This window comes from Andrena cerasifolii, chromosome 9 (genome assembly GCF_050908995.1).
Source record: "Andrena cerasifolii isolate SP2316 chromosome 9, iyAndCera1_principal, whole genome shotgun sequence".
NCBI classification, from domain to species: Eukaryota; Metazoa; Arthropoda; class Insecta; order Hymenoptera; family Andrenidae; genus Andrena; species Andrena cerasifolii.
In genome coordinates this window covers 5,934,423-6,187,428 of record NC_135126.1, presented here as the reverse complement: position 1 = coordinate 6,187,428, position 253,006 = coordinate 5,934,423, and the positions used below count along the sequence as shown (strand labels likewise).

Here is a 253,006-nt window from a genome sequence, read left to right as displayed (position 1 = left end):
GCCGGAGGATCCAGTTTCCGAAGGACGAAAACTTGGTCCGCCGAGCTCTCGGCATTTCATCTGGTAGGTACCGGCGAAGCTGCTGGCGAGGGGTGCGGAGGGCCAGGGCGCGCGAATGACGTCAGGGGACGGCGCAGGGCGTCGAACCCTCGTTGGCAAGCGAGCGAAGGGGTGCATCGACCTGAAACCCCCAGTTGCCTGGCTGGGTATCATCTGTCCATCCCATTCTCTCTCGCGCACCTCCCAGCATCTCGACCTCGCTGGAGAAGGACGCGCGCTTCGCTGAGGCAGAGGATACCCGAAAATGTCAATCGTCATAGACAAGGCACCTTTCCTCTTTCATTGATCTACTTCCATCGAGTGCGTGTGTCACTCGCCGGAGGAGCCCGATCAGAAATCGATGCCAGGTCGATGCAAAAGAAAGAGGATCGCGAGGATGTCGGGAAAAAATGGGGAGGGTTCGCCGAGACGATTGGAATTAGAGTAGCGGTGGTGCGCGCCAAACTCCCGCGGCAGGAAGGGTCACAGCAGAGCGCAGCAAGGGAGAAAACTGGGTGAATGAGGTTGCTGGAGAAGAGCATCAGCGAGTGGTGGTGGGTTATGTCGCCGCCGCCACCGTGGCTGCTCCTCCGGCGAGTTATTTTTGGAATCGTCGAATTAGGCATTCAGGGCAAGCATCAGCTAGGTGTACGGGCTCCGGCGCGAGGAGATCCTCTCGCGTAAGAAATGCCCGCGATCGAATCGCGATAAGGATCGATACGACGTTAATCCGGTGGCGAGCTAAAAGGGGACGGTTACAAGGTGACCGATTATCGATTGGAAAATATTTAGGAAGGTCACCGGCGTCGCTGACCTTCATCCGAGGGTATCTTTCCACGAAAATGGATGACGGCTGTCCTTTCCTTCCCACGAGCGCTCCGCTGATCGCGCTAAATCGCGCCGCACGGTCTAATCGATTCGCTCATTCAGGAATTTGAACCTTGAGACGCGCATCCGGCGATCTACAATTCAGTTGAAGACACCGCGGTAGCGAAGTGGCCCGAGGAACTCCCTTATCTACTCCCCCGAATCGTCCAGGCAACTCCTAATCCGCTTGAAAAAAAAGAGTGTGGAACAAGCGGAACCGGCGCTCGGGACATCCCTTCAGAGAATCCCAAAGATAGACTTCGTGTGCTCGGAACAAGTAACCCTACGGAAAATAAGAAGACTTAAGGCAGACCTTAAGTGGTCGGTGTCGGGGGCCAGACGTAAGACAGATTCAAGCAAGAAGCTCGTCCATCCCCTTGGCAAAGCAACCCTCTTCTAAGCAGTTTTCAACCGAGCGACCGAGGGGAGGGTGCAAGGAGGCACGAAAAAAGGAACGGAGGGTGGGGAAAAGGTGGGAAAAGGAGGGAGAGAGAGGGGTAGAGAGAAACGTTGGAAGGGCCACGTGGTGCGGCGTGCGCGGGACAATCAATGCAGTGACGTCACTGTCGGACCGACCAATCGCGAGATAGCTCCATTCAAACCTGGCAGCCTCGGCCTCCGAGTGGAAACTCGTCGAGTTCCATCGGACTTTGGTCTGACTGCAGTTCGGCCTCGATCACTGAGACGCGCGAATTCGAGGCTGGGACCCGCTCCTTCCAACTCCTCGCCGACAGTCACGCATATTTATCACAGAGAACCTCCGAGTTTCGTTCAGAGATCCTTGGGAATAGCCTCCTGCACGTCTCTGAGAGCCAGTAGTGCAGAAGCACCGTGAAAATTTTCACTTCTAGATCGTCAAGAATACCTTAAGGAGACAGAGGCAACGCGACATCTTAGAGACAGATTAGAGATTTGGTACCTCGATAGACAGACACTGGTGGCGGTTCAGAAAGCAGAATGGAAGATTCGAAGAATTCTAGTAAAAGGATTTAATGGTCCAGAGTGCACACTGTTCGAAAGTCCTGTATCACTGACGGGGATACCGAGATGCTGTCTACTGTGCGGTCGGCTTCAACGGTAGTAGAAGATCGTAAGTAGAATGTAGTGCGGTTCGTGTGTGAAAAGTCGACGCGTTCTTTATTTGCGGACAAGTAAATAGTAACAGATGGCACTTGTGTTAGAATCAAGAGATGGTCAAGCATTCCTACTAAGTTTCTTGTGATTATTAAGTAATTGATTCCGAAACGATTTAAGTGTCCGTACTGTCAGTTTAGCAGAGAATATTAACACTTACCAACCAATAAATCAAACCTATAGGTTTAGAGATAGAAGTAGCAGCCGGTGGATCGAAGAAAGTGTTTTACGAACGATTAAGGAAAATTATTTCGGTAAGCATACGCGAGTGCCCTGACAAACAAGCACGTGGGCCGAGGGAACCCAAACACACGCCCACGCAAAATTCTCGATAGACAAGCCCACGGCATATCGCGCATAGTTTTCGCTTTCACTCGGGACGCAGCGACTTTTTTCTCGCCTCCCCCCCGGAGCATCCGCGGATGATAACGCGAAAATAAATGTCAAGGACACCGTTTCGTTTGCGTTCCCGTTGATAAATATATCTCCACACGCCCGCCGACCTGTCCTTCCTTTCCCCCAGCGCTTTTCAGCCAGAACTTGCAGCACTTTCTCCCATCGAAAATGCAAAGGTCATTTTCATCGGTAAACACGTCCCTTATAACTTTTTCACAGAGAGGCTCCGCATCGGGGGCGTTTCGTTACACGCTCCTCGATGGTCGATTAACCAGTTAACTTTAATTATTCATAAAAAAAAATCCAACGGCCCCGCAAGCGTGACGCACCTCCAGCAGGTACCGTCATTGTCCTAGTTTACAGCCGGGTGCATTCGATTCAGCGAACTGACATTTTCATAGCGCCACGTAAACTTCTCGAGATTTGCATATTAAGAAATGGGGCGAGCCGAAGGATTCGCGTCGCTTTCGAATTACCAAGTAACGAGACCAATTGGCTTTAAACTGCCCCATAGAGACCTTGAAGTTTCAATAAATTAAAGAGTCCAATATTCGGGGCTTCAAATGAGCTGGCCATCGGGCCACAGGAATTTCTTATTTAATCCCAGTGTCAAAGCTACCGTGCAGAGTGATAATAGCATCAAAGCAGCCCCCTATAGCCATCGAAAAGAGCGCGCGTTATTTGAAACGGTTAAAAGAACAAACAATTTCCACGTCGGCCGTTTAGCCTCGTTTATTCGATGAAAATATGGTGCACTACTTATCCTCGTCATCCTGCACCTTCCAACAACCCCCTTTGTCCCTCGACAATCCTGCGCCCCGACCCTCTGCACCCCTCTTTTCCTTGGAATGCACGTCACCTCGTGGGGAGGTGATGACGTCGGTAGAATGCGGGCACAGGATTGGCCGCTACCTCACTGACGTCATACGGGCTGACTCTCTATATGCGCTTGTACCCCCTACCCCTGACTCTTCTCATGCTGGCTGCAATAGGCATCGATAAATGGTGCATGACAGTTCAAAGCCCCAGTTTCCCAAGGCTGTGCGAACCGAGAGGTCGCCGTACGTTTCACCTTCTTCGCCCTCTTATTCCTTCTTTTACCATTTCTTCCCTCTCCACCCTCCGCCCGCCCCCCGGGCCTTCCTCTTCTTCCACTCAATCACTCGCGCCCGGCCACCATCTCGCAATTTCATCTTAGATCGATCTTCCTAGCCGAAAGATCTTCCCACTGTGGACCCGATAAAAGCAGTTCAAATTCCTCCATATTACGTCGAATCAATTACACTTGTCCGAATTTCTGGCTTGATTTCTCCCTGCGCGAGACTAATCTACTTCGAGGAATGTTTCCTCGTTTCTAATAATTAGCACTACCCGGGGGAGCGATCTCTTAACGCTGTTACTATCGCCTTTGTCGACGTTGCACAAGCTCCTCTGACAGAGGGAAGTGATTTAGATTCGTGGGCAGAGGAATGGTAATTCGGTATACGGTGCACGGTCGGCAGCATCTTCGTCTCGCGAGTGAAAACGTATCGCGAGTGATAGGGCACTAATTCAGTGTGAATCTACGTCGGCTTACCCCGTCCGCGATGATCCCCGTTGATCGTATAGCCAGTCTGTTCCTAGGTACATCTTTGGTTGTGCGACATCGGGTTTCATAAATAAAGCCCCATTGAAGAGGAGCTCACAGGGGATGGAGTAGCATGACCCGGTGACCCAGATTTCCCATGACTTGCGTCATTCACAATCTCTCCCCACCAAGCGCCGCGGCAACGACACGCATCTGAAACAGAGGGAGGAAGGGGGGTGAGCGGAAAAGGGACGAGATCAGGCTGATTGCGAGCGAGCGGGAGGATGACAGAGAGTGCACATCCTGCCGAGCGACTTCCGACTTCGGTAACCACTTTCGGTCTTCTTTCAAGGACGTGCAGCTGCATCCGGTCCCACGGAACGTGATCCGGATCATTGATGAACGCAGCCAGTGCGTATCCGCCAGGAACAGTGTCACAGTGCCTCGTCGACGATAAACCCGGTTCTCGGTCGATAGATCCGTCTCCCAGAGCACGAGGTGCGCGGGCCGATTCGGATCGAGAAGTTTCTCGTGTTTCACGCGTGTGGCTACCGCGGAAGTGAAGAGTCTGCTTAAGGATTGAAGTCGTTGCACATGTGCCAAAATGTCCAAGGCCCATGGTGAGCTGTTGCCTGGCAACCATCTTGGGTCAATGGAATACGCGTCCATGGGAGAAACTGGGTCAGCTCGCGAGATCTTCTAGATGTCTCCTTAAGTTCTTTCGCTGAAATGGTACAGCGCGCTCCTCATCTCCGTTCGGTAACTAAACCTCGAATCTCTCGCGCCGCGTTTCCCAATGTCACCCTGAATTCGGGAGGATCGCTCCAGCATCCCTCGCGACAACTTTGCATTTTCCATTGTTCATGCCCCGCGCAAAGGTAAGTCGCTAGAACTTTCATAGCTTTCCCAGCACATCTTCTTGCAGCGCGAAGCCATCGCTGCGATCCGCGAGCGTCTCGAATGTACCAGCGATTCCAAGCTCGCGAGCTTCCCAGTAATTTCGTGCATTTAGTGGTCACGCGAAGAGGGCGAGGGTAGAGGAAATCTGTGCGTCGTTGAAAAGCTTGAACAGACCGCCCTTGGCTTGCCTTCCACTGACCCGAATACCTATATATTAGGTGGCATGCTATTTATAGAACCACCCCCAATGAACGACCTCAACCACCGCGATGTAAAGAACTTCTGCTCTAAACACAGGGACGAATATGATTGCACGTTCTTTTGTCGTCTCATCGGGACACACGGTAGAGTCCTGGTACAGCCAGTAGGAATGCCTGATTCCACCCCCAACCCCTCTGTAATGAACGAGTATGTTTCCATTAGAATAGTCGCTTCTATTCTTTGAGTAGCTGAAGTGGAACGTCAGTTGGTCTTTAAAGGGCCGACGACCTATCGCATCTGCACATTTCACCGTGTTAATTGACCTTTAGAATACGCCTGCACGCTAAGACTATTTATAACGACTTGGAAATAACAGATTTCGGTGTATGCATCGCTATTAATATTCGATTAATGAAAGGGTAGCTCCGAAACGACGCAATCTTCATTGTGTTCCATTTTACCTGACGTCATGAATCTTTGCGATTCAAGCGCGAAAATTTCTCGCTTCCACCTTCGGTATATCGCTCCTTTTTTTGCCCCAGTTTCTCTACACCGAAGGCTGACGGGCCTCCCTCTTTGTGGCTCGCATTGAACGAGTTCACTACCCTAATACAGTTTACTTTCTTCACAGTTCCCTTTGACGTCATGGAATACCTACGTCACTGACGCAGCACTGTCGTCGACGTTGCTGTTTAACATACCGTCTCACGCTTTTTCAGAATACCTTCAGCATCGTTAATTAAACTCATAAATTCTTCGGCACGTTTTAGCTTTTTAAAACGCTTGAGATTCGATTCGACTGATCTTGCAAGTCAGGAGAGAAATTGTTCTTTTGTCTTTGAAAGGTTCGGGAGTAAGCTCGGAGGAAATTTCGTTAAGCCTGAATGAGAACCTGATGTAGAGGTAAATAGTTTATGGCAGAAGATACGAAGGGGTTGAAAGTGGCCAGCAGTGAGGCAACAAACTGCAGTACCGAGGCAGGTCGATAAAAACACGGTACAACGGTAACCCTTGCATAAGGGTTGGTAAGGGAAACAGGTGGTTTGGTGGCGAGAGGTAAAGCTGGTAAGAACCAGTTGGAAATACGGTAGGCTCTGGCATCGAGGCTGAAGGAGGTTCTGTTATTCGAAGAGCAGAGCGAAGCTGGCGCTCTGCGAGGGTTGTCTGACCGAGCGCGGAACTATTCTACTGCCAGGCAATGCGCTCGCACGCGGCACTTAAGTATTGCACTCTTCTTGAGGGATATTGCATGCACTTCTGAATAACAGATTTATTAGTAATAGTTCTACAAAAGAGTAGGTAATATCAAACATGCACTGTTCTCATCAAAATATGAATTTAGAGATGCACTATTATATAATCAGTAAAGAAGATCGTTCACAGTAAGGCTTTTCCACCAAAATTTCATACTTTACAAACCGGCAACAATTTTGATAAGTCAAACTCGAGTAGTATTCCTCGCGCGGGCCAGATAGCAGTTGAAACTTTGAGAAGTTGACGAGTTATTTTGGCAGACGCTCGTACAGGCTCAGTGTTCCATGAACATTTCTTTACTGTCTCTTAGCAACATATTGTCAAAAATCAGTCTCGTGGTTAATTAGAGTAAACAGCTATCGAATGAATACGTGTGAATCGCTGGAAATCGACTTTGCCTATTGGTGTAAACAGTGTTTCTGAAGATTGAGTTTAGTACACAGCATATAATCGTACTTTATTGCAGTTGTAAATAATTCAAACCGTTCGTAATTTAACAGTTAAGGCAATGACTGTCAAACGTTTCAGCATTTCAGCAACGCAGATCTTAATTTCGTGTCTGATCAGACACTGTCTTCCACCACTAATGCATCGCACCTCGCACGCCAAATGAATTTTCTGCGATTCTTTTAGAAAGTTGATGCGATTTGGTATGATCATTGAGTTTATTCACTTCGCGATTGCGAAGAGCCATGCGACGAAATATGTGTGCACGAGATTTCTGAAAGTATAGGACAGGACCGCCCACAGAAAGTCAGCTTCAATTATACTCCGTTTCAATCTGTTGCTTTTCCGTATGATCTACGTGGCCATGTCACGCAGTAGAAGCAACATATTATTGGCTGCATTCACTGCTTATTGAACTGATTGGCCGGGGATGACCAATGTCAACTGCGGATACACACTGTCCGCGTGGAGCTGCTACCGCTCGCTCAAGTGAATTTACGCGGAAAGCATCGCGTTCGCGGAAAGTCACTTCTTAGAACATAAATTGCGTTCACGTAACACGATCGTCGTAGGTTTCACAGCAAACCCAAAGGAAAGTTAATACGCGTTGCATTTAACATCCGTTGAGCAGACGTCAGGCCGAAACGTACGCAGAAAATGAAACCCGAAGGGCTGTAGCAGACACGTACGTGCGTTACGTAATAATGATGAATGGTTTCCTAACCAAAAATCAGTGAAAGCCACGCCGCGCCTGTTATGATATTCCCAGCAGCTGGAAGTCGCAAAAACGAGGAGCGGAATCTCGTTAGCGCCGAAAAAAAAATATTTTAATTCACAGAAGAACTCTATTTTTCTACGCCAATGAGATTGACAAGGCTTCGCGTGGGGTGGATGAGATTAATCCCGTTTACCTCAAGCAGATTTAAGGCTTCTTATGCAACTCCATGCGCGTACGTACGTATGCAACTGTCTATGTTTCTATATGCACCATCCCCACTCTCTCTTAAGCATGCCTTTTTCCAACAAGCCCGCAAAATTATTGCGATCGATATGGTTAAACGTTGTTCCCTCAATTGGAACATTTCGTTTGACCTGACATTTCGCCTGATTCAAACCGAACGGCTAGGTACGTTTTACGAAAAATAGGCACAGCTGAATTTTCTTAAAAATAGAGGACTCGAAGAGAGGTCTACAGCCAATTATAGTAAACCTACGTATTGAACTTGTTATAAAGTATCGACCAGAAGCAGAGGAGCAGGTCAGACATCTTCGTAGAAGGGTTCGGTTTGAAATCCTTACTGCTGTCCACCCTTCTGACACGTAACACCTATCTGACACTGCGGCGGTCGGTTGGCCGCGCACTGTATCGCATAACAAATTCTTTGTACAATGGCGTCAGTAGCATTATTTCTCCACTGACAGAGAATTCCATTCTTTCTCATTATCTGATCAATAATCTCGAGGTTACTCTTCAACTTCGTACCTTCGTTGCAACCACTCTGTCAGCAAGAGGGGGATGCAACGATCTCCAGCGAGGGAAGCATGTACCATAGGAAAGCCGTCTTATGTTTCTGTCTTATTTCATTGTAAAATTCCGATATGAAATATGACATAAACTTAAGGTGGGTACCTATATGATCGACACACCTACACCCTCGTCGTGGGAAGCATTCCTTTCTGCCCAGAAGAAGAAGGAGAAGAAGAAGGGGACCGAAAGAGATGGACGTCAAGCTTTGTAAGTCTTGAGCCAAGAAATATGCATGATTCCTTTTTCTGTCTTTATGTGCATGATCGTCGAATTTTCTTAGCATCTCTGCCAGAATGCTTCGAATCGAGCGAGACGAATCGGGAAGAAGCAGTGGCGACTGGGAGGCGAGGAAAGAAGTTGTGTGGTCGCGGGAGGAGAAACGGAACGGCGAGTATCGGCGGAGTCAGTGGAATAGTCCCAGGTTGGGCCAGGCAGACGTGAAGCCTGAGGATCCGGGGGTGCTAAGCCCTGAATCCTGAAAAGTGTTCAGAGCTTACTCGGCTAGTGTTACCCCCCGTCGCACCACTGTCCTCTTTCTCTTTCTCCTCGTCGACGTTGTCTCCTCGGCCAGAGGGAACACTCGGCAAGGGCGTAAGGTTGGCTCGATGGCTCCTCATCTTCATCCGCTTCTCGCATTCCACCCTTATTACCAGCTGAGCTCCTTCGCTGACAAAACTACCCGACTCCGTCGCTCTTCCCCCTTCCAAGTCTCAAATTATAACGAAGGGTCGAGCCGAGGACTACACCAATCGATTATTAATCGCCAAACGATGATGATCAGGGATCAGTCTGCTCCTCGTTGGTCAACTTACAATGGGCGTTAGTAAATATTCTCGAATACAGCTAACTGTTGAATCTCACCGGAGAGCTTCGAGCCCTTCGTGCTTCTACCTTGCATCGATGTTCCTCGGACACTCTTCTAGACGTCCCACCTCTCCCCGCGTGGTCTTTAAAAAACCTTCAGAGCACGTTATTCTTGAACAACGAAGCTAGAATGGCACCTCGCGTCCTTGATGTCAGAGAACATCGAAGAGACATTTTCGAAAGCACTGGCTACTGAGACCAACGAAGCCTGGATGAAATCTAGAGTGGGAATAGAAGCGAAGGATATTAGAAGCTTCTGAAGGGCGATAAATCCAGAGTTTAGCGCGACGCGACGGCGTTCGATGCGATGCATAAAAATTAGGTCGTCCTAATGCCGCATCCGGCTATTTAACTAGCCGGGACGCCCGTTTCGCGTCGGTATGTATGTGGGATACGTTTTAAGGATTCACTTCTTCGCAATATCATTAAACACTACCACTAACGGGAGCCACTGCCAACAGACGGCAATAGCCAGGTCACAAGGTGAAGTAAACTTATATAACGAGCCAGGTAACGTTTATATAACCAACAAAAACATGACGTACTAGTCCCGAAAAGCATGAGGCTGGACCGCATTGTGCGTTATTCCGTTATGAATGGTCCAGAAGGGTAGCCAAAAAGACGACACAGAGGCTTCTTCCTGACTTTGTTACCAGCTGAGCTTCTTCTAATACATAACGTCTACGTCCAAGCTGACGAATGCAGGCTTAAGGAACGAAGTCTCGTAACGTATTAAACACGTTATTATCGCGAGAAAAATGGCGAGGTTGTAAAAGCGAAATGATATCCCATGGCACGAAGAATGCTCGGGGATTCGTTATCACAAAGTGGCATCGAATATCACCTGCAACGCTAAGTAATCGGGTAAAAGAAAAGCTAGGCAAGCAAAGTATACCGTCTGCTATTCGATCGTGCAACTTCGGTAACGCAAATACGATTTCGTTCGTAATGCCTGTGCCCTTATTTCCCAAGAAACACGTGTCTTGTGGCCTTAAAAGGAGCCGTTGATTGGCCAGCGCAGCCTAAAGCCACCCTGCCATTGGTCGATGGATTAAATGACCACGTGGTGTTCTAGTATATAACCAAGGGTGAACTAAGAAGGTATCGGCAGTTGTGCTCGGAACATGGACAGAAGTGCGATCATTTTTTATTAACTTGCGTCTAGCTTCGATCGCGTGGTGATACAAGACACTATTCGAAGGGAGCATCGATCAAGTGCTATTTACTTGCAAGTTCCAGCGATTTGCTCGTTGGTAGCCGAGGAGAGGTCAGTGGGGGCGGAACGTACTTGGGACACCCCGAATTCGAATATTCCGCGTGGATAAATCGTAGAAGACCGAGTGAGTGGCGGAATGTACCTGAATTTATCGAAAGGTGTACCTCGATAGATGCGTTCGTGTGAACATACCCGCGCCAGAGATTTCTTTGATTTTTCCAACAGAGCCGCTGGGTGTCCGCGGGCCTATAGAGAACGCTTTCGAAATACAGCAGAAACAACGTCTAAGTTAAAATTTCTGAAGCCCCAGAACCGTGGAAAGAAGACCATCGCGATCGTGGACACGGGGGAAATGAAATTACTGAGAACGTCACTGCAGAGTACGGTATTTTATTACGGCACCGGTACTCGCTGCAGCGGTCGTTCGAAATTGATGTCGATCACTTTCGACGCGCTCTGCATTGTGTACCTTTCGATGGATGGTGAATAGAAGAGGAGTCAGTCTCGGCGTGTACAACTTACGGCGGTAAGTTGAGCGCAGAAATGCACGGATAGGAAAATCGAAGACGATGAATTTTGTATTCAAGTGGAACTATCCTACCAACCTATAGAGCCACCAGATGTCCGATCCCCACAGGTTATCTTGGAACGGGCATACTTTTCCTGTATTTGCATGCATCGCGTCACTTCGTCGCGATAACTAGCGGGAAATACATTGCGTGACAATTTCCAGTAAACCACTGTGCTTTGAGATCGAGCCGAGTGAACTAACGTTAAAGAATCTCCGGGGGAGAGGCACCATCGGGGAAATTAAGGGACACCGGTCAATTTCTCTTCCGGGGGTGTGGGGGGGTTGGAATGATTTTTTAACTGTTCGAAGCGTAACGCGAGACTGCCGCCCACAGTGAACGCGGAAGAATATAGATCACATATTTGTACGTGGCGAAAGACGATGTCGGACCAAGCAGCGAAACACCTATACATACTTGACTAGTTCGTATCCCACTTTCTCGCCTCTATTAACGATCGTGACAAAAGTGAGGCCTCTCGCAGATACTTTTTTCGATTTGATACTTTTAAATACTTTGAAAATTGAAGCTTGCATGCCGCAAGTAGCGATAGCATTAGCTACCGATTTCTTCGCTAAAGGGACGCACGAAATTTCTTCTCCCTTCTTTATATATTTCTTCTGATTTTATGGTGCGAGTTTTTGCCTCGAAGACTACGATCTGCTGGAATGCATACGGTTCGAGGGAGAACTAAGGATCGCGTAAGGACGAGAGTGAAAGGATGATGGACCCCAGTGCAGCTGCTGGCCACTGCACAAGATTAGACATAAGACTCTTGTGCGTGTGACAGCGGCTATGATGGGGCTTCCACGGAGCGTCGATGAAACAACGATACCTATACCCCAGCCAAGTGTGACTGCCGAATCTTTGAAGCAAATACCACGTTGCAGTTCAACGTGTTACGGAGACTTTATCGACGTGTATCGCCCCCCTTTTCCACATCAGTACTCGGTCTAACAAACGGGAAACGCAACAGAAAACATGAGTTCATTAAGGAGGGTATCTACCACCATACGACGAACATTTTCTACAAATACATTCCTGTTATATTAAGAAAAATACTTGATCGCCTTAATTATTTCCATCGACCCTCGACCAATTCAAATGATTTTTTGTTAAATACCCTGGTTTGTAGTGTACTTGAATTACTATTGGTCAGTGGCGCACACAGATGGGGGGCAAGGAGCCCTGGCACCCCCCAAAGAAAAAGTAAATTAATGTAACCACGACTGAAGTAATTCAAGGGCGCTGTAAAAAGCAAGAAAAATTGGAATTTATTCTTTAAATAAACTTTTACAATCGCCTAATGAATTTTATTGAAGTTCCATTAAAAATATTTGTGTCCCTTCAACTCGGCACCCTCCATTAAAACCTGATTGCGCCACTGATCACGGTATAACACATACAAATTAATGGCCCCTATTAAAGCCTCCGTTCTCCAAATTTACGTTTCAATTAGCCCCTGCGCAACGAATGGAATATAATTGTATTATATCCTGTATACCATGGCCTGTACTCGCGCACGTAGCTCGTGTGGCATGTAAAGAAAAGAAAATACGAATTATGCCAGTTCCAGCACGCAGGTAGGTACTCGTTAAGACTCATTAATCCACGGTCCAGCGATATTGTTCATTAGTGTTCAAGGTCATGATTCCGGTGTCGCGTTTTCGATAAGAGGCGCGCGCGGCCCGCGCTTGCGTGCGTCGCATTCGAGGCCTGTTCATCTATACTCGGTGCAGTATGTTTTGAAAGCGCAGGTCAGCCTATCGTCTCTCTAATATGCGTTGCAAACCATCACGAGACCAGTGTCACCCGTGATCCTGTGCCTTCCGAAACTCACGTACCTACCGCACCGACGACACCTAGATATCACCCGGACGACACCATGAGCCTGGTCAGGCAGAATTTCCACGAGGAATGCGAGCTGGCCCTCAACAAGCAGATCAATTTGGAATTGTACGCGAGTTACGTCTACCTCTCTATGGTTAGTCCACGTATCGATCACCTTGCGGCTATTTTTATACTCCCGATTGCCTATTACAACATATATTTCTCTCGAATAAACATACGATTGTGCGCTTCTCTCACCGTCGCCCTTCCCCTAATTCTCGCCTGACGCTGTCGCTCTCTTTCAGGCGTACTATTTCGACAGAAGTGACGTTGCGCTGCCAGGTCTGCAGAAGTATTTCAAGGAATCCTCCGACGAGGAACGGGAACACGCTATGAAGTTCATGACTTATCAGAACAAGAGGGGCGGGAGCATCAATCTGACGGCTATCGAAAGCCCGGCAAAGAACGACTGGCTAAGCGCCAAGGACGCCATGGTGGAGGCATTAGACTTAGAGAAGAAAGTCAATACGGTGCGTATGCGTGAAATTTTATTTCCGTAGTGAGAATCGTTGGTGTTCAATGGTAATGCTTTTGTTGCGCGTGAAAACGCTCGTCTGTTCACTTTGGTGATGTGTTACTTGCGCACGTTCTAATCACCGCTACTGATTCGAGTCCATTTGTTAATTTAAGAAACATAGACACTCTGACGCATTCCCAGTTCAGTTCAGTGCGCGAAGAAGTAGGTTCTTAGAAAACGTTCTTCCAACCGGGGGTGTAACTCAGTGGTAGAGTGTCCGCTTCGCATGCGGAAAGTCCTGGGTTCAAATCCCAGCTCCTCCAACATCCTTTTTTCTCAATTTTATTATCGAATAATTTGCGATACGAGCACCCGGGACAGTACTGCCAATGTTTTTTCGTCGAATAAAAATATTTTATAAATATTTCCACGTGTTTCAGAGCCTCTTGGAGATGCACGCGTTGGCCACGACACACTGCGACCCGAACTTTTTAGACTTCCTCGAGACGGAGTACTTGCAAGAACAAGTGGACTCTATCAAAGAGCTCGCCGATCACGTGACGAATTTACAGAGAGTCGGCGAAGGGCTCGGTGTCTACGTTTTCGATAAGGAATTCAGAGATTAAAGAAACGAGTTACTGTCACTGGTAAGAAGTATAGTGTTCTGTGCAGAGATTATGCAAACCAGCGAGGAATCAAACATTGCATTATACAAATTCAGTAAACGATACGAAAACTGCGCCTAGACTGTTTCTGCTTCAACACAATCGATAAATCTGGCGTGAAATTATCGGAAACTTTCTAGGCAGAATTTACAAGTCGCATTGCAGAATGTCAATTTCGAACTAAATCCGTAGCCTCTGATATATTAGCGTATGATAAACGTTGCATTGTATCGCGCAGTATTGCGCTAACTTTTATGGTAATAAAGATTCATTATTCTAAACGCCTGGCACTTATTTCTTTTAAGGGGGTATAGGGTAAAGTAGCCGTGGTAGGGAGGAAATAGATCTCACATGCCGAATTTATAAAAAAGAAAGAAAAAGTAAGTTTCAGGAAAAAACAAACTGGGTCTCATATTAGGAACAAATTTTTTTTTATGTGCGTATTTGAATGACTTTCGTTTTTATTTTATGAAGAACAAACCGAATATTTGTTATAGTACTTTTCAGTAGGTTGCTAAAGAATGCATATTCTTCTTTTAAAAAGTGTATCGAATTTTAATAAAACTGTTCCTAGTCAAGAGTTATGATGTTTTTAAGAAATGGGTCTCATATTCGGCTACTTTACCCTAACCGTTTGAAAGTGTCAAACGTCGGATTTTATTTTTTTACATACTTTCATAGATTGATGTTTTAGAAATATTATAAAACAAGCCCGATGTAAAAATTCGGAAAATTGACGAAGTTATAGGCATTTGAGTGAAACAATTCTGGTAGCACGGGGCGGCGCAGTGTGGCGACTCGACCAATTGCAGCGGAACAAATTGTAAGTACATTTTTCATTACGGTAGTCCTAAAAACACGCGCTACGTTCAACCAATTCATTTCCAACTTTGCATGCAGAATCGTTATAAGATTCCACATCGATCTACGATTCATTTTTTTTTTATTCCGATTTGATCCTCACCATTTCTTCATTTTCCAAAACTTTCAAAATCGGCGCCGCAGATCGATAGCTATTAACATATTTTATAACAATTTTTTACTGTTTTTGATTTCGGACACGACATACAGCTTTTTTCAGGGCCACCGTGTATCCGTCTAAAATCGAGAGAGTTTCGGATATGTATCCGTAACTTCCGAAAAACAATAGTTTTTTAACTGAAACTTTTTTTTTAACTAGTTCATAATACTATGTAAATATACTACAAAAACGGAAAATCTTCATCAAACCGTTGACTTGTAAAAAAATCCACAAAATGTACACATTTTCCGAGCGTTCAAACGGGTATACCCCCTTAATACAGCAGCCCGATTGAAAAGAAACAATTGCGAATTGGCACCATGACGTTTATGTCAAAATGTGTTAATGATCCCGGTTGAGAAGAATTCGTGGAATTAATAGTAAATTTAATTAATTACAATTTATTAATTAATAATAAATTGTGCGTAGCCATATTTAAACATGTTAAGGTCATTGAAGTGCAAGAGAATTCTCCGTAATGTATTGTGCCCTCGTGTTCGACGATTGTGCAGTAGAGAGTAAGTTTTTACTTCATCGAATGGAAAAGTTAGCCGTGTCGGTTGTAATTTGAGAAAATAACTAATGTTTCTCGAGAACATGCAAATCACAGTGCTTTGGAATCGAGTGCAATTCGAAAATACGTAGTTCGCTGGCATTTTCTCCGAGATTTTATGTCACGTCTTGCTCGAACGATAAGTCTGATAAGTTCTGCATCGATAAACCGATGAAATGGCCTAGTGGAAAGCCGGCAAATTTTAAGTTCAACGAGGAAACAGAGTCCGTGTTGAATGATCAAATAAATGCCGAATTAAAGGCTTTTTATTACTATCTATCCATGGTAAGATTCGAGGAATTTCTACACCTACCTGTATACCTTGTACTGAGAGAATCTTTCTTTTCGTTAATGATTTTCAACAGGCTGCGTATTTTGGGCGCGCCGACGTAGCGTTGCCCGGTTGCGAATCGTTTTTCGTACAAATGCATTACGAGGAGCACGAGCATGCTCTGAAATTTCTAAATTACGTTAAAATGCGCGGGGGTCGCGTCAATTTGTGCCCGGTACTGCCCCCCACCAATCAAGATTGGAAGTGTCCACTGCATGCTTTCAAGGTAAATGAATGATGTCACCAAAGACGAGGTATACCTATAGACCCAACATCCAATGCATATTTCTGACCCGGGGCCCTGGTCTTTCTCGATAGATGTAAATTAGAACACCTCGCCAAGAAATTAGAACTTTATATATTTCAATATGGCGCCGAAGCAGAGAGGACTTTGAAAATTTTCAAAATCCCATCATGTTCCAGCAGCTCGTTGAAATATCCCAAGTTCCACTTGTCCTTCTATCTTAACACTGTACTACTCGTATTCCGGGGTAGGGATAATCCAACAACACTTCATAATTTCCCATAAGTATTTTTACTTCGTACAGAAGTTACACTCGAAAAATTCGCGACTAAATGATAACACAGTTGTTTCGTACCAGCTTTCCATAAAGATATTATATTAGTACAATGTCCTAAGTAATATCTGTATGGACACCCGGCATAAATACAAAGGCTAGAACGATCTTCACTGAAGGGACGCATTAGCTATCGAAAATAATATAGAATCTTATAGAATACAAAATAGACAATCACAGACGCGGTATAGGATCCTAGGACCACTGGCGGATTTAGAGAGAAAAATCCATATTTTAATTTGCAAAATATTTATTTTAACTTAGCGATATGAGGGGAAATATGATAAATTGATACTAAAAAACTCTTTTTCATTTAGCAAGAAAATATCGGTAAGTTCCCTGGTTTATTTCTCAAACCTACCCCTCCCCCCCCCCCAAAGAGAATCTTGGATTCGCCCCTGAGCCCCACCTCCCGAAAATCCTAAATCCGCCCCTGCTTAGGACCCGAGGTATACCTCGTCTGTGATACAATCTATCTCTCTAATATTTTCTCTGTATCTTTCTCTCTAATATTTTCTTTTAATTATAGTAATTATGCTATCAACAATTGCATGATAATTTTGAATATACGTGAATCTATTTAGACCGCTCTTGAATTGGAAATTGAAGTGAGCGAAAAGCTAGTATCAGTGAATACCGTGGCGGAGAAGCATGGCGATTTGAATGCAAGCGATTTTATAATTACCGGTTTTATGGAAGACCAGATGAAGAGCGTCAATGAAATGGGAAGATTTGTGTCTGTTCTCACTGGGATCGGCGATCACGCACTGGCGCGTTTCATGTTTGACACTGATTTACTCGAGAATCACGTTGTACCGAAATTTAACGTACTGCGAACGAAATCGCGCCCGAATGGAACTGCCGAGTGATACTTCCGGATGCAAACATACGCATTACCGTTTCCATGTGCAATCATGTAGAGTAGTTTCCAACTCACATTTTATGTAGCCACTTTGTACCGTATATTTTAATAACATTTTTGTATCGCCCCGTTCTGTCTGAAATAAAAGATATGGAACGCATAGATAAAAGAAACGAAATAATAGGCAGTGCAATGTATTATCAACCAATGCCCAACCATCAAGCCGCATTCACAAGTCGATGAACGTAGGTGTAAGTTAATAAAATTAATGAAAATACTATGAATTTCATAGTATGAAAACCCGAGCAGAATACAATTTACTGCCAATAGAAGGTTCAATTTGTTCAGAAGACAGTCATTATGTTTATTAATTTACTTATACTTCTACTAACAATAAGATCCAAGTGTCCAATGTCGGAACACACCCATGTTAGTGACCACACCAGACTCATGTCATATGCGTCATATGTTGGGAAAATCTTATCATGGCGGACAATGGCGGAGTTATTACCAGCTATTACATGCGTTTGGTTGTGAGAAGACTACTTTGGTAAAAGCAGACCTTGTGGCGGATAAGTTGTTTGTTCTTTTACATTGGAAGCGATAGCCGTGCTTGATTAAATTTTTAACTTGTACGCTCGCGCGATTCGAAAGATTTTGTAGGGTTCGTTGAGGTGGTGTGCGCGCGTGCTAGAGGTTTAGATCAGTGAAAAGAATTACGGCTACTGCTAAACGCGTAATAGACTCGAATTTTCATGATTGGGTATTCGCCGCGTATTAGTATCCGTTTTTGAGTGTTACGAATGGACGCGATTAGTTGCTTATGGTTCGAGGGTAAGTTTAAGAATGGCTAGCGATTTGTCGAGCGGGTGTAACGAGGCAATCGGAGTGCTGGATGAGAAAGAAGAAGGCGAGATATCTTTGGAGGATGTGAGTTCTTCCGAAGAGGGACACTTAAATTATGGATACGGGGTTAGGGTCGCTCAGTGTACCAACTGTTTGTCGACGCAGCATAATGCAGCGTGGTGTACAACTCCCGTCAAGTTCTATCACTCCAAGGCCTCTAACACCAGAGGTAATTTAAATAATAAGTCCTTTCTTCTCACACTTTTAAGCGCTACAGTCGTTAGTAATATATTGCGGTTGTAACTTAAATGTAACGTCTCAGTTTAAGCGAATAAGCTTTCCACTTATTCCATGTATAATTCTATCTAAGTGCGCATGCTTGTACAACTTTTACTTCATTTGAAGCTCCTTTAAATCAATCTACACTGGTTTCCAGTTATACGAATTATGCTTTTCAAATTTTTTTCTTATACTTTGAAATATATAAACGTCCTTTGATACGCAATCTACTATCACCATCGACATATCGTGTTCTAATCAAGTAGAAGTTAACCTTGTTCTACAAGATGCAGTCCAGGGAAAAGAAAATCGTCATCAGATCAATGAATCTGGATGCGCTGGAACAAAGCATACTGTTTCCACCCTTCAGGAGAAAAACGACGACCTGGTGCCGATTTCAAGCGACAGCGATATGGAAATTGTTGGTCTTGCAGATAAGTCTAAGCAGATTTTAATACGTTCTCTGTCAAAGAGTAGAGTAAAGTCAAAGAGAAAGAAAAAGAGAGTGCATACGTCCATGTTATCGGTGGAAGACTTTGTTTCTTCCTCTACCATAGATGTATCCGTGTCAGCATCAGTCAGTACAGTGAAGCACGATGCAACAAAGAATAATTCACGACCGTACCACAGAGAAATGAGCCCCGTTCATAGAAGCGGTAGATCGAATCCAACTCTAAGATCACCTCCCAGAAGGCATAGATCACTTATAAGAGCACACTCTCCTTTCAAAAGATCAAAATCTCCACTCGTTCATGGCAGATCGCCAACAATAAGAAGATCTCCGAGAAGAGTTAAATCTCCTAAACGATCGCCGTACAGATCGCCCGGGAAATCGATGCCTCGAAAACCATCACACGTCGAGTTGGCATCGTCGTCTCAGAATTATATCGATACGCATAAATTACTGAAGAAAGTTAGACGCTTAGATTCGGTAGGAACGCATTCGCTAAAGGAAACGTTAAATAAGAATAAGGAGCATGCGTCTTCGTTAAAAGAGAAACTAATGAATATGATGAAAGGAGTCGGTGACAATAATAGTGAATTGCCAAATTCTTCTAGAGAAAAGTCCATTATACACGTAAATAAAGCAGAACTTAACGATGCGGATGACGAAGAAGATCTAGCATTACTGAGGCAGAAAGCACTTGAAACGAAACAGAAGAAATCAATTAAACAAAATGATCAACCAAAGACTGAGATTGAGAAGAAAGTGATTGCGAATATAGACGACGATCAGGATAAAGAAGATTTGGAATTGAGAATGATTGCACTTCGCTCTGCGGTATTAAAGAAGCATCAGAACAGAGTTCAAAAAGGAATGAAGTCTGGGAAGTATAAGAAATCTAAAGGTTCCCGCAGCGAGAGCCCGTTCACCCAAAGCTTTTTAGATAGCATTCCAATACCTGGAGAGGAACTATTAATTTTTGCATCGCCCCCGCATACTCCACTTCCTGTGAGTGAAAATAATCATACGGAAGACATGGAATTGGATACAGATGTAGAAAGAGAAAAAGAGAAATTGCCATATTCTCCAACGGATAAGATTATCGCTAATATACCTATGGACACGGAATTATTAGGTATCCAACCATCCGATGTATCGTTCATCAATCTTAAAGCGAATAATAATCCAAGTTTTAATCCATCCATAACATCTAGTCAAGATGAGCAAAAATCGTATCAGGGAAAAATTATTGAGAACCGAAGTTACTTACCAAATCTTGTATACTGTACACCTCAAACCGCATTGTATACAGCACCAGATGCAAGTGTACCATATTCACCAACAGATCCAACAAAGACTCCTAAACTGGAGTTCGCAAAAGTACACAATTCCAATGTAAATGTTCATCATTACGAACATACGTCCAACGTCCTGAAAAATAATAATAATTCCAGCTTCGTAGATATCAATTCAAGTCAAGAAATGCCTTATTCGCCGACCGACACTCCGGTATATGACCCTGATCTGTCGCACGCGCTTCCGCAAGCTATCGGTCCAATCGTTATCTCGAACTCTTCCTTAGTATCTATGGGATCCTCTTTCAGTTCTAATACGCACGAAAATAGCGAACGGTATGTGCCAGTAGCTACGAAACAAACAAGGAATTCCAGCGAAGATGAAAATCCAGATAAAGTAGAAACACTTTCTATGGATGTTGCTATTGGTTCTGCTGCTACTTCTGTCAGAGAATCAGTGTCGCCTAGCAGTTCAATGATAACGATCGACGATCTTCCTGAAACTGATGCGGATGCAAGTCCGTTGGCTGATTCTCTTAAGAATGTAAAAATTACAGAAGGCATTCCCAACAATTTAACAGAGAATGGTAAAGAGACGATATCGGAGCCCCTTTACATGAAAGGGATATCAGACGTTACCAAAGATGTAAATAAAATACCAACACTAATTAACAGAACACTTGTTCCTGCACCACTTTTAAAGACGAACAAACAATTGCAACAACCCTTACCATCAAAGAAGTTTGTGATACAACAGGAGCCAGCATTCAAGAGTGCAGTAATGCAATCAGTTCTCATTAACGATGAAATTAGTACAAAAACAAACACTTCCTTCAAGCCAATGAAACTGATGTCTTTCCCACAAAAGTCTCATTCTGTTTTAACGATACCCACTGTATTTCATGATTCTTCGCACGAAGATATGGCTAATGTTACACCTACAAATGCAGATATCTTACTAGCAGAAAGTAATGGCAATGCAACTGTGGTACAAAATAATGGGATTATGCATGAAACAAGTTCAGATAAAGTTTGTGATAGTATAAGCCCAACACAAAAGAAAAAGAAGCTTTTAAAGAAGGGATTAAAGAGGAGAAGTACTGGTTCGGTACAGTTTGTTACAAATGATGATATAACAGGTACAAATAATGACAATATAAATATTGTAAATAAGCAAATAGGTAAAACTGCTGAATTTGTTGATAAAGATGATAAACAAGCTAACAAAGAATTAGAGGTGTGTAAAAATAACAAGAAGCAACCAGATACAAAGAATAATATGAATGCTTCTAATTCGGAAGTTCCACAAAACATTATTAATCAAAAGGATCAAATCTCTTCGGAAAAGAACGAAGACCAGGCACAAAGTAAAGATATTTCGTCTAACGATACGGTAGAAAAAGTTAGGAACGCGGATGATAGACGACAAAGCCTAGATGAAGATGAGGAAGCTCTAAGAGCAATTTTATTAGCTTCTTTACCAAAGCGTGTAAAGGCAATCAGCAGTAATTTAAATCCAAATACAGCTCCAACGACGTCTACTGTATTAACAGTTGCATCATCCGCGATTAATACAGTTAATACAACAAATAGTAATAAAATAACAATTTTGCCAACCCCGCCCACGAAATTCTACGGTTCTGAAAATGATAAAAATCAGCCAAATTCTGGAGAGCAAGTACGGAATGTAATCACACAGGAAAGTGTGCCTATAGCAGCTGTTAAGACGTTAACTCCGATACCTTCTGGGAGGAAAAGATCAGTTCCTATGATTAAGGGTCCACAAAAGAAACTTATGAAAAGAGTTGCGATACCTGCAAGCACGAAAGTTGTAAATAATGCAAAGAAATACCAAAATGCGATGGTCCAAAGGAAACTAAATTTACAAAGAGCTGCGCTCTATAGCAAACAACGGATGGGAGACAGCAGGATTATTCCAAAATTGCAACCCAATAGCAACAAATGGTGTGCGAACACCAAGATATTGTTGTCTGGCACTCAAAGAATTATAATAAATGTAGAATCTGACACAGAAAGTGATTCAGAATCTGAATCCCAAAAGAAGAAGGCTGTTGGCCCAGCCAATTCTGTGACGCTAGAAAAGCAGCAAGCACCCATCAATTCGACATCTGAATTTGAAAGTAACTTAGATCAGTTTTTACGAGCGGTACGGAAAAAGCAAGAATCTATGGCAGCGGCAAGACCAACTTCAGTACTACAAACACAGAAGAAAGATGCAGCGTTAATGGCGAAACCGGAAAATTCGAATCCATCGAATCTTCACACACCATTGGTAAAAATTCTACATTTAAATGCTTTAGTATGTATGAAACATGTAATTACGTGATTATTTTTTACAGGCTGTACGTCATTTACCTGCATCTCAGCAAGAGGAGTATCGTCGATTAAAGCAACAAATAATAGAACGCGAGAAACTAAAATTACATAGAACTGTGCAAACTAACAATTTGGTAAAGAGCAAGACGGTGGAGCAATCAGCGAAATCGGTTTTATCCAAGAGCCCAAATAAAGAGAACCCTCCGAAAATAAATCAAACTGTGTCTGCGAAAAGTCAGAGTGCACATGCGCAACAACTTAATAAAGAAAATTACTCCAAGAATTTAGATTCGATAAAGAATACAACTGTATTACATACAAACAACGTTCCGTTGTGTGCCAATACAGTGCATAATGTTGATAAACAAGAGAATACAAGTTCAAATCAAACAAAACCGATATCAAGGACAATGACAAATCTTAATATACGTATATCCAATGAAAGTAATCCAAATAATATCGCGAGCAAACCAGTTGCGAATCCTTTGCAATCAGTGACTACTCCGCGACAAGTTTTTGAATTGCCTGCGAATGAGAGTCCGGCGAGGCTCGGTTTCCCAACAGGCTTGAAAGTCTTATCCATGGACGAAGTGAATCGAAAATGTGTACAAATTCAATTAAACAATAATGCAAACGAACGGCTAGTAAGGATAAACGACCAAGTGACCTTAAATAACAAATCAGTAATCAATGGAAATGAGAATATTTCTGCAACTAAAGATACTATTAATAAGGCTACGCGTGATCCTGATATAAGTCAATTCGTACAATCCGTAGAAAAGGAAATTACTACTAACAATACTCGACTTGATAACAACGATGTTGTCGATTCAGACGCATCAACTATTATTTTAAATCAGAATGCAGAAAGGAGAAAGAGTCTTGATACGTCTGAATCAACGATTCGACTGTCGCAATGCGAGGAAGATAGCCGGGTGTTATCAATTTCGAATATGCAAAGCAAGGAGGAAAGTCATTATTCGTTATTCAAAAGTAATATATCAGACGATAAGAGAAGTATAGAGAAAAATTGGAACGCAATAAAAAGGGATGTGAAAACAGAGCTGAATGCTCTTATTAATCTTCCAAGGCCGGAGCAAGAACAACACTTAGCAGATACGGAGCAAAACTTAGTTTTGAAACGGTAATTGCGATTGTTGGAGGCCATTTTTGCGATCTTGGATATGCGAAACTTACGTATTTACTTATGATATTTAGGTATACGATCTTAGACGAATTGGCGGAAATGCTGGGTAACATTCGCCAGTGGCATATGGAGCGGGATCTTCAGACAAGTCTAGTCGCTGAAGTGAAGAAACTCAGAGAACAGCTGAAAGTTGCTGAAGAGCGGTTACAGCTGCAGCGCAACCGTATTAATAGTATAGGTCCGAAAGTAGTAGTGGCACATGGAAAGATCAACACTGGGCGACAGGAATGTTTCAGACTTGCGACAATTTGTTCAACTCTGGGAAGTAGAATTATAGGAAACGACTACAAGTACAGTATAAAGAGAATCGTTTGTGTAAATTGCGAGTAATCGCGAACCCCTTTAAGAAAGCATCGGCGTCGGTATGTTTCAGGGTACCTGAAGCTGGAGCACAACTTCTAGATTGTAAAATGAAGGAAGTGGCCAATCATACGCGGCAACTTTCTCGGAAAAAAGTACCGTTTATCGACATTCCCGATACACACGAGTCAACAAAATTAGAAGAAATCGTGTGCACGGAAATCTCGCAGCCTGAAAGCTTGCTACTAGAAGAGAGCAATGTAGATAGTTTTAATACAACGATTTTGAATGAGAATGAATGTTTAGCGGTACCGGACTCAACCGACAGCAATGTAACGGTAGATTTAAGAGAAACGAGTAAAGAAGATGCGAATTCGACCGCAAATAATTCGTCCGTTAGAATTAATGAAGAAAGCATATCTGAAGAAAACAACACCGAGAAGGAAGTATGTACGGAACACCTACCTTTAAGTAGTACTCCTGGCACTACTCCTAGCGTTCCTGTCTCGAAGGATTCTCGAGATTCGGACCAGAAAGGATCTTTAGACGATAAGGCGGCAAGGATCGAGTCAAGCTTGGAATCCCGCAATCAGATTCGGCGTCAGACTAAGAAGACGATTCCACCGTACGAGTCAATATTAACGTATTTCAGAGTGCCAAGGTGGGTTTTGCTCTCTACGTATTTCGCTAGCTCCTCTTTACTCCTCCTTACGATTAGTAACGTAAAACCCCTCCACATCTAAATGCTACAAAAATTTTGAGCATTTTTTTGTGTTTTTTATCATTCTCAACCAGGAACGCGAATCCCAACGGCGTTCTTTGTCCGTATGAGCTGATGGGAACTTGCAGCGACGGGGACTGCCAATTCATTCATCAGAGAGAGTCAAGCCAAGTAGCATTTAGCGACTAAAATGGCAATATTGAGTTATACGTAAGGTGGTTTTAATCTTTAATCATACGATTCAGAGGACTTTGCCTAATAAGAATCTAATCAAGACTTTTATTGAAAGCGATCGTATTTCTTTGGAATTTCATTTTCAACCTCGCAGTGGGGGAAACTTCGCCATTGCAGCTGAACGTTGCTGCTTTTACGATTGCAGGTATTTTTTTCGTGACGACGCAATATCGTGCAATGTATGGATGGAATAACCCTGTTAACAACACAGAAGTCACGCCCGAAGATGGTAAGTTGTCTTCATCATGGCAGGAGTTTGTGCACAAATTGAAAATAACCATTCTATCGTGTAAGGCTCTTAAATTTTAAGCAAAACAAAGTTTTTATTACTGTGCTATTTCAAGCTTCTATTCTATCACAAGTTTAAAGAAGATTTGCTGCAAGTGTTTTATGTTTTACGTATGTAAAAAGTGTCGTATAAATCGCAAGTAATTAGTGTGGTTAATGTAAAAAAAAGAAATTAATAAAAAAAGAAGAGGTTGTTGACCGATTGTTGAAGACAGCCGTACGACTGGCCAACATCGGGCATTGCAGCATATATTCATTTCATACTTCTATATAAGTTACCTCATAAAACTCTTGTACATGTATAATAAAAGATTAATATTTTTTTCTAATGGTGGCTTTATTCTTTCGTCTGATTTATATGTACTACTTAGGCATAGAAAGCTTCTTCGATATCCTACCTAATCTCCGTATTTAGAGCCAGGAAACTTTCCCTGTGTTTTATACTTATGCCACGGAAATTTACCCGCCTCTCTAAGCCTGTCCCACTGATACATCCATTCGTTCGGGCATATAGATTTGTAAACATGTTGGAACCAAGTGCACGCTTCGGAACCCGCGCCCAAAATACGTTCGCAACGATAGAAGTCTGTATACATCACCCAGCAACGCAACGTTTGGTTTTGTTGCTGAAATCTAAACGATACTACCTAACATTTATTTCGATCAGGGAGAACAAAAAGATCAAGTCAAATTAATGGCTTGCCTTGGATCTGAGCCAGGAAACTGCGAAGAAAGTTTTTCTTCCTTTTCATCGTCGACGCCTTTCAGACATGGATCGTCCTCGTCTACAACTATGGTTATTTTCTTCTTCGGAGGTTTATTTTCATCTGTTGCGGGGTTACTAGTTTGCGTCGCTTTCGAAGTTGTACTTCCCTCACCCGTATAATCTTTGCTTTCATTAAACACGTTTCCCGTTTTATCCGAGACATGTGTTTTACCACTTTTATCAGAAGACATAGTTCTTCGAATTCATGTATCAATCTTCGCACGCAAAATCCTGATTAATCGTACAGTACGCGAATACTAATTGAATAGCTATATTATCATACTTCAATATTTTAAATTTTTTTACAATTCTTCAAACTCGATACATGACTCGAAACGATCTCTTCTGTGGGTAAACGTTCGCGTCTGTTTTCACTGCGTTATCATTTCACGCTAAAAACAGAAATCACAGAAACCTTGAGAAAATTGACTCATGTGTAAAATGTTCCGCTGATAAAACGGTTATTCGACGAAATAATTTGCTTTTAAGTGTGGCCAGCTGCAAAGCATAAGTATGCAAATTAATTATAAAAACTGAGGTTACGTTGTATAACCCGCCTGATCCGAGCGCCTCCGGTGGATTGTGCACCTTACTAAACTTTGCCAACAGAATTACACGGGAAGTGCACACCCCGGTGTACGAGTATCGGCGCGCAGGGAAATAAACTATGAAAGTGTACGCGTCGCTTGGCGTTTTTTATAAAGTTTACTGACATTTGAAAGTTATTTGATATTAAGATGCTACCACTGGGGTATTTACTTCTTTACGCGATTTTATTCGCAGTAATCTGTTTAATCGCGGTATGTTCCTAGGTTATATTGCATTTGCATGTTCAAATTTCTATAAACGTGGCAGTTCTATGCACCCTCCAATGTTTGTTAACTAAGGCTTTATCAAGTAAACTATGTATAATTAAGGGTAGTTTCTTATTAACAGTGATTCCGTTAACATTCTACGTTTCCAGTTCTCTGTAACTTTATACGCGATAACGCAACCGTATCCGAAAATATGCCGAGACGAGAAAGAAAAGTGTTTCTACAACCCAAAGACGAAATCTACCGAACCTTTTCCAACCTTGTACGACAATTGGAGTGTACATCTAAGTGTCGTCGTGCCTGCGTACAATGAAGAACAGAGATGTAAATATCGCTATGTTAACATCACTGTAATAGAAATGTAATCATTCTCGTAACTTTGCTTTACAGTACCACTGATGTTGGACGAGTGTCTGGAATATTTGGAGCAACGTACGAAAGGCAGATGTACTTATGAAATAATTGTAGTTAGCGATGGAAGCACAGACAAGACTGTAGACATCGCGCATAGTTACGCGTCAAGGAATGAGAATATTAGGGTACTAGATCTTGTGAAGAACAGAGGGAAAGGCGGCGCAGTAAGACTAGTTAGTAATGAAATATATATTTATAATGTTAGCAGTTAATGTTCTCTTGTAATGGCCTTAATCTTTATTTAAGGGTATATTAAGCGCCAGAGGCAGCGCAATACTATTCGCAGACGCGGATGGTGCTACTAAATTTAGAGACCTAGAGAAGCTAGATGAAAGTTTGAGATCCATGCTAGGGTGTAAGTTATCTTTTGAATCTTGATTTAGAATACACGTTGTACATGGTATTCAAAAAGTGAGAATTATTTTTCAGTTGATTATATAGATAAACCAGTGGAAGTGAGCTCGTCTAATGCAGTAGTGTGTGGATCTAGAGCTCATTTAGAGGAGGAAGAAGCTGCCAAAAGAACCTTTTTCCGATTATTGTTAATGCACGGATTTCATTTCTTAGTATGGTTCTGGGGAGTGAGAGGTATCAGAGACACGCAATGTGGCTTCAAGCTTCTCACGCGACAATCGGCGAGGCTTATATTCCAAGCGCTGCACGTTGAGCGTTGGGCGTTTGATGTAGAAATGTTATATATCGCGCAAGCTCTAAACATTCCAATTACCGAGGTTTCTGTAAACTGGACTGAAATAGAAGGATCTAAGATAGTACCTTTCTGGACTTGGCTGCAGATGGGTACAGATTTATTTTTCATTTGGTATAAATATAAAATCGGGGCATGGAGGATAAAGAAGTCCAAGCAGATGTAATACGAGTGCTCGCGAAACCATCAACGTATTTATAAAAAGATAACTTCATGTAATATTTGAACTGCAAATGTTAAGATGCCTTGTTAGGTATCGTGATGGATAATATAGTAATTAAATATTTTTCCTTCATAAGGAAAGGTCAGACAGAAGCATAAGTGTGAGAACTTATAACATACTATTTTCGAGGACTTTTGTTATCATATTTTAGGTTTTTTTACCGAATTTCGTAAGGTATATTACCTTACATTTAAGGCTTTGCAATCTGTAATGATTATCATTGATAAACGTTTTGTAAGTGGAAAATATAAACTACTCATTCACCATGAAGTGACCTGCTTATGAAAGCTATGAAAGTATGACCAAGTGTGGGATGGCAGCCGGTCCGCGAGAGACGGAAGATAAGCGGTAAACCTGTCGGTATTTCAATCCGTGCGATGCTATCAATTGAGAATTGCCTACTGACTGTAACAAGCAGCGTTGTCACGAGAAATTCCCTCTGAAGGAAATGCTATGACGTCATACTACCCGCATTACCACTTTACCGCAGATCAGATACTGTGGCCCGATGGAAAGAAGACGGTTGAATTGTCACAGGGGCAAGAGGGGTTCTTCGCTCGCATTGATTCCCGCCACCCGTGTCCCCCTTTGCTTACTTTGTATTCGTCGACGTTGTCACGCTGGCCAATAGGGATATACCATTCGGACCCTAGAGTTTCTCGACCGACTTCTTTCCATCAGGGCACACATAAGACTCCTAGGGCGAATTTCACTTACGCCCAAATCGCCCGTGAATTTCCTTAAGGCAGTTTTCCTTATACGCGACTGGACGCATCGTCAAGAATTTCAAAGTCGATTTTCTCGAAAATGAAGCGCAATATCAAAAATTTTTGTTCCTTTTTCTCGACTTATTTACTTATTATAAGTCAAAAAGAAAGAGTAACTTTTTTTCATATCGCGCTTCGTTTTCGAGAAAATCGACTTTGAAATTCTTGACGTTGCATCTAGTCGCGTACAGGAAAACCTAGCTTAAATGAAAATTACGGGCGATTTGGGCGTAAGTGGAATTCGTCCCTATACTTCGTCGATGATAAGACCTCCTATACCTCGTCTGTGGTAACTTCCACCACTCCGTAAATGGAATCCCTACTTTATCTTTGGGAATAAGTCGGTCTTTCAGTTTACGCGACATCCCCTCGCACGATGAAATGGGTAAATCCCGAACCCTACCTAAGCTACTGTCGAAAGCAACTAGCATAGGGATTTACAGTTAAGCTTTTAGTAACACGTCAGAATTCTCGAAACTGTGACGTTGATTGCAATCTTGCGAAAGTTCTTGTGCATATTATTCATTTCATGACGACGTGTTTCTTTCATTGTTATCATTTCTGAGATAAGTTCGACTGACGTTACAAAATAACTAACCAACGTAATTATCCCTGATTGTGTATTTTGAAGAGACAAAGATTTAAAAAAATGTCGTTTGTATCGCCTATGCCGAGTCGAGAATTCCTCTGGGATGTTTTTCACAGGTAATTCAAAATGTATTTCAAGTTCGTTAATTGACTCGATCTATGTAACATGTATTTCATCGTACAAAATCTTTTCTCGTAAACGTTTTCATGAAAGTGAACGTTCTAATATACTTAACTGCACCGATTTCACAACATGGTTGTTCATTCGCTGTAAATAATATATGCCGAATTGTTTGCTGAAGAGTGGACAAAGATAGATCTGGTTCCATCACTGCCGATGAATTGCAGCAGGCTCTTTCAAACGGAACATGGACACCCTTTAATCCAGAAACTGTGCGCCTAATGATCGGTAAGCATTTCTCTTTCAGACGACCATGGGAATTAGTGCAAACATAGAGATTTAAGCTAGAGAACTCCGAAGTAGCGTAGTTGAGAATATAAAGTTACATACACTTGCATGTCCTGCGAGTGCACTTGCGAGTAAATTTACATGGTCCTGTGTCATCGTTAATACATCTTTACTACGTTTTTATTGATGCAGGTATGTTTGACATTGACAAAAATAATCCTGATTCTCCAGGTATGTTTGATAAAAATCAAAATGGAACAGTGAGTTTCGAAGAGTTCGGAGCCCTGTGGAAGTATGTAACTGATTGGCAAAACTGCTTCCGATCATTCGACAGAGATAATAGTGGAAATATCGATCGGCATGAATTGAAAACCGCGCTTACAAACTTTGGATATCGACTGTCAGATCAAATTATAGATACTCTTATACGTAAATACGACAGAGCCGGTCGCGGGACTATATACTTTGATGATTTTATTCAATGCTGTATAGTCTTATACGTGAGTATAAATTTGTACAATATTTACTATGGATTCAGTATTACGTTTCACGTTTAATAGACGCCACCTGTATTACTTTTCAGACTCTGACTTCAGCTTTTAGACAGTTAGATACAGATCTGGATGGTGTTATTACAATTCACTATGAACAGTTCTTGGGCATGGTATTCAATCTTAAGATATAAGATCTTTCTATGGTTCGTTAGAGTTGCTCTTGCCTACTCCTAAGCTACTTTATGCGTAGTATAATCGTTAAAAAAACTTTCGATGCCAAAACTGATGATTTTATTATATTCTTAAAACTTTCCAGCCTGAATTTAAGATCTTGTACGTCTGTCTTTACAAATATTGAATTAAAAGTAATAGTGGGCCGTGAGAATATTGAAGAAACATTCCTACGAAATGTGTACACTCAGTAAGCTTGAGCAGAAAGTGCATATGACTATGTAGCCTTTATACTTGTTCGTTGTTAAAAGAAAGAATACAATTATCGCATGTTGTTTAATTATACATTCATTGGGATGTTAACGAAATGGTGTATATTTAACTGAAACATATTAAATGTTGCAGAAAGGATCGAATACGTTTGAACTGTGAAACAATAAATGATTCAGTCTCATCTTAAACTTTCATAACTATAACATTCTTCATAATGTACAGTCTACCATATATTAAGTTCACAATTTCACATACTTTGTACAATGTACAGAACAATATATGTATGTCAATTATAAGCGTATTGATATCGGTGTTAATCCAGTTTAAGTAGCCTTCAGTAATTTACTAAGCACCACCTTTCTATTTCAACACACACGTTGGAAAGTTTAAACACGAAGTGGAATGGGGTGATCAGAAACTTCAAATTAATTTGCAAAATTAAAGCGCTTCCGAAAGTATGATTCCATGCGTCATATTTATTTAGTTATGTATATAATCTATATTTCTGTACTTTTCTATTAATAATGAATTTGGTGAAAATAAATAAACGTATATTTTATCTGATTTGCTTAATGTGTTATCCTTGCATCAAATTCCGAGACTCCAAGAAACTGTTCAATATCAATTAACTGTAAACGGATTCTGCGGGAAATGAATTGCCGACCATTCATTCTTAAGGGGGTAGACACGTCACGTGACCTGGCCGATTCGGCAGGTCGGTATTACAGCATTTTTTTATATTTCTGTATTCTATTCTGAATAAGGAAAGAAATTCTTAGCTGTTCCGTTATATTTATAAAAATTTAAACGGAAAGTCGGCTGGTACTGTAAACGTAGAAAATTCATTGTACATTTTAATTACTTGAAATGTGCTTATGCTACAATATTCTACGTTAGTAGTAAGGAATTCTAAGTGAAAAGGGAATATAGATGAGGGAATGTCCCCAGAAAATGAAATTTGTTAGATTAGACATTTTTTTACTAGCAAAGCACCGAAACAGAACATGAAATACACTTATTACACGTCCACTGCAGAAAGCAGTTATCAACAAACATTATATATACAAAATTGTATTGAATGTTGAATTGGGCTAGTGAAAATGCGCAGACTGGATGCGCGTGATTACTATGTGGTCGGCTCCTCGAAGTGACAGAATGTTTAGTGGCTATTTCAGCTTCAAAGGCATCGCCTTAAAGTTGCAAATAAAAGGCGCAGGCCTCTTTCAAGAGGCGTTCGAAAATTCTGCGTCTCTTCGTTAAACAGTCACTGTCTCGAAACATCTGCGCCACTTCTCGCTCTTTGATTTGCTCTCCAGAGACGTTACTTTGTGCCACCTCTTTCCACATCATGTTCTCCTGTTACAAAGCCCAATTTTGTGCATTCTGAAAATTTTCGCCAGATTTTGGCCCAGGTATCAGGGGAACATGAAGCGAAAAGAGGTATTCTGAATTTCAGCTTCGAAGGCATCCTCGATTCTCTCTCCGAAGACGTTACTTAGTGCCACCTCTTTCCACATCATGTTCTCCTGTTACAAAGCCCAATTTTGTGCATTCTGAAAATTTTTGCCAGATTTTGGCTCAGGTATCAGGAAAACATGAAGCGGATAGAGGTATTCTGAATTTCAGCTTCGAAGGCATCCTTGATTCTCTCTCCGAAGACGTTACTTAGTGCCACCTCTTTCCACATCATGTTCTCCTGTTACAAAGCCCAATTTTGTGCATTCTGAAAATTTTTGCCAGATTTTGGCCCAGGTATCAGGAGAACATGAAGCGAAAAGAGGTATTCTGAATTTCAGCTTCGAAGGCATCCTTGATTCTCTCTCCGAAGACGTTACTTAGTGCCACCTCTTTCCACATCATGTTCTCCTGTTACAAAGCCCAATTTTGTGCACTCTGAAAATTTTCGCCAGATTTTGGCCAATATATCAGGAGAACATGAAGCGAAAAGAGGTATTCTGAATTTCAGCTTCGAAGGCATCCTTGATTCTCTCTCCGAAGACGTTACTTAGTGCCACCTCTTTCCACATCATGTTCTCCTGTTACAAAGCCCAATTTTGTGCATTCTGAAAATTTTTGCCAGATTTTGGCTCAGGTATCAGGAAAACATGAAGCGGATAGAGGTATTCTGAATTTCAGCTTCGAAGGCATCCTTGATTCTCTCTCCGAAGACGTTACTTAGTGCCACCTCTTTCCACATCATGTTCTCCTGTTACAAAGCCCAATTTTGTGCATTCTGAAAATTTTTGCCAGATTTTGGCCCAGGTATCAGGAGAACATGAAGCGAAAAGAGGTATTCTGAATTTCAGCTTCGAAGGCATCCTTGATTCTCTCTCCGAAGACGTTACTTAGTGCCACCTCTTTCGACATCATGTTATCCTGTTACGAAGCCCAATTTTGTGCTTTCTGAAAATTTTTGCCAGATTTTGGCCAATATATCAGGAGAACATGAAGCGAAAAGAGGTATTCTGAATTTCAGCTTCGAAGGCATCCTCAATTCTCTCTCCGAAGACGTTACTTAGTGCCACCTCTTTCCACATCATGTTCCCCTGTTACAAAGCCCAATTTTGTACATTCTGAAAATTTTTGCCAGATTTTGGCCCAGGTATCAGGAGAACATGAAGCGAAAAGAGGTATTCTGAATTTCAGCTTCGAAGGCATCTTCGATTCTCTCTCCGAAGACGTTACTTAGTGCCACCTCTTTCGACATCATGTTATCCTGTTACGAAGCCCAATTTTGTGCATTCTGAAAATTTTCCTCAGATTTTGGCTCAGGTATCAGGAAAACATGAAGCGGATAGAGGTATTCTGAATTTCAGCTTCGAAGGCATCCTCGATTCTCTCTCCGAAGACGTTACTTAGTGCCACCTCTTTCGACATCATGTTATCCTGTTACGAAGCCCAATTTTGTGCTTTCTGAAAATTTTTGCCAGATTTTGGCTCAGGTATCAGGAGAACATGAAGCGAAAAGAGGTATTCTGAATTTCAGCTTCGAAGGCATCCTCGATTCTCTCTCCGAAGACGTTACTTAGTGCCACCTCTTTCGACATCATGTTATCCTGTTACGAAGCCCAATTTTGTGCTTTCTGAAAATTTTTGCCAGATTTTGGCTCAGGTATCAGGAGAACATGAAGCGAAAAGAGGTATTCTGAATTTCAGCTTCGAAGGCATCCTCGATTCTCTCTCCGAAGACGTTACTTAGTGCCACCTCTTTCGACATCATGTTCTCTTAGTACATAGCCGAATTTTGTGATTACATTACTATTTAGTTGCAGAAAAGCAATAATTTCTTATTTTTCTCTAATAAGTTCTATTAGTTTATTTGAATTGGCGCTATTATGAAGTGAGAGGATATATCCCTCTCACTCTAACCATTTTCTGTCTGTCGGATACCTCCTTGCACAGCATGTATTCCTGCTACCAGGAGCCAAAATCGCGCAGCCAATATGGCGGCTGGAACGTTCTTTGGTCGGTAAAGAAGGAGTGCACATATACCTTTTATTATTATAAGCAATGCTCATAAATTGTAATCGTCTGTGGTCTACTGATTATCTACCCCCCCCCCCCCCCGAAAGCGGTGGATATAAAAGAATCCGCAAATTTGTTTATAAAATTTTTTATATCCTGCAACAATTCTGTTTTACAAATGGTTTTTCTTTTCCGCTTATACATTGCGCAAACGCAGCGCCTTCAACTCTGGGAGTAACCCTATTCAACACCTGCTTGACACAATTTTCATTTGCTATAATTCTCTTCTTGCTCGTAGACTTGAATGCGCCAGTGTTTGGTAGGTATGAATATAATTATCTCGCTTCTATAAAGATGCACGTTCAGGAAATCTAAGGCATTTGAAATATCTCTACGTAAATAGACCAAGCGCGGGCGTCAATACTTCGAGGGAGAGGTCTACTTCATCCTTAACAATGAACTTAGAAAGTTTCTGCCAATCTCTGCCAAAAGCGGTATGTCTTTCCCGTCTCTACAATTTGGATCTATACTTATATGATTGTATTGCGGTTACGCTGAGCTGAACCTCCTTGCGGTACCCAGACTTCTACGTAGGCCTATACCCGGTGTAATCTGCTGTCTCTAAGTTTTCTAAGAAACCTGTGAATCCATGTTGTATGTATCGAGCTCGATTGCCTGCCCACTGTGTTCACTAGAGTTCAGTCAACTTTGTGCAAACAGTGGAATATTCCAAATCCGTACACGCCGCCAGAAAATCCCCTTGTCTAACTCCAATTCCTGATATCCTTGCTTACCAGTTCCTTTCCTTAAAAAGACCATGAAACAATCCTCAGGTTGTACGGGCTAACATATTTCTTTTGTGCTGTAAATATGATTAGAAGTACATTCGTTTATTCGTTTAATAGGAACTTCACGCCCACCTAAATGGCTCTCTAAGTTCAACAACTTTAAAGAAGTTATACAAAATGCAAAATCCCAATGCAGAGGACTGTGAAGATATACTCGCGGACATTGAAAAATTCTCTTCACTAGGCGAGTACGAATGATAACTCTGCATTTAGTTTTACTGCATTTATTTACAGCTGTACCACCGTCACAATATATCGTACTAAAGATATAGAATAATCTTTTACAGGTGTTTCAAAGTATTCGACGTAGCGCATTCAGTAACAGTAACGTCAGAAGCAGTTTTTCAAGCTACTTATGATGTGATCAAAGAATTCAAGGAAGATAATGTGATATACTTAGAACTCAGAAGCACGCCGCGTGCCGTTGATGGGCAGATGACTAAGCAAGAATACATAGAAGCTATTATAAGAGCGTTTCAGTAAGTACAATTTAGCAAGAATGCGTTTGTCTTAATATACTAAGAAACTGTACAATTTTGTAATTCGAGACGGCTTTGCAACTGCAGGACCTGCAAGACAGATTTTCCAGATATGCTTGTGAAACTGTTGGTCTCTATAAATCGTAAGCAAGGATACAAGGCAGCGCAGGAGAACATAGAATTAGCGATACGTTTCTCTAAAGAGTATCCCGAGTATATCGTAGGACTCGATCTTAGCGGAGATCCAAAGACGGGGGACGCGTTTCTAGAGCTATTAAAGAAAGCAAGAACAGCTGGGCTCAAGATTGCCGCTCATTGCGCAGAGGTAAAGCTCAATTGATGCATTTCCATATAAATTAGTTCGCTTAAGGGGGTAGACACGAGTAATGCAGCGCGCTGTATACCGACACAATCTGACCCGAAACATGGGTTCGGGATTTTTCGTTTTTCGTATACCTCTTTCCACTTCATGTTCTCCTGATATATTGGCCAAAATCTGGCGAAAATTTTCAGAATGCACAAAATTGGGCTTTGTAACAGGAGAACATGCCGTCGAAAGAGGTGGCACTAAGTAATGTCTCCGGAGAGCAAATTAAAGAGCGAGAAGTGGCGCAGATGTTTCGACACAGTGACTGTTTAACGAAGAGACGCAGAATTTTGGAGCGCCTCTTATTTGCCACTTTAAGGCAAATGATTCGGTTTTTTCAGTTTCTTTAATTCCTATGATGTTCTGTTGTACGTATAAGCATTGAAGATCGCATAAAACACTTATTTCATGAAGCAATTCGACGTATAAGTTACTCTGACACGGAAAAAACGACGAAAAAATCGGTTTTTAATTTTTTTAACTGCGGCGCACCGAATTGAAAAATCTGAAAAAAATTCAGGACAATATTAACAATCATACGTACTTACAGTAAAAATATAATTATAGTGCCACGCCTGCTTCGATACACAATCGGCATTTTTCAGCATTTTTTGGCGTTTTTTATTTTTCACAGCGTGGTTTTTCAATTTAAAAATCTGAAAAAAATTCAGGACAATATTAACAATCATACGTACTTACAGTAAAAATATAATTATAGTGCCAAGCCTGCTTCGATACACAATCGGCATTTTTCAGCATTTTTTGGCGTTTTTTATTTTTCACAGCTTGGTTTTTCAATTTAAAAATCTGAAACAATTCTCTAATATGTGCCCTGATAACAGAAATGCCTCTCATTTTTTTCAAAATTTTTCATCCCCTAGTATAGGAGAAATTCGGCAAAAACCTGATTTCCTATTTTTGCCCTTTACTACCCTCCGGGTGGAGATACGAAGTTGAAAATTGCCACAAATGTTTCTTTTTTCATAAGCTTTCGAATGATTCATCGTGAGTCGAATTCGGTTCAAGGGCACATTTTACCATCTTACCGGTTATACCCTTTAGTATACCTCTTTTCGCTTCATGTTCTCCTGATATATTGGCCAAAATCTGGCGAAAATTTTCAGAATGCACAAAATTGGGCTTTGTAACAGGAGAACATGATGTGGAAAGAGGTGGCACTAAGTAACGTCTTCGGAGAGAGAATCGAGGATGCCTTCGAAGCTGAAATTCAGAATACCTCTTTTCGCTTCATGTTCTCCTTATACCTGAGCCAAAATCTGGCAAAAATTTTCAGAATGCACAAAATTGGGCTTCGTAACAGGATAACATGATGTCGAAAGAGGTGGCACTAAGTAACGTCTTCGGAGAGAGAATCGAGGATGCCTTCGAAGCTGAAATTCAGAATACCTCTTTTCGCTCCATGTTCTCCTGATACTTGGGTCAAAATCTGGCAAAAATTTTCAGAAAGCACAAAATTGGGCTTCGTAACAGGATAACATGATGTCGAAAGAGGTGGCACTAAGTAACGTCTTCGGAGAGAGAATCGAGGATGCCTTCGAAGCTGAAATTCAGAATACCTCTTTTCGCTTCATGTTCTCCTGATACCTGGGCCAAAATCTGGCAAGAATTTTCAGAATGCACAAAATTGGGCTTCGTAACAGGATAACATGATGTCGAAAGAGGTGGCACTAAGTAACGTCTTCGGAGAGAGAATCGAGGATGCCTTCGAAGCTGAAATTCAGAATACCTCTTTTCGCTTCATGTTCTCCTGATACCTGAGCCAAAATCTGGCAAAAATTTTCAGAATGCACAAAATTGGGCTTCGTAACAGGATAACATGATGTCGAAAGAGGTGGCACTAAGTAACGTCTTCGGAGAGAGAATCGAGGATGCCTTCGAAGCTGAAATTCAGAATACCTCTTTTCGCTTCATGTTCTCCTGATATATTGGCCAAAATCTGAGGAAAATTTTCAGAATGCACAAAATTGGGCTTCGTAACAGGATAACATGATGTCGAAAGAGGTGGCACTAAGTAACGTCTTCGGAGAGAGAATCGAGGATGCCTTCGAAGCTGAAATTCAGAATACCTCTTTTCGCTTCATGTTCTCCTGATACTTGGGTCAAAATCTGGCAAAAATTTTCAGAAAGCACAAAATTGGGCTTCGTAACAGGATAACATGATGTCGAAAGAGGTGGCACTAAGTAACGCCTTCGGAGAGAGAATCGAGGATGCCTTCGAAGCTGAAATTCAGAATACCTCTTTTCGCTTCATGTTCTCCTGATACCTGGGCCAAAATCTGGCAAGAATTTTCAGAATGCACAAAATTGGGCTTCGTAACAGGATAACATGATGTCGAAAGAGGTGGCACTAAGTAACGTCTTCGGAGAGAGAATCGAGGATGCCTTCGAAGCTGAAATTCAGAATACCTCTTTTCGCTTCATGTTCTCCTGATATATTGGCCAAAATCTGAGGAAAATTTTCAGAATGCACAAAATTGGGCTTCGTAACAGGATAACATGATGTCGAAAGAGGTGGCACTAAGTAACGTCTTCGGAGAGAGAATCGAGGATGCCTTCGAAGCTGAAATTCAGAATACCTCTTTTCGCTTCATGTTCTCCTGATACCTGGGCCAAAATCTGGCAAGAATTTTCAGAATGCACAAAATTGGGCTTCGTAACAGGATAACATGATGTCGAAAGAGGTGGCACTAAGTAACGTCTTCGGAGAGAGAATCGAGGATGCCTTCGAAGCTGAAATTCAGAATACCTCTTTTCGCTTCATGTTCTCCTGATACCTGAGCCAAAATCTGGCAAAAATTTTCAGAATGCACAAAATTGGGCTTCGTAACAGGATAACATGATGTCGAAAGAGGTGGCACTAAGTAACGTCTTCGGAGAGAGAATCGAGGATGCCTTCGAAGCTGAAATTCAGAATACCTCTTTTCGCTTCATGTTCTCCTGATATATTGGCCAAAATCTGAGGAAAATTTTCAGAATGCACAAAATTGGGCTTCGTAACAGGATAACATGATGTCGAAAGAGGTGGCACTAAGTAACGTCTTCGGAGAGAGAATCGAGGATGCCTTCGAAGCTGAAATTCAGAATACCTCTTTTCGCTTCATGTTCTCCTGATACTTGGGTCAAAATCTGGCAAAAATTTTCAGAAAGCACAAAATTGGGCTTCGTAACAGGATAACATGATGTCGAAAGAGGTGGCACTAAGTAACGCCTTCGGAGAGAGAATCGAGGATGCCTTCGAAGCTGAAATTCAGAATACCTCTTTTCGCTTCATGTTCTCCTGATACCTGGGCCAAAATCTGGCAAGAATTTTCAGAATGCACAAAATTGGGCTTCGTAACAGGATAACATGATGTCGAAAGAGGTGGCACTAAGTAACGTCTTCGGAGAGAGAATCGAGGATGCCTTCGAAGCTGAAATTCAGAATACCTCTTTTCGCTTCATGTTCTCCTAATACCTGGGCCAAAATCTGGCAAAAATTTTCAGAATGCACAAAATTGGGCTTTGTAACAGGAGAACATGATGTGGAAAGAGGTGGCACTAAGTAACGTCTTCGGAGAGAGAATTGAGGATGCCTTCGAAGCTGAAATTCAGAATACCTCTTTTCGCTTCATGTTCTCCTGATATATTGGCCAAAATCTGGCGAAAATTTTCAGAATGCACAAAATTGGGCTTTGTAACAGGAGAACATGATGTGGAAAGAGGTGGCACAAAGTAACGTCCCCGGAGAGCAAATCAAAGAGCGAGAAGTGGTGCAGATGTTTCGAGACAGTGACTGTTTAACGAAGAGACGCAGAATTTTCGAACGCCTCTTGAAAGGCCTGCGCCTCTTATATGCAACTTTAAGGCGATACCTTTGAAGCTGAAATAGCCATTAAACATTTGTTGTCATATAGCATATATTTAGGTTATATTTTCTGTCACTTCGAGGAGCCGACCACATAATAATCACGCGCATCCAGTCTGCGCATTTTCACTAGCCCAATTCAACATTCAATACAATTTTGTATATATAATGTTTGTTGATAACTGCTTTCTGCAGAGGACGTGTAATAAGTGTATTTCATGTTCTGTTTCGGTGCTTTGCTAGTAAAAAAATGTCTAACCTAACAAATTTCATTTTCTGGGGACATTCCCTCATCTATATTCCCTTTTCACTTGGAATTCCTTACTACTAACGTAGAATATTGTAGCATAAGCACATTTCAAGTAATTAAAATGTACAATGAATTTTCTACGTTTACAGTACCAGCCGACTTTCCGTTTAAATTTTTATAAGTATAACGGAACAGCTGAGAATTTCTTTCCTTATTCAGAATAGAATACAGAAATAGCAAACAGCTCCCTCTCGCATTCACCGGGTAATCGTCGATCTATCGGTATTACCATTTCTGTGCAGTAAAAAATGCTGTAATACCGACCTGCCGAATCGGCCAGGTCACGTGAAGTGTCTACCCTCTTAATCTACCGCTTCGTTCTCCTTGTACAGATCCCAAACGAGGTGGAGACAGTAGACATACTCGAGTTCAAACCGGACCGATTGGGGCATTGCACTTGCATTCATCCCAAGTTACAAGGATCGCAGAGATTGTTCAGTATGCTTCTTAATTCAAAAATACCCATAGGTGAGGATTCCGACGTTACACGATTCTTTATTAATCAACTCACGTGCTTACATCTATCCTTTATCTAGAGTTATGCTTGACATCGAACGTTCAATGTAAGACAGTGCCTTCTTATGGATGCCATCAGTTCAAATATTTGTACGAAGCCGAGCATCCTGTTTGCCTTGCTGTAAGTGGCTAAAATTCATCTAAGCACTTATTTAACGTTTAGGATCGCCTTTAAACAATCGCGCGCTGCTTTAGACCGACGACAAAGGCGTTTTCCATACATCCTTGTCGAGGGAATACGAAATAGCTGGTACAACGTTTGACCTGGGTCGAGAGCAGCTCGTGAAACTCTGCGTGGCATCCGTACAATACGCTTTTGCAACAACGGAAGAGAAGAATATGCTGCTGTCTAAGATTAACAAGTTCGACTATACGCTTGCGTGAAATCATAAATAGAAGCTTGTCACACTTTCCACCGAAATGAATAAATGAGCCGAGATCGGCAATCCACGCCACTGTACCCGGGGATGCGTAAAAAATTACACAAATTTCGTGGTTACGAGCACTCGGCCAAACGCGAGAGATTGATACGGAAAGAATTTTATTCGTTGGCTCGTTTACATAGGATTTACAGATAACTAAGCTGCTATTTATGAAGAGATTATAGTAGTTAAGTGTCAGCGTTCTGTTCCTCATTTTCCTTCGGCAATATCATTTATGTATAATATATACAACATTCATAATCGTTATTACAATATCATTATGCCTGTAATCGTGGTGCTGCGTCGACAAAGAAATCGGTAATACCTATGTACCAAATAAACATTAACAATTGCCTCTCGAGCTCCGTACAAAAGATCACAATCGAGCGCGACGAGCAGCAGCCGCGTCGCGTGTCCCAGCGAGCTTCGCTCTCCGACGTGTCGCGCTTCTAATAACGTTTGCCAATCTCGCGTTTCGCAATCCGACCGAAAATAAAGGGGGCAAACTTAGCACCACTTGTAAAGAAAATATCGAAGAGCCGCGAAAGGCGAACCGCTATTCGCGTCTCGTTCGTGGGGCCGGGAAATCGCGGATCGACGTTTCCCCGCGCCGGATACGGGGGAGCAACAAGGATTCCATTTTTGCTTTCGCCTCGACGCGAATATAATTCATTTTTTTTTTGTCCATTTATTTAGAACCGTTACTCGCTATCACACTGTAACAAGGTGATAATAGTAAATAGCTGCGATAATACTAATAGTAATGAATTAGGAATAGCAGTAATATAGCGTCGTAATATTAATATCGACGGTGACAATAATATCGTTCTTAATAACCATAATAAGAAAATTATCTCTACAGTATATAGAATATTCGTCCTATGTAACAGTCTTTTTGGCCTAACCTTCGAGCTATAAACAATAAAACAGTTTCATCCCTCTCATCGTTATCGATCCACTTGCGCATCATTCCAGATCATCATCGAAAAACTATATTAGATCCATTCCGCCTTCGCTGCTCGCCATCCGCCTGAACATCGGTGAACGCTCGCGAACTTTACTTCCTCCTCCCCCTCTTTCTCAGCCTGTTCCCTATACCCTATTATATTTATTAAACTGTCGCGCGTGCTACGCTGCTAATATCTTACCCTCGCTAGATTCTCGTATCCTAACGACTATGACTAACAAGGGAAGATCCCGAACCCGAAAATTCAAAAAATTCTGAAACTTCGTGAATATGTAAGGAATTCCCCCCTGCTTACAACGAATTTTTTGTTTCCTGCCCAAATTCACTATAACGGGGTGAAATTAACCCCCGAAAATTCGGCTATTTTCCGATTTTGTGTTATAACTCGCGAAATGTAAGAGATAGAATAAAAGTTTCGAGACAAAAGTTACTTCTTTTAATTAGATCTATCATTTGGTAAAAAAAAAATATTTTACAGTTCACGAATTATAACAGAAAATCGGAAAACAACCGGATTTTTCAGGGGTCAATTACAGCCCCTTAGAGTGAATTTGGGCAGCAAACAAAAATTGCGTTGTAATCAGGGGGAAATTCCCTACATATTCACGAGGTTTCAGAATTTTTTGAATTTCCGGGTTCGGGATGTTCCCTTGTAAGGGGATGTACTTTACTATCGGTTCTCTGCGCCACGCGAATAAGCGTCGGTCCGGCGAAGGGTAGGTGTGTCAATTCCGTAAGATTCTTTCTCTGCGCGTACATATAAGCATCTATGTAAGGTTAACGGGTGTGTTGTGTTGCTGTCAGTTGTAGGTTTACAGATTCTCGCCGGTCGCTGTTCCACGCCTCGCAGTGAAGCTCCCGGAAACGGCGCGAGCGATCGACCGTTCGACTCCTAACGCAAGAGTAAATGCTACCGTTGCCTTAACGCTGGCTTCTCCCGGGTGTCGAATGTCGCATGTACGTGACAGGAAAACGCCGAGAAGTAAACAAACAAAAAAAAAAAAAAAACAGAAAGAAAGAAAGAAAAAGTTTCTTCACCCGATCGAGGATGCTGTTCGCTCGATTCCGTGGCAATACTGGAGAGACCTTGCGAGGTCGCGAGCGAAGAGCAAGTCGTACGGCTATGAAGACAGAGGAGTGAAACGTGGAAAATAGAAGATTACCCGTGCACGGGTTGATAATCGGTGTTTCTCTTTCTTTAAATCTAGCGGTAATTATAAGGATAGTAGCTTACACTCTTGTAAATTGTCGCGCCGAGCTCTGCCTCTTGCGAGAGAAGAGCAAACAAGAAAACAGGGAAAGAGTTCGAATATGACTATGTACACGTTAACGAACGAGCGATAAGCTGGATGATTCTCTCTCTATTTATATACGTGCGCGCGCGTATATATATATATATATACACGTGTATATTTACTCTCTCTCACTCTCACTCTTTCTCTCTTTCCAAACACTCGCAGTGACACGAACACTTAATACGTCGCGGTAAAAACAAATGTACACGTGTCGATTTAAAAATGCTATAAAACATCGAAAGTGGGTCGATTTCTCGAGCTTACGTGTCGCGGACAAAAGAGGAGGATGGCATTAAACCGAGAATAATCGCGCGGGCAACGCGCGAGCCTCGGGGCGTCGAGAAATCGCCGGCAATAAATAAGTTAGGATGTTTTGATTCGGCTAACAAAGCGATTAAAAAAAAAGAAGAAGGAGACGGATAAAGGATCGGTGCATTTTGGAAGTTCGTTTCCCGGAAGTGATTACTTTTCGTTCGGCCGAGTGCTTCCGGTCAAGACACTTCGGTGAGCAGCGCGTGTCCCCGGCCGTGGTCACGTCGCCCCGTGAAACAATTTCATCTTCGTCGACATTTCTTTCCCTTCTCGTTTCTTTCTCGTTGCTGTTTCGCTGGCTTTTCTCTATCTTACGTCAGATTACGTTTGCGAGCGATACTCCTGAGAGTTCCTTGAACGAGAGGAATGCAAGGCATGAGAAATATAATTAAAAATATAACTGCAAAATTAGCCAGCTATCTACGCAATTGTTCTCTTTTTTTTTCGTTTAGTATTTAATGGCGTTTAGCGCATCTTTCAGTACCCACGTTGCACGAAAATCACGTGCCATCAAAATAGTATTTCTAGGGACCGGTTGGCCGTGCCCGGTCGTGCGTTCATTCAGTATGAAGTTTGAATGGAATGAAAGAAAATTCCTCGAATGATATAAAGTAGGTCTATTATTATTTTTAAGAGCAAGATATTAACAAATACAAGATTTAATATTTCTTTCTAAAGAAATTGATCTGTCCGGCAATTACAATTGTAATTGTCAGGCGCGAGTGTAGGACAATTACAATCGTAATTGTGCAGAGCAATTACATTGTAATTAATATTACACGTAACTGCAAATTATAATGTAACTGATAAATCGATTACACGTAATTGCAATTACTTTTTAATCGGAATTACTCTGGTTTGGGCGAACAGAACACCTTGGTACATCACCCCGTTCAGCTCCATGCTGACTACCAAGGAGTTGTCGCCGTTCCTTCCGTCCCCTGTAACCGAGAACAGTGTCAGCGATCGTCACCTCCTTTCACAACGGATATCTAAGGACAGGGGGAGAGAAAGAATCGGTCGATCCGCTAATTCAGCCTCTCGGACCTTGGACTCCTCCTCCCTAAGCCCCGCGCGTGGGTGACTGGTACCGCTTACCTCGATTGGAAATTTTAATGTGCGTGCCCACGGAGGCCTGAGCGTTCTTCTCCGCTGGGCTGTCGTCGTCCGAGAGTAGCCTCTTAGCTGGCGGAGGTCCTGGAATGCCTGTGAGATCAGGGTCCCTCTTGATCTGCAGACTACCCCCCGAGGAGGGTGAACTCTGTCTCGCTGGCGACGCAGACACGGGTGACGACCTGTAACAACCACCGGGAACCTTCGTTACGTATATTTCTAGAATACTAGAATTCTGTAAAGCGTCCATGGAATGGAAATTAAATAATCGTTTCTATACAATATTCTCCCCCATGGCTTCTTCAATGTTTAACGAAAGGGAGATCCTCACCTGAGCCCTAGGTCGAGAGCCTCCCTCTGAGGTTCCGGGCTAGACGCTTGAGGGAGCGGCGAGTGGGAGGTCTGAGGCGATAGGGGTGGCTGGTGGCCAACGCCTGGATAAAGAGTGTTGTTGTTGTACATGTTCCACAGGGTGAGCCGGGACATCTCTAGGGCGCTGAATCCCCCGTCCCTTGGCGGCGTGGATGGCGGCGGCGATGCGCTCCCTTGCCGATGGATCATCGGGGGCGGCGTGCCCGCTCCCGCGCTCCTCAGCTCCTTGTTCAGCAGCTTCACGTACTCGACCATACGCGCCTCGAACTCGGACGGCGCCATTCCGGGAATAGGTCCTGCGGACAACAACCATCGAGACTTTTCATTAATTGCTCCGGGGCAGAGGCCTCGAGATAGCCTAGCAGCGACGTCTCGTCGGGGCCATTGATCAAACGGCGGTCGACGTCAATCGCGCGTTTAAAAGCCGACGTCGCGACGCGGCCTCGTCCCAACGGCAACGGCGGGGCTCTAAATTAAAGCAGCCGTTGATTGGCGTCGCACAGTGGTCTAATTCGTCAAAAAGCTGGCCAAAATACAATTTTCAAAGTATAAAACAACGTTTTGCTACTACGGCACGTTTGTTGTACACATTGCAATGTAACAAATACTGTTTGAAAAATTAAAATACAGTAATCAGTTATTATTATATAAACCTTCGAAGTTGGCTTAATTTCTTGGTCCTTAATGTCTTGATATTTCTATCATTTTTAATGTATCACACAAAGTTTCATGGAAGGAATTCATTTGTGAAATGTTTTACCATTAAAATATGTGTTATGAACATTAAATTTGCATAGCAGCAGTCGAAAATATTTGTACATTTACCCGTGTATTTCCCTTCCCAGTATATCGTACATCTTAGTCCTCCCTTAATAAAGAACGAGGGAAAAAGTAATGTTATACGCTTTCATACGCAAAGAGAAGACATTCTTCGTTTCAAGTACACTGCCTAGAAGGATATGCAACTGAAAAATTTTGCTATAATTTGCTAACCTATAAGATATTTACATTTAAAGTGCTTAAGAGGGTCTTCTACAGTTATAGACAATTTTTTGCATTCTTCGGAATTTTTTTTATAACGAAACTATGCAACTTCTTCCATTTACGTTTTTTATATGTATTTGTTCATTTTTCAACAATACTTACAAATTTTTACAATGAGAAATAATCAAAATTGGTGGCAGTACAGAGCCTCGTACGCAAAAGGTTTTAACTTACTTAACCGATTTCATTCAAATTTGGTGTGTATCTTCAATACACATGTTGCTATAGCCCGTACTAGAATGAAGTCAAGATTATTATTTTTTTCTACTTTTCTTTACTCTGGAAATGTTAACAAAAATTTCGAAAATTGGTATTTCAACTTCAAAATACCACTTTTTCTAATTGTCAATGTCTAATGAAAACAATTTTTCTAAGCTAAAAATATGCCATTTATCGCCTATCGAACGAATAAATAATTAAACGGTCCATTGATTTTCGCAACATTAACACCACTAATCAAATAATACAACTACCAGTCATTATTATATTTCGTATTTTATATATCAATCCTTATTTCGCAAATATCTATTGTTTCGTGATCATTTTTCGGAAACTCAACGAAGACAATATTTATGCAAGCGGTATTACATCCTCCATTATGAATTTTATATTTTCGATGACACATTTGACATCAGCGACCACGAAAACTCTAAAGTACTAGGTGTCTGTTAAATTTGATATTTTTTTCCGTTACTCGACCACCATTCGTTTTCTTTTTGCAATTTTGACTTCAGATTCTGAATCAGCGACCTCGAAAACCCTTGTATACCAATTTTTGTACAAATCGAAAGACGCCTTCATATTTTGGCCAGCTTGGCGAATTAGACCACTGTGCGTCGTCCCCCTGGAAGGCGACGGTGACGGGGAGAGCAGCGGGTGAGCTCGGAAAACATAGAGAGCAGAGGATATCCAAAGGGAGGGAACGTACGTCCAACAGTTGCACGTGTGAATCAAGCTTTGCCTAGGCTCAGCCCGGCGATTCGGTTGAAAAGGGGCTGGCTTTAAAGATGAAATAGAATTTAGAGATAAAAGTTTGCGATTGGCCGGGGAGAAGCCGGAGGACGCGAGACGGATGCGACGTAAGCGCAAACGCAAATTCGAGGGGCGGCGCGAGACAAGAACGAGAAGGGGTCGGGTGGAATTGGTCTGATGTCGGGCTAGAGGGTGGTAAAAGAGGGCGAAAGGTAGGGGCTGAAAGGCAGAAGAAAGGGGTAGAGGGAAGTAGGAATGCTCGTTAGCGAGAGTCATCCGTTAACGCCTGTCTCCCGGAGGATCGTACAATCAATTACGCCTCCTTCGCTCTCGCATCATCATCTCCGGGGAGGCCTGGAACCCTAACTACCGATTTAAAATAAACCCGCTCCTCTTCCACGCTCCCCTCGAGGAAGAGGAGATATATCCCTCCCCCTCTCGCGGCTGTCTCCTGGCGCGTCCCTAACTTTTCATCTCGAGTCTACGCCACCCGTTTCCGGCCCATTCTCGATCTCCCCTTGGCGAGGTATCGATCCCATTTCCAGCAGGGAGCCTGCGAACGCTACGGAGAGAGATGATCTCTGGACCACCAAAATTAGAAACAAATTCGAAAGTGACAGGGAACGAAGGGAATAGTTCATTCGATCTTCAGAACTCAAGGAGTCAAAGATGAGGATTCATCCGGGAGGCAGCAGAGCTAAGAGAAATCGTTCACTGACCGGCATTCGGTGGCTGTCCCAGGGTTCCCTGCGGGTGCTGCGGATGGTGCGGATGATGCGGCAGGGGCGTGTGCGCGGCACTTCCGTTCACCAGGGACTGCGGGCCGTGATGCTGTCCACCGGCTGCCACCGCCGTCACCAACGACAGCGGTGACATTTGCGCGTGCAACGCGAGCGAGTTCGGCGTGTGAGGGTTCCTCTGCACCAAACCGTCGCCAGCCGCGCCACCGCCGGCCGCGTACGCCCCGTAGCTGCTTCGCCGTCCCTCTCGTCGATTCCCGTCGATCGCCGCCTGGAGCTCCGCCGGGGTCGACAGTCGCCGCTTCTCGCACTCGTACGGGTACAGGTATTTCATGTATCTGGAAAAACAGTCGGTTCGAAGTGTGTAGAAAGCGGTCAGTTAAATAGGTAGGTATTGATATTCCGCTTGGGGGCTCGAACTGTTTTACTGCTCGTTTCCGCGACGCTTTCTAAGACAACATTGCTCGAGAAAGGAGGATACAAGAAGCCCGAATGACACCGCCAACAAGTTAAAGCTCGCTGGAGGATTTCATGGGTGCCGGAAAATTTACAAACTTGGCGGGTGAAATAAATCTCCACGAAATTACGTTTTTTTTTTTTAAAAAAGGACAAAAAAGTGAGCCAAGTATACTCGCGCGCGCAGACGAACGGAAAAAAGAACTGTCGGAAATTTATTAATCTTAATATATAAAGCAGAGAGATTCTATATGTTTGTGTGTTTGTCTGTCGCCTAAAAACTTTTGAACGATTAACTCTGGGATCACGAAATGTGCCGCAGCTCATTATGCGTGATTAATTCAGACGAATGTGACCATCTTCGCAAAAAAATAAAAATTTTATTTTTATAAAATCAGAATTTAAATTTCGAGCGAAGCCGAGTAGTAAAGATAGTGTGCTATATTTAGCTTTACAAAATTAATGATGTACACACTTTGCGCCAATTATAACAATAGCTATTCAGGCAAAAAATGTATTAAATAATATTAAGCAGATATATTTTTATTTTAGAGAAATAAATATTTCAATACCAATAAATATTTTATTCAAAATACTTGGCGCTGCGCCCCATGTTTTAGATAAAAGTTGAATGGTTCCTAAGAGGCCATAATTTAATGTAATTACTTATTTATATGTGGACGCATAAAGGGCACATGTATGAAGGTTACCGATGTTTTGTTAAACGGATCCATATATTTTTAATACATTACCGGATTCAGTTCATCGTTTTCTATGACAAATTACTAACCTACTTATGTCGAAAAACTATTAGTTTAGGAGAAATTTTAATTTAATCATTAACATTGACATACAAATATCTCCTATACTAAGGAGATATTTTGTTTTTATTAATTTTCACTTCAGATTTGTAATCAGCCACCTGAAAACCCCCGGGATACTAAGTTTTGTATAAATTGAAGGTTTCCCATTGATGCTATCATATTATTCCCTTGATATGGGGATTTCGGACCACTGTGCGCCCCGAATTGGTGTTGCTAAACTGAATAAATACTCACAGACATTTCCTCACCCTTTCACGCTCCCCTCTCGCCCACACTTGACGATGGAGAAAAATCTCACCCTAAAATTCGCGAAATTGCATCTTTACATCGAAATATCTCAGCTGATAAGGCACGTAGGAACAAAACGAAGACACTTTTCTTATGTAAATCAAACCCAAGCTATCCATTAAACACATTCAAAATCTAATCTGATCAACCATTATTCAGTTTCGATAATCGAAGGGTTCTATCAAGCGGGTTGTGGCGTTACAGATCACTCTGCGTCTCGCGCTGCGCGTGTACTTGGCGTGTCTCTTGATCAGCGAAAGCTCGGCGACCAGCTCGACTAACAATAAAACGCGACGAGGCAAGAACGTACGCGAATGTGCGCGCGTTATTAATTGGAATCGCGGCGAGACGCAGCCACGGTATTATCCCTAGGACACGAGGAAGACGTCGCGATTCGCTGCACGCAAAATTGGCAAGGCAGATCCGTACGTCGCGCGTCGCTCGATGAGTCGCTTAATTTAATCCCGTGTCTCCGTGCGCTAATTGCGTCACGAGTCAGACTCCTCGCGAGAAGACCACTTTTCGGCAGGGTGGAGTCAAGGTGTCGGAAGCAGTTATCAACGCGCTATCGAGCCCACGAGCATCGCAGAAGTTAAAGCTACGGCTGTTAGCTCGTACCCCGGCTCGTGGATGGACACATTCTCGCAGGAACAGCGCGGCCTATAATTCGCGCAGGGATCGTTCAGCTTTTACGATTGTCTGCCAGACTCGGCCGAAACTAGCCCCTCGATCTGGTCCTTCCCTCCTCCGCTTCTTTCTCCCCGCAGTCGTTACCCGTTCCTCGGCGACCTCTTTCCGTTCGCCGCACAGTTTCGCTAGCTCTCAACCTGCGCACGCGAGCCTTTGTGTCGAGGCGTGCCTCGCCGATCCCGGCCGTAAGTCTCTCTTTCCGGGTGATAATCAAATTCGCGCTGCACCGGTCCAGCGAGCTTGCCGTGAAATTCGAGATTCCAGCCGCGGATGCGATCGGGCCGAGCAAGAGGCAGGCTTTAAGTTTCGCGAAAGTCGCGGCAATATATTTCGCGGGCCTTCGTCGCAGCGTCGAATCGGTGGGTTCGTGAGATTGGTATAGAATTATAGCCGGAACGCTGCCAAGGAGGCTCGCGTCGTTTGTCTTCCTCCAATCAACGAATTCGATTCCGTCCAAGCGCGAGACGCGCTGCCTCCACTTCGAAATAATTCATCCCGGCCTCGGCTGGCCGGCGAGCATTAAATTTGTCGAAAACATCGCGTATCCTTCAGCACGATCGGTGGACGCGCGCGGCTACCTCCCTCGCGGTATAAATAATTACACGTTGGAGGCGCGTGGCTCGATATAGTCGTAAGGCTCCTCGATACGCCAGCCGCGGTCGGCGTCTCCTTTTACACGTCGTTTCCTCCGTCTGTCCCTGTTCCGCGGCCGGAGATAACCGGTTGCCGGAATGATGGATGCACCCAGCGTCCCGACGTTCTGTCGCGCGTCACGCGCCCAGCGTCGCTGGATTATTTTCACGCGTAATTCGTATTAGCCTTACAATGCCTCCTCCTCTCCTCGTTCCGCCTCGCTTCTCCCTCTCCCTCGACGTTTCCCCTGGGAAAATCGAAGCGGAGGGGAAGAAGCTGGGGTGGCGACACGTTCGCGACGATCAAGTGTTCCACGAAAGCTACCACCGCGAACAGGTGATCGCTCTTATCTCGCTGGTTTATGGAGATTCCGTGGCGAAGTGGAGGACACGGGGAAATCATTTGCCTGCGACGTACAAGGCTAAGTGTTCTTTCACTCGAAGAAATCCAATTATTCGAGAAAGAAAGCAGCTGTCGCGTGCACGTGCTCCTCCTCGAGCTGCCTGTTCGCCTTTCCTCTCGATTACCTGAGACGTACTCGCCGGAGACGGATCCGCAGCCCTTGATTAATCGCCACCCTCTCCGTGTCTAACGAACACGTGTCCAGGCGTCGCGAATCGCTGCACGAGAATAGCTACTCGGGCAAGCCGAGCGTCTTTGTATTAACTCGCCACGGAGTGCTGCGTAGGCTCGCTGGCCAACCGTGTCCATTGTCATCGAGCGCATCGATCGAGGAGGTTGCTTCGCGGTTTCGAAGGCAACGCGGGCGATGACCGTTAATGATCCCGGAAGGGTGGGTTATCCGTCACCCTCGCGTAGATTTCGCGTGGATCTCGACGAAGCCGAGTGGCAAAGCCGGCGGAACAATGCTCGATGCAAACCTAGCCCGGAAGCAGTAGCGCACTCAGGATTAAATCTTTAATTTTTAATGGAAATTCGGTAAAATTCATTAGGTGGTTAGACAAATTTATTTAAAGAATAAAATTCAGCTTTCCTTTCCTTTCGCAAAGCCTCTTCTTTGGGGGGTGCCCCGACTAATAATAGTAAGAACACTAACCGAGGAAGTCCTCCCGGTGAGCTTCTGATTCCGCGAGATTGTCCCGTATTTTTCCAAGCACGTTCGAGGTGCACAGCTATTGGAGAGGAGCTCGCCGAGCCCCAGCTTGGACACTCTGTTTTGACACCCGCTTCGAGCGGCGAGGGAAGGCGCGGACTCGCTCCGGCAGGTGACGAATGGGGTTAAATCGGCGCGAGCTCTCTCCGCAGAGTCTTTCCACGGTTTTGAGTGTTCCCATCATGGTCGGGAACGCTAATATTGTGTGCTCCCTCCGGCCGAGGTTCTTTTGTGCGGCGGCGCTCGGTATATTTTTGTTTCGCCGGAGAACACGCCGCTCCTGATACAAGCCGCCACCTTAAGCACACAAACAGTCGACCCGCGGTGTTCGCGCTCGCCACCGGTAATGATGATAGCGTTTTACAAACAACGGCTGTCCCCGGAAGGCGCGCTTTGATCTGCCTCTCAGCGATGGGCCTCCCTCCCCCGATTGTTTCGTTTCTTATCCCGTCTATCGCGCCGGCGTTCCGCTTTCGAAGTAAACGCGCGGCGATTAGACGGCGAGAGGGTCAGCCTGCAAGCCTTCCTCTCTTTGACGGAGGTGGCGGATATCTCCTTTAGAAGGGCCCTGCTCCTCTAGCAGCGGCCGGGAGCACATTAGGCCGGGTTCTTAGTCATCGGCGCAGATTTCATGCTCAGATAGGCTTTCGTCGAGCGCGGGGACTCATTGTATGCGAATTACCAGGCACGGGCGGCCAACGGGGTCCCGGATGAGAAACTTCACGATCTACTTACTGGGTGCGCAGAGTGAACGCGGCGGAAGTGATGCTCGATGGCAGGTGGAGGCCTTTGATGATTTCCTGCCAGAGCTTCTTGTTGATCACGTCCACCAGGCCGCCGCGGGCGATCACCAGGTTGTACAGCTCGTACAGGTCCAGCACCGACTTCGCCATGATCGGCAGCCGATTGATCGGAGTCCCTGAAACCGAAACGACCCTGTCAGCTACAAAGGAATCGCACGCGAAATGACACGGGGAGGGTTGAAGGCTGAAGGTTCTCATAGTTCAGTGACATTGGGATCTGTCTTCGGAATAAATTCCACCAAGCTAAATATTGGTATGGGCCTTTATTTGAAAGTTTTAACTAATATGTCAAAAGTCCCCATCGATCCGACTGCAGCTAAAAATTTTACTTACAGAGGGTTGAAAAAAACAACTGTTTTTTCGCGAATATCTCGTTATCTAGCAGTTTTGCGACAAAAATAGTTATTATACAATTTATAGGCTAGGAAATTCTCTACAAAAAAGGTCGTATGAATTTTTTCGTAAGAGTAAAGAGAACGTCAGCATCGTCTTGAGCGTGTTTCACGTTGATGTTGGCAGCTTCCAATTTTTGAGACAGCATATCAATAAACCTACTTCTTTCTATTAGCTCCATTGATGCTGACGTTCTCATTCCTCCTACGAAAAAAACTCATAGCACCTTTTTCGTAGAGAATTTCCTAGGCTATAAATTGTATAATAACTATTTCTGTCGCAAAACTGCTGGATAACGAGATATTCGCGAAAAACAGTTGTTCGTTTGAACCGTCTGTAAAATTTTTATCGGAGGTCGTTAATATTGTTTAAACCGACCAAATAAAGACCCATACCAAAATTCAGCTTCGTGGGAATTAATCCGTGGATTAGGAAGATTTCCGTCTAACTTCACTGGACTATCAAGGCTGGAGCCTTACCCGTCGCGTGATCGGCTCCGGCGAATTTTTGACGACGGCTTACGCGGGGTGCACCGCTGAAACTTTACGAGGTTTGTCCAAGGCTTCCAGCGAGGAGCGTTAACAAGAGCAATAACGAATTCGTAACGATCACGCGAGCGCCGCTGCTTTTACGATCTCTTTACCTGTATCGTGCGCGCGTGTGCGCCAAATAGAAGAAAGAAAAGGGCAAGCGGCGTTGAGCGAAGGGGGTTGGCCGTGGTGCAGGGAGGATCGGAGGGACGAGTCGATCGAGCGGATAATCCGATGTCTCGAGCGTCGCCGCGTCTTTACGCTCGGCGTTCTTGCGCGCAGCTGGGAATCGCGCGATTACTATGCGAACAGCGAGGGCGTATGCTTGCTATCATCCGAGCGGAGCCCAATAACCTGGCGGGGCCTTCATCGACGCAGCTGACAAGTACAGCAACAGTGTCGCTCAGCTTTACGAGGGCGTTCGAGATCCGTGTTAACGGGGTGTTAACAGGAGTGTCGACGCGCCCGCAGCTATCTCGCGGTTCACCTACGTGTACGTAAACGTCCGCTTTACGAGCTTTCGCGTTACCGTAATCCGACGCGTCGCGGCCCCGCGAACGCTCGGCTCGCGGACCAAAATAATCGAGAGCATCGCCGCGGATCTTGATTCGCGCGCTATTACAGCTCGCCGCGGTCCCTCGGCTACTCCGCTCGCTAATTCCACTTCTTTCTCGCCCCGACTACGTTCCAGCTGTGCAGCGGCTACCCAACAGAGAAAGGAGAAGAGAGCCGAGGGGAAAAATCGGAGAAGAGGAGACGAGAGAGGAACGCTCTCTCGTCGCGATGCCTAGGCCGAGGCTAGCGCTAAACACATAATTCCAGCTCGATTTAAGAGTCACGCGAAAATTCTCCAGCAGCAGCGGCAGCCCCTCGAAGCCGGTAAATTTTACGAGTTTGTCCAGAGGTTCGAGTTAACGGGGCGTTAACAAGGGCAATACTCGTGACTATCGCGCGTGCGAGCTCTCCTCTGCGGCTGTTTACGAGCTCGTGAACGATTCCTCGTACGAGAGGCCTCGCTGTTACAGCGGCAACAACAACAACAACAACGCGGGGCCGCGAGAGGAGTAATAAGGAGAGAATGGAAATGGCCCCAGTATCTGGAATAATAGTAGCGAGGGGATGTAACTGCTTAGGCTCCGGTGCGCTCGCGAGGTGTTGGGCCGAGAGAACGGAGCCTGGTGGTGGGTTTAACGAGCTGTCAGTAGCTTCCAGACATTCTCGAAACTGGTGAAGAAATGATAGAATCGCGCGTTCGATAGCACCGTATTTAAATGTTTCATGGCGGAAAATTGCCGGAGAGATAGAGCCGAGGGAATATCGGGCTGGCCGTCACTGGCATCGCATCGCAGGATCGTTTATCCGCCATCGAGAAGGACGAAGGGAGCTGCTGCCGCCATTCCTGCTCTCGAGAGTGGAGGCAATAAAACGTTGCAGGCTAGGGTAGGGGAACCAGCAATTTCGGGCTATCGAGCGTGGCCCCTCCGGCTTTATTATTGGCCCTGCAATTATTGTTGATATACGCGCAACCCGGCAACCCAGGCATAATGCTCCTATATAGGGCGCGGCGATAAAAGCTGCGCTCGCAAAATGGCGCCCGATTCTCCCCTGCCTCTCATCCCTGTTCCTCCGCCGAGCTCGCGGACTTGCGAACCCTTTTTACACGTGCAGACGAATATCGACCCGGGCGATTCATATCTTTTAAATCCCTCCGCTGGCACGTGAAAATCTCCGAGGGCCGAAGACAGCCGAGGAGGAACCGAAACCACGGCGATGGTCACTGCTGAGCGATACGATGTTATTTTCAAAACTCCAAGCGCATCGTATTGTATTCTGTGCTTTGTGAGTTCGCACGTGGTAGACACTTGGACTGCCAGTCGGGACCTAACACTTTGGGACTAAGAATTCACAACCGGCGCAGTGGAATAGGGGCTCTTAGACCGAGTCGAGATTACGCCACTCCAGATTTTACCAACAATAAACAGACGGCACGACGTCGCGCTGATCGGTTCGGTTTCGCCGAAATCACACTTTCCCTTTGCAGTTATTTTTCGTCCTTCAAGCTACATCAGTTTCAACCAATGGGTAATAGTTTAGACCACCTACTAGTTAAGTCACACCCCCGCAAGGGTTCCGTGGTCTTCGTAGCGCCAGAGAGAACACTTTGTGAAACAGATGAAACAAAACCTTCTTACTGTCAGCATCGACAGAACAGCACACAGCTTTCTGAGACATTGCAATCACGTAGTATTACAATTATAACTCAACCTTGTCCTGTACTTATGTCAATCAGTAGTGATTAAAATATATCGTTACTGTTAATCGTTACGCGCTGTAGTGTCTGTTCGATTTCATTAAACCTATCACACTGCAATCACCATCATCCAGTGAACTCGCGTGGCGTGAAAAACCGCACGGAGCGTGACACTGCGTCGTCGGAGACTTGCACCCTCCAAGTATAAAGGTGACATTTTGGCCGCAACAGTCGCAGAGGACGCGAGAGCGGAGAGGAAGGTGTGGGAGGCGGCGAAGCGGAGGCTCGTTGTTCGGAGGAGAGATCCGCGACCAAGGGTGGGAGACAGAGAGAAAGATGCAAAGACAGGGGGAAGGAAACGGCGGGGGTGGGAGCGAAAAAGAGAAAGAGGAGGCGAAGGGAAGAGAGAAGAGGCATTTCAGGATGCGATTACGACTTTTCTTGGTAGGGCGTCCAATCAGCAGTTATTTTTATAATGGCCGCCGCCGCTGCGGCCGCGTCCCGTCAGCGTGTTCGAGCCGCAATGGTGGCCATGCTCGCTTGAACCGGCCAAAGTAGCCATTCGACTGGCGTGCAGGCGTTATGTACCATCGCTGTACATAATTCCGCGGGGTTCCTAGGGGTGAGCGCGGTCGCGAAATGCAAGGCGAGCCTCCCGCCTCTCACCCCTATTAACCTTTTCGCTCGCCACCTTCGATGGCTGTCGTTCGGAGGAAAGAGTTTCGGTGGAGGGAACCGACCGAGAAGCGTATTTGCCTCGGTGACGTAGGAGTTAACCCTTAACTGGTATACTGTTTTTGGCAAACGTGACTGGTATACTGCGGTCGTGGCAGACCCCAAATAAAAAAGGACACAGAAATTTGTAAAGTCGACACTAGAGCAACCACTATGAATATTTTCATCTTAGGTAATGTAGAAAATAATAGAAGCGTAGAAAGTTAAACTGTTATTTTAAAATTAATTAGAAATTCAGTTTACCAAGTTAGACAACCGAAAATTGTACATCGAACTTTGGGTGCTTGGGGTCACGAGCGACCCCAGGATACCAGTTAAGGGTTAAAGAACAATAAAAACATTCGGCTCGTCGTGATCCACGGCTCGCGACCCGTACCGGCAGCGCAATGGCCGGCAGCGACTTTCCGCGCTATCGTGAACAAATTAATTCCTCTCTATCTGCATATTCAACGAACGGCCCCCGATATTAGACGCGGCAAACTTGGGCGCTTCGCTTTCCGCGTCATTTTTTTCTGCCATCAATGACTGTCTTTCATCGATCGGTCATGTTTAAAGAACTCCCGAACGACAGACGTTAACGAGTGGACGCGCACAGGACCCGGAGCCCAGGGATAATGGCGAGGTTCTTTCTTCGCCCATCGTGATTGGCATCCAGGAGGACGATCGGGAACCGAAACGAGCGGTCCCCGATGCCGCAGCCGGCTCCGATGCACTGCGGGGTGGGGGTAATTGGTATACGAAACAAAATGTTGCATTTTATGGGTTATTGCGAAGTATACGGGGCGGGCAGGATCGACGGGCCGGGGGAGTGCCCGATCTAATAACGATCGACTATGTCGGAGGCCTTTATTAACCGACGCAGAGACTGCGGCCAGCCGTGGGCCGACTGCGCGCCCGCTTTAAAGGCCTTTCGGAGCGCGCTTGCGAAACGACTTTTCCCAGAATCTCGCGTGACGACCCTGGAATCTATTCAATAGCCCGTCGACGGAATATGTATCCCTCCCTCGCGGTACCCTGCCACTCTCTGCCTCGTGTCCCCCGCTGCTGCCTATTCTTCAAATGTCAATAAAATCCCTCTTTCTTCAGGAGCGAACGGTGGAAAGACAATTTATTTGAAAACGGTAGTTGCTTCGCTTACAACGTGACAGACACTTAACCCAAGGAATCGACGCGGAGAGGGTCGAAGGGACTCTTGAACACCTCTCAGTGCAAGGGTCAGCGCATCAGCGCGCAGCGTCGGCGCGCCGGAAGGAATTCAATTAAGCTAATAAGCAATCTCGCGGGCATCCCGCTCCGCTGGAATTTATTTTTTTAATTAACCCCCCCGAAAAACGCGCTTCACGCCCGGCTCGGTACTCGGCTCGCTTAAGGACCGCCCGAGCAACTTTTCGGAGATGCTGCGCTACTTTTAGAGCGCGCTTTACGAGCTAATTTGCGGTGCTGCGGTTCGCGGCTGCTGGCTGGCGAAAATTCAATCGAGGACCTGGGACGCGGCTGGATCTTCCGGAGGAATGGATCACGATTTCAGTAGAAAGAGGAGGGTAGATGAGTGTAGATAAAGAAGAACGTTGTCGTGGATCGTGAAACGGGGGAGGAGGAAGGGCGAGAGTGAAAGAGGGAGTCTCTAGTCGCGGGTTAACTTTGTTAGCGCTCGGTATTATCAGACGAGCGAAAGACCGAGATTGGCATTGCGAGGAACAGCCGGGAGGGGGTGGAGTTTCATATGAAATACACGCGACATTTACTGCCTCCACCGGCTGGGGCCCCTGCAAAGACGCAAACGCATTTATAAATAGATCTCTCTTTTCCCCCCTTCCTCCTTTCGCACCGACCGATTCTCCCCCCCGGCTCCTTGAAGCTGCAGCCCTCCGGGTCCAAGCCTCCAGGGTTCAGAAGGGTCTGATGGGAAAGGGAGAGGCGGGAGCTGCCGCCGCTAGCGAACAGTGCTACAATCTGCTTTATAATCTTGTTAGGATTTCGCGGAAATATTGGTGTAATTTACGATCCGTCTTAGCGAAGCTAACTGTCAAGGGAGTCGCGATGGAACGACGATGGAACGGCGAAGGAGCTGGCCGAGGGGTTGCGCCGTGTCTCGCGTCAGACTCGACAAACGCGAGCTCAACAGACACGCGTCCCTTTTACTTTCCCCTCGCTCGTTATTAACTCCCCATCTTTTCCGCCTCTTTCGCGAGACCTATTGCGAACTCTAGCTGACATTTCGAAATTGTTTGCCTTCGGGGGTCTGAGAGTATCCCAACCGTTCGACCCTCCTTCGCTCTTCGCCCTTTGATCTTTCCTTTAAAAGTCACTCCAGATTATTTGGAGCTTAGTCGAATGGAACTCGATTTGCAAGTGATTTTACGAAAAAGGATTTAAGGGGGAAGCCACTGCGAAATTCTTTTTCCGGTTTATCTTTTTTGTGCATTTTCATAATATTTGCGGTCTCAAAAATATACCTGCACAATTTCAAAGTGGATCTCGAAAAATTCTGGGAGTTTTTCAGTTTTGTTTGAATTAATTACTTGATAACAAATATGCTAAAATATACTTTGGTCCTTCCTCTTTAATATATGGTAAATGTACCGTTTGTAGCCATTGCACTACTTTTGGCCATGTTCATAATATCTTATTTTTAAATTGCTTGCAGATAATTATTATGTGGAGAATTTCACATAATAAATATTTTATTTAGTATACCGCCAGAAATATAAAGTTACATTTATTTCTTCCACGGAAAAATATTATATTTTTTAAGAAACGGCCAAAACTGGTACAATACCTTAAAGTGGCCGCAAATGGTGCATCCACCCTACCCAGAAAATTTTCAATCCAGAAGCATATAATATTAGTTAAATACATGTATTTCCAATTGGTAATAAAGACTTTTCGTAAAGAGTTATATTTCATTATAAAAGAAAGCCTAGAAAATAGCCCTTATTTTCGACCGTCGCAGTAGCTTCCCCCTTAAGGAAAAATGTCCCGGTGGCAAACGTTCTGGGGCACCCTGTATACGTAACACGAATACAAATAAATTTACGCGCGTGTGCGTACTCATCAGCCGCTGGTTAAATCCGCGACTGTCCACAGGGTCTCTGTTCTTCAGGCGCACAAGTGCCCTCAAGCCGATTATATCGCGATCTTGATATCGCGACCAGCTCGAGTAGGATTATCAGGCTACGGGGCGATCCTGGCCGTGTCACTCGCCCGTCTTCTATCGAGGCATCGAAATCTCCCCGACTAGAATAGAAGATCCCCCGCGAACCTCCCTGCAGCCACTTGTTGCTCGGCGATCAAATAATTGTATCTCCGTCGGTGGCAACCCCCCGGGCCGACCCCGGGAGTGGCTTATGATTCGTGGGTGGCATCCTCGCTCCAGTCCCCTCGCCTAATCCGGGAAAACAAAACGAGCCTGTATCGCGTGCCGTGTACGACAACAGGGGGGATAGTGTTATCCATCACCTCCGGTTCATCGCTCGATCTAAAGAAATTGATCTTATCGAGGCTCGCTCAATGGACCCTGTTGAACGGAGTAATTGATCACCCCGCGAGGAAACTTAAAGCTACCTCGACAAACCCCATCGATACTTGGCGCGTTAACCTTGCGCGCTTCCCTCGCTCGTTCTTGACAGTCGTTTCGCCGAGCCAGCCGCCGCGAAATTAGTATCCACGTCCGATCCCATTCGCGCCGCGTCCAAGTCGCCTCCCGGGGATGATGTTTCCGGGCGAGAACCCGGGACACGTCCCCAGAAGATAGACAAAACACGATCCGCAGCCAGGGCGTGGCACGCGGAGGAATAATTCCGCCTCGTCCGTCTTCGTCCGCCCGTTTCTTCCAGCTCTTCTTTCTCTCGTTCCTCTGGCCGAGCGACTCCCCGTCCCAGCGACCTGGGTGGGCCGCGAAGCTCAATGTCACGACGAGGACCGCGACCTATATACGCGCGCTGGCTGGCCGGGCGACAATAAAACCTCCGAATAATACGGCGAGCAATAAAGCAACCCTTCTCGCCACGCTTGATAGACTTTACGAGGCGGCTCGATATGCCAGATTTGCGAGCTGGCTTTGATCAAATGGAGGCTGAGGGACAACAGGATCTACCCTCTTTGCTTCTGTTTGCAACGGACAGCCTTGCCAACGGTCGAGGGTGAAATGTTCCTAAAGATCTCTCTGCTGGCATCTTCGAAGACAGGATGATCGTCGTTCGAATGGACGCGGGGTAAAAGAAACCAGGGATTGTAACCCGCCCGGAGCGGGATACTAGTCTGGTTTACACAGCCACTTAAGGGGGTATTCTACCCAAAAATTCTATTTTCTTTTGTTTGATTTTCAATCTTGTAACTTGTACAAATTTCAATATCATGCATTCCAAAAATTTGTGTTGATAGTTCAAACACTACTAAATACGTGTGCAAAACCCCTGCCCTGTAGGTGCGACAGGTTTTCCAGAATTAATTTTCAAATATCACCTTCACAAACGAGTGTCTAGACTAGAATACCCCCTTAACGTACTCTGGTCACCCGGCCGAAGAAATGAGCAATCTTTATGAATTTTTTTCTCAATGAACAACAAATATAATCGTGCGAAACTTTTTACATAATATTCATCTACTTGTACCCTGCTCAATTTTTCGGCCAGATGACCAGAGTACTTCCTTAAGTGGCTGTCTGGACTAGACTGTCTTATGTTACTAGTAACTTGCTCCGAGCGGGTTACAATCCCTGAAAGAAACGTTCCGTTACGGTGTGCTGGATATCGTCCTCCAGTTCGACGTGGTTCAGCCGCAGCCTGGGTGCCACGCAGACGGAGCGAGGAAAAGGAGGCAGAAGACGACGAGCGTGTTCGTTTTGACTCTTGAGCGTGTTCGTCTATTTGCCCGCAGACGGCTGCTGCGCCGTGGTCAGGATCGGGGGATGCACGGCTGGGAGGGCTGCCAGGCAGTTGCCAACAATGTGGCGAGGCTTTGATGTGACGTAAAATGGCACGTTAACCGGTTACTCTGTCTCCGCGCTGCCCCCGCAGCTTTTATTTCGATGCCTGCGCGAAAAACGTGCGCGACTTCTCTTTGACACATCGCCGGGAACGAGGGACGCTCCACGATCGACGGACGATTAACAGCCGCTCGGTTGGGCGATCTCCGGAGAGATCCTGCGTCGAAGCGGCTTCCCGAGAATCGAAGGTTCCGAGAAGCCGCGAAGACGAAGCGGCTATTTGCAGGGTGATAAAATACCAATGCAGGCAGCGATACAGCGGCCCCGGTCGCCGTTATTGTCCGATGCCAGGCATAAATCAAGCCCCGTATATCGGTCTCGCAGAAATAACTTTCGATTCGTGCTTGTCATTCTGCCAGAATAAGGCTTTAAGCCGGCGTGGTCGCGACCACCGTCCCTCGCGACCTAAATACCCCCCCGCCGGGCGCACCGTGGCCGTGCGCTCTCTGCGCTCGGTGCGCTACGCGCGCTCGCCGCCGCTATTGCGACGCGGATTCGTCGGGGATCGTAAACGCGCCGATACGGCTGTGAGGTTTAACGACGTTAATCGCGGCGAGAGCCGGCTCGTCGCGCGGTAATTACCTTCGCCGCACGTAACTCGCTCGTATCTTTGAGGGTGAGCTCTCGTTAAACCACGTAACGCGCCCTTTGCCGCCGAATTTCTCTCGTCAATCTTCATGAAATCAAAGGACTGGTGGAACGCAGCGAATGGACGGAAAAAGTACAGTGACTCGCATTAATATTCGGACACTTTTTAAAATCGCATAACTTTTTTAGAATTGGTCCAAACGACTTGAGTTTTCTTTTTGAGAAGCTAGAAGGGTTAGTTTGCTAAATGACGTATTTGGTCGTTTTGAAAAAAAATGTATTTGGTCGGAATAGCGAAAAGAATAGTAAAGGTCGATTTTTAAACTTTTTTCTGTGAGCTTGTAATGAAAATTAAAAAAAAACCGTTTGTAGATTGCAGTAAGTTGTATACGTGCCTAAAATTTCATCAAAATCGGTTATCGTTGCTCCGAGCTACAAACGTTTAAAGATCGCAGAATAAGGTCGAGAATCGCGAAAATTCCCGAAATCACAAAGTTTAAAAATCGACCTTTACTATTCTTTTCGCTATTCCAACCAAATACATTTTTTTTCAAAACGACGAAACGCGTCAGTTAGTAAACTAATCCTTCTAGCTTCTCAAAAAAACTCAAGTCGTTTGGACCAATTCTAAAAAAGTTATGCGATTTTAAAAAGTGTCCGAATATTAATGCGAGTCACTGTACGTTGCCGCCTAGAATTCTCCATCGTTGGTCGGCCAACGAGCTCCCGCTTAAAGGACTGACTTTCGGGGACGTTCCACCCTCCAAGAAACTGAGCTTTATGTTCATTAAAGAAGAGCGGACACAGCTCCGAGCGATGCGGCAGATTCTTCGAAAGGAAGCCCAGCGGTCGCGTGGCGAGGAACGTCACTGCCAGTGGAGTAGATCGCGGTAAAAGCTGGCGCGCGTTTGGCTTGCACCGTCAGTGGAATGAGACCGTGGCCAGCTGGTCCGTGCGCGGCACAGTATGTACCAGAAGGTGCTGCGTTTCTAGCTACAAGGGAGGAGACGATCTTCTCTCGATTCGGGATACAACTGAGCTGCGCGGAGGAAGAACGCTGTAGCCTCGAGTGGAAGAGCCAGGTCCCGAGAGAAAGAGAGAAGCCCGATATGCCGATGGTGGGGGAGGCGATATATCAAGAACCCCCAGAGCGATCGGCGCTGTTGTGAAATATTAATAAGCAAATTAGTTCAGACTTAGTGGCCCGCCAATACTAAACCGGCAGGATGGAAATGGCCGTTGGCCGTCTACAACGCTCGTATTTCACTTCCCACGTCTGGGTAGCGTCGAGGCCGCAGAACGCGGAACCCGTTCTCCGATTTCTTCCACCTTCGTCTCTCTGTCCAGCTCCCTCTCTCTCACTATCTCTCTCTCCCTCTCTCTCTCTCTCCACCCCTTTCGCGACGTGCTCAGCTGAATCCTCCCTCGCTTCGTATCCCACGATCCAAGGGAGGAAAAGTGGACCGCGTAAAACGTGACCCCGCCCATTAATCAATCGTCGCGCCACCCTCTCTCCCCCCCACCCCTGGACGATAATTCTTGTCACGGATCGTGGAGCCGCGCGGAGAACGCGAGGGAGGTGGAGCGAGAGAGACGGCGGACAAGGGAGAAGTCGAAGGCAGACTGTCGGAGCAAGAATTCGACAATTACGTCACGGGAACGTAACGGATGATCAGGCGAGAACGGCCGGCGTCGAGACGTCTAGAATGTGCGAACGTCATCCTGCTAAATGCTTTTCGCTCGGCTCGCGTGCGCCAGCTATCTATAGCACTGGAACGTGCCGGAGAGCAGCACTGCCTCTCTTCCTCTCTCTCCTTCTCCCCCTCGCCGCCTCACGGATGCTGGAAGCCACCCGGTCACTTGTCCGCCGCTGGAAAATGTAGGTCGAATTCGAGCACGAGCGGACGACTAATTGGACAGGTGTAGCTACGCTGCCGCGTCACTTCCCCCCGCCCTGCAACGCTCCAAAGTTCCTGGCCACGCGACACCCGCGATTTCCCTCGGAGTCCTCTAGGAGTCGAGCCTTATTTTGCATACGGGGAGGAGCGAGGGGCTGATCGCGATGCAGCGCGGGAGAAAACAGTTGCCCGAGGCGGGACGTAATTTTCAAGAAAAATGACAGGATTTACCATTCCGCTCGGTTGCGTGGCACCGGGGAGCGAGATTCGGCTACCGGTCTCGGAATGTCGAGGGGCCCGGGTCCCGATCTCATCGGATTCGCATTATAATAATTAATGTGGACGGAATATTTCGGGGCTTCTGCACGAAAACGCGATGCTCCGGGGCACGGATCAGCGGGGGCACGTCGTTATATCCCTGGGATTCCGAATAATTGCTGATGATTGCCCGCCCCTTTTCCTCGTGGCTCGGGCGGCGAGAGCCCGTTTCACGGAGCCACTAATCAGGGCTTATCACGAAACTTCTCGGAAGCCCGGGGACGATCGACAACCGTTTCTCCGATTCGGGAGTGATCGATGCGAAGAAAGAGGCCCCGGGAGCGTGCGAAGCAATTAAACGAAACAGGGAGTCAGTCGGGCGTAGGGCGAAAAGGGGGCGAGGGAACATGCAGCTTTTCAATTTCCGAATTCTTCGCGAAACGATCCTGGCACCGACCGAGACGGCCGGTATGCGTTCCCATTCCCCGTGAGCTTTGCCCTCTGTCGTGACGGCGGAGATAGCCACGAAAATGCACGACGCACAGTGACTCGGCTCGTGGCGCTGCCAACTTTCCTCGTCACCCTTCTGCCCTGTTATAGCAAACGTCTGGGAAAGGGCTACGAATCAACGCTACGTTGTTTCGGAGATAGTTATTCATTTTTTAAGAGGTAGGTGTGGCAAGATATTGGGCCTGATGAATAAAACCTAAGCAAGTCCTACAAGCAATTCCTTATTAGCCAAATCAATTGCTTGAAAAGCAATTACTTAAACAAAAAAGGAATTTCTTAATTTCATATGAATAAAAATCGTAAGGAATCGTTCTCACTCTCTCTCGAGCTACCCCTGCTCGCTCGCGTTCAGTGCTCCTGACTCGCGCCCGCCTTTGCAGATATAATTTTCGAAAATCTCCAATTTTTGCATTTCTTTCGCACGTTATAAAATTTTTCTTTCCGGACGTTTAAGAAGTGCGCGATTTCCATAGATTATTGCAGAGTAAATGAAATTACGACTGTAGCATGCAGAAAAGGAATCTTCTTTTCATGGAGAAACGCCGAGCATCGAGAAGTTACCCAAATACGCTTGTAGGCCGCCCGTGAGCCGAGACGCGCGGGCGTGGAACCGCGGCTCGCAATCGTTTGCAATCACTCCACAAATCACCCCTTTTAAGAAACGGAAACATTTTTGTTACACCCTGTATAATACATATACGAATTTAAAACGGCTGCAATTAATTATCGTTTAAAGAGCTTCATACTGATGAAGTAAATTGGTCCTTTAAGCAAATGTTAGCATGGGGTACAGCGGTCTTAAAAATTCTTAAGGAATTGCTTACTTAGCAAAAGCAATTGCTTCTTTTATTCAGTCGATTGTAAGCAATTCCTTAAGAAATCAAGGAAAAGCGATTCCCTTAAGCAATTCCTAGGCAGTTTAGATATTCCTACAAGATAAAGCAAATGCTTGTGTTTTTATTCACATGAGTTTAAGCAATGCCTAGCAAAATATTAAGAAAAGGCGATTGCTTACACTGTATTCATCAGACTCATTGTTCTACATCGTCAGATGCGGAGAGTTTGAGCAAAATCTCGCGAGATCTCCCTAGGGGATGCTGAAGAGGATAGTTTTCACTGCTAAAGGAATCGGCTCGGAGCAATCCTTTGGCCGCTACCAGAAGAGAGGGCACGCGGTGCGCAGGATCCTGTAATCCCGGGCATAATCCCGATTTAAGACCCTCTAAAAACAGCGGGTGGCCCTAAGGAGCCTGATCCATGATCCAGCAAGGATGAGGAGGGAAGCGGCAGTGGCGCGAATAGCTTGGAAATCCGTGTTCCCTCTCCGTCTCCTTCTGTCCTCCTCTCTCTCTCTCTCTCTCCGTTTCCGAGAAAACATTTAGAGGAGGTTTACGAGCGATCCGTCAAAGAGGAAATCCATCACTCGCAGGAACACGGGCAGAGTGTGTCCGCCCATCGTCGGGAGAGAAAGAGAGGAGATGCGCGCGGGCCAGCGCGAACTCGCTAGGACTTTATTTCGTTTTATGGAGGTAACCGTGGATGGGTGTTTATGGACAAGCTGAATTGACTCTGTCTGTCGTCGTCGTACGTCCACGTTGGCTCGTACATTTGCTCGACAAGGTCGTAAACGCGATAAAACGACATTGGAGCCGCGAGCGGGGATACAAATAAAGGTAGAAACCCGAGGTGTCCGATGGAGAAAGAGACCACTGAGTCGGAGAACGCCCACTATCTTCTCTTTCTTTCGTTTCCACGAACGATTCCCACTAAAAACGCCGTTATCGGCCGGTATCTTCTAATCGTACCTTAGCCACTCCGATTTCACGCGTTTAACGGTGCCGATCCTCGGCCGTTACGTTTACCGATTCAATTCACGTGCTCGCGGATCGGTGCTCGCGGGGACCTTCCTCGGGGCGAGGAAGTATTTGCGGCGAGGCGCGAGCTGACGTGTCTTCAGCGATCTTTAAGCTGGTGTACCTATGTACCGATAATTTAACAACGAAAGGGAAAGTGTAGCGGTGGAGGCTAAGTAGCAGCATCGAGGCTCCCAGAATCTCTTAATTAACTCTCGGTCACATGTATCGCACTCCAAGAGCAATCTTCGAGTCCAAATCTCGCGGCTTAACGACTTTCAAAGTGGATTTATCGCAGAAAATATCGCTTTCTTTCACAATCGACGAAAATCGCTCTGCTTGAACTACAAATTTCACAATATTAAAATTTACATTTCTAGGAAAAGACTATTAGAGCGTTACGAATATACAATTATCACTCAAAAGTTAGAAGATTAAAAGATACGAGAATGGTAACTGAAAACGTGACTAATTTTTGATTATAAGAGAGTGTGACCGCGGAGGGTTAATTTAATGGATTCCAAAGAGTCGGGGGTAGTTTTCTTTTTCGCAAGGCCGGCCCACGAAGACACGCGAGAGTGCCACGCTGCCGGCTTGGCGCTGATCGTAAACCGTCCCGAGAATGGATCTGCTCGAATAAAAGTAAAATAGCGTCGTACTCGGAGGAGAGGTGCCTTTCGGCACACAGAGGAGCGTCTCTCGACTTTTATAGCCGTCCCTTTAGGCCGGTCGAAGATCGATTCTCGGTAGAGGTGCAACCCGTATGAATTTTAATATTTATTACGCAATAAAGCCCCCGGAGAGACTGTTCCACATTTCGTGGGCCGTTTCGTCCAGCCTTTAATTCCCGCTCGCCCAGGGTAGCGACGCGGCCATGAAAGCTCGATCGCCACCGTCGACCTCACATCGCTCCTCTTACCGTTGCCAGTCGAGGGGAGGAAATGTCGCGTGCACCCGACTAGCATCTGAAACGGCTAGGGAGGCGGTCCTTCGAGCGGCACGCGCGAAACTATTTTCGCAAGAACGTTGCTCGCGTTGCTGCGAGGTGAAGTCAACATTCAATCTAGTTGCAATGTGCCGTGACGACGCGCAGTTATCGAGTAACGGCGTACGAACGTGCTCCCGGCACAAAATACCGAATAATAAGAAAACGACGAAAAAATCGCCGAGCTGTGAGAGTGGGCTGCTTCGCGTTGCATAACGGTAGCGCAATAGGGGTGCAGGGGAAGGTTTCGCCCGCGTTCTTCGGCGTACGAACGCGATATGGATGAGCTACGGGACTCTAAACGACGCGGAAGGTAACGACTGTGCATCACGGTAGGCTTAAGCAGATTTGGAGCGAAGGTTCCTGGCTTCTCGTTTAAATCTCACGCGACTGGGGTTTGGAGCAAGCGGGGCGATCGAAAGGGCACAGGTGCCAGCACTCTGCGAAAGAGTGTAGTTCAGAGAGCCTACTATTAAAGTAGGTAAATGAGAGAACTCGACTTGTAGGTACCGTGATCGAGAAGCCATGGCGACCAGTGTGCAGTGTGTTACTTAGGGTCTAGGTATCGCGGAGGCTCCGTGCTCATTCCGTTTGACGCGTCGCCACGTAAATGGCAACTCGCGATAATCGACTCCCCGTGTGGTACAAAGTATCGAGAAGAAAAGAGGATTGCGAGAGGACCGTAGCCAGTGGAACCTCGTTGTGTACGCAGACGGCACGCACGGCGTGCCTGTTCACAAGTGTGTAGCGAAAAGTGTTCGTGCTGAACACGTGTTCCCGGTCGCTAATGCGTTACCCGCGGCGCGTAAAAAGGTATTTTTCACAAGAAGGCCGCAACGCGACCGGTGCAACGCACTTTTAGACCTCCTGGCTGCTGCCCATTTAAATGTTACCGCTGAGCCGCGGCGAGCCACTCCACACCTCGCGATTGCTCCCTTCAACGGTCGATTAGAACCTAATTCTAGTAGATCGCCTCGCGATACCTGCTCATTTGCAGAGGAAAGTCTAATTTCGCCGCGAACGTAATTAGCCGGGACGGCTCGGAACGAGGGAAGGAAGAAATAGGACGGAGGAGATACGGTATCGCGCGTGAAAGCCTGTTATCGGCGCTCGATGGAATTGCGCGGCTATCATTAGGCGGGCAGCTCGTGGGAGTGTTGGCTGGCAACTGCTGGCCCGCGGAGCGTCGGGGTTGAGGAAGACGCGCGGCCGGAGGGAGAGGAGGGGCCACCTCCTCCGGAGGAGTAAGATAATAACGTATTCGACAGAGAATGGCATTGCTCTCGCGCAGTCGTCCGCCGCAGTATGAATTACATCGGCGATTGAAACTCGTTCGCGATGAAAAAAGCAACCGTCGGGGAGAGAAGGACCTCGGGCTGTCGGAGGTGCCGGGATTTGCATATTAAATGGCTTGAGATTTATAACGGTCGGCCCTGGAGAGGTGCTAGCAATACGCGCGATAAATAAAGAACGCTTCTCCTCCAGATAGACGTCCGTGCACCGTCACTGCTCCTCGTATCCAATAGCCAGCGCCTTCCGATTCGATTTGACGGAAGATGGAGAACGATGCCTCCATCCCTAATGAATCCCGATAAATCGCAGACCACTGCTGTCGTTCGCTTATTGTTTTCGATCGAGCCACCAGAAATTCCATCCACCGCGTTCTCGAATCCCGATCAATCTCCCCTGCCGATTTCGAACGCTCTCCTTCGCTCCACCGAGGTGTAGATTCTCGACCCTCCGAATCTCAGCGGCTAGTGGACGACCCATCGGATCCCTGGATCCCAGAGGTGTCGTTCCCCGAGGTGAACCGGTTCCCTCCAAGTATCGTATCGCCCCGCCGTCTACGCTCCGTTTACGCGAATTTGTGCGTTCCGCTTGCCTCGTCGGCGCGTTTGATATACACCGACGACCGGGACACTTGCTGGCGAAACGACCGCGTAGTATCCACTAGCGCGCCGAATTTAGAGGTCATCGGGAGATAAGCGCCGCGAAACGATAGCTCGCGGCCGTTTCGCGGGCAGGCCGATAAACCAGGAGGACAAAAACTCCCCCGTAGATGATTAACTTTACGACCGTTAATTAAGATAATCCCGCCGTTACTGCCGAGGGAGCGAGACCCGGCGGAATCCTCCGAGCGAGACATCCACCGCGAAAGGTAATCGTCGCTCGGCGTTTTCCACTTGACACCTGACGACGTATTCGAGTGCTATGTGGCCTGGATCGCCGCTGCTCGGGGCTTCCCGGCGCAGCTGTATCCCATTAGAAGACTGTTTTGACATATCTGACGAAGCTACGTAACAGCTACGCTCTGGCGACACGTCGGGACGACTATCGTTTCGATGTTTGAACAGTAGCCATTCAATGTCCCAATCGGATTCCCTGGATGGCTCTCGAGTATCCAGCGAGGGGATCGCTGCGGAGCCGATTCACGGCAATTAATTCGAGAGGCGCGATGGCTGCTCGGAGGGAGCGTCGATAACAAACAGAGATTGCCGATGGCTGGACTAATGTGGCTGGATGTGATGAATGGTCTTTTATATACACGGACGTGGCCGAGGTGTTATGAATCGCGTTAGCGTCGAATCATTGTTCGCGTCGGCACAATAACGCGCCCCGCGGGGGGCTCGCTCCCCCCAGTCCTTCGAGCTTCTACCCCCGATACACGCTCCTTTATTCCCCCGCTCTTTTTCTACCCACAGTGACTTTAATCGACCATGTAAACAGCGCATCATCGGCGGACCAGTCGACTGCGATTGCCCTCGGCTTTTGTTCTCCAGGTAATTGAGTACCAGCTCCATCTTTACCAACTTGGAGTAGATTAGAAAAAACTGTTTCTAGAATCATTGCGTCGAATTATCGTTAAAAAGAGAACGCTAATTGCGAAATATATATTTTCGCACAACAAGTAGTAGGCAGTTATTGAGTTGATAAATTTTCGTTTCCATTTCTGGCAAATTTTTCAAACCTGCAGCATTCGTATCGCGCAAATCAGTAATGGGCGCGGATTCAAAATTTGCAATAAATCGCTTATTTGTTATCAGATTCGCACCAGACGATGTAGAATTCGTTTTACATATATTACACGAAAAACTGTAATAAAAAAAAGAAAACGGAGCTGCACGCCTCTTGCTGCAAGGTCCTCAATATCCGAGGTCTCCGATGCGTCGGTTAAGAGGGCGAAGGATCGAGAGGACTCATTAAGTGATTTTCCAGGGGGTAACGAGTGCTGCGGCCGATCAGGCGATGAACGACGCTGGACCATCCCGCGGAGCAGGAGGAAACCTTGAAGGAGACGAACGGCGATGCCGATCCAATCTACTCTAATTATTGCCAGGGAGGTGGAGTACAATAATAGCACCGTCTCGGGCTCAAAGTCGCGCGACGGAGCTTCGAGAGGAGAGGAAAAGAAAGGAAAGAGGAGGCCTCGCATCGCTGGCGCGGTTGATTGATGGAAGAGTCACCGTGCTTATAATTAGAGGCCGTCGTTTCCGGTTCCCCAACTGGCACCCGATCCCTGCCGATCGGTTCGCCATCGGGCGACCAATTGAACAACGGAAGGTGTCCTTAAGAAACAGCTTCGAAGGATCACGAACGGAGAAGCAACTGTCGGTATCGATAGAGGGGGATCGCGGTATGTTTGCGAGTACAGTTGATTCTGTCGGACTCTAGTAGCAAGAGGACAGAGATCTTGGTGTTCGCGGCTCCGTTGTTTCGACCGCGTTAGAATCTAATTTCGGCCCGTCTAGCGGAGGCAGATGCAACGTGTTATCGAACCTTTTAACCACGTGGACGTTTACGAGGCGCTCGGACGCGCCGCGGCTAGGCGCGAAGCCCGCCGAGAATCCACGTGTTCAGGAAACGAGATGCGGGTCGCACGTGTGCACGGCTCTCCTTTAACCGTCGCCCGCGCCACGGACAGCGTGAATAATGCCTCGTAATTTTCGCAACGACGAAACGCGCCCTCGTCGAATCCTCGATCCTCAGAATTCCTAGCGCGCAGCAGCTACACGTGTTTCCCAGTCGTTTACACCTGACTCTGTTGCCAGCTGATCACTCATCGAAGTACCTGTCCCTGTTGACCACCATCCTCTGAACCGACTATGTTCCCTACCCCGTGGAATTCCGGACCAAGAGCACCCTGGGTGCCGAGGGTTCGTTGCGCCGAGGATAGTTCCTACAGCGACGTCTCGGCTCTGGCCAGACGGTGACGAGTTACACGGCCTGTTCGCCGAATCCTAAATGCCTTGGCACGGTTTACGGAGCTCGCGCGACGGTGAGAGTATAACATAATACAATGTAGTGGGTGTCGACAGGTGCTCGCGGTCTAAAAATAAGCCGCGGGTATCGCTTCCTCGTGCATGCTTTTTCATTCACCGGGACTCTCCGTTTACCTTGCGAGACGGGTATACCGATCAGCGCGGCAGAGCGTGATCGATATCGCCGTGATAACGAGACGAGGGGCCGCGCGATTATTACAGTGGAATCGAGGATCGGCCGAGGGGAATGGTGGATGAGAAACGTTGGTGGTCCGCGAGTTAAATCTGGAAGATTCGTTCGGGGATTTGGAGGCGTCCCTGCGTCGTGCGCTGACGTACGCTGGATTATGACAAAATTGCAGGCCCGCTCGGAACGCGAGTGCGTGCCAACGGATAGCAATACGTCTTCGCCTCGGCGATGGAGACAGATGTGGGGACGAGAGAGGCTGCTTCGCGGACGTGCACGCAAGAATGGATCTTTTCCTCCGAGGGGACGGCGGATCTGGCCTTGGACGTCGATCGGGACCGATCAATATTTGCGGAATTAATTCCCGCGGGTGATTCGCGGATCGGACGATAGCTAGTAAACTGCGACGCGGATCGCTACAACGTTCGGCGCGTTTCAACGACACACCTTCCGGTGTCTGTCTCGCGGAATGCATTCGAGAACCAACGTCAAGGGTGCTAAATAGAGTAGAACCTTGAGAGGGAGCCTAAAGAATGAAGCACGAAGGCAGAGGAAACTCACCGCGTTTCTGCATGTAGCTGAAAAGATCGTCCAGGAACTCCTTCCTCTTCGGGTCGTCGTTGATCTCGTACAGCTGCAAAAGTCAGAGAAGAGTAATGGTAAATACGTTGCGCCAACCGCCGCGGGGTCGTGTTTTCCTTTTCCGAGAAGCAAACACGCGGCGCGATACGGCGCGATCGATTGCTCGATCGATTGCGCTCCACGTGAAAGGCGTGGAAACTGGGAGGGAGAAGGAAACGTGCAGTTCAATTCGGTATACATATATGTAGAATTTACGATCGCGTTATCTCGCGTCGATAGCAGGTATTCTCGGCTCGTCTGTACCACCGCGCCACGAATAAAATGTTACTGGGTCCCGGGCTAATAAAAACAGGAGTGAAACAAGTGTGCTCATAGCGACAGGCAGATTAGTTAGCTCCGATTATTAATGATTCCGTTTAACCTGGCTCATAACCCGAAACCCCCTTCGACCGAGGCAAAGCCAAACTCCCTTCGGGCTAGCGGCCCCGTATTATCATATTTGTTATGTACGATGTGCTATATCTAATCCGAGGCCCTCTAATTGCTTTTATAATACGAGCCTGCCCCCCCCCCTTCGCCCCCTTTTCACCGCCGACCATTCCGCCTCCGTTTCCTCCACGGTCTCCGGGCAGCGTTTCGACTATTTTTTCCTGCCGCGGCCACTCGTAAAGCCGTTCCCCAAAGTGGCAGGATTGTTTTAAGCAGACGCTCGGAGCGTTACTTTGTAAACAGTTATTAGAAGTAATTGCTATTCTCGGGGCTTGGTCACTGAAGTCTCGCAACCCGCGCGCGCCCACAATGGACCGTCGCGCGTTTCTTTATCGTCTCTCAGCGTCACCGTTCCAAGATAAAGTGGCCGAAACGTGACGACCGCCGATTTCCTCTTTTAGAAATTACGTGGCCCTCGTTTCCCCGGATCCCCGCGACGCGACGGGATTTAAACGAGCCGCTACCTGTATTTCCTACTCCCGGATACACCGAGTCCGCTTCGATTTACAAATTGGCCGGCGTCGATTTATGAACCCCGGGGCTCCAGCGTTTCAAACACTGTCCCCCGGTTCCACCGTGTCCTGGCAATCCTTTAAACTCACGGCGTTTCCCATCCTCGTCCGCCAACCACCGTCTCCCGTACCTCTCCGCTCGTAGATCTGCTCCGGTGATAAATTCCATTGAACGAAACGCGCTGCCTCGTAACGCGGCCTCACGCGGGGTGAATAATAATTAATTTGCCGCCAGGGTCTTGACGCTCATCCTGCCGACTTGTCCGGGGAGAAGGGGACATTTTCCAGGGGAGGGAAAAGCCACACGCGTACCAATGGCGAGAGTAGGGGTAGCTAAATACGAACACAGACTCAGATCTGTAGGAGAAAAACGGAGGCCTCGGGCGGTGGGACTCGAACCCACGATCTTCGGATCCACTGCGCGCTGGCCAGCTGCCTTAAGGGGTTAGGCCACCTTGGACGCAGCAAAATTGCAGTCATTTTCGGAATTTTTTTTAGGAAGATAATGAAATAAACAGAAAATTTAAGATGAAGCCTGTTATTGTACAACTCTCGCCTGAAAAAATCATATTTTTTTTCTCCCAAAAATAGCGGCGATAGAGCCGTGATACGCAAGATCTTGAGGAGCGACGTTTTCCACGGTGTTTTATTTTCTACATGACTAAATCTAGAGAAGTACGTAGCGGTTTTGCGATATCTTAAATATATTATTTGCAATTGACACTTTTATAAGAAAAAATATGCACTTTTTCTCCCCATGGTCACCATTCCGAGACGGATTAATGTTTCTGGATTTCCCTACGTACTTCTCTAGTTTTAGGCATGCAGAAAATAAAACTTTTTGGTTTTTTGTTCTAGGTCAAACGGTATAGCCGCGAGACTGAACACCGTAAAAAACGTCGCTCTTCAAGATCTTGCGTATCACGGTTCTACCGCCGTCATTTTGTAGGGGAAAAAATGTGATTTTTTCCGGCGAGAGTTGTACAATAATAGGCTTCATATTAAATTTTCTGCTTATTTCATTATCTTCCTAAAAAAAAATGCCGAAAATGACTGCAATTTTGCTCCGTCCAAGGTGGCCTAACCCCTTAAGTCGACTCGCCGAGATCTCTATGTTTCGGACTCTACTTAACGGGCGCCACCTACGTACCAATCGCACACCGAACTCCTACAGATCCATCGCGTACCCTGCTAGCGTTAAATCCAGCTCTAAGAAAGGCCTGATCAATATAAAGGAGAGTTCTGTATACAAGAAACAGCCAACGGTCTCAGAATCAACTCGAGAGGCAATCGACGGCGCAATGTTGGCTTCCTACACGTGCATGGTGCACAGGTGCTTCCGGTGCATCGTCTATTATTCTCCGTTTACCAGGGCCGCTGACAGGTGTCTTGGAATCGTAATCGCCCACGGTACCAGCAGATCTAACGATTACATCGCGGAATGTGGTACAATTACTGTCTCTGCACTTCACGGTCTAGCCAATAAACCGTGTGCCTCTCGTTAATCACCATCACTTGGCTCCAGATACTGTCAACGATGCACGCGGACTTGACACCTTTCCAATGCAGTTTAGTAAAGAAAAAAAAAAGGGAAAAAAGAAGGGACGAGACGCGAGTTTCCAGTAGGTTCGCCCGAGCTGACGGATTACAGGAAGAAGGAAGAAGCTTTAGGAAGCGATCGTTCACCGAAATGGCCGCTATCGCGGCTCACTTATTCATGCATTCCACTCTGTTTTCATGGCAACGCCCCAGCCCGATCTCGTCCACCCTTTGCACACCTTAGGAACGAGCGACTGGACAAACGAACGAATGGACGGATGGGCGAACGGCATTTCTCAAGGGCCATTTTGTACCACTTTCTCGTGTTTTTTCTTTGGCCGCGCGAGCGATGAGCTCGTTAGGGGCAGCCGGAGGGGAGAGGACGGGGTAAAAGGTCGGAGAAAGAGGGACGAACGCTGTTGCGTTGCGGGACGGAGGAAGAGGGGGGCCACGTCCGAGGGTTCAACCAGAGTATATTGATTGATCTACAGTTAAGCGGACTGACGGCAGCCACGTGAAGATCGGGTAGAACGGGCCCGGCTCAGCCATCTTCCTCTCTCCGCTCGCTGACCGGCCGGTTGCTTCTCCTCGAGTATCCTCTTCTTCACCTACCGTAAAATAAAGAGAGGCGAACGGAATTTGCTCTCGATGATGCATGCTCCGCGGCCCCGCCCTCTCCTTCTCATCGACTGACGGCCGGCTGAATAATAATTCCTGATACAGTCGACGTTGATCGGGTTACTTTCGTCCCTGCGAGCCGTGGAGGGACGCTGCCCGCTTCGATGATCGATGTGTACGCGAGAGCGGTTGCTAGAGGCCTAGCGCCACGTCCTCCCAGATCTCCTCGCGTCGGGGCCCGCTGCAATTGCTTCTCTATCGCCGGGACGATTAACCGCCGTTAACAGCCCCGTCGTCGAGTCGTTCCTCCCGTCGATACGAATCGCTCGATCGATCCGAGCTTGACGAGATCGGAGTGTCAACGGTACCCTAGCTGAAGCGCGGGGACTTCGTCATTAAGGCCCGTTAAAGTCGACGTGCCACTAAACGCGAGCCGAGATCTGTTCGAGGAACAGGCGTCTTCATCGCTGCCTGAACTTTACGACCGCGAGGAAGATTCAGAGGAGAGGTCGCTGTGAAATTCATGGAAGAGAATGTCTGAAGGAGGACCGCCACGCGTCGTTTACCTTTACGACCAGTAATTATCGATGCGCGGCTCTTTCTGCCGCCCCCGAGATCCAGATAGCCCGCTCTTCCGGCTGATAAGAGGCAGCGATAACGACCCTGCCGTGGCAAACGATTCGAAAGCTCGGGGAGCGTGTTTGCACTGTGTCTTTGGCAGATTGCGATCGTCGTTGCGGAGAGGTTGAGAACGATGCACGGTGAAAGAGGTGACACGGAGGAGAGATGGGGATCTCGAGGGAAGACACATTGAAACATAAACGTCCCCTCGTGAGATTAGAAAGCCAGGGGAGACGTTTGACAAAAGGATATTCCGATGCGGCCACTCATTACCTTGGCTACGTAATTGCCAGCGCGTACCTGGCCAGCTCGGTTGGTTTTCGCACGGAAAGCGTGCTCGCCTAGCTGGCTCCTGCGCCCCCGCGAGCACGGGCACGCTTCCGGTCGTAAAAGCTTTTATAAGGGTGCGTCTCGGGCGAAACGGAAACGGGTGCAGCCTTAAATAATGCGCCGTGCCTCTACAGCGAGGTCAAGACGAAGTCGAGCCGTTTCTGGGAACGCTCTTGTCAGCCGGGCACGTGAGTTTCAAGAAGAAACAGGAGCAGCTCGACTCAAAATCTATGAAAGAGAAGTGCAGAAAGGAGGAGGGTATCGATGGAAGGGGGTGCGATAAAGACGTGTATGGAGTTCAGCCGCGATCGCATGATGGAATGCTGACGAACCACCCGTCGATGAAGGCGTCCAGACAGGATCGACACGAAGTCACGCCGAGCTTGGAAAGATACAGGAGACAGACTCCGATGACACGGGTCGGCGAAGCATCGTCGCCGATTTTTTTATCAGCCCGTCGAGGATAATCTGGTAAGAAAATCGCGGTGGAAGTTGATCGTTTTCGCGACCACAAGCGAGGAGACGTAAACGTCAGCTACCTGAGGAGCAAGCTAGTGGGGATATCAAGATCGCGCGTTATACGAGCGGCCATAATAGCGCCTGCTACTATTACCCGTTTCCAGGGCATTAAAGATAGCGCGGGCAATTATAATTATTACGATGCGAGCGACGAATACCTGGCGCGTTGCGCTTCCACGGAAGCTCCGTAACGCCGGGAAAACTTCTTGTTGCGCTTAAATCGCTTTCACCGAGAAACGCGTAAGGAAATTGCAACTCCGAACTGCTCAGCTGTTGACGCTTCGGTTGCTGCGCAATGTGGCTGCTAGATATGGGGTTATATCTCGCGAACGAGGTACACAGTTAGGAAACAGTGCTCAGGCTTTCCACGTGCATGTGGCTAGGTGGATTCGCGGAAGCTCGACGAAAGCGTAGTGCCAGTGAAATATCGAGGAAACCGGGGGATTGTTTGTACTACCGCCAAAGAAGCAATCAGCGTGACGCGGAGCAGCCCCCTCGTACATCAGAGCAACGAGGGGGGAATTCGTTTATATCGAGCTGCTTTTGTCTCCGTGCAGCTTCGCGCGCGAGCGATCACGCGGTCCGAGGATAATTGCGATTCGTGGGAAATCCAGCTGAGGGTTACCGATCCCCTCCGTTTACCCTGCGGACTTCAACCTCCGCGAGTTCGAAGGCACTCGCGTCAAAAAGTTGTCCCTAAAAACCTTCCCCGTAATGGAGCAAGGTGGCCAGAGAAAGTACCAGCGAAGAAAGGAAGACACTGCCCGCGAGTTCCCATTATCGGGACGAAATCAATCGGCTTTATCCCAGCGATATCGTTCCGTGGAAAGAGAAGAGGCTTCCCCTCCTCCAATTCCCTGGTCAGCCTCTCTAATCCGAATGAGCTTTTCCTCGCGTTCATCCGCTTCCTTTGAACAGATCGACGGGCTTCCAGGAGGAATCGTTGACGTTTTTCAAGCGATTCGCCCTCCGCTGCTCCGAAAGCTCCTTCCAGCTTCCTTTCTTTATCCCCTCGCTGCGATTGCCCGATGATTACGAGGCATCCTCTCGCCACCTCCGCAGAATAACATCGATGGACTTTCCCCCGTAGATTGTCGCCTGTTCCCTGGCAAAACCGTTCCGGACAAAGCGCCTCCAGCAGGGATGAGCCTCCCAATTGAATCGAACGTTCTCCGTGGAGACACGAAGCCCGGGCGGCGGGATAGAGATATTAAAAAGAGAGGATATATCGCGTGGCCATCGAGCCAACACCCGCGATCCCGAAACCGGGCTGGGAATACAAATACGGGGCCCGGTGGACGACGACGAAGGAGGTCGAGAGCTTTTACGAGGCGAAGGGTATAAAATATAAGGAACGAGAAGGAGGTTGACGTTCGATGACGCCAGAAGTCGGCGTCACAAAGAGCTCGGCATAAAGAGCCAAGTTCGTGGTCCCTTCGCGTCTTTCCACCTCTCTCCTCTTCCTCCCTCTTCCACATTCTCTCTCACCCTGTCTCCCTCGCGCCCGAACAGTCCTGATACACAGTCGGATTTTATGCCCGTAGCTGGAAATATTAAATCGCACCTAAGCACGTTTTATGTCGACCGCCTAATAATCTCCGCCCGACTGTTTCTCTCTTTCCTTCCCCTTTCCCTGTCGCTGTCGCTCACACGTGCTGCGCGAGTCTGTCTTTTCGTCGCCGCGTCTCGCCCGGACCTCGTAGGATCTCGAAACGCCGGCCAGCTTCCCCTTCGTTCCTCGCTCTTTCAGCGGCACAGTGATCGTTGGTGGTCGGCCAGCTCGTGGTCAATTTATAAACCTCTCTTCCCCGAGAACGTCCCCTCGAGAGGACCGCTGCTGCTTCCGTACACTGCCACCCTTTTCCCGCGACCTACTCCGCAGGGCGACTCCTCGTTTTCCTAGTTCTAGTAATAGCTTCGAAGGATGAATCAAACCCGTGACCGACTAATACAGTTATCCACGCTGGGAAAAACCGTGGCACGAGACGCGGTCCGGCAAAAAAGGCCACGTCTAGCTCGCGCGCAGTCGTGTGACGAGCGACAGCCGCCTTCCTCGCGTGTCACCGGGGTTTTTCTTCGCGACGGGCGGAGAAAGAAGAGGAAAGGAAGCAGATCTTTCTGCTCATTAAATCGTCCCTCGTTTTCCCCGCGTCTCCTTATCGCCGCGGACGCTGTCGTTGCGTCACTCAGCCAGCGCAAACAGGCCTATCGGAGCGCAAATATTTGATCGATTTTGATAATCGTTTAATATCTCCCTCGAGTGGGTATTAATTTCGCGAGCTTAGTCATTGAATTAAGACACGATTCCCTATCTCGCCGATAACGATCTCGCGGCTGATACCGTCGAGCCAGGTAAACGGGCAGAGATTTTACGGTCGGATACAGGAAACTGGGAGTGTAGGACACTTTGACGGGTCAGTGGTCCCGGACAGTGGGCACGTGGTTGTACTTACGTCCTGGTGCTGACCGCTTGCAATTCTCGGAAAGGACTTTTCTAGGCGGAATGCTCGCGGCGTGCACGGCTCCGGCGCGGTCTCGTTTTAATTCAATTTGGACCGCGAAGGTGAGCTGTCGGTCTGCTGGGTTCAGAGACCTGGTGCAAACGCGCGTTAACCAGCGCGTTAATCTCTCCGGTCGTTCGAGCACCTTTATCGTCGCGTCGCGGCGAGTCGTTGTGTATCGCGGCCAATAACTTCCTCCGCGCTCGGTCCTTCGACCTTTTTTCCCTCGCCGGGTGACTGTAACTCCAGGCGAAGATAACGAGATGCCCAAGTAGAAGATTTACGATCGCGGAATTTAATTCGGTAGCCCGGCCAATTTGATCGCGATAAAGCGATACGGTCACACGTCTGCCCGCTGGCTGAGATTCCAGCGGAAATAAGAGCAAGCCGAGGGCCGGGCAGCAGCGTAATTCAAATAGCTTTCGCCGTTAAACGAGAGATAGGATCGAGAAGCGCGCTCGGGCACCGGCAACCATAGTAAGATTCAATTTTCAATTGAAATTGAGAGGCTCTTGATGACTGGCTTCAGGGTCCGCTGCACTCGTGCTGCTCCGTTCAGATGGTTGCAATTTGCACTTGCAAGCAGTTTCGACTACGCCACTGAGGAGGGGGTTCGCGGGATCGAGAGGCAGCCGAGAGATAAAACCGCGCGGAGGGTGCGAAGATCGATTAACTCGGCGACGTTGGACGTAAAATACGGCTTCCAAGTGGCAGATTCGTGGTCCGGGGTGTGCCTCCTTCCTTTCGCGTGCTCGCCGTTTCGTCTCGCGTCCCCAGCGCGGGCGGAGCGCTCGGACGGTGGGAGAGTGTGGGCCCCGCGCCTCGGTGCCGATCAAACGGAGCTGAGCTTCGATTATAATAAATCAAGACGTAAATAATGGAAGAACCGACGGGCCCGAGAGGGAGATAAAGGGTGGACGGTGAAACACGGCTGCAATCGAATCTCGGTTGCAACCAAGCCTCTCGAGCGCAACGCGAGTATGCGAGGCGATTAATGCTTCTACCCCGAGGGACCGAGATCCCTCTCCGTCACCCGCGGAACGAGTTTGATTTTATATCGTAATTTATTTCAATGGACCGTGTAATGGGATTAACATCCACGACAGAGCGGTTAAGTTTTATGAATCGCCAGCGCACCTCTGCCTCTCGCCAGCGATTCTTCAAAGAACCGCCCTATCGGCGGTGAAGGTGTTCTTCTCCAGAGAGAATGCAAGGAACTGTTCAGGTCAGCAGCACTTTGGTGCAGGGAATTTTGTCGAGAGAACTCTCTTTCGAAATCCTTTACGAAGACCTAACAGGTGAGAAGAACGGTGCTCGCGACGGTAGCAAGCGATTCGAGAGCAGAACGGAGTCTACGTCCTAGGAAGCCGTGGTCCCACGCGAAGACAGCAAAAGCCATTGTCTACCGCGCGACCGCAGGGTTGCCTGGACTCAGCCATGGGAAGATTATGCGTCTGGCTTGAATTACGTATTAGTACAGGGGGAGGAGGGCGAGTGACGAGTCGAAGAGAGAGGCAGAGGGATCGACGGTCCGGGAAGAAGAGAAATACACAGAGGGGAGGCTCTCTTATTAACGAGGAAGCGAAACAACTCGCACCGGCATGCTAATCGAACGAACATACAGTACGCACGGTCGTTCCTGGCCGCGGTATCAACGGCCATCTTTGTTCCTCGTGCCTCCGCGATTCACAACCGATGGGAATTTATCGAACCGTGAAAGGATCCCCACCTCCGTATCTCGATGCGGAGCGCAGAAAAATGCGCGGCCACTCGCGCCGCTTATAAACCTGTACGCGTATCGGGTCTAACGAGCGCGCGTTTGGCGATCGAATTAGAGAGTAGCAAAGTGTCGTAGAGTGTAGAGAATTCCAAAGCCTCGCTAATGTCTCTTCTTCTCGATCTTAAGAATTAAAATCCTGCTTGGAGTACCGCTACCACCTAATGCACTCCGATTCGCGTCGGCTAGGTGGAACTCGATGGCCCAAAGTCCCCGTTGCTGCTGGTGCTCTCGGACGTTCCGGACGAAACTTCGTTCTGGATCGACGGGAGAGGTGATCGAGCTCGAAGGGAAACGCGGAGGTGGGCGATCGAGGTGCGTGAAGCCAGAGGGAGGCTGAAGAAGGAGAGGAAAGAGGAAGAGGGTTGGAGAGGACGGTCGGCGTCAGCAAGAGGAGGCAGTTAGCGCGTGTTTACACGACAGCGCTATGTAGCCGGCGACCTCACAGAACAGTCTCTCGAGCCGAGCGAAGTGAACGTTTCTATTTGTCCGAACACCTCTTTCCGTCTCCTTCCCGCCAACCTTCTACCCCCTACCAACCTTCTTCAACCATATCTCACTCTTTCCCTCTATCTGCCTCCGTCCAACTGCCTCCTGCTCGACCCCTGGACGCATAACGACCCTCGGTCCAGTAGAGCGAGTTAGCACCAGTTGCGTCCAGCGGAAGATTGATATTTAAATGCGACCAATTACCCAGCGACTGGACCCACCTTTCGATATCTCGCGAGATTCCGGCGCGCTAATGGGGGACACGGGTAACGAGGTGTGAGAACCACGCAACGGCAGATTAGATCCGGGAACAGTGAATTAAGCGCGACAGGTGCCTCAGCCTCCCTGTACCAATCAAGAAATCAGGTTCGTGTGGACGAGCCGGAAGCGCAGTGAGCTCCTTGAGAAACCACGTGGAACATCGCCTGGAACATTGTCCCGCGTGGGACAGGATCTCGCTCGTAAAAAGGCGAAGTCGATTCGATCTGCTCGAACGGCGTAGATCCCCGAAAACGTCCCCCCGGCGAGCGCCCTTTTACGATTCGGATACGACATCTAAAAAGCGATGTTTACAGGGTCAGACGCCGATGGGAACGTTTTTATTAATAATTTTTAGTGCGTCCCGCGGCTGGTCCTCGTAAAAGACACCGGTCGCCACTTGCCTCGCTCGGCTGCCTCCTGTAAAAGATATCCGCGCGGACGTTTGTCGACCGTGTCCATCGAAATTAGGAGGCCTACCGCGGGCCTTTATGGGATTTTAGACGAGTTTTACAGCGGCGTCGAGTCGCGCTCCCTCGGATGCCGCGTATCGCCCGATGATTAAACGATTACCGTAACGAACAGCGTTTACAGCGTCGTTTAATCTTTATCGGCGGCTCCCCGACTGGTCTCCAAGGGGGCAGATTAATAAGCCGGGTCCATGGTAGCCTCGCGATAGAGCTATTCCACGTCAAAACGGATAGGTGAAAAATTTAGTTTCACCGATTCTCTTCAAAATTACAGCACTTGCCGGTAACCTGGGAAAACAAAGTATACTAAATTTCAACGGCCTATGTCAAATAGTTTTCGAAATATTTAATGTTGAAGTTTCGAAAATTCAAACAAACTCGGCTGACGCGTCATCACTTAAACTGTAATATCTCGGTCATTTTTAAAGATAATGACACCGTCTTGGGTTCATTTTAAAGCTGAAGGAATGCTTGCTCAAAACGCATATATAATATTTTGTTTATTGTTAATAAACTTAACAGTAATCGATGTCAAGTGGAAAGTCTCTTCACTTTTTTGAAAAAGGCATTTATTAGGTGAAGACTTAACGAATCGAATGGTATTTTTTTCAAGCCGAACCGTGGGTGGGAACGACGTCAAATCGCGATTTGAAACTTTGACATCGATTACTGTTAAGTTTATTAACGATAAACAAAATATTCTACATACGTTTTGAGCAAGCATTCCTTCAGTTTTAAAATGAGCCCAAGACGGTGGCATTATCTTTAAAAATGACCGAGATATTACAGTTTAATTAATGACGCGTCAGCCGATTTTGCTTGAATTTTCGAAACTTTAAGATTAAATATTTCGGAAACTATTTGACATAGGCCGTTGAAATTTAGTACACTTTGTTTTTCCAGGTTACCGGCAAATGTTGTAATTTGAAGAGAATCGGTGAAACTAAATTTTTCACCTATCCGTTTTGACGTGGAATAGCTCGATAGTTCCTGCTGCCCGCGAACGGAGGAAAGCGCACCACGAACGGTCCAGGAATCAAAGAACCGCCTTCGACGCGCGAGCCCGTTCAAAGTCGCGCTCGGTACGCACGGTACAAAGGCGAGCAGCAGCCGAATTTATTATCGAAGCCGCAGGCTTGTCCAGCACTTTGGTAGCGGTTCACCGTAACCTTTTGATTTCAATGCCGACGCCGAGCGTTTCACCCACTTTCTTTCATCCGCGCCACGACGCCTCTCATTTATACGTCTGTACACCTATTAGTCTATATTTCCGAGGGATAAGTGGCGCGTAATGTATTCCACCGGCTCCATTTGTCACGCGCTCTCGTCGAACGAGCTGGCGCGTCGTCAAAAGGGATTTCGAGACGGTGTATTGTCGCGCGAGCTGAAAGGACGACGCGAGGAGGACCGCGCACTTCTCCCCGAGACGAGGGCCGTGCAACGAGAACGAGAACGCCGTGGACTGAAAATTAATACCGTCGTTTTGACCGTAAAACGCGGTGTCTCGCCGAGAGGGCCCAAGCAGAACGGAGCCGTGGGCCTCTCTCGCTGGAAAATTAATCGGGGCCTTTGGTGAGGAATCGTCTCGCCCGGCGGAACGAAGAAATCCACCGGGACAAAAAACAGCCGAATATTTCAATAACCCGTTGACGGGGAGGGGAGGAGGGGGATGCGAAGGGGGCTCCCCTCCCCCGAGAATCGTATCTGTCAGGCAAAAGTCTTCTATGTATCCTTTCGCCGCGTCGTTACGCGCCGCGATATTTTACCAGCCATAAAAAGACGATTAATCAGGTGTCGCCGTTCCTCCCGCCCAACCCCCTTTCCCACAGCGATCGAGCCGAGCACATCCCAGCTCGATCATCTTTTTATATTATATCGTCATGCCTGCCGCTCATTTGTTAGAAATAAAAGTCTGTCCTTCAGCTCCGCCAGCCCCGCGCAACCTGGCTCCCTACCTGCGCGATCCAGAGACCAACACCTGCACGAAGCCCCAGCCAGAGCACCGAGAAACTTGTGCGCACACACTCTCCCGATCCCTCCGACCCATACCTACACCCTCTTCTTCCACCCCTTTCGAGACTCCTTCCGAGTTATGACGTGTTTAACATATAAATGAAAATCAGGCCTATAAAAGTTTAACGCCCGCGATTATCTGGCTGCTCGTGTTCCCCCGTGCCACTCCGCCGCCCCTCGCACGGCCCTCGCTCATTTACGGGCTGCTCCCCCGGACCGAGATTTCTATTTCGGCTTCTTTTCGTCAGCCAGTTCGTGCCAGCGAAACGGGAGCACGCTCCGGTCTCGTGTGCGCAGCGACGAACGGTTTGATTGAATTTTTTAATTCACTGTTTGGCGAACCACCCCTTCAGGGAGGGTTTCGCGTTACGCGTCGGCGCTTGGTGAGTTGTGTAGCTAGCTTCCTAGGCCACTGTTTCGGTTACTGGGAGCAATGGGGACGTATACCTTGTGCAGCAAGTTCGCAGTAGTATCTCTGACATGCTTCATGGAGGCACCGCACGGTGGAATCCTATTTTGGAGTTGCCCGGAATGCAAGTCGACCGGCTCCAAGTCCATCCACCCCATTGACGACGAAGCGAGACGAGCACAGACCACGGGAAACTTCTCGCGGATAATAACATCGAGTATAACACCACAGGTCAAATGCACCTCTCCCTCTCGGCGAGTTGATTAAAACTCCCCTCAAGTGTCACGTGCCATGGAAAAACGTGGCCTCGTTGCGAGGCCGCCTATTGAAAACTGGCCTCCCGAAAAGCCAGCTTCGAGACTTTTCGTGCCCCTCGTCTCCCACCGTCGCCCTCCCTAAATCACCTCTCTCTTTCTCTCTCTCCCTCTCTCTCCGTTCAGGGCAGTTTCTTCGGCCTGCATCCCCACCAAGCTGTACCACCCTCTGTTTTATCTCGCCACGCCCGAAATTCAGCCGACCAGCGTTCCTCGTCTATCGTTGTCTTCCCTTTGTCTCGAACTTGTCACCGTATTTAGGCGCAACTAATCGTCCCTCCTCTCCCTTCCGCGCATCTCGAGCACTAACGAACCCCCGCGGGTCGGCTTAAACACGGCCCTCGACCCCCAACATCGGAATTCGCTCGGAGAAATTCAATCGAAGGACGAACGAATCGGCAGCTATCGCGCAGCAACGAAGAAGCACCTTCACTGCGCCAATGGACGGGAAGGGGATGGGAATATTTTGGTGATTCAAAGGAAAGGAGGCTCTCGAGCCTGTCGCTCCTGGTTGGCCCTTGTCTCCGTCTACCTGACGATTTCTAATCCCCGGTAAGAGGCAATCCGGCCTCCGCCGGGGAATTACCTTACCTGGCCGCAGGAAGCTGTTTCTACATAATTTATTGCTTCTGAATGTTAACATTGTTCCAAAATCGCCGATACGGACGGGCCCCAGGGACCGGGGAGGCCGGATTAAGGCGCACCTTCGTCTCGGCCCGGCCGAAGGGACGACGGGCCTCGTCGAAAACGTAATTAATCAAGCTCAAATGCGGTCTAATGAGCTCGTACCGTACACGGACGGATGGACGTTCCTCGAATCGACGATCTAATAGCGCCACGTCGTCGACTGGAGCGCCTCGTGGAAGCCCATCAATCGAAGTCTCGCTCTCGAAATTCGGATGGGACTCTGATCCCTCGATAGCTGACCAACTCCATCTTGGACACCACTGTAGGTACCTATCGATTAAATGGGTTCCACGGGGTGCAACGACGATCAAAGTGGCGGCGGAAGGGAAAGCTCGACCTCTGTTCGAGCGAAGATCGAATGCGGGTGGGTTCGTCGGAATGAAGCTATTAAACTTGGGGCGTTTCAATAAAACGGCCAACTTGGGAATAGAAGATCGACAGGTAGCGGAAGCCACGATCCCTTGGAAGAAACCCTCGATCATCCCCGTCCGACGTTACCCTGCAGCCTCGAAACGGGAACACGGCCGAGGGACATTTGTTTGCCTTCGGAGCGACTTGCGTGCGCGACTTTTCCTTCTTTCTTTTTACCGTCTGACGAACGATGAAAAGCGAACGATCTTCATTGCCAGTCACTCGAGGTTCTCCGGCGATAAAGGGAGGAGTAGCCGGTTACCGGAGACACTGAAGTGATTCTTGGTAGATGCGTGTCGGGCGCGTTCGTGCTTAATTTTAGAATACCGGTACAGGCGGTTCTCTCTCTCTCTCTTTCTCTCTTTCTCTCTCTCCTCTCTCTCTCTCTCTCTCTTGCCTCTGCCGTTCCTCTCCCCTGGCCATTCTTTCACTCTCTGTCTCCGCGCGAGACGGTTGAATCTCAAGTGCCCTCGTCGAGTGCATGAGCAAGCAAGCCGTAAGTAGGTAAGTATGAAAAATTGGGAAGCGAGTGCACGCCTCACCGTGGCTGCACGCATCAGGTGTCCGTGTATCGTAGACCTGTACAGTAGGGGTACAGTGTCCAGTACTGTGCACAAAATACGCATCGAGTAACTCCGTCTATCTAGAGACGCGGTAGCGTCTCGACGCCAAGTACAGGAAAGAAAGTACAGGAAAGACACCCTGTATACGTCAACTGTCGCTACCGCTATAATATTTCCTAAATTTAAAGGCATTTTTCTTATGTAAACCGCATATAAGCTTTCGAATAAGACCAATTTCAATAAAATCGGTCCGCGCATAACAGAGATATCGTAATATCGTCTCATGGATCAGTCGGAAATTTTAAGATTTTTCTTCGTCTTCTCCAAGAAATTTTTTCGTCAACATAATACGTATACGCGTTACACGCACACCTTCAGCCAAAACGGAAGTAACACACGTTTCGTTAGTCAATCGCTATTTTCGCTATGCAATCTACTCCAAATTTTGACAGCTTACCGTCAAGTTATAACCAAGATATAAACGTGATTTTACAAATATATACATAAATGAATTTCTTTTTAATTTAAATGATAAAAACCAATTTAAACCAATTCCACCAATCCAACTGTCTTGAAGCTTTGCAGGCGTGCGTAGTTTGGATGACAATACAATATATTTAAAAAATCCCCGAGAGGATGAAAAAATTATCCAGTCATCAATTAATAATATAATAATAATTTATAATATTGAAAATTATCTGAAGTCATTCTCTATGCAAATTATCTATGTAAAAAGAAGTGAGATCCCCATAAAAAACTTCAGAAAAGTAAAAAAAGTGCGTTCACGAATGTGTGTATGTGTGCGTGCGTATATGCTACGTATGACATTAGAATTAAATATATGTAGAATAAATCTGACTGCGTTTCTAATATGTATATGTATATGTTTATGTATTTTAGATTGTAAGGGAGTTATTGTATTTTGAATAAAATGTTTATTCGTATTAAAATATTTATTTGTATTTATCATTACCTTTATGTACGTGTGGCTCATTTTGATTTCACATCTTTTTTATTTTATAATTATTATTACCTTCTATTTTTTGTGATTTATTTGATTTCACGTACTTGGCGTAATTTTTATACTTTTCTGAACATCTCTGGACCGAAGCACCGCAGCACCGAGAGCGTAATTGCGCGCGGAACGAGTATCGTGTCTCGTCCCCCTGGCTCGAAAAGAAAGTGGCCCGGGTGGGGGTGACGTGGAAGGTGCGAAAAAAATTAATGCTATCGCGGGCCTCCTCAGTGTTTTCGCCGACTCGGGGGCAGGAGGGTGTTTACGGGCCGCGAATTGGCAACTCCGGGCGAGATTTACGATTCGCCTCGGATAATCCAATAAGGCCGCGAACGACGAGGCGTGGGCGAATATGATGGAAGTCCGCCAGCTGGTACCGCGCAACCACCGTCCTGTACGTCTAGATTTAAAGCGGCGTTAGCCGTGCGTGCGCTATCGTCCGCGTGCCGCCAGGAAAGCCGCATTGTCTACTCGCAATAACGTCGGGCGTCGAATTCGAGCACGGCGAAAATGATAAATCACGCCGCGGCCGGCGATCGTATCGAGCCTCGCGGAAACCTCGCCTTCCAATAAATCTTCGGCGCGCGCGATAAAAAAGGATCCAGTCGCCGCGCGGAATAGCGTTCCGCGGTGCGATAGAGCCGACAATAGTCTGTATTTCGCGAAAGCTTTTGTTATCGCGGATGGAAGGTGCGAGGGTACTTGGTGCAGGGTGGAGTAGCGCGGGAAGTGATGGACTTTGCCGTGCGCTGGTACGGATCAGAGCTAAAAACAGGGAATGCCCTGTGGCTGGACGACGGAGTATTAAGAAGGAAAGAGTTATAGAAGAAGCTACCGAAGAAGATTCCAGGGACGGAGGAGAACTCGCTGCAGTTGCAGCATGAAAAATGGTTACGTTTCCCCGTTCGGACAAGCGCTTTGTCGGGTGAAGCGCGCACGAAGCCCGATATCTCTTTCTTGCCGGGCAGCGGCGTGCTCGCCCGAGCGAATCGACGTAAAAAGGGACTCGTCGTCGAAGGGGTGAAAAATAATAATTACACTCGTTGTCGGTCGGCGCTGAGCTGGTCGCGGGGGTGAAAGCAGGTCCCGGAGGGAGATGCAGTTACGAGGGAAGCGATACTCGGAGGAAGAAGAAGAAGAAGGAGAGAAGGTAGGAGCATCGAGTTCGAAGCTACTCGAACACGGTCGACCGACAAATGCCCGGGCCAGAGGGAAGAAGGACGGACCCAGGGAGGAGGAAAAAGTGGAGGGTGAGGAGGAGAAGCGATGGCGTGATAAATGATCGAGTATTTAACACTCTTTACGGATTAGCATATAAACTACGGGCAGTCCATAGATCTTCGTGGCAACGCATTAACGGACGAGGAGCAGACCACGGGGATGATCTCTCTCTTCTCCCCACTACTCGAGCCTCCCCCTGCCACTCTTCGGGCGTAAGCGATCTCTCTGCGGATCGACTCGCCTCGCGAGTTATTGTTTTGCGGTCCTCTCCCTTCGCCCACCCTTTCTCCTTCTCCTCTCTGTCCTCCCCGCGGCTGTCCTCCCTTCGCGCCGCTTCTCGCTCGCGCATCCTCGAGATTCGAGCGGACGAGCGAGTCGCGCACCGCCGCGAAAAGCTCGTTAATCCGACGATAACGAACGGGGGCCTCGTTACGCGCCGCGAGATGCCTGTCGAGATAACGCTAGCCGAGGATTAGAGGGGCCCACGAGGCACGGCGAGAAGCCGTAATTATTTCATTCTAATTGATATTTGCAACGATTAGGATCTCGCGACAGTTATTTCCTGCGCTGTATAGCCGAACGAGAGATCCCCTCGGCGTGTCGGGGGGGCGGTTGCAACGATCAAGCCCCCGTCGATTACCGTAATTGACGACAAACGCGCGTTTATATCGTTTGACGAGGCGCGAGAGCGTGGTGGGCCCCGCGTCCACGCGACCCCCGCCTTACAAGACCGATGACGAGCGAGATATAAAAGACCCAGGTCCGCGGCCCGGCGATCGATAGACGCGATACGCGGCTGCTTGTACTACGAACGAGCCACTTCCGTCGAGAAGACCACGTATCGCCCGTAATTAAGTCCCGTGTCGGAGTTTATTCCCCCCGGGGGTGGGAACGGTCGACGAGGCGGCTCCACCCTCCACATCTTCCCCCGAGGGGGAAGCAGGCCCTTAATCGGCCCCTAATAAACCGAGAAGGAGAAAATTACGTGGTTACACGGCGCAGATAAAAGCGAGATTCCCTGATTAATTGATTAGGGAGGCGCCAAAGTCCGCCCCGCGCATTATACCGGCCCGTACCCCGTCATTAAGGGGCGCTCACACACACACGCGCTGACCATCACCCTCTTGTACGGCCTTCCTCGTCGCGTACAGGCCCGTGTGCAGACTGTGTACGCGGCCAGGCATCGTGCGGCAACGGACCCTACGCTTTCGAGGAAACGAGAACCAACTCCCTCGATCTATCCACCTTAATGGCTTCATGAGCGTGCTTCCCTCGGGCCTGCGGCTCGCTGCGACAACCCTTGCGACAGGCGCTCTCGAAACCTTCCACTTCCGGCCGGGCCAGCGGCCACTCCTGTTTCCAAGATCCGCACGATCGATTGTCGCCGTGGAAGAACCTTTCCGATCGAGCGAAGATCGTATCGTGGTAATAAGCGAAAGATACCAGGGGTGTGTCATCGATGAGGGACGATATACGTGCCTCACAGTTAGGATTGTTACGAGAGAGGCAACACCCATTAATTTACCATAAATGCAATCGCAGTAACGGAACAGTCAGACGTCAGGAGAAATCTTAATAAAGAGAAGAACCCTAAGAAAGTGTACGCTAGGAGCAAAGGTGGATTTGAAGATTTGGCGCCCTCGAGCTAACAAGCGTCTACCGCCTTTTCCGTGAAATATTATCGAATATTTTAATTCAAAAGAGTCGTGACAATTTCCAAATTAATTCAATATGGCAACTCACGTCTGGGTCATTGCTAATTCGCTACATGAAAAATTTAAAAGAAAATTAAAACCGACTTTAAAAAAATAAAAATGCACTGAAAAGTGGAAAATAATTTTTTCCCATGTTTAATCTACGATTCTCATATTTTTTAAGTCAACGCCTCAGCATTTGCGCTGTGTAAATCTGGCGCCACTTTTTCAGTGGTAAGTCAATTTTAATAATGTTTTTTTAATTTATTTTTCACTTTTTAGTTTTATGTATATTGACAAAACACGCTGAGGAGATACACCTACGCGTATATTTATAAAATAATAATAATTAGGTGACAACAGTCTTTATTATTAACCAGAACTGGCAAAATATTGAGCCAATGTTTCCATATAAAAAAAAATACATACGGGTCTAATCTATAACCTCCTCCTTTTTTAAGTCGTTTAAAAAGAAAGTGAATTGGTTTTAAAGTTCTCAAGCCTCTGTGTTTAAACCTTTTCCAATTTCTTTCGCTCAAAATTTTCCGCTCCCACAAAATTTGTCGCTCCTGAAAATTTGATGCTCTCCAAAATTTGATGCTCCCCAAAATTTGCCCAAATTCTATACCCAAATCCACCCCTGCATTAGAGAAATTGGGAGCATGCAAGAGTACAGAGAGTGGAGTAGTCTATTATTAAGATCGCACCGAGAATTAATCGTACGACGATTACGCGAGTGCGCTGCGAGACGCTGGAAGCCACAGAGTGCAAGTATCTATCTCTAAGATTGCCCGCACATGTTTCAGCTCGTCTACATGAACGGATAGCCTCGGGGTCACGAGGATAGAGCGAGGCGTCGCGAGATGCAACTTTTACCGCGACGTTTGTCATCCCCTTTTTCCCCAATTAGCCGGAACGGCCGGCGGAGTAAAGGCAGAGGAGCAATTGAGCGGTCGCTAGATTACATGGAAAATTGAATCGCGCAATTTGGACGGGTTTCAGATGGCGGCACGCCATGCCGCCGAGGGTAGCCAGACGTCGTCGGCAAATCAGCGGCTGCGACGATCAAACGGGCAAGATTTGTTTCCACGGGGAAAGGCAGCGGGCGCGCAATCGAAACAAGCGCGGCGAGCAGCAAGGCGGGAGGGCGGGGGCGGTCGCTCGAGCCGCTTGAGGACCCTACTAAATCGCTGAATGGTACCAAAGTCCGAATGTTTACACGCTGACGGAGGGGCCGCGAATTCTTGGTACGCATAAAACCCGACTGATGTACGCCAACCGGGGCCAGATCAAAGACGCGGCTTTCAAACAATGTTAACGCGTTGCCCGCTCCATCCAGAATCGCCCTTCCCTCGCCTCGCCGACTCGCGCGGCCGCTCGTTTCCTCGCGATGACCTCAAGCCTTTTAATACGATCCGCGGCGGCCAACAAAAGGTATACGCCTCTGCTCCAATGGGACCCAGGTGCGACCGTCGCGGAGACTCTTTTGCGAGAGCTGAAACGCCTCGTATCGCTGCAAATAAAAATCCCCAGACGTCCGTGAAACCAGCTAGGACCCATTGTGACCGTTCCCCGGAGGGACACGCTTGATCCTAGGCCGCGATCTCGCCTGGTACCGGCTCGTAAAAAGTAGAATGGCGCGCATGGACCGTGCGATGCAACGTCGATCGGCTTTGCCCACCCGTGATCGTCACGCTGCCGGCTCTACGGCCCATTCAGGGAGAAGAACGTCGGGCTTTATCGGCTACGGGGAATTTTCGCGGCGCAAGAGAGTTGCCCGTTTGGAGAGGCGCGAAATGGACCGCGGAGACTCGTGCTCGAAACAATGCGCGCGGTGTGACATTAACGAGTCGGTCCTCGAGCGGCGGCTGCGCCGTTGACAATATCGTTTTGTCCGGCGAGCTTGTCGGTGGTCACGAACCGTCGTATTTCCACCAGCCGAGGATGATTTGTCGCTACCTCGCCGCCTTCTACGAGCGCACTGTTTCGCGCCTATACATAGTAGCGCAAAGTGTCGGCGCGGGGGTGACGATCGCGAAGGATATTACACGGGGAAACGTGAGCATCTGTCCCATCTGATATAGGGTAAGTCCGGTAGAGTTCGACCACCGGGAGAGTCCGGCCAGTGTTGATATTTTAAGACTGACGCAAGAAAGGGCACTGGATGCGCTTGTCGTTGATCTTGCATTGACCATTGTCGCAAATCCATATTTAAATTATAAGAAACAGTTAAGACTTCATGCGAGTCTGAAGGTTTCTAGATCAAGGTACAGTGCTGGTGCTGTTTGAAAGACAGGTAAGTTTGTGTACACTATTCCGATAGTGGGGGACATAATATGCATAAAAATACAGTGTCACTCCAACAATACATATGTATTCGTTTTTAATTTTTTTTGACAAGGTGGTCGATCACTCCCTTGATTATGGGATAGTCCGACCACATTAATGCGGGACAGTCCGACCACATTAGTTAAATATATAGGGTATCTGGAAAAGTGTAACTATCTCGAAAAATATGAATGGTACGAAAAATTGTTTCAGACGAAAGTTGTAGGATGTCAAGGGGGACGTAGCATGCTCGTATTTTCTATTTCTTATTCTTGTAACTGACAACGAAACGTTTTCTAAACACTACCTAGGGTAAACCAACCAGTGAATGACCGAATTGTTGAATCTATGGAACTTTGAGATTAGTACTTGAATATATTTATGTATAACAACAAAACAACTGTGGAAATTGCATTTGAATTTATTTCTCTTGAAATTTTTATAAAAATAATTACTTATTCTTATCATAATTTAAAAAAAAAACAATTATAAAATGTAAAACGTGTAGAAGCCCAATAAATGACCGCATACTTTTAATAAGAATTGTACTTATTAATGTTTGCTTAATACGCGTAACTAAAAATATAGGATATTAAAAGTGAAACTACACTTCATTTATAAACATATAATAATGTTTAAATTTATAATTCACATTTCTTTGCCTAATGGTCATTCACTGGTATGCGGTCAATTACTGGTTGGTTTACCCTACATGTGTATTTTTTACTGTAAAGCCATCTTCAGATTCAGGGAGCGAAAATTCCATTCTTCAAGGTAGTGACATGTCGTTAAAAGACTGGAACGAAAACGAATGCGTCTGATGCGGAGAAAACTATTTCGAAATCTCGAAAAGCGACGATTGGATTAAGTGTGTGCGCTGTAGCCGTTGGTTTCATGATACTAGATGTTTCAAGTACAAGAATGTTCGCGATTTACGTGGAAAACTGAAGAAGAAATAACATAACAATTAACTTCTTCGTGTTTTATACTTTTTCATAAGCTACACTTTTTGTAATTTCTCAAGGTCGGTCTACAGTGGCTGGACCGTCTAACCCCGACATGCGGGTGAGACCGACTAGTTGCAGTGCCAAAGTTTTTGGTTGAAAATGAAAACAAATATTTTAATTTATCGCACGCAATAATTTATGTAAACTCTAAATTGCTTGTGGTCTGCTTTAATTTCTACAAAACGACATGTGAAAAACAAAGATGCAACAATTTCTTTTTCAAAAATTGGTCGAACTATCCCGGACTTGCAATATCGATACCAATCCTCTCGCTGCATTCGCGTTATAGGGCAGGCCGGGGCTAAAAGTTCCGATTTCGATAAACCATAAAAATGACTGGAAAATAATGTAGTTATTCTCTTCACTATGGACTAATTTCTTGTTAAATTTATTATATCTTCTGATTTTAAGCTTGTGTTGAATATATTGTAATAGGTTTCCCATAGAAAGTAATTTATTTGTGGCTGATCGAAGCGGAACTTCTTACCCCTACATGGGGCAAGTTGTTATCGCATTGGGGTAAGTTGTTACTATGATATAAGAGTTGCCTTTTAATGAGATATTTCATTTTCTAATGAAATAAAGCAGAATTTTATTAATAATGGTTATTTATGAAGGTTCGGACCAACAAAAATGTATTATCTTTAAAAGAAAACCAAAAGCGACAGTTTTTATTTATCTTTACGCATAACTTCGATCGAAGTCGTGTCCCTTTCCGCCTTTCATTCATATGTTCGCATCTTAAAGCACAGCGGAAACAATTTATACATTTGCGGTAGGTCTGTGACGATAGCACCCCCAAATTCGAATTTTTGGAAAAACTCAACGGCATTCGTTTGTCCATCGTTTGCCCACGTTTGCCCATAAAAAATTTTTTTTTGCCCACCCTCCAAAAAAAGTTATGAACAAAATAAAAAATTTGTCTTCATCACTCACGATGAATTCATTTCAATTTTTTAAAAGAAGGATACGAATATACCCGATCTGGCCACGTTTGCCCACTCTCAGATTTCATTTGCCCACCCTCCAGAATTTAAATAAAAAATAAAAACCGCGAAAACATGGGTATAGATGAAGCGATCGCGTTAAAGTTCGATTATTCTCGAAAATATTATCAAAATCGTTCTTTCAACGGTGCAGTTCGTTAGTTTAGATGTAGAAGAGATTTGCCCATCCATTAATTTCGTATGCCCACCCTTCAGAATCGAATTATTAATGAAGATAGCCAAGAAGTGCGGTACCCGTTAAAGCGATTGCGTTAAAGTTCGATTTTTCTGGAAAATATTATCAAAATCGTTCTTTCAACGATGCATATCGTTTGTCCAGATGTAGAAGAGATTTGCCCATCCATTAATTTCGTATGCCCACCCTCCAGAATCGAATTATTAATAAAGATAGCCAAGAAGTGCGGTACCCGTTGAACCGAATACCTTTCCGTTCGTTTTTTCCCGAATGAATTATCAAAATCAATTGTACTTACCGTAAAGGTTGAAGGTGTTTGGTGACATTTTATCCAAAAAATGTTGCACACACTTCTTTCTCACTTTATTGGAACGACACTTAAATTTGTATCGCTCATCGAACACTTCACACTTTTCACACATCTGCAGCATGTGCAGAATAACACCAGAGTGGTTATCTAGTCATTTTTCACTAATTACCGCAATGATATCGCACAACGGAAAATAATATAATCTCACAGTTACTTCACAAACCGTAAATGAATGCACGGTCTTGCAAGAGTTGCGTCCGAACTCTGTAGACCGACCGACTTTCGTGCGTCGTTGGAAGGAATTCGAGGGTATCGCAGACATCTGTTTACGTTTCGGCACGTTCGATGACGACACGCAGTGTTGATACCCTAAAGGGTAGCAGCGCCGAGTGCCACTACCGAAACGTAAACAAATGTCTGCGATAGTCTCGAATTCTTTCCAACGACGCACTTCTTGGCTATCATTATTAATAATTCGATTCTGGAGGGTGGGCATACGAAATTAATGCATGGGCAAATCTCTTTTACATCTAAACTAATGAACTGCATCGTTGAAAGAACGATTTCGATAATATTTTCCAGAAAAATCGAACTTTAACGCGATCGCTTCAACGGGTACCGCACTTCTTGGCTATCTGTATTAATAATTCGATTCTGGAGGGTGGGCATACGAAATTAATGCATGGGCAAATCTCTTCTACATCTAAACTAACGGACTGCATCGTTGAAAGACCGATTTTGATAATATTTTCTAGAAAAATCGAACTTTAACGCGATCGCTTCACCTGTACCCTTCTTTTCGAGGTTTTTATTTTTTATTTAAATTCTGGAGGGTGGGCAAAGGAAATCTGAGAGTGGGCAAACGTGGCCAGGTCGGGTACATTCGTATCCTTCTATTAAAAAATTGAAATGCATTCATGATTGGTGATGAAGACAAATTTTTTATTTTGTTCATAACTTTTTTTGGAGGGTGGGCAAAAAAAAAATTTTTTATGGGCAAACGTGGGCAAACGAAGGACAATCATTTCCCACCGAGAAATCATTAAAATGTTTTCATGGGGGTGCTGATGCAAATTTTTTTTTGCCATAATTTTTTTTTTGAAGGGTGGGCAAACGAAATTTTTTTATGGACAAACATGGGCATACGATGAACAAACGAATGCCGTTGAGTTTTTTTAAAAAATCGAATTTGGGGGTGCTATCTTCACAGACCTATTTGCGGCGGGGCAAGTTTTTACGGTAACAACGTGCCCCAAGTCACGGTAACAACTAGCCCCTACCGACACATGTAGCAATTTCAAAGACTATTCTGCTTATACATGTATTCAAACGATAAACCCTATTACACCATGTTCTTAAATGTCATTTGATCCATAAGAACGATTCAATCTATAATATCGACGTTAAATAATTGAAATAGACCAAAATGTAATGATAGAAAAATTTTTACTTATCTGGTACGCGACTAATAGGCCCTTGCTTACAACCACACAATTCGCTGTCGCGGACGCAATTAAAATGGGCGAGAGAGTGGCGTGATCAACTCACGCGGAAAAAATAATTTAAAGTACAACGCTCTTTTTATTTTGAAGATAGAGCCGTCGGAACAACTTACCCCCGGAACTTTTAGCCCCGGTCTCCCCTACCTACAGAGGTTAGGCCTAACAACAGCTCTGGCAGTGTACCAAAATTGGTGAAATAAAGACGGCAAAAAGAAAAATAAATAAATAAAATATTTCTCGATAAATTTCCACGGGAGAAAAAGCTTTCCCACTGCAAAGGGTGTCGCCTGAGCATTCGATAAACGCGAATAACACGCGAATGCAGGTGTGGCACGCGACCGCCGTTGAATTCACGCAAGCTCCGCGCACCAGGCAGCTCGGAGCGGACCTCGGCAGGGCAACATAGTGATCGTCGCCGTGCCTCGTGTCGCCGTGTAACGCGATATCGCGTTAAACCGTGCCCTTTCGCCTGCCCGCTATTTCCTACCGACGTTTTTTCCTTTCCACCCGCCGCGTTACCGCGCATTTCGCGTGCCGCACCTCCCTTCAACTGCCCTCTTCTCGGAGGACGTTAAATGGACCGCGGTGAAACCAAGGACAGAAAGGGTGGTGCCTCGCGTCGTTTTAATATGCGCGCTAGCCGCGTGCTTTCCGCAGAATCGAAGCAGTTGGCTTCGTCCGGGAAGTCGACCGAGCACATCTGAATCTGGACTCTTACAGGCTCGCCTTGTCGGAGATCTTTCCGCCACGTTCTTTACCGAAAGGTGCGCGTGGACGAAGCGTGGCGCATGGGAGATTGACTCGCTACCGAGAACGCGCTAACGATTTTAATAACATTATTGAGAGAGCCGGCGGACGACAGGAGGAGAATGATTTGCGGCGTGTTCCCAGCGGCAAATTGGACAATTACAAGACGGAAGCGTAGTGCTGGAGGTGTTGGGGTAATTCCGGGCTAACGAAAGCCCGTGGAACGGAGCGGGCAAGATCGCATCGGTCACCGTAGCGGGGTGCGAGGCGCTTGATTGAAAGCGAATCAAGCTCGTGGGAAAGCAGCCCGCCGCCGGGCCTTAATTGCTCCTGAAATTCGGCCCGTTCCGAGAGGGTAGAGGAGCGTGCGAGGCGCTCGACAATTCCCTCAAAACTCGCCAATTTATCGTCGATCGTTCACGCGATTCGCACGGGCCTGCCACGAGAGCGGAGCCGCTAGCAAACGAAAGGTGCCGTACACAAAAGAGCGTTCACTGAGATAGCGATCGCGAGACGATGCCAGAAACTTAGGGGAGAATCGTGGCTAAACGGTGTACAGCGAACAATCGAGCCAGTGTCCACGATTCTCGCCCGTGGATACTTGATCGAAGATAACCGACGACGATGATACCCTTTCGACCACCTCCGCGAGACGATCAAAGGAGGATCGGATCGCCCGACGTCCCCTCGAACGAATGGCCGACATTTGTCAACGCGGAAGCGAACAGCCGAATAGTAGGCTAAGGGGGAGGACAGGTAAGGGCGAGGATTTCGTGGCACGTACGCGCGGAGATTCATTGGACGTGACGCGCGAGGGTACAGAGGGTTCCGTTGAAAGCATGGCCGACGACAGTGGCATTCTTTCGCGCGATGACGGACGCACGGAACGAATTCATGCAGATGAAGAGTCGCTTGCTTCTCCCGGCCAGCAACGGCGAAGAAAAGGGGAGCTGGGACGCTGTGGAGCCGTATTACGGATTCACCGAACGATCTCGGACTCCGCTCCATTATCGAGCCAGCTAATCATATGCGGCGGAGCTGCTAAATCACGGCACAAAGGACCGAGGGGCACGGGAGCGGTCCAATGGCAGCGGCTCCAACAGAGGACTTCGATTTGTCTCGATCGCCGCGACTCGAATATCAATTCCTTGCCCGGCGATTACGGTACACCGGGGGACGTTTCGCGAAACAGAGGCGCAGGTACGTGGCGCGTGTGCGAGGAATTCGGATTTCGATTTCGAGTGGCCAATTTGGATTGCATTCCGCCGTGGCCGGAGCGGGGCTTGGAATATTATTGGCTCGCATCGATCACCGCGAGGGACTGGAGAATAGCGTCGAAGGAGATGAGATGTCGCTCAGGCGCGTCGATAAAATCACAAAGAACGGAAGAGAAGGAACGAGACGCGGCGGTGGATGCGCCGGCCGATCATTTTTCATCGTGGATCGCATTAATTACCATCGGGATCGCTCGATCGCCCGGCGCGGTCATTAAAGCGATCGATTAAAGGAGGGGGAGAGAGGTCACACCCGACCGCTGCTAATAGTATACGGTGCGCGTACGTTTAGCGCGATCGATTAAAGATACCCTAATGATTCTCTCGTAATTCCTCGTCGCCGATATCGCGCCGATCCGCTCGCGGTGCCCCGAGGTACCCCGAGGCGAGGCCGGTCCCATTTATCATTTTGCATTACAAACGCTGGTGTCTCGATGAAATTCGCGAACGTGCCCTCGTTTCCTGCTGCAAATTTCCATCTGAACCGAGCAACGATCGAAGGTGGGCCGCGGCGGAGGGGCAGAGTCCGCAGATCGATATCATTCGGTGTATCTTAACGGTGCACCATAATCGTGCGGCGCACGAACGGCGAGCGTCCTAACAGGCTTCCCGAGAAAAGGGGCGCGCAGGTGAACGCGCGAAATGTGCACGGTGCCGAACCAGATGCCTTTTTGGCAAAAACGTCCCCGGAACCGTCGAGGCGGATTACGGGAAAACGGCTCGGGAAACGGTCGACCGATGATTTTACCGTTCGTCCTCTCCTCGAAGATCGGACGCCGATCGACCCTCTATCACGCGATCTCGCGCTCGCTATTACATATAGATAGGTAATATAAATTACGACGCGGTATCGGTTTGTTCTGCGACGCAAACACGCGCCCGCTTGTGATTTACGATGCTTTTTATCGATCGCGAAACGGAAGAGCCGCGCCGCAGAATCTATCACGGTCCAACCAGGCTAGCTTGGACTGGTATGAAGGTTCGTTGAGGAAGTTATGGCCGCTACATCCGCTTCCGTCCCACGCTCCTATATTTCCCTTTACAGTCAGCCTCGCTGCTACTCGCTGCCCGATACTTAACGGTTTACGACGCGCGATCTTATCAACCCCTCGATGGTTCCTCGAGGGCCTGCGGCGCTCGGCCCTTCCCTTAACCGAGCGCGACTACCCTGCTCCCTTTCCTTCCACCGAGGAAATTCTTCAAACGTCGAAATCTTTTTACCCTGTTACCGATTATCCCCGAGGACCTACACAGCTCTGGCCCCGCTACCACTGGCATTCCTGCGGTAGCGAGGCACTTAAGAGACTCCTAGCTCCTTGTTCTATGGGGGCGATAAAAACCGCGTAAAATGTAAGACGATCCACTTGATGCCTCGCTGCTGATAACCCTTATCGCTGCTTCTACAACTTGTTCTGCGAGAGAAAACACTCCGCCAGTTCCGCTCTTCGTATCCCCCTTGGCCTCGCGAACTTCGAGTTCCTCTTCTCCGAAAGGGGTGCGCTTGGACGATTCGTGGAGCGCAGATAGAGATGGGGAGGCGTTACTTCCGAGCCGCGGGATCGACAGCACACAGTCGCCAGCCTAGGAACTTTCTGCTACCGTGCCAGCCGTGGCAAATTGCACGAGCAGCGCGCAAATTAGAGACAGCGACGCGCCGAGACAAAGCAGGCAGGCGGTGTGCGTTGGAACGAGACCACACGGTGCACGACGAAAGAAGATGTTCACCGGGGATAAGGGATCTCTGGCGCATTGTGCGGTGCATCGGTGCACGCGACGCTGCACGCAATCGCAGGTACGTGTACCTGCACGGCGGTGAAAAGGCGGAAGCAACGGTAGCCGCGACTCTCCGCTCGCAGCTCCTATTAGCGGTGGCCGTTTATTCGAGGCGTGCGAGCACTGGATCACCGGTGCTGGGAAGATGGGCGCAGCAGGTGGAGGCACACGAGGGGGTGACGGCAGAGGGAGGACCGATTCCTCCCGGCTTCTAATTGCTTTCGCACTCTCGTAACTGGCGTGGACGGTCGCGAAATTGCTCGACTGGCACGGCTCAACGCACTCGCCACTCCGTTTATCGAGCAAACGCGGCACAAAGCGCGGCACGTGCTTCTTCTCCGCCGGGGATGCCACCCCCGAGGAAACGAGCACGCTCGATTGAACTCGATCCCGTCGGCGATCTGGTCGCATCCACCGCAAAGGGGACGTTCAGTAGTTCTTTCAATTAGCGAGTCGAGAAGAATCTGGGATAGCGGTAGTAATTAATTCCAAGTCGTCAATCCCTTGAATCGAGGGAATTTCCATAAAATGGGAGCAGTGGTCGAGACAGAGCTTTGGCGTTCAACAGCCTCCTACTAGGTGATAATCGTAAAACGCCCTATTTCCTCGAGAGCAATCTCCAGCATCTCAGTTGGTACGCAAAAAGACGCTAAATATTCTAGCTCATATTTGTCTATTTTTTTCGTTTCATTATGTGTATTTTTTCTTCGTGGGAGCACTCGGGAGCAGATAAGATTTACACTAAATTAAACAGCATTAAAAGAACTAATTGTTGTCAAAAAAATAAAAGAACCGATGTTTCGCTTTTTTTTAATTCCCTCAAGATGCAACAAAAAGAGTAATAATTTGAGCCACTTGTACGTATCCATATCTTTAAATGCAAAAATTTTTAAATAATAAAACGAAAAAAGGATATATTTTGCTTATTTCCAAAAAAAAAGAAAAGAATTTATAAACCCAACAAAAATGCAGTGGCTAAATATTTCCTATGTGCAGTCTGTGGCAGCTTGCGTTTGGTTATTCGACTTTGAATGTAACTGACCTTAAATCCTTTATTTATTTTACTAAGTTATGATGCTCTTATGTCGGAGGACTGTTTACTACCAATTCCATGAAATGAAATACAAAATTTAAAAATTCAAATTTTGCTTTTCGAACACGTGCCGCGACACTGTGCGGCGGCTCGCAATTGTTTCAGTTGTAAATCTATGTCAGAAATAACAAGTTCAAAAATTAAAATTCTCTGACTCCTATATTTAGGTATTTAATATCGCGGCCCGCGTAGAGTATTAGATTCCCATTTTTGGTCCCCAGAGGTTGCTCAGCACCGCAGTAACGGACGATGCAGCCTTCCTAACCCCGCGATCCTCCGTTTTCCCCGAAGCTCTGATTTATTCGAGGGCAGATAACGCTGAAAGGAAAAGCTGTACCGTGTTTCTGTGAAACGGGGCCAGGAAATTTATCCTTTCGCTGGATTTCGCCGGGAACAGTCCCATGTTCTATATATACACACTTGCGTCGGGTGATATCGAAACACGGGAAAAGCTCGGTTTCCCTGGTTTCCCTTCTAAAATTATCGGGCGCCTGGCGGGCAACAATGCGGCACGGGTCTGCAGCGATGCACGTGGACCGCAGCAGTCTGTTATCCTAAAATTATCTCGTCCTTAGGATCGGCATCCCGTTTTACTGGGAAGCTTGTACGTATCCGAGGACGGGTCGCGTGCCGTCACCGGGGAGGACGCGTCCGATGGGTCTCTCCACCGTTTCCCGTCCTGCTCCGTGTTCGGCGGTGTGGTCGCGCCGTCTCGCTCCAGTCGACTTCCTAACGCCGTCTGGAACGAGCCGTGGGCCCATCGCAGCTGCGAGCTGCCGCAGCTCGTAACTCTTCTCCCGCGAGAGGACGGTAATTTAAAACGAACTATTGCGTCTGCACATGGGAAAGCCGCTAACTGCGCTCGTAACGGAGCAGACGAGGCGGCGAGGAGACAAACAGGGGACGTCAGTTCGACGCACGCCCCGACGGGCCAGCAAGGCGACGTATCCACTTTGCTGGCTACGCGATGGCCAAAGGAACATTCAATATCAAATTGTTGCGATTCGGAGACCCTGTTGATGGTTTCTATAAGAAGAGAAGGAGGAGGCTGGATCCACCGGGGAGGATGGTCTTTTTGCGCTGGATGCGGCTCACCCCCTAAACGCCGCCGCTTTCATTTAGAGTCTAGACGTCCCCTGGGCCGGGTTCCCGGTATCTCTGATATTTATAATCGCGAAACTCGCCTCGCATTAAAAGGCCCGATTCTCGGATTAGCGGAAGCCAGTCCAGTCTTAGATCTCGCGGCGAGAGACGACCGACACATGTCGTGTCAAAAGCCACCGCTCCCCAGCCTCCTCTCGCCTCCTCTCGCTCGCCCTCCGCACCCCTCTATTTCTCTTTCTTCCCGCGGCCCTCCCCGTCGCCGCAGCCCCACGACATCCCGTCTCTCGCGCCACTCCATCTCTGCTTCCCATTTTCCGTTCTCCACTTTCAAACGTTCCGTAAATACCCCCGAACGACATCGTTTTCCCGTGCATACTATGCGACGCCCATCGAAAGCTCATCGGCTCCGAGCCCCGCTGGGGGCATAGACGACTAGATCCGGGGATCTAGACCTCGTTTGCAGGAGGTCACGATGCTCAGCTTGCCCACAGTTCGGTGGGAGGAACTCGAGAGAAGCCATCAGGCATCGAGTTCCTCTTCCTTTCCTGCTTCCAGTTGCTACCCGAGACCGGGACACGTGAGTCGCGTCGAAACGATCCTCGCTCTATTTACCGAGGGTGGACGCGTCGTCGCAGCTCCACGCGCGGTCCAATAATGCGAACGAGCGTCTCGCGGATAGCGCAATTAAGCAAACGGCGCGTCCCAAGCGTGCTTCTCCCCTTGCTCTCCCCAATATCCGCGCGATTTCAGCAGAGATTCCCCCGGCGCGGTCGCGCGTCGACAAGTCGAAATTAATATAGTTCGAGCCGCGAGTTCGCCGCGGAGACAGGCCGGAATAATTCAATAAACGGCGCGACGACCTTAAGTCTTGGCTCGTTTGCGGTCTTCCACCTTTCCTCCGCGCGATGGAAGACCCGAGACGCGATGGCTAGATTCCTCCGGCGGGGACGTTAATTATCATCGCACATCGCGGTTGCGAGCGAGGGTTAACGCGTGTTAGACCAGTGAAATTAGACGGAAATCTGCCCAGGCTACGGAATAAATCCCACCAAGCTAAATTTTGGTATGGGCCTTTACTTGGTCGTTTTAAACAATATGACAAAACTCCCCATCCATCCGACCGCCGCTAAAAATTTTACAGAGGGTTAAAAAAAACAACTGTTTTTCGCGAATATCTCGTTATCTAGCAGTTTTGCGACAAAAATAGTTATCATACAATTTATAGCTTAGGAAATTCTCTACAAAAAACGTGGTATGAGTTTTTTCGTAGGAATAATGAGAACGTCAGCATCGTCTTGAGCCTTTTTCACGTTGATGTTGGCAGCTTCCAATTTTTGAAACAGCATAGCAATAAACCTATTGATGCTGACGTTCTCATTACTCCTACGAAAAAAACCCATAGCACCTTTTTTGTACAGAATTTCCAAAGCTATAAATTGTATAATAACTATTTTGTCGCAAAACTGCTAGATAACGAGATATTCGCGAAAAACAGTTGTTTCTTTTCAACCTTGGGATTTATTCCGAAGATAGATCCTAATTTCACTGGACTATGCGCGGAGCAGAACGATACTTGACTGGTAGTAACCGTCATTTTTCGGCAGCTGTACGCCGAGCTCACGGGCACGCTGCCGGCCATTATGTGTAATTTTCGGGGACGAGGTGGCAATGTCCTGTCTCGCGTCACTTTTGCGAATTTCCGCGCGGAAAAAGGGGTGCAATTGCGCCGCGCGTGCCGATCGCCGCACTTGCACCGGCCCAAAGACTCGTTCGCTTTGCACCGGCGGTACGTTTAACCGCGCCAGGGTCCGTTCGCGTCTGCTTTTCCACTGCGAACAAAGGCCCGGGCGACACCTGCAATCACGGAAGTGGAGGCGCGCACCAAGTCCTCGCTGCGAGATCTGGGCTCGATAACCACTCGGGAGACAGCGACGCTACTCCGATCGACGCGCAAGACTCGGGGGAACGCGCCGGCAAATGAACGAGGCCCGTGGCTCTTTTGCAAGAAGATACGAGGACACGTACCGGCGACAGTCACGCGCGACTCCTCGTGTTCCTCGGACAATGGCTGTCGTTATCGGCGGAGCGGCTCGCGTAATGACGGAGGCTTCGCAAAATTACGTCAACGGTATCGGAGGCACGCGGTGGACATTGAGGACGATGTGGGAGCGTGGATAATCACGCTCTAGGAGATCCGAGGCGGTAACGACAGCGGCGTAAGAGACGTTATATAGGAGCCATATAAATTACCTGTCGCCGACCACTGCATCGTGGAATCCGTTCGAACGGGGCATTTGCATGAGAGAAAAAGGCTGCATTGTGCCGGAGATAATTAAAAGGGACGGCTGGTCGCCTGAACATCTCCCAAGGAACGAAGAATCTCGGTCTTTTACGCGCATTCCGGCTGCTCTGTCTCGTCCACGTGACGAAAGTGCAGAGCGACTGGAGAAAGGGTCCTTCGTTCGGTGTCGCCCATTCACGGCGAGAAAAATGTCCGGGAGGTTTGATACGGCTACCACGACGGGAGGGTGGGGGGGAGAGGGAGTAGCGGGGGCGAAACGATCTGTAATAGTCGCGCACGAGCGACACGGGGGGAAGGGAATCAGCTGACAAAGAACGATCGGAGATAATCTGCCTTTGTGGCCGCGGCTTGAATCGCGAGACACCTTTGTGCCGCTGTGGAACACGAGACCGTGAATGCGCCGCGGAGGAAGAAAGCACCAGGATCCCGACATTTGTCTCCTCTTTCCACGCGGATGAACGAGAACGAGGGGGCGAGGGTGAAGCCGGCCGGGGGTGGGACGATATTTTACATACACACGAGTACGCGCGAGTGTGAACGGTGAATGAATACCGGCGACACTTGCACCCACATGATTCATTGAAATTCAAATGATATCTCTACGCGCACGGCCCCCTCTTCCCCAGACCACTCTTCACTCGCATCTCTCTCCTGGACCAGTCCGCGCGAGTGTGCGAGTGTCCGATACGACGGGACGCGCCTCGTTGTCTGAGACTCGGCTGACACCCCATGGAAACGCGCGTGCTTTACATATATGCTTATAGGCCGACCGAAAGATATTCATTATAATAGCGAGCACACGGCCCGTGTAATATCATGCAGCTTTGGTATGCTAACCGGGGTCAAAATATAACTCTTCCTATGGCGTCGAGATTCGTGTCGGTCGTTCGTCGTCCGCGCGATGGAGACATCCCCGGCATTCCAGCGCCGGCAAACGGGCGAACGCGCTTCCTACGCGGCCACCCTCTCACGCGAGCACGAGCTGCTACCAGGGTTTCACGAAAAGTTCGCCGGCGAAGGGAATTGCACGCTGATTGCGCGTAACGACGATAACTCCTGGGGGTTAATTCAGATATGCGACGAGTAGAGGAGGCGAATGACGTTCGCGAAGGAGGAACCGACGGTGGAAAAAGTGGAGGAAGACGTTATTGCTCCTCTCATCTCGTGGCGTGCGCGAGGGAATTGGCACCACGCGATCCGCGCGATAAGGAATAGACGAGCATCGTTACGGGCGGCGTATTCCAGTGGCTATAGGGTAATTATGGGAGAGATGCCGGACTATCGGTATTTCAGAGATGTCGATAATAAAACACACCATTGCTGATTTCATTTGTTTCAGGCTGTTGATTTGGGTCAGCTTGCCAAGCAAGAGCGTGTTTCCTGCATTATTGTTAAAGATTTTGCTGTTTTTCGAGGTAAGCCTAGCGCACTTTGCCTGAATAGTTATACGTCGCGTTTATTTTTACTATCGCAGTAGCTAAGAATTCATAGTTTTTCTTGATACAACTTTTGTAATACGTTAAAGGGACCTTGTAGAATACTTCCTTGGCAGAATAGGTTACTTTCGCTTTGATATCGTACTGTTTTGGAAACTAAGTCGATTTAAACGATGTTTTTAATGTTTAAAATAACAAAAAAGTTTTTTAAAATAGCTAACGTGGTATCTCATGGCAAATTATTTATTTTTAAGTGAATAATCTTGTAATCCAAACATATTTGTGAACTATTTACTCTTTTTTCACATTTTTTTATTTTAATCTCAAGATGCCAACTAAATATAAAAGAAAATCTAACGCTAAGCTTAGAGCTCAGTGGAGTCAAGAAGCTTTGATCGAAGCATTACACCAAATATTAGCTTACAAAAAGAGAAAGATCAGAAAAAAACGTAGGTAAAGGATAAATGTAAGCCTCAAGAAGGAAGGAAAATGAAAATTCATATGAAAGTGGTTGAAGTTCAATCAAATTGGGAGAATTATGATACCACGAAATCCAAGGCTGACTGGATTATTTGTTCAAAATGTAAAAAGTGGCTGCATGAAGCATGCACCCTGTATAACACTATGTGTAACGAATGTGGGAGGAAGAAAAAAAGAATATTAAATTTAGAAAAGCAGAAATAATATCTGTACCTACTGTACCCGTTTAATTTTCCAAATTTATAATCGTATAAAATAAAAATGTTTCATTTTACTCTGTTTTTACTATTCTTTTATATATATAAAAAGTTAGAATTAACAAGTTTAAATAAAAAATTAAACAAGTATTAGTTTCAATTTTTTTAAGGGTGCCAAATATTAAAATTCTGATTTTCTTTAATACTAGTAGAATCACAAGATGTTGAACTAATAACATGTATCCTTGGAAAACATTTCCATTGCAAAATTTAGACACGGTGACAATTTTGCGTTACGTGCAGCAGCTCTCCCACGATTACCCTATTAGAAGGCAGGGCAAAACCGTCGATGACCTAAGGGAACTACCCTGGATAGAATCTACGGTCGAACGTTATCCTTCGACTCGTATTCCACACTCTGTACACGATCGTTATTATTGTATCTGATCGAGGGAGGAAGCGGGAAAATTGCAAAGTTCCCTGGAAGTAGAAGGGCAACTGACGCGTCTCGTGACGGGAAATCTCATTTTCGAGCGGCGTAACGAAGCAATTTACCCGCCAGCCGAACGCAAGTATCGCTCCCCGATCAATGCGCGCTCCGGGCCGGCGATTCCTATCTCCGTGGAATTACGCGGAATGACGGATTCCTCGTCACGACAGTAACAAAGTTAAATATCGTTTTGCCGGAGCCGCACGCGATGGCGACGCCGAGATAGGCGCCCTGACGTCTTCCTCCAACCCCGAAGCCAGCTCCGGGCGCAAACATCGTGGACGGAGCTGCTCGGAACGCCGCAATTGCAACGCTCGCGAGGCGTCTCGCCGCGGGACGGCTGCTCCGAGAAGAATACGTCCCGAGTGGAAGGCCAGGCTGTACCAGCGGAGGAGAGGGTGTTCGCTGGTCTCGAGAGGCGCGAACGAGAGTGAACGCCTCTCTCAATTGGCCGCTTCTAACGAGCGCGCGCGGAAAGCGTAGGTAGCTTAATAGCCGTATTTACAGCCTCATCCAATTATTGGGTAAACACGAAGAATCCGCGGGTCAATACGTCGTTCTTTCCTCTCTTTCCCGTGGCTGAAGGAAAACAGGTGGCGGCGGCCCGTTTACGGGTAAGCGATGCAGGTGTTGCGCGCGGAGTAAGCAGATTAGTCTGGCACGGTTCTGAGACGCAACACGGCCACTTGTAATTTCGCTTTTCCAGCCCCGTCGTCGCGGAATTTCTTTGGGATTGTTCCTCGGGAGGAGCCGAAGCTGTCGCCGCGTCATGCGCGAGGCATACCTCGGATTTCTTTTGAAGGAGACCCGCTGCCGAATGCAGGCGAGGATTAACAAACCGTTGCACCGACGCTTGGAGAAAGGAAGGGTGCCACAATGGAGGCAAACGCTCGGACACAATTCCCTCTGTGGCAACGAGCCTCGTTCCAATGGTCGTCCCGCTGCACCCTCCCGTAATTGCGCTTCTGCATGCACGGACCCGCTAATTGATCGATACGCGGGAATACGGAGATAATGACCAGCGGGAATGCCGGCGGAAAAAAAGAAACTCGGCAATCCGCGAGCAGGGATATTAATCGATCCAGCCACGTTCCAGCCGCTAATTAATACGTCGCGAGTGGGACAGAGTCTCGCCCCCGTCGCGTGGATGCGCGCAACCGCGCAAGATTTACGGAGGATCGAATCACCTCTGTCGTCGCGATTAGCGCGGCTCGGCGATTACCAAGTGCTCGATAGACACGTACCTACGACGTGCAAAGTACAAGTGCATTTGCATGGAATTTTTGCTCTCGTGCGCCTCTCCTATCGCAAGGACATCGTAGCCGGGACTACTTTGTATCGCGAAGCTACAACGAAAAACAATTCTCATTATTATCGGCACTCCGCAATCGCGTTGCGCAACAATTTCTGCTTGTAACGAAGCCCGCATGATAATAGAACAATTGAGCAAAGTCACTCTGATTGGACGAGTGTTATAGAAAAATGTAGAAGCTATTATCGTCATGCAATGGCTTTATTGATAGAAAAAATGAGAAACGAAACTACCTGAAATAGGTACTCTAACCTGGGGGAACATTGGCAGTTACTTAACATGTATTAAAGAAGGAAAAGGACCAAAAGTTTATGCGTTTTCACACTTGTAGCACAATCACAGATGGATACGATGTTATGATAGGATACCTCGAGCAAATTTAAAAATATTAATTACAAAAGAATACGCTTTGAGGCTGCATTGAATGTTATTGATAACACGAGTAAAATATGTCCATTGCAGATATAATTTTCAGGATTCCCTAGTTACTACGAGTACTTTAAAAAAATATATTCCAAGTCGGGAAACTCTATTCCCTACAAGTGAATGATTACTTGTAAATAATATTTATATGATGTGCCCACTGAGTTCCATTTACCCTACTTTTCCCAAACCAAAACACAACGATCGACGACAGCAGCGCAGCCGACCACCTCGAATACTGTACCCCTTGTCTCCGACGCGCCGATGGCTTTGCATAACGATAATGCGCTTGCATAATCGCAGCGATAACGCGAGCTGGACCCGCCGAGCGGCTGTCGTTCGTTCGCTTCAAAGTGTACCAAGAGAAGCAGACGAACGCGAAAGCAGCCCTGCGCGCTCAGGCTGCGCTCGTGGGTGTGCATTATACATGCCGAGCGCGCTCACCAGCACAGCCGAGCGACAACGGTGTAAAGAGCCTGCCCGCGCACGTATATGCCAGCGAAATACCCGGCAATTTGCAGGTTTACGAGTTATTTCACAATGGCTGCAAAGTATAGTGCCGAGGCATTATAGTTGGCCGTGGTAGCCCGAGTGCACGGTCAGTGAACGGGTGTTGCGCGGGGAGGGCTGAAGCGCGGCAAGGCGTACGTGTAGGTGTACTCGCGCGGCCCTCGTAGCTCCGACGCCAGCGTCTTTCTGGCCGTCGAGCTGCCTTCCCTGAGTCCAGTAGACGCGCGGGCCTCTTATTGAAACGGACTTTAAACAGGACGGCCACGAGGGAGCCCCGACCTGGTACCCTATTTCAAGAAAACGATCCACGGCCTGCAAACTCGTCGAAGCAGTTTTATCCCGAAGCGCGAGGTGTCTCGTCACGCGGCTGCGGAGAAGCTTCGAGGAAAATGGATGCCGAGCATTATCGCCGGCCCCCGCGCGGCGATATCGGAATAAAATATTCAGATGGAGAGGAATCGGCGATAAATGTGGGCCGCGGGAGCGTTGCTCCCTTTATCGCGCAATAATTTGCATCGCTCCACATTGTTATCGTCGCTCGATAAAACTGGCCAGGAGCCGCGACGGCCATTGGTTCGCTCGGAACCGTTCGATCGATCCGAGGTGAAGGGGAGCGGCGAGGTTAAATTTGGCGCGTGAGATCGAGCCGCACGGAGCACCGGGCCCCGTGTCAGCCCGGGAAAGGGGCGAGATCCTGGGGGAGACGGAAGGGAAGGAGCAAGCATCTCCGCGAAGAGGAAAGATTAAAGACCCAGCAAGTACGCCCCCACCGGAATGATGGATGCGATCCGTGAGACGCGGGCGCCGCTCTTCGAGTAGGTGGAGACTTCCATTTTCATTCCTCTACGCTTGTTCCCCGTCTCTCTGCCGTCGCCCTCGCGTTCACCCGCGTCTGGACGCTTTAATCAGCGATACGGCTCGCGCAGACTCCGCTGCGCGCAACCCCTCCACGTCCGGGGCCTCTCGTAGGGTCCTCTGAGTTCTGAAGAGATCAACGAATCCACCAGCCAATGAAGACAGTGGAGCAGATAGACAGTCGCGGGTAGACTGTTGCCGAAGGTGATGCGATGTTTGGAGAAATGGTAAATGGACCAGAAGAGGAGAAGCTTGTTCCAGCAAGAAGCTAATAGTAGAACGGAGGGACGCGTGAGTCCTCCTCCACCTACCGTTCGATGAAGCAGGTTCGTTGCGGAGGGACATAGGTGGACACTCCGCGCGCGAACAACAATCTAAATGGTAATCCAACACCACACCCTCTTTGCAAAAAGTGAAATGCTCGCCGGTAGCGGCTGCCTGGCCGGCAGCGGCCAGGCAAAAATATCCGCGCGACCGCAGAGGGCACCAGGGGACAAAAAGCATTAACAAGGCTGCGATGCGCGTCCAGCTAATTCTATAACTCCGTCCAGTCCGCTGCTATCCCTGCCAGCGTTATTCCTTTCTTTCACCATTTCACCCTTCCTGATTGCTCGTCTCTCGCCCCGGCCGCCATTCTTCCACCCCCTCCCCCCCCCCTCTCTCTTCTCCTTGCGCGGCGAGAAACGCCGTCCGGAGTCGGTATTCGGGGACGGTCGGTGGGTAATTATCTCCCAGCCGTGTAAAAATAATAATTAGCTCCCATCGTTGCATTAATTAAAGCCCCCACTACCCACCGCCCGGTCCTTCCACCTACTTCTCCCGCACACGAGCAGTTCGCCGCCCGTAATTACGCGTCCCTTATGCCAGTAACCACTGTCCCACAAAGGGCGACCGCTTTACACGCCCACGACACTCGCGCGAGCTCCTCCGGCACACACGCCTGCCCGCTTCCACCGTCCACCGCGAGGAAACCGAGTCTCGAGCATGCTGCGACACGGCCTTTCCCTTTCGAACGCTCGTCGATAACATGTAATCGATGGGATCGCTTTACGATCTGCAGATAATTGCAAGAGAGTGATAAGATCATCGATACTACTTACGAGGGAACGTATGGAACCCGCCGATTTCGACGAGACCCTGCAGATTTGCAGAATAATGAAAAACATTTGACGCGTAGTTTTTGTGGCAATCGATAATGTTGAAGGAGTGAAAACAGCCCCTAAAGTTGGGGGTGGAAATATCTCGAGAACTATTAGGTGTAGGAAATACTTATTTTTGAAGTGTGAGTTTCTCAAAGACGAACCCAGTGCGGGATGGGTTAGAGAGGTGTTTCTAACCTTACCATTGATATTAGTGAAATATTTATTATACTTAATTCGTTAGATACGAGCAAGGGCGCGTATATTCAGTCCCGCCCTCTTTGGATCATTTTCAATCTATCGTTAAAGGCCCGAACTTTTCCCGCCTGTTGGGAAACCTCCCTAGTAACCCCTATTTTTAAATCTGGGAAACCCATCTGATGTTCCGAACTACAGACCGATCTGCATTAATAGCGTATTACACAAAGTCTTTGAAAATATTATAACCGAAAGGCTTAGTCAAGTCTTTTCTCATATCATCTGCAATGAACAGCATGGCTTTGTATCGGGTAGGTCAACTGTCACCAATCTTGCCGTCTTATGTAACTATGTTGCCACCAGCTTGGAATCTAACCTGCAGGTCGATTTTATATTCACAGATTTTAGTAAAGCCTTCGATTCAGTGGATCACTCCATCCTATTGTCCAAATTGTCGGCCATTGGATGTAAGGGCAACCTGCTCTCCTGGGTGAATAGCTACTTATCGAACAGGCGCCAAATTATTCGTATCTCTGCCTACCTATTCACATCCAATGGATGCACCATCAGGAGTGCCCCAAGGGTCCCATCTTGGACCGATTCTCTTTAATATCTTTATTAATGATATATATATGATGTGTTCTTACACAGCAAGTTCCTTTTATATACGGATGACCTTAAGATCTATGAAAAAATATGGGGGCATGCGGACTATCGTGATATACAGTCTGATCTTGATAGACTTCTAGGTTGGTGCAATTTAAACAAGCTAAATCTTAACTTTTTCAAATGTTATGTCATGAGGTTCTCTCGTAATATGAAACCAATTGTTTATCCGTATAGACTGGAGAATGCTCTCCTAACTGAAGTAATTGAAATTAAGGATCTCGGGGTTCATATCATATCCACGCTAGATTTTTCCAAACACTATACAGTGATTACTAACAAAGCCTTGAAGACTTTAGGGTTCATAAAACGTTTCTCTGCCGATTTTGTAAATATAAGTACTATAAAGTTATTGTACATATCCTTAGTCAGGCCTCATTTAGAGTACGCATCCGTCATATAGTCGCCCAAATCAATTAAATATTCAATTCATTTATAGGCTTGTCTGGGATCTGATTTTGCATCGATGCTTGTTAAACTATGGTAAATATGACTACCCTTACTGCACGCAGAACTGTAACTGACATGTCCTTTCTATACCAGATCATTAACAGCAAAATTAATTGTTCTGCACTACTCTGTACTTCCTCTTTTAGGGCGAAGCTACTCAGACTATTGTGTCAGGAAAACCCTATCACGTCGTTGTAATCATGTTTTGTATCGGGCAATGCCCGTTTATTTTCAATAATAATAACGCCCTACAATTCCCCCTGAAACCTCCGATGGGAATATCACCTGCCCCCGATATGAAACGACTTTAGCCAAGCGCAATCGTCGAGGAATGATCCGATTCCCCGATAAAAGGGCCAACGAGAGGTATATTTGTACGTAGAGCTTAGGTACTTGCCTGACGCACCTGTTTGAACTGCTCTTCGAAGCTCCAGCTGGTCTGCTGCTGGTGGTTCGTCCCCGTCGAGTTGTTCTGCGAATGATTGCTGCCCTCGCGAGGCTCACCCCCGTTCCTGGCGCTGCCCTGCGACGACTCGCTAGAATGCGAGCTGCCCGACGATGTCATCTGATTCCCCACCATGCCGCCCATCTGATTCCCCGATTGCGAGTGGCTGTTGTTCTGCGCGTGATGCTGCGGCGTCAGAAACGCTGCTGGCGGTGGAAACGAGAACGGCAGGTTGAACCCACCACCCCCCATTGCCGCTTGGAGCGCTTCCAGGCCGCTTTTGTTGTTCAACAAGTCCACGTCGTTCTGCTGTGGGATTGAAAAATCGACGTGACCATCTGCTACCACCTACCGCGCGAATTTGCGCGCGAAAATCTCTTCAAAATCATTGCCTTAACGATAAGAATCACGGTTGGCGCTGCTCGCGCCCAAGACCACGAACAATGGCCCCGAGTCGAAAGCAGAGATCGTAAAAAATAGTCGGCCTCTACATATGCTCGCGCAACGAGGAGAAGAAGAAACGAACGTTACGACCGTAGAGCCACGCGGTTGCGACAACCCCTAGCCGCTCGCAAAAGCGCGCGCCTCGCAAATTACAGTTTTTCCAGGCCAACGAACGCTTAATTCTCTCTTGACCAAGTTTCGCCGGGAACTACATCGATAAGCCTTTCAACGGCGCGTTTAAAATGATAGACCGATTGTCCCATTTCTATATCGCCGCGCGGTCCAATTGTCCTTGGAGAACGCGACGGTTTCGCCCGGCTGTCGCCGCGGGCGAGCCGCGGGAAATCGAAAGGAGCGTCGGGGAAACGGCGTTGTCACTGACCTCCATTTTCAGCTTGGCCAGAAAATGCGGATGGTGCGTGCTCATCAGGCTGTTCAAGTGTGTTAATGGAGTAGGTGTACCGGCCGGCGCGGATGCATTATCCGAGGAGGAGTGCGTGTTACCCTGGAGTGGCTGCTGGGGTAACTCCTCCCCGCTCTCCTCGTCCTGGAGGTCTGGATCCGACAAATCCTCCTCCTGATGCGACTGAAAGCAGAGTACGGATTCTGGTTAGACTGGTTGCCGCGATAGCTTTCTGCACGCGATAACGCCGCGATTACCACTTATTAATTCCGCAACGCTCGATGCATGCGTGCGAATAACAACGAGCTGAATCGCGATCGACTTTTTGCTCGCGGCGGGACACGTAACTCCTGCGAATACACGTGAAAAAGAACGCTCCGAGTTACGACGCCCGAAGGAATTAATATTTAACAGCATCGCGGGATTAATGGGATCAAGTTGCTCCGGATAATCAACGGATCTGCGTTTGGTAGCGGTTGATCGGAGCCAGTGGTTTGTCTAAGAATCTAAGTGCCCCGCGTTTAAGAATATAATATTCCCGGTGATGTATTGTTTGCGCGCACCGGTAGCGCCGCGAATGCTAAGCATATTTCATGGTTATTTGAGTCGAAAGAAAGCCTGGGAACGTCGATAGGCGATATCAACCGAGCAGGTATAATCTTGGGTAAGGAGGGCAGATATCGAGGCATTAAACATTAATTAGGAAAATGGCGAATGAGGCGCGTTATATACGGCGAGATAGCCGCTATCGGGCGTCATTATTATGCTACGGGTGTCATAAGTGTTTTACGGCTGTGCCCGTTGCACCGGTGCCGAGATAAAACTATACAAAGTGACATTACTGGGAACGGAAATGGGCATCGTAAAAGACACCGGAAAAAATGAATGTTTCGCAGTCCTCGTCGCTAATCGATTCCGTCCGACCGTCTCGATAATCCCAATTCCCAAATCAACGTGGATAATTGCCCGGAGGCAATAGCGACGCTCCTTTGTCCCAATTCCCCTTTGTCGACTGCGCAACGAGCTTTAGAGCCATCGTCTAACGAAACTCGCGAGCGGTGGCATTATCGCCAAGCGGCCAATTGCTTTCTCACGATCGTATCGCGGAGTTATTAGTTATTGCCACTTGCTGCGGGTAGAGCGAGTGCAAAACGTACAGACACGACTCGATAACCTGGTCGTTGCTCGTCGAATATCGCATGCCAACTAGAATGCACTAAGTAGAATGGGTTCTGTAATTCTAGCGAGACGAAAGGGGCATCTAGCTTTCAGATTTCAGAATCATTGGCTCAACTGTGCCTCGATCGTTTCACCGAGGCTCAGGGTTCATCCCCAGAGAGGTTTCCCCGCCCGGCGAGCACTTTCCGGGGAAACAGAATTCGAGGGGCGTTCACCGCGTCGCCGAGGTGTGCCCCCCTTTATCTAAGGGGCGCAGCATGCAAATAGATTCATCGAATGTTCGAGTGTATTCAAATGGCTCGGTGAGCGTCTACCTGAAAAAGGCGGACTTGGATAAACACACCACCTATCGAGTGCAGGTGCCGCGGCGCAGGGTGTACCTGCGATGGCACCGATCTCGGACGGATCTGTGATCGAGGGGGAGAGAAGGAACGGAGGAGATACAAGGACGGTCCCTTCTGTCGGCATTTTGAGCACGTGTGATAATATTGACCGTTCGCGGTGGCCGACGATGCATAGCCGCCGCACGGTAGATGGGATCCTAATCAAATACGAAACAAGCTCGTCCCTATTCGAATCTATCCGGGTGTGGAACGATCGCCGAGATTCCTGCCCCCTCGATTATTAAAAATTAAAACGCACAGGATCTCACCCGCACGCCAGTCTTTGACTAAACCCAAGCGGCCCGCAGTGGGGTGAAACACCCTAAATGTTGGCATCAATTCCTGGGCGTGATGAAAACTTGTGTTAATTAAATAACTTAATCAAAAACGATTATTTATAAAGTAAATAAAACAAAAGATTCCTCTTTTAAACTAATTTAATACACTTTTGTACATATTTAATAACACAATCTGTGAAACCTTTTTATTTTTTTTTAAACGGCAATACAGTGATCGTGTGAACTATTTTGTCTATTTTGCGTCTATTCGTGTTAAGCAGAAAGGAGTCCTACTTAGTTAGGGGAAGGTGGAGCAAGACGAGGTACCCCCCGTATTTTGTGATACAAACGCAATAATTAAAATTGAGCATACGCGTTAGATGAGTTGCTATCGGCGCCGCCAGTGAGCAGCGAATCAATGAAACATGTGGACGCGTGACGAAGTTAGATCAGAATGATTATTTATCGGGACTTCCTTACTTTTTCCTTATTTTTAGCACCCGTGACAGTGATATAATAATATAGAAGATCTATAAGGTACGTATGTTATTTTATACTTTTGTAAAGAATGTTTCGGGCAGTGTTCATATGATAGTAGTGAGACGAGAAGGAGCATGATGGGGTAATGAAAATGAGAGTTACCCCATCGTGCCCCTCACAAACCTAGAAATAAAAATCAAAGTTTCTCATTGCTCCAGGATGGTTAAAAACTACAGACGGAAAACGGAGCGAGGAAAATGATACTTCTTTTCTATTAATTAGTCCAAAAGAACATTCCCTTGTGGAACGGTGGATATGCGGCCAAATATGTGGAAAATGGGCTCATTTCTCCTGTGTTGATGTAGGAGATGAGGACGACGAAGCGATACATGTGTGCTTCCTCTGCCAACCCAATAATAATTACTGTATATATAAATATGCTTTATTTATATTGTTTTTTAATTAGTACCCCATCTTACCCCACCGGTGGAACAAGATGGGGAGAAACGACTTTTTCTGAATTTATTTATTTATTCCATTTAAACCTGTAAAACTTAAGTCGATTCGCAGTTAAACTGAAAGACTTATTACCAAAGAATGGTTCAGACATAAAATTGATTAGTTGATTACGAAAATCTGTGTTTTATTCATCATCAAACCTTAACTACCCCGTCTTGCCCCACCTTCCCCTAATGGAGTTCCTACATCTAACTGTCTTTGACCGACTCGGGTAGGGAAGGAAGAGTTGTAGAAGCTGTGGATGTACGTTTTATTGTGCGGACATATTTCAACTATTCCAGGGATAAAAAATCAGATATGTAAACATTCTTTCGTACATCGATTTCTCGCCAACTTTTAGGGTTACCCACCCTACTGTGCGGCCGCCGTCCGTTTCCGATAAGAACCGCCGCGAAAGCTGCGCGGTGTGTCGCGCACGTTTCGCGAAAAGTGCGCGCGTAGAAAGTTGGCCCCGGGAGAAAGAGGCAGGCGTGAAAATGAATTACGGCAGTTAACGCCGCTGCTCGCATCGGTATTCCCATCTCGCGCGCTGGGTCCTACAAATCATATGATTGAAGAGGTGCACGGGGTGCTCGAGAACGATGCCCGTCATTACGATAATCACGGCAGAGGCGTCCAAGCTCTGCTATTGTTCTAACGCGGGCGTAGGTGTCGGAATATCTGGGCAAAAGGGCCGTCAACGGTCCCCGCGTCGGGGAGACCTAACCCACGTTTCTCACCTTGTTTCGGGACAGTTTCGGGTGCCGCCCACGGCAGCGCAGGAATTCGCAACATCAATTCTGCTGGCCCTCAAAGAGGATGTGTCTTCTCGCGGCTGTGTCTCCAAGCCTCGCTGGCAAGACTCTCTTTGCGAGGAACAAACAGAAGATTTATTCCTCTCCGACGTTATCTCCGCTTCTCGTTCCCGATACGGGTTTAAGATGAATCGAACGAATCAATAGAGCGCGCGGCGACGCTCGCCGTTCCTGGTCTATAAGCCGTGCCACGTGATGCTACAGGTAAAACTGTTGTACCCTGGGCAAACAAGTGGGCGCGGCCTGTTCCTCCGCAAGAGGAGAATCACTCCCACGTTTCTGTCACCGGGGGATACCTGTAGGTGATTGTGTCCCTGCATAATTCGTGGGTTCGCCTACCGAAAACACGTTCCTCGGGGCACTCGTGCCGAGCCGTGGGCAGTTAATCGAGTCACAAGAGCTCTATTCATGCTCTCGACGCCGCTCCTCGCCGCCGACTGGGCGCTCTCTTTATTAGCCACAATGCCCCGACACCTGTACAACGCGACGCATCAACGGATTCGTCCTCCTCGAGGAACCGAATGACGTCGCCGAACGAACCGTCCATTTAGCGACTATTCTTAACTTTGCTTGCACATCAGAGGACGCACCGAGTGGCTTTTTTAGGCATCGAGGGGATCATTGGGTATTCGAGGACTCCTGCAAGCTATTGTTTATCGTCGCGTCTCGTTGCCCGATGAATTTAAGCCGCGTCGCGAATCGAAACGTCGCTTCGGTACATGGATTTAGGAATCGCGCAAAGGACACACGCGCGTACACAGAATAGCGGGTGCGAAGTCGCCGCTCGGCCTCATGAAGACATTTTAACGAGATTTAATATATCCTAGCCACGACAATAGCTAAATTTACCAGAGGCCAGGCCGCGACGCGTTATCCCTCACGAGGGAGCCGCGGGGCAGATAACCGAGCACCGTCTGTGATTTATCGCCCGCGCCGCCGCCGCCACGGTGCGATTGTTTTATTGTTTATACCTTATAGTTTGCACGCTCGGTGTACCCGTGGTGACTCGGTTAACAAAGGCCCTCGCGACCGTTCGCGCGTGCACGCGTGTCCGCTCGCACGCCTGCCAGTAAATCATCGCCTAAACGCTCCAGGCGCCCCGCGGTCGCCGCGCGTCCCTAAATATTCTAATTATTGTCCAGCCTATCGCACCCGTTCATCGAGAGCCGCGGACGTTTCCCGCTTCGCGGCGAGATTCCTCGCCGAGTGCGGCGCGGCTATGATTGATGGAGAGGTGAATTCGCGCTGTCTTCGGTTTTATTGATCGCAGAGTGGTCTCGCGGAGAACAGCGGAGCTATTAGCAGACAAATCGACGTTAATATCGACGCGGCAACGGACTTGCCGCCCGCAAAGTTCAAAGATCCTTTCTCCTCGATCGCGGCGAATCGATTCGCGCGATATCCGCCGACTTATTGCGCCGCGCGGGCTTTCGCAACGCGACGGTGAAAAGGCGACGCTGAGCGGACGTGCGCTGACGATAAGCGGGGCATTGGAGGAGGAGGAAAGCGCGCTGTCGGCCGAGCAACGAAGACGAAAGGGACGAGGACCGAGGAGATGAGCGGTGTTGGGGCTCGCTGCAAAGCGAACGCGACGAGATTAAACGGAGTTAAAGGCTGCGCAGCCTAGCGCCTCGAGGCTCGTGGGTGTCCTCGTCGTGACGAAGTGCCGGGTGCAAGCTGGTGCACGGCTCGAAAAATCGAGGAACAGTACGATTCCGGGCGTATTACACGGACGATTAATTTCACCTCACCTCGACTCCCCGCGAGATATATCGCGCGGCTAGAACACCGTGTCGCCAAGATTCGAGATTATTCGGCGCATAAATTGTCTGCGGGTAAAAAGCACTTCCGAGAGAGACAGTGTCCCGATGATTTATTTTTCAAGGATCCTGGTCCGTTTTAATTGTTTTCCCAGCCGCCTGGAATTTCCCGCTTGTAAAGCGTAGGTATGCAGAGTGGTTTTACGACCACGGTCAAGGCTACTTATATAGAGTACCTACTACCCCTGACCGTTGTAGAGAACGAAACTGTTGAGCGAATAGAGTAATAGTGAGATAGTTGCCGTAGCTTACGCAAAATTGTCATCGTGTCTAAATTTTTCAATGAAAATTTGATTTCAATGAAATTTTTCCAAGGATACATATTACTAGTTGAATATCTTGTCCTACTACTAGCATTAAAGAAAATCAAAATTTTAATATTCGTCACCCTTAAAAAATTGAGATTAAAAGCATACATTTTTTAGGAGAGACGCCGCAAGTGCGGGAGTGGTGCCGCATTTCGAAAAACGTTTAAGTTTCTATTTGAACTTGTTAATTTTAACTTTTTATTTAAAAAAACTAGTAAAAGCAAAGTAAAATGAAACGTCTTTTTAATTTATACAGTTATAAAATACAATAAAATTGGAAAAATAAATAGGTGCAGATATTATTTCTGCTTTTCTAAATTTAATTGTCCTTTCTTCTTCCTTCCACATTCATTACACATAAAATAAAAATAAGATGTGAAAAAAGAGTGAAAAAACCCACAAATATGTTTGGATTATCAGATTTGTCATTAAAAAATAAATAATTTGCCTTGAGATATCACGGTATATATTTTCAGACACTTTTTTGTATTTTTAACATTAAAAGCATCATTTAGTCGACTTAGGTACCTTCCGATACAGTGCGCATAAAAGTGCTATGTCGAATATGTCCTATTCTGGCCGATAAATATTCCACAGAGTTCCTTTAACGTATTACAAAACTTACATCACGAAAAACTATGAATTTTTAACTACTTCGATAGCAAAAATAAACTCGACGTATAACTATTAAGGCAAAGTGCGGTAGGCTTACCTAAAAAAATAGCAAAATCTTTAAAAGTAATAATGGAGACACGTTCTCGCTTATTAATCCACCCTAAACGAACAGCCTAAAGCAAATAAAACCGCCAGTGTTGTATTTTATTACCGATAACCCTGAAATACCGAAGGTGCGGCGTCTCTCCCAGTGCGGCATCTCTCCCGCAATTACCCTATCGCTGATTTATTTACAGCAGCGCACAGTTTACTGAAATAAAATACTCGGCTTTAAAATTTTCTCGCCACGAACGGACGATAGTGACTGAAACAAAGCTAGCCAACGGAATGACTGTCGAAGTGGAAAAAACAATAGCACCCGCTTAAGCGAAACACCGTCGGGCACACGTGCGCGTTATCGAGAAGCAAATAACTGCAAATTGAAGCCCCCATGTAGCTGTTTCCTCGCGGCGCGAAATCTTTATTGGAGAATGGAAACGTGCGCTCCCATCGGCCGCGGCAAATTAAAACGCGTAAAATTCGACGTGCGATGAGTAACGTGCGAACCTCGTCAAGCGGGACGGGTTATCGCGAATATTATCGGGCTCATTTCCGCGGGAGGAACGTTCGAGGCACGCCGGCCGAGCGCAGGTAGTAACGCGTTACCAGCGGAAAGCTTCGCGGTGCTTCGCCGTACAGCTGCCACCGTCTTCACCCGCGAGGAACAGAGCGGAAATTAAGAGCGACTGCGCAAACGATGATTAATCGCGGATGAGGAAAAAATGTAAATATTGCCGGCACCGGGAGAAAAATAGCCGCGTGTTTTGCCCGGACCTTGACTCATTCCGATTACGTTACTTTCGCGCTGTCCCGCAAGGGCAAACTTTTCCGCGCAGATCCGGCGATTTTCGTGCCGAGACAACCGCCTCGGAGCACCGTTCTCCACCTACGCGCCGCGATCGTAGCGAGAAGAAGAGTCGACGCGGGGCAACGATTTAATGAATGGCCCCGGCGTTCATCGACGCGCAATAAAAACGAAAGTTTAAGTATCTACACGAGTTCCGTTCCGACCCCCTGCGGTGCTCCCACGTAGAGATCACGGCTTCATCACCAGGAGATCTCTCTCTCTCTCTCTCGCGCGCTCTGTCCCGCGTGTGCACGCGCAACCAGCGTGCACGGGTACTCGTGAAATAAATTCATAAGTGGCCGATGATAAACAGCCCCGAATCCAAGTCGTTTTGGCAGATCGATCGATTTAGATTGAGAGATTACCCCTGGCGGTCACAGTCGTGCCCGGGGATGAAAGGGGCGGGAGGGCCAGGGGGCTGATGTATCGGCCCGGCCAGCGCTCTTGTCAGGTATATAAATTCATTGACCATCGGAATCGTCATCGCTGTAATCGCCTTTATTTATCAATATCGCCGGGAAGGCGCATCCATCAAACCTGTCTATTTAGGTGAAGCTTCCTGCGGGACACCTCGCTGGGGAACATCGTCGCGATACCTGCACACGCAACCGCCGTGGAATTCGATACGTAGAAGGGGCGCGCGGGGTCTCGAAACCGTGCCCCGATCCACGACGCATGTTCCTGCCTCGATTTCGCGAAACTCGGCGCGATGCCCCGCCACGAGGGCCTAGGATCGATCGTGGACCGCTTGCGCGGGGTCCGCGATGCGCCTTCTGCGGAGCAGGCCGTTCCACGTGCTCGCCAGATTCCGGATCTCTGAGGCACTCTCACCGCGGGCACGAATTATTTTTATCAATCCGCTGTTATGCAACGTCTCCCGCCCTTGGCAGGGGGTGCCTCCGAATGGAGCAAGCAATACGATATCTAATAACTTGCTAAGGGACCGTTGACGGGCGGACAATGAGCAGCGTGAAAATAGCTTCGAAGGAGACTCAATGTTCGCGATCGCTGATACCGCGTTCGGTGCAAATAAATAGGCGCGGAGGAAGGACGTCGCGTCTGGTCTGTGGCGGCCGTGACGATATCTTCGATCAAAGCACAGGAGAGGGCAAAGGAAAGCGAGAGGAGAGCTGACACGACGTGGTACGTGGCACGCGATTTGTTTGAGCGTGGCTGAGCCTCGTCTCCCAGAGGTTTCGGAGTCGCGAGAAAAGCTGTCCCCCGATCGGCGTGCACGTGAGGGAGAGCTTACGCGTATCCCCGGCTCCGAGGGCGGTCCGCAAGATCAAGTTCGGGGAAAAGGGTCCCCATCGCGAGAGCCATATTTATAACCGTGGCGCATTTCGTGTAAAGTAAATCGGAGACGCGGTGGAAAGACGGACGGACGATGGCTGCTCCGCCAGATTTAATTAATGACCCGCCGAGTTTGATCTGCCGCTACAAAGACCGAAGGGGCAAGACTCCGATTCTCTTTCTCTCTCTCCGCCTCCCCGTGCGCCGCCCCGCACGGCCACCAAGCCGCCGAGCCACCAAGCCACCAAAAGCCACCAAGCCCGCCGAAGGAGCGAGCAGGAGGGCCAAGGGGCAACGTTTATTTCGGTCTTGGAGCGAGCAAACGCGAGAAAGGGCGGCCCCCGCTCTCCTTCCGTCTCTCATATTGTTGTTCGAAAGCGCCCACGGACCGGCCACTCTCCTCCAAGCCTTTCGACCCCTTCTTGCCGTTTTTATTACGGCCCGGGGACCCTGCTCGACAAATTGCGCAACAGACTCTTTTGCATTGAAATCTGACTCTCCCCTTCGGCCCGCGAAGTCGCCCCGACCGTCGATAGGTACAATGTGAACTAGTGTTGTATAAAGCTCGAGTCTTCAAAGCCTTAACCTTAACAACTCAGCCTTTAAGGCTAATATCATATGAAGCTCGAGCTCTCGAAGTTCGAGGTTCAAGCATTGGGGCTCAAGCCTCGAAGCTGAAGGCTCTTGTGTTTAATAGTAATGAAGTTAACTCCAAGTCCTTGATATTATATCTTATTTTGTGCAACCACTATTGTAGAACGTTAAAATTAAACACAGAGAAAGATGCTTTTTGATGGTTCCACCAATTGGTTGGATCCGTGTTTTAATAATACAATAAAAGTGCAAGACTATACAGTAGAATTTTTTTGTAAGTGTAGTCATTTGTAACAAAACTCTTTGATAAAATTATGATAAAACACAAAAAGAACAACACAATCACTATAATATAAATTTCAGTATATTATCTGGTCTGACTATAACGGTCATTTTCATTTAGTTTTGTGTTGAGGAACGTTTAAAGAAAGAATATAGTGAGCAGAAACATTATAAATGTTATAAAACCTCTTTCCCAAATTTACACAAAATGGCCTTAGACATGTTATCAGTACCAGCTACGAGTGTCCCAAGCGAAGAATCGTTTTTTAAAGCTGGTAATTTAATAACAAAAAAGAGAAATAGACTGAGTCAGTCAACAATTCAAGCCTCCATGTGTTTACAGTCATGGCTGTATTTTTTACGGTCTAAATAAAGCAAGATATTTTAGATTTAATGTTAATTTCATTGTCTTATGCTTGAGGGAGTATTCTCGTTTAAGCTGCCCGATTTTTTGCCTGCTTAAAATTATTTATGTAAGTTTAAAACCTTTATCACATTCGAAGTAATAAAGCCTGGCGTTTGAATAAAAGCTGAGGAATAAACACATGCAAAAAAGGGGGAACAACACAGTGAGATGTGAAAACAACTGAGTTTTTTCATACTTTGAAATTATAACCCATCGAAAATATTAGGTTGAATTTCACGTAAATAATGAAAAAAGTAGCCCAGCAAATCGAGAAACCCTTGTTTGTTCGACCTATGACACCCTAAAGTGATTTCTATACTTTGCTTAAATATCTCTATGTATTTTGTAATAAAGGAAAGTTTTACACATTGTTTAAAATATATATATATTTCATCATCCTATCAGTTTAACGAAGTTTGGGCGTCACAGAAATAATTCACAAAAAACAACTTTTCTGAACCTAACTATATTATTCTGCCTTAAAGCTTTAAAAGCTTGAGTTAAGACTTTAAAAGCTTGGAGTGTAAGACTTAGAACTTCTACATTAAGTTTGAAGGCTTCCAAAACTCGAGCATTGTACATATTCACTTCACTACGTACAATTTATACGACTCGAGCCTTCGAGCTCGAAGACTCGAGCTTTAAAGGCTAGAGCTCTCACGGCTACAGGGTTCGAGCCTTGAAGGTCCGAGCCTTTAGAGTTTGAACCGCGACTCGAGCTCTTGAAGCTCACGGCTCGAAGCTCATTTTAACAACACTAATGTGAACGACTGGCGATCGCGGTGGAGGGTAGGCACGTTTTCAAGAAGTCTCTCGCGCAACCTGGGGTGCTTTCCACGAGTTCGTTCTGTCGCGTGGAATCCAGTACGAAATGGAAGTTCGCGGAAGAGGAGGCTCGCACTCGGGCAGAGTAAACACGAAAACCGCGACGGACGCGCCACTTGGGAGAGAGGCCACTCCGGTACCGTATAGTTATTTCGAACTTGACCCACATTCCCGGCTTCCTCGAAACCGCGCTTTGACGGATAGCGACTCAGTCAACCCGACGCGACGCGACGGACGTTCGTCTCTCGCCTTTTCTCGTCAGCGTCCGCGGCAAAAGAAGTAGATTGATCGATCAGGATCGTCGAGACGGGGCGCGACTTTATTTCAATAAGAATCTTGGGACCGACCCGCGGCGCGCCTAAGATTCATTCCAGCGCCAGGGTCGCGCGTGAACTCTACCAATGACTTACGCAGGGAGCGAGGAAACGCTGTTCCCAACCACCGTGGAAGGGGATAATCCTTCGTTAAAGCAACTTCCCTGCGCAGCGAGCGCTTCGGTAACGATTGCAGACGCGACGACAGTCGAGGACGCCCCATCAAATCTGACGAGCCACGGTGGAGATGATTTCTGGTCGGCCGGCGTGGATGTCGAGCGCGGAACGAGGAACGCGGACAAAGGACGGGCCTCGCGCGAAGCGGAGCAATAATTGTCATCTAAATCCAAGAGACGCGTCCATGCGAATTCCGCGGATAAAGAGCGCGAGACCGACGCGACGCGGCTAGGGGGGCGGGTGTACCGCGTTGGCCGCCGAGGGGGAGGGTATAGAGCAATATTAATAGCGTGGGTGGTGGCGGAGCGTCGTGGAGGATATTGTTAGAACACGGGGGGCTGCGTTACGCGGTCCAGAGGGGAGCTCCTTGCTAATGGGGTTTTAATGACGGCCAGCTGTCCGTCCGTCACACACTTTTAGACAACTATTCGGTATTTCTGTATCGCCATCCCTCGATCCGATTCTCTCGACGCGACGGCAGGATCACGCTACGCGACACTCCCACGCGTCGATCCGCTAGAAGCTTTTTCGCCGGGGTCGCAGGCGAGGAGAGGCGAGGGCTCGATAAATAATAGCGGCGAGCGCGAACCAGCCCGAGCAGCCGACACGTCGTCGTCGGATATTTAGCGTCGTTGCGTCAAACGTCATCCCGTATTCGCGGTGCGCCGCGACAATGACGGATTCGAGCTGACGATTAATTTATTAGGTATTATCGTCCCGCAATTCCGATGTCCATTACGCGAGCTTTATTTATAACGCTCCACCAGCAGCTGGGGCCGGCTCGGACCGTCGTGACAATAATGCCAGAAATTATTGGGCATCTGCATATAACATGTCTGGGGTCCCTCAGGGTTCGCAGTTAGGCCCGGTACTCTTTAACTTATTTATTAACGACCTTCGACGCGCACTTCTTCGTCACTCCAAATTCTTATTGTATGCGGATGGCTTGAAAATTTTTAGGGTGATTAACGACCGACCGTGATGTGCTGAACTTGCAGGAAGACTTGTTAAGCTTTGGTGAATGGTGCGCATGCAATGGTACGAAGCTTAAATTGATAAAGTGTGTTGTGTCGAGGGCAACGCGTGCCGCGCATGAAATTGATTACCCTTACAAATTGTGTGATACTCTTCTTGATGCGGTAGACGAGGTGATCGACTTAGATGTTTATACTAAGATGTTTATACTATTTTAGGAAGCGTGTAGAACCTTAGGTGCAATAGCAAGATATGCCAGAGGCTTTAGGAATAAGGATACTTTAAAGTTACTATATACGGCCCTGGTTCGGCCGCAACTCGAGTATGCCTCGGTAATTTGGAATCCGAAACACAGCGAATATATTTACCTGTTGGAAAGGGTACAGCATAGATTCCTCCGGTTTGCAGCGCGCACCTTGGGAACACCTATGGGGGATAGGGATCATGACTATGGTCCTATCCGGGGAGCTTTGAATCTCTCTACCTTAGCGAATCGTAGGGTGATTGCGGACTTAATATTCTTACATAAGGTTCTTAATAATCTATTCGATTGCTCGGAGCTGGTGCGGCTTGTGTGCCTTAAAGCGCCTACTAGAGACCTGAGGATTCGTCCCTTATTCGATACCAAGCTGTCGCAGTATAAGCATTACTCAATTGACCCGCTGAATAGAGCCATGTTATTTGCGAATTTTCTTGTGGATGACATTGATCTGTTCCCTTGCTCTACTGACTTCTTGCGAGTACAGCTGTTGAAACGATTAACTGTTTAAATTGCGAGTCAAACTGATAGACTGTTATGTAATTTTCTTTTTGTGTTATCGATGTATTTCAATGGAGTTATCCCGATTAAATAAATAAATAAATGACAGCATCGCGAGAAGGAAAGTGGCAGACTCTACGTAGACCCACTCAAGTCCTTCTCCTAACCGAGTTGCATCGATTGCGGGCTAGCTAAGGAGAAGGAAGCGCAGGCGAGAGGTTCGTCGGGATTTCCAACGATCGATCGATCGACCTGGACGCAAAGTCGCCCGCGCAGACCTTGAGGTTTTTCAAGAAATCCTCGAGAGACCCTCGGCTACCTGAAGGACTAATTACGCTTGGCCCAACGGTTCCGAGTATGCCGAACCGATGACTCACGCCCACTGAACGTCCGTTCCAGGGTTCCTTATAACGCCCGACGCTTTTCCATCGATGTGGCCCGGTTTATCGAGGAATCGCGACTGAGGCTTCGGGGCTCGTGTTTGCTTTGGCGATGAACGTGTCTCTCCCCGGGAGGGCCGGAAACACGGGCGGGGGATGGAAAATATGAGATTCCCGGTAGTATGCACGGAATGTCCATTAGAGCGAAACGAGCGGGCCGCATCCTGGCACCTCTTGTCTTATCTCGCCGGTAGCCGTTCGCATACATCACGAATCGCCGATTAAGACGGGCGACGGAGGCGCTGCGCCCTAGGCACCCTCCAGGGACGCGTCGTGATTTCGGTTTTATCTAGGAATGCCTTCGTGTCGCGGGAACTCGCATTCTCCTTGCACCGGAGGATTCAAGCGCGTCCACAGGAGCGAGAAGACCCGCACCGCGGGATTTATCCGGGAGAAGCACGACGGAGCGTAATAATTAAGCGAGGAATCGTTAGGGCGTTGGATGAGCATCTTGTTGGAGCAGTCCTACGGCTCGAATAAACGGGAAATCCCGAAAATCTATTGTCAACGGACCGGGAGGCCACCATCTGTCGACCACATGATCGGTCCGCTCTCTCGCTCCTCCGCCCTCTCTTCCTCTCTTCCTCTCTCCGCCGCTTGTCTGTCCTAATCCCCGATTTTCCTTCCGCGAAAGCACTGTGCCCCTCCACCCCTCCGTCTGTCTTAGACCATAACCTAGAATAACCGAGATGCTTGTGGACTCCTTAGCCGGCGCCCGTAAGAATAGCACGACGATCGTTGGAAAACCGTTCGAGGAATTTAACGAGCTTATCGGCCGCGATTTGCCCATTGTTTCCCCCCAGGCTCCATCGAGTCGTCCGCTGTTTGCCACAGCGACCCTTTTCTTCCCCGGATCGACAAATATTTGCCCATCTTCATTCTTTAGAGCGCTCGCACCCGATCCCGCACCATCCCGGCGACAACGTGTAAATGCGCGTGTAACAACTGTACGGGCTCGGTTAAGAAAATAAGCCGAGATAGCGAAGAGGCGGTTTAACATCGATACGCGGCGGTACGGTCGAGCCGAATACGTGTAATCCGCGCATTTGTCATCGGCGACGAAAATAAAGTAAAAAGGCTGTCGGGCGGAAAGCAAGATCGATTGCCTCGCGGAGCGGCACGGCGACGAGCGTTCTGAAATAATGCCAACGACATCGGATATCGGAGGAATTTTTAACGAACACCCACGAGGCCTGCGTCCACGATCCCTCTTTGCCCAAGGGAACGACGGAATCCAGAAACTGGTTCGTCAAGGCACCGCGTTCTCTTCACCCCCAGTTTCCAGGACCACGGTGCCTCCAAATTGGAAGCTGGATATCTTAATTGGACGCGGATAGACGCCAAATCGAATAGAAGAGCCGAATCTCTCTCTCTCTACAGAGCGCGGAGGATAGAAAGCGAAAGTGCTGGGAGGAAGAACGGCTGTCCGGTCTTAAGTGTTCCCCCTGTAATTTCTCCTACTTATCAGCGACACATTCTCCGATAAGGGGAACATCGTCTACAAGCAACATTTTCCATTTGACTCACCGGAAAACATCTCGGTGGTAGCCGGTGGAGATTACCACCCCTGCGCTAACCGAGCCTCTAATTCCAAGACAGATGAAACACAGCAAAGATGAACTTCGGGGATATAGGAAATATGGCTCGACGCGATACGAGTATAATAATAATAATACGCTTATTAACGGAAGTCCTTCGATACATAAGTGAGAAAAAGAACAAAAATAATAAGGTGAGCACGACGAAGATGAACTTGGGGGATACAGGAAATATGGCTCGACGCGATACGAGTATAATAATAATAATAATACGCTTATTAACGGAAGTCCTTTGATACATAAGTGAGAAAAAGGACAAAAACAATAAGGTGAGCACAACGAAGCGAACCTAAGTAACATTGAATAGAGGACGCCCGAAAGAAAAAATCACAGCAACAGTCAGCTGTTGACGATTTTGAAAATTGGTTGTTTAAACGAGTTTAACGAACAGTCAAGAAGATCAATCATACCGGAATAATTATTAACGTGGAGAGGCAATACGATTAATAGCACTGAATTTACCCAACACTGTTCGATGAGGTTCGATGTAGAGTAGGGACACATAATGCGACACTCTCTTCGGGCTCGGAGCCGCACAGTTAATTTACTGCCGAGTTTATCTCGAGACACACGCTGCGCTCCCTGCGCCGAGGTTTTCAGGAGGAACTGGAGCACGAGGGCCCACCAGATGCTCTCGTGGAAGGAAATAGCCTTGACCTTGGACCGCGGCAGCATCGGAAGAAGAGGAACGCGTGCCTCCTGCTTATCTGCTCCTAATTCTAAACATTCCGTAGACCGTACTTGCTCTCGTCGCCCCGATGCAACAGCGCCGGGCGTTGGAAAGCTCGCGAACACCTCGAAGGGACTCCCTTTTTCTCGACATGCAACGCGCTTCCTCTCGGAATTTCCATGATAATCCCAACAGGCGCTTTACGATGCGACCGAACCGCGAGAGTCCCGCGGTCGATCGCGGAAGTTGCGCAAGCCCATCGTGTCGGCGATAAATACGATTTAACGAGTTTACCGCTTCCGCCGCGTATCGGGGCCGTCGTTGCAGCGTTTCCAACTGATTCCCGCCACTGTCAGTCGTCGATTACTCCACTCCGCTCCGGGTGAGCGATATAAATCCAGCGGCGTTAAAAAATTCCGGCAACCAAACGGATCCCGGGGCACGGACGGCCGATGCCATCTTCGCCTAAACGCTCGCGCCTGAATCGAGGAGGCGGGAGGGTGCGAATCGGTTGGCGTGATCCAAGGTCGCAGGGAGGTAAAAAGGGGAGAGGACGAGGGGAGCGGGGAGGGCGACGCGACGATGACGATGATAGTCGATCGCGTGTCCAGCCGAAAGAACGGGAGCCGACAGTGGCTCTTTTGGCTCCTTGAATGAATAATCGGTCCGGTGTTTACCGCTCTCGGATACACACGGAAATCCACGGCCCCGGCGAAATTACGCCTGCGCGTAACCGTTTATTTAACGTTAATTTAATGATACACGAGCCCCGGCAAAAAGGAGCAGCGCGCGCGCGGGCCCCTGTTCGCGGAACGGCCCCCTCGATACCGAGGAATTTTCGGGTAGAATCGCCCCGAGCTGCTCCTAGGACGTGTATCCGGCCGTGGTACACGAAGCGTCTCGAGCGCGGGGCACAATTGAATCCAGCTGGATTCCGTGGGCGACTCGAAGCGGAGCTGGAAGGAGAACGATGAAGGGGTTGGTTCACGGGCCGTGGTCGCGTTGTCGCGTGAGAATGTCGCGTGTAGCAATTAGGCGGGCCTGGGTGGTGCACAGAGGTATCTCGCCTCTCGGGAGACAAATGCATCGTTTAAAGGCGAAGGGCGCGATAAAAGGTGCGCGGTTTGGTGGGATCGCATCGGCCGTGACGGCCGCAGGCACCGCGAACGAGACACAGTCGGACGGGACAGGAAGAAAAAGACGGGGCGAGCGCTCCGGCGTTCCAGGCTTTTCGACTAACGCAATAAAGGCGCGCGCGATAATATTGCGAATAATAAATATCGGGATGTAAATCCGTTGGCAAAGGTAACGTCGGGCATAAATCAACGGCGGCGGAGGGGGCGGACGAGGACGGGAGCGGGGGCCAGAGGGGGGACGGTCGGTCGTCCGTCCGTTTTGTACCCTCGTAGAATCGCGTCGTAAACTCGTCAAACTCGCCTCGCGAAATAGCATTAACTACCGAGATAATACAATCGTCGTTCGCGTACATGCGCAGGAAGGTGGTAGGAGATCGTGGCTCGCTCATCGGGCCCATATCGGGAGGGAAGAAAACCGCCCCAGCAATCGACCAGGTCGACTTTGCACTCCCCCTCCCGACAAAAACTCGAATAAATCCTTGCTCGCGCAAAAGCGAGGCGAAAGATCTCGCTTTCGAGATTCCCTCTGGAGGTAGAACAGTATGGTTTCGGTGGGGAAATGGCTGCGAGGAGCTCCGCCGCTACCGAGAACAGTCTTTGATAGATTACAGGGATCGTGTCGACAAAAAACGCTAATTAATCCAATTACCGAGGACGCTGTAACCTACACGCGGGATCGAGGATGATCCTTGTGCAGGCTATTATATACTGCCCACTACCAACGGTCCAGGAACACATCCGCAGTCACGCAATGTCTCGATAAAATTCGTGGAATAACTTTATACGGAACTTTAACCTTCATCCCGTGAGAGAGGGAGAGAGCCCGGTCGCGGATCGAGTATCAAATATGCCTGAAAGTAGCTAGAGGAAGTATATTATCCCGCACGGTATCTCGAGCTCAAGAGAAACGCGATGTACACCACTCTTTCGTGAGTACACCCGCTACCCATAACCCTATCCACGCGAAACTTGTTCGATCTCTTGTTAATGATAGTCCCCGCACCTGTGCACGAGAGTGCTAACGGTAGAAAAATGTTATTCCACCCATCTGTCCCTTCTGGGTCCTCTATCCGGGGGCTAACGATGCACCGCGGTTTCGTCATATTTGAAATGTGCGAAAGCTCGGAATACGCAATGCAAGGCGGTAGAAATCGGCATAACATTTGCACCAGCATTCTGCGATACCAATTAGAATGCCACAGTTAATTCTCAGAGCGCAGCGTCCAGTAGTTAAAGTGCCAGCTCCAATTGCCCGCGCTCGTTTAACCGCGCTCGACTTCGATCCGTCTCCAGCTGAATTATACAACTCATCCTGGATACGCGTTACACGTACGTATCGAGGTATGCAAAATCTCGGTCGAATTCGAGGCACTGTACACTCCCTCGTAAATCGCGACGACACTAACGATCCCTTCGCGAGCCTTCGCTCCGCAGAGTTACGCTCTTAGATAATGAAAGAAGGTAATTAGTAGTATACATATCTGCCGCGCGTTAAATCACCGCGGCAGCCACCCACACCGCTTCCGCGGACTCGTGAAAAAGCAGACTCGTGTCTCGCCGCGCTCGAATGGATCGAATGAAAGGGGACACCGGGCATAAATCGCGAACGTAACCCGTTGAATCAGTGTTATGGGGGCCGGTGCTACCGAGGTGGTCCCTCCAGTCCGCGGAGCTTAGCAGCGGCTTCGTGGAGACCGCGTAAAGGCGTGTTTATAATAAAGTACGGCAGCGCGCGGCCGCTGCGAGTCCGTAAACTATGTGTTCGTTCGGTGCCGCGCGGCGAGATATGTGAGCGGGCGAGAGAGAGGTGACATATTGGCCTGTAAAAGCTTCCAGGGTGCTGTTGACGTTGCCACGTCAAACACCACCCCGTAACCCGTATTTACGCGGATAGATGTGCCGCGTCGGGACAAACTGGCTGCTGCTATTTTAACGATGAAAGTATTCGTGGAGGGGCGATCGGGAGCATCGCCGGCCACCGCGGATTTAAGTGACATTATTCCAAACACCGAGCACCGCCGGGTCGCTCCATTTAATTTCGGAGCACCGCGAGTGGATACGCGAGATAGCGAAAGCAAACAATCTCTCCGGGCGCGTAAGTACCTTTTGCCGGGAGCCGTAGCCCGGAGCTGCGCCGCGTAATTGCGAGTAGGTGGCTGCGATATCCGTGGCGATCTGGACCGGTGAATGAATACGACTGGCAATTCGGTGTATAAATACGACCGCTAGGAGATTGAGTCCGCGTCGCGTGCGTCGGCCACTATGAATTTCAATTACGAGCCCGATTGCCTAGGTCCGCTGTGACACGCTTCTGACAGGGCGGTCTGCGCACGTGGCTAATGAAATATCGCCCGCTAGCTGCGCTTTTAACGAAGTCCGAGCGCTCCGCGTTCGAGTGCTCGCATTAATTGCGCAACGTCCACGGGAATTCTTCCGCGGACCGGTGTGTCCCTTTCGAATCTGGCAGATTCCGGGGGATTATTAGATCGTAAATCATCCGCGCGCATCTCCTGCGCCCTGTAGCAACAAGCCCGAGCCGATTCCCAGCGACTCGTGCCAAGTGCGTGCGCGCAGGTGCGTGCACGGTGGCCGCGGTTCCCTTTGAAAATTGGTCGTCAAGCCGAGGCGAGACAGATTCGTAGCCAAACAACCGCGAGCGGCACAAGCGGACCGCTCGGTTTCCAAGCTCCTTTCGATTGTGCGCCGGTTCGCCGTAAAATCGCTGGCCGGCCTCGCTCGAGTAGCGGTGCAGCCGCGTGCAGGGAGCAATTAGCTATCGTAAACCTCAAATCCGACGCGGGGAAGAGGTGGGTACTTTATGGATGCCACCGATCACGACACATGCTAGATGGATCGTAATCGAGGGGGAAAGAAACGGTCCATGGGAGGAGCTATCGTGGTATGCATATACGCCGTCGGAGGAGCCGCCGAGATAATTGAAGGCTCGCTGTAATAGACGGGCTAATTGCAAGCGGCCGCGTCACGAACACCGCGCAGCTTTCGTATCAGAAGCTAGCTAACCCATTGATCGATTCGACCGACTTGACGGGACGTAGGAGCCGCGAGGTTCCTATGACGCGTCGCAGCCGAGAAATTCGCGACCAGGGTGCGAAGGAGGTAAACGAGAAAGAAACGGGATACCGTAAACACGGGGCTTCTCGCCGCAGACTTAAGAGGTCTGCGCGTTAGGGTTGTGGTGCCAGCACGCGACCTCACCTACACGCACCTCGTGCAGCAGCAACGACCGTTTGCTCGCGCCTCCCACGAGTGCATCCCTCTCGCATGGATTCCTCCGGCTCCCTCCCTTGCGATCGCCGAACTCGACAACAACTCTCGGCGACGCGCGTCCACCTCTCTCTCCCCACATCCGCCGGAAATAAACCATCCCGAAGTCGATCCTGTCCTCGGCCGCACGTGGTGCTTCGTCTTCTTCGATGATCCCGAGGAAAGGATCTATTTTTAAGAGGCGTCCCTTTCCTCGATAGTTGGATCGCGTTTGATTCTCTCACTCTCGAGTGGAATATTTTAAGAGCGAGTGCACTAATGTCCCGATGGCAGAGGCAAGAGCGGAGGGTGCAGAAGCCACCGGTCAGTGCTGCCAACTCAGATTTTTGAAAATCCGTAGAGAAAAGTTCAACATTCCGTAGAATTCCGTAGATCACCCTTTGGAAAATCCGTTCATCTACGGATTTTCTTCAGAAGTGCTAATTATTACATGTATGATAGAAACTAATTCCCTTGCTCGTGGAAACCGTCCTTTCCCAAATCCTTTCTAGAAATATTATATCTCGACCCTCCCCTAACATCCACAAAAAATTATTGTCACCACAAAGATTCACAAATTACGAAAAAAGTTCGCGTGCAAAAGTTGTGAAATCCACTTTTACTAATTCCACTTCGGTACAAGAGCTTTGCCCAAAAATAATGTTCCCCTGTAAGTCGTTTTCGCCGAAGCCTTTCGTCTCGACGTAAATTCACCAAAAGGAATTAAAAAAGTTCATATGCAAAGATTCTGAAATCAACTTTGCTGATTCCTATTGTACTCGTTCAAATAAGCTTGAATTCCAGCAATTAAGCGTGACGAAAAGCTCTTGTAGTGAAGTGGAATTTAGCTACGCACAGTAAATCGGCGGTTTGGATCGTAAAATCAAACGGTCAAATTAAACAGCAAATGATTTCTTTAATCAGAATCAAAATCTTGTTTTATCAACTTCGAGTTATCTTAGTTTTAAAATTATACGTATTAATAGTATTAAATAATTTAAGGTAAAAAATCCGCAGATTTCAGTTTGCAATCCGTAGATCCGTGGATAAAGTAAAAAATCCGTAGATCTACGGAAAAATCCGTAGGGTTGGTAACGCTGCCACCGGTGCAGGCTACACGCGGGGGATGTTAGCTTCCCCCGAGATGTCTGGCCGCTGGTAATACCCGCGTTTCTCCGCGGCGTAATTTATGTCCGACTTACGAGGTGCACGTACGCTGGCGTACGAAGCGGGGCCGTCTAGGCGGTCGATCGTGCGCCTTCCTTCGCTGGCGAGGAAACGCAACGCACCCGTCTTGCTCGCGGTGAGGTAGGTAATATCAAACGAGGCGGCCTTGTACGGATTCTGTTACTAATATGCCCGGGCAGCGGCAGGAACCCCTGCGCTGCATATTATCCGATACCAATAATGCGACTAATCGAGTTAGCCTTACCCCCTTAAGCTGATATGCAGCTTTATACGAGCTCAACCCGTAACGATTGCAACGCGATGCGCGCGGCCGGATAGCCCGGACCCTTGGATTCCTTTCACCCACTGCCAGCCCCGGGAATCCGACTTCCCTCTATAAATCGCAGCGATATGTAACGCGGAACGAGCAGCCCCTCGACGTCAGGTAACTAGTTGGAAGCGCAAAGAAACCATGCACCCGAGGAACGACGCGATTCCCAAGATGAAGGGCCTCCCTGCTCTCGGTTTACGAGCTAACGAGGCTCGCAAAAAGTCACGAGACACACACACTGGAGGAGAAACGAAGACGGGGAACGCAGCTGCGGCCAGCTAGGCGCATGATAATTCTCATTGAACGTGTAATTACATTAGTTGTCGGCTTTCGACGGGACAAATTGCCAGCTTCGAGCCGGCCAGTGTTCCCCAAAGTGGCGAAAAAACTTCAAAGATCGAATGCAAGACCGACGGAAGCAGCTGTTGCGCTCCGTGTGGACCAGAAGTACTTACGTACATTCGAGTGGACCGACGACTCGTGTCGCGATTCCCAATTACTCATACCCCGTCCCCCGGCCGAATGATTGGAGACAGGTAGTTTCGAGGACGGACAAAAGGCTGGCTGCCTCGCGGCGTAACGAAAAGGACCTGTAACGTGTTCCCGAGGATGAGTTTATTTTATTCGCGGTTCGTAAACGAAAATACGAGGAGCATTGGTAGACAATAGAGGCCTGGGGTGGCGTAGGACGTAGCACGATTTGCCGCTGCGGGGCCAGAATGGCCTACGAGCCGTCATCTGTGCACGTGGAATTCGGCTATTAAGCCGAAACACCCGACGGCCTATAAAATTCGTCTGGTCCCGCGTTGTCTGCGAACGTGCGTTAAACCCTTGCGGTTATATACTCCGCACAGGTGTTGCAGGGTGCGGAGCGGGCCCTGGTCGAATATCTGCTCCGAGCTGGAGCTGCAAACATCGACTCTCTTTCTTACGCGAAGCCCTCGACGAACAGGAGACTCGCTCACGAGAACGTCCAGGATATATCGGGTCGAAATTATAGTGATCGTCGTTGAACAAAGTTTCCTTCGAACTCGTCGGAATCCTTTCGCCGGGCGCGCTCTTCCCTCTTTTCTCAACGGGGCGCGAGCGGCCCTCTTCGACGCTTTACGATCTCTAATTATAACGATTACGCTGATGCTTCACGGGTGGAAGTTTCGTTCCTGTTAGCTGGATGTCCTGCTCCCTGAGAAAGATGGCAGGAAGAGGGAAGAGGATGCCGGAGGGGGTCGGGGGAGCGAGCGTGGAGAATCAGACTGGCGGCGGATTCCTCCAATCCGCGCTCGAATCCGGAATCCTGGATCCCGTGGCGGTGGTCTCTTAGGGCGGCGCGATTTGGCAGCCCCCAGCGATATATTCAAAACGATCGTCCGCTCCCTCCCCTGCTTATCCCCTTTCCAATCGTTTCCCCTCTTCGCTCCACCGCCGCGCCGTTCGAGTTCCATCTTGGATGTATCTCCCCGGTGGTGCTGGCTTCTCCCGATGATCATGCAGCCTCGCGAGTCACGGAACTCGGCTCATCGGGCGCCGTGAACGCGGTCAGTGGCGAGAGCAGAGCGAGATGCGCGCGTCCTCGGGGCGAGAATGTGTTTCGAGATATTACCGAGATTGCACTTTGCTTCCTGGAAGCACCATGCCCGCGCTAGTCACGAACATTTATAGTACACACGGCTCAAACGATTGCGGCCGATCGAGATTCGATTGCAGGATAGCTGAACACGGTTTAGGGCACTGACAGACCACAGGCTCCCGTCTAGGACACTTCTAATTCGCGAGGAAACGTCACTGTGAATAATAATCATCTAATATGAGACACGTTCGCGCAGTCCTGTCGCAAAATTTAATTTACATTGCATCGGTTATGTTTACTTTCCCGTTGTTAACTGAAATAAGGGATAGTAGATTTTGAAATAAATGCGTCTTTGCCCTACAGGTTTCCACTACCAATGAGCGTCTTGCATTTTAATCCATGAAGACTGCTACGAATATAATACAAGAAGACTTTATTCGTCTTATTATTCAGGTTTCCGAAACCCCTACTGTCTCTACGAATACATTACATTCGTTTCCATTCTTTTCATTTCCACTCTACTCTCCCGTTTTATTTATTTGAGTCTTCCATTATATTTATGCACTTGCAGCGGTACTTGAGCATTATTCTAATCTGTGCTTCATTTCTCAGTGTATACACTGCTGTATATTGATTTATCAAAGGGCTTCCGTTTAAGTAAATAAATAAATAAATTATTCGCGGTTGGATCGAGTCTGGATTTTTCAAAGGAATCGTTTGATAACTCTGCCCTCGACGGAAGCCTTCTTAAGCCAATCGTCTTAATAATCGAGCACAATGTGAATGAGCGAAAGGGAAAGAAACCCGAGCAGCTTTCACGATAGTTATAATAATAATTTCTGTCGATATTTCGTGGAGCAACTCTTCCAACTCTTTTAGCGTCTGCTCAAACTCATCTCTGACGCACATGAACATTACTTATCTTGCGCTCCGTGCAGAGCAGAGTAGGGGAATGAAGCGAACTCGACCAATCGTTTTGGAATTCCGAATGGAGTCTGCAGAGCGAAGGCTTGACCGCCGCTTATCCTCGGGGCAAGGCGATGCAAGTCGATGCAAAACACTTGGACGATATATTCTCCGTCGTCTCGCCGACCCTACGAACTGCATCGCGACTACCACAGCCGCCTCTAGTAAACGCGAACCCTGGATCAACGGCGATAAACCACCGTGGGATCCATCGACCAATAAATATTCGTATGTAATTCAAGCAGCTAGGCTCGCGTGGTTCGGAGGACGTCTATCGACGAGCCGCTACAGCCGCGTGCAACTCTCTAGCAACTAAATCCCCGGCAATTACGCGTGGCGCGCCATTAGCGGCGCGCGAGCACTGCTCCCCAGCCCGCGATAGGCACAATAGCAGAGTTGGGCATTATTCGACCAAATTGTTCTTCGACTAACCTTCGAATAAAAATTTCGAATGCAGTGAAATTATTCGAGATTAACGAATAAATTTTTAGTCGACTATATTTGTATTCGACTAAATTTTTAGTTGTTATTCGTTCCTCGTTATTCGAAGGGCCGCCGTGGCGACTAAGCGTCACGAATAAGCCGCTTCGGCTCGAGTAGGTACACCCGAAAAGTGTTCCCGTTGCCTCATGATACCCCCCTCGGCCGGGCGGAGGGGCAGAGGGCCTCGGGGCCCGAGCGGAGCGGCTCGGGTTCCGACCCCCGCTTATTCGTGTCGCTTAGTCGCCACGGCGGTCCTCCGACCAACGAATAACGACTAACGATTTAGTCGAATAAAAATTTCATCGACTAACGCCCAACTCTGGCACAGTAGTTGCCGTAACTCGAGTTTTTCGACGTCCTGCGCCCAGTAAGGAACGGACGACGCTCTGCGCCCGCTGATAATGCCGATACGGGCGCGCGCGGGCGCTGCACGCCACTACAAAGAAGCGCCTGCCGAGTTACGAGGGCCCGTTACGCGCGTTCTGCGGATAGCACGCGTTACCGCCGAGCGATAGTAGCCGTGTGCGTGCGGTATGTAACTATGTACCCGCGGCGGAAGGTACATAAGCAAGGCAGAGGAGGGCCGAGAGAGGATGCACGGTAAGTACATAGGATCGGACGTTTATATACCCCCGACGATGTCTATAACGCCTCGAGTTACGAGACGCCTTTACGAGCGAATGCAACTCGCGCCAGACGTCAAGAGGCGAACCCCCGTTCCGAAGTTTGATGGCGCGACACGGGCCCCGGAGCGTATAACCTCCGAAATATCTCCCTCACCCCTCATTCGTTCTGGGCCATCCGCCTGCACCCTCCTTTCGGGGCACGGACCTCTCCCCCCCCCCCCTCAGGAACGAGGCGCGCATTTCGTGACTTTTCTCTTCGTGGAAAGCCGCGGCTTCCACGCGAGAGTGACTGACGAGACGTTTGACAACAGGTGTGTCCTGCTCGCGCGTATGCAAATCCTCGCGAAACGGCAGCGATTTCAAAGAAGGCGCCGACCGGCGAAGATTGCAATGCAATAATAGTTACAAACTCGCCGTGTTGTCACGCTATTTTTTCCTCACCCGACATCCTCTCGCGGCACAGAGAAGAAGAATTTCCAATCGGACGTGTCTACTTCCCGAGTCGTAATTCCCTCGCTCCGCTTCGAGTAGCCTGGCCCGAGCGGTGGCTCTCGGCCATTAAATCAATAATTTGTGGTCGACAACGGCATTGTGAGATCCGATGCAATCGTTATAATATGCAGGATTTTATTATCGGCCCCGATGGCGTATGCTAATTTACTGCTAATTGTATTCCGCGGGCGACAATGATGCCCCCTAACTCTCCCCTCCGCCCTCTCACTCGCTCTCTCCCCCTCTCTCTCTCTCTCTCTCTCTGGCGTTGGCAGAACGCAATCGCTGCTTCAAACGAACAAACGACGGCTTTTGCCAGCCAGGGGAGCACAATGCGTGTACCGTTGCACGATTGTTGGGAATTGTTCGCCCGACCGAACGACCGCGAGCGCGCGCCAGACGAAAAAAAATAGCCGCGTCTACGTGATTTTCACTGACACGCGTGAAAAATTACCAAGTGAAATCCTCCGCGGGGCCCTGTTATCGTCTGGACGCGGCGAACTCTCAAGGATCTTCTATAAATACGATAGGGAATAGCCGCGAGAATATAATGCCGTGCGGCTAGATCGGGTCTAAAAGTACCCCGAAGTGCTGGGTCGCAGTATTCGAGATCCCTCCACCCGCATCCAGCGCAGCAATGACAGCGGGCGAGATCACGGGAACGGAAATCGAATGGCACTCCTCCCAAAATCTTCGAGAAGGAGAGCTTTGGAAACATACGGTCGGCACGTGCGGCTCACCCTAAAAGTCCCTTTTGCTAGATACAACTCGACCTCCAGTGACTCTCATCTTTTCTCCCAATGCCCTACTCAAGCGCTACGCATACATAATAGCGGAGCCCACTTCTGCCGATTGTCAAAGGGCCGTGGCACGGTATCGTCCCCCTGAATCTTTGATATTCCAGATACCAAGGCGAAGAGCACAACGTGAAAGAGAGCAGCGTGATACAGGAACGAACAGATATCTGAATCGCGTAGGGGAGGCCGGGGCTAAAAGTTCCGGGGGTAAGTTGTTCCGACGGTTCTGTCTTCAAAATGAAAAGAGCGTTGTACTTTGAATTATATTCTCCGTGTGGGTGGATAGTTGAATGTAAGACTGATTTGTAGATTTTAGTTTTTATATCAAAGATAATGTTTATGGTTATTATATTGTTTTGGTTTTCTTTTAAAGATAATACATTTTTGGTGATCTGAACCTTCGTAAGTGAACATTATTAATAAAATTTTGTTTTATTTCATTAGAAAATGAAATATTTCATTAAAAGGCAACTCTCATATCTTAGTAATAACTTACTCCATAAAAGAGTAAGAAGTTCCGCTTCGACCAGCCGCAAATAAATTACTACTTATGAAAAATCTATTACAATATGTTAAATACAAGCTTAAAATCATAAAATATAATAAATTTAACAAGAAATTAGCTAATAGCGAAGAGAATAACTAGGTTAGACCGGGTCGAATCAGATCACTTTGTGTTTGATGGAAGAAAAATTATAATCAGACATTAAAAAACTAATTTTTTAATATATATTCGTGACCAGTACACCTTTGGCTTTAACATAGATATATAAAAATTAAAACTAAACATAAAAACCTTTCTTCTATAAATAAAAAACCAAAAAGTGAGAAATATTCGATTCGCCCCGAAACTTGATGCGAATCGGATAACCCAAAAATCTCTGATAAAACTCATATTTTAATAACAAAGCTTCGGAATTAACTTAATATTGTCCCTTTTTACCGCCTCTGTCAGCACAATTCTCGGAGCACCACTCGTCTCAGACAATCTTCGAAAAGTGGACGAATTAATTTTTCACTAGAATAAATACAATGCTATCTTCTTAAGACCATTAATTCATTTATTTACTTTGTCATTTCTTTAGATTTAATTTTTATCACAGCTTCCTTTATTTATTTTATTTTTTTTGACACCATGATCCCTGAGTGCTCTTTTTTATGTACGCACGAACCATCTGTTTATAAACAACTATCATATTTATAATAATAAAAATACTCAAATGAAAAATAAGAGTAATCCGATTCGCCCGAAATAACGTGATCCGATTAGCCCCATATATAAGTATTTCAAAGGGTGTAGATTACATAAACATATTATAATACGATAGTCTAAAATACATAAAATATTAAACATGGACACCGTGCAAACTAATAACAATAAACGCATTTGAATTTTCCAGCTTACTTTTTATTTTAAATACGGAATTGCAGATTACGTAGGTTAAATTCGGACCAGAATTGAAACGTTCGCACGCGTCCACCTCACTGAAAACGTAAGCCAGCTCTAAACAATAACTTAAAACAATTGACGGGCTATTGCGGTAGGTGCGGGGGACAGGGACGAGGTACTACGAACAAATGGAATGCTGATTTCCATCGCGATGTAAGAAATATGGACTAAATTCCTATTTTCATCCGATTCGACCCGGTCTACCCTACATTATTTTCCAGTGATTTTGAACGTTTTATCGAAATCGGAACTTTTGGCCCCGGTCTCCCCTACCACGTTGGTGGGAGCAACGCGTGTGGCTAGTAAACAGCGAGGATTACGCCCAGGCAGGAAACAACAAGACGGAAGATTCCACGAGAGGCAAATAACGGGGCCCCATGGTTGTCTTAGGACCCCCTGCGGGGAGGGTCGCTCGATCGATAATCCCGAGGAGATACGATGGCTCTCGATACACAATGACTATCGATATCGTCGCCGTCCATCTAGGCCCTGCGATCGTGCCGCCCATCACGGCGAACTGCTTCGGCCCGCGTGTCTTCGCCAGCAAAAGGAAAAACTGCCCACCAACTCTTCCTTTCCTCCTCCAAATCCTACCCCCTAAACTCTAACGGGACCGTCCCTTGACTTATAGTCGTTCGATGCTAATTCCCTCGACCCTACCGATCTTTCCGCTATTCGCCCGCCACTTTTCCAAAGCTTTACGGGCGAGTTTTTTTTTCCCCCCTCCACCCTCGCCAAGAGGTAACTGCCGGGTTTAATTGCCCGGCAATCGGATCGTAAATCATCCCGAGATCTCGGGAAAATCGCGCGCGTAACGGCGCGATCGTAAAACGCGGCCAGCCCGGCCCGTTGCCGGCGAAGGAGCGCGACAACAAAGTGGTATCGCGCCGGTATGGAAACGGCATAATTAATGGCGAAGGCGAAACGTCGTGTCCCCGTTCGAGGGAATAGATCGCGAGGATGGTACACTTGTACGTAATCCTAGCGGCGAGAGACTATCCCATTACGGGAGGCATCGAAAGCCAGCGTTAGCCGCGCGATCCGCGGGATTTATTAAGACGAAAGTAGGGCGTGCGTGGTGGTCCGCGCGCGAGTGGCATCGCCGGGGCGACTCGCACGCTCCCAGCAACCGCCAGACCCGATTATTATATCTGTGCTTAGCAAAATCAATTGGCGGTAATAAATATCCGTAATTATACGCTCTGGCTTCGCAGCCAGATACCTCTACCCGTCGCAGCTGCACGCCGCGCGCGGATAATTATTACAGAACGGCCGATAATACAGGTGGATGCGGCACGATACTTTACTGCCGTTACAGCTGCAAACAGGGCCCCGATAACTTTCGCTGCATAGAAAATCTGGAACGCCGGGTCCACCGTGTAACAGCGTGGATCCGCCGGCGATTTGTCCGAGCGTTCCTATCGGTCGCCGCGTCCAGCGGGACAATGAGAACGACAATTTCGAATCTACGACGGGGCGCGATGCTAACGATGGGAAATAAACATCCCAGGAACCCTCGACAGGGGATCGGAAAATACGAGAAGAAAGCTTGTTACGACCGCCGTTCCCCCGGGTGGGACCGGGCGCGGGGCAGGGGAAATGGCGAGCTTTATGGAGCTACCTGGTTGCCCACGGAACACCTTCGGAATGAAAATGTTGTGACGTCACGGGTGGAAAAAAAAAAGGCAACGAACCCCCCCTGGCTTGCCGGCCTTGCAGGAGTTATAAAGTCATCAGGCTGACCTGACTGGCGACAGGGCACTTTCTACGGAATTATTTCTATTGTTTGAACAGGGCCACGGGGAAAGGAGACGAACCGCCCGGATACGCGCGACTCCTTGCCCTCGGCCGTCGATGGGGCTTCGAGGAAGACCGATCGGCCGAGATAATGGTAAAAGGGCCCTCCTTCTCCCTCACCCTTTAATCCTTTTGACTCTCGATGCTCCTCGGAGATACGCGCACAATACGGAATTCTAATTGTCCCCTAAAACATCGCGATTCTGCCAATACCCGAGTACGGAGAATTTTGCCACCGTATCGAGCAGCGAGAGCTCCAGGAATGGAAACACGTAGCCTGCAGTGGCGAGGAGCTACCGTTATTAAAATTATTTCGCGGGCGCTCCTTTTTCGCCAGCATTCCCAGGAGATCGGCCTGATCGAAACGGTACCGCGGTGAAAAACAATTGCCTTCGGAGATACGTATTTAGGTTAGAAAACCGGCGAGAGATCCCCGATCGTTCGGGCATTAATAGTCACGGAATAGAAGCCTTGGCTCGGATCGTAAAAATATAATTGCGCGCGATTGCAACAACGTTATCCAGCCAGCGGCGCGGATAATGATACGTGAATGAGCGAGTTACGGCACTCGGCTCGACTCGGCTCGGCCACCTCTCTTTGAGAGCTCTCGTCTGCGTGCATCCAAGTCCATGCAAAGTGCGTGGATTGCGCAAATCGCCACTGCGCTCGGCGCGCAGCGTTTGCATGCCGATGCGCACCGACAGCCGCCGCGCGAAATTCTATAGCCCATTCTGCTCCATTAAATGTATTAACCGAGATCGTTTCGCGATAAATCATCGCGCCGAAAAGTGGGACGGATCGACCCTTAAGTAGGCGTTCACTTCATTTTTTACATATTTCATCATTTAGTGATTTAGAGTACAGCTTTACTAGCTTTAGATTACAGAATTTAGATACTAATATTTTTAAAAAAAAATTCTGTGAAAATAGATACATTCGTCTGGATTAGCCACGCATAATGAGCTGGGGTATATTTCGTGACCACAGAGTTTACCGCTGGAAAGTTTTTAGGCGATACACAAACACGCAAATTTATAAACTTTCTGCTTTATTACAGATTATCTTATACTTAAGATAATATCGAGAATTATGAGGTATGCTTGAAGAAATACGAACAATTCTTTTAATTTAGAGAAATACGAAAATATTAACAAAAAATCTTAATTTGGCAATAGAATATAAGTATTTATATTTTTCATTGCAAGAAAAAGACTAACTAAAACTATTCCAATGTAAAAAGCTGATCATTTTCTAGAAATGGAAATCTAATAAAGCTTTTTAGAATATTTAGCAGAGTAAGCCCAGCAAGCCTGAAATAAAGATTCCAAAAACTATTGCGAATTATAAACAAAAAGAGCAGCCGAAAAATGACAAATCAAGATGTTCTAAATAATTTATTAATAAACCCCGATCCCTATAAATACATAGAAATCAACATCAAGAGTCTCATCGTTAAAAAGAGCGACGAGAAAAAAATGCTTATTGTATTTATTATACAATATATTACCTGTAATCTTAGATTATACTCAACAAATGATGAAATATTTAAAAAACGTGCGCCGTAACTCTTTTGCAAAACGTCCCTCGCCGCGATGCCTGTTCGTAGCTTCTAAAAGAAATCGCAAGTGGATCTGGCACGACCTGAACTGATAAACAGCTCCGAGGGGACTTTCCGTGGACCGAGCAGCAGCCCCCGCCCGCGGTGGGTGGAATCGTTTCACGGGCCCGGTTCATCAAACACGCAGAAAATTAAATTAAACGACTCTTTCCGTTTCTCGCGCGGTTCCACGAAGCGGCCGGCAGGTAAGAAGTCGACGACCCGGCCGACCTGGAGGCAGCCGGGGTGCCTCGGACTCGGCCTCGGACGTGGGGAACGACGAAGAAGCGTCGGGGCGCGAGAGCAAGAGAGAGAGAGGCGCGAGTAAAGTTGAAGAGTCAACAAGAGGGTTCGTGGTCGGTCGTGGCACGTCTCTGGCTCTCGGTGTTTGCACGAGTTCGACGGTGAAACCCGTTTCGCCTTTTTCCTCCGCGCCTTCCTCGTCGCCGGGCATGCACGAGCATCCGCGAGAGTCCATCGAGTCTCAGTTTACTTAGGACCGCGCGATACACAAGCTGGCTCAAATTAAATATCCCAACCGAATGAGGCGGGGGCGGGAGGGGAATTACGCCCGAAAATACGCACCGATTTCCCTTTTCGAGGCTGCCGGCACACCGAGTCGCCGTGCATCGACAGGGACACGTCCAATCGACGTGGTTGTAACGCGAATCGGAGAGCCCAGAAACTGGAAGAAAGGCAATACCGGGAGAAGTTGTGCGTCGGAGGAAAGCATCCACCATTCGCGTGTCTATTCGTGGTTAATGGATTCTCCTCGCGCAGCTCTGTCGGGACAATTTGTTTCCCCGTTGCGCGGCGAAGGAGGCGAGCGGGATAATACAGTGCAGGGAGGAGGAAAAGGGAGCGCGTCGTAGTGAGGAACAGCAGTTTTGTGGAAAGTTGCCCGCGTGAAATCGGCTTAAGCGTGGAAGCGGCGCGTTTACAAGTCGGCGTATACGCGCCCGGGCAGAGGGGAATCGGTAGGCTCGTGCCAGGCCCATTACCTGCATGGGGTCTTTTCCAGCTAAGAGGACCCTACGACCACCTTGGTGGCGGTAGCCACCTTATAAGTCTTTCCTAATGGTCGCTCGTACCTTTCCCTCCGAGCCAGGACAGGGTGCGATAGCCAATTGGGTGCTAACCTTAGAAACGTCCACTTGACTCGTGGAACACAACAAACAAACCGGAGAGACAGCAGCCGTACCTTTCCAGAATCTGATCCGAAGTCGTTCTCCACCTCTTACACAGTGTCCCCTGCTACCCTCGCGACTCCCTCGCAGTTTACAGGTGCGTATCTCGAGGGGAGACATAAAAACATCGTTCCAGAAGATGATACCGAATGATCGACGATGGCGAAAAGGTAATAGAATATCCAGCTTCCAAAGCCGCTCCTCAAGCTCTCCCTGGCATCGTAAAAGACCTTGGCTAATTTACGAAGCGAGGTTCATCCAGTAGAGACAAAAGCGAGGCTAACTTAAATCTTACTTGCTCCGAGCGCCCGCTGGTCGAAGCAAAAGAAATCACAGTCTGCTATTTTAAGGGGGATACTCGTCTAACAACCCCAAAAGTAACTGATATTTAAGAATTTTTTTTTATAAAACTGTTGGTCATATTGCATTAAACTCTTTTGGAATATAAGGAGGCATCTTTAAACTTGCAGAAAATATTTTTTTTATGTCGAGCCTTCTTATTATTTATTAATAATTGTGGAATCTTGTCCTCCTATGTGTAGCACCTATCATCTGATTGCAAAAAGATAGAAGTTTTAAAGTTAGATAGTTTACGCTGGGATTGGTCCACTTTAAAGGAAGCAAATGAAAAATTGAAAGCGTTATAGCGTTTGACAGAGAAGGTAAGTTTTTTCCTTAAACAAATTTTTCATATTGTTCCTTATATCGACGAAGAAAGTGTTATAAATATAAACTAAAATTAAAATTGTAGGTCCAGTCCCAGCGTAAATTATTTAACTAAGAAAATGTTCTTCTGTTTGGAGTCAGACGACTGTGAGCGGTGCTACACTTGACGCCAACATCGTCGAGCAGGTTAACACGATTCCACAATAATTAATAAATAATAATCAACATAAAAAAGATTCTACAAGTGTGAAGATGCCTTCTTATATCCCAAAAGAGTTTAATGCAATATTAACAATAGTTTTTTCCAAAAAAAAATCATAAATTGCGATGGCTGTAATACGAGAATCCCTTAAGGGCTGGTGGAGCGCAGAACCATCGCCAGGTGATCAACAACGGTACTTACTTAGTCGACGAACCCGCCGAGGCACCGTGTAATTAGTAGATGCACTCATGGAAGGCAAGATACTTGAGGTTGCAATCCAAGATACAGACGTGACAATCTAATGATTAAGTTGTCGCGCGCGGAGCAAGCAGCCCTTCAGAAATTCGACGCCTCCAACGTTCCTACGAGCCGTCCGTTCCGAAGACACTTATCGTGATACCGATTAGCCGGAGCGTTTCGTCGAATTTTAAAATAGGTCGAGCTTTCAAGACACGCGCGAGGAAAATCGAGGGAAATTACACGTTGCTTAATACGCGTAATTATCATCCTGATAACAAATGGATAATGCCGGTGCACCGATCATTTTTAGTTTCAATTGCAAATGTCACGGTCAGCACTGCGTCACTCACCCGAGGAGCCGCTACTATTGGTCATCGGGAACACGTGTAAGTCGTTTCGGTAACGCGATGCGATGCAGAAACCCTATCGAGACCGCATTAGAATGAAAATGCGTCGATAACACCCGCCAGATACCTGCGACTGCCACTATCGTTATCCAGAAATGATAAATATACTTACAAACAGAATAGCAACATTGGAAAAGCTTAGCTGACGGGCTGGCGTAAAAATTTTCGAAGCACGAAAACCAGGTTAGGGTAGATGCACCGTTTGTGGCCATTGCACTGTTTTTGGCCAGGTGCTTAATTATCTGATTTTCAAATTGCTTGCGGATCTCATTATTATGCGGAGAATTTCACGTCATAAATATTTAGTTTAGTATACCACCAGAAATATTATGTTACACTTATTGCTTACACAGAAAAATATTATATTTTTTAAAAAGCCACCAAAACTGGTAAGTACAATATCTTAAAGTGGCCACAAATGGTGCATCCACCCTACACGATCCACTCTGCAAATAATGTAATAACGTGGCATCGAAACTCACGATCGATTCCCCTCTCTCCTCTTGCCACGATCGAACAATTTCCCGATGCAAATATTAACGCGGAGCGATAAAGGTGCCGCGCATAAAGGCAGGCTCCCGCTACGCCTCGTCTCGTCTCCCTTCCCCAAAATATTCTCGAGGAAGAATGACAAATTGTCAAAATACATAAGAAAAGCATAGGAAGAAGCGAGGCGAGGCGTAGTGAGAGGCTACTTTAATGCTGATACGCGGAAAAAGAATACAGAGGGAAGAGCGATTACTCGGCCGTCGTGGAAATGCATGCAATTTGGAGTAAACGGAGGCACGTGTCGCGGCGTCCGGACGAGCAGCCATCGCGTTTCCCACGCGAGAGACCAGGGAAATCGGAATCGAAATCGAGCAGGGGGACATCGGCGGTTTTGGCGTCGCATCGGAGCCCGGGGGAGCCGCGCGGAGCGGAGAGCAGCTCAGGCGCATAAATAAAAGCAGGCGTGACCGCGGCACGAGCGTGGACCAATCGCGATCCAGCCTGGTCCGCCGCTTTTTTTTTTTTCTCTTACATTTCATTCACTCTTCCACCCCCTCTACGGCGGCCGGGCGCCGCCGTGATTCCCCACCACCGAGGCCTTTTGCTCGCGCCCGCCGCCGCTGGATCGCGATCACGCGCGTTGCGCCTGCACCGAGGAATGCATGCGCGAATCGCGTCCCCAACGATGCGCCCCGATGAGCATCGTTTTGACGCGCCATCGTGGCCACCGACGCGATTAAAATCTACCGCCGCGCGGACGCACTGGCTGCCGGGTTATGAAGATCGCGCCGGCGTTTCCTGATCGCCAGCGATTAACGGCTGGAGCACGGCTTCATGGAAACGATTTCAGCGCGGCGATAATTGCGCGCCATGCATGACAGCGGTGGCAATTTTTAGAGGAATTGTTCTGGGAAACGCCAACTGGTCGCTGTAGATACACAGCCCCCTCCCCTAGCGAGAGAGTTTCACTTGCGGTTTCGAGGGACACGATGCGCGCAAATGGTACCTTTTGCGCGGACGAAATAATTGAGATAATAGCGGCTAAGAAACCTGGCGGATCGTTAAGCCACGCGTGAAACGCTCGCGAAATTCGATCCCGGCGCGAACCAGTATGTACTTCCGCTTCGGCCACCGCGTTATCGGCAGGCCGGTGGTGTAATGAGTTTTAGTTGCACGCGCCGCGCAACGTGCCAATAACTACGCGGATAGCGATGAATCATTAAATCGATAGACAATAACGAATGAGTGTGCTTCGCGTTCATAAAAGATGCTAATGCGAAAGTCGCCGCCGCGATAATCGAAGCACGAATTGGTAGAGAACTAAGGATAAGTAGACGCCGACCTCGGGCGCTACAGATGCGTCAAAGGAATGAAGAAAAAAGGGGAAGAAGAGGAGGAGGAGGATCGGTGTTCGCAATTTTGGGCCCAGACTGGCTGCGGAGCGTCCAAGGGCCGAGGCCAGGATATTACCTTCAAAATCTAATTATGAGATTTTTATAGGGCTATCGTAAAACGGCCGAATAATAGTTCGCAACTGTTCGAGGGGCAGCGGGACTCTGCCCCGCCGGAATCCTCGCCCAAGATAATGGGGAGTAGCACGAGACCAGGCCCGCGAAAAAGGAACACTCGGGCATTTGGAACTCGGTGCTCGGGCGCACTGTCAAGGACGTTCTCGAGCAGACTCATAATCGAATCCTCCGCCCGGCCGTAGGGGAGGCCGGGGCTAGATGATACAGGGGCAGGTTCATGCAGACGAATTATCTCGATACCGTGTGTATATATATAGCTCCATTTGAACGGGATATGCGAATATTGTTATTCAATTCTTTCCTACGATCCAGCGTAGGGTAAACTCGGGTAAGTGCGTGATAGTTTTAGAATTTTTCTATTAATTGCGAATATTTACGTATTCTGAAAGTGAGTCTAGAATATAATGATAGGTCAGACATCAGAGAAATAAATAATAGGTTAACAGAAATTTACTAAGTATACTTAATTGAAAATATACAAAATTAAGTTGGTATGACGTACTCTGATTACTCCGTGATAGCTCTGATTACTCCGTGATAGTACTCTGGTAACTCCGTGATAGTTCTTACAAGCCCGTGATAAGGCAATCAGCTACTTTTTTTATATTATTTTACACTATTTTAAATAATTTTATATTATTTTATACTATTTTATATTCCTGTTATTTTGCGCTTAATCAACCGTTTCATGATCGTTACATGTCTGAGACGTAAGGAAACATTGCTTCTGGTACTGACCATCAAAATTTCGCAAACAGCGCAATCAGAAATGCAGTTTCAGGCACGCGAAAAATAAGAATTTAGTCACTTTTCATAAGCAAAAATAACACCGATGCCTTACTGTATGATAATTTCAAGAGTAAGACTTGTTAAAGTATCGATTTACCATCATTTACCTGCAGTTTGAACTATCCATTTATCTTCTAAAGCACATGTAATACATAAACAACCGATCGTCCACAACTAGCACGAAAAATTTCAGGAATAACGCGCTGCTGGAACGAAATGCTCTCTCACTCTGTCACACTAACTTCAATTGACTAAATATCGTACCACAACATAAACTAGAAGATCAACGCTGTCTGCCAGTGTTTATCCCATCTAAATTGAGTCGGACAATTTAGAGTTACAGAGAAATGAAAAAGTGTCACGGAGTAACCTGTACCACGAACTTAACCGAGTTTACCCTACGTGCGTGTACCTTCGCGTTAGCAATTGTTTTTTAACCGTTTTCGTTTATACAGAGAAAAAGTAAATAGTTGCGTTGACTTTCCAATGCGTCTTGAGATGACAGAGAATTTTATAAACGGAATTAATTTGGCATCACATTGAGTCTGTTGAAGGTAAGGTAATTACGTTTTGTTGTTTTGTTTAAATGCTCTACATTTTTTTATGGACATGTTTGTACAAACTGACTTCCAGTGGGGTAAGTTGATACGTTTTCTCTGGGGCATGTGGATACAATGTACCTATCAATTTTCCCCGACTACTTTCGATTGAATTTTTTCCTTTTATTTATAGGAAACTAGCTCGAAATTATATCAAAAAGACAAATCGTGGCGAAATATCGCGAGATATTGTTGAAAATACGTGTGTCGCAATAGAAAAAACCTCAATATTATTATGGCAAAGCGCAAAAATATACAGTATTGACAAAATGAGTTGATTAAGATATAGTAACAAAAAGAAGAAGACACCTCACGTTAAAGTGGAATATTCCAGACATAAAAAAAATAAAACTACTTTTCTATGTATATTCAATAATCTGTTTGGTTTTCAGAATACGTCTTTGTTCACTTTTGGTCTATATTCTTGGAAAGACATCTAAATTAAAATTATATTTTCCAAATTTATTAGTTATTCATTAAACGGATATTTTACAGCTGTATCAACATTCCCCAGAGCAGCATCAACTCGCCCCGCAGTGGGGTAAATTGATACATTTTGCCTTCGCCAAAATACCATTTTTTCATTCATTTTGTATATATTTTCTCAACTTTTCATTTACTACACCTTAAAGAGGAATAACCAAAGTATATTTTAGCATATTTGTTATTAAGCAATTAATTCAAACAAAAATGGAAAAAAGAATTGAAACCTGAATAACGTATCGATTAGCCCCGGTCTCCCCTAATTAGACAATTCACCCGGGGAACGGTGATCGGAGAACTGTGCCGAACAGCTAAGTAGGCAACATCGGCCAGGATTCAGAAGTGTCGTCAAAGATGTGTTTTAAATGATCGAGAGATTTGTGCGAGGGAATTTGAACCAGAGCGTGGAGGAGTGGAGTGAACGAGCCAGGAGCAGGTGTATCTACGAAGACACTCTGAATGAGGCATTTGTTCGAAAATCTTGGAAAACAATCAAGTCCGAACAGTAGGTCCCCATAAGATTCCTATTTCCGACTGGTAAATTGGTCGTTTCTGATTGTGCCGCGTATCTTCGGCCAACCTGCCCTTGTGGAAACCAGTGGGAGATTGAAGTTGAATGAAAATTCTGGAGAAAAGTTGGCGAAGTTTGGCACGGTGCCCTCCTCGTTGCAGGGTGGTGCCCGCGGCACTGCCACGGCGATGGTACCGCGCACGTTTTCCCTGGTCCCGCCGTAACAAGGCATGACGTCACGACATGGCGTCTGCAGGTGAAACAGCGAGGCCGGCAGCGTAAGTGAGCGCACTCGCTAGCCGATCCGATTGGCCGAAAGAGGAATCCCCGCCCTTGCGCCTCGCTCTGCACATCGTTTGCCTGGCGTCTCAACCCTCTCCGCCTCTCTCCGTCACTCTCTCTCGCGCACGCTCGATCTCCTCGCTCTCCTTTCCCTCGCACTCCCCTTTCTAGCCCCTCGCAGGGCACACATGCTCTGAATCCAACCCCTCCTCTATTCCTCACCCTTCGTCCACGGTACCACTTCTACCGAACAATCGCCGATTCCAACTGTACTTGAACCCCAAAATGCTCGAATTTGCCCAAAATGCTCGAGCGTACAGAGTGGATCAAGAACACTATCCACGCGAAACATCTGCGTTACTCCGAGAAGTGCGAACACCAAGGAACCGTTCGGAAAATAATTTCCCAGATACACCACCCCTCTGCACCCGCCTCTAACCGTTGTTTCCTACAAAGCTGCACCCTCGGCGCGTCCAAAGGTGCAAATCGCACTCGACCCACGGAGTGCCAGTGGGATCAGACTCCGCGAACCCCGACAGAGGGAATAGACAAAGCTCGGAATCGTGTTTACACCTCTCTCCTGGCGCAACGACAACGCGACTCGTCGCATCCCTGCACGGCCGTTCACCGCCAAGGACCATTCCGCAGGGAACCCACGTTAACCCGCTCTTATCGCCACTGTTGACACAGCCACTATCGTTCATCCCAACCACTTTCCCCTAGCGAGGACCGCGCCACAGCCATCGAGCGACATTACGCAAGGTTTGTTAAACATATTATTTATCGTAGAAACATAATCCATAATCGAAAGTTTTCCGCGCCGGGAATGATGTATCGGAGGAGAATAAACGTCGGGAACCCTCGCTACGGGTCATTATTATTCGAAAGGCTTCTGATTGGATCACTGGCGCGTGATACGAGGAGAGAAGTGAAAAAGCGCGGAACGTACGGCGATGAAAACTTCAGTAAGCAGCGCGGTGGTGTTTTATTATAGGGAGTAACCGAGGGACAGAAATCGACGGCGACTATTAAGATCGGTGCCCGGAGAAACGGGCGTTAACCGAACACACTTCCCATCGGTGTAAATCGCGATCGACGGAACGTTTCCACGGGGTCAAGCATTGCCTCGTAATTCACCGGTCGCTTATTTCGTTCGTCGCCGGATCGAGCGCGGCAGTATCTCTGCTTATCTCGTCCGCCATCGACGATTTTCATTAAAAACGACTCGACGATCGCCACAGCGCGTTACTCCGCTGAAATTGCTCGGCAAACAACCGCTATTTTTCATATCCCACGGCTGACGTCAGCGACCCGAACGGAGAATAAGGGCACGCAAGCGATAATAATATGGGCGCTTTGTCTGCTGCTAATAGCAGCGTGACGTCACGATGACTTACGAATATTAATGAGTCACCGATTAATATTAATTGTACAGCCATCGGTCTTCGATATCTACCCTGCGCAATTTCTGCTAAAGGACAATATCGGGTACTTATCTTAATGGACAATATTTACCATTCCACATGCATAATCGGGCCTGCATTATCGGGCTAATCGACCGCGGGTACTGGTGCCAATAATTAACCATCGAACCTGCTGGAAGAAGAACGACAGCGAGAAAGCGAAGCGGCGCTGCCAAAGCTGTCGTCGAAGGGTGTCTTTAGAGATTAAATCAACCGTGGACAAACGTGCCAACAACAACAGCGCTAATACCTACCACCGGGAGAACGGACCCGTTGTCTTTTTATTCGATGTAACTTTATATCGCGATACCCTCTACCAAGGATGTGCTCGTTATTCTTAGACCGCAGTTCAATTCGCAGTTGCAAAATCGCCGTCATCTAGATCCCCGAAAATAATACGCTCGGGCGAACTTATCGACCCGCCATCTACGTGCACGTTTCGTCTCTAAAGAGATTCCTTCGGAAGCGTTTGAATTTTTTCGGGTGACGATCACTGGGAGGGGGAGCGGGGGGTCATTAAACCCATTCCAAGCTTCTCGGTCGCGATCCCGAGAATAAACAAAGCGAATGTGACTTTTATATCAAGCGATGTTGGTCACATGCATAAAACTCCGGCTCGCGACACAATAAAAACACGGCCAGCCGTTGTTTGTAAACTCTACAGCGTTCCGCTTTATTTCTAGCGACGCGTTAACCGGAATATGTAAACCCACTGTTCCCTATTGACGACCAATTTTATCGATCTACCAACGACCGCTCGATAACAGTACCAAAACGATGCGACGCAATTTCACCGGGCTACGGAATAACGCTAGCGTGATTATTTTCAGGTGGATTGTCAGCCGGAGTCCTTCGTATTTCTTGGAATCGAGAAAGAAACACACCGGGCAACGCGTGTTTATGCGGACAGGTATCAACGCGTGACTCGATCGATCAAGCACAGCGATCGTTATAGACGGACCGTGTTCGAAAAGAAACGAGGATGCTTCCTCGGATAATATTCTAAACGTCTACGCGATCGCTCGGAAGCGTGGCTCAATTGTCGAATTATTTGGACTGTGGAATTTAATATTATCAGAGCAAATCGCCTTGTAAAGGAATTAGCTACAGAAACTTTTCAATTACAATGCACGGTTTTCGTTTCGTTGAGGTCTCTACGAGAGCAAGTTACGACCCGCGCAATTCTTGCGCATGCGCGGCGATTAAAACAATATGTCTTCCGCGAGATTACGAGGACGTTCAACTACTACCTAAATTGTCATGACAGAAAAGGTGGCCGGCCGTTGCGACGCGTATGACGTTTGTAGCGACAGATCGGCCGAGACTCGCGCACCGCTGTGCGTCTACTTAGTATGAGAGAGAATCGAAGCAACGGCTCTCGCCGCGACAGGCGGTAAACGGTAAAAGTGTGGAAAAATCACTTACCAACGGGCTGTCGGGCGTGTGTCGATGATGTGCCATGGGTTTGTTGGCCATCGCCACTCCTCCCCCGGGGTTCCCCATGTCCTGGTACTCGTCGCTCATTTCCATCGCGTAGGATGGCAACGGTTCCCTGTTCTTCACCCGAATTTTGGCTGCTTTACCGCGAACGCGGTCGCCACGACACGAGAGACACCCCCGCAACCGGACACGCTGCCAAGGCGCGTACTAATCGCGATCGGGATGGAGAGCGGAACGTACGGCCCGATCCCGACGTTCGACCACCGCGTTCGTCGTTCAAACGTTCCCACCACCGAACCTCTGCCCCGCGTGTTTTCGCCAGAGAAGCACGTCACGAGGCCCGAGGAGGAAGATGCCCGGAGTGACGCCGTGCGGCCGGACGGGATCCCGCGGGCACGCGACCTTTACGACTATTGGCGACGCACCGGCCGATAATCGCACGTGTCGCGGGGCGAGGTAATTGATGCGTGGCCTCGGTCGGTAAGTGGTCGCGTTACCGGTGAAAAAGATGGGCGATCGGAGCGCGTATCATTGGCACCACTGCGAGCACTGCCGTTTTGCTGGTTACGTGTCCATGTCTATGGGGAATTCACTGGCCATCGAAGGGAGCAGTGGCCTTTCCAGCAGCAGCCTGTCGTCCCGGCCGCAGTGTCCCCTGTCAATTATCGGCGAGCTTCGGCCAGTCGCGATCCTCCTGGTCAATGTTCTCGTGGTTGTCACCGACGTGAAACAGGCACACGCGGCACGCTGCTGGCTGACATGCGTGCGAACTTTGCGAACTTTCTGTCCGTGAGCGTTCGGGTGGCCGTCGATATCGCGGCGACTGCACAACGAGGACACACAAGCCGAGGCGCGGAAGAGACTGACTCGCGAGCGGCACGGTAGCAACGCGAACGGTACGTTGTATGACGCGACCCGAGTTGCGTGCGACGCGGAGGTAATGCGTGCACACCGCGAAACCGAGAGGGACTGACACACCGGAACGGAAGGAAGGAAGAAACGTTCGGGCGGGAGTGGGGAGAGGGGATAAGAGACGTCTCGAGGAACTACTCGAGGAAGGGATGAAGGAACGGCGACGGAACACGACGCGACCAGCAAGCGGGCTCGATCCCGTGCCACGAGAATACCCGAGCTCGTAGGTACCGATTTTACGCGCGCGACGTTTCGCCGTCTTCGGCTTCCCTCGACATCGCGGTGGACGTCAGCTCTGCGACGCGCGGAACTGCGGAACGGAGATGTCCCGTGCCGGAAACAGATCGAGCGGAACGGTACGAGAACGGACCGATCGCTGCCATGCGAGGAACGGTGGAACTTAGACGAAGACGGAACTGACACGCGCGCACACTCGCGTTCCCTTGCGATCTGAGGCTCGGCGACTCGCTCGCGCTCGCGCTTTCGATCCCCTCTACTCTCGCTCGGCTCCACGGAGGCTTGAAGCGTTCGCTGGCGGACAGGACGCCCAGCCAGGCAGAATAGCATCCTGTGGGCGGAGGCCTGCGACGCCGACGCCGTCGTCGTCGGTTGCCACCGCGTATCGGGCCGTGGTAGGCGTGCGGCCGATGGTTACGCCCGGTATCCACACCTCCCTCTCTGCCTCTCCGCGACCTGGCTCTCTCTCTCTCTCTCTCTTCATCTTCTGCCATCTACAGCGCGCTCTTTTCTATCGCGGGAGCTCTGTCTCTCTCTCGCGCACCCTATCGGATAACGACCCCTGCGCTGCGCGAACCCTGGCCGCTGTCGCGGAGATTTTCGGCTGCGCGCGGGATTTCCCTTGGCGAGCAGGGTCCCTGCTTCCATTTTATCCTGGAATCCGATCGTGGTATGGCGAAGGCTACCTGGACAAACAGACCGCTCCTCGTTAATAAATGATTACCCACTGTCGATTCCTCTTGCCGGGGATTCAATTATTGAATGGCGCAATTGCGACGATAGGGCGGCGGACACGACGCGTGTACTAATGAATCCTTCCAGTGGCCCACTCAGGATTTAATCTTGGCGAGACCCAGTTGAAGGGATACAAATATGTTTAATGCAAATTCAAGGAAATTCGTTTAGCGATTATACATGTTTATTTAACGAATAACGAATAATTTTGAATAAAATGTTTATTCGTATTGAAATATTTAGTTGTATTTATCGTTACCTTTATGTACGTGCAGCTCGTTTTGATTTCACATCTTTTTGTATTTTATAATTATTATTATCTTCTATTTTTTGTGATTTAATTGGTTTCATGTACTTGGCGTAATTTTTTTACTTTTCTGAAGTTTTTTATAGGGATCTCACTTATTTTTACAAAGATAATTTGCATAGAGAATGACTTCGGATAATTTTCAATATTATAAATTATTATTATATTATTAATTGATGATTGGATAATTTTTTCATCTCCTCGGATTTTTTTTTAAATATATTGTATTGTCATCCAAACTACGCACGCCTGCAAAGCTTCAAGACAATTGGATTGGTGGAATTGGTTTAAATTGTAATATATATATTTGTAAAAACACGTTTATAACTTAGTTATAACTGGACGGTAAGCTGTCAAAATTTGGACTAGATTGCGAAGATAGCGATTGACGAACGAAACGTGTGTTAGTTCCGTTCTGGCTGAAGGTGTGCGTGTAACGCGTGTACGTAGTATGTCGACGAAAACTTTGACTGGAGAAGAAGAATCAGAAAAAAAATCAGAAGAAAAATCTAATTTCTGACAGATCCATGACACGATATTACGATATCTCTGTCATGCGTGGACCGATTTGATTGAATTTGGTCTTATTCGAAAGCTTATATGTGCTTTACACGTGAAAAATACCATTAAATTTAGGAAATATTGCAGGCGTGATGAGATATTAATGAAATAAGTTTCAGGTTAGGTTGGAATAGCCCGGCGATACAGGGTGTCTTTCCTGTACTTTCTTTCCTGTACTTGGCGTCGAGACGCTACCTCGTCTCTAGATTTAAAAAATTCTTCCGTATACATTACAAGTAGCTTAATAAATGAAAGAAAAAACTTTGACATAATTATACATTGTATTCACTGAGAAAAAAGCACCTGAACGTTGCCGAATTTTGCGGCGCGATTACCAGAATGAGCGCTTAAACTAAATTCTTCGTGAAAGAAGGTGGTTCCGTCGTATCTGTTACTCGAAGGTGGACCTCCGCCAGGAGAAGAAGGGAAGGCCAATGCGGGTCTTTGTCAGAAAGCTTGCTAGCGCAGCAGTCCTTGTCGAGGATCCGCGGGCCACCGTTTCTCTGCACGGTTATTAACTCTTGCGGGGATTCGATGGCAACACGAGGACGTCGCGATTATCCTCGCGTTTTCATTGGCGTGTTCCATCAGGGGGATGTGCGAGGTTGTCGGTAATTGACTATGATTGCAACGATCCCCCTGCGCGATACCGCGCGGCGAGAGATCGCCTTTCGAGATCCTCACGACATCCACCCCCCTTTATAAAGCTCGGGATCGCTCCTCGCGATAAGAGGGTGCGCGCTCTGCGGGAGAAAGAGACACGGCCCGCCATTATTGTACTCCACGAGGAATCTAGAGAACGCGCGCGTTGGTCCGTGAACCTGCGCATTCTGTGCGGTGTAACGTGTGTACATATCTGGGCTGTTCGCTCGCGAACAATCTCTCCTCTGTTTGCTCTTGCCCGCGCGCCCATTTAACGCGCGCTCACGAACGGCGAACCCCGTGAAAATTGCCCGATTACAAATAGAGACAGAGGAGCGCAGACGTGTTCGATTCCCCGCGCTGAAAGCTACTTCCCTGATTAATTCCACCGATAGATCATGGCTATAAGTGTCTACCTCCATTACACGGTGTCGTGGAAGAAGCTCGAAGGGGGTAGAAGAGGGGAGCGGAGGGAAGAGCGAAGAATACGAGCCCGACTACCTACGGCCAGCAAATGGTATTAAACTCGAGGTTTCGTTTCACGTTCATTTCCGTTGCTAAGCTGTTAACACAGGCAGTTAACACTCCAACGGCTGTTTAATCCCGTGAGTAATAAGACTCATCTCCGCTCGTTTCGCTAGATACATCCTTGCCACCTCGCACTGTTCCTCTCTCCTTCGCCTCCTCCTCCTCTGTCCAGCCTGGATTCGCTTCTCTGACACCGATTTCACGCCAGAGTCCGAGCGTCCATTCACGGGGACTTCTGGCCTCCTCGTTGAACGGCGCTGGAATTCCAGAACTGGAATTATGCAGAATCGTGGCGGGAGTGGCACCCGAAGACGTCCGCGGCCGACATCCACCCCCTTCGACTCCCGCGCGTTCGCCCTGCGTCCTTCCCTTCCGATCTGCCCCCGTCCTGCGCACTCCTCCTCTGGCCGAGCCGCGCTCCCTCAGCTTCTCTCCTCTTCCTCCAGTTTCGCCTCGCTCTGCCGCGCATCTGCATGCGCTCCACGTCACATACACAGCCAAGATGGCGTATACGGTGCTCGTAGTACAAATTGCAGGTAATTGCAGGCCGCGGAGAGGGCTCTCCTCCTCCGCCCGAGGACGGCCGGAGCTGGCGGGGGAGGGAGAACGGCCGGGCGAACCCGGGACCGTGTGAAACTGCGAATTTTATGATTTACAAACGTGATCCTTTATAAGGGTATATGGATCTGCGGGAGAAACGAGCCGAGCCGCAGTTAAGGGCCCGCCCCTGTGACCTCGCGGACCAACCGCGAGATAATTGCACGCCACGGACGATGCACGATTTACTCCTGCGATTTACGATTCCGCTCGGTTGGACGAGCCGGGGGAATATCGAGCGGGCCGAGGGAACCCCGTCGCACCGACTGCTTCGACCGGACGCTTCGATTTCGTAGAACTTCGCAGGCACGGTGCACCGCGTTCCACGTTAGAGCATACTCGTTTCGCGCAGGGATGCATTGTCGATTGGTAGTAAACCGGCAGGGAAAGGGCTGCGACCAATCGCGATAGTGCTGCGACCAATCGCGAAAGTGCTGCGACCAATCGCGTGCGTCAGATCCGTGGGACCTGCGCAGATCGGTCGCAAATCGGTAGGGGCGTTGGTACGCTCTTATATGGAACGCGGTGTGGTTCAAGTCGAACGTAATTCGTTGAACTTCAATTTTATCCCAAGACGCGCGCTTCAGGGGACCCTAACGCCGAGACGTGGACGAAAGCATTGGACTGTTGGGTCGGCGGTTCGTCGGCGCAAGTGAAAACCGATCGGGCAATGAATTCCCCAGTCGATGGGTAGCCATTGTCCGTTATGGTGTTTCTCGGAAGGCCACCGGACCTGCCGACGGCCCTCCGTGGTCCCCAATTGACCTCTCTCGGTTCAATTTAAACCGTTACGATTTCCCAAATTTTATAGGACAGCTGTTAGACGCGAAGCAAAGCCTGTGAGAGTTCTCAAACACTTCTAGCCGCGTTCCCCTACGGGTGATTATGACGATACTGCGGTACTTACGTTACTGCTCGCTGGATATTCGTAGCAGGCTCACGTTCTTATCAATTTCGCACAGCGCTCGCATAAATTATCTATGCCGCTAACTGGCAACACGTGAAAGCACGTAAACGCGCGCACGTGTTCCCTGCGCGTCCGCCCGTATGCTCGCCGCGTAATCGAGAAATTGTGGCAGGAAAGCCGAGGCAGTCGTGAGGGCAGCGACTCTGGTCGTATTACGGAATCCCCAAGTACATTAGCCGAGGGGCCCAGGGATTAACCCGGGTTTCCGGAATTAAAGCCTGACCAGGGGCCTTTGCTTGTCCTGCGATGCGCCCGTAAATACGCGCCATTACCGGCGATTTTCCCTTATCTCCATCTCCAAATCCTCTAAAAATTAAATACCCAGTAAATTTCTGCGCGACACCTATCAGGCTCCCAACATCTATCCAGTCAACGTCTCTTTGAACGTTCAATTTCGAGTAGCGATTGGAACCAGGGTTGAAAGCGGATCAATCTTATAGGTACAGTTTCAAGATGGGTTATCCGTTCGCCCCGGTTTCGCCAGGATTGTAACGGTGAAACGGAGAAGCAGCGTGGGGCGGAAAATTTTGGGGATCGACAAATTTTGCGGAGCGGCAAATTTAGGGGAGCGTTAAATTTTGGGGCGGCAAATTTTGAGCAAAAGTAATTGTGGAGCGGTAAATTCTGAGCGAATGAAATGGAGGAGCGGCAATTTCTGAGCGAAAGAGATTGGGGAACCGCAAATTTTCAGCAAAAGTAATTGTGGAGCGGTAAATTCTGAGCGAAAGAAATCAAGGAGCGGCAAATTTTGAGCAAAAGAAATTGGGGAGCGGCAAGTTTTGAGCGAAAGAAATTGGGGAGCGACAAATTATCAGCGAAAGAAATTGGGGAGCAGCAAACTTTGAACGAAAGAAATTGGAGGGCGGCAAATTTTGAGGAGCAGTAAATCACTTTTTGAGCGAAAGAAATCGAGGAGCGTCAAATTGTGAGCGAAAGAAATTGGGGAGCGACAAGTTTTCAGCGAAAGAAATTGGGGAACAGCAAATTCTGAGCGAGAGAAATCGGGGAGCGGCAAATTGTGAGCGAAAGAAATTGGGAGACATCAAATTATAAGCGAAAAAATTTGGGAAGCGGTAAATTTTGAGCGAAATAAAATTGGGAAGCGACAAATTTTCAGCGAAAGAAATTATGGAGCAGCAAACTTTGAACGAAAGAAATTGGAGGGCGGCAAACTTTGGGGAGCAGTAAATTTCGAGCGAAAAAAATCGTGGCGCGACAAATATTTAACGAAATAAATTAGGAAAAATTTAAACACAAAAGCTTGAGTCAACTTTAAAAACAATTCCTTTTCTTTTCATGTACCGAATCAGCAAGGACTCAGATATGTATTGCACTTTCGAATTAATTTCGAAATAATCTGGATTCTTTTAAATTAAAACACTTGATGATATTTCGCAGAAACCGCGACAAACACTTGTTAGGTAACCTAAGTACTTAAACGCACCGAATCTCGAAATCCACCCCTGGAAGACGGTAACAGAAGCCAGAAGAGAGGGTCGCCATTTCGAAGCAGAATCAGATTACCTAGCCGTCGAACCCTGGACCTAAAGTTCCAATCACAAAATACTTCGGTTGACTCGTAAGCTGAGCGCAATAGAGTCTCGACCGTAATTACACGAGGCTGGAGAACATTCGCGGCCCCGTGGAATGGAAGGATGTTTGAGAAGCCGCGCCTCGGGACATTCTCTGGTTTCTTGGCACCTTCGATTGACAATTCTCAGGCCCAACTATTTGCTCTTCCTTTCTCCGTTCCACCGTTGGACATCGCCCTCCTCCTCGCTCCTCTCCCGCGCTCTCTAGAGCCTCGCTCTTCCTCTCCACGAGGCGCGGACGCGCGTTGTCGCCGCTACGTAGACGCGGCGTGCAGGGATGTACAGGGAACGCAGAGTTAACTATTACGGGGTTTTATAGCCCACCTGGGTGGCGCGCATACCGCCGCCATCTTGTTAGCGACGATTAAATATTGATGCAAGAACGGATATCCAGGATGGAAAGGTTCTCCGTTCGCGGAATCGGTCCGCGGGAATCTAGGACGCCATTGTCCAATTACTCGCGGCGTTTGCTAGCCAGCTCTTTTTCTTTCTTCACCGCCGCTGAATCGCGAGATCCGAGGGACTGGCTATCGCGTCCCGCGGATTGCTCGCTTTGCACCGCGTTCGAGGGGCGCCGATTGGATGCTGCTAGCCGGGGGAGCCCACGCCATCGCAGCGTTTCGCTGGGGAAGTCGCGGAACCGTACGTGGAACGCGCGAACCCGGCCGTGCCATTAGAATAATGCAAATGATCTGGCTTTATTATAGCCTCCGGAGCGGCCGATTCCGTTTCTAGGCGAGCCGAGACTTCTCGGAACGCGATCAATTCCCACCGCGCTGGTTCCTCCCTGTTTCCAGCACTGTCGGCCGGAGAGGATCGGGATCGAAGGAGCCGCGACGAAGCGTGCGTGGACGAGGGCGCGCTCTGTGCACGCGGGGCCCGACGAGCGACCGATTCAACGGCTCCTCTCTCTCCGCTAATTTGTTGTTCGCCGGTGCGTGTCCATTATTGTGCAAATCGACGAGCAGATTGCGGGGAAAAAGGTTGACAATGGGGGGATCGCCGCGTAAGTCTCCGTGGTCCCCACGGGGCGCGCCTGCCACCCCATCGTTAGCGTGCCGAATCAACCGGAAATTCCAGCTTTCGTCGCTTCCGTATTCACTGGTCGTGAACAGAGAGCGAGCACGTGGAGTGGGACAGGTCGAGGGAGGGAGAGAGAGAGAGAGATGAGAGGACTGGTGCCGATGGATCGGGATGCTGAGCGGACAAGTTGCGCCCAAGGAATTAGCCAAGGTGAGATAATGCCCCGGCGCGCCACTCTTTCGCTCGATTGTCATGAAAATATTCGTTTACTATTGGGGAAAGAAGGGTGAGGCGGCTCTTCCCTGTTTCCACGTAATTAGAGATCGACGGCTGGCGAACGGTGGCCGAAGACGCCGCGGCACCTGGACCGTCTATGCAAATTCTTGCACGCTCCTTCGGGTAATCCTTTGCCGTTGGGACGGGGCTAACAATCGTAGCTGGGCTTCAACGCCGCTGGCTGCGACGCCAGCCATTTGCAACCGCGATTGAATAGGCGCTCCTTATCGCGGCCAGGCTTCCCGTCGGCCGGGAGGATCGAATTTCACGGCGAGCAATTAAGCCGGAGGATTTTAATCCGCGTAACGAAGACCGCGCGGCGCTCGGGGAAAGGGTCGGGGGCGGCGGCCAGCGAGACGGGGAAAGATTGCCCCGAAACGAGACAACCGTGAGTAGATCGCTTTTAGGATCATTAATTATCCTAGAAAGTGCGAGAGAACGAGCCAGGATACGGCGGGAACGGTGCGCCGCGCGAGGCAGAGGCGAAAGGGACGCCGCGGCCTGGCGAGGGAGAGAGGGATGCGGAGCGAAGGAGACGACGAATGTCGCCACTGCAAACCGAAATTACCGTCCAAAGATTAATGATCGCGCGCTTTATTACAGGTATTTATAGCCGTGCTCCAAAATCCTCGCGCAGTTAACCTTTCGGTAATAGGAGCGATACCACCCTGCCATCCGAACTTTCGGGAAATACGAGATGCACCAGGCGTTCGTTAACCACTTCCTACCCAATAAAACTTCTGAAACCCTCTACAAATATCCTAAGTAGCATATTTTTCCAACCTGCAAAAACACCCTGTTTATCGGGTTACTAACGCCAGTGGCGCGCTTTAATCTTGAAGAAAGCCGAGTTGAACGGATAAAAATATTTTTAATGTAAATGCAATAAAATTCATTAGGTGATTATAAAACCCAGCTTTCTTTTCTTTTTGCGAAGCCCCTTCTTGGGGCGGCTGAGTTGAAGGAATAAAAATATCTTCAATGCAAATGCAATAAAATTCATTAGGTGATTATAAAAATTTATTTGCAGATTAAAATTGGTCTCTTTGCTTTTAACAAAGCCTCTCTCCTTTGCAGGGTGCCAAAAACCCCTTGGCCCTGGGTGCGCCACTGACTACACGCTGACTTTTTCCTACCGAGCTTCCGTATCGAATCCTCGCGAGCTTGGACTCCTTCGAAATTTCTTCGAGCGTTTCGTAAGATTGAAAAGAGCCGTCAGAGCGACGTACCTAATACGCAACGGCACGTCTGCGCGACGATATTTCATCGCTCCCGTAGCGTCACCAATACCTACTCCTCGCATTAATTAAGTTTAGTCGAGAGCGTTCGCTTTTGCGCGAGGCGAAAAAGAAGCCCAATAAAGATGGGGGGAAGAAGGCAGGGAAGGAGAGGACAACTAACGTGCGGTGTGTATATATATACCTACACACATTCGTTCTTTAAATAAATCGCTTGGAGTGACGGATTGGGGAAGAAGATTAACGAGCGCCGGTGTGTCGTTCGATTCGATACGTCGAATTAACGCGGGACAGGAACGAAGCTCTCGGTATCGGTTATTAATGACTCCGTGCCTCTTGCCAATGTAAACGCTCGCCAAGCGTTTCGTGCTCGTGACTATGGAAAGCTTCGATTAATCGCGGCTGATAAATGCCCGCGATACCTGGCGATGCGGCGCGTTATAGCTGGATGAATTGCGGTTAATTATCGCCAGCCGCTTAACAAGCGGAAACGCTGGGGGAATTAATACGGAAAGATTCCTCGATGGGGGCGACCTTTGCTCGCGCTTCCTACGCACTACGTGTGCCTCCACAGATAATAGTACTTTTAATCGTCCGCGGTGCCACGTTTATATTCTCCGTCGGCGTCCAGAAACAATGTTCTTCCTACTCTACGAGCAAAGTTGCACGAATTCCAGAACGAAGGTCCCCGGGGGGAGAAAAAGCCAGGCGTTGCACCTTTTCTCGGAGTGGCAGGACCATTAATGCAGGAAATTAATCATCAGTTACAGTGGCGCACTGCAAATTCATTAGGTTCTCATAAAAATTTATTTAAAGGCAAAAATCCAGGGGTCAGTTATCACCCTTTTCTTTGCGAGAGGTAACACGACGAAAGCGAAGAACAATTAAAATATTGCAAAGGTTGACCGTAAGCTGACTGTGAAAGGCTTCAACCCCTAAAGCGTCGAGAGTTTTAAGTTTTTTTAATAAAGGAAGCAGGAAGGTGCCTCCAATCGCTGGACGGTAGGAAAATTCCGAAACAGAGGAGGCGGTGGGGATGAAAATGAGAAGGGGGATGGGAAACCGACCTGCGAATACCCCAAGGCAATACTGTGAAAGCGACGAGATCGTTAATCTTGCAGATGGTAGAGGCTTGGAGTGGTATTCGATGTATATCGAACACCTACGAGTACACTTGCAGATACGCAAGTAGGAATGCCACACCCCTACGTGAGTCGGTGGTTGCGACCCTCTTTTGCGGGCTGGGTAAATATTTGCAGCGGCTGCCCGTGCTAATCGCCGGCGCGCAAGTATTTAAGACCGGATTAATAAATGAAAAACACTTCCCAGCGTCGAATATACATAACGCATCCAATGCAAAGTAATTCATTTCTGCTTAATAACTGCACGCGGTAAATATTGCCGCTGGTGATAACACGGTATCAAATCTGACAAAGTTTCCGTCTGTCTGTTTCTGTTCCTTGTTTCGCGTTTGTGCTTCATCGAGTATTATAGCCCCTGTCCCCATCTAGCGGATAAAAAGTGTCTCGAGTGTCACGTTGCTCCTACGCACGCGGGCATATCTCGCGCTCCCAGCAAACGTGTTATCGCGAATGACGCGATAAACGGAGAATCATCGTTTACATAATGAATTCAAACAAGCCTTATCTCGTTGATTATGAAAACAGTTTCAGCATCGAATTTGCACACTACTTTGCGCGATGCTTGGCGGAACAGTGGAAGCGAGAAGGTATGAAATCGCGGTCTGCGGCGAAATGCAGCGTTACCTGCTCGGTAAAGCCAGAAATGCATCGTCGAGAAAGGGATGGTAAAGTTGCGCTGTGACGTTACCGACGAGCAACGCACAATAATCGTGGCGCAGGCGCAGTGCCCTCTTCGGTAGTGACAATGCGACGAGATCCACGGAAAGTGCGAGGAGGATAAAGCGCGACGATGCTCGGGACGGGGCACAAACTCATCGGCGCTGTCAATATACTCTCGCCAACTGGTGTTATTAACGTGATTTGACCTTTCAAGCTCCCGGATAACTCGATCATTTCTCAGCAAGAACCCGCCGGAATCGAGGATGCTTGCCGTGAGCGGCAGTGCGAAGAGAATCGTCGGCATCGTAACCTGCTCTTAAGGTACGTGCGACTGGCAACATCCAAGCGTCTGGCTCCAACACTCTGCCAGGAAGAACTTTGTTAGCGATTCTATCTCTGTTCCTCGATCGCTGTGTGACACGATCGTCGTGCATCGCATTGTGCATCTGGCGTCTCTGTCTCCCTAGATATCGGTAACCCTGAACGGGAGCAGTCCTACGATAAAGCGAGAGATTCACTGCGAAGCGAGAGGGAAAATGTCGGGTTCCAGCGAGCTGTCCCGCTCACAGGAATACCTCAGCTTTCGTAGCTCCGTGCCACTCAGAAAGATCGTCGTCGACGCGGACGGCACTAAGGTAAAGTACAACACGATTTGTGAGATCGTTAGCTGTACGATCGATGCTTTCAAACGGCCGATTAGACAAGAACGGTATCGAGAATCGAAACGCGTGTAGACGACCTCGCGATTGCGATCGGTGTAAATAAATATCGTGCTCAAGGATATCACTGAATAATGACTATGTAATAACCTGACGAATAGACGATCCGCTTCCGCTCCTTTTAACACCATGTACAGATAGTTTTAAATATTAGCTAATTCTCGTTGAAGAAAGGAGATTTTCGGGGAGAGATCGTTTGATTTAAAAATTTCTAGTAACATCCCACGAAAACAATTTCCACACAAGACACCGTGTATGAAAACCACTTTTTCAAGCAATACATAAACACTCGTTTCGCATTGCATCGCGATCCGGTTCGCACTCCGAAACCGGAACAGTGCAATCGATATTATCTCTTCGCACGCGATCTAAACGGAACTCGATGTTAGCTCGGCCTCCTCTTCACTCTTCTACCTTCCTTTCAGGGATGGAAAGTATACGACTCCAATCCAAAGACGATAAAGTGCCCGTTAATATGCTTCCCACCGGTCAGCGGAACGGCTGACGTTTTCTTCAAGCAGATACTGGGCTTAGCGGCCAAGGGATACAGGATCATATCGGTAAGCATCGCGATGTTTCTCTGAAAGAGATCGACTCTAGGGAGTGCGCACAATTTCAGGCCGAGCCCCCAGTGTACTGGAACGTGAAGGAATGGTGCGACGGATTCAGGAAGCTCTTAGACTACATGGAGCTGGATAAAGTGCACGTGTTTGGCGCTTCCTTAGGTCAGAACGTACGGACGAACCGCATTATTTGTTAATCATGGCGGTCGAACGCGCCTCTCTAATGGAAACGTTTTTTTTTTCTCAGGCGGCTTCCTAGCACAGAAGTTCGCCGAGGTGAATGCCCACTGCCCCAGAATAGTGTCGCTGGTACTCTGCAACACCTTTACAGACACTTCGGTGTTCAGTTACAACGATTCCGCGGCGGTGTAAGTACGTTGCTTTCCTACGTAATTACGCGTTCCTTCCGACAGGCTCCAAAGCGAATCGAACTCGTCGTAGTTGACCGTTTATTCCTCTCTCGTAACGAGATAAGTGGGCGAACAACGGCAGGCGATACGTTATCTCGAATGTCCCGCATTCAATTACCACCGATCAATTCGAATCGTAGGTTTTGGATTCTACCGTCGTTGGTGTTGAAGAAAATGCTGATGGGCAATTTCGTGACGGAGAAGGTCGACGGCGAGATCATCGAGGCGATAGACTTCATGGTGGAAAGGGTAAATATTTTCCTGTAAATCCCTCTGTTTACAAAACCTGGTAAACATCTCCGACTGATGTTCTCGCTTCGCAGTTGGAAAGCTTGACGCAGCCCGAGTTAGCGTCCAGATTGACGATGAATTGCGTAAATTGTTACGTGCAGCCGCAGAAGGTGTGCAATTTGCCCATCACCGTGATAGACGTCTTCGACGAGTACGCCCTGTCGAATTCGGTGCGAGAAGAAATGTACAAATGTTATCCGAACGCGAAGTTGGCCCACTTGAAAAGCGGAGGAAATTTCCCGTACTTGAGTCGATCGGCGGAGGTGAACTTACATTTACAGGTAAGCGAGACTCACTCCCACCTGTGCAATCGTAAATACATTCTTCTAGAAGCCAAGCATGTGACTTACAGATTCACTTGAGACAATTCGAAGGGACGGAGTACGCCGCCTCCGAAAGAATAAGGCTATAGCACGAACAGTTGACGCCTACCACTGAATAGGGATCAGAAGATCGAGGTCGCCGATCAGCCTGATATTTTATTATAACTCACGGTTATAATAACAGCCACGAGATCTCGAGGCGTTCTCCAAATATAATCACCATCATTCATGTCAAACAAGCCGAAGTATTCACTGTACATAGCGATTAGCGTTACGAGACGTTTACTCGATTTTTATCGCGATCTTCGCGAAGATTTCGTATTGTTATATTTTTTTAAGAAAATATTTATCGATTATAAGGCACTCCGTTTCGAAAGGTCCTTTGAAACGTTCCAGAGTGCTCGTAATACGCGAGAAGAGGAGAAGCGCGTAACAGAAAAACGAAATCGGCCATACGTAATTAAGTTAATTACAATTGTAGGCGCATCGCAGGTGTATAACGTGCGCGGTGGGTGTCAGCAATTAAATCGATATCGATGCTATGTTTGGTCTCCAATTCGACGTGTTGTACATATATATATCAATTCGAAATAAATATACTTTTGTAAGAAACGTGAGCCGTGGAAAGGATCGATAAGAACCACCGTCGGTAGAACGGTTAATTGTATCAGCGAGCGCAGCGTTGTCCCATTCGATGAAACACTCGCGGCGTTCGCCCCGTTCGCGTCGCCCGTGGCGGTGAATGAACTCATGGGATGTCTGCGTTTCGCGAGACCGTACAAGAACTTGCTCGGTATCGATTTCTCCCTGTACGCGTTCATTCGCGTTTCTCTCTCGCGGGCTCGGGTTACAGTGTCTTTCCTGCCCACCTACGGGATACCTTTACGCTTTCGCACACACCACGCGAGCATTAATCACAGTGCTGCACCGAGCCACAAGCATACCACCCAACTTGTAGAAGCTCCTCGGCGTCTTCCCAGCGAAACTTCCAGCAGGTAGAACTTCCACCCTGCTCGCTAAATATAGCCGCTCTGTAAAAGCCTCCTAACATTAACTATACAATAAAAGGCTTCCAAGTAGAGAACCTTGGCGCCTCGCCGAAGCCTCGGTGTTATAATAAATAGATTATCAATTCCTCGATAATTGAAACTCCAACGGGGACTTTATAACAGACTATTGTTGCGTAGAATCTAATTTGCATCGTTTCTGGGACGAGAACGATCGTGTGTACAATTTGGCCTCTGCGAGGCAAATCAGCGCGATTATAATCCCATAGACCTGAGATTTTCAATTAGCAGCGCGGTGGTTGATAAGATTACGGTTATCGCGCGTAAGCCGTTCCCGTCGCGTCGATTTAACGATAATTCTCGAGCCGCGAAGCGGGAAACGGCGTCTTTGAAAGTTCAGTCTCTCAGGTGCTCACGGAGCGGATAGCCGCGTGCTCCGCTCGCGCTCGCGATACTTTGTGCACGTTGCTACCTTATCCTCTGGCGTATCTATGATCGAACCGTCCGATTAGCTGCTGCTTTCCGAGAGGCAGGTTCCGCGAGTTACCTCCTGCGTGAATCCCTTCGAGCGTCTTGCGAAGGCACGCCTCGGTGGCTTCTCCTTCCGCGGCCGTCGCGGATAGTGATCGATCGATACGCGGGGGGAACAGGTAATTAGCGGTAACAAGTAGTCAGATCGCGGGCTCATCCGGTGACAATGTAAACTGGTGGAATTCGATACCCTGCCACACGAGCGTGACGCGTTTCATCGCGGACGTGCGCGTCCTACGCAACGCCTCGCTGCGATTCCTCGGTTCGGGGATGAGGACAAACTGGCCGTCTCTCTTATGGCCAATCGATTGCGCGTTAAATCGAGGCTAATAAGCTTCCGACCCGCGACGCGCTCGCCCGCCGGTCTACCGCCTTAAGCGGAAATCTGTTTCGCGGGTGAAAGTAAAGCTGCGCGCGACGTTTTCCTTAAAAAATTACACCGGCTCTCCGTGAATATCGGCCCTTCGTGCTCCTCATTCAAGAACGTTCGAACGTTCTCCATCGCTCGCCGGATCGAATAGCGAATGGTAAGTGAAGCTCGCGGCTTCTGGTGACGTTTCGAAGTGGCTAATTCCCTTTCCCACGCGGCAGACAGAAACTCATTTAAAATGTATCAGATTCTCCCGCGAGGCAGGGCGTTCCCGCATTCGTAGTGGAAATTGCACGCGTGTAGTGTTCGTCGAAGTGTTAAGCAGGGCCCGATCTAGGGGGCGCAAACAGGGAATTACCCGGAGCGGCGAAATTGATTAATTGGTAATTTATGAATATTAAATCTTTTATAAAACAATAAAAAAAAATTATGTTAAACGATTTTATTTAAAATGCACTAAAAATTTAAAAAACAATCCATTTCTTGTACCAAATTTCGATGGTGTTTTTCACTTTAAATAAAATCGTGGGAGCAGGATATCTGACAACAAATTCATTTCGACGCTTGGTTCTGCATTAAATTGATTCATATTCTGTTATGAAATATCCTGCTTCACGATTTTGTTTAAAGTGAAAAACACCATCGAAATTGGGTAGAAGAAATGGATTGTTTTTCAATTTTTAGTGCATTTTAAATAAAATCCTTTAACAAAAAATTATCTCTCTATATTTTTTTATTATTTACGTTTTAGTGTCTAAGTTTTGATTTGTGGTTATATGCTGATTTCACGTCAATTGAATTGATTTGATTTGTGGTTATAGACTGATTTCAAGTCGCTTGCATCTGTGGTTATGGGTTATATTTATTAATGACTGGGTAATTTTTTCACCCCCTCTTGGTTAATTTTTTTTTTTAAACATTGTATTGTCATCCAAACTACGCACGCCTGCAAAACACAAGCAGAGGATCGAAGCAGAATATAATCGTTTAAAAAGCTTCTGTCATTCAACGAATACCCACAACAAATTTCACTCACTGTCGACAATTATATCCTAAAACAATTATTTAAAATTAAATCTAAACGGCAGCACAAGTGATTCTTTGCCCAGAGCGACGGAAGAGCTAGATCGGCCCCTGAGTGTTAGTAAAAATGAACCGTTTGCATCTTCCAACGAGTGACTACACCCCTGCAAAGTTTGCGCTGCAAGTGTCGGAACGCACTTGCACGCAAAGCGCACCTTTTTGGACAACGGTATATCCTTCGAAAGCGATGCTTTGCCTTGGCCACGTTTCACAAACCGGGTGCTAAGCGCGACGCGTCTCACTCCTGCGGCTACTAAAGTCACCCAACACGTTTACACGTACAGTGGCCACTCTACTCTCGGAGCAAACGCTTCGCGAGATGTATCTCCGGACGATCGTTACGCGACATCATGGTCATCGAGCGACGCGGCTCATTATCGAGGAGAAACGGCGGTAACGGAGAGGCGGCGCACGTGCAAAGAATGTCGCTGATTCACCCCCCGCGTTAATAGCCGATCGGCATTCCAATCGCCCCCGTGGTGAGATACATTGCACACATTTCGAATTAACGTAACAGATCGCTAAGACGATTAACGGGCGGGATAGCTCGCAGCTGTTATTAATATCGCCGGAGCGGTGAAAGAAAGCTAATAATACACCCAGCGTCATTAAAAACTGGATTATCTATCCCCGGAACGTCACTGGAACTCTGCGCTCCTCGCCACTCAGTCCGCGCTGACGATCCGCTCCGTAGATCGCAGGACCACGATGATAAACTGCTCGCGCAATCGCAACCGATTCACTTGAAACGCCAGCAAGGGATCGAAAGTCTGTTTGAAAAGCCCCGGAGTCGGAGTACGCTGCATCCTTCGAAATGGCCAGCGAGGCAGAGCGATCTCCGCTGCTGGAGAGGAACGTAAGAGCGTCGATAAAGCTAGCTTACGCTTTGGGACATATTTTCAATGACCTCACCGCGGCCATGTGGTTCTCCTACACCCTCATCTACTTCCAAAGGGTGGCCTTGCTGCGACCGATCACTGCCGGGGCCCTCCTGCTTCTAGGTAATTAGAAATACCTGAGTCTCCTAGGTTTCGTATCCACGGGGATTGAATTTCAAGTCGCGGTGTCTTCAAGGGCAAATCGTGGACGCCTTCATGACGCCGGTGTTCGGGGTGCTGGTGGATCGTTACTCGAAGAAGAAGGTCTGGCACATCGTCGGCTCCGTGCTGGTCACTGTCACCTTCCCCGTGATTTTTGGCGGCTTCGCGGAGCCGACCAGCGCAGCCGTCATGGTCGTCTACGTGCTCAGCATCGCTGCGTTTCAGACTGGATGGGCAGCCGTGCAGATTTCCCACCTGTCCATGATCCCCGCGTTGACGAACTCTTCGCTGGGGCGCGCGGACCTGACCGCGATCAGGTAAAGTAAACCATAACGCCGCTGTTTCGTCGACTCTTCCTGTTATCGATGCGAATGGAAGTCTATCGTTGCACAGATACTCGGCCCAAGTTGGAGCGGCCGTGGTGGTGTTCGTCGTCACGTGGATCGTCCTCCCTACGAGCGAGGAAGCCGTGGTGCGCCTGGCTCAAGACGACAGTTACAAATTCCGGGTAAGTGGCTCGAATTAAGCGACGAAAACACTCGGCGCAGCAGAAGGGAAAGGGGCGTTTACCGTTCCAGCGATATGTGTAATTCGAAGATTTCCGAGATTTAAGGGATGGACGATACGAATGAAAGGGAATCGCTTGACAATGTTTTTCCCCCCTTTCAGAACATCGTACTAACGCTGACGTTCATCGGCCTGATGACCACGATATTCTTCCACGTGTTCCTGAATGGGAATCTCTTAGAGAATTCCGACAGGCATAAAGGGAACTCCGAGGAAGCGAGGAGATTGGTCGATAATCCTCAGAACAATCGGAGCTACTGGTTCAGTACAACGATGCTGTTAAGGGTGGCCATGCTGTACGTGGCCAGCAGACTGTTTATAACTTTGGCCACAGTGTATTTACCATTGTACATAGAGGAGACGGACGTGGACGGGAAAGCGGCTCTGGCCACGGTCCCCTTGGTATCGTACGTGTCCTCCTTTGTCGCGGCCCTGCTGCTCAAGTACATAAACAAATCGTGCGGCACTAAGGTAGGTTTCTATGGGTGGGAGCACGAGGAAAAGGGGCATTATCGGTCCGTTGCTTCGCAGGTGTGCTACTTCCTGGGCACGCTAATTGGCATGTTTTCTGCGGCGATCACGGAGTACGGCGGAAACAGCGCGTCGATCATTTACATTGTCGCGGTTCTTATCGGAGCAGGAAGCTCGATCACGATGGTCACCGCGCTGAGCGTGACCGCGGAAATAATTGGCGCGCGAACGGAGCGGAGCGCCGTCGTCTACTCCATCGTCACCTTCCTCGACAAGGTTGTCACCGGGCTGGTGGTTATCCTCATCGAGAAGTGGTGAGAAAATCAACGTCACACTTCGAGGAGAGCGGTTAAGGACTGATGGAAGAAATTCCCTCGCCGTTTTTCGTTTTCAGGAGGTGCACGCAACCGCAACTGTGCCCGAATTACAACAGAGACACTCTGTCGCTGGTTTGCGCGGTTTCGATGGCACTGGGGCTCATCACTCTCTTCTCGATATCGAGATGCTTAACCTGACGGTGTTCCCGGCATCTCACTGTCACCGATGAATCGTATTTCTAGGCCCTTCCATAATAAATCATTCATATTTGCTCTTACCTTAGACCTTAGACCATATACAATAGGGTGGGTTTTATTTTCAACTTTTTCAACTCTAGAATAGTTCTAAATAATTGAAAATAAATCCGTGTAAAGTTTGAGCTCGATCGGATAACGGGAAAGGGTGCTCCTGGGCCTTTAAACATTTAAATCATTATTTAACAGCTCGCGAAGTCGATTTTATATAATATCCTCGAAGTTATTGATTGAATAAAACAATGTGTGAAATAAAAGTTGTAGATATGGACAAGGAGCATCTTTTATGTTTTATTACTTTTTCTCGTGCGACAAACGGTTTTCGGGGAAAGTTCGAAAAACTAAAGAAAAAAAAATTTCTCAAATTTTCAAAGTTTAAATGCTTCTAGAACACTTTTTATTTATGAAGGCGAACAAAAAAATGGAATTTTTATTTTCGAGGACTATTTTTTTTAAATTTAAGGGGGCATATACCGAAATATGCGAAAAAGATAAAACAAAATTTTTCTTATTTTCAGTGTTTGATATGTCATGAATGTTTCCTGAAAATTTGGGACCTAAATTCATAAAAATGTCGAAGATATAGACCCTATATCTTCGCAAAAATCAGACCTCTATATCTTCGATATTTTTGCGAATCTTTCGAACTTTTTTCGAAAACCGTTTGTCGCACGAGAAAAAGTAATAAAACATAAAAGATGCTCCTTGTCCGGATCTACAACTTTTGTTTGACATATATTTTTATTTAATCAATAACTTGGAGGATATGATATAAAATCGACTTCGCGAGCTGTTAAATAATGATTTAAATGTTTAAGGGCCCAGGGGCATCCTTTCCCGTTATCCGATCGAGCTCAAACTTTACACGGATTTTTTTTTTAATTATTTGGAACTATTCTGGAGGATGCCCCGAAGAAAATCTTGAAAAAATTTGACCAAGAGTAAATAAGAGCCACTCTAATATATACTTATAGACACCTCTATATGAAGTCACGAGTCAAAGTTTGGCAAAAGTAACGGGAAAAAGTGGTGTCACTTGTGCGCAAAAGATAATTCAAAATGGTTAGACCATATATTCAAGTGAGGTTCTATCTTTTTCTGTGAATAATTTTCAATTTTCAAAGAATTGCAAAGCCAGTGATTAAACTATTTTCGTAAATATTTATACATTGCTGGAACTTCCATCATTATTTTGCCCACATGTGACTTCACGTGGATGAGTTCATCTTTGCGTCAAGACGGTTATTTGGAGCCGTGTCTGTAAGTATACATGGTCTAATGTTCTTAGAATACGAGGGGTAAGAAGCGTTCGCTTAAACGCTCGCACCATCCTCGCGAAGCTCATTCCGTGACCATTAACGGATAATTTTTGTATTTGTCTACTCTACCGTACAAGTTACACTGCCAAATGTACCTAACAATAAAAGTTTTCTAGCAAAGCGTTGGCATAAGTGAGGCAGAGGTTAAGTTCGCAATTGAATTCTGCGCGGCGATATTATCGCACGATAAACGAGGGATCGTCGCTAACGACGGGACGGGAGGTTGCCATAGCGGCGGGCAGGTGACGCGGCGAGGTCGAAGTGGATAGCCTCGGAATTTTCCGGAGAAACAGACCGGCGTGGTGCGGCGCGCGAGTACGATGACCCGCTCGATTTACGCGTTACGTGGCGGATCGCGGCTGCGTCGTAGAAGGCGTAAGACCAGATCCGTTGAATGCTGCGCGGCCGTTATACCTCGTCGGACAATATAGAGGCCGGTATATCGTGCGGGGCCGACCGACGCGACGATAGGAGACACGAGAGCGCGAGCCTTGCGAAAAGGGAGGGGAACAACCTCGAGAGGCTCCCGAGCCTCGGGTAGCGCGACAGAGAGAGCGAAATATGTGAATCAAAGCTGTGGTGGGGGGAGAGGAAGGGAGAGCGAGAGAGGCGGCGCGCAGCGGCGCTGCAGCGGTGCACATGGAGGAAGGGAAAGCGCGAGAGAGAAAGAGTAAAAAGGTGCGAAGGAAAGCGGTTCGGTTGGAACACGAGGCAACGACAAACGGCTCTCGCACACACCGCTCGGGCTCGCGGGGGAACATGTCCCGGAAGGTGCGCGTGGCGCTACTGCGCAGAGTCTTGTTTTGCTCGTGGGGGAACGAGGGGAGCACGGAGGCGGACGCACGTTCACGGGGCATGGCGTGGTGCGCGTTCTAGTAAACAAGTTGTGCGCGACTCGTGCGGGGAATCTGCGTGGCGAGTGATCGTGATTTTTCTTACGGAACGGCCGCGATACGGCCGGCCAGAATGAATCGTGCCGTGCGCGAGTACAGATAGCCACGGACCAGCCCGATCCACCGCGTAGACGCGACGTCGTGTCGTTGGAATATTTCGCCTCGCGGTCACCGGTTACCAGTCACCGGTCACAGACTACTAGACGAGAAGTTCGTCAGTTACGAGCCACTGCGCGTAACCCGACCACCGCGGTCCACCGCGTGCGCTTCTTCCTTCTGTCTCTTCCCTTCTTTCTTCTTCTTACTCCGTCACTCCGCGACTCTGTGACTCTGTGCTGCTGCCGCCGAGTGTGTATGTGAACGTACGTGTATGGTGTTTGCTGCGCGGGACACGCGGCGTCTTCATTCTGTACGCGGGAACAAGTGTTGTTGTTGACGGTGCTGCTCGCCAGTCGATTCACCCAGCGCATTATCGATCGACCCTCGATCGGCTGGCCTGCGTCTCGAGGTTTCGCCGGGAGCATCCGGGGGGATCCTTTTACGCTCGCCACCACGGTAAGTCGATCCCTTTTCAATTTCTTTCTACACATGCCGCACACGCTCTCACGTGCTCTGGTGTTTTGGTGCGCGCGAGCGCGACCAAGGGCGCCCCTGCCCCGCCGAGCGCGCGAGCGAGCGGTCTATCGATAGTCCCATATTTTTCGGAGCACGAGCGTCGACAGAGAAAAAGAGAAACGGAGAAACCGCGTACTCCCGATAGATCGAGTGTGCGCTGTTCTCAGTGCACTGCGTTCCTCCCTCGCGGCGTTGGCGTTCGGCGTTCGAGAATGCGCGCCAGAACGGGCTTTTCCAACGTCTTTCGATTCTCATTCATTGACTGCCGTCAATCGGCGAAACGTTATTGTTGAACCTGCCGGCTACTTCGCGCTGGCCGTGTAAAGATACAGCAATCGATCTCTATCGCGATTCATCGAATCGCACCGCGCGCAGACGTTTCCCAACGAACAGTTATTTAATCAAAGCGGAATGCGAAATTTCAACGGCCACTGCCGGGACGGTTGTTTGCTCGTCAATATTTCAAGTTAAATAGCATCGAAGCTGAGCTATTGTTCCGAACGAATCGATATTTTGCGCGGCCGTAATCAAGGGGCTGGAAATGTTTGCGTGAAATCTGTTAATTTCAAACAGCGTCCGCCAACTTCCTGTTTATCTGCTCGTTCACCTCCGAGGCTGCTAGACTCGCCACCTCCGCCCCCCATGTTTCCCCGATCGTAAACATTGAGACAGTTCGGCCTTATGACCCACTTTCGTGTCTCTCCTCGTGTTTTTCTCGCGCATGTGTCTCATTCACCGCTTTCGACAGCTCTCATAACAGAATCCGCTACATTCTCTGCCGTGTAAACAGAGACCACACCACGACCTTAACCCCTTTTTAAATCGCCTCAATTAGCCGACCATTCACGATCGTTGGCTGGCGACGCGAGCGGCCCACGAGTTTCGCGAGAATTTCTCTGCTGCTTGGGTGTCCCTTGAGGGAAACGGGGGAAATTGAAAAAAAAAAAATAAAAAAAACGAGGAGAACGTGCCGCGCAGATAGAGGGAGCAGGCTGGCGGGATACGGAGACGTTGGTTGGCGTCGAGTTTCTCGCCGAGATCGCGGCGATCGGCGTGGATGTCGATCGACGCGGCCTGCCTCCTCGGTAAAAGGACCTCGGGACGTCAATAGAAGCAGAGAGCAGCGGCGGCGGTGGCGGTGGCGGCTGTATCGCATTCCACGATGTTTCTCTCTTTAGTCACTGACCTCGCGACTGCTCGGCCAACCTCGTTTCGTCGCCACTCTCGCCTCTCCTTGTTTACCGCTCTCGAGCGCGGCTCCGCTCCGTCCTCCCGCTCGGAAACTTCCTCGATATTGTCCCCCGTTTCGCTCCTCTCCCCTTCGCCTGGCCGACGAATACTTTCAGAGGATCCTACGCTACGGCCACCGCTACCCAAGCCTAACCCAGACGCAGTGGAAAAGCCATCCACTCCCCAGACGTGCGAATTGGCCGCCCGTAGGACCGTTCTAATCGGTCTAACGATCACGGCTCTGTATCCGCTGAACGCATTCCGTCGTTTTCCATCGTGTTCGTCGAGCCGGTCTCTCCGCGATAAACAAAGGGCGCGCCCGCAGAAAACGGCGACGCGACTCCAGGGCAGTACGGACGATATCAGGGTCCATCGCTCGCGACTAATCGGGCGAACAAAACGTCTCCCCGCTGGAACACTCGAAATCGGGGATCATCCGCGTAAATCGGTCTTTATTACCGTATTGTCAGTGAGATCCGTATTATTGGCCCTCCGTTCAGGTCCGCGACCAACCGGCCGTGAGCCCCGCCACTCGTCCCGCGATTGTTCCACGAGAAAGCGGTGCAAAGGATCCGAGTCAACCCTCCGGGGACCGGTCACTGGTCCCACCGCCTAATTGCGTCCTTCGAAAATGTCTCCGTTTCTTTCACCACAGTTCTCTCGTGTCGTAAACGCTGCTAGAGGGCGTGGAGTGGATTAAGAAGATTTCGTGAACAGCGAAGGGTGTAGGAGCTTTGTTTGCGGAACGATAAAACGATTGATTCCTCGGTTAATTCAGAATGAAGCTTGCGTTGGTGTACGCGTTGCTAGTTTACCAACAAGCCTTTATGGACAATAAATCCTGTTGTACGCGCCCGTCATCCCACAGGGACGAATGCTACCTAAACAGGAGGTCACGACGACGACGACGATGTTTACATCTGGACGGCCTTGATTGCACCGAGTTATTCTAATTGAATAGGCAGGCTTCACCAAGCACTCCGCATACGTACCGCCGCGAGTATGCTCCCCCCTCGTTGCGTTATGTTCCGACCGCTAGCACCGGGGGTCTGTCGTTCGTATTGTGACGTTTAAGGGGACTCGTACGCGTGGCTATCTTCCAGGATCGCGAGCAAAAAGTTCTCGAGTTCGTACAGAGAGGTAAGCGAGGTAAAGGGACCGATCGTTCCCCTCTTCGAGCCCTGCAACTTTATCCTCGCCTATATGTCCGTTCGTCGAAGAGGGCCAAAGATAGCTCAGCCCTCAGATACGTCAGCCCGCGTGTCAAACGCGGACTATAATTACCAGCGAGTTCACGAATGAATAACGTGGAGGGTACTGTCCCTTAGCTGCAGCCATTTGCTCCCTCGCGACGCGCGCTTGCCTGTTTCTCCTCGCGCTAGAGTAGACCGCGAAACGCTGTATATATTTTTATTGCGTCGGGCACACGTGGCCCGCGCACGCGATTGCGTAACCGCGCGGAGAGGTTCGCGCGCGTATCACGATTTCGTACACGTCGCAAACAAATCTTTTATTGCCGCACTCCCGAGCGCTCGTCCTTAGGCTCTACGCCGCGATTGTGGCTACTTCCCCGTGGCTTGCGTAAGAGAAAACACTCCCCGGCAAAGAGACGTAGTAAATCTCTGCACTTCCACCACGTTGTTTCCTCGTCACCGTGCGACGAAATGACGTCAGGCAAGTGGATCTCTCTCTCTTTCTCTCTCTCTCTGCCAGTCGAGGCTGACAGTGATCCCTGTGACGTTTCTACAATTCGAGAATTCCACGTGGGATGACACTTCTATTTCCAAACGACCGCAGGCACTTTTATCGCGGGAAACGCGCGTGATTCGTGAGTCGATGTGCGCGTGGCACGAAGGAAGCCTCTGGGTTAGGGTTGCCATTGTAAGTACTATGTTTTTAGCTAGTGTACTATATCCTGTTAGACAAAGATATAGTAGCGCGTGATGGTTCTACAATTTTTATTAAACGATTTTATTCAGCTTTGATCCTCCTCTGTTTGTTTGTATGGTTCAAATCTGGCAACTCAAATTTGACCCGCTTTCAACTATCCAATTGTCTTGAAACTTTGCAGGCGTGCGTAGTTTGGATGATAATACAGTATTTAAAAAAAAAAAATTAACTTGTGGGGGTGAAAAAATTACCCAGTCATCAATGAATATAACCCATAACCATAAATCCAAACGACTTGAAATCAGCCACTCGCATTCTTTACGGAAAAGATAAAAAGCCCCTGCATTCGGGACGTTAGTCGCATCACGATTACCGAAAATACACAATTTATCGAGAAATGATCCGTCACGTATGTACGAATAGTAAAACTAAAACTTTGCAGGCGTTCGTATATCACCATCGAAATTGTGGTATAAGAAAAGAATTATTTTTTAGTGAATGTAGCACTACAACGTTTAAGCAAACTGTGTACAGCAATAAAAGATATTTGTAAAGAAGTCTGAGCTCTGAAATGTAAATCCAAAAACGCTACAAATTATAAAATAAGAAATATATAAATAAAAATTTTATGTTGAACGATTTTATTAAAAATGTAGTAAAAACTAAATTAAAATGCACTAAAAACTAAAAAATAATTCTTTTCTTGTACTTCAATTTTCATGGTGTTAAAATGGTGTTTGATCACTTTAAATAAAATCGTGGGACACGTTATTTCAAAACAGGATATGAAACACTTTAATACTTCACCTTCTGGTTGCACATGGTTCCCCACGATTTTATTTAAAGTGATATTAACACCATCAAAAATTGAAGTACAAGAAAAGAATTATTTTTTAGTTTTTAGTGCATTTTAATTTAGTGTTTACTACATTTTTAATAAAATCGTTTAACATACATTTATTTTATACATTTTTTATTACTTATTTGTCTTATTCTATGGCAACATCGAAACTTTAATTTGCAAAATTAAACTCTAACTTTCACTGCAATTGAACCTTTCACATATTTGTTCAAGCCAATTAATTAATAATGCAAAATGCAGAAAAAAGTATATATCTAAAAAATAACAAGTTTTAATGTAGTTTAATTTTGTACCACTTTCCTCTGAACACTACTATATTCTTTCACAACGAACGATACTTTTTATCGCATTTAAACGTAAAGTACTGTATTTTCCCCACAAAAAAAAATTGGCAACCCTACTCTGGGCAGATTATGGCTTTGTCGAGGTTGCACGTTTCTGGGAAAGGTGAGACGGGGGAATCGAGAAATCAGAGATGTAGCATTTCTGCCATGGCTTGCAGAGCATCCACTTCAGAAGAGGCACGAGCGAAAGCTCCCAACTGTCAACCTTCTACTTGTATTTACATACAATTTTTTGGAAACCTCTTTCCTCTGGAAATTTCACCGAATATAAACGTTGACAAAAGGGGCCGAAGCGCGTCGGTGTCGTCCCTGGAAAATTCGCTAATAGCGGAAGGAGGGAGGGATTGGAAAGGGCAGCCACGGTCAGGCTCGGCTCGCTTTCTCTGCTGAAATCATCGACGGATTTAGAGTCTGTTTACAATCGCACCTGCATTGTAACCGAAGCGGCTGTGGAGGTTCGTGCATCCTGTTTACCAAAGGGTTGCCATGCTCGATAACGATCCTCTCGCGACAATGTTTTCCCCCGCGGTAGGACTGCGACGCACCGTGCAACGCTGTTGAATAAATCACCGGCGACTCGATCGCGCAACTACGATCGACTAGCGCCAGATTAAATCATCGATATCACGCGGGGATTATCGAATGATTCACTGGCGTCGCGAGCGATTCTATGCAAACGCGCCTACGCTCCATTGCCGCGCTATCTATACGCGGGTGACAGTCTTAATTTATAATTAGAACCAGCGTGCATCGCCTGGCGGTATTTCTAGCCACCACGGCCTGGCGATCCACGCGTTAATCGCCGTCGTGGAAATCAGCGAGCCTAAATCGAGCTTATCGCGAGACAATGGCGAGAGAACGAGGGAACCGGAGACAATTGAACCACACCTCCCGCAGCTTCCATCGCCGTGTATCCCGGGGGACAATCTCGCGAAATGTCCTCGTTCGCGGCGCTGACCTAGTCGCTTTGTCGGTGAATCGAATCGCGGTAACGAGCGTGGCGCGAAAGCCCACCGGTTCCCCATTTGCATCGGTTGCCTCGTAACTCGCGCGTCCCACCAGCTTCGCTTAAATTCGTATCGCCACAGTGGCAGTGCGCGCGAAATATATCTGCAAAGGTTCTGGCTCGTGAACGGGCGCAGCTCGATTCCCGCAGACCGTCTTTCCCTCCTCCGGACGGATTCGATAGTGGCTAATTAACCGATCGAGCTGGGTGTAAGTTTCTTGTGTTATTACGATAAGCGGATAGAGAAACGTGGACGTGTCGGCCTACACGGAAACTGGTCGACGTTGATTAGGATTTTTAGCGACGCGCGTCGGAGCCTGTACACGAGGGAATGCCGTTTTCGTGTGCTTAGCGGTGATACAGATTGATAAAGATCGGCCGATTCGTAGGACGAGTGGAGAGAGGCATCGGGCGTGTTTAACGCGGATGAGATTTCAGAAGCAAAAATCGTGGAATGCGGTTGTATAGAGTGTAGTTGGGACGCGATCTCTTGGGAGGACTGACACGGATATTAGATGCGAATCCTTCCGAGGATGATGCAACGCTTGGAAGCTGCCTTCGAGGCAACGCAGCCCTCCAAAGCGCAACCCTCTAACGGAGGTTTAAAGTTGGACTTGAAATTTTTTACAACCGTAGGGGAAATCGGGGCTAGTTGACTAATTCCCTTTAATTGTTGTATTATGTTATAAATTACGCTGCGATTCGCGATATCGAAGCATAGGAATGGCCAGCTTGCTATTTAATGCGTCACCGTGACGAAAACTTTCGTGTTCTATCAGTGAGAATAAAAAATCTAAAATAGTCCGCGGGAAGTATATATTTTTGTTTCGACTATTTATGAATTTTTGTCCACTAAGTATTGCTTGATGTTTTTTGTGGAAACTAATACTAATTGACTATATAATTTAGGGTATTTTATTTTATCCGGTGCGTGGAGGTTTTGTACGTATGACCCTTAACGTGTTGACAATGTCGGACAGGGTTACTTGACTAAGCATAGGAATACCACTAAAAATTGCACTTTTTATCCTCAAGATGCAGTCGAGGCAAAGAGTTTAGCTGCTGAAATTCATTTCTTCCCACCACAAATCCCTCCAAACTCACCCCTACAAATTTTACACCCTATCCTCCCTTCAAACTCTCAGGGCTTCCAAACAAACCATAACAAACAAGTAGAAAATAATTACAGTATCTAACACCATGATACTTAATAAAAAAAATAACAGTGTGAAAGAGTGAACAAAAAAAAATATTTGTTGGTCGTAGAAAATATATGTACGCTTTTCATATACTATATTGATGGAATTGGCTGCGTATATATACGCCTTTCGTATATATTGCTGGAACTGTGACAGCGTATATATACGCTTTTCGCAGGTAAAGGGTTAAAACTGAAAAGTAAATGTCAAGTCAACTAACCCCATCATATTTGTCAACTAACCCCACAGCCGGGGTTTGTTGACTGATTCGTCTCACTACCTACTCTAAATATAATAAAACCTACGACCTAGACTCAAGTAAAACAATTATAAAAATTAAGCCTGTATACCTAATGAAATTTGTAAACTTTTGGTGTGCAACAAGCCAACAAAATACCAATGGCCTATTTATAAAAATTAGAAATGTTAAAAATTAGTGAACTAGCCCCGGTCCTCCCCTACCTACCGCATTTATCTCGTTCTTCCTCCAACTTTGCTGAAGAAATCGTCGCGCGTCTTGCCACGTCTGGGTCTCACCCAAATCCCGGGGCTCGGATCAAACGAGGTGGTTGGAAAGTATGCAGCAGATGGGCCTTCCCGTGTACCTACTTCCAAGGTAACCACGAGGATCCTGTATTAGAGGTGCGGCACGCAGAGTGCAAGGGGAGGGCAGGGTTCCGAGGGGACGCGAGAAACAAAGGGTGGGGGGTGGAGGTGAAGGAACAGGTAGAGAAGGAGCGTGGGCGAAGACGAAACGGGGAAGAGGACGGGGGGAAGGGGTGCCCTTCCATCGGAGCTCAGCCACGTTAAGTATGCAAACTGTGGCTCTATGTATGCGCTGCTGGCTATACCTTCCACGAACTATATTTCATTCGCAGCACGATGGGAACGCCGCGCATTCCGCGCGTGTACTCGCATTCTCCCAAAACCGTTCGCACGGTCTGACGCGTCGGCGTCGCGAGGGCACACGCGGCCACTTGACGCGCGTGCGTCTCACGGCCGGGGAACTCGCCTCGTTCACCACCGCGGTCGTCGCAAAATACGCGTCCCATTTTCAAGCAGAACTAGAGCAGCCCTCTCTTTCGACATTCAAGCATCCCAAAAAGCTCGTGAATCTCAAAATCTCCCCTTAATTAATCAGCGCACGCGCCGATGCCCCGAAAGCCCCGGGCCTTGACCCACATACTCGTCCTGAAGAGGACCACGCGTTCGTCGGCTGGAACGAATTCCATTGCAATTTCCCGCGGTAGTTTTCTAGCCGCTCGTTGGAGGAATGATCGCAGGCGAAGATCACCGGCGAAGAGCGGAGGTAATCGAGCGGAGGAGCCGATCGAGGATATCGGGTTGCGAGGGGTGGCCGTGTTTCGGGCTGAAAGTCGACGGTGGTTGAAGCGTGGGGGCCCCGTGACATTCCGTCGACGCTGACGATGCTGACGACGCTTCTCTGTTTACGCGGGCGAACGGGGCCACGACGGAGCGAGTTCGCGCGCGTGTTCAGCCTTGGCACACATACGGCCCGCGGTTGTGTTGGGAGAGCTCGCTCGCGAGCGCTCGCTGCTCTGGCATCGCTGATCCTCAAAGGGCGGCGAATCGCGGACGAATCTCGCCGAGGGACACGGGGGCTGTTGGTTCTCCTCGAGAGAAGCCACTGTTCACTCCAGAACGCGAGCTTAGCTTACTCGGTCAGCTCGTGAATTACGCAACGCGCTGGAGCCGCGTCGTTTGATTATTCACCGACGAATCGGAATATCTAGGCCGTTCACCGTCCGCGAACCTTCTCTCCCATGTAGATCGAACGCCGGCATCGGCTTTGCCAGCTAAACCCGAGCGCACCACTGTACTCGAGAGCGATCGGGCGAAAACGCGTAATGGTTCGGGCATTGGGAGGCGTTACACGTGGACCCGCGCGGGGTTGCGTGCACGAAATTTCGAGTCCCTCGAGGAACGGCGTATGGCATCGGCGAGCGAAGCGTGGCGTTGGCGTTGCTCGGTGTGGGAGTACCCGAGGATTCGAAGCAAATAGGTGACTCAGGCGTGTTCACCTAGCATTCCAACGGAATTAGACGAGATTACGCTAACGCCGTCCGAAGTGTGAAATTCCTCTCTCGAGAGACGGCGGAGGAGGTACTCGCCACGGTGTTTCGTATCGGACCTCGGCGTTACGCGAGACAAAACGAGCCTCTGGTCGTGCCCCAGATTATCGCGCTGCTAGGCGCTCAGATGCAGTCTCAGCTTCGCGTCTGGGTGGCTGATTTTCTCTGGGAGAAAAAATGCCAGCTACGTATCGCTCGTGGCGAGTCCGCCTCCGTACGGAGCGCGACGGGGAGGGTGAGGAAGAGTTAGAGGGGGAGGATAATTGCCTGGCGTAGCTCTGCTCTTAGTAGATCATCCCGGCAATCGATAGCGAAATGTTCCAATTATCGTTGCTCGAACGTCGATTGCGACGCGGAGAGAGAGAGGATCGGTTGCCAGAAGAGGTTTAGAAATCGATTCGCTTCTACTCGACACGGATCCACGGAGTCTTTTTCGCGCGCCTTGACACCGATGCCATGGAAATCTCATCGCGCCGCGGTAGATCCGTGTTCGCGATAAAGCGCGTCACGGAATCAAATAACGGTTCCATTCCCGGCTCCCAGACATCGCTGATACAGAATTGTCTCGCGAGTCTCTGGCTCTGGCTATCCTATTCTCCCTCTGTTCTCTTTGATCCCTCTGTGCCTGCCGCGATTTCTGTTCGCCGTAGCCGAAGCGGCCGTGATATTAATAACGGGAAGAGACGTGACGCGACACCAGCGGACTATTGGTAATCGATAACGAGGGAGGCTGATATAGACCCGCGACAGACGGACGCAATGTCATGGTCGCGGAACTGCGTGGTGGACATCCGCATGCTTTCGTCACGCGTTGATGGTCGCGCGCGAAGAAACGCCGGGCGAACCGTGCTTTCCACGGCCGATCTACATATCTATCGAGCTGGCCCGAAGCGTTGCGTGGGCGGAACGACGAGGCCACGCGACGCCTGGTCTGGCCACGGAAGAAAAGCCGGATGTGCAGGGTGTGCGCGTCTTGTCGCATTGCGCCGTCACGTTGCGTTAACGCGTAAGCTGCGTGCGCGAGTTGCACGATACGAGAGTATGAGAAGCGGCGGGCGGCAGGCCTTTCCAAGCGGAGCCACGCGCCTATCCGCCACCTCCTCATCATCATCCACGTCGTCACCGTTGCAACGGCCAAATCGAGTGCACTCGCTGCGTCAACTCGAGCGCACTCTGCTGCGCAATAATAGATATCGCTGCGTCCCACTGTTCTCGAAGTGTGCACAGAAGCTAATATCGCGAAAGGTACTCGAAGCAAGGAGTTGAATTAGGCCTTACTTCCAGGGCTGTTCGAGTGCTCGAATATTCTCGGCGGCTTGAAATTCGGACCGAGTCGGGTACCCGAAAAATCCGGGTAGCACGAATCTTTTCGGGCGGCTTGAAAAATCCGGGTAGTCCGAATCGTTTCGGGCCGCCCGGAAGAACCGGATAGCCTGAATTGTTTCGGGCCGAACACCCGTTTCCAAGTGGGTATCGATTAATTTATAATCTTGAAGTTTACTTGTTAAAAGAATTTCTAACTACTTTCAAACCCTTCGGGCTTGTGCGAACTTCGCACTATTCGTGTTTTATGCGTATCTAGTGTGCGTATATAATTTTTTGGTATTTTTGCGCAACATGTAGTGCTTATTATTATTATTATTATTCGTCTTTATTACTTGAAACATACAGAGAAAAATAATACAGAAATACTAGCGAAGTAAAGGGCGAGAGTGCAGTAGAATACTGTTAGAAGCCTAACCGTAACTAAATAACTAACATTAAACCAAAACTAAAACTAGTTACTTATGTATCTAATTCTTCCGGGCGGCCCGAAACGATTCGGACAACCCGGATTTTTCAAGCCGCCCGAGAAAATGCGAGCTACCCGGATTTTTCGGGCCGTCCGGATTTTTCGGGTACCCGTCTCGGCCCGGTCGGTCGAGCCAAGCCAGGCTCGGCTCGCTTTATTCGAGTACCCGAACAGCCTCTACTTACTTCAGAAGGAACTTTGGCCGCGTATCGGCCCTCCATCACCCCTCAGCTGTTTTAAGGCACGCATCCCTTCTTTGTCACTTAATCGTTCCGCTTTGTTTGTCAATTTAATTAACTCAAAGCCGTGCAGCATTAATTACACTTCGGCGTGGCTGGGAGGCGTCCTCGGCGCAGAACGCTAGGCGTTGCCTGGCAGGCATATTTAGAATGCGAAGGGTTAATTGCGTTCCGCGAAACGTGTCGAGCACATGGGAACGTGGGCTCAATGCGAGCATATCGCAGCAATTCTCAACATTGTCCCGTAAAATAATTGCGAACCGAAATCGCAGAAGCATCCACGTTCCCGTGAGCCGACCTAATAAACAACGCCGAGCCAATAGGATCGGCAACAGCTTAACGAGGAATTCGTTCAACTCTGCCCAGTTTACGAGCGATTTCGCTCCTCGTGCAAATCGCCAGGCGACTCGTTGCTCCTTGATCGACGGAGCTCGAGAGGCAATCTATCTTGGACCCGCAGAAAAGGAAAAGCCGGAGTGCGCCGAAAGGAAAACTGCCGCCGCTAAGGGATCTCGTCGCAGGCGGGACGGGTAACGGACGCGAGTCTGCGTTCTAGAATCGCGGCCGGCTATCGATATCTCGAGCGTCCTGAAGTCGACGGCGGAAAGAGGGACTCCTATCCACGGCATCCCTTTCGCGACGCGCGGCCGGGAACCGAGGAGGGAGGATAACGTCGTAATAAGCGCTCTCGCGCCTTGTTCCTCCGCCACGAGAAACGGACTCCCTCGGCTGAGCTGCTGGGAGCATCTGAGCCAGGCAAGGCGCGGGGATCGAGAGAGAAGCAGAACAAAGCGGAGGAAGAGGATGGGAAAAAAGCACATCGACAATAGTCCAACGGGCATGGGCAAAGGGACCAAAACAAGTGTCTCTCGCTAGAGAAACAACCACATTCCAGCGCTGCCTCACGCCATATTTGAATCTTTCTCACTGCTCTCACTGCCGCCGCCGCCCCCCCCCTCGTGGGATCTCCCCCTACCTCGCTTTCCTCCCGTTCCCTGTTCGTCGGCCGAAGACCAAGTCTGCCCCCGTTCGTCTTCTCCACTTATCTCCCGTTTCGTCCTCTCTCCTGCTCCTGTTTTCCTCGCCGCTCCTCGCTCTTCCTCCTCCGACCCCGTCGAGGATGGAGGGGCAGGAGGCTCTTCTTTGGACGATGCTGGTCGGGGGTAGGTAAATACTCGAACGAGCGTGGCCTAAGTGGCTGCCTATCGTGGCTAATCAACTCTCGCGTTATTGACCCCGCGGCAGGTTCTGCCCTCTCCACCATCCCCGATCTCGTTAGAGCTTTTCACCGCGGTCACACCGCGAGTTAGTGCTTCCTCTTTAATTAGCCGCGAAGTAAATAGCTCGCATTGCCCCACGCAATCATCGCGTAAATCAACCGCGCGTAGCGAAGATAAGCAACTCACTTGCTTCTCTGATTATCGTCTGCGAAAGCACTGTGCAATTAAAGCAACGCGCCCCGTTTGATCGGAGGTGGGTGAGATCCAGAGTGCAGAGCGAGCGAGTAGAGACAGACGAATTGCCAAGGCAGGATGTAGGCAGAGGCGCCACGTGAAACGTTCCCCGTCGATTCGAGGGGGAGAAGTTCCCACGACCGAATTCGACGGTCTTATCGGGGTAGAACAGACGACGCGTTGAGTTTTCGTGGCCGCCGTTGGATGGCGTTCCTTCTATCGCCACCAGGCAGAAGCTGGCACCCCGACAGTGCTCCCGACGAGAGGGAAAAGTCCCTCCCACGAGGATATCTCATGACGAGCTGCTCTTTGGATGAAATCGAGCTTAAAATGGGGAAAAAACTGTCACCCAGGTCGCGAACTCCTCTCCACTCGCTTACGATCGTAACCCAATTGTGACAGTTTCCAGATCGATCATCCTGAAACCGCACGGCTCCCTCGCGCCTCAGCTGCTACCGTTATCTCCCGCCTCGTATAAGCGACGCACAGTGGGACATAATGACATTTTTTGTTCAAATCACCCTGCAGGTCGTAATTTCTCAGAAAACCTGACGATTTTTTTTTAAATTCTTAGCAATTATATTCTCTATCGATCTGTCCGGCCGAAATTTTGAATTTCGTTGCTGATTTTTTTATATTCAGCGAATTATACAGCACTTTTCGAAGATCAGTATCTGTGGGCTTTTTTGGCTGCCTGTTCCGAATTTGAAGTCAGATTTTAGAAATTGGAGGTGGTGAATCCAATATGTTGAAGCAAAATTTCAGAAAATTGGCTTATTTGGAAGAAACATAGTGCGTCTAGATTTTTAGAGACGCTGATTACGAATGTGAGGTAATTATTATAAAGATCGAATTTTTTATTTGTACCACAAATCTAATGCTGTAGATCAAATTGTAAATTTTAAAATGGCGGATGGACATTCGTATTTTGACAAATTTTTACGCATCTCATAAATGTGTACGTGATTTTGCATATTTCTTATAGTTGACTTTTCGGATTCAATATTGATGAGCAAGATTTTTAATGTTTGATATTTATAGAAGGCCTGATTCGCTTAACGTTTTATCCCAGTTGCCTTTAGAAATCCGATTCCATTATGTGCAATCTTGTTTGAGGAGCAGGGTTTGTGCTTCTGGAAGAAAATCTCTGATTTTTTGTTTACGTACGTGTTTAAAAATATCAAACATTAAAAATCCTGCTGATCAATATTGAGTCAGAAAAGTCAACTATATTCGGCATATTGGATTCACCACCTTCAATTTCGAAAATCTGACTTTAATTTCGGAACAGGCGGCCAAAAAAGCCCACAGATACTGATCTTCGAAAAGTGCTGTATAATTCGTTAAATATAAAAAAATCAGCAACGAAATTCAAAGTTTCGGCCGGACAGATCGATAGAGAATATAATTGCTAAGAATTTAAAAAAACATCGTCAAGTTTTCTGAGAAATTACGACCTGCAGAGTGATTTGAACAAAAAATGTCATTATATACCACTGTGCGACGAACCGCGGAAAGCTCGCGTGACGAGCCTAATCGATCACGATGCGTCCTACTGTAAATTGGCCTGCTCGATTGATGACAAAAATGTCGTCAGCTGCCGCGATCGTCTTGCCAAAGGGCACAGGCTTCTTCGCACCGCGGGCAACGAGTCAGAGCCTCAAGCTTCGTGCAATGGATCCCTCTTAAAAACCTCGCTGCTATTAACACATAGATCCCTGCTACCCTGGAGGGAAACGAAGAGAGCGGGAGAGACGCTGAGCGGCCGATCGTGTCCGAAAGCGCGTCGCGGAGGGTCTCTCTTTTCCCACGGTTCACCGGACCCTGGCGAACGCGCGCGGCTCTGGAATTCCAGGTCGAGACGAAACAGGAACTGCTCCGCGTCCCAAAGAATGTCTCTCGCCTACTTTGACTACGTTCGGTGTGGATGAGGCAAGCGGAGCCTCGGGATCCATCGAAGCTTGGAGCGCGCCATGGCCCGATTCACGCGCTAATAAAATCAGAAATTGCAACAGTTGGAGCAAGGTTCGCCACGGGACCTTTACATTAATCTTTGAGCCGTGCAGGATTGCCGCGTTATCAAAAGTTCACCGCCAAGCGGGGAAGTTACGCGAGGAGAAAGGGGACGGCGGAGAATCGCCAGGCGATAAACGCGATCGCGGAGCTCGTTGTCGGAAGCGGAAGACTCATAATCCGCGGCGCAAAGGCGTTGGAAGGTAAAGAATACCAAAGGTCAACGCGAAACTCGTTCCCGGTCTTCTTGGATCCCGATGCGTCACCAGTGAACTTTGAATTTTAACCGCGCCCGATCACCGGGACCGTCGATCCCGCGTACCGATCCGATACCGAGTCGCCCGATCGAGTCAACCCCGTCGATACTTTTCACTTTACACGATCCTCCCTAGAAGTCTCCCTAGAGTGTAAGATTTTCTGAATGCGGATCGCAAGGCGCGAAGATGTTGAAAGTCGCAAAAGGAGGAAGTATAGGTACCTACGCGCGAGGTGAACCCTAAGCCTCGCAAGAACACCACCTACGGAGGCTCCTACGCTTTGGCCGGCAATATTACGGTAGTATAAGTGGCGGCGGAACTCGCGGGGGTGGCTCGAGACGGGGGGGTTCCAGATGCTAGCTGCTAGCGTAAGTCTGCCAGAGGAGTGGCGATAGGTGAGAGCGGCGGTGGGGATTGACGCGGGGGTGGAGGCGTTGGAGGGCGGGGCTCATCCTTTCCTTACTGCGCACTTTCTTACCCCTCCGCTGCTTCGCATTCAACCCTCGACACAGTCGGTGTCCGCGGTCACAGTTCGCTGCTACGAAAACGCGGCAGTGCGTCCATCTCTTCCTGGTTGCTCGGTGCGCGACGTTTCACCTGCTGGGCCCATACCTATCGCCGATCGTGTGCGTCCAGTGCGTGTGCAAGTGTGCGCGTGTGCGTGCATCGAGCCGCGACCCCTGCGAAAACGTACGTGCCGCCACGAGGTCGCCTGACGCGTCGCAACAGAGACACAGCGAGGACACCGACCCTTCGCGTCCTCCACCATCTCCACGCGTACGTATCCACGAGGAGCAGCTTTCCTACCCTCTCGGCGGTAGATTCTTGTCTCTTGCCCTGCCATCGTATAAGCCTAGTGGCGTTTTTCCGCGAGTATGGAAACTGGTCGCGAAAACTGGCCGCCTCGCCTCGCCTCGCGCGTGAACGACGCTTCGCTAGAAGACGGCGTGGCAGTGTTGTGGTTCGCACGGAGCGCCAACCCGCGGGGCTTGCGTACAGTTTCCTCGTGCCCCGCCTAAAACCACTGCGCGCCGATTTCGCCGACAAAGCTAAGTAGGCTCGGGTGTTACGCAATTCTGCGGTTAACCGTCATTGAATCCCCCGTTTTGGAAGAATTACAATCGACCACCGAAGGACGAACGAGCGCCACGCGGTGCAGCTCGCGAGCGTACCGCAGTTTCACTATTTATACTGCCGTGAAAAGCTTAACCCTTGACAATCTCCACGATCATGTCTCCAGCATCCGATGATCATATATGCTTGAAGTGCTATCATCGTTACATCATCGCAGCAACGTGTGCGCTACGCAGAGGGAGCACGAGCAAGTTCATTCACCGGGCGAACATCCCCAGGAGTTTACAGTATCGCCTGCTCCTCCCCCCCCCCTACCGCGGTGCAATCGCGTTTCGAATCGGTGTTTCACACCCCCTCTTTGTTTTGCCCGCCGAGAATCGAAGGGGAAATGCGCCGGGCAGGACGACGAGGCGCGTGTATCCACCGATGCACTTATTAATGCGTATTGTTTGGAGGGCGCGCCGCGAGGCAGAGGGGCATCCCCATTTCGCCGCGTCGAACGGCAGGAGCTCGGAGGATGAGGATGGAACGGGGGAAACTGGGATCGAGTCGGGGGATAGGGACGAGAATGTCGCCAGCGGGCGAGGGTGAGGACGAAGGCGAGGGTGAAGGGGGTCAATGCACGCGGGCCGTGGAGTCACTCGTACTTCGAAACTCGAACGAGAACAGAGCCTCGAGATGGCAGCGGTAAACCGCTGCGCCTCGTCCCGCGATTCCACGTCGCGTCTCCGTCACCCGCGGCGTCCACCGACTCAGCTTCCCGATAATTGGATATTAACCCTCCGCGAGCCAACCACCCACCCGCTAGACTCTCCTCCTGCCGATTCATAAAAATCGATTTCTCCAGAAACTATCGTGGCCGGTCTCTCTAAATATCACGACTCGGCATACGTTACGTAAAGACCCTCGAAGCTTTTCCCTCGACCTCCTTTTCCCAAGGAAATAACAGCCACGATCGCGTAATGGAACCGGACGAATTTAGTTCTCGCGATGTCAGAGGTCCCGAGTCGTTAATTGCAGCTTCGATTAATCGCGATTCTCCTCGTCCTACCGTGGTTATTTCTGTCGCCCGCGCGACTCGTGGGACGCTGCTTGTAAGACCAGTCACCGAGGTCTGACGCATTTCAGCGTCCTCGGTGGCTGCGAAGTTTCAATGGAAACGTTTGCTTATGCGAGAAGCTGCTATCGCCGGTGCCGCGTCCTCGATCGCTCCCAGCCTTTCGCCTGCTGTCCATCGATCCCTCCGATTAACGCCCGATCTCCAGCGCGCCCCATTTTCCCGTCGTCAACCGTCCTCTCCCGTTCCACTGGACTCGCTAATTCCACGACGCGGCGTATCCACCGCGCCTGGAAGCGACAATGGAAGTTCCGTGTAAACACTGAAATCGCATTGCTTTCGAGTCTGGCTTCTGTGCTCCAGCGTGTATCGATACACATCGCAGTTGCTTTCAACGGCGTCTGAGACGCCTGATTTATCGAGCAGACACGTGACCACGCGATACGACGAGCCGGGCTTCGAGGAACTCGGTATTAAACGGGCGACGGGCAAGGTTCGGAGATCGAAGGTAGCCAGAAACGCACGGGATGCTCCCGTTCGCGTACGCGGAATGACAATTCCAATCATCCGGGCGCGTGCCTCTGTCGCGCTGGTATGCATACTGGGTAATAGCCTGCGCGATCGAGCATGCTTCGAAACAGACTCCGCGTATTCGTCGTTGAATGGAGCATTTCGTACGGCCCATGATTCCGCATTGATCTCGTAAACAATCGGCACGGACCGCGAGGCGTGCGCTGCATCCCGCTTCCACGAGCGCGACAATTCCCCCCGATCATCCCCAGTGTCATCGAACAAATTAGGTTTTCCGCGTATTTTACCCACTCTAATTTTCTACACCACTTTCTTGTCCCCCTCCCGTCTATCAGTTTACCATACAATCGCGTCGCCGTTTGTCTCAATTCGTCAACTCGGTAAAAAAATAAAATGATTTCGACCTTTCGATTCATGTCGATTTATATAAAAACGATTTTGAAATTACATGGGGCACTGCGTGTACTTTATCATTTAAAAAACAACATGTTATTGGAAATAAAATGATTTCGACCTTTCCAAACAAGTCGATTTATATAAAAACGATTTTGCAATTACATGGGGCACTGCGTGTACTTTATCATTTAAAAAACAACATGTTATTGGAAATAAAATGATTTCGACCTTTCGATGCAAGTCAATTTATATAAAAACGATTTTTCAATTACATGGGGCGCTGCGTGTATTTTATCATTAAAAAAAACAACATGTTATTGGATTGAATAATTTTGTAAAATATTGAAAATTCATAGTCCATACAATGGCCCAATACCTGGACAGATTAATTAGTATGTCCCGGTGTCCCGATTTTACTGCCCCATTACCTGGACACATGATGAAACATCAGCAATTTGGATGTTTTCTAGGGAAATTAAGGTGAATGTCCCAATTTCTGCTCATTTAAGAGGCAACTCGTCATAGAGAAGGTGTAAAGAATTTGTTTGTGATGAAAATTTGCAGAGTAATTGATTAATTCTTTACTAATAAATCAACCAATTCATAAACTATTTAAGAAAGATATTTCAAGATCTTTAAATATTTGTAATTTGTAATTAAATATATAATGCTCTAACGGTCCGTATTTCTGCTCATGAAGAATAGCGGATGTATGTATTGCCCCAAGCTCGTTGCAACACTCGCGTAAATGTTTAAATAATTTAGAATTATTCTGTTGCAACTATAGTACAAACGTAACGCATATAATAATAAGAAAAATACGAAACGAGCAGAAAAGGGGACACGAGCAGAAATTGGGACATTCACCTTAAATAAAAAAAACAACAATAGTTTTTCCTATTGGCATATTTTTCCTGTCTAAGTAATTTATTCAAATCAGTAAACAAACTTGAGTAAAAACAATCTATTATTCAATGACTAATTTTAAGGTTGTGTATTCGTGTATGACACGCGAATTTTACACATGAATATTCAATTGAATATTATCATTAAAACAAGATAATGAGAATGCAAAGTAATAATTGCTAAAGTGTTAAATAATGATTTTAATATTGTGTCAACAATAACTCGTTTTCATACATGGTCAGATTTATGGCCGTTCCGGGATTTCACTGTACCAGTAGATAGACACGCGAATAAAAAGCTAACACGAACTTTAATTTTAATCTTCCAATAAAAAAATAATACTACAAGGTACCATTTTTCTAAAAATGTATTAGTTGTACCAATATACTAAACATTATTAATAATATTCGCTTAAGAAAAAGTAGAGACTGTTTAGCAAATCAGATAAGAGCAATATTAAAATCCTGTAAACTGGAGAGTTTAAGAAAATTTATTTTTACTACGAGTGTTACAAGTTTACTAAAAAATATGAATATATTTAATTAAATATTTATTTATGAATAAAGCGAATATTAAATGTAATAATCAGTATCTATTATTTACACTAGTGTCCAGGTACTGGGACGTGTCCATGTATTGGGACATTTACCTTACATTTAAGGCACAGTTCTACAATTCCTAGAGCCCTGCTCCTCCACTCGAGCACAGTTTTCCACTGTTTTGAAATTAGGCCTGTGATAAGCTGGATTCCGTACGATTCACGCGAACTGCCAAACGATAACTCATTTCCAAAGCTCCCTTCCTGGAACGCGTGCGTATGTACACGCGCTTTATCGGTCCCCGTGGGAAGGGTATCGCGACTGCCCACTTCAAACTAGCTGTGTACACAACTTCTACTACGTTCCATTCAGAACTTTGGGGATCTACGATAACCCAGCGCCTGGGATCTTCCAGTACTCATCCAGAACGAATTTAGATCCACCGAAGGAGGAGTAAACGTCAGCCGGGACGAGCTTGCAAACACCCCCGAGATTCGATTGAATTTACATAATGCTCGCCCTTTGGTCAGACTGTCCGTGTGTCGTCGCTCGTTACGTTCTGTACGCGCTCTCTTTGTTGTCGCTGGGTATCAGGAGCCCATTATCCGGATATTGTTCCGCGGCGTGGCGTCGCCTTGACACGCGTCCATACAACAATACGGCACAGCCGATACCGCCGAGGGTTACGTAACGCGCGACGTTACGATTCCTTAATCGGCTACTATTGGCGCGAGCGCCCGCCGCGACAGATTTTGAAACCGGGGATTCTTCGGCGCTCAGTCATCGCGAACTCACCGCAGGCTACCTAATTCTCCGTTTACGCGGAGGCAGCCGGGACTCCGCGGCGCGCCGCAGACGAGGAATGGATTTTCACTCCGTGGAACGCTATTAAATAATTGGACCGGTTGAAGGGATTGCCGGATAATGGGGCAGAATGACGCTCGTTGAAACGATTTAACGACCAGCAAAAGGAATTGCGCGCCAGTTTGCGTACCGTGGAAGAAGCTTTGCGACGTCTGCGCTCTGCTCCGTCGTTCGGGCACGCGGAGTCTTTTCACCGGGAGATTAAGAAGTTTGTGGATCGTGTCATCCTTTAGGTAATCGAGGAGTAGACTCACCCAACGCTTTTTTAGCAGGCGATTTGCAATGGTACTTAGTACGGTGGAGCGTCAATTATCCGAACCAGTGCCGCATCGTCGTTATCCCCATCGCTTCCTGGAAGTATATAATAATTTGTATCGTACAGTATATAGTTTGCATAATATAAATTACATTTCGAATTACAGTTATAAACTGGGTAAGTACACGCATAATTCATTCTCGGAACAATTGGATTTTCCGAACCACCTCGGTTCCAAGTAGTTTGGATAATCGACGCTCCACTGTAATCTTAGGTTTGAATCTATCTATTTTTTACTCCGAAATGCCGTTTAACTGGGCCTGCAGGTGCGCGGTAGGGCAGCGCTAACGCCATTCGCGTAATCGCGTTTGGAAAACGGATTCTAGCCTCGGAATTGCGTTAGGGAGCGCGGAGGAGAGCGTTTGCGCTGGGCATGTGGCAATGTTTTGGTCGGCATCGATCCACCACCCCTTACACTGCGGCGTAGTATCATACTTCCTCGCTTCTCCCACCAGTCGCGTAATCCACCCACGCCCTGGTTCACTCAACCACCCTTACAGACCAGTGGCTCTCAATGGAGTGCCTCCGACCCCGCCTGATCGAACGGATCTTCACGGATGACGGGAGCCTGTTCCCATTGTTTCCCGATAATTTCTCGTTACCACCAGAATGGGGGATCCACTCGAGTCAATCTACGGCCTGCGTGAAACCGGAGTTGTGCGATGGATACATTTTTAATCTCCCGCAGGTGCTTTCAACGCTCAAAGAGAGCATTGCTGTCGCATCATTCCACGGGCGACGTGATTTTCTACCCTTTCGTCTATGAAAGTTGTACAGCCTCGAATTCCAGCCGCGCTACCGATCCCAGCTTTCTTCCGGTTGCAGCGGGTTTCTCGGATAGCAGCTTTCGACTTCGTTAGTCCCAGCTTAATCGCGCGGAGACACCGGTTGCCAGGTTCCGTTGGAATCAATTCCGATTAAAGGCTCCCCCAAACCAACGCGAATATTCGCAGCGGCAGCGCATCCGCCGCGGATCAAATAAGGCTGCCCGTAAGTAGCCACGTATAAAAAAAATTTTTTATGTCAAACGATTTTATTAAAAATGTAGTAAAAACTAAATTAAAATGCACTAAAGACTAAAAAATAATTCTTCTCTTGTGCTACAATTTCGATGGTGATATACTACGAACGCCTGCAAAGTTTTAGTTTTACTATTCGTACATAGGTAGGGTGGATGTACCAATAAATGAACACGTACCAGTGAATGGACATTTTATATTAAAATGAGTAAAATAAGTTATTAAAATAAGCAACTAATTGATTAGAAACTTCTTTTAATTTCTTGCTTCATATCCAAACAATTTTTGCAGCACGTGCAATTTTTGCAGCAAACATAATTTTATAAAAGTGTTCATTCATTAGCCTTGAATGCTCATTTATTGGTGCGTTTACCCTACGTGACGTATCATTTCTTGATAAATTGTGTATTTTCGGTAATCCCGATGCGACTAGCGTCCCGAACGCAGCAGCTTTTTGTCGTTCTCGTAAAGAATGCAAGTGGCTCATTTCAAGTCGTTTGAATTCGTGGTTATGGGTTACATTTATTGATGACTAGGTAATTTTTTCACCCCCACAAGTTAATTTTTTTTTTAAATATTGTATTGTCATCCAAACTACGCACGCCTGCAAAGTTTCAAGACATTTGGACAGTTGGAAGTGGGTTAACTTTGATTTGCCAGATTTGAACCGTACAAACATACAAACAGAGGATCGAAGCTGAATAAAATCGTTTAAAAACTGCTGATCCGCCGCGGTTCAGCAGTTTTTTATACGTCGCTGCTTATGGGCAGCCTTATCCGATCCGCCGCCGCCGCGAATATTCGCGTTGGTCCGTGGGAGCCTTTAATTTATTCGTTTGTCGTCGCCGTCGCGGTGTATCGCGGCGGCGGTCCGCCCGAGAAGGCGACGTTCGAATTTTTCCCGCGACGCAGCACTGGCGTCGGAGCGGGGCCGAAAACCGGCGAGACGGGGCGACCGGCCCCGAGCGCGGGCGATTGGCCCCGAGCTCGCGCGAGCAAAGCGACTTCGCACGGTTTCAGTGGTTCTCACGTGGGTGCCGGCGCGAAACGGGACGTAGACGAAAGTTTGGGACGCGACGAAACGCGCGCGCGGGGTTCATTGAACGGGAGATGGACGCGAGGCACGGCCGCGTTTCACGGTTTACGCACCGCCCGACGGATCCCCGTATTGACAACGTGGGATCGCTTTGCCCGAGAGCCGCGTCCCGCGAAGCCTTCGAAACGCAGAGCCGTGGGCGAGACCCTGACGCTATCGAAAATTACTCGACCTCGTTTACGTTTCCCCCTGTGCAATGCCACCGATGCTCCCGATGTATCGATCCTACGGTACCGACCGTTTTTCCTAGCGTTCGCCGCGTAATTGGCTGCACGGGGTGCTCCCGACACGTGCACGCGCCCGGTTGTCGATATGGGACAGGATGCTTTTGACCCATATGGCCCCTGACCCGTGCACCGAGTCAGGAGCCGACCACGCGGATCGGGGCACGGAATCGCTACACGCAACGTTGTGCTGCCTTTTTTCTTTCTTTCTTTGCTTTTAGTGCAGATTAGTGGCAGTGTTTTCCAACGCTGGGGCTTGTAAAGAGCGATATCTTTCGAGGGGTATTAAGAATGGAATAATTGGACACAGGGTGGTCGAGGAATTCGACGAAGGGAGGACTTGCGCGCGCGTACACGCGCATACCTCTGCGGAGCTCTCGCGTAATGTTATTTGCACAATGATAAGAGGCGTCGGTTGTGTTTGCCGCCACTCGAGACTGGCATTATATCTCATTACGTTGGCCTTTATCGCCCGTGGCACTCTAGCTTTCAAAACAAGCGGACCCGTAACGAGTCGTAATAAAACTATCTATGCCCCGTGTTTCGGGAGGGTGAGAGGGGAGAACAGCGACGTAATTGCATGGTCGAGTCACTCGAACCTCACCCCGGAAACCGCGATAACGAAGCACGCTCCTGGAATGCGGCGGGACTGTTTCTTTAGGGTTGAACGCTCATTTCTAGTTGCTAGCGCGTTCCCACGTCAATGACGGACGATGGAGAGTGCGCTAGAAGTGTTGCACGGCTAGCGCGTTGAAATTTCCGTCTGAAACAAAGCAACAGCGCCAGCGTAACGTCGAACAGCAGCCCGGCCCGTAGGGGGACGAGAAGAAGTCGGCTCTGCAGCGCGCACGGCGCAAGCGCTATGCAAATTCATTCGAAGAAGAAGAAGAAGATGAAGGGAAACGGGACGACGAGGCTGCAGGAAAGTTCCGCGCGTGGAGCGCGCAACGGAGTTTACATTGCCTCGTGGAGCCAGCGATGTAGAGCGAAAAAGACAGCAAACCGAAGGGAGAAAGCTCCTCGGGTAGCTCGACTAGCGGGGCAAACAGAAGCCAAGGAACGGCTCGGTGGGATGCGTTCGAAGATAGAACGCGCGTGGCGTGCGCGAATGCAGGCCGCCGCGCCGTGAGAGGAGCCCAGCCAGACAAAAAGGGACACGCGACGCGAGCTAAGCTCGCTACCAACCGACCAAAAGGAATTGTGGCGGCTCAGTCGTCGTCTTCGTCTTTTGTCCTCGTCGTGCCCGTGGTCGGTAGCCAGCGACTTAGGAATGCGTGAATGCAGACCGCAGCACTCTCGAGGAGATCGGTGCATTTACTACTGCGTCGCGTCGCGTTCGCTGGAAGCGTGCGCGGTCCTCGCTGCCGATTGGCTACACACTCGACTCGCTGGATCGAGGAAGAAGGAGCTACCCGAGAGTGAAGAGACGAGGTAGTCCAGTGAAATTAGGATCTGCCTTCGGAATAAATCCCACCAAGCTGGATTTTGGTATGGGCGTTTATTTGGTTGTTTTAAACAATATGTCAAAAGTCCCAATCGATCCGACCGGCGCTAAATATTTTACAGAGGGTTGAAAAAAGTAATAACAGTTTTTCGCGAATTTCTCGTTAGCTAGCAGTTTTGCGAGAAAAATAGTTATTATACAATTTATAGCCGAGGAAATTCTCTGCAAAAAAGGTCCTATGAGTTTTTTTCGTAGGAGTAACCATTTTCATGCATCTCGGGTTACTATGTTTCAACCCTCTATACTTTTGACAAGGGAAGATCTCGAATCTGGAAATTCAAAAAAATTATGAAACTCTGTAAATATGTAGCGGATGTCCACCTGAGTACAACGCAATTTTGTTTCCTGCCCAAAGTCACTCTAAGGAGGTGAAATTGATCCCTGAGAATTTTTTTATTTTGTATTATTACTCGCGAACTGTAGGAGATAGAAAAAAGGTGTTCAGGAGAAAGTTACATCTTTTATTTAGGACTATCATTTGGTAAATTATAGTTCTTACAGTTCTTACGGTTCGCGAGTTATAACACAAAATCGAAAAAAAAACTCGGATATCCAGGGGTCAATTTCACACCCTTAGAGTGAATTTGGGCAGCAAACAAAATTGCGTCGTATTCAGGAAGACATCCCCTATATATTTACAGAGTTCCATAATTTTTTGAATTGCAGGATTCGGGATCTTCGCTTGTCAAATGTATGGGGGTTGAATCTTGGTAACTCGTCACACATGAAAATGGTTACTCCTACGAAAAAACTCATAGTATCTTTTTTGTAGAGAATTTCCTAGGCTATAAATTGTATAATAACTATTTTTCTCGCAAAACTGCTAGATAACGAGATATTCGCGAAAAGCATCGATGGGGACTATTGACATATTGTTTAAAACGATCAAGTAAAGGCCCACACAAAAATTCAGCTTGATGGAAATTATTCCATAGATGGGGCAGATTTCCGTCTAATTTCGCTGGACTAAGGAGGGAGGATACGAGGAGAAGAGAGCCGAAGGACGCGCCGCGGAAAGGAGTACAGTAAATCTTTGTTATGATCCCGTTCCTACCACGCGTTTAAAGCCGGCGACTATCCCCACCATTTCTTGGAATCCTTCGGACGAGAGTGGGGAGACTCGGGAACGAGCGACGCTCTTTCGTTTCCTCTCGCTCGCTCTCGTGTTTTCTCGCTGGCGCCACTGTAACAGTGTCCACAACGCGCTACGAGCCCGCCGCCAGCTCCGTTCGTCGGGCTCGTAACGAGGATTTACTGTACCAATCATCTTCTCCCACTCAAACCGCTTCTCCTGCTCGCAGCCAGACACGCGTTGCGTGAGAAAAAGACGCTGCGGAGGCTAGCCTGATGCGTCATAACACAGACGATGGCCAATGGCCGATGGAATAAAAGGAAAAGAGCCTGCGGCCGTCTAATTCTACTTGCTCCCCTCTTCGTCCGTCTCTCTCCTTGTTCCTGCCGCTTCGTAGCTTCCTTTCTAACCTTCATGTCCGCGCGACGGGCTCGAGCTGTGCTTTCGGTACGCTGCACGGGCACAATTCACCCCTGTATTCTATTTTTACGGGAGGGACACGTCGACCGATGGAATGCGCGAATAAGGCCTCGATTCTAGGCCGTGGGACCGGCTGGTGTAGGTGATCGCGATGCGTAAGACGTTGTTTATACCCGCGGAGGTCGTTACCTCGCGCGACTAACCGCCGGACTAAAAATACAGTGCCGCCTGGCGAAAAAATAAACGGGGGAACTGCGAGGCTCCGTCCGGCTATGACTCCTCTCTGCTGCGCCACTTTGCTGAGCGCGTCGTTGCGCTCGCCATAGAAGTGAGCCGAGTCGTGCAACTTTGTATCGTCTTCGGAAGAAGGGGCGCCGTTGTCGCTAAAGGGGAGAGCAAACTCGCTGTATTGCCGTGGACTCTCGGCGACTGAGATCCACGGACAAACGATTACATTGTCGGCGCTCGGTGTGATTGCGTGCGACGTGACAGGTGATACGCGCGGACAGAGACTCTGGTGGACAGAGACAGCTGTGCATGGTGTGCCGGGCTCGAGGGGAGGGGCAGATAAACGTAGAACGGAGCGGCAAACGCGAGCACAAACACTTCCTAGTAGAACGTAGCCGTGTGGTGAATGAAGCCTGCAGCCTGCTACCTCCCCCTTTCGGCCCGAGCCTTCGCCCTCCCCCCCCTTCCCCTACCGAGAGAGTACATACATGACTGTCGCTGCAACCCCCTCCGCCCACTCCTCCAACCGATAGCCGTCCACGCGTTCCTCCTCTCTCGCCCTTCGCACGCTATCAGCCATTCGTTGACGTTGCACTGGATGCACTCGATGCATTCGGTGCTCCTGCTCGACCATGCACACAGACAGGTGGGAGCGCGTCGCGACGCTGGATCGAAAGCGCGACAGATCGTCTGTTTCCGCTACGGTCAATCCGATCCGACTGTTCTCCTGATGCTTGAAACGGGAGACGTTTTCGAAGCTCGTCCCTTGCGAAGACAACTGCGAATGAAGATGAGGTGGGCTGCTGCCCCATGGACCACGTTGCGCAGGCCTCTTGATTGCGTAGACCTTGGTCGACGACCCCTCGTTCATCTCTTCGCGACTAGAGACGTACGAGTTTGTCCTTCCCTCCTTTTATGTACCCACATTTCCCGAAGGATGGTCTTCTGAGGCCAGGCAGAAGGAATCGATCCGGTTCGGTCCGCGTTTGAGAACACCAGCTACAACCGCGCCACTTTTTAACTCCTCGTACTTGTTCACGGCTGTAAAATCCGTAACTTCTCCATCCACGCGCCCTTCCTCGTTCTTTGCACTTTGCCACTTCAGTAAACTGCACGTCGACTTCTCCCGGCGCGACACAACTCTCTTGTGCATTCACACGTACATACACGGTGGCTCCGCAGTAGGTCACCGCGCGCACGTAAAGTCCTCCAATTCACTTTTTACACAGCGATCCACTGTCTTCTTACTTCTAAATGGCCGTTGCTCCCAGCGCTTGTTTCGTTTGAAAATAAGCGATCTTTATGAATTTTTTACAAGAAGAGGTTATCACATATCCGAAAAAGTATTTTTGGCATTTATTGATACCCACGTTAGGGTGCAATAAAAAATTTTGTCTTTGAGAGTCATAGATTAAATAAGTAAAAAAAAATATTTTTTACTTTTTAGTGCATTTTTACTTTTCTGCAGTCGGTTTTGATTTTTAAATTTTTTTTATTACCTACGAAGCTCTCGAATTACTTCAGTCGTGGTTACATTAATCTCCTCTTTCCTTTTCCTTTTCCTTTTCCTTTTCCTTTTCCTTTTCCTTTTCCTTTTCCTTTGTGGGGTGACAGGGCTCCTTGGCCCCCGTCTGGATGCGCCACTGTTCGCAGTCGATGACTAATCCTAAACTATCTCGCCTCGCGCATTTTTCCTAGGAACTATCAGTGCCTGCATTCCTGGCCCATTCCTCACTCATCAGTGATCTTTCGAATCAAATCACTGCCCGTGTAGACACGAGGCTCTTGTTCAATTAACTTTAGAAGTACGTATACACGATGGCAGATAGTACATTCGATAGTCGCACAAATACAGCACCGATCAAGGTACAAAGGTATAAAGGCACGGAACCACGGCGTTCCACATTAAAGTATATACCATGCATTCGTCAATGGGACGAATGAGAGTTGAACGCCAGAGAGAAACACCACAAAGCACACGACCCTATGCGAGCCTCCGCTCCTTATTTTTCCCACGTTTTTTCTGTCATCCTTGTCTCGGCACCCTAGGCGTGCGTGTCTGTTTGACCCACTTCCCTATATCTCCTCCACTCGCGCCCTGCGTGGCCAGCGAAATAAGAGAAGTCAGTGGAACCACCGAGGCGTTGAGTAAACAAGGCTGTCGAAAAAACGTGGGAAAATAAACACTCGAGTCTCGGTTAGGGTCGTGAGTAGCGTCGTGTCTCGCTCCTCGCGCCTCCCGCTCGCTTCCCGTTATGCCCATTGATAAATGCGCGCAGTGCTAAACTGTAGGCGTCGTAGACAGCCTCCATCGATCCTCACTCCTGAATTTCCCACTTTCGCCGGCTCACCCCGACGCACCGAGTGTCTTTGCTTTGGCAAACTCTGCGACATATCTGCCAGCAAGTAGACACAGGCTTTCGACCGACAGTTGCAGAGGACGCAGGGTTCGTCGACACGAGGGTGGAAGAAAGCAGCTTCTCCGCGAGCCTATGTCGGCTGAAAGAAGTCGGAGTCGAATCGATTCCAAATGGGCCGTTTCGGGGGAGGTTATTGCACGGAGACGTGGACAATTGGACGCGGACGGTTCGGTGGGTGGGTTATCGGTCGTCGTCGCGGTAAGAAGAGGCGCGGCGGCGGGGACGGCGGAGATTTAATCGAGCGGATCGGTCGGTACCAGGGCGCGTGCTACCGCGTATACGGCCCGGCTGACCCCTTCATACGCAATAAATCAATTATCGCTCGTTAGGAAGAAAAATGCACCTTCAATCGAATCACGTTACTTAACCCGAGTGTCATGGTAACCAGAACGGTGTTTTACACAGCACGCGACCGTAGACGGCTGCCCTGTTTACCGAGCTACTTAACGAGAGAACGAGCACTCGTGCTCCCTGCGAGAGCGGCGGGCCCCGGCATTCTGCCGCTCTGCTAATGCAATTCCGATCCCCGTAATGGGCATGCACGTTATTGATGACGTTCCGAGGTGTCAGACTCGAGGAGCTCCGCGTTCCCATGGCCCGAGGTCTCTCGCTGCTTCCTCCTCCGATCCACCGAGAAACGAGCCCGCTCCTCAGCGAGACACTACTTAGGTGGTGATCAGCGTTGAATTACACAGCCTGGCAAGTAGACGCGGCAAGGCAGAACACTCCCATAATATCCTCGCTCGTCGGGATTTCGCGTCGATCTATGAACGATCCAATTGACGTGCTCCGTTCCGTCCAAGCGATCGCGAACAATTACGCGGACCGTGGGAACCGCGGCCAGTGAATGGACATTCCTCGCGAGTCCAGCCTCGGCGCAAAGTAGAAAATGCCCCGAGCTTGGCCCGCTGGCTGTCCGCCGATTCCGCTGGCAGCGCGTTCTGCCTGGCCGAATATTTTACAATCACCCTGTGGGCCCACGCGAAACTTGGATTCGCTCGACGCGGTTTTATACTCAGGCGAGGGTGGGGGGGGGATACGATTTCGTTTGCCGGCGAACCGGTTTCCCTTTCGTTTCGGCGGGCAGATAATGTTTCCATGAAAGACGGACTCGTTTGATTATTAATTACGGATCCCCGGGCAAACGGAAACGTCAAAGGACGGTATTCAGGGGACGGGGGAGACGTCGCGGAAACGCAGTGACGATTTCACGGTACAGTGGACCTAATATTAGATCGTCTCTGGCTCTAAGCGCGGCGGCGAGTCTGCACGCGCGGTCGCAAGTCGTCGCGAGCATCCAGCAATGGAAGCTCGAGGAGCCCAGACATTCTCCCACTTCTCCCCATAATGGCGACCCCGGTCGTGCCCCTCGCAGAGGGACGCACCGCCAATGTCTCGTGTCTCCATCGCTTTCCGAATGATGCCGGGAAACTTTTTCCCGGAAAAAGGCGCATCGCTCTGATGGCAATAGGTGGACGCGGCGACCCTCCCGTGGAAATTACTTTAGTTGAGCGGGGAGGAGGGGCGATGGGGACATAGAAATTTTATTCACCGTGGAAAGAGGAGGTCGAGACAGCTTTCGCGGACCGTTCGACACCAGGCGGGAATATTACTTGCTCGACATTCCCGGGTCGTACGGAGGAAATATAGGAGGAACCCGATTGCCTTCGGTTGTGCAGAAAAATCGACCGGTTCGTCTCACCGCGTTCCCAGCCGCTTCGCAATCCGACCCGACTCTGCCAAGAAGCGATTTTTCGGCTCGACTACACCCGCCCCCGACGTTTTTCGCGAGCCGCCCCGGAAATGACGCTGCACCGTGTCCCTTTAACGACCGTAATTGCGCGGCTGAACACCGTCACGCTTCACCTTTCGAGTTAAGAAGGACCGTTGCGAATTGGACAAAAGGTGTCACTCATTTCATTAGCCGATTATGTCCGACACCCCGGTCGTGGCAACGGAGCTGGGATTTTAGCGTTCCCAACAAGCTTTATCCGTGCAGCGTACTCGTGTCCCGCGACGCAGATCACAGATCGTTCGATTGGTGAATTGATGTATCGAAATGTTTGGGAGGAATGTGCTCGAGGGTAAGAAAGGGTTCAAGACTAGATAAACAGCTGTCGGCTGGATTAGATCGCGCGTGGCCCCAGCTGCGCTCGGGGCTATTTTAACTATTGCAGTTTTCGGGGATAAAATTCAATCAATAACCTGTTTCCTTGTATTTACACTGGCAAGTGTAAATAGCGGAGTAGGGGAGACCGAGGTAAAGTGAGCCCGAAAAGGTTTGAAGTCGAATAAAATTTTTCCCTTTCGATAAAAATGCGTGGAAATAGATTTATAATGTAATTTAAACATTACTGTTGATAAATGACGAATAGCAATACTTAAAATAAATTTAGAGTATAAAAAAAGAACTAAGAACAAGAAAAAAGAAATAAAAAGTTTAATTAAGGATATATAGGTAAATATTAACCCCTTGCGCTGGAATGATATGTTTAGTACGGCAGCTTCTGGCTTTTTTGCACCGTGGTTGTCAAAAACTGTGACTGATTTTTAATTTTTTTTTATTAGTTTCTGTTCCACCACGCCGCGTGGTTTTCTAGTCAGCTGACAGGTTAGGATATTGAGCACACTTGTGCATCGGTTCTTAGCAGCCATTTGCAGCTCAGTTTACCCCCGTCACTTTACCCCGAATATGTACTCAGTGGAAAATTAATTATTTAATAATGTTAGGCTTAATGTTTTCGCAAACGCGTGTATGCGTATGTCTACAAGCTTGTTTTAAACACGCAGAACAAATTTGGAGTTAAAATAACACATTTATGACTCATTTATCCGAAAAGCGAAATGGCAAAGAAAACCAATCGGAAGTCTCTAAAAATTAATTTCTAATTTTTTAAACGAATTTACATTTTTCGATATCTGAAGGTGCATAATTATCATCCTTATATTACATACATTTACTACGTCACCCAAACTTGTAAATATATTCTATCGTTAAAGAACAAATTAAGGAAGCTAATTTTACCCCGAGGTTCACTTTACCCCGGTCTCCCCTACATAAGGCCCCGGTTAAATATCACCGGGCAATCTAGCCGTCCGTTATCCGCCCACGCGTTTCAGAGTTTGCTCGGAAGAGCGGGTAAATATAAATAGCCAGAGAAATTTCCCGCGTAGAGTTAGAGGACGATCCTCGTCTGTCCACGGCTTGAATGATTCATTTTTGACTGATTTTTTGCTTGCAGGATCACGAGTGACCTGGGAGGAGGGCACAGGCGCGAAGGATCTCCGTTCGTCTGGTGCTGGGCGAGAAGTTTCGCGGACCCTCTGGTCCCGTGGAGGAGAGAGGCCGCGAATAAGGAGGAGAGAAATAGACGGCGCGGTAAAAATCATCGTGACGGGTAGGAAGATGCGCGGCCCGTATCTCGAACGTGGATTGCGCGACGTGGCATGACCGTAACGAGAAGACGAAGAAGGAGACGAAGAGGAAGAAAGTGCACGGACCGTTCGCGGCAGGATTTAATATACAGCGCGAGCAGATTGATCGGTCGTGAGTTGCACTCGAAGATCGCGAGGGACAGTGCGCGCGCGAGCGAGCTAGCGAGCGGACCGCTCGATGGCGTCGCTTGATTCACCGACCGATCGGCATTGTCCTTCAACCTGGACCGACTGATAGGAGGGCTCGGTCTCGCTCACCAGGACCACGCGCCAGCACCGAGCATGTCATCGGTTCCGACCATCCAGGGTACATCGATCAGCTGCTCCTCTTGAATCGACCCGGTCTCGAGGACAGTAGCTTCGATCGGAAACGTTTGTCGGACCCACGGCGAGACACCGGAAGGCAGACTCGGTACCGAGGAAGATGAGCGACAGGGCGAAGGAGTCGCTCGAGTACGACTAGACCCCTGGAGCGATTCCTGCGAGAGGAGACCCTGGAGGGTGCCCCGAGCTTTTGACCAGCGCACGGTGATCGTAGCGACGAGAGAAGATCGCGGGGTAGATCTCTCTGGCGACCGAGGAACGGAAAGCATGAAGTCAGCGTGGTGCACGCGCAGGCTCGGTAGCGCAGCGTTCGAGGACGGCGCACCACCTCCGAAGCTTTCTACGACGACCTCCATTCGCCGTTCAAATATCGCGACCACTGGCACCGTGGTCGCCATGGCCGACGCCACTACTCTCTCGACGGCTATCGCTTGCCGCAACGCTGCCCTCACCAGCACCGCCTGCCACCGGCATTGTCCGTCGACTCGCGTCGCTCCCGAGCATGCCGACCCGTCCCATTCTCTCTCCTCCTCCTCGGCAACACCGAACCAGATCACCCACTGCGACCTCTGCGACCGTCTTCGCGGCAGCTGCGACCGGCCGCCGTCCTCCACGCCGACAATGGGCCGCGAGCAGAGTAGACCGCGTCGCGACGCCGACCGAGCCATCAGCCTCTCGAGGGCGGTGGAGCGCGCCGCTTCCTCGAGCTCCAGCTGCGCTTCGAGCGTGGTGCGGTGGAGCCCGCCCCTTGGCAGACCGTTTCGCTGGACGACCCAGAGGCAAATGCTGGCCTGGACGATTTTGTTCCTATCGGTACTCTTGTTCCCCGCCCTCGCGGATCCTCAGAAAGGGACGTCGAGGAGTTCCGCCAAAGAAGACGGAGGTGAGTCCAGATCTATTCTTTCGATCGCGATCCAACGACCGGATTCACGAGCTTCCCTCGCGAATCTCGCGGCCCGCAAAGCGAACCGTAAAGCTGAGGAAATTAATTTCCATCCCACGTTGCGTATTAATTACAGTTGGTATGGCTTCAACGTGGTCGGGCTGCGGAAAACGCCATTAGATGTTTCCTTGATTCGTTCCGTGTCCGTGCATTTTGCGACGAAACGGGAACACGGCCGGAACGTTTCAAGCTACAGAGCGAGAATTTAAAGAGTCCCACCCCCTTTTGAAGAAATGTTCACCCGAAGGATACGCTCCCGCGATCGATAACCCGGGCGTTAATAAATTACCGTGGCCCGGCGCAATAACTCGCTAATTGGTAAGTGAGCGCCGAACGAGGGCCCATTAAGATCATTAGCCGATACACCGAATCGAATCATCGGCAGATGCCTCGCGTTTCCGGGCGAGGGGCGAAACGAGCGTATGTATAATTGAAGCGGTCAACCCCGGCACGTGGATATTTCCCTTTGTGAATAAAGAAAAATAGAAGCGAGGAACGGGGACCAGTGGGACGCGGTATCACGGTGAGAGTCCGAGCAGCGTTTCCCAGTTTCACTGCTGGGAAATGTAATCTCTTTCCTGTTTCCACGTACACGTACGTTTAATCAGTACAAATTACTTTTGTGCTTGAGAGCGGGCGAGTGGTTGCCCGTGTAAAAAGGGATTCGAGCCCCGCGGGCGGTTCGTTCCGCAGTCGCCAGAACGTTTTCCGTCGGCTTGTGAGCGAACAGCGTGTGCCAATGCGAAACGTATAATTAATTAGAGCAAGATACGTAGCCCCCCTTTGCGCCCCCGGTAATCATAGCCCGAAGTTCTCATTCTAACTGACAGGGGGGATTCTTTCACCAATTCAACAAGCCACGATGGACCGTCCGACCGGTTTGCCCAATTTTCCAACTTCCCCTCGGCCGTTCGAGGCACGGCCGAGCGGAGCGTGCGGGGGAGGAAACGGACTGGAAACGTTTGACTCGACGCCCTCGTTCTTCCGCTCGCCTCGTCAAATTAGTGAACACGGGGAAATAGGCGAAAAGGAAACGGTTACGCGTCCATTTCGCCGGGCTTTTCGGCGATTAAATTCGGAGGGCATTCGTGGATCGCCCTAGGATCGATTCGGCCGGCCGGCGAGGAGGGTATTTTTCCTCGCGTTTCGGGTGAAACGGAGCCGCGCCGGAAATTGGGATTAAGAGGATCGATATTAGGGTGCAAGGAGCGGGGGATGTTCGGATTGATTTCGGCGGGAGTAAGTCATCGCGGTGGAGTGGTATGAAATTTATAATACTTGCAGATTAGTGGCTACGCTCGTCTCGGCATCGGCGAGCTGCAAAGTTGCCTCGAAGGTAACGTAAATTGGGGGAATACTGGCATGTTTGGGGGACGTTTTGCTATATAATATAGAAATTAACATTTATTACATTTGTTTTAAGGGGGTAGGTTACCCTCGATAGCCCTAAAACAGGCATTTTTTGCAAACGCAAATTGTAAAGTGATAAATAACAGTAGAGAGAACCACTGAATCTGAGTTGGATGTTTGGGGTCATATGATCCCTCTCTAGTAGGGTAAAATGATCCCAGGAATCCTAGGGGGTGCGCGAATAAATTTGAGTCTGTGAAGCTGACCTCTTTTTCTTATGTTTGTTAGTTGATTTTAAGTGTTGCGACTCATTGATTATGTACCAAAAATTATTCTAGTTTTAATCGTTATTCTACGAGCTTTAACACAAAAAAAGAATAGTCTAAATATCTCTATGTAGACAAAAGTTGTGAGTAAGAACGTAAAGGCGTGTACGCGGTGCGCCGTATGATGCTGAACATAAAATCTCGAAAACCGCTCCAACGATTTGGATGAAAATTTAATGAGAGATGCAGAAAACCATTCCCTACGATCTCCCGCAAGCTGATTTTTGAGATAAATTCTTTAAAAAAAGATAAAAAATATTTTTCATACAAGAAATCCGCGTCATTTAAGAAAAACTTCGGCTTTTTTATTTCGGACAGAAATTGGATCCGCTAGGATGTACCTACACGATTTGACAACTCCGACGGTGCGGGGCTACGAAGATATACCGTAAAATGGGGGAACATTGGCAGATTTTTGATAAATTTTGTTATATAATGTAAAAATTAAAATGTTTACAGTTGCTTTAAGTATCTTATCATAACATTGCATGTTTCGTGATTGTACTACAAGCGTTAAAATGCATAAAATTTTGTCATTTTCTTCTTTAATACATGTTAAATACCAGCCGGTACAGGATAGCATTGACACATCATATAAATAGCAGTAACAGGTTAAGTTTTGCTACTCTGAAGTCAGTAAAGACTGGTTCAGGCACGTCCAGTAATTTAGTCGATTAGCAAATAATTTAATCATTTTTCGTGTGTGGATATTAAAATTTAATCGAGTAGTTTGATAAATCAATCGTAAATTACTAAATGACTTGTTACTCGACTAAATTACTGGACCTGTCGGTTCCAACCTTTAGATACATTGACACTTAAATTCGTTTATTTTATTTTATATTTTACATCTTAACTAAAATCTAATCGTCATCCAGACAGACTGGACATTCGTAAGAAATTGTTTCGGTTCCTCGATTACAAGTTCCACTGACGACACGTTATGCATTGCACCCAGTCAGGTCCACCGCCAGCATTGTATTTACTATAACTTTTTCTTCATCAGTGCTTAAAGTAGTTAGATGCCCCACACGCTTGGTACAAGAACGTTTCAAACGGTTTTGAATAGTACCTCTACTTATATTATATTTTTTACTAGCTTGCTGTTGAGACATTCCAGTTCTAACATCAGCTAAAGCTTTATCAAGATCGGAATCTATAAATGCTTTATAATTCCCCTTCCCGGTAGTCGCTGTATAAGATCTAGGCATTATTGCGATCTAATGTTATTAATAATATATTGTATAACGTAAGAAAGTTATCTATTTGACAGGCGATTATTGGATATCTAACCGCAAACGTTGAACCAATCGAGTACCTAAAATCTCGATCTCGAATGCGACTTTATATGTTCATGCGTATAGCTGCCAATGTTATCCCCTGCTGCCAATGTTCCCCCATTTTACGGTACCAATAAAATAACATTAAATGAATTATTATTGAATAAAAAAAAAATCTTGTCTGAATATACAGTAAAACACCCTTAAAGTTTTGGAAAGTTTCTCTTTATATTCGTTGGGAAAATAATTCTTAAAAAATCACCGTGTCTTCAGCGTCCTAAACCAGCTTCCCCCTTAAGTACCCTACCAAAAATCGCATCTTTTGTTAATGTACCACAAGTGTGAAAATGCATAAAATTGTTTTCCTTTTCCTTTTTAATGGATGTTAAGTAGATGCCAATGTTACCCCGTTCTGCTGGCGAGATCCCCCCAGTTTGCGGTACTTAATGTCGGGTATGGAAATTTCGATTAATTTGTCTACGTTTTGCGGCTCCGGAACTCACCACCAAATGTAATTCCCGGTGCACGCCAGGCCCGTCCGCGATCCTCCCGGACGATAATTATATTCTCGCTGGGCCAGACGGCGGCGCGACGGGCCGGGCAAACAAAATCGAAACCGCTGACCGGCTGGCGGAAGCTTGTTGTTTCCTGCTCGTTTCACTTCTCGTGCCTTCTCTCCGGTCTCGGCCGAAAGATACCGCTTAAACGCGATCAGCTTGCCTCCCACGCTTCTCGTCAGTCGCTCAGCGATCTTCTGCTCGCCTTCCGTGTTATTGTTTTCATGGAGATGCGCGGATAACGAAGTGCCTGGATTTTTCACGGCTGCTAGGATTCCCCGGCGGTGCTCTTTGTCCACTAATATCGAGCGGACGTACCGTTTACTTCAGCAGGATGTTGCTTCCGAAGTGCCCGCCGCCGAGTCGTAAATGCAAATCGCCATCTATTTGCATTTCGCGGCCGTTCGCTTCTTTAACGCGGTAAACAAGCTGCCCGATAACGCGAGTCGCTGAAACCTCCATTATTAATTGGGAATACTTTCGAAACTCGAGGTGACTTCGACCAGCCCCAGCTGCCCGGAGACACGAGGATAGAGGCGGAAAAGTTCCGACGGAAGAAGGATGGAATGTAGAGTCGGTGTTGGAAAGGGCACTGTCCGCTCGCGAGCACGCTCGAACCCTCGAACGCGAGCAACTGCCTTTCCAGCCGCCCGATTAGTCCGCGTGATAATGCTTATCTAGAGGTGGAAGCATGGCCTGTAATTGGCGAGTCGATCGCCAGCCTAGCCTGCTAGCGACACGCTATCGAAATTCCCCGCGAAGCCAAAAGCGAGGCGGAGAGGGCAGAAGGGAATCGCGGCGCGATCCCTCCGAGAGGAAAAGGGCAACGGAGCGTGGAAGGACGTAAAAGGCGTCGCAAGGGCGTCGAAGCATGTTTTACAGCCGGTCCAACTTCGCTTCTGGGCGACGCTGGAACGGCGATTGCAACCTCGCGCCGCGGCGAATTATGCAAACGAAACTCTCGTCGCCGTACCGCGAGCTATCGCCGGCTAGAATGAAACGGAGAGACGGAGGAGCACGCGTAAAAGATCTCCCGATAAACGCGCCTCTGATGTTTATCCGCTGTGAAGAGGAAAACGCGCCTTCGGCTCGTCACAATTCTTCCTCGCGAGACTTGGTCTAACAAGCGGACTCCGTCAAGGTTGTCGGACACGTTTGCCCCGAATAGGGAAGACAGTGTTGCGCGATTAAAGGGGAGGCTCGGTGGCGATCCAAGGCGCCCCGAGCCGATTCCCTCGCGCACGAATGGAGCCGCGCGATCGGCGGTTATCTAACTGACACCCTTCGTGAGCAGCAGCGTCGCGACGCCGCGCTTGCACTTTCCCTCTCTGTTCCTCCGTCACCGACGGACGCCGATCACGCCGCGACACACTGAACTCCCGCTCGATCGAGTTCATCGAGCTCATCCAGCTCCCCCGGGCGACCCGCTGCGCGTCAGAACGCTTCACGTCCTCCTCCGGATCTTTCGGGAGAGTACGTTTAGCGAGGTAAAGACCAGTGACCCAATTACGCGCTCTAAAGAAAATTCCAGGGGAAGTCGAGGCTCCGAGCAGAAGCTCCTCCTGCATCGAGTATATCGCGCAACCTACCGGGGTCCCATGAAAATTAAGACCCCGTTTCCTCGAGGTCCCTCTCCGGGTTTACGAAAAGAAACTCGACGCGTGGCTCGACTTCCACCACTTAACCCGCCCAAGCATCTGTCGGTCCACCGACAGACGCTGAAATTGATCGTCGTACAGGTCTCGCGATCCTAATTGGCGGGCACGCGCAGGAAGCACGCGGCGCGCTCGAAAAGCAAATTAAGTCGCGATTATACAAGACTGCGCGGCACGCCGCGTGGGTTCCACAACGCTTCCGCCGGAAATCGAGTACTCGCGCGTGGCGGTACTCACGTGAAACAGGATACCATTCACCACGGATTCGTGGGTGTCGAATGGGTCAACGGAATCGCGCTCCTCTCACCGGCGAGTGTCGCTGGTGTTCGTAGATTCGTAGGAAATTAACGCAGCCGGTCTGAGCCGAGACACTGCTATGTAGAAGAAGGTGGTCCCTTGGAACTTGGTCCCTCAGGAGGGCAGGAGATTAATAATGCATTGGCATTCCGTTTATTCCGGGAAGAAGCTGGCCGAGCCATCGAGAGATCGAGTGGAAACGCGCGACGTTCCTTTTGAGGACGCGATCTCGAGCGGGCCCCGTTATTCGGTCCTGGGAATTCCTCTCCTCGATCGACCCGATTTCTGCCCCGAGTTCCCGACTAACTTCGATTAATTGATTACGTTCAATTAACGGTAATCGTATCGGGAAAGTTTGCTCGGTGTCTTTGGGGATCCCCGATGGTCAATGGATTTCAGCGCTTTGATGTCGAAATTGGAACGTGTTCGCCGCGCAATATCGCGGAACGCTATCGGAAAGGGCAGCCTGTTCCACCTCGCGATTCTGGGACCCACGAATCGTCGCGCTGCCTTGTCGAAGCCGCGAATGATTCAGGGAAGAGTGATTGATGTCCACGTTCCGCGGGCGCAGCCGAATGTTTATGAAATAGTGAGCGGCGGCCGACGGTTGTTTGTTTTCCCAGATTCGCGATAGCAGTTGGCGACGTTAAGTACCGCCGAGAATAGAGAGACAAACGCAGAGTAGCGTCGCTCGGAATCGCGTTAACCCTCGGTTATTTACGTATAACTTATGTGTCGCTGTCCTCTGCCGACGCCGCGTACGCGTGTATTCTCCCACTAATGCACGTTGATTGCAACTTGCCAGGAAGCTTAATTCCTCGCTGCTTAATTCCGAGGTAAACAGGGGAACGTTGGGCGTTCCGTAGAAGCCGACGGGATCTCGACTAATCCGAACGATTCCAATTTCTTCTGCGGCACCACGTCAAATTACTTTATTGCGAGTCGCGTGCTTTTAGATTCATCGACCCTCTGTGCCGCGGAATGGAGAGGAATGCGTAGGTGGAAAGCGTGGGCGGAGGTTTGCAGTAAATTTCGGAAAATTTTACCGCAAACTCCGATGGCAGATTTACGGAGTTCGCGGGAATAAATTCTGGCGCTCGTTAGGTTACGTTCTGCGTTGATTATCCCGGATAATTGGGAGAGGGGGAGTGGTCGAGGCTCCTCTGCACGTGATTCCATGAATTTCGCCTCTATCGGACGGCACGGCGTAGGTGGAGTGGAAAGTTGGCCTCGCGATCGGTCGGAATGAACAGAGTTGATAACTAGGTGGCCCCGGGGCCGAAACAACCGGCCACGCTTTCAACAATTTTCCAATGAACACCGCCTAGAGCCTACCTAATTAGCGAGATAAATTAATTCGACGGTAATAGCGATGGGCACGGCGCGCGAGTAAATATATCGTGGATGAGTTTTGCAGGGGAAGCTGGGCAACCCGATCAGTCAGAATATTATATGCAACTTTCTGTGCAAGTAGAGTGGTAAAACAAACCTATTTTTTGTGGATGCCATAGTGCGCTTTTAGGGGGTGAAATCACCCCTTGAAAGAAATGTAGAATTTTCTTTTTCGCGGAATATCTCGAGGACGGTGGGAGATATCGAAAAGGAGTTTAAACGAAAGTTGCATATATTTTCTATATCTACAAAACTGCGTTGAAATAATTATCGAGAAATCCATACTTTTCAAGTTACCCCACTACCAATCCTAAATGCGATAATTATTTCCACGCGGTTTTGTAGATATAAAAAAGAGATGCAACTTTTGTTTAAATTGTTTTCCGACATCTCTCACCGTTCTCGAGATATTCCACGATAAAGGAAGAGTCTGCAATTTTTCAAGGGGAACTACTCTACTTGCACGCAAAGTTGGATAATTTTCTGAATTTGCGAATTTCCTAACTTTCCTTATTAGTTAAGTGACCTCCAAATTTAAAACATTGCAATCCGAGAATACTCGTCGGTTCGAATACTCTCAGACATTCTACCCGCCGTCCACCGAGAAGCGTCTCGGCTCGCGCCGCGTTTGTCTCTCGGAGTCTCGCGTGGCGACAATTCCCGTACCTCGGATTACCCGCGAACGGAACTGGACTTGGCAAGAGGAAGAGCTAAACGATCGAAAACTGGCAGCGAGATGTGCACAGCAGAGCCCTGCAATGGGCGGGTATATCGCGGGTGAACCCACCCGTTACCCGGTCGTCTTTCGATTCACCCGATCCGCCCGTGCCCGCGGCGGATCAGTCGGGTCATCGTTGATCTCTATCCGCCCGAGGCATCGTGACGTCATCATGCGTATACAACACTCTCGGCCGCCCCGGGTGGATAGAAATCAACGATTACCGGACTCATCCGCCGCGGGTATCGCGGGTTAGTGAAAGTTCGGGTCCGGGTGGTTCGGGATCCAGTCGGGTGACGGGCGGATCAAACCCGCCCGTTGCAGGGCTCTGGTGCACAGCGGGCAGGGAAAGGGTGGCCTGGGTGAAGGGACGGATGATTATCCTGCCACGTATGTGGAGCAAACGGGCACGACGGACCGTGGAATCGTATCGCTTTATCCGCTGGCGGCAACCTGGCGAATGAACGCAGCCGCACGAAAAAAAGCTTTGAAAGCGTAGGGGAGGACCGGAGCAAAAAGTTCCGATTTCGATAAAACAGAAAAAATGACTGGAAAATAATGTAGTTATTCTCTTCGCTATTGACTAATTTTTTGTTAAATTTATTATATTTTGTGATTTTAAGCTTGTGATTAATATATTGTAATAGGTTTTTCGTAAAAAGTAATTTATTTGTGGCTGGTCGAAGCGGAACTTCTTACCTCTTTATGGGGCAAGTTGTTATCGCATTGGGGTAAGTTGTTTCTAAGATATAAGAGTTGCCTTTTAATGAAATATTTCATTTTCTAATGAAATGGAACAGAATTTTATTAATAATGTTTATTTATGAAGGATCGGATCTACAAAAATGTATTATCTTTAAATGAAAACCAAAACAATATAATAACCATAAACATTATGTTTGGTGTAAAAACTAAACTCTACAGATCAGTCTTACATTCAACTGTTTGTGGGTACCTACTTAGTGAGATTTGTACTTGTAGCCTACAGTGGTTTCCTGTCCAGATTGTAGTTTTTTAATAACTCTCGATAGAGTCATGTGGCAGATACTGAATTCTCTACCGACAGTTTTTATTTATCTTTACGCATAACTTCGATCGAAGTCACGTCCCTTTCCGCTTTTCATTCATACGTTCGCATCTTAAGGCACAGCAGGAACAATTTATACATTTGCGGTGGGGCAAGTTGTTACAGTAACAACGTGCCCCAAGTTATAGTAACAACTAGCCCCTATCGACACATTTTACAATTTGAGAGACTATTCGGCTATTTCATATATTGCAACGATAAACACTATTGTTCTTAAATGTCATTTGATCCGTACGAACGAATTAATCAATAATAACGACGTTAAATATTCGAAATAGACTAGAATATTTAATATTTAAAATAGACTAGAATTTTTAATATTTAAAATAGACTAGAATTTTTAATATTTAAAATAGACTAGAATTTTTAATATTTAAAATAGACTAGAATTTTTAATATTTAAAATAGACTAGAATTTTTACTCGCCTTGCTTACAACCACACGAATCAGTTGTCGCGGACGCTATTAACAAGAGCGACAGAGTGGCGTGATCAACTCACGCGGATAAAATAATTTAAAGAGCAACGCTCTTTTCATTTTGAAGATAGAACCGTCGGGACAACTTACCCCCGGAACTTTTAGCCCCGGTCTCCCCTACGTTTCGGCGTGCGCGGAGCCTCGTTCCCCTCGAGCGGACTAAAGCGTAGGTACGTACTTTCTGGCTGTGCACGGTGCCGTTGCAGCCTCCAATCCAATCGAAAGCAAATTACCCTAACGAGGTCGGTACACCGCCTCGCACCTCCCTGCCCCCGTCCACGGAGCTCATTAAATATTTAGACGTAACAGTGATATTTCCCGCTGGAAATTACTCGCTAGTAATCGACCCGGGGTCTAGCCGAATTAATTAGTTGATCGATTATTTGGAAACGGCCGGTAGGGAGAACGAAGGGGATGGTGGATGATTGTACGCACGACGTTATTCCCGCTTGGGCCTCGTTAATTTGCGGGAACGTCGGATCGATAGGTCGGCCGGAGCGTGCGTGGCTGGTTGTCGGGCTTTCATTAAAAGGAAAGGAATGCTCGGACGAGAAGGTGAACACGTCTGATTAGAGGCGGCTCGTGGAAACGGTTACGTTCCCCGCGACTAGGTGAAATCGACGAAAGAAACCAGCGGATTTCTCGCTCAAGTGACACGACCAGAACGTTACAGAGCGGACGTGCGCGCCTTGTAATCCGCGAGCGACTCGTCAAGTCGTAAACTCGGACGTCGGGGCCGGAGAAGGGAGGAAGGAAAGTAGAAGAAGCAAACCTCGCGCCGTCTAGATTCCTCGTGGATGTTTCTCTCGGCGCGCGCTTAAACGGCGTCTGGATCTCGATTGCACACGGTCCAGCGGTTACGCTGCTCCGCCAGCGAATACTGATTACTTTCTGGCGAGATGTTTCATCTCCTCTATCGGCGGGATCCCCATCCGGAACTTTGAGGTTCATTTGCGAAAGCCACGTGCCGGTTGCTCCTCGCGTGGCCTGCACCAGTTTTCGTCAGCCAGACTGCCGCTAAACAGTTAGTGTGCCGTGGCCCGTTCCAGATGAGTTTAATGTCCGGGCTGATTGATTGAAAGCTCGAAATTGCCGCGGGAAATTGGGAGAAAGGCCAGCGCTAGGGCTTGGGAAAAGGCGCGCGGCGAGGAGACGTTTGACGCGGTGGTAGGTAGCCTGCGTCGTTCATCACCTGACTGGACACGGGGACCCTCCCGAAATGTCGGCAAGCGATTCACGTTGCGGAATGCGGTTCGGAACGAGACCAAGGCGCGTTGGTCGCGGGCGGCGACGTCCCACGGCCCAAGGGCCCGAGGCGCGCAGCATTCCCTCGGTTTCGTGCCGCGCCACGTGTCCCAGCGATCAGCGATGCTCGACAATTGCTCCGATACGCGGCCCTGCGCGATTAAACGGGTCAAGATCGATTGCCATTTCGGCCCATTGTCGACCGCGCGCTACCGAGCCCTGTGCTTCGCCCGAAACTGGGCGTAACAAATACCGGGGAGTAACAAATCGAGCGAGCTGCGGTTGCTTCTACCTCTTCCCCGTGGCTCTTGGTCCCTGGTGCCGTTGGCCAACGGTCGCATCTGTGTTTGGTAACGAAAACGGGATACTCGATTCCTTAAAAGGCGATGATAGTGTCACCCAGCGTTGCTAAGCTTGCAGTCTGCAAGTTAGAATATCTGCTGTTTGTATAAAGTGTGGTATTTGGTGGAGATCGAATACTTCTTGCTGCTTTTAATTGGGAATACTTTAGGAATAAATTTCGTAGTTCCTATGTGCTCGGGAGTCACGGATGAAACAGGTCGATGCTGCGCTACTGGCCAGCCGCTTTGCCAATGTAGCCAATGCCGATCCTCCGAGATCTCTTATTCCAAGCTTCTTGCAGGGGTTCCTGGCCCCAGAATACCGAATAGATTAAAATTTCTTAGAGTTCTCCAATAAATTTCCAAGGTCTTTCACGATTATTGCACATAGAGTAGGTGCCTTTATTCTTCTCACCGCGTACATAGCTATCTATTTTCCGAGCTCATTCCCGAGTCCACAAGTATACCTACGCGCACGCGTTTCGGGTGAACGAGTCCCGGCTCGTGCGTTGCAGTTCACGAGACACTTTGTCGCCGACAGCGAACTATTTTCGACGAGCAGCGAACTCGGGGCGGTGCCGCGTCAATCCAAGTATAATCGTGGATCGTAGCCGAATTTTCGGTCGCATCCGAGACTCCTCCGTTTCTGCTACATATCCACCGGTTCCCCTCGAATGCGAGCTGATCGAAGGTAGCTTATCTTAGCTCCGCTCCCCGCGGTTTAATCGCGAGCGCCTCGGAGGAGACTCCGTCGGTCCCGATTCCCCTCAGCCCTTTCTGTCCCGTTCCGCAGCAAGTTTGTATCGCGTTTCGCGCTCTGTTCTCCCTCGGCTGCCTCGAGCCTCTCGGGACGTTGACTCGACGCAGGTGCATTCGAGCAAAACAACCTCAGCCGCCAAAAGTGGAACGCGATGCGACGAATACCGCGCGCAACTTACTCGTGAAATAATTAACCAAGATAATTGTCCCCCGGCGAGTTTTCATCCCTCGTAACTTCTACATCCGACAAGCGGCAGCTAATTTACGATTTCCCCTTGCATCGGCCCCCTCTCCGCCCGGTCCGCTGAGGCAGCTTTCGAGGTAGAAAAAGATGTTTGCGAGGGGACCAGGCCCGGGGACTGTAAGAAGTAGTCTGCGTTCTTTTGGGCACCGTCTGAAGCAAGTGCAGCTCGCGAAGTCTGAGCTCAGACCTGGCCTACGATCGAAAGATAATTGGGCACGGATAGATGAAACATTTGACGACGATTTCCAAGCCGATTGCCAGTAGGTATGATTCGCAACAGATGTAGGTTCGCAGCACGGTTCCTGTGGATACACTCGGATTTGCAGAGCAACGAGACACGTCCGGCAAGCGTCGACCATTAATTACATTTCGCGGCTGCCTCGTCAGCAGGGGTTAAATAACATTAACGACGCGAACGCGTCTATCAGCACCCCCCTTCCCCTGCACCTTTTGCCGCCGCTGGGAGGATGACTAATTGTCCTCGTGTTGTTCGCTCGTTAAATTCTCACGAAATGTTTCGCAGCTTCCGTGACGATTCGACCGAGGGTGTGCGGGCACGTCGTTTCAAGGCAGAAGGAGACGCCTATCGAGCAGCGACTGACCTCGTCCAGGGTGGTTTATGGCGCCGCGATGTTCGCCGGACGATCATTTTCGTATAAAACGCGGCTCGTTTGTATTCCACGGCGTTCCGCGCGTCGCTGCTGCGGGTGAAAGGAAATTGATGGCCCAGTGGGTTCCAGCCACTTATTTACGGCCCGCGTTCCTATGATTTAACAGTCGTAAAGTAGCGAACGACGTCGAAGAGAAATTAGAGAAGCACCGGTAGACTTTTTCACGCCCCGAATCGCCGCCACCTGTGGCAAAGCGTGATGCGTGGAAAGCAACGGGGAACATCGCTCGTTTCACTGTTCGACAACTAAGGCTTGAGCAATCAAGCCGGACGCGTGCGGATCCCCGGGGAGGTGTGATCGAATCGAGGATGCAGCGTGAGCGATATTGCTACCCGGGCCTAAGAGCGTAGAGAAGATTTCGGGCCCAAGGAATTGTGAGTGAAGAAAAGAAGCGTCGCGGCGATACTTCAGTTCAATGATGAGCAACCCGCGAGCTGCATTTGGCACCCCAGCCACTGATCTGCGGCCCGCAATTGTTTCAATCGCAAATCTTTCAGAAATAACAAATTCACCCGGCAAATTAAAATTCTTCGATCAGCGCATTTAGGTATTTAATATTGCAGCCCGCGTAAATCATTAGGTCTCCACTTTCGGCCCACTTGCAGGTCAATCCCTGCTTTAGTAGCAGCGTCCCTCGTCTCCCAGCCTCGCTACCACGCGCACGCGGTTTACGAGCGGGCAGAGGCGTTTGTCCCGTCGAATAAAAGTGGATACGTTCGATTTACGCTCCCGTATCCACTACAACGGAGCGATTCCGCGCTCCAGGAGCACGGCGGGCAGCGACAGGGAGCGGAGGGGAGAGAGGCAGCGGAAGATACGAGGGCGGAAAACGGAAGTCCCACGCGGCTGAGATCATATTGGCACGAATTCAGCCGTCGACCCTGGACTGGCTGGCCACTTATCGGACTTTATACCCGCGGCAATGACAATTCACGCGACAGCCCTAAGTCCTGCGAGCTGTGCACCAGCGTAGACGATGGATGATTGGACTCCAGAAAAGTCGGTGAACCTCGAGCAGGTCGATACTCCAGGCGAGATGGGGAAGGCGGCGGAGAAGCAGGAAGGAAAAGCCTAAAGGAGCCGGGCGGTGCAGAAGCGCGAGGAAAGAGAGAAAGTCGGCGGAGAGACGTGTCGCGTACAGGAGAGAGCACGGGCGCGTACGAGCGCGCTTAAGATGGGCGAGGAGGAGAGCGATGTAATTAAGGCGTGTCAGCTCGCATATTGAGTGGCAGGCCCGTTTACGGTAAGTGGCGACGGAAGTCGTCCGGTGACATTACTTAATGATTTCCGGCCGGGTTAAAGACGCGGCGAAAGACGCCGAATAAATACGCCCCGTGGCCCGGCCATATAGCGAAGCTACGTTACGAGTCGATCGGCGTGGAAATATCTCGTCTGGCCGCGGCCTGCAGACATACGCCCCCCGACGGGCTAGCCATTATTAAGGTGGTCGGTAGCAGCCACTTCCGCTTGACGTTTCACGGTAACGTGTCGCCCTTGCGCTGCTGCTTGGCCGAAATTAATGGCCACCGCTAGAAACGCCTGGATTCGGTCATCACGCGGGCCCTACGACCACTTCGTTTCGTTTAATCCCTCCTCGAAGCGGTGGCTGGATCGCCAGAGACCGCGGGCGGCGGTTGGGAGGCGAGCAATCTTTCAGGGAATCGGCTTTTTCAAGTAGACGCGGCGAATGTAGGTTAGCTGCAAAAAGGGCGAAAGGAGAGGCAGAAACGCGTTGGGGAGCGAGATTTTCGGTGGGAATCGAGGTCAATCGAGCGCGAGCGCGTGCGCTGGCGTACCATTCCCAACGGGTTCGACGGGGAACTGGCTACCGGAACCAGCGGAAGAAAGCAAAAAGAGGCACCGTCTAGACGGCAGTTTCCGGCATCGGTCGAGCACACAACGGGAGATCCTCGGCGGAGAACTCCACCTGGGCCTACGGTCATCGGCTGGCCAAGGTCGATGACCCGGTTCGCGGTGTGTCGCGGGCGCACGGGCGCACTGGCACGCCACTTCCCGTCCCCTGCGCGGAAATCTGATTAATATGTGCCTCGTGCACGCCGCCAAATCGATTTAATTCCTCGCTAATGGCCGCCAGTTTTCGCCTCTTTTCCCCTGGATCGATCGGAATAACGAGCGCGGGGCCCTAATTGGCTTCCTTCGAGGACGAAGCTCGCTGTGAATTTTGTTTACATCCGTTGCGGAGAGCCGACAGCCATTGGAATTGTACAGTCACCCCATTAGCAATCGTTTCTCCGGCTGAAAACGCTTCGTTACCCTGCGCACGAACGCCAGTCGACGCCACCCCGCGCGAGTACCACGGGCAGGAAGACAAAGGCGCGTAAGGTATACACGTGCCCCAACCGCGGACAGTGCAATCTTAGCTGAACTTCCTGTTCGGGGACTCCGAGCGAGGAAGCTACGAGCAGCCACGCTGAGCCCTCGGAAATCGTTTTCTAAGAGAGTCAAGGTATTGTATCGCGAACACCTCTGAATCAAACAGTGGATAGGTACACGTCGGCGACAAGGGGAACGGCGGCCCTAACGACCTTATCGAACCCGCTCGTCATCGTAGAATCGCACGATTCCACGCCGAGGGGAGGCAATCGTGGATTACACGCGGGAACGCAACCGGCGATCCAACCTGTAAAGTAAACGGCCCAGTGGTGGAACAGTTAAGGGGACCTTCCGGTCTAGAGCCCCCAAACGTAGGTGATTTTTAGGAATTAATTAAAGGAAATATACTATATATAGTTTAATGGATTTTTTTGTATTGTATTAAGCATGTCAAAAATTTTAATTTTTTTTTGTATTTTTTCTGGTATCCCCCCTAGCCAGAAGTATATTGTTCAAAATAAAAAAAGTCAGTCGAATCAGATAATAACTTTTGGAAATACACGTCCCACCGTTTTGAGAACACTTTCGAGAAAAACGCGATTTGCATTTGCCGCTACTCAAATGCCTATAACTTCGGGGATTTTACGAATTTCAGCAAATCCTTTTAAACGCGTATTCCTAAAATGTTGAACGTTCGAAACATGAAATAAAAAAAAAATCGACTTTTAGACCGGAACCTCCCCTTAAAGGAGCAGTTGAGATAATTGCAATTTCTTTTATATTTAAACAGTATAAAATTATAACTAAATATGATCACTCGAAAGCGTAAAATGTCTACTTTCAGATAAAGTGACAGGAATCTACATTTGTTAAAGGAAAAGTTTTAAATTAATTAAAACATGAAACTGTTCATATGGCCCAGTAATTAAAAGAAATTCATAGCGTGTCCCAGTCATTAATTATCAGTGTCCCAATTATTAAATATATATTTAATTTAACTATTTCTATCAGTTAATAAAAAGAAATCATTATCAATAAATAAAAATCATTATCAATAAATATAAATCAATAAATCTTAATAATCTCAAAACTTCACTGAGTACTGGCGTCTCTACCAGTGTTTAAACACCATTAAACACGCGTTTAATAACTGGTCCGTGTCGTGTTTTCGTGTACTAGTAAATAAACGCATCAATTTCAATATTAAAAAAAAAAATTAATAAGAGATCCAATTAATTTTCAATTCTTCAATATTTAATAAATTCAAAACAACTGTGCTATTTCAAAAATTATAAAATGATAAGTAATTACAACTGTAATAAAAATATGCTCTCGCTTGCTTGAGCCCATTAGGTAAGAAGCGAGATTGAAACTGTTGAAGCTTTACTGTAGAATAATATTTTTGCATGATATAACTATTCAGTTATGTAAGCCTATAATTGTATCTACATAATGCTAATACATTTTGCAATTATATTTCGATCAATTTAATCGTTGCAAATTAGTAAAACTGTCATCATTAAAAAAATTTCTTCTGAATTTGTAATTATTGGGCCTAGTTTAATCACTGGGCCATTTACCTTAATCGCGTTTCGTGCTGCCTTGGCGACGAGCTGACGCGAGATTCGTGCGAAGCCGCACCGGTAGACGCGCGGGCGCGTTCTGCCTTTCGTGCGGCGCCCCGATGCTGCTTTCCGGCCTCCGTCACGGTTTAACGAGCCGAAAGCACGAGAATGACAAACGTCGCCGCGGCTAATTTATGCGATCGCGACGCCCATTCTTCCAGGTCGTTCCGTTCGACCACTGCCGACTACCGAGCCTCCCCGAGCACGGGTACCCTGGTATTCGTTGCGCATCGTATTCGACACACGACTGCAATCCGCCGATCCACGTTGTCCCTCCAACGAAAGCAAAGCTGCACCATCCGCCAACCACCGTTTTATCATGTTTCTGTCGAAAAACGCGACAGGAGATCCCTGGTGCAGATTCGAGACACCTCTCTCTCTACCAATTCCAGAACGATTGAACGGTAAACCTGCCTTGTTTTTCAACCGAACGGTCAATTATTCCCATCGTACTATGCTAATCAGCCTCATCACAAAGTATAATCCAATCTTTATGACGTTCTCGACTGACTAATTGCGGAAGAATCTCTTCGTGTCTTCGCAATGCCCATTTTTATTACACGGAAAGAGACGTGTAAGGAGAAAAGTCGAGAACTCATATTGGAAGAGTGTGACTGTAGCAGCTCGGAGCTCAAGTTCAACCAGCGCCCGCGACGCATGCACCGCGTGGCCGGGGGCAAAAAAATGTGGCTAGAAATTATCCACCGCGATCGTGCGCATCGATCCGCTGCGGGAGGCAATTTGTTATCCGTTAATGCTCGACGCGCCGTTTCCCGTCGTCTCAGAGCCAGTCGAGTGCCGTTCCGACACGAGCGACGACATAGAATTCACCTAAATCGCGGCCAGCTGTTCAGGGACACGCTGCATATTGGCTGCCGGGTGTTGCGGTTCTCCGAACACGCGTCTGGATGTATAATCGGTGTGTATCGGTCTTGCGGACAAATCCGGAATCTCTTGGCAGGAGTTACAGACGCCCCCGCGTCGCCTCGAGTTCAACAGTTCTGGTGGATGCCGCAGGATCTGTTGCTAATCTCGATGCAACGTTACTGGGCCTCATACCGCATTGCACAAGCAAGTATCTTGCTCAAGTTTTCTTAGAAACATGATACGGGTGCTCGGCGAATCAAGGGTACACCGTGGGTCTGAACGCGAAGCATATAAATGGTACAGTGTCGTCGACCCCTCGAGGATCTACTTTGTTGCCTCGGCCCAGCGAATACGAGCAGAAAGACGGAGAAGCTCGTTAATTCCGAAGCGATAGGCAACAGGTTCAGGCGAACCCCATGGGCCAATCTCCGCGACGAGAAACTGGAAGGGCGAGTGCTTCAATATATGCAAGGGCGAATAATTTATAATAATTTATTTATTTATTTATCATTCGCATTAACTGTCGAAAACATTTCGGATTCTGATAAGTCCAACGGAAAGACGTAAAACAGAGACAGCGAAGGCACAGCAGATGAAAATGATACAATAAAGCAAAAATAGAAGAAGAAACGAGAAACTCCACTAACTTCGCTGCAAGAGTGCCCAGTACGCACTGGCCCTGAACCTGCTGATGGATCTGGGGAATAAGTCCAGGCTTTTAAAATATGTATTGCCTAAGACGCAGATCCTATGAAGAGGGTCACCCGCGAATAATATTCCCGGACTGTGTCGTGTATGACGAGGGTAACGGTCGTCGGCTCTTCGTTCCCTGCTGCGCGATCGATTCGAGCAACAAAGAACGGACCCATTACCTATGTGGACCGAATCCGCCTGGTGGTCGAATCTTGGACCGTAACCGGTTTCGTCTCGACGCCATCGAGTTGCAACTCGTAGGCAGAACGTTGGCGCTGAGAAAATGTATTGTTATGCACCGTGGACGAGGAGGAGAGGGGAAAGGGAGGAAAGCGCGTCCCAACAAAGTTGCTGCTCCGGGGCCTGATCGCGGATGGCGGTCCTTTCAAACGCGCCTGGGACGCTGGCAACCGATCGCCGCACGCGACCGCCTACTTCGAGTTTCGAGCTAGGAATTTTCCGTCGCAGGCTCGGGTACCGGTTCGTCCTGACGAGTTATCGTCATCAAGTTCCAAACGCGAGGAAATTCTTAGGGCACTTTCAGACAAGCCACCTCAAGATGCATCTAGAATAAAGTGACCAGATATTTTCTGTTCCAATGCGAGACAAGCAAGCAAGCAAAAAGAGGGGTTAACAGATCCGCGAGGAGATCTTTTCCGTGGTTTATTAAAGCATTTACAATATATTTAAAAATATATACCTGTGATTATAAAGTGATAAGGGAGTGTGGGGTAAACACGAACGCGGGGTAATCGCGAATGCGATGGTAGCGGCGTTTTAATAAATTAAAACGATGTTCCCTCTCCAGTAGCTAATAGTTTAGGTCGTATCCAACGCCGGGCAGAAAGTAATAAATACAGAACGCTCGTGCTATGAATTCTGCAGATAAATGCAATTTATTATTTTCATCATGTTTCAAGTAATATTTTGTCCATTTTCAATTGCATGTAATTACTGTTGAATTAATGATAGAATTTCTTTTTAAGCTGAAATAAAGCACTTTTTTATCAAGATTTTGTGACTAAGACGTTGCTTGAATCACGAGCCTAACCTCTGAAATAAATTCTGAAATATAATCTGAAGCAAATCGGATGGGGTAATCTCGAACCTTCGAGATTAGCCACGTTAACCGATTTTCATGAAATTTTCTGCATGTATAATGCTTACTTAAATCTACATAAGGGATTTCTGAAGTTTCATTACAGACTAACAAAAAAAAGTTTAAAAAACGACCTTTACTATTTTTTTTCGATATTCCGACCAATTGCAATTTTTTTCTAACGCGCAAGAAGAGGAATTTGAAAAATACATTAGGTGTAGGTTGCAGCAACATTTTTTATGGGTTGACCATTGAAGTTGCGCTTTCTGTGCGACTTCTGCGATATTTAGCACTCTGTTCGTGACGACCCCGCGGCAGTCGAGTAGTCACTAACACCAAGGGCTTTGCTTTTTCACTATAAAGTTGATTTTTATTATAATCTATCAAAAATTCGTAACAGTACTTTATAGACGAATAGTTTAAGCATGTTTGTAAATAATAAACAAATTCATTTCTCACATAGTTTTCGCTTTGTTTACTTTTTTGCTTAGGTGTTCGAAGTTACCCCACTCTCCCTTACATTCAAACGAAATTAAAAACATTTCTTTTTTCACAACAAAAATAGTAGAGGAAACAGTAACTTTGTGCCACTGCGAAAATGTAAAAGGTTACACGTCAAATCCGGGACACTTTGCGGGACACTTTTCAGTGCGGGACAAAGGGCTCAAGTGCGGGACGTCTGGTCACTTTAATCTAGAATCTAGGTGTCCAATATCTTCCAAATTGTAGAAAATTTCAGTACACCGCGATAGCACCCCTTCGAAGCTTCCCCAGATGTCCAGCAGACTTGCAGAACGCGGTTCTTAAGGTGGTCCCATTCGGTTGACCGAAAGTTCTGGAAGCAGCCAGCGTCGTTAGATAGGCGCGCAGATCGGCTCGGACCGGTATAGGCCATCCGAGTACCTCGGCCTTTAGGTGAATGGCTAATAACCTTGAAGAGAGCGCCTGGAATGCGGTGTCCGTTGCAACTTTTTAAACTGGTTGCTCGATCCCCACCGGCTGCATGGCCGTCCACTCGCTCGATTCCTCTCGGCTGCTCTCGCCGCCGTTAATCGCCACAAAGCGGATCGCAATTTTGTTGCACTTGTACTCGCGTGCCGAGGAAACGAGGCGCCCGAGCACACCTGTCCACCGATCGCAACCGCTACGTGCCTCCGACTGGCTTTTACACCTGTTAACAACGCTCGCTAATAGAGCCGCCCCGTCGATAGGAGACGCTCCATTCCCGGCCGCTGTGTCGAGAGGAGAATATAAATACCGTGGGGACTTGTCACCCGGAGCAACCGCCGCGGTGAATTCCATCCTTTTCCTCGGCGTCCCTCGGGCCCGCGGGACCGCACACTGCGTCGAATGCTGACCCATCTTTGCCGCGTCGCGCCGCGCCGCGTTGGGAATCGGGCGTCCTTAGCGGCCGGCGACGGTCCCACTAAGAGAGGTACAATGCATCTGTGTTTCCGTTGCGCTATCGCGACCGCCGCCAGCCGCGCCGCGGCCGATCGCAGATAGGAAATCCCACCTTTACTCTTCGCGCCAATCCAGAGGTGAACAACTCTGCTGGATTGTGCACATTCATGCAGCCAGCCAGAGAGGACGAGGCGGTTCGTCATGTACCTGCGCGAGGGCCTCCGCTCGCGTATCTCGTAGGCGGCAGCCATTTTCTGCCATCAGATTTAACGATCAGGCTGATATTGCCGTTCGGGATTAATTTGCGAGGATCGAGCCGCGACGATTCAGTGGTTGCGAGAGCAGGAGAGTGTTCTGGGGCGCAGAGAGCCTTGGCGCCCTCTTCGATAGATGCAGGAGCCGGAGAACGTGGGAGGCGTGAACGGGACTTTGCCACGTACTCCGTAGTTAAAAGGTTTCTTGCACAGGTAGCTATCAAAATCAGGTTGGAAGCATTTTAAGTACGATGTATTTATAAGACTGCCTTCTTATTCTGCAATTCATTCGTTCGAATTTGAAGCATTTGCAACAACTGAGCCGATACACCCGTCACTCCTCACTCGGAGCGAGCGACCGTCAGGGTCTATCTTCGAACCAGGCAAATGGGGCGAATATCTATATCGGGCATGAAACAATTCTGTCGGAAATGGTGGATGCTTTTAAGGCACTCCTCCAGGGAATCGCGAAGGAGCAATTTGAAGCGACGCTATTTCTGCCGCGAGTAGATCATGTCAACGATTCGATCGAACCCGCGGAACCTCCTTCGCGGAGCAGCCGCGTTTATTTTTACGTTCGCCCAACACTTAGTGGTCACTGCTTTTCTGTCCCCGGATAAATATAAAAATTCCAGAGAAATCCGCGAGGAGAAAGGCCTCGGGGCTATGAACGCGGAATGCGCGCGAATCACGCGGACCGGAGTTATTTCAGAAAGTAGTCGGTGTCGATCGGAAACGTCTCGGCCGATCTGCGGTATTCTCGCTACCGTTGACCCTCTTTCCCCCGCGATTACAATAGTCACGCTCTAAAAATCAGGAGAGCGCCCGCAGTAAAAATTCCCCCAACATCGCCGTTGCCCGACAGCAAGGGCCATTCCGTCGCGGGTTCTTTAAAATCTGCCTTACATATCGTCTGGCGTCGACCTCGAGCCATATAATTAACCAACACACGACCGGCCGCGCTCTTCCCGATACATTGTATCATTCTTTAGCGCGTATCGAAGCGTCGATCGAGGACACGTTAAATGTTAAACGATCGGACTGCTCGCGGTGGAAGGCGAGTCGATATTGACAACGGGGTACATAAGTCTACCCCGTCTCTGTTATTAAGGAAAATAAACATTATCTATGGGCGAGTATCGCGTCAGTTACGACTGGGCCCAGGTATGTCCGAGTCGTTGAGCAATTAAAAAAGCCTTATCCGTGGACGGCGATCGAAGCCGGAGTCTCGCCGTGCCGCAGCACCAAGCATCCACCTTCGATAGCCTCCAGGAGGTCATCGATTCTGCGAAACCTAACGAGTTTCTTGCCACGGGGTCGCTCCAACCACCCCCCGGGTTAATTCTATGCGAGCCACGGCACGCGGATCGCCGCGGGATTAAAAGTCGACGGAAGGGTATCCTCGGACGCGCTCTGTCACCCAAACCACGCGATCCCTCTGCCACTCCCTTCTCGCCGCGGATCCCGTGGCTTTCCAGGGGCAGAAAGGCGAGCGGGCGCGATGCCGGATCAGGGGGAAACGCGCGACGTCGCGACGCTAGAGTATTTTTGATATTAGAACGAATTTAGGCTGTTTGGCACGGGATCACTTATTTCCCAGAGACGTTATTGCGTATTAATTGCCTGAACAGGTGAAACAGGTGATCCCGAAGCTTTAGCAACGACTTCCCGAGGATGCTTGAGAGTGGATTCCCTCGGAACGGAAACGGATGCTCCCGTCTGTGGCTGAGGCGCAGAATTATGGGCACGCCGTGCAGTTTCGCGACTAATGACTCGCGGAAGACGCATCGGCACGCGGCCCGGAGCTGAGGGTGCATGCTTAAGTATCAGACGGCGTGTCCCGCGCGTTATAGATACAGTGTATTACTAATTGCGCGTGTACCGAGGGCCCAGGTGCGTAATTACTCGGCAATGTCGGCAGCAATTTCGGCCCGAGCTCCGTTATTATTTGTTATAAAAAAGAGGTTGCCGGCCCGACAGGCACAGACGGTTCGATGATGATGAAACTTTCGGCCGTGTTCCCTACCCATACCGAATTCCGCGCGACCGAGACGTCGAATTAATGAGGAAACCAGCGACGCGCCTTCGATCGGCTAATAATTAATTTGTCGGTGGCGGCGAGTCCGCTCGCCTGCACGTAGTAACCCGATCGGTTCGAGCTGGGAATTCGCGACGAATTTCGGCACACGCGCCCGTTATCGATGCCTATCGCGCGGGTGGATCGCGTAGCGACAACGCAACGAAACAGGATACTACTAAATTAGCGTTGTTGGTCAAGTCAGTCGATCGAATTCCGCCTTTTAGCGACTCACTATCGCGCCCACAGCCGATTGCGACAGCCGCGAGGTATGGAAACAAAGTTCAATTAGAAGTGAAGTTTCCCTTCTATCGCAACTTCGCGATAAGATACCCATTTCGAGTGGCCACCATCCGTTTCGGCGGAATCGAGCAAAGGTTAGCACGGGGGAAAATGCGCGACGCGCTAAGATTATGTTGGCGGGGACGAGCGGAGACGTGTGCTCGAAGAGCGTGACTACTACGCGGCCGGTTATGAATGGAAGCAGCAGCGAGGACGCGGCGACGTCACAGCGCGTCGGAGCGCACGCAGCGTTTCGCGCGCACGCAGCGTAACTCTAGCTAAGCGAGCGGCGATTAGCGTTACGCGATTCTCCCCGATCCGAACAGCTGAGATCGCTGATCGCGGGTAACTTAAGCGGCCGCCCTTAATCCGAGTCAGCCGCGCTTCCTCCACGCGCGTGTTCCTTCCTCCGTCCCCAGCCTCGAGGTGTCGCGTTCCCCGCGGAATCGAATTCAAGCCGCGTTCGGGGAAAAATCGCCGATCTCGCATCGGATCCTATCGAATGGCGGCGGATCGAGGCAGCGGATGCTTTTCGTCGAGGATTCGGTATCCGCGCAACACGTAGAAGAAATGCATCGAGGCGATGACGATTTCAGAAACGTGTGGAAATCGAAGCGTGGGTACATTCTGACGGATTAAATACCCTTCGTGTTGGGAAAAATTGCTTGACAAACAGACCGCGTGGGCGTGCACGTAGGCGTCGCCCCGACGTCCGTGCCGAGATACGACCATCCAAGGTTCGATCATCCGAGGTGATTTTCGCGCGAGACGTTGAAGGAAAACGGGACGCGTTCGGTGGAGCAGCGGCGCACTTGACTTTTAAAGTTGCCAGCGGTGGCGCGAGGATAGACGCAGATTCTGCTGGTGGGAGCCGTCGTAGTTTGACCTGGCAAAGATCGGCCAGTCCCCCGAGGCCCGATCGACCCACTTTTTCGGAGAATTGGGACGATACGCCCAAGAAGATGCTCAGCCAACGGAGCCAGCTTCCGAGATCACAGAAAACGTTCGAATCTGTTTCAGTGGCTTTAAAGAGGCATAGTAGGCCGCCCTTTTTGCCCGAAAATTAAGCATTCTTTATGAATTTTGTTCTACATGAAAAGGAAAAGCTAGGAGGACCTCATCTTTTGGGGCTTGGGGTAGGGTAAAACCTCATCAATGGGGTTTTAGTTTCTTTTCATAAAGAATAAGAGCTTTCATTAACTTCAATCTAGGTCCGGTTCGAAACTGTAATACAAAACTGTAATACAAAAGGAACATTTTTAAAAAGCTTCTTTAAGGAGTTACATCCATCTAGAGGTCCCGAAAAAGCATACAAGTTCAGGAATTTTTTTTAAGAAAAATATAAGTAAAAATCATACACAATGTTTTTCTACTAAAAGATACATCTTTTAACTATATTAGTCTAAATTTTCGTGAGATATTATCATTAAGTAAAGGAAATATCGGCTTGAATATGAGTGTATTTTTTTAAGTGTTTTTTTTTAGCATTCCCTAGGCCAAACGATACATCTGAAAGCAAAAATTAACTTTCAGAAATTATCCAGGATTCGATTTTTTTAAAAAATTGTTTTAATTTACTACGGTCGTATATTTTGTAACACAGTTCAATTTCTGTTTTTATTTAATTAAATCAATGCTCCTTAATGTTCGTCTTATTCGTTATCAGTGATATAAAATGATCCTAGGGGTTATTTTCCTAAGGATCCCTCGTAGGGATCATTTTATACGCATAGGTGTACAAAATGATCCTTTATACCTCCACAAAATTGCGAATAAAAAATGCAATTGATCAGGTAGCTAAATTTAATCTAAGCCAATAATAAGGTAGATAAACTAACTTACAAAAAGCCACTTTACCTTAATTTAAATAACGTGCATTTGAATCTTTTATATGAATCACACTTTAAGGGGATCGTTTTAGACACATTTCCCCTACCCCTAAGCGAGCAGCTTGCTCTTTGATACTTTACCAAGTAATCGAGCGAAGATGATCCACCCACAAATTACCCTCGACGACCAACAGAAACGCAGCGTGCCCTCTGGAGTAGGCGATGTTTTGTTTACGAAAAGAAGCGCGCGAGCGGGAGCCAAGAATACACCCGCGGGCAATTAACTGTAGGGTGAAAGCCAGCGATCTAAATGCGTGATGGAGCGGAGTCGCGAGACGCGACGCGATGTGACCGCGTGCCTAGATCAGTTGCGTGCCCTCGTGTTTATCCCAATGCCAGCCGTCGCGGCGTATTTTTAGCGTGGCCCATTACAATCGGCGAGTCGACACTTCGCCACAGTTGTTCTCCAGAGACCCGCCGCGCCACGTCTCTGCACGTGGACGTGTTACTCTTTCACGCGACAGCGACGTCTGCCCGCGCCGCGATAAATTCCAGCGGCGCGCGCTCCACGGCCTTCCACCTTTTCTAGCCCACCGGCAATCTTTCGCCTCCTACGGATAGCAGAGGGCTCTTTCGCACCACTGTCCCAAAATGTGCGCAGGAACGTTGGAGTATCATCAAGCGATCGAGCTGAATCTTTCTTTCGAAACAATTAGCGCTTTCTTCTGGGCGTGGTAGTTTTTGGCCGAACGAAGGGAGTAATTAAACGTCGCAGCGAGTATTTCACTTGCATTCGGCGTAGCACTTGCGGTAGGTTCGTTTAATGGCTTCCTCTTAACAGCCTGCGACAGCTGTAAGCAATTTGAATAACTTCGGCTGTGCTGGTCCGGTTTCCTCGGGTGGGGAGAGATGGGGAGGCTCCGGGTATCAACGATCTAGTCAGGTTAAGACATGGTTGGCCGACTTTGCCTCTGCATAGCGAGCTTCGTTTCCTCGTGGCCAGACGCTAATGAACCGTAATCGCCGCGGTTCCGGTCCACGAGATTCTTCTGTCACCATCGTTCAGGGTGCCAGCTCCCATGCGCTAAACCTGCCCCGTTTTCTGTTGCAGTGTGCCAAAGCCTAGATATAAGAAACAACGTGCAAAATCTGTCAAAACTGAAGGGATGCCGTACGGTGGAGGGGTCCGTGCAAATTCTGCTGATCGACAACGCCGAGCCGTCGGAGTACGCCAATATTTCTTTCCCGGAGCTGACGGAGATCACTGGGTACCTGCTGTTCTACAGGTAAAGCGTATCGTTTGGGAAACAAGGGAACGACGCGGGGGACGCGTCGCTCGCGTTGCAGATTCGCAAGTGAAACAGACAGCGATCCCCTTAACGTGCATACGCGCGGAACTCCAGCACGTACGTGTATTAATCGTTGGTGGGCGCGGTGGGTTCCGGAGCCAGGGCTTCGCGCCAAATAGAGCTAATTGTCGCGAGTACATTTTCAATCTCCCGAACAGCCGCGCAGTTACTCACTAGAATTATACAGACTGTAACGCGCGGCAGCGATAAATCAGATCCGCGAGCAGTCTCGGCTCCAAAGTCCGAACGAGCAACAATCGTCAGTCACGGCGACGACTTCCTCTCCCGTCGAGGGTCACTAAACTTCCTGCCGGTTGCGCATCGTCATTATCTCCTCGCCGGTTTCTTCTCCTACCTTCGTTCCTTCCTTCCTTCCTTCCTTTCTCTCCCGCCCTTTTTTTTTTTTTTTATTCCTTCCGCAACATTGTAAAGCGCCGCGTGTGCAGGACTTCCCATTCACAGCCAGGCTTCATTCCGCCTTCCTGGCCGTGTTGCAGGGTGAAGGGGCTGCGGAGCATCGGTCGGCTGTTCCCCAACCTCGCGGTGATTCGCGGACATTCTCTCTTCATCAACTACGCCCTGGTCGCGTTCGAGATGATGAACCTGCAGGAGATCGGCCTCCACAACCTCACCACGATCGTACGTGGCTCTGTTCGCTTCGAGAAGAATCCCGCGCTCTGCTACGTCGACACCATCGACTGGGACATCATCGCTATGGATGGCAAGGGGGAGAACGTCATCGTGGTGAGTCTGGCCAAAGGGGTCCTCTCTTCTACTTGTTCTGGGGTTCCGGGGGGTTCTGCGCTCCTTCGAGCGTTTGTAGAACGACGACAAGGCGAGCAGGAAAGTCGCGGCGGACTTCTGCAAGACAAATTCTTACGGGAGACTTCGTTAGTGTATAGCAGAGGTGCACAAAGACCGGCTGGGAGCCGGAGACCTCTTTGCGATTGCGGGCGCCATACAGTAGGACAAACTGCAATTCTTTGTGTCAAAATCGTAGAACGTTTGATAGAAATAAGATAGAAGGATGAAACTATCTCGAGGTTAAAGCTAAGATAATGGGAAATCAGGGGAAAATATTGAAAAAGTATGACGGACTAATTTTGACTTTGAAAATCTATGTCAAAGTTGATATTTTCGAAGAAAATTCCGGGTTTTCCGTTACAATGCGTGGTTGAAGTTTTTCCTTCACTTGTTTTGTTGAATTCAGTTCTTTCGACAGATTTTCAAAGTCAAAACTTATTTGTCGTAGTGTATCAACATTTTTCCCTTATTCCGCAACACCTTAGCTTCAACCTCGAAAAAGATTCATCCCTCTATGGTATTTCTATCAAAAGTTTGACGATTTTTACAGAAAAATGTGCAGTTTGTCCTACTGCATGGCGCCCGGAATCGCAAACAGGCTTTCAGCTCCGAGCGGCTCTTTGTGCACCTCTGGTGTACAGCTTTGACCTAGTCCTCTCACTGGCAAGGATTCCTCGAGAATGCTCCTTGCATCCCCTTCAGTAACGGCACCCGCATATTCCTTAACAGTCAGGCCACCCGTCGCAGTAAATAATCCCGAAATACAGCACTGTCTTCTCGCAGGTATTCTGCCTTTCGTCCTGCTTTCCGACATCCCTTACTCTTTTGTCAGCATTAGCATTTAATAATCGCCTCCGTTCATTCCATCGTTCCTCCCGAAAGTAGAAGAATCAAGGGAGCTGTTGGGCGCAACGCTCGGTCGACTGGTTCCCCATTCCTTCCAACCGCATTCCCATTAATCGACAATCGGTGCGGCGTATTTGTCCAGCGGGAGCTTTAATATCGTGGAAAGGGCGACTGCGGCGCAGGATTCGGATGGTCGGCGGTGCCGTTGGCACCGGCTAATAGCGGCGCCTTCTGGTGCGGGCCAAGTCGACACCGTCTTGCCAGAAAACCCTCTTTCCCGTACGAGCAAGTTATTCCCCCCGCGGGGTACAACGAACCGCTACGACTGCCTGGCATCGTTCGCGTCGGTAAACAATCCCATTTGCCCGTCAGTAAATAATCCTACGATAATCCCCATAATCGTGGTCCGGCGGAATGCACTCGGGGGTCCGCCGAGCCGCTCTTCCCTCCCGTTTTCGCGACTAAGCGATCCCGTCGACCGCCCTCCGACGCTATTTTCTCCCGCGGGAGAGGCTTCTTTGTCCGAGAATACGCCGCCCGACGTCGAGGCGCGCGCGGCTCGCAGCTCGCGCGACGATCGCCTCGGTCACGACCAATTGCTTCCGGCTCGTCGTTTCCCGCGGCGATTTCGTCCCGGGTCGGAAGCAATAATATCGGCCTGGTTCCAGCGCGAAACAGAGGATCGCTTTCTGGCACCGGTCCTCGGCCGTCTATTTCTGGCGTAGACCGGACTGTCCTCTCTCCCTGTCGGTGGCGGGGTAATAATATCGTCATCTTATCCGCGGAAAGGTGGCTCGGCTGGGTCGTTCAAAAGAGGAGAGGAAAACGTGGGGCCGCTACGTGCTTGGAGGACGCACACTCGTGACGGCGGGAAAGCTCGAGTCGAACGGGAGCGAAGGGGGTAAAAATAAAATGCGGCCCCATACGCGGAGATATAGTCCAGAAGGATCGGGAATCCCGTTCATGGGTATTGCCTCCAGGCGAAATCGCGTCTTCGACACCCGCCGGCGAGGATGAAGCGCGCTAGAAGTAGGTAGCTACCTGCGCGCGGGGGTATCCGAGAGCTTTCCGGATCGAGAATCGCGACCAGTCCATTCGACGGCTGGATTCCTGCACCAGAGCTGGCCAAGAGTCGTAACGCTGCTCCGTCGAGCGATTAAACCCGGAGCAATCTACCCTCTTAAAAAGTAAATCTCATTCAGCGAGGTTATCGCACGATTCGTCACGCTGCCTGCCCTCGCTGGATGATGGCGGCCTGCTTTTTCGTCTCTCGCCGACAGTTTAAGCGACTGGACGTTGCTCGGATCGTTTTGTACAGCAGCTCGCCTCTGCATGGACGCCCGATTCACCCTAGCCTTGCTTTTTCTCCACTCGAACGCCCCGCGTTCCACGGAACAAATCGGAATCGGAGGCGTTTCCTCCAGCAAAAACCGAAGGAAGCGTGACCGGTGGTGTCTCGCGCAAGAAAGCTAGAGCTGCGTGGAGAGGCTCGCAGCAGCCTCTCCGCGTTTCCTGCTCGCGAGCAGCTGTTAATTCGTAAAATATAACGCGGCGAGCGAGTGGTTCGCGGCTTCGTTATCGCGGCCACGATATTCCCGCCACGGGTGCACGTAAGCAGCGCGTGGCGTGTCCAGGTTTCAGTGTCTCGCCGCGATTTTGACCTCGATCGCCTGCCTCAACATTGCGGCAAGGGCTCGCTTGCTTCGGTCGTTTCTAATATTTTGAAATTACTGACACGTACCGCGACGGATTCCCGTGGAACGCAAACTTCGATGTAATACTTCCGCGCGTGTAAGGTTTTACAATTTACGTGGACAGAGAGATCGGAGATGTGGACGTCCGGAATGGTACTCTGAAGGGTAAGGGGTAAAAATAGGGAATCTCACAAAACAGCGGTATCGAGAAAATGAAGTTTTAATACTTTAGTCCATCGATATCGAAAAATGGAAATTCATTTAAAAAATTAAAAATGAAGTTTTAGAGACTTCCAACTGGTTTTCTTTTCAATTTAGCTTCTTGGATAAATGAGTCTTAAAGAGACCGGGGTAAACTGTGTGCGCAACAACCTAACCTGTCAGCTAGCTGGGAAATCACGCGGCGTGATTGGACAGAATCTAACTTAAAAAAAAATGAAAAATCTGCCACAGTTTTTGACAACCACGGTTAAAAAAACAACAGAAACTGACGTGCTACACACGTCATCCCAGCGCAAGGGGTTAATAATTACCTATATCCTTAATTAAAACTCGTATTTTATTTGAGCTCACTTTACCCCATATATGTAAAAAATGCCGTTTTGGCATTTTTCAAGTTGAATTTTAATATACTTCAAGTTTATTTTAAGTATTGCTATTCGTCATTTATCAATAACAATGTGTCAAATTATATTATAAATCTATTTCCACACATTTTTATTGAAAGGGAAAAATTTTATTCGACTTCAAACTTTTTCCGCGTCACTTTGCCCCGGTCTCCCCTACTACAATTTCGATGGTGTGTTTTCACTTTAAATAAAATCGTGGAGCAGGATGTTTCATGACAGAATATGAATCAATACAGAATCAAGCGTCGAAACGAATTGGTTGCGAGATATCCTGCTCCACGATTTTATTTAAAATGAAAAAACACCGTCGAAATTATAGGTAGTACAAGAAAATAATCATTGTTTAGTTTTTAGTGCATATCAAATAAAATTGTGTACCTTAATAACTTTATATATATATATATATATATATATTTGTATTTATATCTATTACGTCGATGCCCTGCGATGTCCACTCCTAATCAGCTCGATTCCCCGTTTCGTATTCCCACTAACGTCCCCATTGGTTCGTTATTTTCGTCGCGCTCGGGTTAAATACTTATGCACATATATTAAATTCAGCGTGCATGTTTCGCAACGCGCCTCTCGATCGACCTCCATCGCCCATTTCGACCCACGGACGGCTCCATGATTTCGCATAACGCTCGGAGATACGGAAGAGATTCGAGGAGCTCGCGCAGTTGCGACGTCGAATGGTGAATCATTGGTCTGTATCGCTAATTTGGTCAAGGGTTGCTCGATGCGGTGCAGCGCTGCCTGAATTTTACGGCTTTGATCACTGAGTGGCCAGGACACCAACGCGCAAGAGAGTCGCTTTCGAACTGATTTTATTCGGAATAATGCCAGAGATTCGGGAAATCCCAAATCTCTCGCTCTCTTGCGTTCAAGGATGATCCAGAAGCTTCCTTCGCTCTTTCTTCGCCTGAGCCTTATCTCTCTGTCACTGGGAAATCAGTGAATCGATCGATCGGGGAGGGGGATTGAAAAGTCGAGTAGCTCCTAGCCGGACGATTTGAAGAACGGCGATCTCGTCGCCGCGCTGCTGGTATGTGACTCTGCTTTTATCGGATCCACGAAATCGCATGAGAAAAGTGTCCTCTCTGACAAATCCCGTATACTGGATGATCGTCCTTCGAGGGAACGGTTTCCTTTTGCGAGGAGATTCGTATCTGCGGAAAACAGAGGCTCGCGCGTTCCTCCCCCACTCGCGACGGTAGAATTCCGAAGATTATCGAATGGGAGGTTCGAAGCCACTCGGATACAGAGCAAAAGCAGCCAGAGACTAGACTTTCGCAGTTGCTAGAGCTCGATGAAGACATCGCTGTAAACGAGAGGCGAGGGAACGATAAGCGGAGCACAATCACGGGAATTGGAGTCGGCGCGTTAATCGAATACGCGTCACTTTACTTTCCCATCGAAATTTCAATTCGTCGGTGGAGCGTGTTCGCGCGCGGCCGCGCGGACGTGCTGGGCGGGTCGGGGTGGAAAATCCAACGCTCTAATTGCCGCGCGATACGTTCTGAATTATTCCTCGCGCGCGTTTCAAAAAAGGAGTGGTAGGAATAAAATTTGAATTGCTCGCTAAACCAGACGCTATCGGCGATCGTCGTCATCAGACCAGCGAAGGGACCTGGCCAACCATACCGCTGCTGACTACCGTATCGATCGCTTCAACGTTTGACGCGTACTTACATACGCTATTGTACGTAGTAGGTGTCTACCGCGTCGCGTGCTCGCAGTATTCGCGAGATTGATCTGTTCGTCGCCGTTGCTCGATCACTCCCGGCACAGCTCGCCGTTGATTTGCCTGCACGAGCCAGCGATAAGTCGAAGCACGGTGGACCGGCCGATACCGAAACGCGGTTTCTTTTTCATTCATCCAGTGCTTTACTGCGGATAGAAAGCTGCCCGACTCTCCTACGCTAGAAAGTTGTAGCAGGTCTCCGCGGTAAATGTCGCGTTTCTCCCGTTCCGGGTGAAAGAACGTCGCTGGGACGGTCAGCGAGGGTAATCGACGGGTCGCGACACCGGGTCAGCTGGTTAATTAGCTCGCAAGTGGACGCGCCATAAAATTCGGGCCCCGGGAAAAACGACCGGCCGTTGCAGCCGCGGCGGGGAAAATTAATTTACGCCTCGCTTCGGACCGACGGAGGCGAACCGAGGACTTTCGCAAGTTGTTTTTCGACCTCCGCGAGGAAAGGAGCGCGCGGGGAGCACGTGGACATCGAGCCGTCCTTCGAGGATACATACATACCTTTAACCTGATTCCCGTGGCGAAAGCGTTTTCGGTCGATCGATTGCAGCACGAGGGGCACGCGGGAGTGGGAGATGCCAGACGCGTGGGCATCGACGACAGAAGTATACCAGGGAAATTAGCTAGACACAGGTGATTCCTGGGCCGCTCATCCCTCGACTTTCGAACGACCAACAAGCTGGATCTCGCGGAGATTCTGCTGGAGAAGGCGAAGCAACTGGGTCGGGGTTTGGGCTAGATGAACAGGGTGCAGTTAGGAGAGACGCGTCGCGCGGTCCCCTAAGTTTATGGAAATATAAGTTCGGGGCAAGGCGGTGAAATAGTGCAGAGCGACGATAAAAATAAATAATAGGAGGCGCCAGACGTATCGATCCGCGTCCGCTCTCTATAAGCTCCGCGGGAGTTAAGGAATTCTTTTGCCCCGCGCGTGGCTAACGACTATGTAAAGCCTCGTTCGCGTTCCTGCCAGAATAAATGCTCCCCCTTAGTGCTCCTTCCACGTACACTGTCGACGAGCTTTGACTTTCCACGCTCTTTCCCCCCACCGAAATGCTAAGTGCTTTCGACGAGTAACGACGCGTCCCGGGCCTCCCCGATCAGGCGATCCCGGGACTCGCGGGCGAATTCTTTCGCGGTAGAAAGTTGGAGATTAACCTCCCCGCTTTTCTGTTCACAGGGAAACAATCCGAAGAACGGGTGCCCGGTGTGCGAGAAGCACTGCCCTCAAAGGCAGACCAAGAAAGGCGAGACTCTGTGCTGGAACCAGCAACACTGCCAACGAAGTAACTTCTTCTCAAGTATCGTACACGCGAGCGACAGCTTTCATTCCGAAACTCCGACGATATCAGATCTCGGGTTACAGGCACAGCTTCTCCAACGAGTTGATCGACTTTTCACGCGACTCGGCGCTGGCAAGGTCGATGATCAGTGGAACGTTCAGTTGCAAGCGTAATCGCTCGCCGGAAAACTCGATTCCACCGCGAGAACTCGCGCTGGAAAGCCGCGCGGTGATAAAATTGTGAAGTTGGAAATTTGCGGGCTGACGTCGCAGGGGAAATTCCCGGCCAGCTCCCCTCGGTCGAGGCGTAGAGATAAAGGGACACGCGCTTCCAGCGGCTATCTTCGGACGAGCGTGTCGGCGGCGTCGACGCCCACGCGCGAGCTGCCCACTCGATGTCGCGAGCTCCCTCCTTCCGAAATTACCCGACTTATTCTTTGGCCTTGCGGAAAATCCGGCCCGTCCCGGGGGAAAAAGGCGAGGGTTCTGACGACGACGTGCGTCGCGCCGACCACCGTGGGCGTTTTACTCATTTTACAAGTTTTACTCGCTTTACTCGTTTCACTCGTGGGCGCTACGCTTCTAAATTGCGCCCGTGTCGCGCGCGAGATACGTCTTTCCAAGTCTTCCGCGCGAGTAGCTTGACGGGATGGGGCTTTCCAGAAGCCAGAAGGGACTCTTTGGAATTTCGCGAGCCCTATCCTCTCCCTATCGATCGCCAAGGGCGTAGCTCGTTGGTTGCGGAGCAAGCGTTCCCTTTAGGAAGAATTTCAGCTCCAACGATGCGACGCATCCTCGCGAGGAACGTAACAGGATTTCTTCGGGAACGCGGACGGGCTTTACTCTCGCGACGGGAATTGGCGATTACTTTTTTCCTGGGAAACACGCGACCTCCAAGAGGGGTGGAAAGTTTTTGGTACACCGAGGGAACTTGACTGCGCCCAGCTATCGAGTGTCCCGTGTTTACAGGGCGTAATTGCAGGTTGAACGACCACTTACGCGATCAGTCGATCATTTCGCATGAGTAGGAAGCGTGGAAGCTGCAGCCGGGGTTATTTCAGGGAAGCCAACTTTCTCACTCGTGGAACGTCCTCTCGATTTCAGTGTGCGACCGGAAATGCGAGAACAACGCCTGCTACGAGAAGGACAAGTGCTGTCACTCGTCGTGCCTGGGCACGTGCTGGGGACCGTCGCCGCGCGACTGTGCCGTCTGCAAGGACGTGATGACCGGCGACAACGAGTGCAGGGAGCACTGCCCGAGCGGGACGCTGGAGTTCATGAGTCACCGGTGCATCCAGGAGGACAGTTGTCGTCAGATGGATAAGCCGCGGGAGGCTCTGAACGTGAAGAACTTCTCTTACAAGCCGTTCAACGGCAGCTGCGTGATAGAGTGCCCGTTCGGCTATACAGACGAGGAGGTGGACGGGAAGGCGTCGTGCAAGAAGTGCGAGGGGCCCTGCCAGAAGGAGTGCCCCGGCGTCAACGTGGATAGCATAGCGTCCGCTCAGAAGCTCCGCGGCTGCACCCACATAACGGGCAGCCTCGAGATCCAGATCCGCGGCGGCAAGAATATCGTGAAGGAGCTCGAGGACAGCCTCAGCACCATCGAGGAGATAGACGGGTACTTGAAGGTGGTGCGGAGCTTCCCGCTGATATCCCTCAATTTCCTGAAGAATCTGCGGGTGATACGGGGCAACGACAACGATAACTCCAAGTACTCCCTGCTGGTGATGGACAACCAGAATCTGCAGGAGCTGTGGGACTGGAGCTGGCATCAAGACATCAAGATATTGTCCAGGGGCGAGCCAGGCAAGATATCCTTCCACCTGAACCCGAAGCTCTGCCTGTACAAGATCCAGACGCTGCGCGAGAAAGCGGGCCTGGCCCCGTTCACCGACTACGAGGTGGCGCCGAACAGCAACGGCGACAAGATGGCGTGCAACGTCACCGAGCTGCGCACCTGGGTGGGCAACAAGTCAGCGTGGGGCGCGGTGATCGAGTGGGAACCGTTCGTCCACCACGACACAAGGTCGCTGCTGGGTTACGTGGTGTACTTAATCGAGGCGCCCAACAGGAACGTGACGATGTACGACGGCAGAGACGCCTGCGGTGGCGACGGATGGAAGGTGGACGATGTCTCCGCCAGCACCAACACCAGCGTCAACTTGAAGCGCGTGTACAGCCATTACCTCTCCCAGCTGAAGCCGTACACGCAGTACGCGTACTACGTCAAGACGTACACCATTGCCACGGAGAAGTCCGGCGCGCAGAGCAAGCTCACGTACTTCGTCACCTACCCGGAAGCGCCCAGCTCGCCGAGGTCGCTGTACACCTGGAGTAACTCGAGCAACGAGATCATCATCAGCTGGCTGCCGCCCATCCACAAGAACGGCAACCTCACGTACTACCGGATCTTCGGGCGATGGGAGCCCGATGACCCCAGCTTCATTGGCCAAAGGAACTACTGCAACGAACGTGAGTGAAGCATCATTCAGCTTCTAAAGAATAATTTAAGGATATTTTCGAGCCAAGCTCCGACGCATCTTTCAGCCATACTGCTGCCGGACAAGAAGACCAACTCATTCGAGGAGGAGGAGAGGAAGCGAATGGAGGAGGAGAAGAAGGAGCAGAGCATGGAGCAGGAGGCTGGGGCCTGCGAGTGCACCGATCGCGAGACCGATCAGTCTATCCGGGAGAAGGAAGCGACCAGCGCGATCGCCTTCGAGGACGCTCTGCACAACCAGGTGTACGTGAAGCGGAGATCGAGGAAGAAACGCGAGGCTGAGGAGATGTCCCTCGTGTCGGCCGTTAAGATGACGAAGGGGTCCTCGGACCGCGATCAGGTAAAGTAGTCACAAGTCGCAGTTGACTCGTTTCCTTCGATTTACACTGCTCTCTTTAAAACTAATTTCATTGCATCCCGCTGTGCTCTTCCGACTGGCCAGCCTATCCCAGACAAGCTGGAGAACGGCACGTACGTGGTGTTCGAGCGGCTGGTGCCCAGCACGAACCTCTCGTTCGTCATGAGGAACCTGCGTCACTTCGCCGCTTACAACATCGAACTGCAGGCGTGCAGGGCGCCCGAACTGATCGACCCGAACAAGAAGTGCTCCACGAAGAGCATGAGGACCTATCGGACGTTATCGTTGGAAAGCGCCGACAACATTCCACCGAATACGTTCAAGATGAGCATGTCCGGCGAGAACAACAGCCTCACCATGGTCACGCTTCAGTGGGAGGAACCAGCCCAACCGAACGGCCTGATAATCACCTACCAAATCGAGTACAAGAGGGTGGACATTCAAAACGTGAGTAGAATCCATCGTCTCGCTGAGTTCCTGCTTCGAATAATCGGATTTAGCGGAGGGGAGATCTGCCGAGGGGCTGAATACCTCGATCGATAGTGCTCTGTCACGGAGGGACAGAGTTTCGCGTCCCGGGAGCCTGGAGGATGACGATCAGCTTGCCTGTTTCAGTACAATCCAACGTTGGTCTGCATCACGAGGCGTGACTTCACGAATGCTGGGAAATCGTACGTCCTGGAGAGTCTACCTGCTGGCAACTACTCTGTAAGAGTCAGGGCGACGAGCTTGGCCGGGTACGGGGCCTACACTCAAGTCAAGTACTTCTACATCGAGGAACGGAACTCGATGAGCACGTTCTGGGTGATCTTCTGGCTGGTGGTATGCGCGATCCTCGTGGCCGTCGGCTTCGCCTTGGTCTTCGTGTACAAGCGAAAGTTCATGAACGACGGGCCGAATGTGACGCTGATAGCCACGGTGAACCCGGAATACGTGAGCACGCCGTACGTGCTGGACGAATGGGAGGTGCCCAGGGAGAAGATCGAGATGCTCCGATCGCTGGGGAACGGATCGTTTGGCATGGTGTACGAGGGCATAGCCAGGGACATCGTCAAGGGCAAGTCGGAAGTTCGATGCGCAGTGAAAACGGTGAACAAGGACGCCACAGATAGGGAGAGGATCGAGTTTCTCAACGAGGCATCTGTCATGAAGTGAGTACAGCAGACAGACGTCTTTGTCTTTGATTCGCGAGGATTGTGTGTATTGTGTCTAATTGCATCGATTGCGCAACAGTCTTCAACACCTGCGTTACTTTTGTCACAGGGGCTTCGACGCTCACCACGTGGTGAAACTGCTGGGCGTGGTGACTAGAGGTCAACCGACGTTGGTCATCATGGAGCTGATGGTGAACGGCGACCTGAAGAGGTACTTGAGAAGCCACAGGCCCTGCGAGAACATCACGAACACGCCTCCGAACTTGGACAGGATACTGCAGATGGCGATCGAGATCGCGGACGGCATGGCGTACCTTTCCACGAAGAAGTTCGTGCACAGAGACCTCGCCGCGAGGAACTGCATGGTCGCCGAGGACCTGACCGTCAAGGTGGGGGACTTCGGAATGACGAGGGACGTCTACGAAAGGGACTACTACCGCAAGGGCAGCAAGGGTCTCCTCCCTGTCAGATGGATGGCCCCGGAGAGCTTGAAAGACGGGGTGTTTAGTAGCTACTCCGATGTCTGGAGTTACGGGGTGGTGTTATGGGAGATGGTCACTTTCGCGTCGCAACCCTATCAGGGTCTATCCAACGACCAGGTGCGTGCAGTTCGATTAACATCTAAGGGAATCTATTCCGCGGGCAGTTGCAACATTCCTTCGCTTTTTTCCGCAAGGTTTTGAGGTACGTGATCGACGGTGGAGTGATGGAGCGTCCTGAAAACTGCCCAGAGATGCTCTACGAGATGATGAAGCAGACTTGGAGGCACAAAGCCACCAGGCGGCCCACCTTTATGGACATCGCCACGATGCTGTTAAAGCACGTCAGGTTGAAAAGCTTCCCGCCAGTGAGCTTCTATCACAGCCAGGAGGGCATCGAGGCTCGAAATCAAAACAAGTCCAGCTCGCCCCAGACTGACCAGTGAGTACACCCACCCTTCTAACCTTGTAACAGTGAAATGGATAGAGTCTAACGCTTCTATTCGCGTCTTTCTGCAGGCATCTAGACATATCCTCCCTGCAGGAAGAGGAGAGGGAGGGTAACGAAGACTCTCCACTGCGCCAGGACTTTGACAACTTCGCGAGCTTCGAGCCGAGCAGCCTGAAGAACAGCTTCAGCCCACAGTACAGGATGGACTCGTACGGCGAGAACTCCAAGGCTACCGCCAACTGCCACGACATCAACTGCTCGAACGTGCCTTTGAAGGCTGGCTTCGACGACTTCGACGGCGTCTCCGCGGACTCGATCGCCTCCGGCAGGGACACGCTGAACCTGCCCTTCGTCGAGGATAGCCTCAAGTCGGTCAAGAACTCGCCCTTCATAAACGCGCAGAGCTCGTCCAGGAGCAACCTCAGCCAACTGTCCATGGGTAACAAGTCCGCCAGCCCGCAGAACGCGGGCAAACGGAGCTTCCTGAGCAGCCCGAACTCCGCTAAAATATCCGTTCCCGACTACGAGAACGGCAGCCCCGAGATCCTCTCGGCTGCAGAGAAGAGGGAGACGATGCCGCTGCGTGTCGATTTCCCGTCCATGGACGCGATCGACATCGACAACGGCATCGACGACTCCATATCCACGGCTACGTACGTGAATAAGCCAGAAACGTTGAACAACGGGTACATCGGAGGCACCGCCACGTAGTAGCGTTCAAACGCTTCTTCTGAAACTCCGCGACTCTCGGGACCCACCACCTGTCGGTGAGCTTTCTACCAATTGACACACAAGTGGCGAATCATTCGTGAAAGCTGGACGCAGGTGGTGAAGGTACTCCAGAGTCGAATGGCTGTGCCGAAAAGGGACAGGGTCTGTGAATCGACACGTAAGCAAACGTTCCAAAATTCCTGGCAAATAGGACGCTTCCGATAGGTTCTGCCTCCTAAGTTGTGCTTTATGCCCCCGGACGCGATTCAGTTCCCAATTCTAAACGCCTCGACTTCGTCTCGAACAGCTCGTTGCCCTCGAGAGATTCGGAAATTACTCTCGTGGCAGACGCTGCCCCTTTACGAGCCTGGAGCTCCGTACAACGAAAAGTGTGACGTAGTCGAAACGCTGTACAAGTGATCGAGTAGCAACGAGGTCTACGGACTAGTGACAAACGAGACAAGCGTCAGGTCGACGCTGACACGTAGCAGCCCCATTTTCGGCTGTGGTCGATATACGTAATTGCATCAAAGATTTATGTTAGTTGACGATTCGCAGCGCACGTGGACGGGCAGGTTGGCTTCCACGAGAACATCGACGCGATCGCCTTTGAAGACTGAAGGCGAAAGCACTCGAAGGTAAAGATCGTTTGCTGGAGTCCGACGAACCAAACAAACACTTCTCGATACCTTACAGATTAGCGCGTTTCGACAGTCTCTCATGGTAATCAGCCCGCATACGCGTGCCACGTGCGCGCACGCGTGTATATGTATTCCGTTACACTTATAGGCAAACTAGAGATGCGCTCCTCTTCGTTCGAGCTGATCGTAAGAAGGAAACGTCCGCTTCCTTCCGTTTCGTTGGCGTTATCGTTCAAGTGGCAATTAAGCGCGCCACCTCTGTTGCCGGCACGACGATTTTATATTTTAGAAAGAGTACGGGGACCGCGCTTGGCCGCCACTTTACACGATCTTAGGCTTTCTCGAATACTATTATCCATAGGCTAGATTATTCTTCGCTCGTTGGAGAGAGGATATACCCGGAGAACGTGGCTGGAACGCTCGATCAATCGCGGTCAGTTTCCTCGGCGTGCTTCGACATTCGCAACCTTCATTTCTGTAACCCTTCGAAGCATCGCCGACGGGAATTGTACGAAATCAAAGTAACGACGTACGCTCGAACAGCACTCTAGCTCGCTCTATCTCTCTATTTTATTCCGTGCAGCTTGAGACAATCTACTAAATGACAAAAGCTGAGAAGCCAGGCTTGGATCGCGCGTGCCGCCGCGCTCTCCGCGCGTGTATCCTTTCGAATTACCTCGGCGCGGACACGAGAAACCTGGTCCAGTTCCCAGCGACTCGGCTACTTCGAAATTCCTCCCCGAATCGTGCAATACACTCGCTCGCGATTCGCGACGCGATCCCTGCCGGTCTCGATTGGTGCTAACGCTGACGCGGCCGCTTTGGAACGGACCCAGCGGGTTTCTCGTGACGGTCCGCGCGCGATCGAGGGAGACGAATGAAACCGACACCCGCTCAGAGGCATCGCCGTATGCTTTTGATGTAGACGAGAGAACGTAGACTGTTTAAATAGGTCCCCCGGGAGTGGAGAGTCGTCGGTCGATCGACGGACGAGAATGATCGAATCGAGAGCGGCACGCCGCGTCGTCGCGACGGCTGACCGGGGTCGGGCAAAACGGAGCAACCCAGAACACCGATCGCACGAGCCTCTAACACACAAAGACTGATTAGCTAATCCCGTTTTATTACGCCCGTATATTTCGCCGAGTAAGTTTAACGTTATCGAACGAAATGGTAGAAGTTCCATATAATAATAATACGTGTGTGTACATGTATAGTTAAACCATCTCTCTTTCTCTTCTTTTTCTCTTTATCCGCGAAGGCCATTCTCTTTCTCCGTTTCTCATTCACCGAGCACCCGCTCGCGCCACCTTTCTCCCCTAGACTTGTGTTTCTTTCTTCCTTTCTCGCGTCCCTCGCGCACCGCGCAGGGCGACCCTGCCAGAGGGGGGTGAGAATGGAATTCCATCGGAACGCGGTAACCACACACACGCCGAGAGGTGATCGGGGAAGCGTTGCCGGCCGAGCCAAAACCGTTGAAATCGAGACATTCGTGGGAACGAGAACTCGCTGCTGCCCGGTTGGTAATCGGTCGGTTACTCGCGCGGAACAATTAGTGGCGGTAAAAACCGATACGATGCGTGCGCGCGA

At 48.6% G+C, this 253,006-nt stretch overlaps 11 protein-coding genes, 1 long non-coding RNA gene and 1 other non-coding gene across 26 annotated transcripts; 10 read left to right on the top strand and 3 right to left on the bottom strand.

Annotated features, from left to right (window-relative positions):
• Window positions 1-12,712: 12,712 nt before the first annotated feature.
• On the top strand, window positions 12,713-14,275 carry LOC143373179 (soma ferritin-like). The gene is made up of 3 exons (XM_076820167.1): window positions 12,713-12,966; window positions 13,118-13,342; window positions 13,770-14,275. Exons 1-3 carry the CDS (start codon window positions 12,868-12,870, stop codon window positions 13,953-13,955), a joined length of 510 nt encoding a protein of 169 aa, XP_076676282.1. The 5' UTR covers window positions 12,713-12,867; the 3' UTR covers window positions 13,956-14,275.
• On the top strand, window positions 13,581-13,652 carry Trnaa-cgc (transfer RNA alanine (anticodon CGC)). The gene has a single exon. It is a non-coding gene; the product is annotated as a tRNA-Ala (tRNA).
• Window positions 14,276-15,429: 1,154 nt separating the features above from the next.
• On the top strand, window positions 15,430-17,554 carry LOC143373175 (ferritin, heavy subunit-like). 3 transcript variants are annotated; one of them, XM_076820142.1, is made up of 4 exons: window positions 15,430-15,533; window positions 15,626-15,853; window positions 15,934-16,125; window positions 17,062-17,552. In XM_076820142.1, exons 2-4 carry the CDS (start codon window positions 15,740-15,742, stop codon window positions 17,344-17,346), a joined length of 591 nt encoding a protein of 196 aa, XP_076676257.1. In that variant the 5' UTR covers window positions 15,430-15,533; window positions 15,626-15,739; the 3' UTR covers window positions 17,347-17,552. The 3 variants fall into 3 exon arrangements, with proteins under 3 accessions (XP_076676257.1, XP_076676256.1, XP_076676255.1); XM_076820140.1 differs by having other exon boundaries at window positions 15,450-15,533; window positions 15,610-15,853; window positions 17,062-17,554; XM_076820141.1 differs by having other exon boundaries at window positions 15,436-15,853.
• A 259-nt stretch (window positions 17,555-17,813) lies between these two features.
• LOC143373442 (uncharacterized) lies at window positions 17,814-25,620 on the top strand. Of its 6 annotated transcripts, none has more exons than XM_076820716.1 (7): window positions 17,814-18,414; window positions 18,758-22,497; window positions 22,565-23,685; window positions 23,760-24,038; window positions 24,122-24,709; window positions 24,844-24,979; window positions 25,149-25,620. In XM_076820716.1, the coding sequence occupies exons 1-6, from the start codon at window positions 18,186-18,188 to the stop codon at window positions 24,956-24,958; spliced, it is 6,072 nt and encodes a 2,023-aa protein (XP_076676831.1). In that variant the 5' UTR covers window positions 17,814-18,185; the 3' UTR covers window positions 24,959-24,979; window positions 25,149-25,620. The 6 variants fall into 6 exon arrangements, with proteins under 6 accessions (XP_076676831.1, XP_076676830.1, XP_076676829.1 ...); XM_076820715.1 differs by having other exon boundaries at window positions 18,752-22,497; XM_076820714.1 differs by having other exon boundaries at window positions 18,734-22,497.
• Window positions 25,071-26,373, bottom strand: LOC143373445 (uncharacterized). The gene is made up of 2 exons (XM_076820721.1): window positions 25,995-26,373; window positions 25,071-25,924 (listed from the first exon to the last, which is right to left on the bottom strand). Exons 1-2 carry the CDS (start codon window positions 26,246-26,248, stop codon window positions 25,690-25,692), a joined length of 489 nt encoding a protein of 162 aa, XP_076676836.1. The 5' UTR covers window positions 26,249-26,373; the 3' UTR covers window positions 25,071-25,689.
• Window positions 26,374-26,648: 275 nt separating this feature from the next.
• Window positions 26,649-28,433, top strand: Wol (Dolichyl-phosphate beta-glucosyltransferase wollknaeuel). Its single transcript, XM_076820718.1, has 5 exons — window positions 26,649-26,857; window positions 27,022-27,196; window positions 27,263-27,459; window positions 27,533-27,641; window positions 27,716-28,433. The coding sequence occupies exons 1-5, from the start codon at window positions 26,795-26,797 to the stop codon at window positions 28,156-28,158; spliced, it is 987 nt and encodes a 328-aa protein (XP_076676833.1). The 5' UTR covers window positions 26,649-26,794; the 3' UTR covers window positions 28,159-28,433.
• Window positions 28,434-29,411: 978 nt separating this feature from the next.
• On the top strand, window positions 29,412-31,481 carry Alg-2 (Apoptosis-linked gene-2). 2 transcript variants are annotated; one of them, XM_076820719.1, is made up of 4 exons: window positions 29,412-29,687; window positions 29,873-29,979; window positions 30,172-30,479; window positions 30,563-31,481. In XM_076820719.1, exons 1-4 carry the CDS (start codon window positions 29,632-29,634, stop codon window positions 30,662-30,664), a joined length of 573 nt encoding a protein of 190 aa, XP_076676834.1. In that variant the 5' UTR covers window positions 29,412-29,631; the 3' UTR covers window positions 30,665-31,481. The 2 variants fall into 2 exon arrangements, with proteins under 2 accessions (XP_076676834.1, XP_076676835.1); XM_076820720.1 differs by having other exon boundaries at window positions 29,417-29,687; window positions 30,211-30,479.
• A 3,090-nt stretch (window positions 31,482-34,571) lies between these two features.
• Window positions 34,572-42,179, top strand: Ada (adenosine deaminase-like protein). Of its 4 annotated transcripts, none has more exons than XM_076819322.1 (8): window positions 34,572-34,701; window positions 34,786-34,876; window positions 35,288-35,418; window positions 35,518-35,709; window positions 35,797-36,034; window positions 40,584-40,719; window positions 40,788-40,888; window positions 40,963-42,179. In XM_076819322.1, the coding sequence occupies exons 2-8, from the start codon at window positions 34,838-34,840 to the stop codon at window positions 41,149-41,151; spliced, it is 1,026 nt and encodes a 341-aa protein (XP_076675437.1). In that variant the 5' UTR covers window positions 34,572-34,701; window positions 34,786-34,837; the 3' UTR covers window positions 41,152-42,179. The 4 variants fall into 4 exon arrangements, with proteins under 4 accessions (XP_076675437.1, XP_076675438.1, XP_076675436.1 ...); XM_076819323.1 differs by having other exon boundaries at window positions 34,592-34,705; XM_076819321.1 differs by lacking the exon at window positions 34,572-34,701 and having other exon boundaries at window positions 34,749-34,876.
• LOC143372790 (uncharacterized) lies at window positions 35,439-40,677 on the bottom strand. The gene is made up of 2 exons (XR_013086363.1): window positions 40,550-40,677; window positions 35,439-36,073 (listed from the first exon to the last, which is right to left on the bottom strand). It is a non-coding gene; the product is annotated as an uncharacterized LOC143372790 (long non-coding RNA).
• Window positions 42,180-43,573: 1,394 nt separating the features above from the next.
• Window positions 43,574-158,435, bottom strand: Retn (retained). 3 transcript variants are annotated; one of them, XM_076819318.1, is made up of 10 exons: window positions 156,950-158,435; window positions 115,328-115,531; window positions 114,454-114,807; window positions 72,808-72,880; window positions 52,745-52,928; window positions 47,984-48,342; window positions 45,208-45,544; window positions 44,862-45,058; window positions 44,599-44,704; window positions 43,574-44,115 (listed from the first exon to the last, which is right to left on the bottom strand). In XM_076819318.1, exons 1-10 carry the CDS (start codon window positions 157,052-157,054, stop codon window positions 44,085-44,087), a joined length of 1,950 nt encoding a protein of 649 aa, XP_076675433.1. In that variant the 5' UTR covers window positions 157,055-158,435; the 3' UTR covers window positions 43,574-44,084. The 3 variants fall into 3 exon arrangements, with proteins under 3 accessions (XP_076675433.1, XP_076675432.1, XP_076675434.1); XM_076819317.1 differs by having other exon boundaries at window positions 114,454-114,810; window positions 156,950-158,427; XM_076819319.1 differs by having other exon boundaries at window positions 114,463-114,810; window positions 156,950-158,426.
• A 10,009-nt stretch (window positions 158,436-168,444) lies between these two features.
• Window positions 168,445-171,299, top strand: LOC143373428 (maspardin). Its single transcript, XM_076820683.1, has 8 exons — window positions 168,445-168,702; window positions 168,849-169,016; window positions 169,526-169,660; window positions 169,720-169,825; window positions 169,911-170,031; window positions 170,214-170,322; window positions 170,397-170,645; window positions 170,717-171,299. Exons 2-8 carry the CDS (start codon window positions 168,918-168,920, stop codon window positions 170,774-170,776), a joined length of 879 nt encoding a protein of 292 aa, XP_076676798.1. The 5' UTR covers window positions 168,445-168,702; window positions 168,849-168,917; the 3' UTR covers window positions 170,777-171,299.
• A 142-nt stretch (window positions 171,300-171,441) lies between these two features.
• LOC143373427 (major facilitator superfamily domain-containing protein 12) lies at window positions 171,442-177,767 on the top strand. The gene is made up of 7 exons (XM_076820682.1): window positions 171,442-172,752; window positions 174,373-174,679; window positions 174,753-175,035; window positions 175,112-175,226; window positions 175,388-175,756; window positions 175,817-176,070; window positions 176,151-177,767. The coding sequence occupies exons 2-7, from the start codon at window positions 174,493-174,495 to the stop codon at window positions 176,269-176,271; spliced, it is 1,329 nt and encodes a 442-aa protein (XP_076676797.1). The 5' UTR covers window positions 171,442-172,752; window positions 174,373-174,492; the 3' UTR covers window positions 176,272-177,767.
• A 543-nt stretch (window positions 177,768-178,310) lies between these two features.
• Inr-2 (insulin-like receptor-like) lies at window positions 178,311-252,638 on the top strand. Its single transcript, XM_076820681.1, has 12 exons — window positions 178,311-179,095; window positions 210,443-211,842; window positions 237,877-238,051; window positions 238,612-238,858; window positions 245,018-245,123; window positions 246,224-247,594; window positions 247,670-247,962; window positions 248,065-248,427; window positions 248,596-249,131; window positions 249,244-249,733; window positions 249,811-250,055; window positions 250,133-252,638. Exons 2-12 carry the CDS (start codon window positions 211,227-211,229, stop codon window positions 250,773-250,775), a joined length of 5,085 nt encoding a protein of 1,694 aa, XP_076676796.1. The 5' UTR covers window positions 178,311-179,095; window positions 210,443-211,226; the 3' UTR covers window positions 250,776-252,638.
• The last annotated feature ends 368 nt before the right edge of the window (window positions 252,639-253,006 follow it).

What these genes read in the sequence shown, in the direction of transcription:
- Ada (XM_076819322.1), top strand. Translation starts at nt 34,838, where the DNA reads ATGAACTTAGAAAGTTTCTGCCAATCTCTGCCAAAAGCG. An exon ending in GCCAATCTCTGCCAAAAGCG is followed by an intron (nt 34,877 to 35,287) that starts GTATGTCTTTCC and finishes TTCGTTTAATAG; the next exon opens with GAACTTCACGCCCACCTAAA. An exon ending in AAATTCTCTTCACTAGGCGA is followed by an intron (nt 35,419 to 35,517) that starts GTACGAATGATA and finishes AATCTTTTACAG; the next exon opens with GTGTTTCAAAGTATTCGACG.
- Retn (XM_076819317.1), bottom strand. Translation starts at nt 157,054, where the DNA reads ATGGAAATGAGCGACGAGTACCAGGACATGGGGAACCCCGGGGGAGGA. An exon ending in TGGCCAAGCTGAAAATGGAG is followed by an intron (nt 114,811 to 115,327) that starts GTCAGTGACAAC and finishes TCAATCCCACAG; the next exon opens with CAGAACGACGTGGACTTGTT. An exon ending in GGGACAGCCACCGAATGCCG is followed by an intron (nt 45,545 to 47,983) that starts GTCAGTGAACGA and finishes TGTTGTCCGCAG; the next exon opens with GACCTATTCCCGGAATGGCG.
- LOC143373428 (XM_076820683.1), top strand. Translation starts at nt 168,918, where the DNA reads ATGTCGGGTTCCAGCGAGCTGTCCCGCTCACAGGAATACCTCAGCTTT. An exon ending in TACAACGATTCCGCGGCGGT is followed by an intron (nt 170,032 to 170,213) that starts GTAAGTACGTTG and finishes TTCGAATCGTAG; the next exon opens with GTTTTGGATTCTACCGTCGT. An exon ending in AGGTGAACTTACATTTACAG is followed by an intron (nt 170,646 to 170,716) that starts GTAAGCGAGACT and finishes TGTGACTTACAG; the next exon opens with ATTCACTTGAGACAATTCGA.
- LOC143373442 (XM_076820711.1), top strand. Translation starts at nt 18,186, where the DNA reads ATGGCTAGCGATTTGTCGAGCGGGTGTAACGAGGCAATCGGAGTGCTG. An exon ending in CAAAACTTAGTTTTGAAACG is followed by an intron (nt 23,686 to 23,759) that starts GTAATTGCGATT and finishes TATGATATTTAG; the next exon opens with GTATACGATCTTAGACGAAT. An exon ending in ACGTATTTCAGAGTGCCAAG is followed by an intron (nt 24,710 to 24,843) that starts GTGGGTTTTGCT and finishes ATTCTCAACCAG; the next exon opens with GAACGCGAATCCCAACGGCG.
- LOC143373179 (XM_076820167.1), top strand. Translation starts at nt 12,868, where the DNA reads ATGAGCCTGGTCAGGCAGAATTTCCACGAGGAATGCGAGCTGGCCCTC. An exon ending in GTTACGTCTACCTCTCTATG is followed by an intron (nt 12,967 to 13,117) that starts GTTAGTCCACGT and finishes GCTCTCTTTCAG; the next exon opens with GCGTACTATTTCGACAGAAG. An exon ending in TAGAGAAGAAAGTCAATACG is followed by an intron (nt 13,343 to 13,769) that starts GTGCGTATGCGT and finishes CACGTGTTTCAG; the next exon opens with AGCCTCTTGGAGATGCACGC.
- Inr-2 (XM_076820681.1), top strand. Translation starts at nt 211,227, where the DNA reads ATGAAGTCAGCGTGGTGCACGCGCAGGCTCGGTAGCGCAGCGTTCGAG. An exon ending in GGTCCTCGGACCGCGATCAG is followed by an intron (nt 247,963 to 248,064) that starts GTAAAGTAGTCA and finishes CCGACTGGCCAG; the next exon opens with CCTATCCCAGACAAGCTGGA. An exon ending in AGAGGGTGGACATTCAAAAC is followed by an intron (nt 248,428 to 248,595) that starts GTGAGTAGAATC and finishes TGCCTGTTTCAG; the next exon opens with TACAATCCAACGTTGGTCTG.
- Wol (XM_076820718.1), top strand. Translation starts at nt 26,795, where the DNA reads ATGCTACCACTGGGGTATTTACTTCTTTACGCGATTTTATTCGCAGTA. An exon ending in CAGTAATCTGTTTAATCGCG is followed by an intron (nt 26,858 to 27,021) that starts GTATGTTCCTAG and finishes CTACGTTTCCAG; the next exon opens with TTCTCTGTAACTTTATACGC. An exon ending in GTACAATGAAGAACAGAGAT is followed by an intron (nt 27,197 to 27,262) that starts GTAAATATCGCT and finishes TTTGCTTTACAG; the next exon opens with TACCACTGATGTTGGACGAG.
- LOC143373427 (XM_076820682.1), top strand. Translation starts at nt 174,493, where the DNA reads ATGGCCAGCGAGGCAGAGCGATCTCCGCTGCTGGAGAGGAACGTAAGA. An exon ending in GCGGACCTGACCGCGATCAG is followed by an intron (nt 175,036 to 175,111) that starts GTAAAGTAAACC and finishes ATCGTTGCACAG; the next exon opens with ATACTCGGCCCAAGTTGGAG. An exon ending in ACGACAGTTACAAATTCCGG is followed by an intron (nt 175,227 to 175,387) that starts GTAAGTGGCTCG and finishes CCCCCCTTTCAG; the next exon opens with AACATCGTACTAACGCTGAC.
- LOC143373175 (XM_076820140.1), top strand. Translation starts at nt 15,457, where the DNA reads ATGTTAAGGTCATTGAAGTGCAAGAGAATTCTCCGTAATGTATTGTGC. An exon ending in CGACGATTGTGCAGTAGAGA is followed by an intron (nt 15,534 to 15,609) that starts GTAAGTTTTTAC and finishes ATGTTTCTCGAG; the next exon opens with AACATGCAAATCACAGTGCT. An exon ending in TTTATTACTATCTATCCATG is followed by an intron (nt 15,854 to 15,933) that starts GTAAGATTCGAG and finishes GATTTTCAACAG; the next exon opens with GCTGCGTATTTTGGGCGCGC.
- LOC143373445 (XM_076820721.1), bottom strand. Translation starts at nt 26,248, where the DNA reads ATGTCTTCTGATAAAAGTGGTAAAACACATGTCTCGGATAAAACGGGA. An exon ending in TTTCCTGGCTCAGATCCAAG is followed by an intron (nt 25,925 to 25,994) that starts GCAAGCCATTAA and finishes AGTATCGTTTAG; the next exon opens with ATTTCAGCAACAAAACCAAA.
- Alg-2 (XM_076820719.1), top strand. Translation starts at nt 29,632, where the DNA reads ATGTCGTTTGTATCGCCTATGCCGAGTCGAGAATTCCTCTGGGATGTT. An exon ending in CTCTGGGATGTTTTTCACAG is followed by an intron (nt 29,688 to 29,872) that starts GTAATTCAAAAT and finishes TGTTTGCTGAAG; the next exon opens with AGTGGACAAAGATAGATCTG. An exon ending in AATGCTGTATAGTCTTATAC is followed by an intron (nt 30,480 to 30,562) that starts GTGAGTATAAAT and finishes ATTACTTTTCAG; the next exon opens with ACTCTGACTTCAGCTTTTAG.